The following is a 240338-nucleotide window of genomic DNA, read 5'->3' as shown; positions in this document are numbered from 1 at the left end:
CTTCGATCAACAGATCGGACTACTGTGTCTCTAGGTCATAGAGTCCAGGGTATAGCGTAAATAACTTCAAAAGATATATTGAAACATATCTGTTGGATATTGGCAATGTATATGGTGTATGGTGTATTAGTGTATCTCTTTTATTTACGAAATATTCCACAATCCATTGGATACTGCCAAGGCTAAGTATACTATATAGACATTAGACATATAGCAGAGTCTTGATATTCCAGCACTGCGTCAGTAAAATTTTATTAATGGATTATCGCTTTAATAATTAAATTTAATTGAATCGTATTATCAAAAATAATATTGATGAAATATCAAAAAAATGTTTTTAGCTGGTCACTTGTTAGTGATATTAAATATTAATTACATCTACACATATAATTCAATAAAAGTGTGTAATAAAAATAAATACATTTTCATTTTTACCCGATTTTTGTTTAAAAATCTAATTTTTTCGATAATTCATTAGTATTATGGTACTATATGTATTGGGACATTGGATAGACAAGACTCAATAATTGTATTTAATTATGACTAATACATTAATAACTGTAGTAGTTATGTATTATATAATAGGTCATTGATAGATTTTTATAGGTAACTATACTTTGTTTGAAATATAAACTATATATGCACCTATAGTTAGTTTGAATACATATTATTTAATCAAGACACTAGGAAACAGTTAGTACTTATACAATTTTATCAAATTCAAATTATACGTTATACGGAGTAATCAATTTAACGTAAAAAACTCATTATTTCAAAAAACATTAACTTTTTTTACATACTATTAATTATTAAGTCGTTATAATTACCTAAAAAACATTTTTGGAAAAAAATTATACATATTTTTATCAATGTTATTTAATTATTTTTATTTTTTACCCTTTTGAATGACAATATATGTTTTTAATTTCAAATGTTGATAGTAGTAATGTCAAAAGTAGTTTATTAGTTTATAAGTATTTAAATTTTAAAGTTTAAAAGAGTGGAGTAGTGAACCAACATTTTACGGCGTACCCTAGCACTACTCCGTCGATCAAAACTTTGAAATTTGAATAATACTATAACTCATCACCTTTTATAGTTGTCCAAAATTCGATTTTTATATACCTAAGTAGGTACACTAAAATATATTCTGTCTTAGAATATAGAACTAAGAATAATGCAAGTTCTCATTAAAAAAGGTAAACAATTAAAAAAGTATAATGATAAAAAAATAGTAAAAAAGATAGGCAAGTAAGGTATCCAGTGAATTAGTCGCAAAATATTGATCATGGGCAAATTGATCGTGAATATAATTAGTTAGTAGCCAGGATAATTGATCGTCAAACGAATTTTTTAGTTATTTTGTTATAATAATTACATAATAAATTAATACACACATTTCTAAATTTTATGTATATTATTTCAAAATATTCAAATACTCATATTTATTTATTTTTAAATAACGGACAATTAATCCAATTTACAATATATACATTTATTTAAGAAGGAGGAGAGCCTTATACGATAAAATATATATACATAAAAGTTTTAAGTTTCCATGATTATTTTTAAATCATAATAAAATAATTAAAAGCGTTTTTTTTCGTTTAAATGGGTAAATGCAATCAAATTTGAATTAAAATGTCTAAAAATTTTAGATTTAAATTTTCAAGAATTTTGAACCAGCAAATAATTTTTAATCGAAACACAAGAAAAAAAACTAAAAAAGAATCAAATATTTTTCATGCCTATAAATAGCTTAAAAAAGTAGAAATATTTTGAAAATTTTATTGTAAATAGAAAATGGTAGGGTAAATATTAGGTAAAAATTTCAAGTATCTACGATTATTTGTCCTTGAGTTACGCCAAAAAGATAAAATTGGTTTTTTCAAAAATTAGATTTATAAAAAAATCCCCAGTTTCCCTTAATTTATTTTGATTTTCTCGATTATAAAAAATGTACTGATAAAATTTACCTCCTTAAATTACAAACTAGATCCAATTTGTTAGCAGTTATCAGACTTATTTTTGAAAATCAAAATATTTTATCGACTACTTATCGCATATACTTATACACATACACAAAATAAATATATCAATGTAAAATCAATGCATTTATCGTTTCGCTCAGAATCTAAAATGTAATATTTTATAAAAAAATTAGTTTTTGATATAACAAGTGTCTTACGTTAAAATAAATGGATCACCGGCTTATAATTATATTAATTATATACCTATAATTATGGGGAATTATGTATCTTGCTGATATGATTTTTATTTTTTAGCTGCCTACCTTCATTTACATTACTCCCAATTGACATTATTACACTGTAAGATTGGAGCTTTGAGAGGTTTTAAATTTAAATTTATCAGTATAAATTCATGTAGATATTATACTTGCTAACTTACCATCATAATTATAATTAATAAACCTTGAAGTATTTTATATTGCATAATTTATTGAAACGTTATCTCAGTGAATCGATTATGTGTAAATAATGATTTTTATCGTGATTTTCGAGCGCTGTGTGGTGATTATATTCAAATCACATGGCATGTATTAAATACATATACGTATATCAGTTAATATTTATATGATAAAAAAAAGGATAAATTTTCAATAATAAATAAAACAAAAACTATAAGAAATTTCATCTAAAATATAGAAAATGTTTATTACATAATTAATAATATTGTGAACTATACAAATAAATACAAAATAAACCAAATCATATTTAATTATGTTGTAATAAAAATCATATTTGGTACCTTTTTATAAGTATATATATATATTATATCATCATAAAAGTAATTATTTATTATAATACTTTAGATTCGAATTTAACACTGATTTTTCAGATCTAATGAAGAATTTATAACGCTGATCCCTGATTTGCTTTATCATGTCACTCACAATTTTTGATTTGATTTTATAAGCAATAATATTTTCAACGACTTAAAAACAATGGTGTAGTTATGATTTTTTGATTTGATTTAAATTTTAAGTTATAACCATAAGATTTTACGTTTTATATTTTTATTGATTTTGAATTTAAAATATAAAATCACATTTAGGAAGTAAGTTAACATAAGCTTAAATTTTTTTATGAAATTGTATATTTATATAAAGTATAGTTTTTTTTGTTATTTAAAGCGCTAAATAGATTAGGTTGAATCACTTGAATCAATTGATTTTTTTTTTTTAAACGCATTGATATATAATAATTATACAATAATAATTCTATTCTATAAAAGTACTTTTATCTAAAATATAATAGAAATAATAAGTAAAATTAAACTTGATGATTACTAATTATAAATTATGTTTAATAAGTCATAACTCCTATCTATTTGACATAGCAATGCACAAATATATACAATTTAATTTATCTAGTATAAAACTTAGTGTGATTATAGCTTTAAGAATACGTATGTCTATTTATTAATAAGGTAAATATTCAAGGATCTCATAACTATTTTTCGATTAAAATTAATTAAACATACTAATAAAAATTATAATGAAAATGTATCAGTTATACCCGTAAAGGGAGGTTAAATATATAGTGGGAAAAGGAGAGGTAGGGTAATGTACAGAGTAAAATAGATTGTAGCAAACAGTGTTTGTCACAGGGACGAGCTTAGTAATCGTTTCGTGCGCGCGTGATGATCATCAACGCGAATACTCGATTGACGTCCTAGTTTTTCGCTAGATTTTTTTAGCTATTATTATTTTGATTTGAATTATTCATATATTTAGAATAATATTGTTGTGAAAATTAAAACTATGGAAACTGACAAATTAAATGACAAAGAAAATAAAACCAATGGTGATTCTCAGCTTACTATGGTAGAAATGGGAGAACTTAATCACTGTCCAAGACCATCAACATCAGGAGAAAATAAAAGATCTGGGTAAGAAATAAATTTAATTTTATAAAATTTGAAACATTAGTATTTGTGAAATTTGTATTATAAATTAAGTTTATAGTTAAGTATAGTAATGATATTCAACTTCAAAATATTTCTATGAGAAAAAAAAAAATATCAAAATTAAAGAATAAATATTAATAATTATATTAAGTAAATATAGATAACATATAACTAAAAATTTAAATATTTATAAATTTAAAAAAACAAATAGAATTTAATTAAAGAAAAATAATTTATTTTAGGTATTATTCTAATCATATTGAAATTAAAATATTAAACTTAAAACTAATTACAACTTGTGCAAGAATAATAAAACAAAATAAAAATCTAATTTTCATAGACAATCTATGCTTTACATTTTTTTCAATAATTTTCTTTTTTATTTTATAAAAACGATTTTATTATTTAAATATAAATTTTAAATAATTCAAAATCTGAAAAGAATACAAATAGTATAATATTGAATAAAATATAATTGTACGTAATTACTAATTATTAGTGTGCTGTTAAAAGTTTTTCAAATTAGTTATAAATATATTATAAATTATAATTTCTTGATTTATAAGAATACTCAAAGTATAAGACATAGGGGTTTTTACAATATTTAATTAATATATTTCATTTTCTCGTATAATATTCGAGTAATATTTGGTAGGTTATAAAATATTAATAAATTAAAATCCAAAATATTTAGACCAAAGGTTAGAATAAAACAAATCAACTGTCATGAACTGAAACCTAAATCTGTGTAATGGAATTTTGAAATCATAAATAATTCACTTAGAGTATTAAAGCTTGTAGAACCCCTTATAAATAAATGTTATTAAATTGTTACCTACTCTAAAATATTTCTTCACAATGTATTAATAAATGTTAATAATAACAATACAAGGTATCTATATTGTCGGTTAGTGTAAAATTATTTCTATATAAAAATATAATTTGAGCCATTTAAATAATTTATATTTTAAATAATTGTATTACATCTTTTGACCTCTATAACAGTATTAAGTCTGTTAATATTAACTATTAGTATACTATAAAATATAAATTTTAATTAAAAAAAAATGAAAAATATACATAATTTATAAATAAATTTATTTATTTAAATAGGTATAGAAAATCTATAAATTTAAAACGTTGTTACAAGTAAAATATATTGTTTATATAATTTTAAAATCAATCAATTATATTTAAAAGTTTTAAGTTACAAAAATATTAGTTTAATTTAATCATAGACATTGATAAATCTAAGTATGTACCAATGTATCTACGACTACACATATTACCTACTAGGTAATTGAAATATAATATTAGTGACCATAATTTTTTGAGAAGTTCAATCTAAATATAATAATTATTGATAGCTTGACCTAAAAAGAAAAAAATACTGATAATTTCATTAAAAAAAAAGTACCAGTCAAAAGGTTAAACCAAAATCTATATAAGATTATATTCATTATATTTTTTATAGGTACTTGAACAAAATAAAAAAAAAATAGATTTATTAACAATTAAAATATATCTATACATAATATAATGTTATAAATGTATACAATTAAATAATTAAAAAAAAAAAAAAATAATAAATAATATTTATTTATATTGTGAATTATATAATTTTAAAAACAATCATAACATGAACACAAATTATTTAGAATTATGTAAAATGTTTGTTTAATAATACAAATTTTTTGTTATTACCTATTCATAAATATAAATAAGAATGTGTTTTCTAACTTTAATAAAATAGACATATAATAATAATTATTTTACTTAACAAGTGTTTTAAATTAAATTAAAAAAAAAAAATGTCTCGCTATAATGATCAAACATTTCATCATATATGGCTTCTTTCTTTTATATTAGTTCAGAAATTCGAAATTGAATCTCACATATTGTAGATCAAAGATTTTGCAAACAATATACCAAGAATACAATTTTAAAGTAATAAATTTATATTTTATTCAATAAAAATATAGTTTATATTTTATCAAATAAACTTTATTTAAATAAAAGAATATTATTTAACATAATTTATTATTTTACCTACTTAGAACTATTTAATGGTATTTTAATAATTATTTTTACATATTTTGTAGTTATTAATATTTATGATTTACTTTTATTCAAGTTTGGTATTTAATAATCATATCATATTTATGCTTTTTATAGTATATTCAAGGTAATAAATTGCATTCATTATTTCGAAAAGTTTAACTTATTTTAAAAATATATTTTGTATATATCATTGAAAAACAACTTTTTCGAAAAAAAATATTTACAAGGTTTTATATTTATATAATATTTTTTTTTTAAATTATAACACGCATTTTTAACTGTATATATTTCAAAGCAGAATATTTTACACACTATTTTGATATATATGGTGAATCCATTATGATTTGACATATTCAAATGTAATTTTAATGTAAAATTGTCATATCTCTATAATACACCATTTATAAGAAATTAATTTCTTGTGAGTAATTAGGTTCATAATTAGCGAAAAGTATTCAAAGTTTGTAAACGAATATTTAAAATTTTCAAAAGCTTCTACCCCAGTGCCACTCCACTCTACTCATCTAATTTTTAAACAGTTATAAGTTATAAGTTAAAACCAAATCAAATTGAATCAAAACTTACAAAAATTTATGTTTGTATTAAAAAATACGAAAATAAAAATAAATTATACAACTAAAATTTAAAAATTATATTTTTATTATAATAAAATTAATAAAATATAAAAGATTGGTGTTATTTTTTTGAATTAAAATTGATAAATATATACATTTCCAAATATTATGTCCTTTAAAATTATATCTTCTAATACGTAAAATTTATTTGTACAAAGAAAAACTACATTTATGCTTACACTACATTTTTTTTTCGGTGATCTTAAGTTAACATCGGCAGCAGCGGCCATTAGTTTTAATATTAATTACAAAAAATATTATTTAAATTTAATCGTACAATTTATATTTTCTTAAAAATGTTAAAACTAGTTAGATGGTATCTGCATTCGGTCCGAGTGCTAGGTCTAAGGTGTTGGGGATGTTGAGGTTGTTGAGTTCATCTGTGTACTGGAGGCATTTTGTAAAAATATGGTTGACTGATATTCGCACATAGGTTTTTCTTCCTTTGCCATAAGCTAGTCATGTGTTAGTCGAGTGTGTCCAATGCGGACTCTGTTATTATTATTATTTTTTCTCTTCTTTCCGTGAGGGGGTTTGGCCAACCAATGATGGAGTGTTTGATTTTTCTTAATTTGTTGTTTTATTCGAGCCAGTGTGTTAGCCATTTGATTTTGATGAGATCTTTAATTTAGTTTTTTATGTCTACAAGAGTAGTTATATTTAATTTGAGGGTATCTGTGGATTCTACTGTTTTTTTGGCTTCTTGATCTGCCTTTATATTGCCTTCTATATCACTGTGTCCTAAAACCCAGATTAGTGATATTTTGATTTTAATTTCTATTTTGTTTGATTGGCTTATTTTTCGCTGTATAAGTTTTGCTATATTTGAGGTTTTATAAGTATTTTTGAAGCTCATTAGTGTGAATAGTGAGTCTGATAGAACTATATAGCTTTTATGAATGCTTTCAAGGTTATGGTCCTCTAAACTACAATAATTTATATCCACATACTACATATTATATTTAAAACTATTCAATAAGATAGACATTATATCTAAATAAACATTTTTTTTTTTACCTGACGACTTAATATTAAGATTAAATAGTTTATATATTTCTAATTTTATTAATCTCATTTACACTTTTCGGTAGTATACTGTTAGATTATTCCAAATTTTTAAGCTTTGTGAATAACTCAGACAAGCATAATTTTATGAATTTTACGTATGCTAAACCATATTAAATTGTGTTATTTGGTACAAGCTATTTAAGCTTTTAAACATAAATAAAATCGTCTTTTGAATGTTCAACCATATTTTAAATTTTTTTTAAATTATTTGCATAGAAAAGTGCAGCATTTAACCAAGTTCTATATGTTGTAATAATTAGTTTTTGAGGTAAAGGTATGCCAACATAAATGCTATAAGAAACAATTATATTATATGAACGATTTTATAAAAATACCCACCGATTATTTGTATAAAGATAAAAAATAATTGTCATCTTTATAACGGCTTTATGGTATTATCACGAATTATCTGTTCGTATTCAACTCGGTACTAGTACGTAATTACTTATAGGATTTTCATATTAAAAAAATTAAGTATTTAAGTAAAATATTTTGTTCTTTAAACACATAAAATACATAAAAATGCAAATAATTTCAAAAAATTAAAATATAAAATAGTTTATCTATATATTTGATCATATTTAATTTATCTTTTCTTAAAAATTGTTTCTTTATCAATAATATCATTTAAAATAAGTCTTAAGTTGATTTAGTTACAAGTACAATTATAATTATATTCCTTCAAAATTCTATTTTTATGTTTTGGAGTACACAAAAAAAATATTCTACTTTAGAATTTGAAATAAAAATATATTTTGTAAAAAATAAGTGAAATAAGTAAAAACACAAACAATTATTAAACATTATAAAAATATAATTTTTTTCAAAAACATTATTTTGTAAAATCATTCAAATATATAGAAAATATCGTTTTTAAATAAATGGTGTAGACACTATAACCTGTATATTCAACCCTAATAGTTGTTTAACTATTACCTTTAAACTACTCCACAAATCTTGGTGAACAATTTTGTACTCGTAATTGTACAATTTTAAAATCGTATTTAAAAAAGGTGGGCAAGTGGATATCGCTCTGCTTTATAGTAGAGATGGAGACTAGGTCATTATAATAGATGTGTTAAATTTGAATGTAATGACAGGTATCATTATATACGGAAAACGATTCTGAACGGAAATGAATTGTCAGTCTAGGATAATTAGTAGGGTATATTATATTATTACCTATATTTAAATTGTAATATATCATTATTTTATGAGATTTCGTAAAAAATTAAATTTCATACATTCATAACATTTTTTTTTATATTGACGCTGGAGTTCTTTTTTACAGTTATTTGAAGAAAAACTTATGGAAAACCTTGTATTGGGTTTTTTAACCTTAGGTATAAATCACAAAATTGTTTTAATTTTTAACTTCAAAATTCTTTGCTAAGTTTTGCGATTTTGACATATTTCGTAAACATTTGAACTTTAAATGCTTATAAACAAAAATTGTGACTAACGATTTTTGATTTTTTTTTTTACCACGATAAGTACAACTTATAATAAACCTTGTATTAAATTTTAAAGATTTTTTAGAAAACCAATCGGCATTTTAAGAAAAAAAAATTTAGAAACATCGAATATTTCAATTGTCTGCAAATAGTTTTAAAAAAATCAAATTTAATCGTAAATGAATAACGTTAATATAAACATTTGGTGAAAATGTCAAGTATTTACAATGATTCGTTTTTGAGTTACGGCAAAATCAAAAATCAATTTTGTCAAAAACTGATTATTATGCGTAAAAATTCTTGTTTTTCTGTTACATTTTTAGTGTTTTTCCTGACGCTTTTGAAGTACTAAAGTACCAATTAGTTGAATTTTCCCAAAACGTGATGACAGACACAAAAATAAACACGCATCATTGTAAAATCAATACATTCATCACTCCGTTCAGAATCTAAAAAAAATAGTTCATCTTATTGGTTTTTAATTGCTTTAACTCATAAGCCATTGCTATTTATATTAGTTGAATTATATATATTTTTTAAATTATTCAGTATATTTTCTATCTTAATATTTATTATACGTAATACATTTTTTGAATGTATGACAAATACATCTAATAGATAATTTAATATACCATTATAAATTACTCATATCATATTAGTAGTATCTAATTCTATTAACAGTAGATTAACATTTAAAATCCTTTAATATTTTGAATAAACTCTCCACAGTATAGTTGCTTATATGTTACATTTTATATGATGTTATAGCTATATGTTTGTTATTAGTCTTATATGCATAACTTGTTAATTTACTAAATGTATTATTTTTAAATAATATCAATGGTAATTATATCTAGATTATTTGATGTAAACATAAATATATCATTATTTACATATCAAGAAATTTTTTAATCATTGTAAAAACTTAAAATACTATTAAAGTAAAATTATTCTTTATATTGCTATGTATAGTCTGACAAAACCATGTGAAAAATAAAGCTAAATTATTCATATTTTTACACCTATTTAACATTAAGTGTTTATTTTTAAATAAATTCGCTGTGTTGGAGGTGCGTTTTGAATATTTTGGTCAAATTAAATCTTTCCATTGACCTTTTTTGTTACATTTTCCCCTAAATAGTAGTTCTACTGCGTATCGGTGAATCCTAAATTAAAAACCATAAAACGAGTAGTAATGGATTGAGTTTATAAAATGCAAATAAATAAAAAAAATGTATCGTAAAAATTTAATCATTCACAAACATTAAAAACCAACATATTTATATATTATACATGTTTAAATATCATTATATTAACATTAAATAATATATTTAAATAAGTATTTTTTGAAGCTTTTTTTAATTCTAACTTTGTATGAAATAACTTAAACAATTAATATATTTGTCATGTCCAATTTATTATTATCAAATTCAATAACAAGCTTTTATAAAGTCCTATAGACTTATTGATTTATTTTCAAGGATTAATATCAATATTACATTTTTCAATTTTGATTTCAATTTAGTTTATCAGTTTTATTTTTTCTGATTTAAATTTAATAAGTCACTGTAATATATGTGTTAAATATGAATTCAATGAAATGTATTTAATTGCATATGAAGAACGATTCTAAGTGAAGTCAGTCATGCTGTATCACTAAGTACATATTTTTATGAAAAGTTTTTTGATATTAGTATTAGTATTTTTGCCGAAAACATAGCATTTTTAGATAATTAACATTTAATTATTTTAACAATATATTATAATTATACCATGATAAAATTGTATTGCTATTAACTTTTGAGTCAATACCTTCCCAAAAAAACTGTATAAAAAGGTCCATTATATAAATTGGTAATATCCTAAAATTAATCGATCATTGTAAATATTTCATTGCGTATGCCTTTTTGTTAAAGTTATGATATGCGTTAAAGTATTAGATCCCTATGGGTCGAAAATAATGTTTTTGAATTATAACAAAAATAACTTATTTTGTTATTCGTTGTTTAAATGGGTAATTCTTCCAAATTTGAATTTTACTAAGTAAATTTATCGCTCTGCTCAAAATCTAAAATATATAGGTAGATGGATTTTATAATTTTATGGTATTTATATTTTTGCATAATATCGATTACATTTTTTCCCAACTTTTAATCAGTTTATAAACCATAAAATTTTTATTTTTTTTTTTATATATTTTAATAAAAAAATATTACTTTTACATTTTTACGATTTTAATTTGGATTTCCGATTTCTACCTATGAAAATTCGGGATCATCATTTGTGCTTTACATATTACATGACGTGTATACGGCATGTGACTGTGAAACGGTTCTAAGAAAACAAAATTGCCAATCGATATATTATTAAATTTTAAATATTAAATTGATTGTTGTATATATTGTAAATTATTTATTGTATTTAAAAATTATAAAATTATTATTTATTTTAATATAAAGAATTATACATTTTATTTTTTAAATTTTTACTATGTATTTTAAGTATCATATAAAAATTTAGATTTTGATATTACAATCATTTTATAGCCGATTTTTATCGATTTAAATCTTTGCTTATTTTATTTAGTAAATATACATGATAATAAAATAGTTCTCTTAAAATAAGTATAATAAGATATAATATGTAGAAAACACCGTTTGAATGTCAATAATAATATGCACTCCAATTATTAGCGATAACAAATACAATAAAAATACTTGTTCAGATTTCCATGTATTTATTTCCTCAAATCACAATGATAGTTATCTATAATATATATACATATATTTGTATATACTCAAAAGTTTCTTGTATTATCCATTCAGACATAATAATATATACCAAATTGACATTTTCAAAAGGTTCACTAACCTTATTATTTATTGATATAATATTATTAGTAATATTTCTTGCATATTTTTTTGAATGGTTCACTATGTATTTTGCTATGCAATACTTATTATTTTTTAATATATAAACGTAAGAAAACAAAGATTTCAAACAAGTATGTATAATATTTGTATTAAATATTTATAATTTGTCTGAAATTAAAAAGTTAAAAGATTATAGTCTAGTGTATTATAATACAGGATCTTTTGAAACATTTATAAATTCTAATTTATTTATGAAAGTAACTAGGTAAGATAGTTTGTGAAATAAAATATTAAAAGATGCATATAATGTGGTTTAAAATTAAATTAAATTAATTATATTGTATACTTTAAGTAATTAAGTTTCATTATATTAAACTCTTTTATCATATATTTACAATTCTTTATAATTTTCATATGGCAAGTTATAATTTTAATTTTAAATTGTCCATTTTTTTTTTTTTTTTTTTTGAAATATTTTGTTATAAATACATTATATAATAATTAGGCTGACAGTTTATCAATTGTATAATTTAAGATTTAGGAGTAATATATTACCCTTTTATGTTGTGTATTTACTTACATTATTTGTCAGTGTTTCATCCTTCTTCAAAATCTTTATATTTCTGTCACTAATCCTTCCTATGTATTCTTGATTTATATTTCCCCCCCGTTATCTTATTAATTATATTAAATTTTATCTTAAACGTTGTTTTTAAATAAAAAAACTCTTAAATAATGAACATTTTTTGAAAAAATATAACTTGGTTTAAAGTGTTTAAACCCTTTAAAACAATCACTCTGTATATTATTTCATAAAAAATATAAAATATATGTCTTTTGGCAACTAACATAATAGGTAACTATATATATGGAGAGAAACGTATACGTAACATATATAATTTACAAGGGTAAAGCAATTAAAGATGCCTATACAATGTTCAATACACAAAAAACGTTCTTATAAACTGTGATAACCATTTGACCATTTTAAAATTATCTATTTAATAAATGATACATTTGATAATACTAATAAATACATATATAATAAATTAGGAAAATGTTCACTAATAAATGGACGTTGTGAGTTAGAATCGAATTTAAAAAAAAGAGCTAACTAATTATTAACTGAAATAATTATATGATAGATATTTTTTAACTTATTTTTCAAAATTATAGTATCGTATTTTAGTGGTGTATTTACCTGTGTTATCTGTCTACTATTGTTCTATAACGATAAATAATTTGTAAAATTGTCTCAAAACTATTATTAACTATTATTCAAATTTAAAATATACAGTATATTATTACAAATTGTTATCATTGTTTAAGATTTAACTTCGGCTAATACAGCCATATATTATATAGTTAATATAGGTATATAGTATTACACAACTATTTACAGATTGCTTTCAAAAGTTAATATACATTATACAAGGTTAGTTGTTAGGTTCTTATTTTATATTATAACGTATGTAATTTAAAATAACAGATAGGTGCTTATTACCTATATAATATTCAAATATAAAGGTTATTAATTAGGTACTCATTTAAATAATATCGATATAAAATGTATTTAAAAAAAGTTAAACTTTAGATAGGTAATTGTTATTTTTTAGTGAAACACTATAAAATTATAACTGAAACTCCAGGAACAAATGTTACTAAATTAACAAATTAATTTTTAAATATTTTATAAAAGTAAACATGGAGATTCATTAATGTCTATTGAAATTACGTACCTATCTGTATTAATACCAACTATTCATATGGTATATATTGATTAAAAAGAATTATTAACTGAGGAACGAGGGGTATTATTTATTTTATATGATAGGAACTTACAAATATTAAATAACGTCGAATTTGAGGTGATTTGTTTTTAATATAATGTTTTTTAGGATTATCAATATTTATAATATCTTCTATATTCATTATTTATTTCATTTTATTTTTCATATTATCATCCCCACAATGCATTTCTTTAGTTTCAACTAAATAAAACAAAATGTCATACATTTTTTTGCACCTATGTAATAAATATGTTAATGTTTACATATGTATAATTATTAATTAATACATATTTTCTGTGTGTAATCTATAATATCTTTTGCTGATATTAAGGGTATCTATTATATTTAATTAGGTGACCAAATTGTAATAATATGATTTTATCGTAAAATTCAAAAATTAGATCATCAAAATGTTTTAATTAATTGAAGTAGTAATATACAGTTAAAGTATATTAGAAAATAAGTTAACTAGGTAGGTATATTTGTAATTTTCAGTTAATAATGTTCAGATAAATATTTTCAGTGTTTTGCTAAAATACTATTCTTACAATTAAATTTTAAAATTACATTTGCTGACAATATATATTAAATACTAGCATACCCGTCTCGGCTCCGCCCAAGATTTTAATTAATAATAACTAATTATTTATTAATTTTATCGGACTAAATATATGCCTATGTCATTCTCTGTGGTGTCCTCTTTAATTTAAAAAAAGACTGCACGACGATTAAATAAGTAGTTTTGGAGTTTATCCCGAACATACAAACAAACGCTATCATTTTATATATTAGTATAGATTTTATACACTAAACACAGTTTTCCTTACTTTTAGAAATATATTTTTGAAAATATGCACAAATTTTTTATTATTAAGGGACCTAAAAAATTGTAGCATCTTTAAGCTCCGAGATAACACAATAACTAGATCTTAATAAATCTTACTTAATTCATTGTTTTTCAATTAAAACTTACTTATAATCATCAAAGTACAATATCATGTTGGAATATTATTAATGAAATGAAAAAATTATGTAATTTGATTTTTAATACTGCTAATATTTCAAACATATCAAGTTAATTGTTTATATACATTTTTTCAGGTATTTAGTAACGCTAATGCACTTTATAAAAGGAAATATTGGTTGTGGAATGTTAGCTATGGGAGAAGCCTTTAAATTTGGAGGTTTATACCTTACATTGTGCATATTATTGTACGTTTGGTTAATTAGTGTCTACAATATGCATGTTTTGGTAAGTTTTTTAATTAAATACATAATTTGAACAAAATATATATATCTATTTTTAAAAATAATTAATAGTTTTTTTTCAAACCTTTTACATTTATATCATATTTAAAAAATAATTTTGATTTTTTCTACAGACTACATTAAGTAAGAAAGTTCAGAATCGTTTGCAAACCAAACGTGCCCCGTCATTTGGTGATACAGTTGAAAATGCATTCAAAATGTCTGATAAATGGATATTTCGAAGTATATCAAATAATATTAGGTGAGAATTTAATCTAATACATTTTACATTACACATTATTATTTTCTCTTTTTCATGTAGAAAGATTGTTTTTTGTAACATACTTATCACGCAACTTGGTCTATGCAGTGTATATATTCTATTTATTAGCACTTCATTACAGAAGGTAAGCATAAAAAAAAGTTTATACAATTATTATAATAATTTAAGATAGTTAAAATTTAATATATTCATGTTAAAACATACGGACATAAATATATATAATATACATTTACTACTACTTATAACATTTTGTACATATACAAATTGTGTATTTCAAAAAACACTAAATATATAATATATTTTAATATTTAGGTGCGTTATTATAAATAAAATATCACATTTCTTAGTGAAAACAAAATCACAATAAATACCAAGTAAAAGGTATAAACATAGATACTTTATAAGCCATAAGGTCATCGTTATAGCTTTTATTGTCCAAAATTGTTCAGACGTGTCATTCATCTGAATGGCCTCGAGTCTCAAGTTCTGACAATATAGTTCAATTTACAATAAAAACTTCCATTATGAGTAGTTTTGATAATTATTTATTGGAATAGTTGTATGTTATACAAACATACTATTATTTTTAAATAAAATATTTAAATCCTTCCATATTTAATTGGAAAACTAAAAATTTATGAATTCAGGTTCTAAAAAAAAAAATATAAAAATATTGAATACTTAATTTATTCTACAATAATACCTTTTTTCTCAAAATGTATCTTCGAGTAAATGATAATTAATAAGTTAGTATATTTTTTATAAACGTAATTTATTTTCTTTATTACCATAAAATATATGAGTATTAATATTCAAAAATAATATAACTAACTTTGATTTCGGAATAGAATTTCTAAAATTATTATTCCCGGTAGTAGAGGGATCATTATTTTTTTTAACAGAAAAGATTGTACCTACCTATAGTTGATAATATTAATGAGGTAGTAGTTGTTGTGATTAATGATTAATAAATACATATTGCTATGTATGGTAGAATTTACATAAATTAATTTTGATATTAAAAATAAATATTGTAATAGAAAATTCAAAATATTGATATAGCTATAGTAAAATAAAATTTCAAATACTTAAAGATAACATAAGTTTAAATAAAATACATAATATAAATTAATTAATAATTATAGAGATATAAATAACTGAAATAACTAATCTTATTAATCTTATATTAAATTACTTCGTTCATTTATTTGTTTTTTTACGTGTTTTAATTAGGTACATATTATTATGTGTACTATAATTTTAATAAGAAGCAAAATATTATCATTGATCCAAGAAATATAAAAAAAAAGAATTGCTAAATACAGTAAATCTGTTTTTGTACATATAGCAATAGTTCTTTTAAAAAAGTTACGTTAAGTAAATATAATATTATTGTATAATATTTATTAAATAAATTTAATTTGTATTGATATAGATAGTATTATAAGAGTTGATTCAGTAAGAATTTAATCTTTATTTATTTATCTATATTTTTCAATGTTTTATCTTATTTGTCCTTAAATTATTTTATTTTTGTTTTAATTATTTTGCAGCTGTTACTTCAATACTCGTATGAGATTAATATTCAAACTGTTTTATTATTTACAATGCCTTTGATAATGGTATGTGCAAGTTTGAGAAAATTGCGATTTATAGCACCATTATCAACTTTGGCCAATTTTGCATTGATTACTGGTGTTATTACGATAATGTATTATAGCTGTTCTGGGCCATCAGCTGAGAATGTTAGATATTCATATGCTAAATGGTCTGAGTTACCAACGATGTTCGGCATAATCATGTTTAGTTTTGAAGGAATTGGATTGGTAAATATTTAATTTAAACTTCCTTTATTTAAACGATTGAATTATTATTTATTTATAATAATTGTACGTATGTATAATTATAATTAAGTATTTAAATCAATTTAACACGTGTAATATTTTAATGGTAAGAGAAAAATAATAAAGATGTTTTAATACGTACGTCTCTTTAGTTTTAATTAAATAATTATAAACATAAAATAAAATTTAATTATACTATTTATAGGAGTACCTACAGATGGTATACTGTTGTTTAATTATTTACTAATCTATATTATATGGTTTGGACTAATTCACAGTATAATAAACGTGTTAGATACAAACATACAACATTTTGATTATAAAATACTAGCTGTATTACACTATTACCTTATTTTTCCTAGGGTAAAATGAAAAAAATATATAAAATAAGGTTACTCTGTGTATTTCAGTTTAAGTGTTCCTCAAATCTCAATTTGCACGTAAGTCAGTTTCTGTATGACTGGTGTGAAGACTAATCCGACGGAAATGAGCAAATCAATATAAATTATAAGTGCATTTCCATTTAGAAAAAAATGAACAACAAATTTAAACTACACAGATATTTATCATTAATAAGAAAATGTTATTAATAATGGTTAGACATTTTTTTTAAAAACTCACTGTGAAATTCACGACTGATGGTACCCTAGGTGTATTTTTATTTCATTGCTCAATTTTCCGAGGATAGGAGTTTTGGGTCTAGATTCTAAAATACTGTGTCTTAAACTTTGCCGGAAAATTAAAATATCCAATAAAATTATCTGACTCGAATCATTTGATTCCATTCAGTGGTTTTGGAGGAAATTAGTAATATGCGATAAGTTACTATTTTAGGTTAGGTTAAACTCAATTTATATTAGATACTTATACCAGTTATACTTATATTCAAAGAAAACATTAAATATGAGCACATTTGAATAATATTTTTTAAAAATATTTAACGTTTCATTATATCATACCAGATATTATAATATATCAGCATTTAGCATCATTAATTTAATCTTATTTAATGATTTCGTATAAAATATACATTATATGACGGCGTATGCGATAGGCAATTCTCCTACATCTGTGTATTGATCACATTGTGAATTTATAAACGAATTTTATATTTTCATTTACAACTTAATATAACTTTTGAATAAAAATTAGTATAGTTTTCTATTAATGTATTAAAAATAGTAAATAATAAAAATAATACTATTGTTAATATACTTTGTGTTTCACATATAATTATGTTTGTCAATATGTACATAGTTTAAAAACAGTTAACAATTTTATTTTATTTTTTATTAAAATATTTTAAAACAATATCTGTGTCTAAAATTGATACTTTATAAATCTATACAGGTTTTACCTCTTTTTGCGGAGATAGACGACGATAAAAAGTTTACATCGTGTTTTGGAGTCTTGAATTTTGGTATGGTAGCTGTAATGATGTTAAACGTTCCTTTGGGTATGACTGGCTATGCAAAATGGGGAGAAGACGTAAAAAGCAGTCTAACATTGAATTTACCACACGATCACGAGTAAGTTGATAGATTAACTAAATAATGTAGTAATAATTTATATATTGTATACATATTTAAATATGTTCTAAAAGTTTGTATGTCTATTTTTCGGACGTTTAAATTATGTATATTTCAACGAATTAATTTGAAGTTACATATTATACAAAGTTGTAAATATTTAATATTTATTTTACAACAGATTAACACAATTTGTAATAATCATGATGATATTGGGAATAGCTTGTTCATATGCACTTCAATTTTACCCTGCAGCTGTAATTGTCTATAGTGACCTCGAAAAAATCTACGGCCCGTTTAATCATCCTGCAATATGGGATTATAGCATCCGGATATGTATATGCCTTGTTACTTGTAAGTAAATATATTTGATATATTTATAATAGACAGTAGTCAATTCACTAAATAAAATACACTTGAATAGTTATGTATTATAATCTTGGTATACTTTTAGTGTATAATATAATAATATATATTCGTAATATAATTATTATTTTATAACTTTTTAACTTTTAAAATTGAATAAATATTGTTATCATTAAAATATAAGTATGTCATGTTTTAAACTTTTTAATGTTTCTAAAGTATAAAATTTCACGCGTATTTAACATAATTATACTCTTTTAATTACATTTACAAGCTAGATTAATTTCATAAAAATGATATTAAATGTATATTGCGAATCGTTTTTGAAATGGATATGACTTCTTTACACAACCTTTTGATTACTAAAAAATATGTGATTTAGATCACTTATCATAAAAAGGATACTCTATACTAAATAAACACATTTCGTAATCAATTTCACTAACTGTAAGAGATTTATTTAGTATTTTTAATTATTATTATAAAATAACGAATGAACCGACCGGCAACCAACCTAAGGTTATGTACATAATTATTTATTAATACTTATTGTTATTTCACTTCTAACTATTAGCTATATTATTTAAACTATGTATATTTTATCTATAATATCGTGAATTTGATTCAAAAGTGTTTTTAGATTATAAATTATAACTTATGCCACAATATGGCAATAGAGTAATTAATTAACTTAAAATAAAAAAAAATGTATTTATTTAAAAATCATTTTTAGGTTACCTATCTAGTTTGTTATTAATACGCATTGAGACATAACTATGCGTTTATTAAATATCAGTTTTATGATAAGCTATTCATATAACTCGCTTAATAACTGTAAGAATTTACATTTTAGGTATTAATAAACAAAAGCGTAGTGATAAATGAAATGATTTTACAATTATGTGTTATTTTTTTATTGTCTGTCATTTCCTTTTGGAGCACTAAAAATGCTCCAAACTTTCATTTAAAGGGTGATTTCTAGTAGAAAATTGCATCTTGTTGATACTTAAAGCGGAGAAAAGCGAAAAATGTATAATAATTTTCTAAATAATCGGGAAAAATAAAAATTTTGGAAAAACGGGAACACATAGACAAAACTAGTGTTTGATAAAATCATTTTTATGTGAATGAAAAATCTATGATATTAAGCTTTTTATTTTCACCAAAAATTAGTTTCACATACCAAACAACTAATATAACATTAAATTCAATATGGTAGTATCAATAATTTATAAAATATCCTTATAAAAATAAAGGCTGAATTTTGTGTCTACGCTTAAAATCGTTTTTCGTGGACAATGATTATGATTAAATTCGTTTATACCACAGTACCATACCTATTTAAGTGACCTACTATCAATGATGAGGTCCACTTGAAATCTATTATTACATTCAATATAATAATTATACATTACGTAGGTATTATGATACCTGTATTGTGATTTAATCGTATATTTATTTGTAATATAACTATTAAAATTAAGTAATTTAGAAAATTAAATAATATTAGAAATGTAAAATTATAATTTGTTTTTATTCATTTTAGACCTGGCAGCTAGTACAGTCCCGCATTTGGACCTATTCATGTCATTAGTGGGTTCAGTAACTTGCGTTGCGCTCACCATGATTTTCCCTGCATTATCTAATTTGGCGTTCCGGACAAAAGACAAAGGTTCATTTTTCAGTTCATTTTTAGATATGGTAACCATACTTACGGCAGTGATCGGTTCAGTCACCGGAATTTACGCCAATACAACGGCTATTTATGAGGCGTTCTCTCAAAACCACAGCAACGGCTAAATCTGATTCAAAAATTGGTTGGTTGAAATTTCGTTCTACATTACTATTATGTCATAAGAACACCCTGTATACTATTATATCACCGTATTTTATTTTGTTCTTTTATTAATAATCAGTTTTTTCTGATAATAATTCTATTATTTAGAAAAATGAAATAAATGATGCGAAAGTAAAAGAAATAGTGAATAAAAACCGTCACAAATAAAATTATAAGATTAAGTGAGAAAATATATCTCAAATAGAGCTATTATTCAGTATTAACGTTTTTATGTTGCCCCTATTTTATCCGATCGAATATAATATGTATTATATAAATATACTAAATTTATTTTATTTTAATTAATAGCTAAGCGACTGGCCTAATAACTTGAATTTAAATTAATACAATTATATTTTATTGGAATTGTATGATTTTATTATACAACTTTTATATATTTTCGTTACAATTTTGTCAGTTTGTCACACTATGATTATAACTGATGCGATTAAATCCAATTTAAATTTAAAATTTTTAAACTTGATATTATCAAAGATATTTTCCATAACTATTTACTAATTCATATTAAACATAAATGTTAAACATAATTAAGAAATATTACACATATAAATTGAACTTGAATTTAGATTTTTAATTTTTATGTCAATTTATTATTCTAATGACCTTTTTATTATTTCATGAAAAATAGTTCTATTCGTTTTAGTTACTTATTTGTTTTATTATTTAAATGATTATTTTATTTGGTACCATTTTTCCAACTGATCATTAGTTATTCTTTGATATTACAAAATTAATCGAATAACTACGTAGTTATTATTAAATGTTAAATGATGTTAGAACACATTTTTTATGCATATTTTATACATAGATGTTTGATAACATTATATTATACCTATCTGCTATGTTTTCATGTTACACTTTTACGTATGATAAGCAATTTAGCAATATTTATATTTTTTCCTTGATACAAATATTAGAATATTCTAGGTTTTGCTTTTATAGTTAAAATAACATTAAATTATATTTCCCTATCAATTAATTAATACATTTTTTATGCGATTTTAAATTAGCATTTTATTAGAATATAATACATATATTCGCGATACAACGAAGCTCTATATAACAAACGAAACTGTCGTTTCATTAAAAACATCATGACGTTATAATACAGATATCATATAACAAATTCTGGATACGACAAACTATTTCTCGGTCTTTTGAAATTCGTCATTATATCACGAATTGGCTATATTATACAGTTATGCCTTTAAACCTATATATGTATACACAGCTAGAGTACAGACATATAATTTGTTTTTATTAATAAAGTTTGTATAATTTTATAAATATTTCTAATACTTATAAATCATTACGTATAATATTTAAAAAAATGTTCTATTTTTGACTATTAACTATTCCAAGTAGGTAGGCAATAAGTGTAGCTTATTTACTTTAATTGTCTACATCATTCAAACGGTTTTAACTTAAAATATTTCATAAATATATTAATCCTAGTACCTATTACATTTATAACATACAATACATTGTGTTTAGTGATTAAAGTATCATGAAGTATTTCAAACGTATGGCCACAAATTAATTTAAAGGACTTATTTTTATCTTTTTTTCAAGCATAATATGTAGCAAAACAACATTTTTTAATCAAATTTGAATTACATTATTTTGTTTAGACAACTTTAACTTGTAACGTTTTTCCGTCTTAAAATTGATTGAATGAGAGTAAGTTTATGATTTGATTTAATTACCCATGTATTAATCAAATTATCTTTTACTTAAGACTTTATAAGTTCCCATGCGATTAATACGATTTAAACTTAAGCTCATTTTCAAATCTCAATCAGTCAATTTTTAAGACAAAAAGTTTATTTTGTTTTGCTTTTTGTAAACGCGGAAAAAATTAAAAATTAAAATTTGTTCGAAATTAAGTGTAATAGGCATAGGCACAATTTCAATAAAAAAACTGAAGGTGCTTAAGCTCTTCATTTTCCGGACATAGCGCTGAATCGCTGCTGAATGTGATATTATAAAAAATATTTAAGGGTGCTAATACACCCTAAGCGCCCCTCCCCCCTTAATTGCGCTTATGGTAATATATTTTAAGTCCTTATTATGAAGTAAAATAAAACCTAGTCAAATTCAAAGCTATATGTGTTTAAAATATTTCGTTTTAATATATTTGTTTAAAAACCAAAAATAACAGATAACTTGTCATAGAGTAAGAATGAAATATGTGTAAACCTTTATTCATAGCTTTCATTTTCTGTAATTTAAAATCCTTATCATATTGTTAGAAAATAACAATTTATAACGGAGTTATCATTTACCTAATAATTGTTCGTCATACTTTCGTGTACGCTTTTTATTTTATTTTTAAAGTTTCTTTTATATATGTGTATAATAAATAAATTGTCGTGGAAAGTGATGGCTATCGTGACAACCCTACTGTCCCTACTCCATTAATCCAGGCTAGTACAATGAGTGTTAAGTTGAGATATAGTTTTTAAGTTCCGTTTAGTATTGTTAATTAATTTGATTATTATTTTTTTAATAGTATTTATTTATATCTTTAATATAACTATATCATAGTAATTAGTAACATAATATAATTAATTTGGCATGCCAATAAAATATATTTGATGGGTCCCCGAATTTAAAATGTATTCTGTAATTTTCTTAAGATCAAAAAAGCTTAATTATATATTGGTACATACTTAGTATGTACCCACTACCCAGTACCTATCATCAATTAAAATATAATAAAACCTATTAAGTACATATTTATATATATATTGTATTATAATATAGAATACTTGTGAATTACTGAATTGTAATGTAGTAATATTAAATTGGTTCCATTCATTTAGCTAAACGCATTTACTTATTAAGACTGAAATTAAATCTGAGAGTTGTTTATGTATCCTATATCAATTCCATTAAAATTTTGAATGTATAGGAACCGTGAAGAAATTATGTTTGCAAAACATACTAGATTTTGTTTTATATATTATTTGTATATTTATAATATTTATATTATAAGTCATACATTATCAACATTGTATTACTTATAAAATTTTGTATTTTTGAGTTATTTTTGCTGGTTATTTTGTTTGAAACTTAAACATTGGTACATCAAATATCATTTTTTTTTCAAATTTAATTACATTTTTATATAGGTGTTAAAGAGTATTTTTAATATTATTTATAAATAAAAAAAGATTAACGAAACAATATTTAATTCGAATTAATAAACTATCTGTTGACTTGACTGCTGAGTAATTTGAAGTCATTGAACTGTAGAAAAAGTAACTATGTATATAAATTGAACTTCATTATTAAGCTCTTAGTAAATGACTATTATTGTTTACCCCCATTTTTTCAGTGAAAATATTAAATATTTTTTTAGGGGAGCGATAAAAACAAACAACCACTAGACCAGTTATTTGATTGAACCGTTAAATTTGAACACATTAGAAACAACTGAGAAATGGTTCATGCAATGGTATTAAAAAGTAAACCTCAAAAAATGGATGGTATACAACAGTAGTTCGTTTTTATTCAGTTGGCAGTCTTAATAACTAATACACCAATTTAAAGACTTAATTTGTTTTTTTATAAATTACATCTACCTATATGTTATATCTATATACTTTTAACATATATATATAATGTATTGTATTAAAACTACTGTATAAGTATACATATTTATATTGTGTATATAATAAAAATTATATATAAAAATTAGGTATGAACTTTAATAAAGTATTATTCATTTCTTAAATACATTATACTGAAATAAATAAGTTTTTATTGTAGAATAGTGTATATATTTTAATTTATAATATAATTCGGTAACCAACCAATATATATTATGTTTAATGTTTATCGATTTTTTGTTCGCGCACAATATTCGTACACACGAAAAATAACTACCTATCAACTACTTTTAATTCAGATAATTTCAATTTACACTTATCAATAAACTGTATACATATATATTATACTAACTTACACATTTTGACAAAGAATTTTTCATTTATCCCTATTTCCTATTTAGTATTCCTTTGTCCATAATTAAGAATGGCGATGTCCGAATTAAGACACCGAATGCACATGCAAGAAGTAGAAAAAAAAATTAAATTATTGCAAATGAATTGGTTCATAAAGAACTACGAAGAAGCAATTGAAAATTCAGATAAACCAAAACCTACCGTTTCAATCCAATCGACCAAACTTATCGATGAGATACGAGGAATGAGAACCCTAATTAAAGATATTAATGCCAAGCTAGAGGTGTACCAAAAGGAAATAAATAAGAAAGCATTCGAAAAACTAAATGAAAATGCATCAGCACGTTTTGAAACAGAAATTTCATACATGTACTCTGTACCACCCGATATCAAACATCAATTGTATAACGGTAAAAAATATAAATTTACAAATATATACTGATATGTTACCGTTATCTTTATATGTATTATGTATACCTTTATATTTTTACTGATACATCAGTATCCGCATCGGCTCACTCCTTTTACCTGAAAATGGTCATATCGACTCCAATCATCAGCCAGTGGTATGAACCGTATGCCCCCATTGGAATTTTTTATTGGTGATGTATTAATCAAGGTTATAGGCTGATTCCCTACGATATTTTGTGGTGTATAACAATATTTAAATAGCCCCTCCCGCCTAGATTGAGCTACAGCTACGCCAAATTGATATCACCTAATATGTTTACAATATCAAGAGGATTTAAAGGTTTCGGGACCACCGGAAGAATAATAAGTTATTCGGAAATCAGATATTGGGTTTCGATATATGTATTCTGATCTACTTTACATTGTTTATAAATCAACTTATAAATTAAATTAGTTTAATTTACAGTTGATATTACTTAGCTTTTCTCAGTTGATTTTAAAAAAGTCCATCAAGTTAAAAACATTTTGAAAATTTTTCGTTTATACGTAAATATTACTATATTAGACATTCAATTGCTTTACGATTAGCATAGTTTAAATTAATACATATTAGTAAAGTAAAAGTAAAAGGGTATATGCAGTGTATATAATGATAAAAGTTCAATAAAATTGTTTTTTATAATTTATAAATTAGAAACTAGAAAGACACATTCACTGTTCACGTGATTCACATACCAGTTAAAAAAAATAGATTATTTTTTTTTAAACTGAATTAAGTTAATATTTTTCCCCATATTAACCTTTAACTTATCGAGTTAAATTTATAATTTGTTAACTGTTAACTTTTATTTTAGGTATTGAATTTGTATCCCCTTAACTTAATTTAACTTGAGTTAATTATTTTCATTAACTTGCCCAACTTTGAATCTAACAGATATACCTAATAAGCGTTATGCACTAGTTTTTTTTTACTTAGGATAACAACAAGACTAAAATAATTTTTTAAAAGGAACTAAAAGCGTTCCGGATAAACATTGTTGTTTACAAAAATTACTACTGTACATATTTTAATATTATGTACAATTTTAAAAGATGATATATTATACTATGTACCTACCTACTTATCTAGTAAAATATATTCATGTATATATATTATATAGGTATAAGCAGGAACGAAGAAGGCCGATATCGTTATTTGAAAACAAGAAATACATTTTCACCGGACGAAAAATATAGGATATGTCCTACACAAAACTATAAATACGGATGGAATTTTAATAAAATGAGTCTCAGTATAGTACCAAGGCATGGTAGAAAACAAGTACTAAAGAAAGCGATGTACAGTATCCACGGTTTTACACTAAATAATAAGCATCCGACGCAAAGACCTCCGAATTCACCCGGAAATTTGGAAATAGAGTCCTTATGAAAATAAAAGACAGCAATAAATTTTGATTGAATACTTTTATAGTTTTATATATAAGCATTATAAGCACTAATTAAAATTACGGAGCAAAACAATTTTAGTAAATTTGCTGTAATTCAAAAAAATATTAATAGGTAGGTAGGTAGGTACCTAAAATTGGAACTTTTCGTAATTAATTAAACAAGTAAACTGTGGTTCTAAGTATTATTATTTTCTTTTAACTAGATACTATAAAAATTTCAAAAATCTATACTCAATTTTAAGCTATTTGTAATTTATATAAGACGAAATCTATTTACACATTTTACAGCACTTTGGTAGTACCTATCTACTAATAAAAAGAATTAATTATTAATAATAATATAAAACAATTACAAAATCTCTTTATAAATATATCTAACCCCTAAGGTTTTACACAATGATGCAGATTTGTATGAAATTATTCAATAATAATGTTCAGTCATCGGCCAAGTTGTTGTTAAATAACGAAATGCATAATTTTGTTAGTCTACACTTCTACAGTTATTATAGTAGTCTGGCTTGTTAAACAATTTTGATACATAAAACTTTAGTTTTGTGACAATTATAGTAATTTTTAAGATTGTTATTGTTTAATATTATTTGAAATGAGATAAAAATTAACATAGAAGAAATCAAAATAAGTCATATTATTTTATATTTCATAATTTAATAACAGTTACATATTAATAATGATGATAATGTATAATAAATAAGTAATAATGAAATACATACATTTTACAATGATATTCATATTATTTTATAATATGAAAATATGTACATAGTAAACGTCATACAAATAACATTTATTAAAATGAATATAATATATTATATACCTAGTGGCTAGGTGATAACTGATAGATACCTACACTAAAACTGGGAGACAATGATTTTTATCAAGTATGTTAAAAAATAAGATATTTATAACAATTGTTTTTAAAGAAATAACAATTGGAATTTTTTCTATTTTTATACCTATTAAAATTAAATTAAAAACCATAATAAATTACCTATATTTTAGATGAACAGTGAAATACCTATATATTTATTTAAAGAACGATAATCATTCAATTTAAAAAGATTATGGTAATATACTTGATCATTATAACTAAGTACCTTTGCTATTAAGGTATGTAGTTGTGTAGTTATATCAAAGATAATCATGTATACACCATAAGCTTAGATGTTGTGATGCCTCTAGTATTTAAAATATAATTAGTTATAAATGGAAAAATAAAATTGTATTTAGTTTAAAATTATGATTGATATAGATGAAAATTCAAGTTCACAGTTTTAATGAAAAGAATTGTTTTTATTTCAAAATATCAAAAGTTTGACCTTATTGAGGGTTTAAATTATTTAAAGTCTAATTTTATAGCAATGGTTTTTAATTTTATTAGACTTACAAGTCACAGCCCATTGTATTAATTATTTAATTTTTGAGACATGTTTCAAGAAAATCACAGTTTAAGAAGATATTTTTCTACATTATGCAAAATATAAAAGCGGTTTGATAAAAAGGGACTTTATTAAAAATGGACCAATTTTTGATTACTTTATTAATATAATTATTATTATTTAGTAATATTTACTTTATTTTATTCACTTCGTACAGTTAAATTTTACAATGTTTTTTCTTTTATTAAAGGAATATCACAACTAAATTTTGAAGCACATATGAAAATCTGGTTTAAAATTACTGCTTTATTTATTGTATAATGGAAATTTAATTAATAATCTACAAATAGCAAGTAACAGAATTTACAAAATTATGACTAAATACATTGTACAATGGAGATAATTTTATATTAGCTTAGCTACCTTCAATAGAAAAAAAAAATGTATACATTATTATGATTAAATTACATTTAACAAATTCAAGGGTTTGCTTGACATATACTTAATCCCCACATAGTCAAATTTAATTTATAATTATAATAGTTATACAATAGAATATACATTAGTACATGTTATATAATATATTATTTAGTATAAAGTATACACAATGGTTCAGAACTGGTGTTTTGTGGAATTTAGTGAATGTGTTTTGTTAAAATTTAAAAATTGTATGTAAAATGTGATATATGTAATTTTATTATATTATGCAATTAAAAAAAATATTTAAGTACTACAGTAATTTCCCGTTACAACGAAAAATCCCGTTATAACAAAAGTTATAGAAGTCCCCTGCCGAAAATCAGGGCTTATAAAAAGCTTATTTGAATTTTCGTTACAACAACATTTCCGTTATAGTGAAAAAAAAAATCGGTCCCCTGAAGTTCTTTCTAACGAGATTTTACTGTATTATATTTTATAGTTTTGTTCCCCAAAAATCTTATACAATTTTGAGTGTTCTGTTATTCTGAAAAGGTTAAAAACCACTGGGATAACAAAATAAATAATTTATCTCATAATATGGTATGCTAATTTTTTTTTTACACCTTCTCAAACTCAAACATTTAATTGTAACTTGACCATTTCAGTATTTTATAATACTTTCCTCCTAAGCAATAACAATTTTAACAGCATAAAAATATATTAGTATTATTATCATTATCAATAATTATAAATAATTACATGTTCATTAATATGTTAATTACCTATTATTATTAATATTAACAGTAGTTGAAATAATAATAAATAAATATAAATATTAACTATAGCTTTTATTGAGTATGGTGATGTTAAATATGAGAATAATAGTTTCAATCAAAAAATTCTGATATCTGTGCCAAATGCCAATTAATTCATTTTAGTAAGAAAAATAATTAAATATTGACTATTATTGGACAATAATCTGAAAAGTTAAATTAATTGTCTTAAGATAATAAATTGAAAATATAGTAACGCGGTGGTAATCTGAAGGGAATTGGTGAAATGGGTTGTTTGGATTACCAATTCGTTTAGGTTACCTAAGACTATTACAAAATGGCCTGATGGGGCCATTTTCATGTACATTTTTCAACAAAAATGAAATCATTATAAATTAACGATCACTTTAGTCTATAAAGTATGATATGCGACTAACAATCGTTATCGACTTATAAAATCTTAACGACGCACATGTGTGATATGCAGTCGTAATAATCGTTATGATTATTATTTTATTGGTCTATATCAGGGGTCACCAACTAATTTCTATAGAGGTCCGTTTTAAAACTTACTGGCTGCGGACACTAACAGTTTTAATAATTTATACATTAATATTAATAAATACATTTTTTTTAAATTAGTATTTATATTAATTTATTTATGCATTTGTTCAATAAAAATTAATTTAATTTTTTTGTCATAATAATATAAATTTTATATGACATATTCATAATTTATAATATTTTTTATGATTAACAATATATTTTGGTTGTTTCTGTTTCTATCAAGTATCTACAAGCAAACCCATAAATTCAAAATGCATCTTACAATATTCATAGTCGATTACATGGTTATTTTTATTTAATTATTAGTTATTTAATAATTGAGTAAACTATTATTCACAATTAACTTTTTCTAAAATATTTACTTAATTTAAATATCTAAGGAGCTACTAATATAATATTTTTTAAATTAAGTTTCTAAAACAAAACTTTGAAAAAATATTATTAAAATATATTAACAGAAATATGAAAATTGAGCTAAATAATGGATATAAAATCCATATGGTTAATTAAGAACCATCAATGGAAGAGTACAGAACTGGGATCTTCATTGTCAACCTGTTTAATGTAACGTAAAATATCTTTTTTTGTTATTACTCCCAAAAGTCTCCTGGAAAATTAATACAAGAACAAAAAAATTGTAAATAAGTTTAAAAGAAATATTAATAAATGTTTAATTACAAACCCATTATGTGTAACCAATGTCTGCCTAAGTCCTAATTTTCTGAACATATCGACAACAGTCTCCATAGGTGTTTGATCAGTAATTGTAATTGGGGCCATATCCAAAATTTTTTTTAATTTTAGAGGTGGAGGCATTACTTGTTGAGTTATGTCGGTAAACAGAACTAAAGATTCTGGTAAAAGTCCATCTATAGTTCGTTTTGCATTTTCTGAAATTATTTTTACAATTATTATTTATAAAATGCATTATGAATGAGTTGATGAGTTGAACCTTACCTATTGCCAATTGTAAATCCCTACGTAATACATATCCAACAAGATATTGAGATTCTCGTGACACCACAACTGGAAATCCATTATGTTCAGTTTCTTTTAATAGTATTTCAGTATCTTCTAGTGACATTGAAGACTGAGTGAGAACATTCAAATTCTCAGCTCGACTACATTTCAACACATTTTCTCTCATTAGATATATGTTTTAATTTTTTTCAAATTTTTATAATAAAAAACAAATACTAACCGAGGCTGCATAACATCAGCTGCCAAAGCAGTATGAACAATATCTTCTTTACTGTCCAAAAACGGATAACCATTTAATTGAATATGAGCATCATACATGCCTTCTTTGCCCAGTGCATCACCAACCCATTTGCTAGCCATGACAGCTGCCATCAATGGAACTATGTATCTTACACCACCAGTCAATTCAAACATAATGACCACTAATGAAACTATACATTTTAATTAAAAAAAAAATTATTTATTGTTTGTACTGTATAACTTTTATGTTTCATTGAAACTTATAATATTCAATAGTTAATATTGAGTAATATTGTTACCAGTCATTCGGGTAACTCCTCCTAGAACAGCAGCAGCACCTACCATGGCATATAAGCCAGGAGTAATACAGCCTTCTTGTCCTGGTAATCCACAACTATTGTCAAAAAACCATAAATGTGGATGTTTAGCAGCTAACTGTTGCATCAAAATACCAACAATACGACCAGTTATACCGCCCATGGCCAAACTTGGAATAAACAGACCACAAGGTACCTGTAAAACATAATAATAAACATTACATACATACCATCTATACATTTAGGTACAATGATAAAAATAATATTCAATTGATTTGATTCTTATACTTTGATGCCAAATGTAAAAATTGTAGTGACCAATTTCAAAACAAAAGCCATTGATAGAAGTAACATAGCTGTGTATACACCAGGTCCAGCTACATTTGCTTTGTCATTAGTATAATCGCTAAACATTATAAAGCCATATTTTAATAATTAATTTATATATTTTTATATCATATACTATCAACTCTCACCACAAACCATCATTACTAGATACATCACATTGGCTGAAAAGAAGATAAATTAATTGACTAGTTCCCATGCGTGTATATGGGTTAGGATATGATAGTATTGCTGTTACAGCTGTGAGTAATAATACTTCCATGACTGGATATTGTCCAAGAATTGATGTTTTACGAAAACGACACCATTTAATATTGCATTTGATAAAAACTGTTGCAATTACACCCTAAATTTAATAATTGTTTAATAATCATAGCAAAATTAAATATAAATATAAGTATAAATTTAATTACTCCAATAATTCCCAATCCAATAAATGGTATAAGTTCAAAAAACATCCATGGCCTGTGATATTCTACATAGAACATAACAGAATGTTCGTTACCAAATGGATTGATTGAACTAAGTACAAATGCAGCAACAAGAGCACAAAAGAATGAACGCCATAAAGTTTTCAAAGGAAAATAATAGCTAACCTTTAAAAAAAAAAATATATATATTTACAAAAATCAGTCACATAATATTTTGAGATGTTGGTTATCACATGGGGTACAATTGAATACTATTTATCATTCTAAACCATTCAAATTGTTTTTAAATTATTTTTTATTAATATAACCAAACTCAATTTAAAATATATTTACTATAAAACAATTATTATCAAATTTCAGAACAAATTAAAAAATATTGAAAAAATTGTAACTAATAAACATTTTAAAGCCATTGTTTAACAAAGTAAAAAAATTAAAAAAAAAAAAATCATGATAAAGTAACTTTTTGGATTTAATTGATTGAGATAAAAGTAATATATTTATATTACTTGATTTCTTCAAAAACACTATGTTTATAATCATGACTTATAAAGTTATCACTGTTATACGGTTAATCACCTGAAGTATATATTATATACAATATATACATAATATATAATAGTAATAGGGTAATTGATTTTAATATGAGTATTGAGTATTCTAGAATATAAAAGTCCTTAATCAAAAGTGAAAATGAATAACATTCATTAAACTTATTTACAAAGGGTACACAAAAGTTAGGTAACCATTAATGAATTTCTGTATTTATAACACCCTGTATGTACCTTGAATAAAAAACAAAGGGTTAAAAGATTTATTAATTTAAAAATAAGAATAAATACCTCTTCTAAACTAAAAAGGACTCCACCAATTGGAGCTCCAAAAGCAACAGAAACCCCCGCAGCTGCTGCTGCTGACAATATTTCTCTTTTTTTGGCTTCATTACGGCCATACTTAGGAAACAAATATGATAAAATATTGCCTAAAACAATAACCATAAAATAATATATTTTAATATTGGAATTGATTAAAAAAAATTTACTTACCAATACATGAAGCTATATGTACCATAGGTCCTTCTTTTCCTAAGCTGAGTCCAGCCGAAACACACATCATTATTCCAACAGATTTTATTAGTAGAGTCCATTTTCCTAAGTAACCTCTAATTATAAAACCACTTAAAATTGTTTTTATCTGTAAAACCAAATTGAAGTTCCATAAATATGTTTTAAACAATATTATAAAAACTTAATAATTAGCTTTATGAATTGAAATTATTTTTAGTGATTAGTTTTGTTAAGATGATATTTTAGAAGATTTAATTTATAAGTAAATTAAGAACATATACAATATTACAATTTAAATATGCTCATTAAAAATTAAAATATTATACAACATTAAAATATATACATGGATATATTACAAAACATTTTTTTAGTTAAAATTAATAATTATTATGCTGACTTATTTTAATAATAGATAAAATCCTTATACATTTTTTACCAAACATTGGTTCTAACTAATATAAATATATCAATTTTCAGTCTTCTTTTAAGGTAACAAAATTAACTAAAGTTATCCTAGGGGTATTTAAAAAATAAAAGAATGGAACATTACCTCTGGGACACCAGATCCACATGCATAGGGAGCAAACATTCTGACTAAACCAGCAGCAAGAGCTGCAAATAATAATGCCCATGCAATGTAAAATAAATATGATACTATATAGGCAAAAGGTCCATAGTTTGAAGAAGTCATTAATTCAGACCAATAAAACCACTGAAATAAATAAAAATATAACTTAATATGAATAAAATTTTTATAAAATGTTTACATTTTTGTATACTGGTTTATAAATTAATAAGTCACGCATATTATTATTATAAATTAAATACAATTGAAACACTTACTTGTGAACAGTTTCCTTTATCTAGTTCAAATGAAGTTTCGTTTGATGACCAACAACATTGTTCCATGTTTAACCAAAATGCTTGTGGACAAATACCAAATTTTAGATCTGACATCCATGATGTCCCAATGTCAATTATCGCTGCAACAGTTCCAGTTACAAGTCCCACCAATAGTACACAAAGCCAGCCTGACCATGCATCATGAGCTGATTTTATCTGATTATATTAAAATAATTAAATTAAACTTAGTTTACAGGATATTAAAATATTTCTTTTACTAGATCAATGAATGAATTTTGTTTGCGTTTTAGTATATATCTATGTCGCATCCGATCTCTTGCAATGTCTCGCTGCCAATCAATAGTATGAAAATCTTCATATTGACCAATTCCAGGAATATCCTCAGTTTCACCAGATCCTTTAAATTTGTTACCAAACAAATAAAATAACAAGGCATAAATAAAAAGTAATATAAGTTATACATTTATAAACATTATCACAATTAGGATTTGTAAAAATTAATTTAATAGTACGTTTTTTAAATTTTTGTGTGTTTAATAAAACATTACAAAATATGACTTCTTAATTTTATAATATTAAAACAATATACAAGGCAATAAAGCAATCATAGAAATAAATACATTTTTTTAATTAAAAAAGCAATCTACCTTTGCTTCCTGGAGAAGTTTTCTTACGATACTCCGAATATAAATTAATAATTGCACTACATTTTGAATAACTATACATTTTTTACTTAATTTATTAAATTAATATGATAATTATATAATAAAAATCATAAAATATTATCATAAAGTTACGTGTTAAATTTTAATAGAGCAATGTTTTGTGCAATAACAAACATATAAGGTACAGTAAAATATAAAAATAATATAATCTGTGCATTTGTGTAACTTACATATTGTGAATTGTGATAGAGTGAATATTTGGATAATAAATGCTATTTTTATAATAAAACCCAAATAGTATTATCAATAGTTATTATTACATAATAAAATATTTAATTTAATTTATTGCACTTTATATTATATTCAATTTTATTCCCAAATAAAACTAATTAAAAATAAATAGTTAATTCGGAAATTTGCATATGTTAAATCAAAACATCATAGCTAAACACTTCCCATTAACATATTGATAAGTTTTAACAAAAATGTTTATAGATAATTAGGAACAAAAATTAACCTAAAAGTATTAATCTGGTGTTATATTATAGTATAATCATGAAAATATAATAAAAATTAACCCAATAATTTCAATCTAACAACTACAACAATTTTCAGCAATAAGATATTCAGAGTTAAAAAGTTTCTTGTGATTTATAAAGAATTCAAAATAATAGCTAATAATTAATAATATAATTTATAATACATAGAAACTATACAAGGATTAAGCTAACAATTTTTTTATATACCTACTCAGTACACACTAAAATTAAACATATATCATTAAACCAATATTCAATCAAAAAGTACTAAATATTAGTACAAAATATACTAATCATTGGGCAAAGAAAATTTGTTCAACTTCTCTATATATAACATTGTAGGCATTTAAAAATATAGTACCATCAATATAATTCATATTGTATTAAATATTCATGTATTACATATATTTATTTCTAACTTTATTGCTGTTACTAGACAAATATTTCTGTTCCACCCTAGAATTAATTTAAATGTTTATCATTAGTAATTGATTCAGTATTATAAAAAATGGTTATAATCATTAATTAGATATTAGAGACTATAGTTCTTAAATAGCTTACAAGCTATATATACTATATACTGTGTACTATATTGTAATATAACTTATACAGTATGATCATGATTTAAGGTACCATTAAATATCTCAGCTGGATGACTTAGTATTGAAATTAATATTTTAGAGGGCTTATTGCCTATGGGGTACTTAAATACACATTTATTTAAGATTTTCAAATTTTTACAGTAATTACCTACGATATTATTAAATTATTATTTGTAAACAGATAAGGTAAATTAAACATTTATTTTATTATATCCAGTGGTTGTACGTGGAAATTTCATTTAACACAAATTATGCATTAACTCAAATTGTGACTTCTATAACTTGGTCAATTTTGTAAATAGAAAAAAAACTTTTTATACAAAAAAGGTTTAAAAAAAAAAAAATCTATCAGAATATGAAAAAAAAAAAAAATTTAAGTTTATTTGTGAATGCGTATACTATAAGTGTAAAAAATTTGAAAATCATAAATAATTGTGTATTTAAGTACCAGATAGGCCTTCAAAATATTTACTTTAATACGATGTCATTCAGCTGAGATATTTAGTGGTACCTTAAACCGTGATCATACGTGTATATATTTATTTATTGTTTTATTTGGAACAAAACAATTCCAAGCTCTAACATAGAATTTGGGTTTTAAGCTAATGAAAAAATAAAAATGTAATCACTAAAACTAGAAAGCTCTAATGATTCTATAAACTAATAAACTATATATTTAATAAACAACAAAATAATATAATAATACTCATAATATAACTCATAAGCCATAACACATAAGAGACATAAACTCACCAAAATTTATTGTTCCCGCAAAAATGATGTCAATACCTTCAAATTTTATAGTATTTTAACATAAAACAAAATACATATGTTTAAAACTATCTTTATAGGTTTTATATAAATTACATTGTTCTCAATCTGGGGGTGTGCTCCCCTAGAGAGGCGTGAAAATGTTGAAAAAAATGAAAAATGAAAACGTTGTGGCGCCATTATACATTTTTTTTCTTATGCAAATAAATTTAATTAATATAAAAAAAACTTCATTGAAGTTATATTCATATTAATTCAATAACCAATTTACCATATAAACCCAATATCCCGTGAACTCATACAATAGTTTGAAAGGGGGCATGGACTTCAAAAGGTTGAGAACCCTTGAATTACAAAAAGCATATTTATTTTTATAATAAATAATAAAATATGTTTTAATCAAAAGACAAATTCAAAATTTTTCTAATGAAATGATTGTTAAACAAAGAAACATTTATTTAGATAAAATTGGCTTTAAAATTTAACTTAAGTATGAGTGTTTTGTTAAAAACTTAATATTTATCGTTAATTATGTATATATATTAATTTATCATAGCTCATAAATAAAAACACTGTAATGTAAATTAAACCTAACTGTGTATTTTAAATCAACCAATATAAAACTTTAGTTAACAAAATATCAAGTGAATAAAATATTTTAATTTAGTTTTTAAATAATAATAATATATTAAATTGTATTTAAACATTAAAAGTAAATTTGGTAGTTATAATAACAAATTTTTAATTAATACAATACCTATAAATAATACTTCCACTATTCACAAAAATTGAAAAATATGAAATTAACTAATTACAATATAATTAATATAAAATGATGTATGATATTTGTATTTAAATTTTAAATAATAAAATATATCTATGAAATTAAAGAAACATATACATTATATACTGCATAACGTGAATAATAAACTATAAAAATTCCCAACAAGTTTCTACATAAAAAGGTTAAAAATCATTTAGTGTTAGTATAATAGAATTGGATAATGTTTAATCAAAACATTTTTCTGTTTATTTTTCTTCTACTGTACATATATATATATATATATTGAAAGTAGACGAAAGATTTAAATCAATACAATTATTGATAGTTATACTAATTTAAAATGTACATAATTTTTTTATTTATTAATTTATAATTAGTATTTATCTTATACATATATAAGAATAGGTACTTATAAACTAATGTTTTCTTAAAATTTTATGGTCCAATAAAATGTAAGTTTACTGAAAGCTTTTACCTCTCCATTATGGCAAACAACTTAAAATATACAGATTTACAAGAACAATAAAATTACTCATTTAATATGATAAGGAAATATGTTCTTAATAACCTCATTATTTTATCATTTATTTACTGTTGCATACAAAGACACATCATAAAATGACTATATTATTAAATAAAATTATATTACCTGGTAAATTTATTGGAGATCTCTGATTTAAAGTACGTTCAGTCATTGTCCCTGAAGTTGTAATGTCAATCATATCATCATCTGAACTTATTCCCACATTTCTTTCAGTTAATTTTTTTACCTATAATTGCAACAAAAATATAATCAATAATGTAATATGTTAATCTTAAATATTATTCAATTGTAAGTGCTTAAAATAAAAATAATAATTATATAAATGTACATAATTATGTAAACACTTACTCTCATATTATACAATTTTGAAAACACGATATTGAATAGACATCAATTAACTACACTCTACAAACCAACACCTAAAAATTGCTCAACGTATTTATACGCATAATACCTAATCTAATAGTATTATTATTTTTATTTGCAATTTATTAATCAACAACAAATAATTCAATTATAAACAGAAAACAATACATATACATATTTAAAATAGAAGTATAATAAATATACCCATTTTTTTTAAAATATAAATAGGAACTCTCAAGTATATTACTATTAAAAAAAATAAAAAAAATTTTAATTAATGGACTATAATTTAATACTTAAAATAGCAAATAATAATACTATTAGATTATTAATAAACATAAAAACAATACAATAATAATTAAAAAGTAAATAAGCTAAAATCAAGTACACATTTAATAAATATAAACTCTCAAATTTAAATAAAAAGAGGACATTTTTGTAATAGGTTAAATATGATAGAGGTTAACAAATATTGAAAGATTAACCATTATATTAATTAAATCTTTTTATATTATAAGAGCATAGCAACAACTTTATGTGGTTAAAAATTATAAAAAAAATAATCAACATTTTAAATTCTGTATTACTATAGGTTCCTTACTATAGGTATGCATTTAAATATATTATAATAAAGGTTATATTAAACTCATATAAATAAATTTATTTATTTTTATCTTGGGTTAATTTTTAATACAAATTAAGATTTACTTTTACATATTTGTTTTTATAATAAATTGTAATAAAAGTCAATTTAATACATAATAACAATGTATTAACAAGATAAACTATTATTTATACATTTAGTATGATATCAGTAACGCCCCTTAAAATGTTAGATAGAAGAGCGTATAGATAAATAGTTTATAAATGTATAAATTGTATACTTTTTAATTTATTATTAAAATAATAAGCAAAGTAAATTTTAATAATTCATATTACATTTGAGTGATTCACTCCAAACTAATAGTTTAAAAATATATTATTTATAAGCTGAAGCCTGAAGGTACCAAAAAATATTATCAACAAAATTATTTTCAAACTGACATTCACATTCAACTACAAAAGAAGCAATTGTTTCTTGAATTGTAATTAATACCTGTTTAACAGCCTGATAAGAAGTAGAAGGCTTATTAGGGAGATCATTTTTGCGAATATTGCTTGTTAATGGTAAATTTTCCATACTTGTGGAGAAACATATTTCTGAATTTTAAAAACAATATAATAATTAGTTTTTAAAAATAAATTGCGCACAGGTAATTTTTATATATTTTTTTTCACCAAGTTATTATAAAATATTTACAAAAATTATATGGTTAATGTTTTAATTTATTATTTAATATCCTTATATAATTCTTCAATCATTGCTAAAAGGTAAATTTAGATAATGTATAAGTATATATGTATACAGTAATAATTTATAAATACATACCCAAAACAACTTTGCAACATTTTATCATTTTTATAGTTTAAAATAAATAAATAATTAATATACACTATGCTTATTGACTAAAACAATGATACGGGACATATATAATACCTTTTAACTTCATATTTAGCATGTAGCCCACTTACTCATTCATTAGATTAATATTAAGAAGTATTAAGATTCATAATATTTAGTCATATTACGACTAGTTTTATTTTGAAGATATACAGTATGTTGCAATAAATCAAATAATACCGTAATAAACAAACATATAGGGCACTAAATCATTTGCTATTTGCTTTTGTAACTGAAATCTTGTATTTGTAGTTTATACATCTATTTTATTATATCTATGGACATGTTAGTGTTTTATTTGATAATAAAAAAATTATATAACAATATAGAAGGTCAATAATAGATTAACAAATAATGATACCGAATGGATAAAAGCATGAAAAATATTAGATATAGTATCCATAGTACTTACTTAAAATAACTAATTAGTTATAGTAAAAAAATGATAAAATTCTAAAGACATTCAGAAATAATAAATATTTTTATTAATTGTTCTTAAAAACACCTAGAAGAAAAATGTGTAAACTAATTTAAATTATAATAAAACAATTATGTAAAACATTCACATTGACTTCTTGGTCAATGTGCATTTCTAAATAGTAAATAATAATAAAATGAATATATTGCATTATGTTGATTATGGTACAAATATTTTCTAGTATGTATTGACATTTAACTATTACTAGTGGTGCGCAAGTCCAAAACTTTGCCTATGACACTGGACACATCTACATACAACTTTGACACCCTCCTAGGTTAGGTTAATGTAAATTTGTACATTCAATGACAAAAGTGATCCGATAGGTAAATATATATTTTGATGCCACTTCTTGATTTAACTAGTTCTTTCTTGATTAAAATTTTAACTTAGTTTATTTTGGATAAAAAGAAAATGCAATAACAATTTAACCATAACATATTCTTTTATTAGTATTAATAATATTTATTTATTTATTCATGACTAATGAAGTTAAGAATCATTAAAATGTGCATGTTATAAAATAGAGTATTGTTTATTGCTTTAAACTTTTTGTAATAAAGTCAGTTATTTAACATGATAATTAATTTATAAACAAAGAAGAAACTATATTTTAAATTTAATAAAGTAAGTGTAAAAAATTATTTTGATTGAATTAATGACCGCACTAAACATTTTAAATACATTTTTAACCACAAAATATTTTTATATAATTTCTGGAATTGTGAAACAAATTTTATTTAACAAATTATAATCAATAGAGAAATAAAGAATAATATCACATAACATCAAAGTTTAATAAAAAAAAAAAATAATGAATTCACACTTTTATTTGAAGTTATTAATCATTAATGATTTAATGATTTTGATTTTTTAATAGCAGTTAAGAATATTATGAAATATGCCTATAAAAAGGATATTTATGATTTTAGTAAAGGAACTGATAATTATATTAAATAATTAAGTATGTTAAAGGATATGACTGTTTTTGCATTTTTTTTAATATCAGTACCTACTACTAATTATTAATCTATTGATAAACAATATTAATTGTCTGATTAAATCATAAATACGCTGTTATGACTGATAAAATCATCAAGAAAGTCTTGTATTAAAGGAAATTATCAAAAAATTGTCACTAGCATTTGGAAATAGAACAATATATTAGGTAGAGTAATTAAGTAAGTTGATGTTATAAACTTCAATATAAAATATAAGCAATTCATAATATCACTAGTAAATAATAAATTAAAATAAATATAAATATACTTATATAATTAGATCACAAATTTATTTATTTTAATCAAATCTAGTTCTGAAATATAATCTTTCTAAGCAATATATTTATGTATATTAAAGAGACAGCGAGAATATCTGATTGCATTTCATAAAATTTTAAACATTTTGGCCAACTAAAACATTATCTTATTTTATTCATCCCTTATGGAAACTTATAGTAATAAAAAATATATAAGCAATTTACTTAATTGAATTAAAGGCTTTTGAAGATACCAGATACCTACTACACTAAACTAAATAGGGTAGGTACTTGAAAAACCAAAAAATGTATTAATGATGAAGATTTTAGTCGATAAAATAGATTGGCTAAACAATGAAGAAAGAACAAACAAAATTGATAACATTTTAATTTGTAATTAAAGTCGTATTATTAAAAGCGACAAATTTAACTTACATTTTATTTTTGAGAACCACCAAGACATTTCTGATTCATGACGTGAAGATCAGTTAAGTTAATGAATATATAATAGTAGGTAGATAAAGATAGATATTATGGTAATATATATGGTAATAAAGTGGTTATATTATTTTTGTTGTCTGAATATTATTATATCCTTAAAACATTTAAAATTCCAAGTTACAATATAATATTATTAAAATATGTTTGCATTATACTATTATTGTTTAATATTTATTGATAAGATGATAAGAGAATGAATTCGTGTCCAAAAATTTCAATGCTAGTTGTCCGTCGTGGTTGGTGTACTGGCGAATATAGATTGTAAATAATGCGAAATTGTAAAAAATACTTATATAGTATGTGGATAATATTTTGCAATTTCGTTTAATCAAAATAATAATGATAATAGGACAGGTGAATACTAAATACATTTTGTTTTGGTGTAATCATAAATTTTCGAAAATTAGAGTGGGGCGATAATTTATTGACAAAAATTAATGGATGGGATTTTCAGGTTTCAACGTTGGTGCACGTTCCGATCTGCTAATTCGCGATTATCGATGTTGAAAATTTAAATTAAGTACATAGTTAATAAGTAATAATACGGTCTTAGAATTTAGATTAATAGCACAGCACGGCGTTAATGGATTTAAACATAACATAATATTATATAATATTGTATACATAGAAGAAAGCCATCTTTAATTTATTTTTTTAAATTAATTTTGTCTCCCCCCCCCCTAGAAAAATGTCTGGGGACGTCAATGTTAAATAGACTTTAGACTTGTTTTAGTGTACTGTACTAACTTACTACTAAACATGACAAAATATATTTTGTCATGCTACTAAGTAGTAATTAGTAAGTATTAATGAACACTAAGACTATAGTACCTATATGTACATCAGTACATCATAATTTTAATTTTTAAGTTTGTATAGTTTAATATAATAATATATTGTACTACTACTGAGTTCCAAACCCAATAGACCAAACTATTCGAATCTCAAAATGTAACATCATTATTATAATAAGACACAGTAAAGTTATTAATACTAATACTACCTAGTAATACTCATATCTTATTAAAATTAAATTCATACCAAAACTTTACCGGGAAAGCAAATCCTTATGTATTATGTATTTGGACGTATGACCAAGAGTTCTACTCAGCGTTTAATAAGTGTAACTTAAGCAAATTCTAGTACCTATTTGCAGTACTATTGTTTGGGCGGCCTCACAATTTATTATTATACGATGGGGCCTATATTCATGAATTATCTTGTCAAATTTTAATAGTGTCAATAGTGATATTAAATTGACTGTGTATTGTGTATACAACAGTTTATGAATTGTAAATAAATAATTATAATTTGTTATACCACATAATATTTAAAAGTCATATGCTCGTATGTAATACTATTATAATAATAATTAACGATTTTTAATTTGTATATTTATTATTTTACTTATGGTAATTAAAATTAACCTGCGTTTATTTTCTTACAGCTGAGTAAAAGATTTACGACTACGGTTGTATATTAGTGTATAAACTACAGGACTACGACTGCTTTCGAATAAATCATTAAATAAATCTATAAATCCTTGTACCAATTTACTAGTTGATATAAGGAATTTAGGAATATCTTAAAATCGTGTTGATTAGTATGATTATGACAATATGATTAATATGATAATTTTTTAACTGATAATAATAATTATTTGATGATAAGTGATAAGAGATAAGAGATAAATAAAAATATAAATAATTACAAAATAATCACAATTCTGAATTCAGACAATTCAGTTATTTACTGTTCATAGTTGGACATTCCGATAGTTCTCAATGTTCTCATTCCATAGAGAAAACCAATCATAGATTTATTATGTCAAATGTCATAAATCGAAATGATTTACACAATATTTATTTTTTCATTAACTAGTTTAAATGAAAAAATAATTTATCATTGAATGTTGATTTTTAATGAACAGATAGAAGAAACATATTGATAGAATCATAGAAATGATCTGATTATTATTTAATTAATTGAATTAGTATATTATTGTATTTGTGATGGAGGAACAGAATATGGATATCAATATTGATACAAACAATCGAGAACAAATTATTCGCGGTATTAACAATTTTTACATTAATTGTATTATATATTATTGAATTTTAAAATAATTTATTGATCATGTTAATTATCACTTAAAAGATCAAACAGTCATGCTTGGTAATGTTGAATTTCAAAGTGAAATTGATTCTGGGACATCTACACCTAAACTTGATCCTTTTCAAAGCACCCAATCAAATTCTAACACAATTATTGACTCTTCACTAACTATTACACCTGGTAAAATGTCTTATTTGTTGTACTTTTTATGATTTTTATCTTTTTTATAATATTAAGTGTATATTGCAGAAAGTCAACGGCAAAGTGTAATAACAGTTTTACCATGGGGAGCACACAAAGAACGTTCACCATTCCCAAATGTAGACACAGACATCAAGCCAGGAGAGTATGTTATGCGTACATTATTTGCAGACTTTACAGTACAGGCTGAACGAAAAATGGAGGAGGTAATGACTGAGCCAGAAAAACCATTGATGAAGATTTTGCAACGTGGTGAAGATGCACAATTTGATCAGTTATTGATTGCTTTTGGTTCAGTTGCTGAACATTGTTTGCCTTCAATACTGAAAGCTCTTTTTGCTTGGTATGATCGACAAATTGGTATACTAGATATCAATGCTACAGATTCAAAGAAAATTGAACTTAAAGGCAAAAAGTATGATTAATGTTAACTTTGAATTAATTGAACTTTATAACTAAATTTTACATCTATATGTATTATATACATCACGTGATATGCATTCATGTATATACATTATTCAGTGTTTCTTAATCTTTTTGATATCACGTCATCACGGAACACCAAATAATAATATTTTTTGTATGCGGAACCTCTATAAAAATTATCTTTAAAAAAGAAGGGTACACAAAATATGGCAATTTAGGCAAACCCTTAAGTGATCTTCGTGGAACACAGGTTAAGAAACACTGAATTATACATTGAATAATATTAAAATAAATGAAAAAATAATATTATTTTAAATATGCTATATTTAATATATTTTATTTTAGTGACATTATTGATACTAAAGAAGTAGAAGTAATGGGAGAGCGGAAAGATCTGGCGGTCGAGTTTATATTTTGCTTAGCATTGATAGAAGTATTAAAACAATTACCATTTCATCCCGGGCATGAAGATTTAGTCACTTATATTGAGAATTTATGCTTCAAACATTTTAAATATCGTGAAGGGTATGTAAAATACATTCTTAATATACATCAACTATTTGGACTTGTTAATATCATTTTTAAACACCAAAAATAAAAAAATTAATATTTAAACATGTATTTGTTTCAATGATTTTTTTCTATGAAGTATTTTTAAAACATTAAAAAATTTCTTATATTTCATACACTTTTAGCAATTGAAAATTGAGTCCTATTGATTCTATAAAGAAGACATTTTCTGAATAGCACCTGTAGAAAAATTATAAATGAATATCAGTAATTGTAATGGGTTTAAAATTGTTTTCAACTTTTGATTCTGATAATTTATTTTGGTTTTATAATCGTAATACATTATTAACATTTAATTAATAGATAGCAAAAGCCTCTATAAAAATATAATTAATGAATATTGTTTATAGTTTATATTTTATATAGATAAAATGCAACAGCTTGATTATTATTTTTTAATGAACCAATTTTTAATAATAATCAATAAGTTCATATTATTTGGAAAATGTGTACATGACTAGTATAAAATTCAAAGTGGGGTCAGTGGCATGGATAAGAATTTTCATTGAGGGGGAAGGGGATATATATACTCCAAAAAACTAGCTAATTTTTGTAAAAAAAAAAATTGATAACAAAGTATTTCTATAAAAATAAAAGGTCATGGTGGGATCCATCACCCATATCACCATACGCCCATGATGCGGGTAACAACAATGGTTTAAAATCAATAAAAGTTAAATCAATAAATATTATCTTTTTAGTATTCTTTTATTGTATTATTGAAATTGGATCTAAATTTGTGTTAATTAAGTATCATAATTGATTTCTAGGGCACAAAACTGTCCCAATGCACCAAATATACACATGGTGGCTGATTTATATGCAGAAGTTTTAGGAGTTTTAGCTCAATCTAGGTTTTTGTCTGTCAGAAAAAGGTTTATGGCTGAGTTAAAGGAATTAAGAGCTAAAGAACCATCACCACATGTCATACAGGCTATTATTTCATTACTAATGGGAATGAAATTTTTTAGAATTAAGGTACCTAAATTCTACATAAATATAATTTTATTTTTATACATTTAAGGTATATAGATTTATATTTTTGATATTATTATAAAATATTTTGATTAACAGATGGTTCCAATTGAAGATTTTGAGGCTTCATTTCAGTTTATGCAAGAGTGTGCTCAGTATTTTCTTGAAGTCAAAGATAAAGATATTAAACATTCAATGGCAGGATTATTTGTTGAAATTTTATTACCTATGGCTGGTGTAAGGATTATTTAAATGTTTCTTTTTTTTTTTTCCTGTAAACCAATGTAATTACATATTTTTCTTATTTTGTTAGATTGTTAAAAATGAAGTAAATGTTCCTTGTTTGAAAAATTTTGTGGAATCACTTTATTCAACAACTTTAGATATGTGTACCAAATCAAAACACAGACTATCATTGTTTCCATTAGTAACTTGTTTGCTATGTGTTAGTCAAAAAATTTTTTTCCTACAAAATTGGCATTATTTTTTGGCAATGTGTTTATCAAATTTAAAAAATAGAGATACAAACATGTCAAGAGTTGCTTTAGGTAATTCAAATTTAAAAATCAGTCTCAAATTATTTTGTTTTATTATTAATTTATATATATATATTAATCTTGTATTTTCATTATAGAGGCACTTTATCGTTTGCTATGGGTATACATGGTGAGAATAAAATGTGAAAGTAACTCTGCTACTCAGTCTCGCTTACAAAGTATTGTACATTCTTTATTCCCTAAAGGATCAAAAGCTGTTGTACCACGTGATACACCTTTAAACATATTTGTTAAAATCATTCAATTTATTGCTCAGGTAAATTTAGTAATTATTTTTGTTATTTTAACTTTTTGAATAACTTATTCCAATAACACCATAATTTCTAAACATTATTGTTCCAGGAACGGTTAGACTTTGCTATGCGTGAAATAGTATATGATTTGCTAAGTGTAGGACGACCAATTAAATTAATACTTACACCAGAACGAATGAGTATTGGTCTCAGAGCTTTTCTCGTTGTGGCAGATAGTCTTGAACAAAAAGAAGGTGAACCACCAATGCCAGGTACATCTGGAGTATTGCCATCTGGTAGTACACTCCGGGTGAAAAAAACTTTTTTGAATAAGGTTTGTAAACTATATCACTATATTATATAATATTATAGTTTTATCATTAATTGATATAAGCGATATTTTATAATAATAAAACTATTTAATTTAAATAATACATTTAGATGCTAACTGAGGATACAGCAAGAAACATTGGTATTCATTCTTATTTTCCAAACGTACGACGAGTGTTTGTTGAAATTTTAAGAGCATTGGATACTCATTATGGCAGACCTTTGATGATGACTAGTACACAAAATATGAATAAAGTATTTTTGAATTTTCACTTTTATAGATTTAGTTATTAATTTTTTATCCATAAAATAATCAAGAATAAAAAAAAGGGTAGGTAATGGGTATCGCTCTGCTGTATAGTAGAGACGGAGAGTAGGTCACTATAATGGATGTGTTAAATTTGAATGCAATGACAGGTATCATTTTATTATAAAATTTTTATACGAAAAACGATTCTGAACAGAGTTGATTTGTCAGTCTAGGATAATTAGTAGGATATATTATTTTATTACCTATATTTAAATTGTAATATATTGTTATTCTTAAAAAAAATTAAATTTCATACGCTCATAAAATGTTTTCTATATTGACACCGGAGTTCTTTTACAGTTATTTGAAGGAATACTTATGCAAAATTTTGTATTGGGTTTTTAACCTAAGGTATAAATCACAAAAATGTTCAACTTCAAAATTCCTTGCTAAGTTTTGCGATTTTGTAAACATTTGAACTTTAAATGCTTATAAATAACAATTATAACTAACGATTTTTGATTTTTTTTTTACTACGATAAGTACAATTTATAATAAACCTTGTATTAAAATTTAAAGATTTTTTGGAAAACCACATTTTTTTATCGGCATTTCAAGAAAAAAAATTTAGAAAAATTGAAAATTTCAATTGTCTGCAAATAGCTTAAAAAAGTCAAAATATTTTTAAAATTTAATCGTAAATAGATAACGTTAATATCATAAACATTTGGTGAAAATTTCAAGTATTTACAATGATTTATTTTTGAATCGCAACAAAACAAAAAAAATCAATTATGTGTAAAATTTCCCATTTTTCCATTACTTTTTTTTTTAGGGTTTTTCCTGACGCTTTTGAAAATTAATGAAAATTTTTTACTCTTGAACCCCTAAAGTACCAATTAGATGAATTTTCCTTTTTAAAAAGGGGCTGAGGTTAAAAATCAAAACACTATTACTACAAAAAGTAGGTAATGACAGACATAAAAATAAAAAAATAAAAATAAAAAACCATACATCATTGTAAAATCAATACATTCATCACTTCGTTCAGAATCTAATAATTAAAATAAGGAATTTATTTTTTACTCTTGTGTAAGGATTTAATAAATATGTATAGCTTAAAATTCTTTAAATCATATTTCATATTGTATAGATACAAATGTACAATATAGAACAATTTGCTTTAATTTTTAATAATAAACACAAATTACTGATAAATAAATAATTCATGGTAAGTAATAGTCCAGTTAAAAAGTTCATTAATTGTAATTCTTTATTTTTGCATTGGACTCTTTTAATCAGGTTCATGGGGATATGTATTATTTTTATACTTATAGTATGTACTATATTATGTTTTACAATTTTGATAGCTTATATAATTTTAAACTTTATAGATTAATTGATAGTTTGTTGTAATAGGAACCTGATGAGATGATAACTGGTGAAAGAAAACCACGTATTGATCTATTTCGAACATGTGTTGCGGCTGTTCCACGTTTAATACCTGAGACTATGACTGGTGCTGAATTAGTAGATATGTTGTCTCGTTTAACTGTGCATATGGATGAAGAACTCCGGGCTTTAGCATATCAGAGTCTTCAAACTTTGATTATTGATTTCCCAGAATGGCGACATGAAGTAATTACTAGTAAGCATATAATATAGTGGTTAATGTATTTATTCATTATTCAATTATATTGAATGTTTAAAATTTACATTTAGGTTTTACACAATTTTTGGCCCGTGATGTGCAAGACACATTCCCGCAATTAATCGATAATGGCTTGCGAATGTTATTGCAACTATTAACTTGTTGGAAAAATAGTATTACACCAGGATTGATAAAAAATCAAACGGAAAAAAATAAAAAAATAGATTTAACTAATAACCAACAAAAATTTAAAAAAGTTGATTTTTCTCAAGCAGAAGCCTTAGCATTAGTAATGTTATGCAATTGCCGACCCAGTCCCCGCCGTTTATCAGCACACATACTTCGTGAAATAAAATCTCTAGTGAAGATATTAGGTTGGCGTTTTTAGAAATACTTCATCATAGTAAATGTAAAAATTAAAAAAAAATTATTTTGGTTTAGATAATATAAAAGATATACTGCCAGTTATTGATGTTATTGATAAAGCTTGTCCTCAGTTAATTGAAAGATGTCTTCCTATGTTGCCTTCAGCAGAAAAATTAGCAGCAATGACTGCATCTGCAGCAAATTCAATTGATTTACAATGGATTGTTGATCGCAATGCTCCTATATGGACAGCAGGTAAATTAATATTTTATAATTGTTTTAAATTTACAATTATTATTGAACTTTTAGTGAATATTTAAGCATAAAATGTTTTAGGAATTCAAGACGATATTAATTCTACTAAAACTGCTTCATCATTAAGCTTATTGGGTGGAACTGGAAATAGTGATCCTTGGGGAACAATACTTTTTGGTATTTTGTCTCCAAATGTTCTCATAAATCAATGCCCTTCTGTTATTGCTCAGGCTTGGTTATTAGTATTTTCTAGAGTTCATAATCTTTTTACAGTAATTGACCCCACGTAAGTTAGTTTATATTATTATTAATATTTTTGTACTACTCTATAATTATTTTATTTCTATAGACCAGTTAGTGATAATAGAGCTTCATTATTAAGGAGCTCAGCTCCTCCAAGGAAGCCTTTAACAGAACGTGATCAATACTTAACTCTTTGGCGATATTATACAATGTTTGCTATGCGAGTTGTACCTCTTGCTCCAAATCCAGTTGTACGTTGTGCTTCACCTGATTTAAGCTTAAGTTCTTCTCCAGACAGTTTAACAATTGGTGAACGAAATGATAGCAAAAGTGTTACACCAACAGCATTGTATAAATTAATTGCACCATTATTAAGATGTGAAGTAGCTGATGTTAGAGATGCTGCTATTTATGCCATGGGAACAATAAATCCTGAAGCATTAAAGTAAAAAAAAAAAAAAATAATTAAGCTAAGTAGATTTTTAAAGTTAATATGTATATTTTATACTTAATAGAGATCTTATGGAAGAATTAATTTCTTTTATAAAAGAAGCTGTGGATAGAAAACAAGAAAATATGAGACGACGTAGACGTAGAGATGCATTGCGTTTACAGTTAGTTAAGGTTTTTGAACTTATTGCAGGATATGGAACATTTGGTTGCAGGTAAATATTGTATAATATCTAGTAAACTAATAAATTTGCCGAACAAATATACCTATATTATATCTATTGTCTTTTTTCCAGTTCATTTGTTCTAGATAGAGATACATATTCGCTTCACCCAACAATTGAAGAATATGTTGATGGAGCTAGAATATGTCTAGAATTGGAATCAGAAAAAGATAGTCTTAGAGAAATAAAACTGTATTTTTGTAGATTTGTTATGAAGATGATAAAAAGTTTTGAACGTAAGTATAACATTATATAAGCTTGTTAAAAATATAAAAATTTTAGTTCAGTTTTTATCTTAATCTATTATTTATTTTAAATTTATAAATTAATCGGAAATATTAAATACCAAGATAATTATACAAGTATACAACTTAATAAAGTAACTATGTGTCATTTATTAAATAATAAATAAATAGTAGGTACTTGTATGTATTTTATAAATATAATAAATAAAGATAGGGTGTTGATATCTGGTCATAAAAAAGCCCCAAAAAGTTAATAATGTTCTTTATTGTTCTAAAAACTGTAAAAAATAACAATAAAAAATACTTTAACAATTTTCATATTACAGTAATTTAAAATATATTATGTTAAAAAATTATTTAGATTATGCTCAATAAACATCAATGTCAATTTAATTGCATTTATTGGATTTATTCAATACAATAATAAATATAATATTGGATAAGTGACTACATTGGTATATCTGTAAAAGCATATATAGTATGGCATACGAGCTCTTTTACACAATATATATTTTAATCATACATAAAACTTCTAATAGTAACTTAATATTATTCAAAAAAATTATGTTAAGAAATAAAAAAATGCAATTATAACTAAAAATAACTAAAAAAAGATAGACAAGTGGATATCGCTCTGCTGTATAGTAGAGACGAAGAGTAGGTCACTATAATGAATGTGTAAAAATTTGAATGCAATGACAGGTATCATTGTAGACAAAAAACGATTCTGAACGGAGATGATTTGTCAGTCTATGATAATTAGTAGGATATATTATATTATTACCTATATTTAAATTGTAATATATCGTTATTTTACGTGATTTCAAAAAAAATAAAATTTCATACACTTTTAAAATTTTTTCTGTATTGACATTGAAATTTTTTTTTATAGTTACTTGAAAGAAAACTTATGGATAACTTTGTATTGGGTTTTTTACCTTAGGTATAAATCACAAACATTTTACAAATTTTCAACTTCAAAATTCCTTGCAATTTTTCGCGATTTTGATATATTTTGTAAAGATTTGAACTTTAAATGATTTTTGATTTTTTTTTACTACAATAAGTACAACTTATAATAAACCTTGTATACAATTTTAAAGATTTTTTGGATGGTCAATTTTTTTTTCTAGTCATTTCAAAAATAAAAAAAAATTAGAAAAATGGAAAATTTCAATTGTCTATAAATATTAAATAACTTAAATTATTTTGAAAATTTAATCATATATAGATAACGGTAATATAAAAATTTCAAGTATTTACAATGATTCGTTTTTGAGTTACAGCAAAATCAAAAAATCGATTTTGTCAAAAACTGATCATGCGTAAAAATTCCCGTTTTTCGTTACTTTTTTAGGGTTTTTCCTGACGCTTTTGAAAACTACTGGAATTTTTTTACATTTGACCCCCCAAAGTATCAACTAGATGAAATTTCCTTTTCAGTGGGGGGCTGAAGTCAAAAATCAAAGCATTATTTCTACTCCAAATCGTGATGACAGACACAAAAAAAAAATAAAAATAAAAATTCATTGTAAAGTCAATACATTCTTCACTTCATTCAGAATCTAAAATGCAATATTAAAATTATAGTATATTCTTAATCTGGGAGGCATGAAATGAGTTTTCATCTAAGAAAACATTGTATATGATGGAAGTAAAAAAAAATGAATAAATAATCAACATCTTATCTCAAATTATAAATAATATTTTTATAAATCAACTAACATTATATGTGAATTTATACTGTAACTACTCGTAGTAAATTGATGTTCTAAGTACCTATTTGCTTCTATGGTTTATAGTTATTTTTTTGTTAATATAATTCTATTGATAACGAGAAGTAAAAATACTTCTAAGTAAAAATAATTGATTGCTTTCCAAATTACAGTTATTTGATTAATATTTATTTGTTTAGTAAACCATTGACAGATAATTAAAAGGAATGTGCATACGGTACTCTACTTTGATAATTTTTTAACTTTAAAGACTTTTGTCCTTTCATTCATTACAACAAGGATTCAAAAGATAAAATATTATTAGAATTAGCTCATTTAATTAAATTATCAAAAACTGATGTATTTTTATATTAAAACATAAAATTGTTTTTATAAATTTCTTTTAAATTTTGAAAAAATGTGTATTTTTTGTTTTTTTTTGTTCAATTATTTTGTTCATTGTTTAAGATTGAATATTTTTTTTAATTTACCATGTAAACAGAATTTATTATAAATAATTCTTTTTTTTTTTTAGTTGAAACATACCGTACACTGTTAAAACGAGAATTACGCCAAAACTTATTTACTCTATTTTGTAATTGGGCTGAACATTGGGCATCATCTGCTATTTCAACTAGTTTACTGACCATAGATTTAATTAAAGATGATTTGCAAATGGCATCCTTGCAAGCAGCTTGTGCAGTCCTTACATGTGGCCCATGTTTCAATCATACTTTGGCTGAACCTGATGGATCCTTGTATACTTGGATAGATGTTTTATTAGCACATCCTGATAAACGAGTTCATCAATTAGCCTTAGAAACAGTTGTTTTGCTGTTAGATTGTAATCCAGACATGGGAGCACTTCTAGATTGGGTCGTAGATAGATGTTATACAGCTGTGCCATCAGTAGCAGATGCATGCTTTCATGCACTTGGAGTGATATTCAGCACTAGGTAAGTAAAATTATTGTATACATATTATCCAAATGAATACAAGTATAAAAATATTTCATTGATATAAGTATTTTTTTTAATACTTTTAATATTGCTCAAAAACAATTTTTTCTTTTATTAAATTTGTTGAGGTATAGTCATTATTCTAAAAAGTTTAATATGTATTGTATTAATTAGGTTAGGTACAATTTTTCCTGTTAATCTAATAATCGAGGTTTAAAATTTAAAAAAAATATTGATATTTTAACAAGCTTAATGTATGCCCTATAATCTTAAACAAGTATTATATATTGTGTTGTTCATTTGTTATTATATTTTTATTTAATTAAATATTGATATAATCTTGAACATAGTAAAAATAAAATCTTGTATAGATTTAAAGGGCACTTTGTCATTAAATATGTCCCACTCACTTGTGTTTTCTCTATTTTAATGTGTGCAATATAACCCTTCATAAATTTGTATTAATTTTGTTAGTTTTAATATTATAGTTAAATTACATATTTTCAAATTTAAATCTAACCTGGTAATAAGAATTTAAAATAAAATAATTGTTTTAGTATTGATATAATCATTCCAAACACTTGAGGTCTGTCAAATTTCTCATGACCCATTTATAAAATATCATATAACAAAAGGTTTTTTTAAGTGTCAGGAAAAAAATATATGGGTTTCTGGATTTAATAAATTGAATGTTGAATATCTATTTATTTCATACAATTTAATAAATTATAAACTCACAAAAAAATATATCTCATGGTTTTTATTTGTGTAGTTGCTTTAACGTAGAACTTTCCATGTATAAAGTATGAGTAAATTGCAATTCATTTTTCGGTAATAGTTAACTATGAAAAATACTCTATAATGAACATTTTTATGATATACTTAATTAAAATAAAGTGTGCAACAAATAAATGCTCCATACAGTAGTAATAATGCAGTGTATTGATATAGTATTATATGTGAAGAAACTTTCAAAGTATTATACTTCAGTATAATTATTTATTTGTTTTCATATTTTCTTATTTCAAATGATCTAGTTGCTCCTTTATTTTTACTATGTACCTAACTATAATAAATTAACTATTAAAATTTAAAAAATATAAACTATAGAATTTTTGCCAAGTAAATTATATTAAAGATTTACATTGTTCAATAGTTGATACTAGGTATATTAGTTACAACCAACCAACTGAAATACTAATTTTTAGGTTACATGCCAACTGTCTATAGACTATAGAAGTTCAAATTTAAGTTATATGTATAGTTATTTATAAAAATATACATATACATGTATGAAACATATAATATAATACATATTGTTCAGAAAATGATTAATATTTTGTTTAGGGAATATCCATGTGATCATTATACAGCAATTATTAATGTTACACTTATGAATACCGGTTGTCCTCGGTCTTCTGTACGAGATACTGCTTTACAATTATTACAAGTTTTAGATAAGAGGTTTTTTGGATCTGGATGTGTTGAACTTTTACCACCAATTTTACCATCCGAATCTCCAGTTACTGCACGTGAGTACTATTTTCGATCGTATGAATATTTAAAAAATTTAAGATTAATAACTTAATCAATATACTTATATAATATAATACTTAGCAGTTAGCATGCACACTTTAAAAATGAAGATTCCCAAAATTCCAAATTTTTAATTATACAATTTTAATTGATAATAATTGATAAATATAATAGTGCACTAGGAAAAATAATTAAGGGCAAACGATTAAAAAGTGATTATTAAAATCCATAATGAAATGAGTAAATGGAATCTAATTACGATTTATTAGTATAGATATATATTATATTAGTACAAAGTATATTATCTATTTGCGACATTTACGTAATAACAGATCTTGCTAATAAAATATGTATATAAATAGAGAATCTTTAATAAGTTTACATTAAGAAAATAATTTTAGTATGAGTATTATTATTTATTAGTTGTATTAATAATATTTAATATTATATTGAATTGTTTCATGCATATTGATTTGGTGGATAAGGGAATAATCGCCATTGATCAATTTATCACTATAGTGTGCATAATACTGCCGTCAATTTTATTCAATACTCAATTAGTGAACGTATACAAAGCTTTCACTATGTATGTTATGTGCAGGATAATAATAATTAATTGTATAATAATTAAACATATTAATTTTAATCAAGGCCTCAATGAAAATAAATTTCAGTATCCATGGATATTGGACATTTATTATTTTTTTGTTCTTTAAGAACTCTTAATAATTCTCGTTTAAATTGTCATCCTAATATTATTTACATCATAATTTATTATTTATATACATTATACATATACAGTTACAATTGTAATGTCTTACATAAAGATAATGTTAAAGAAAATAGTGTGTTTACTGTCACCAAACTTATAACTAATTCAATTATTATTATGCTTCGATATGGATTAAATGCTCTTGATGTTTTTATATCTTGAAATATCTGAAATTATTTTAATGTTTTGATTTTATACATATTTAAAAATTGTATCATTTCGTGGTAGTTTTTTGATCTATCGAGTTTAGAGTTGTTAATTTAGTCTATTTTGTTTCGAGAATAAACTCCTTAATTTTATTTTTTAACAACTCTGTTTTCTAGTATTTTAATAAAATGTCTGACTGATTTCCGATACAATTACGAATGTGATGAATATTTGAAAAATGAGCAAGTGTCAAATTTAAGTAATTTGCGCTACAATAAACGTAGAGAGTCAGGTGAATTTCATATATCACAGATTGTAAGCCTTTAAAATTTCTATTCATGGCAATATGGCACACCCTTGTCCTAATATCTATTGATTATTAATACCAACCCTATATATATTAATATATCTGTCGTCTCCTGAAACTGAATTAACACTGAAAAATACTTGAATTTGTTTAGTTTTGCAAATATTTCTTTTATGTTTAATTTTTCTATCAATTTCAATAAATTTATTTTGGATCAAAGAACTTAAATAAGAAATATTTAATCTTTTATTTTATATATGGTCAATTAAGTTTTTGTCATCATATTAAATACGCATTGCCGCATTGGCAATTAAGCACGCCAATTGCCATCATTATGTTGGACATTTTCTAATATAAGCGATCCGGAATCATTAGTACCACGAAAAGCAATTTCTTGTTGGACACAAGATTATTATTTCAGTCATCGTTTTAATTTTTTGCAATCTGTATTTATTTGTGTAGTACGATGAATCGTGAAATATTTTGATGATTTTTCGAATGGACAGCTATGAAATTGTCATCTCGCAAGAAATTAGTCTTATGAAAATATTTTTTAGAATATTCATTGAATACTTCAATTGCATGTTCCAATTATTAAAAATATTGATTACTAAAGTGAAAAGTTTTTGACCTTCGAATCTAAATTTCTGACTAAATATTACACATTATTTATAAACGGCACCATCATTTTCAATTTTTAAGTAAACAAGCCATGTTAAACGTTCAAACCATATCAAGCAAAGGAGGAAAATCCAAATCCTGACTCCTATTATTTACGGCTTTTATTTTGTTTGTATTAGATTATGCATTTATAGGTATTGTGTAAGGTAATTCATTAGTAATAAAAATGAGGTTGAGCATACTTATACCCTGTGGATATGTATACTGTAAATAATATATAATTTAAATTTTGGAAGGTTTAATTTTGTTGAATAATTGAATGAAAATTTAGAAAATAGTTAGGTATATTTGAATAAAAAATAAATTAAAATCGTAAAATGTATAACTATATAGATTAAGTATAGTTATCCTTGTCAACATCACTATGTATATTGTTTATTTCGAGTCTTTGATATCTGTAATATACATAGATTCTGTACCTATCTATTTAGTATATGTAGTTATTTTATACCTACATATAACGTGTATCGTATATATCTTATCGTAATAACCGTGTTACATTTATTATGATAATATTATCGAGACAATTTTAAACGTAACATAAAATATATCTGTGCTAACTCTGAATTTTCAGTGGATAACCGTGCGCGAGTGCGCGTTATTTTATTAAGTAGATTGAAAATGACACACATTATTAAATCAAACAAATATAATAATAAGTTAATGGGTATACATATACCATACAATATATTATGTTTAAAACCAAAATCCATTGGCATTGTGTCAAACGCACTTTTAATATACAAGGAAAAAAAATATGTGATGACTGATGAATATAACAATAATGAAAGAAGTATTGAACATTTTTTAAATGTTTATCGTGGACGTTTATAAACTTTAATTAGGTAATATATGTATTTGTGTAAATTATCTGATTTAAAAAAAATAATATATCTTATATCTATATAATCTGTATTTTCATCCTATTTTTAATTCTAAATAAAGAGTTTGTTATGGTTTATTTTGGACATTTCTACCACGAATATTTTTGATTTTGGACAATTTTACCTCGGACATTCCTAATTTTTTACCTAGATTCCATACGTCGATATATGTATGGTTTTCTCTTCGGCATCGGATCTATGAATGATATTACATTTATTTATTTATTTATTTTTATATTTATAAAGAATATTTACAATCTGTATTACATAGCAAAATAAGTAAGTTTGATAATTTATATGCATTTTAACCTTGGATAATATGAGGAGGAAGGCTAACCAATGATGGAACCCAACGTGGTATATTATTATTATTATTATTTTTTTTAATTTAGTAAACCTGCAATATTTTCTCTTGAGCCAATGGATGGGATTAATGGGTTGAGTATTTGATGAGATTTTATGTACTAATGGGTTAGTATAGTAATGTAATTACTAATTTGAAAAATAAAAAGATTTGTAATATTTGGTGGCTAGTTGGTTAACTGATTCGATTTTTTAGCCGGAGTGTAGTGTTGAATTTGTTACAAACCAGGGTGCGGAGGTTATCATACGGAGGGTAATCGACAGGAATGCTTGTATGGTGCGAATTTGGGATGGTTTAGAAAAGTCCCAAATTTGGATGGCATATGCCTATATTGGTTGCAAAAAGGATTTGTACATAATATAGTTTGGTATGGATTGGAAGTTTTGATTTCAAAATTAGACGAAGTTGATGTAGTCGGCTGTTGAGGGTTTTTCTTTTTGCTTTAAGGTGGGGGCACCAAGTTAGTCTTTTATCAAGTGTAATGTCGAGATATTTGACGTTAGGAGATAATGAAATTTGAGTACCCTGAAAGTAAACAGGTGGAGGGTCTGTTCTTTTTAAAGTGAATGGTACATAAACAAATTATAAATAATAAACGCATGTAAATTAAATTTTTTAAGAACTAATAAAAAATGATTTGAGGTTTATTTAGGGCTAATGTGTATTTATCATTGTCAGTTAAAATCTTTATTTCGTTAGTGGTGAGGGTTACATTTTACAAAATTTGTCATTTTCACTGTTGATATGTATTATGTAACAGTGTTAAATATGTGTTAAACTAGCTAAAAATGTTATAAGTGTAGGTAATAGGTAATAATATTTCTTTACGATTTCATAAGAAAAACTTAGAACATTATGCCAGGATTCTAACAGGATTTTTACTTTTAAGACTTGGATAGTTAAGCCAGTTAATAGGAGTTAAACCCAAGGTATTTTACATAAGCAGGAAAAAATGTAAATGTGGATTAATGTTCACCCCTTGTATGGAGTAGTTCGCAGAGAAGTTAAACTATTATTTTTAAACCTAAACCCAGAATACTTGCATGTATTAACAAAATTGTTTTTGTTTATTTCAACCGAGTTAAGTTTAAATAAAATATGAAAAATAAATTAAAGCAAAAACAAAATAATATCATGTTAAATAATAAATAAAAATGTTTTAAATAGGGACATCTATTGACAAATTATTTAGGCTAAGTACTTATTCGTACCTGTTGTAAGTACATATTTAATTAGTATTTACCTATATACCTATATAGTACCAATAAACTTAGATATACACATTTACTAACAATCCAATAACTGTATCAATGTGATCAATAACACAGTATGTTGTATGTGTGAGTGTCATTAATAATTAATGTAAATAATTTATACATTTTTAAATATTTTTTATTATTAACATTTTTTTAAAAGCTGAAATAAAATGTTAATACTTTAATTGAACTAAAAAAAATATATATATATAAAAAAGTAATTTTAAAGTAAACTTCATGATTAATTCAAATATATTTTCACAGATTGTAATGGATAAATATATGAGAAATGAGATTAAAATTAATTCGCAACGATTAATACTTTTAGAAAAAAATAAAAACATAACAAAATAACTAATATTTGTGTCATGCGTGATGGGCATCGGGAGTTTTCCGCTGTTTATTTTGGATTACAATCACACACACTAATGATCACGGACTACGCACACATTTATACGATGTGCGCGCATGTACTTAAAAAATTGCTTTATTAAACTCCCTAAAAACGGACCGGAATCGAATCCCTTTAATTCATTATCATTACCATGACGTAGAATTTAATATCCTAAAAAACAAAAAAAAAATGCCTTTAACAATACGACTTCATACACTAATAGTACTTTGAAACTTTAAATATTGCTTTTAGAATTTGTCTGTTTTCTTTTTTTCATCTTGATGAGAAATAAAAAAATGATTGAATAAAAATCTATTTGTATTATTTAAACCAACGAAATTTGACAATATTGTGATTGATACAAGTCTTAAATAAAATTATATTTCTATATATGTACTTTTAATTTATATTATTTGCTCCCGTATGACAACAATTTAATTTGTCAAAAAATTATATAATTACATAAACACCGCTGCATCTGTCTAGTTTATAGGTAAAAACTAAAAATATATGTAATAAAAATTGTATGACAAAATCAAACAAATAAAAACTATTTAGTTTTCCTTTTTTTTTGTGGTATAGCTTATGGTAAATTTTTATTCATTGTTATATTATTTACAAAAAATGTACTCAGTTTAAAAAGTTTATTCATTTTTAAGTTTTTGTTTATGGACGAATCGAAAACCTGAAAGTAATATTTAATTCCGTGTCCTAATCATATTAATAGACTTATACCTAATATTTATTTAAATTTGTAACCTAAGACAAATTATGGTTACAAAATAACTTATGAGTTATGTTGTATTGTTTTGTTATTATATTGCAGACATATTAATTTTAATTTAGTAATTTTAGTAAATATTTTATTATATACTTTTTGATACAGTTTCATAATTAATTATTATTTCAAAATATTGGAATTAGAACTTATCATCTTATGTACAACGGTACAACTTTAAAAATTAAACTTTTTCTAAATTTGAAATTGAACATTTATACTTACTGTGTACGCTGACAAATGGTGATTATTAAAATGTCCATTATATAATAGCATGTACATTTAAATATTTGCCGTAGAAATACATATTTTAGAATCTCTCTATAATTGCGAGATATATTAGTTACAGTAAATATTTTTTTCATTTATTTAAATTGGACTATATTTATAAAATTTAAGCATTTAACAATAATTAAGATTTAAAATGTATCATTATAATTTTAAATTCTTAGCGTAACAATGAATGTATTGATTTTACAATGAAATGTTTTGTCTATGTATTATGTATACACAATGAGTAGTCGAAAAAATGTTTCGATTTTTAACTTTGAGAGTGGTTCCTAATATAATATTGGATCTATTTTACTCTTTAAATAGGTTAAGATTAAAAATTCTAAGGACATCAAATAACTATGAAAAAAAAAATTAAGGGAAAACTGGAGTTTTTACACGAAACCAGTATTCAATTAAATTGATTTTGTTTGTTTGGTGTAACTTAAAAATGAATGATCGTAATTGAAATTTTCATCAAATGTTCAAATTATCATTATGTATCCAATTATTCACTTTCTTTTAATATTCAAAATGTATATATTTAAATTGAAGTAGATATAATATGTAAAAGGACTAGTGTATAATTTATGAAATTATAATAATTATTATATTATAATAAATACATATAAAAAATCTATTACATAGTCTAAATTTAGAAGAAATATAGTCATTATTTTTTAATTACTACAAATAGTTACACATTTTTATTTTAGTATTATCAAAGCCAGTATTTTCTATCCATTATAATGTATGTTTGGTTATATAGCTAATATCAAAACACAATAGTATTTTAAGTGGACATGTAAACTATCAATTATTGTTCAAAAATATATTAAGTACCTACTACATATATAAAATGTATGTATTGATAAAAAAGATTGGTTTTTATAATTTTTATGTTATAGGTATAGAGTATAGACGTTATAATTTATAATGCTTATTTTCACAAGCGCAAAGTAAAAATATTTATTGGTAAGAGGAAAAAATATTAACATTTATTAATAAATAGTAAATTCTATTTGATCGATATTATACGACACATTATAAAGTTTTTTGAAATCTAAGTGTAAGTAAAAAAATAGTTTTTAAAAACGTTAGAACATAGATAAATTAAATTATCGTGTCTAATTGTCGTGTTTATGATAATTCTGCTTATTTCACGTTCCCAGTATAATAAGCGATAAGAAAATTTTTATTACACTATTTACATTAAATAATAATTATATAATTATTTACATATTCACTTATACATTAATTTTTTTTTAATGTGTATGTGTGTGTGTTTGTGTGTGTGTGTGTGGGGGGGGGGTTGATGGTAATTAAATGAGAATTTTCTCCCAAGCACCACCCTTTTGTCGCAACCTATTTATTATAACATATTTACTGTATACAAAATGTATATTATTTAATATATATAAATATAGCCATATTATAGGTATGTTATAATTAAAATTGAGTTTATCTATAAACCATAATTATTAACTGTGTGCAATTGGTATGAGTTCATGTACTTCTTTCCAAGTTCCGTTGACGGTAGTTTGTTTTGATCCAACCCCACTTTTTGAGAATTCTGATAATACTGTAACATATAATATTGTAAATTATTTATTTATTCTTTTAATTGTTTAAAAGCTTTTGTACATTTATGTGGATTAAAAACCACTGAAATAAAAGTTAGGAATTACATTTTTTAACAACGAACGTTTAATGGCATTCCTTCACAATACTCCGCAACAAACTCGACATCTTATATGATATCACCCATATCCTATTCAACTGCCTTAAATTGTCACTATTGCGCACCTATTTATTGCCCCATTTTAAATCTTTAATATATCCTTAGATATTCAAAATATTTTTTCCTTTTAACAAAAAAAACGTTATATAGTAGAGTTTCGTTAATCCGGACTATATGGGACCGGATTCTACCCGAATTGAACAGAATGACGTTTTTTTAACTTACTAATAAATATTTTTCAAAAAACACCTTATGTATTTAAACAAATTAAAAATGTATTGATTTACAATTTTAGATTACACATTATTATTGTTATTATTGTGATATATGTATTACATATTATGTACATATTATATCAATACAAATTTATAGAAAATTAAAGAAATTTAAAGAAAATAAAGTATGAAATATAAATTTTCCGGATTAGCGAGATTCTACTGTATTCTCTATTTTATCATTTTTAAATTCATAGCTAAATTGGTATATTCTTTTATATTTTTAATTTCCAAATTAATATAAATGTAATAGCTTAATTTTTATGGCTAATTGTTATACATAACTTATATTTAAAAAAACATATATTTTTAACTATTTTTTTATCAATAATTTCTGAGTAGTAAAAAAATAATAAATGTTATATTTTTAGATACATTTTTTTACTTTATCTAGGTTTTTTTTGTTCATTTTTAAGTGTAACCTATAATGGGAATATTAAAATATGATGTTTATTATTATTTTAATAATTATTAATAATGATTTATTGGTATTAAGTGTATTATCAGTTTAATATAATATATACCTATATTATGTACCTACGTATAGTGTTTTATAACTTTATATTATAGTTTTTTTATTTTACTTTTTATAAGTATGCGGGCTCAATTGCATGGATGTATATTTTTAACTTTTTAATTTTATTCTAAGTAAACATAAGTAGTATTAAATACCTATAATAAAAAGTTGATGGATTCTTTTTGCTATACATATAATCTTAATTATTGGCACTGGCCACCTAAATAATTGGTGTATTCACTTAGGTATGAATTATGAATTTGAAATACGGACATATATGGGTAATAATATAACATGGTAATATAGTATAATATGTATAATATAGAATTCCGAAATATAAACTTAAATTTTTAATATGATTACATTTTTTTTTTTTTAAATTTGATCCTTAGAAATATTCAAAATGTTAAAAACGTTCCAATAACAAATAGTTATTGAATACTATTTTTGATATTATATACCCATTAATCATTATGTTAAATGTTTATTTATGAAACAGAATGTCTTCTCAAAAAAAAGTTTCTTAAGGCTATCTAGGGTAAGTGTATTTAATAAAATAATCGTTTATAAAAACAAAAAGCATTTCTTCCTTCTTAGTTATAAATTTAAATTTGAAAGTGGCGAAAAAATATGATCAATTTGTCTGATTGTGCCTATTAATTGTAGAGTATAGTAACACATTACTTTATATACAAAATATCTAAAAATAACGTTGTTCTTTATAAAACAATTTTAGAATTTACATGCAGTATATTTGATTTCTCTAGTTCAAAACCACAATTTTACATTTTTTTTTTAATGTGTCAGTAAATATTTTTACTCGATATAAAATTATATTTAAATTGTTCTAAATACCACTTTCAACTGATAAAATAATTCATTGTTATTCATGCTTTGTATTGTACCTATAAAATATTTTCTTCTTATCATACAAATCGTAGACAACCATAATGATTAATAATGAAAAGAAAATAGTTGTTTTATTTTTCATAATTTCATTTAATTTGTAGTTTATTAAAAATAAAAAAAATAAAGTCTTCTACTAAAAGTTTACCATTTAATATACTTTTTGCATTTATTATTTTATGCATTTAAAAATATTTTTTCCGATCCAGCTTTAAGCCTAATAATTAAAAAAATATTTATTAATGAAGTTAGTTTATAGTAACCCTTGTTGACTTTCGCATTAAAATTTCAAATAACGATTAGGTTAAAAGTATTCAAAACCATGCTTGCTGAGAAAACTTCAACTCCACGAGCTTAATAAATTTTACTATTTTATTGTAGAAAGTAGAATAATATAATGATTGAAGATCAATAAATTAATTTAAAAAAATAATTTAAAGACGTTGGTAAATTGATTTTAAATATATTTAATTAGTTTGATAATTATTTATTTCAAATGGAATGTATAATAGTGTACTATTGTACTTATATTTATAATGTATTTTGTAATTAATTGTTTATTGATCATTTTATATATTTGTAAAAAATATAGAAATATTACTGTAATAATAATTGAAGATTTATTTTTAGTTCATTTTAAGTTTATATATATATGTAATATACACCATAAACGTGTAAGTATATTTTCTTACTTCTATATGAATAATTCAATTTATTTGTTGAAAACGACTATTTTTCTTTTATTAGGTACGTTTAAAACTTGTAAATGTTTATTATTTTTCTATGCTCCTATTTATGCTATTGGTATAGAATTAATAAGAATTCATTTCTAACTATTGGTTGTATTTGTATAGGTGTTTATAACCACTTCTGCTTTGTTTACTTTCTAAATTAGTATCGGTATTTTAAATCGCGTATGTCAGTATAACTGATATTCTGTCAAAAATGAGTATACTAATAATACTGTTATTCTCCATTATCCATTATTGGATTTAAGCCTCTTAGTATATTCTGAAAATGTGAAAGTAATTATCTTAATAATTTGTATATACATATACTGGGTGATTCCCTAAACATTCTTCCCTCATTTTTTTCTTTTTAATAACTAATTTATTCAAATTCTATTTTAGAATTTTTAAGTAGTTATACATTATACGATCTAAGGAGTGCCTAAGATAAACTTATTTTTTTCAAATCAAAACCACTCTTTTTATAATAAATTGTAAATGAGTGATAAATTAATAAAACTCTGAAATTTGAACGAGTAGTTTCTTAGTTATTAATATTTATTTCTAACTAATAAAGATAATGGTATGGTTCTAGTATATTAAGTAGTATAGTACTGGACTAAATATTAAATTTATTATATATGTAAAACCATTATATTGAACTATTATTCTTAGTTAATAAAGTTACTAACTTAGAAACCACTAGTTTGAATTTCAATTTAAACGTATTAACTTATTTAACATATTTAAGACCGGTTTAAAAGTTACATTATTATAAAATAGTTTCTTAAGTATAGATGCATTTAAACATTCCAAAAAGCAAGTTTTGAAAAAAATGTATTATCATAAATATTATAAGTAGGGGATGAGTATGCATTTTGCATTAATATGCATGTATATATATATATAAAAAATAATACCTTTTAGGATAATTTAAGTTCTAGGATCTTGGTGGTTTTTAGACGATTTTTAAAAAGTTTTAGGAATAAACTGCTATGTTAATTTTCTAAAAATCTTAATATAAATTAATTTTAGGATAAAATAGTTATCTAAGATAATTTTATCTCGCATCATTTGTAATAAGAAGTTTTTTTTATCTATAATGAACAGCAATAAATGAAATATTATTTAAAAAGTTAAAATTTAGAAAACAACTTTATTGAGTAGTATTAAATTATTTACAATGTATTATTTTTTGTTTACAATAATAATTTAAAAAAAGCTAATCTGAAATTATTTTATTAGTAACAAATTTCTGATTAAAAATTTGATAATAACTCATCTTTATTTTTAACAAAGTTTAAACGCTACCTACTCGAGATGTTAAACTGATCATTTTTAATAAATCTTATTATAATTTAATATTGTTTTTAAAAATGCGTAGGTTATGTATATTTATAGTTTTATTCAATGCGCAATCCTATTAGTGATATAATTGATGTGTGTACTTTTCTTATCATGTAGCTTACATATATTATCACTTATTCACTTATTAGTTATTTGGATATTCCAATTTATTCAGTGTTAATAAATTTAATCGAATTTTGTTGTCTGAAAACTGTTTGGCAATAATATGCAGTGTACCTGCACTGTATATGTTAATAATTGTTTTCATTACAATAAAAAATTAATAATAATAATACCTATAAATTATAATCAGTATTGTTGCAGTTATAAATATAATATATTTTATATTATATATTAAGAGTATTTAGTATTTATTGGCATACATTTTCAAATTAGTTTGTATTGTTTAAGATTTGGTATTGAATATTGATATTTGATGTTTATAAAAAAAATGTGTGGAATCTATTTAATAAGATAATATTATAATGTATTATGTATAAATATTATGAGTCTAATGTTTATTATTTAAACTTTATATTTTGTTTTTATTTATAGAAATAACGTATTTAACGTATTATTTAAAAAAATGTTTTTGCTCTATATTATATAATAGGTAGTTAATTAATCAATACTTTTTTTTAACGCAAATAATCTTCACCTGTTGTAACCTGAGTTTCCCTTAATCTTTTATTGGAATGTCTTCTTTTATTCCAAAGTTCAACCAAAGCTCTTCGAAAATTTTGGCCACTTACACAGTACAGTACGAAATTTATTCCGAAATGTGTGTTGTACATTTGATTTGCAATGACTTGTATAGTTTTGTATTTTGTTGATGTCTAAAAATCAAGAAATATGAATTTTGTAAAAAATCTCCGAATAAAACATTAATATTTTTAAGATATTTTATTTGTTTTTACTGTAATTATATCCTTAACGATAAAATGTCTTAGTGATTGCAAAATTATAAATTTTTGTTAGTTTTTTAACCATTCTTCTAGCTGATAAACATTTAGCATACATTTTTATAAATATACAACAATTCATATAATACTCACATTGTCCCATACCATCCATACTCGAAATACGTATGATGGTAGATTAAGACACAAGAACACTGTAGACACGACTAAAAGCATTTCTGTAACTTTTATTTGAGATGTGTGTTGTGAATTTTGTGAGGTAGATTGTCTCTTTCTAGATGGATGAAGTGTCATTGTTCGTCTTATTCTGGCTAATCGACACACAGATTGACAAATCATGCTATTGAATATCACGATCAGGAAAAATGGTATCATCATGTTCATAAATACGTCTGCATAGTTTAGCCATTTATATAATTCGTACCACGAAAAGTTCAAGCTACATTCTGTTGTTGTTGAGTTACTATTCGTAAAATTATTAATTAGAATGTTGTAACAAATCATTATTTACTGTTATAGACTATGAATACAATATGTATAATAAAATTAGATATTTCTGTGTTTGGTGGTACTTAAAACTTTTTAAGTTTTCTTAATAACCAAAAATTTCGAAAAAAAAATTTTTTAATTTTTAGTTTTGACTAATGTAAATATATATTTTTAAATGTGGTTCAAAGAAGAAATGTGTTAATTTTATTTTAAAATTAATTATATTTTTATGAAATAAATATCCAAACTGTGTTTTTTATGATTTTATTTTAAACGATACTTACTTTTCTAAGGTCGTGTTAGGCGTTGAAATCACTAAATAAGGTATATGTACTACTAGTGCAAACGTGACTAATATGCTTAGTACGATTTTAGCTCTGTATACTGTGCATATCACCGATCTATGTAATGGATATCGAACAGCTATAAAACGTTCTGATGTAAACACTACAACTAGCCACACGCTTATGAAACTACATATCTATGTAAAAAAAAACAAACAATAATTAGTTAAAAAAAGAAAAATATACATTAATAAAACGACAATAATTATAAAATAAAATTAGTAGTATTATTGGCCTCATTCTTATACCCAATTTTAGTCTATAAACATTTTTACATTTGTGTATGAAACTTTGAAAACAGTATTTTTGAGTTCATCAATTATTTTAGTAAACACAATTTTTAGAATTAATTAATTTAATAATTATTGTTAATTAAAATTTAAGATTTTATTCCTAAATTTAAATACATAAGAATAAATGAAAGTAAGTAACATTATGTAAAAACTCTTTAGTAATTATATTATTCAACTTATGTGATAAAACTAAATTAAATAACTGTTATATAATTTATAAAATTAGTTTCAATTACACCTTCATACCTGGATTTTTAAACTTTTATTATTTGATGATATTAATATCATATAATATAATTGATTTATAGTAAATTATGTCAGATTTCTATTTTCATTCAACTGCGTCCTATTTTAAATTGTAGATTAATTATCTTTTGAATACTGCATGAACTCTTATAGGTTTTTCATTGTAATTAAGATAATGCCTTAGAATTGCTCTAATAAAATGCCACACCTGAGAGGATCGATTTACTTCATTCGAAGTTTACAGGCTGTTATTTTTGAAGAAGAAGAATTGTTATCCACGAGACAGATTTTAGTGCTTTCACTAGTTATGTTACTGTTTATTACGACGTTTAATTGATTTATTTTAAGTCGCACGCATCTATCATGCTATGGAAATTAATTACTAACATAATCTTATTTAAACTTAACTTTATATAGTATATATATTTGATTTTACGATAATGTGAATGGGATCTTCTTTTTTTAAACATAATTAAAAGATAATATAACCTATTTAAATTTTTATCATATTGTTAACAGAGTGAGTATTTAAAATGTATCATTTATCTGGAATTTTGGTCTATCGAATTATATTCAGGGTAATATTAAAATAGATTTATTACTTACTATAAGTACTAAATTTAAAATAAGTGAATGAGTGATGAACATGTTTTGCTATTAGAGTGCTAACAAAACTTCCATAGTAAATTATCGAAATTTTTAAAAACATCTCTAAATCTCTTTTTTTTAAATTTTATTTTCCAAAAATTCTGATATTTTAAGTTGCTTTTTTCCATCTCTGTATGTACATGCTTGTTAGTAAAACCACTTATGACTACATTTTTGGGAGGCAACATTTTTAAATTTTCTAAGCAATGTTTTTTTTCTTAAATTTTGACTTATAATTTGATAATATCGTATATTACAGCAACAGTTTTTAAATGTGTATACTTAACACGTCTTTAGACTATGAAGAGGAGTGTAGTGATAAAGCATCTCAAAATAAATAGTGCTCTGTTTATAAAAACTTAATACATGACATTTAGAAATCAATAAATATTGAAAATTATTCAAATTCAGATAATAGAATTTAAACATATGTTTATAATATAGGACTTTTATCAAATTAAGAATGTTGAAATCAAATATAGTTTATTATACAATTTCAAAATTTTTTTTTTTTTTTAGAAAATAATATTCTGAGGTACTGCTGGGTGACTTCTTTATACACATTTTTTCATGTCATTGTTATATTACGCACATAATATGTTTATTTTAAATTACTTTACAAATTGTATATATCCTAATAAATATAAAAAAAAAAAAAAACAATTACGTCTGTTAATATGGGCAAAAGAATTCCCCTGTGTGTGTTTCACATTACTCTTTAATTACCTTAAACATCTATTTATTATTTATGTAATTATTATATCCGACATGTATGAAAAACCATGATTAATAATTAATCAAAATAATTTTGCACTATAATAATGTATGTTTTACTTAATTTTTTATTTTTAAATAACGTTTATAGTAATTGTGTGTTGATTGAAAGCTTCTGAACTTTAAAATAAATGATTAGTATTCTTATCTTTGAAGTGTTTTTACTTACATTTCCTCCAGGGATTTCGAGAGCGCTTGTACATTTTAATACGTAACACCACATTATATTTATGTAAATCAAATACTAAATTGTATACTGTTTGTGAACTAAGGAAACCCCGGGCAACATTAGAGTATAAGGTAAAAGAGAATAGTATGTTTACTCCAAATACACCCATATCATTTTGAATAAATGGTTTTGAAGTTTGAATTTATCATTTTATACGTAATTAATTATTATTAAATTAACGGCGCTTAAAAAAGTAGACTTTTTAATTATCTTTGTATTCAGGATGATTTTCTAATTTAAAAATACTCAAAATCTATTAATGTTTTTCAATATGGTCTTGTTCTTAAAACAATATTTTTATCCCTATAATTTTTGTAAGATTTTTATTTTTTTTAATAAAAAAATATATTTATAAATTAGATTCCGAATCAAAATATTTTATTCCGATACATAAAAATCGAAGTACAGACGAGTGTTTTTTGCGTTATAAGTATTTAAGTTCAGGTTAACGGAGTTGAGTGCTACGGGGATAGGTATCCCGCAAAATATTGGTTTACTACTCCGCTCACCTAAACTTTAAATACAATATTTAATAATATAATTTGAAATAATGTAATATGATATAATAGGCATTAACATATTTTAATTTATTTAGTAATATTATTGTTTTTAATATAAACATATAATTAATAATCATAAAATTATGATTATTTAGATATGTTTAATGATTATAATATACAACTTATATAATTTGTAAAAATTCACAATTTATGATATAACACACTTGCCTGTTATTTTTTTTTAAGCAATAATGTTGGGTTTCACTAAAATTTGATAAAGTGAACGGTGCATTATAATTGAAAAAGATAACAGAGAGATATGTTTTGTAAATCCGTATTCGTTTTTATACATATTAAATTAATAGCTAATTATATTATATTTAGTTTTAATATTATAGTTTGCAATTTTTAGATTCTATTTTTAAAGATTGTATACCAGGTGTACTACAGGTATTATTTTTTTTGGGTATAACTGAAAAAATCACTTAAAAATAATATATTAAATATCTTATAGAAACGATTCCATTTTCGATTGAAAAATTATTCAAATCCATTATAATATTTGTTCTTGGTCTCAACACTATTTCTGGTAATCCTCCTTGCAGATTTGAGAAAAAATGGTGTAGATACTTAAATCGTATTTAAATCTCAATTAACCAAATCATAATTAAATTGAGTCAAATTATATTATAAAGTATAAGTAAGGTTGCTTCTGTTTTCATGTGTATACAAGTCATAAAGTATATCTCCTTACATGTTTATTGTACTATTTAATTAAAGATTGATTTTTTTATAAATATAGTTGAATAAAAATAATATAATTTATTATAATAATAGGTGTAATAAACCGAGTATATGAAACAAGTGTTTCTTCAACAGGTCTACGACGTATTTTTAAATAAAATATTGTATATTTTATGAAAAATAACGACTTCTTTGTTTTTATACATGAATTATAGTTATTTTAATAATTAGGTACCTACAGAATTCAGTTCACACTTTTAAAATGTTAATATTTAAAATTTAAGCATTACAAATTATTTCTGTACAGATAGTTTTATTGAATATGTTAACCAGTCATTGTTTGTAGTAATTATTTTACCTGTGCCAAGTAGACGAAAAACTGACAAAAACCGTGCATGTGGTATATTCCGATTCCAACTTTGGATAGTACAGGCATCAGTTGTATTAATAAAAATAATGTGTCGCTGATTGCTAACGAAGATAAATAATACGATGATGATTGTTTTCGCAATTTTGTTCCAAAAAACACTAGTACTGATAAACAATTTCCCAAGCTTCCGAGACATACAACAGCCAATGGATAGTATTTTACAAACCTAGTTAGTAGATAAAGTTCAGTTATTATTTTTTAAATTAAACCATTTTGATTAATTATTAGGATTATTATTCATATTTATTTTATTTTAAACGTGAAATGTTTATTACTGACTAATAAACTATCAAAGTTTCTGTTTATATTACTTATAACCCATGAAAGTACCAAGTAGATCAAATTATCTACTAAAAACCATCCATAGTATAGAAGAAAATGTATTACTACAAAATGTGATATCAAATAAAATTAAAATACATCATATTGTAATAAGCTCAACTCCGCTTAGAATCAAAAATGAGTAATATTAATATAAAAAGGAATATATAGTAGAATTATCGAATATATTTTCAATATTTACTTTTTGTTTAAATTGTTATGAATCAAAAAGTGTATTATTATTTATTAGTATAGTTTAGTATTGACTTAACGTGATTTTATTTTTATAGTTATTTTTAAATATTATGATATATTACGTTTTTATTTTAATAGTAATATAACTTACCTGTCAGTTAGGCTTATTTCGTCTTCTAAATCTTCATTTATATGATTCGACATTATTTTGGAGTTAATATTCAATTGTTTTTGTGGAAGTATAATCGTTTAATTCTAAATCCCTGAAAAAAAATTATAATATTCTATACAAAAATGTTAAGTAATATTATCTGTGGACAATCAAATTATTATTGTGGGTAATATATTGAATTTATTTGTTTTCAATCATATTATAATATACTTATGGTTTATTTGGTATAAAAAATATATCAAAATGAATTTTTAAATAAATATTATTTATATTTATTAAATTTAAACAATTATTTTATTTATTTATAACTTCAATACAACGATAATTTTACATTATGAATGCAATGTATAACTTATGAGAACGTATCATTTAAATCTTTGCGTGAATAATTTAAACTTAACTGAGTTGAATAACTGGGAAACAAATTAGGAGTGTGCTGTCTAAATGGTTAAAACGTATCTAACATCTCCATTGAAAATAAAAGTTTGAAAGTTCATTTATATTTATATACTTATTTTCGGACAAAATTCTATCCGGAAAATTGACGCATATGAGCGTTGAATAAAATGCTTATAGCATATATTATATTTATATATTGTGTAAATCGATTTTTTTATTTAGAATTATTATTTGATTCAATAGTATGGAAATAATAATTTTTGTATAAATATCGTAAACAATTTAAAGAAAAAACAGAAATAATTGGAAATACATTTAGAATAGTGGAGCGCACAACACGTCCGCCAAATATTTACTGTATTAAACATTAAATTACACAATATTGTATAATATGTAACAAATGTAGTGATGTAAGTACTTTTAATATGGTTAAATGTTTCTAATATATTTTTCCTTTTTTAATACCTAATATGTAGAAATTAACTTTAAATTGAAAAAAAATGGAGTATAAATTATATTATATAACATATATTATTATAAAAATTAATTATTTAACAAATGACCGTGGTGATTATAGTACTTTATACCTCCATTGAATTATTTAAGGGTAAAACTTAAATAAAATAAATCAAAATTTTGGGTTAGGTTTAATAAACATTTTAATAAATTAAAATAAATTGTCAGTGAAATACTGTTATTTGGTTTTTAAATAATATAATGGAATTAAAATAGTCTGGTTTTATAATTAGTATTAAGTTTCAAGACTAAAAGCTTCCGGTCACGTACAATATAATACGTTTAAACACTGTAGTGTTTTCTTCGTATTTGTTTCATATTTAAATTTCTAAATATTTTAATATTTTTTAATTTAATATTTTTGGAAATTCTTTGAAACATGTTCTATTATTGTGTATTAATAAATGTTTTTGTATCAATGTGAAAAATCTTTCATAGTAAAGTCAGCAAAAGTGAAAATTTGATATCAGTTGGCAGATAATTATATTCGTTCCAAGCCCAATATATTATATTTTTACTCTATTATTTATTTATTTTTCATATCATTCATTTGACACGTTAAATGCACGAAAATTGGTTTTTTTTTTTAATTATCAACTAAAAGTTAATAATTGGAAAATATCAAAAATAAATTATTTTTAATAAAATATGAATCACATTAATTATAAAATATTATTATTAAAATTATCGTCACACCTAATCATACTTTTTCATCAAATACATTAATAAATATCTAATATACTTGTACATATTATTAAATTTGTTTTGTCGTGTGAATTAAATTTGTTTTGTATTTTTAGTATTGATAATTATAAATTTAATACTGATTATAAATTATTGACTCACGTTGATTTTAATTCGATTTTTGTCTTCTTCGTTGATAAACTATTTTATTGAAATGGGCTTAACTTATTTTATCTTTAGTAGAGTTAATGCAGAAAATATAAATAGGTTATATTTATAGATGACTAACTATTAATTTAAAAAAATGAATTAGTGGCTTAACTAGTGATGGGCCTGATGGGGTGATGGGTGGGGGGGGTAATATGGATGATATATCATCCCCCAGACCTTTTTTTTAATACTGTGTTAACTGGTTAGAAAAACTAAAAATATTACTATAAAAAAAATAAATTATTATAATAAATAAATAATTTTAAATATGAGATATACATTTTTGTTTGTTTTATTACTTTTAACTTGTGACAATTATGAAATATCTTTATCACCCCTCACAAAATATTTCTAATTACGTTATTGCATGAAATAGAATGGTTAGGTTTTGATCATTTTCGATTTCTTTGAATTAAAATAATTTAAAGTATTTGTTTATATTTTTAATTCGTTTAGTATTTTGCTGTAATTATTATAGTTTTATAAATAAGACTATACAATATAATTAATTTAATGAATATTATCGTGCTTTTTAGTTTTCATATAATATAGGTATATATTTTTAAGTAAATCTCGCCTCATTGTTTTTTGTAAAACGATTTCGCACTTAGGATATAATTTTTAAATTGCTAGATCGAGTTCATTTACTTAATTTTTCCCAATTTGAGCACTAAATATATTTATTTTATAATATAATAAACTTACTTTTATTTTATTGTTTTTGATTATGGTGATAAAAACATAGCATTCAAATTAAAAAACAAATTAAATTATATTACATTTTTTAATTTTATAAATTATTAACTATATTAAATTTGTACCAAGGTGAGCCGACCAGTTTTTCTATCTTGTTTAGCTTTATTATTAATATTATATATACTTTGACAATTTTTAGTTTTAACTGTCTCATATTTATACATATATCTAATTGCATAATTATACAATTCAGTAAAATGATTTGCTCGAATTTTTCAATATTTTATCAATAACATAGGGCCCATGACATAAATGTCACCAATTTACATAATATTTTGGACGTACAATATAAATATGTATAACTATTTATATCTGAAATTTAGATAAAAAATTATCTATTTCATGTTTGGAAAATTAATGTTTGAATGAGGTTGTATAACCTGAATATAAAGTTATACATAATATGTATAATTTGATTGAATTTGTATGTACAATAGAGCAAAAGACAAGGAATTAAAAACCAAAACTCTATAAACTCAAAACTTCGAAAATATTTAACTTCAGAAAGTTGTGAAAACTGAGATTGCCGTTTTATATTTAAGTTAAAAAGAAATAGTAGGTATTACTTAATAATTTATCGCATACTTTAAGTTTTCTTTGAAAAGTAACTAAACGACTGTTCAATTAAATAAATTAACTGTTTGGAATTTGAAAACCACTTTTAACCTTAAACTTAAATTCTGGTGGTGATAGGTTGTTCGAAAACATTGGTTTTAAATTTATAATTTATAACTTTTGATTTCGAAACTATTATTTACTTATGGACCCCCCACCTTACCAAGTTGTTAATAAATATTATTATTTACACTATAATTTCAAACAATTACAAATAAATTTAATTAATTATGTTTTAAAATATTTCTTATTTAGTATTAAATTAATTAAATATGACCTGTAAATATGTCTCTGATTCCAAATGGAATTAATTCAATAAGTGAAAGGCATAAATAATTAAAAGATTTATATTTACGTAATACCTCCAAAAAAAGTTATAATATTATAGGTATAAAATTAAATATGAAAATGTCAGGTCAATTATTTTAGTTCTATAACTTTTATCTTAAGTTGTATAGTGTACATAAAATTGTTATTTAAGCTTTAATAAAAATAAATGTTTCTTTAATTTAATTAAACATTTAGCTTTATTAATATTGTATTATTTATAGTGGAATATAGATATATTATTTTTATTATTAAATCACTGTATACATATTGCATAAACAATTTTTGAATGTATTTAAAACTATAGTTTTTACTTTGAGTAATCACCTGACTATTTTTTGAATTACTTTCTAATTACATTTAAAATTTGACATTCTTTCGAAAAATGCTTTTGAAAACTTAATATTTTATCACGTAGTATCTATCAATAGTTAACTTCACGTTTCTATCTCAATATTTATAAATTTAGCACCTAAATACTTATTGTAAATACATTTTTAGTTCAAAAATAAAATAATTAATATATAAAAAAAATTATATATTTTTTTAATTTTGAAAATAGGTAGTCACGTTAAACCTAAGGGGGCGAAGTATATTGCTCTATAGTAGACGTTGAGTGCATCTTGTCATTGTGTAAGTGTGTAACTGTAATGTAAGTGTTAAATTTGAATTTCAAATCATTACATACGAAAAGCGATTCTGAGCAAAGCCTATATTACTAAGTATGTTTTATGATACTATAATGTTATTATAGATATTTATTTTACTATTATAGTAATACGGCAGGTTAAATTAGTTTTTACTGAAAACAATACATTTATTATGTTATTAAATTGTATTATTATAATACTAAATATTTTCATCATTTATTATTGTTATTAAATTTTAAGTCAGTATCTCAAATATTAAATTCGACATTTTATTATAATATAACGAAACAACTAAAATTATTATTCTTTGTTTAAATTTCCATTTTTTTCTAAATTTGAATCACAAAATATGTTTATAAAAAAATATTTTTTTTTCTGACTTTTTATTTCTAGTCTAACTTATATGTATTCAATTTTTAAGCTTTTTGACTAAGTAATAATTTTTTATTATTATTTTTTATTATATTTTTTATTGGGTATAAATATCTCATATGCAAAATAAAAATCAAATATTTTGAAAATTAACCCATTTATAGAAAATGCTAACATTTATATTTGGTAAAAAGTTAAAGTATCTACAGTTATTCACTTTTGAACTACAACAAAATAAAAAAAAAACGGTCGATGAGAGATTGTTATTTTACGCGTGAATATCCAATTTCGTCAAAATGTTAACTTTAGAAACCCATAAAAAATATTTGTGCAATTATGTTTAACTTTTTTTTATCTCAGTAATAGCAACTAACGAGTAAAATTATATTAAATTTCAAAATCTTAGGTATGAATAAAAAGTCCTATGAATTTTGAACTACAAAATAGTTTGCGAACTTTTGCAATTTTGATAACTTGTCAAAATTTTTATTTCAAACGCTAAAAAAATACTTGACCGCTTACGTTAAACTTATTTACGATTAATTATTTTACAATTACAACAAAATAACAAAACTGATTTTGTTAGAAATAGATTTTGTGTAAAAATAACAGATTTTTTTCGAATTTTTTTATTTTGTTTTTCTAAAGTTTAGAATCTAAAGTATTAAGAAAAGTACTGAAAATTAATGATATTAGGTATTTAGTATATATATTTTGTTAAGAATGTTTCATATGTAACATATTAAAATTTTCTTTTTTTTTTTTTGCTTATTTTATCTTTGTTTTGCTGTATATTTCTAAATTTTATCAACCAGTTATTTGTTTATTATTCGGTATTAGTTATTACAGTATTTTGGTATTGATGATTTTATGATTAATTATATATTTATAAAATAACATTATATACCTAATTCACGAATTAAAAAAAATTTATTTTAATATTTATACAATTGAAATATTAAGATTCTTTTCCTAATTATAACCTTATCATAATAACATATTAAGTATTATACAAATTAAAAAAAGATATACTAAATTACGATAACATGAAAATATAACTGTAGATTTAATTAATGAATTTAGGTGACCTATTTATAATTTGATTTAAAAGAAAATGAATGATTTATAATTATATTAATTTAAAAGTAAATATATAAATGTATATGATATATATTATAGTTTGGATTAAAATCGGTTGTAAACTCATGTAGTACTGTTGGAAAATTTTTATTATTTTGAAATTGGGTTTTAAATATATATATTCGTACACACACACACACACATATTATGTATATTGTATATATACATATTATTGAATGTGTAAAATGAGTAGTACCAATCAATATCTAATATCTCAATACTTACATGTGTATTTTATTATGATATAACTGTTGTTCATATTTTATAATAATAATATAAGAATTAAATTTTTTTTTTTAATGACATATTCTGATATTATGTTATATTTTGTTTTGTGAAATTATAACTTTGAAGTCGAGTTAAATGGTATTACGTCTTCATAACCATTCAAAAGTCAAAAGAGTTAACTTTGTGTTACTCACATGTTTAGAACAACTTAATGATTATATTATGGTTAATATTCATTGATCACGATAAATAATAAAATATATTGTGAACAATAATTATTATCTCTGTTTTCAAAGTTTCCATAAAATATGTATTTATTTATTTTATATTAATAAAACCTTCTTAATAGGATACGACAGCATATTCATAAATTTATTGTGAAAACTGTTGCACTTGAAAAAGAATTATTCAGACTATAATAGTTCAGAACCAAATTTAAATATAGATATAAGATGTAAAAGGCAATATTTCTATATTGTAGTGTTTTTTATTTAAAATATATCACTCTATTGCTACTATAGGTTTCCTAGTCGTGCAATGGACATAGTGAATTTGAATTCAACTGTAAATTTACAAAAAAACGATTCTGAGTAGTGTGTCAGCACCAGACTATATTTCTAAGGATATTTATAATTTATTTATATTAACTCTTGAAATTTATTTTTCTATTATTAATATTCGGTATGTTGAACTAATTGTTACCAAATGCATTCCATATTTTGTATAATAGTTATTATAATGTTCTATCATATATTATTGTTTGGTTTAAGGACCTACTGTAGTTCTGCCAAATCAATCTGCTACAGGGTGCCTATCCATTTGTCATTTGTGCTATTGTAATCATGTCATCAATATTAATTGTTGTTTATAAACTTGTATAGATTTCAATTATACGTTTAAATAAAAAAAATTATTGTTACAAGTCAATACCAGCGTATCTTATAACAGTGTGAATAGAATCATTGTATAAATAGCTTTAAATTGGTCTAAATTTTTTCACGATTTCACTATTGTATATAAAAAATAATTCTTATGGAAAAACATTTTAATTTCAACAAACTAACCAAAATTAATAGAAATAAAATTGTTGTTTTTTATTTTAATATGGAAATTCATCAATATTTTAACTTAATATTATTATAAAAGAAGTTGAGGCTTTAAATATTTTCGATATTTTGTTATCACTGTATTGATTATGATAAATCTTGTATTTCATTTTCTAAGTTTTGTATATACAAAACTTATATTTATACATACATTATTTTAGTAAAAAGTCATCCATTAGTGACATTGACTTTATTTATGTATAGAAAATAATAATTTAAGTAATTTTGGAATGATTTACGATTAATATTAATTGAGTTAAAACATTAAGATAACCAAAACCATTAAAAATAAAATCTGTATAATACGTTTAACATTTAAATACCTTAAAATTATGATAAATAAAGTATTGCGTAACTATTCCCGTTTTTCTTTAATTGTTTTGTTTTTATAAATCTGGGAATTGTTTTTTTTTTACCCCGTGTATCAACTAGATCCAATTTTCTATTAGAATGCGCCTTTAAAGTTGAAGATTGAAGCATTTTACTGATATTAAAGGTGATGAGTGATGACAGACACATAAAGAAGAAATATATAAAAACACACATACATCCATAATTGTAAGACCAATACATTAATTGCTCTGCTTAGAAACGAAATATAATTTTTAAAACAATTTTAGAATATTATTTCATTAACAGTATTTTAAAATCCAAGGATCTGACAAAATTATAAGAATTTTACAGCTTTATTATATGATACATAAATATAAAAATATAAATAATTTGCGTATTCATATAATTATATATTCATAAGAAAATATGTATGTATTCTAGGTTTTCAAATAAACAAATAATACATTTTTAAGTACGGCAATGATTAAAAAAAATATGATATACGATGATATATAAAAAAAATATCGTTGTAAAATGAATTCTGCTCAGTCTAAAATCTATAAGGTTTTAGAACATCAAAATAATAGAATTTTAGACTATAATAACATTTTTTTTTATTATTATTAATGATATTAAAAAATTATAAACGCTACAGAATAGTAAATATTATAATATTGCTTATCGTTTATATTTGGTTTCTTCAATATAACTGAAGCAATGTAGCTGCGAAGTGATTACTTTTTGCTAGAAAAACCTTTTTTTTATATACCTACCTAATCTGGAATTACGCAACAGTCAACAATGGTACTAACATTGGCCAACATTGGATCACTCGTAAATTACTACAAATAAAAGTTCAAATATATTTATGATTAAACATTGATGTTTCGTTTAAATTTCCTTTATCTGATACTCCTTAAAAAGTAGGTGTGTGACGTGCTCTTAAAAGTAAAGTTATTAAAAAAAAGAATTATACTTTTCTCAATATTTTTTATAATAACTATCATTATTAACCATGTAGGAAATATGTCGAGCTTTTTTTTAGTATATTCTACATGTGTGTATGACAGAGATGAATGATATCATTATCGCGCCCTTAAAATAATAATATTATATATTATATAATAAAGTTTTATTTTTTTGGAATAATTTTAAATAGTTCTTAAATATCAGAGTACGTAGAATATTTTTAAATTCATATGATAAAAACTAAATTTAGTATTAGTTCTGAAGAAAAACCCTCATCTTAAATTCCTTGAGATATTTTTGTTGTTTTAAAAAAATTAGAATCGAGTCTACTAAAATAATTGTCAATTTTAATTTATTTTATACTAGATGAATACTTAGTTTGTATATAATGTTAAAACTTTTAATTTCTTATTTTTCTATATAAATATTCGATCAATGTTATAGCTAAAAGATTATACTATATTATCGTTATAATTTACCGAGTGTGTATGCAATTTTAAATGTTATTTTTTTTGGAGTTTATATCAATTTAATAGTTTTATCAATTATACGTGCTTAAAAATCTGGTCATATAAGTAATGTTTCTTCTTAGTTTTCATAATTTTTTGTTTTATAAAAATAACAGATAGGTATTAATTATAAAATTCATTATTAATTAACCTATAAATATTCTTTAGTGTCTTTAATATAACTCCTGTCATTATTTAATATTGAATTTTTTTTCTTTTTGAATATTTGGTATACATAATAGGTATTCTGATGTGATTCATTTAATCTAGATATTTCACAATTAATTATTATTATGTTTATTTTTTTACTTATTATTTTATTTATAAAGTTATAATTTAGATTCTGTGCAGTCTCCAAAAAGCTATTGGTATTACGATGACGATTTTTTTTTTGCGGAATACACTTTTTAGAATAGTAAACGTGCTTTGAAAGTTTAATAAGTAGCTTTCTCGTCAGTTTGAAAATTAGACATGGTTGGTATTTTTTTTAAATACGTATTTTTCTAATTTTCAGTAATTTTCAAAATTATTTTTAACAAACACACACTACTAAATGTAATGGATATTTTTTTTGAACATTTTCAAATAATATTTTGATTATTTTTTTATTATTTATGCAGAAAGTAAAATCCTTGAAATTAAAAACTTCAAATTTTTATTCGATTCTTATCTTAATAACTTATTATCGGTAAAACTAGGTAACGAATAATTTCTATCATTTATGCAACAATTTATTATTGTTTTATAAAACTGGCAATTTGAGGTGTTAAAACTTAAACTTGATAAAATATCCTATAACTTCATGCTCAATATATTTTAATATTATTTAGTCTATTCTTACTTAACTTGAAAATAATTTTTATATAAAAACATATTGACGATACAAAACAGTAATTAAACATATGTTTTATACGTTTTATATTTGTCTACTGCATTAGAATTTTAGAAAACATAAGGAGTTTGGTTCCACAGTTATTATTATTATTATTTAATTTGACTATACAATTTTAGTCAATTTAACTTAAAGATTAAAATTTTACTTCATTCTATTATACTTAACTGAAAGTATATTTTCAAATTTTCTAGTATGTATACATATGATTTTTAATAACAAAAATGCTTGCCAAATCAGAGATCGACATGTAAAGATTTTTGATTTTAAATTTTTAGAAATTTATTATTTTATGCAATATGTGTGTATAATGTATTTTATTTTCATTTTCATTTAGTGAGATAGATCTCTGAAACTGGAGAGCGGATTTTGTTGTTTGGGGTCTTGTTATATTCACATTGGCTAGGAGAAGTGCATTGAAGATTTTCAAAACTTTATCTTTTATAGTTAATTCACTGCAAAGCTTCAAAAAAATTAAAACACATTTTATTGGGCGTTTTTTATGTTTTCAGCTTTATAGCTTCTTTGTAGTGAGTTAACGATTGAAGATAAAGTTCTAAAAATCTTCACAGCACTTCTCCTAGCCAATGTGAATATAACAAGACCCCAAATAACAAAATCCGTTCTCCAGTTTCGGTAATCTACCACGCTAAATGAAAACTAGCAAAAAATAACAATTTTTTTAATTGTGTAAAATAAAATACTTTTTTTTGAAATTTTTTAATCTCAAATTTTGTATCTACTTGATAATCCCTATTTTAATAAGCTATCAACCAATTTTTTAGCTATAATAGTTTTGGAAAAAAGTTTAAAAATATAAATTTTGGGACTGTTCACGCTGACGTTTTTGTGGACTAAAATTATTATACCACTTGGGTGTGATATCGGATTTCTCTCAATAATATTTTATGTTAAAACTAGCTTAATTATCCACTTACTCATTACAACCGAGTTACATTTTTATCATTATCTTATTTAACAAAAATTCTTAATTTATAAATAAAATAAATTCCTATTTAAAAATTCAGACTTATTTCATTTCAATCACCATACTTGATTAAAAATCAAGAAAGAAAAAAATAAAAGCTATATGTTTTGTTAAGAATTATTTTCTAAATACAATAATTTATTATTGCTTTTAAATTCAAAATAACATATTCGTGGCTAATTTTTTATAAAAAAAAATTATATGGAATCATTAAATGCAGTGTAATAAGTTCTTTAAATGTGATAATATGATAAATATATATATAATATCTGTAATCCGTAAAATTTCAAATTATTTTTGATACAATAATTTATTTATGTTATATTTATGTTGCTAATTAATATTTTATAAATAAATATATGTGTACTATTTAAAATATTTTATATTACTTTGTAATACTGTTTTTTATTAACTTATGTGTATTATAAATTTCAATTTCGAAATATTGTCTAAATGGTATTAAAATTATTTGTACTATTTTGTGTTTATTAAATTAATTAATTAATCGATTAACAATACATTTAACATAAATACTAAAAAAATAAAAAACAAAATTCTATATTCTTAAAATATTATGATTTCTTAGTGAAAAAAAGAACAACAGTACCTTTATCCATTTATGAATATACATGTTTTTTTACTTGCATATTATTAAAATTCTAAATCATTTTATTTTTCTAATTATCAAAATTGTTGACTTAACACATACGTATCACTGTATAAATAATTACTTTTATATAATCACTAAATAACTATTAAAAGTTTAAAAAAATATTTATTTCGAGATTCATTGTGTATGTTTAACTGAGTCGCTACTCTCGGCGCAAATGACGGAATGCTACTGAAACTGAAAGCTTAAACGTCCTTCGTTATAGGCGACCGCCGTTGAAAGTTCAGCGCCCATGAACCACAGTGTATTTTTCTGTTTTTGAATTTTTCCTAAATTACGTTTTAAGTTTAAGAATTTTAATTATTTATTTCATTGAATCCATTGTAGATTTGAGAATTCAATTTATAAACCTAACCTGTCCAAAAAAAAAAAACTTTAAATTTCAGAGTACATATTATACTTATGTACCATTGTATAACCTATAAAATATTATATTAATTGTCAGTGTATTTAATAAAAGAAAAACAAATTACATTGTGTGATATATTTTTGTGTTCGGCTTAAGAAAAATAAATAAATTTAATTAATCGATTAATAACGAAAACTAAATTTAATATTTTATAGATATTTAATACAACTTGTCAATTAAATTTAAATGTTCATTTTTACGAACACGTGATTTATTATTTTATAACAAAACTCAACCAATCTCATTTTGAAAATATTATTTTTTTTTTATTTAAATTAGAATACATTATTATATTGTTCTTTTCATAATATTGATGTATAATTATTTGTATAGAATGGTTTGTTGTTTTTAATAATTATGATATTGAAATGAAAAGTTAAGTTAATAAAGAAAAATAAGAAACCGAATAAATTATGAGCTCGATATTTTAGATTTTTTTATAATTGAATTTTTGATTTTTTTTTTTTAGTTGAAAAAAAATACCACTGAAAATAATTGTTTTAAAATTTTTGTTTTATTTAATTGTAAAAGAAAATAATTAAAAAATACGAATAGAATTTTAATTACCAAAAATTTAGAAAAATTAAATTCTTAAGTATAAAATGAGGTTATGTATTTTAAATGTTACTTATTTTGTATATATAATATTACGTTGACTATTAAATATAAAACTTATTATGTACAAAATGTAAATTAAATATACCTTTTTAAAGACCATGATACTCCGACAGGTATTGTTTTGCTTTATGATACACACAAGTAAATTATAGTAGTTGTTTATGTGTCTATTAGTTATAAAATGTACTTTGAAATAAATACTGAACATTTGTATACATTTTACTAGTTGAGCAGTAACGATCATGAACATTTTTTTAAATATGTGAACGCTTCTTGTTTTATAGATTCGTTTTTTCCTAGCTAGTACCTACTTATTAGGAAGTATTATATCAAGCTATAAAAGACATTTTCCTTAAAAGATAACATTGAAAATTCATGCAATTATATTTTGTATTTTATTATGTACAGCATGATCAATGTTTAATTACTGTAATAATATAATATGAATATCCATATCAGTTCCAAAAACAAAAGATAAACACGTTTTAAAAAATATTTATTATTATTTCTTATCAGTGAATTTGATAACATGAACTTGAAACGTTTCCAATACAAAGTGTTTTTATTTTACTCGCATACAGCTGTAGATTGTAAGGATAACAATTTTTTACAGAATATATATGGTTATATACAAACAATTTGGTTTATTCGTGTAAGTAATTTTTACGGTTTTGGTTTTTGTAACTACTCCTTAACAATACTCCTAGGTACCTAATTTACAGCATCAAGATGTATTTATTTTTGGTAAATTTTATATAGCGTGTTTATTTTCCATCTCTTCAAATCGTGAATTTTAAATGATTGTCAAGTCAATTGTAGTTGAAAAAAGTGTTAAATAAATATTAAAATCCGATTTCGTATTATATGTATACAAGATTTATATGCAATTATTTTTGAAAATATTTTGCAAAGTAGTAAACGAGTTACAAATATGTTATAATAGAATATTACGTACAACACTAAATAGTATATTAGACGAAGTTGTCAAGTTATCGTTAAATATTATCAATATTCTTTATAATTTACAATAAATATATTAGATAATAAAAATAAAAAAATAGAAAATAAAAACAATACATTTTAAGTTAAAATTATTACAATAGTATATATAATTCATATCTGTTTGATTGAACTTTATTTAAATTGTTTATTTCAAAACATTCAATCTTAATTATTATTAATATTTACTTTTTCGCAGTATTTTTTTAGTATGGAGAAAAATTTTCTTATTTAATGTTTATTGCTATTATTTGTATTATTTTTGTATTTTACTTTTATATCCTTACCATTAAAAAAAAAAAATCATTAGTCAAGTTTTGGTTAGCATTACACAATAAACGCATCAAATTTAAATACAGCATAAGCACTTATAGTTAAAAGAACACTGATGCAAAATCATATGGTATTAAAACGCAATGATTTATTGTTATTTTTCAAATCCATAAGTACACATGTAGGTAACGAAACTATTTGGCGCCAATGTGAGTGAATAAAAATGAGTTCCCATTAATCTATATTTTTATCCACTTGTTCGTATAAATCTATTCGACTTTTGTTAAATATTATATATTTATATGGTAATTATTTTTTTTAGGTTTATTAGGTAATTTATATATCTAAAAATGTAATACATACAACATAATGTGATTAATTATTCCATACTTTCATAAAAATGTACATTTCTATTTAAAAATGTTGTGTTTATTAGATATTGTACTGCATACGATTACTTTTGTTTGTTTTGCAAGACCAAAAATTGATTTTATTGATATTCCATTTACAAATATATCCGTAGCTATTTTAATTTTATTTTATGTATGTCATACGTGTGACATATAACAACTCTAATATTAGTATGATTTTTTAATAAATAAGATATAATTGCTTTTAATCCTCAATAATTTTATATAAAGATTTTTGTACCACTTTCTACTATTAAAATATACCAAATAATTTAATGTTATATATACCCAATGTTAAAATTTATCTAGGTTCAGTGACAGATAATGTGTATGCGTAGCCAATAATTTGTCTTTGAATTTGTAAGCTTGTAATATAATATAGTGTACACTGTACAACGTTTATAAAACAAGTGCTATTTTATACCGAGTATCCTAGTTATTAAAACCGTAGTTGTTTAATACATATGGCACGATGATATGGATTATTATTGAGTATGAGTATATAAAATAATATATTATACTCAATGGTGAAACATATCATTTTAAATATTTATGGAAGAAATTTATAGGTTAGGTTAATATGAATAGTTTGAAAAAAAAATTATATTTTAATATTGCTATCGTCTATCATAGCTTGTAAAATGAACAATTTTTACATACCTATTTATATCCTTTAACCAGTTTCAAAAATGATCAATATGTTGGCTTATCACATAATTCAATAATCAATAAAAATATCTCAAGTAGTCTACAGTTTTTATTTTCTGAATCAAGTATGTTAGTTCTGTCTTAGATTGTTTGTATTAATAAATTAGCTTAACTTTTGAATTCTATCATTTCTTGTACATTAAGAAATGTATTTATAAATAATACATTTAGTTGCATGGTACAATCGTTGAAAAATAGTACCATAGTTAATATTAATGAATATAATATGGTCTGGATATATTTTAAAAATTAGTATTATGATTTTTTAATGATTGTTCTCAATGTGGCAGTTTTGGAAAAAATAGTATTCAATTCTTATTTAGTTTATTATTTTTATTTATTAGATGGTAGAATTTATCACATTAATAATTGTTACAAAAAAAGTTTTGCATTTTATTTTAAAGCTATTTTTCAATAATTACTAAAACATTTAAAGGTCTCACCGAGTTATTTAATGGTGGTTTTAAAATGTGGGTATGCTTTTTATTTAAATGTTTTTTATGATTTAATAAATTTTAAAGTGTTACAAAAGTAAAAAGTTCGACGTAATAAATTAATTTTATAAAATATTCAACTCAAATTTTATGATTTGTAAAAACAAATGCGATTCTTATTATATTAAGTTGATAATTTCGAAAAAAATATGGTTTAAAAAAAACATATCTTAGTTTAAAAAAATAAAATATTTAAGCATTTAGCAAATTTCTAATAAAAATATTTTTAAATTCTGTACATCTAAAATATTATAGGTACAGTTTTGGTGATTTTATAAATGTTTATTTTCCATAAGCCAAATTTTATATAGAAATAATCAATATCTTAATCAAAAGCTAATGAACAATAATATTAGAATATTGTTATTTTCTAATTTAAAATGATTTGTTTTAATCTAAATTGAATATTTATTTTTGTATTTTAGCCAAAACATATGAGATATGTTTACTATTAAAATATATTTTTGTAAATTAGCAATAATTTATTAAACGCATTTGTCAAATAGTTATCATTATTTATCGTTTTCTTCATTCTTTTTATTGCTGTATTAAACCTCAATGATTAATGTTTTCAACCCATCAATATTGTACAACATATTTCAATTATTTGACTATACGGCATCGCTGTGATGTGCCATTATTAAATCGTCATCAGTTGTCACTTAATTCAATATTATTCATTATTTCATTGATTTGAGAACATAAATTTCTATAAAAACGATTGTATACTTATAATCTCGATTCAAGATGTATAATCTTAAACTATGCTTATAATACATTGTTATCACTAATCGGCCAAATATTGGCATGTTTATATTATAATATTAACTTTGATATTTCAAAATATTATTATGATTTGTATACTTTTACACATCATATAATATACCATTTGAAAATTCATATAAGTATAAGTATTTTTAAGACATTGTTTCCCAACCTATTTGTCGCGAATATTTTTAATGGGTCGCTATTCGTAAACAAACTATTATTAACAAGGAAAATAAAAAAAATATTTAAACTTAAAAATGTATATTAATAATCAATATACAGTATATCATGATAATACAATTAAATGATAAATTGCTTATAAATGATTATTTATATTTCTATATTATGAGTTATGACAAACTTGGTTTTTTTCCAACAAAGAGTAAATTTGTGGGTTGCTATAACAAAAGAACAAATCCTATTGAAACACTACTATAAAATAATTTTCCATTAATTGTTCCTTAAATACTATTATTTACATTTTTGATTTTTAATTCAATGCAACTTATTATGAACAAATGAAAAAAGTCACAATACTCTAATTACATATAATTTTCTCAAATCTAAAATATATTTTAAATTAAAACTTTTAATTTAATATCCGTAATATCATGCACTGTTTCATAACTTTTTCAAGCCCAATTTATTTTATAAATACAAATAAATATTTTATTTCTTTACAGAAAATACTTAAGATATTCTTAATTTTATTACCCATAAGAGTCAAAATTTTGTTTTCATATATAACAATAATAAGTGATTGTTTCAGTGTATAATTTTTTAATATATACATTATAATAATAGTATTTCCGAATAACTTATTAATTATAATATTTTTAGAAATGTTGGCATTTATAAATTTTTTTTTGGTCAACATTTCTATGTAGATGTCTCGGATATTTAACTAACACATATTATTATTTTAAATAGTATTTTTTTTATCAAACAAATTTAATAATTAATAATGTATAGATTATTTTATTATTATTGATTAAAATGTAACTTCCTTATCGTTTTTTTTTTTTTAATATTAAATCTTTCTAAAATATTATAATTCGCATAAAAATGACAACTGTTTATTCAGATAATTCTATAATTTAAAATTAAAGTTCAAAGATAGTGTATGTATACTTTTTGAGATGAATATGTTCTATTTATGTATAGTATAATAATTATTTTTCCATCTCTAATTTTTAAAATTTAAATCGAAGTTGAAACGAGCTGATGTAGTGTTGTACTATTTATATTTTATTTTCTCTATAATAAATCATCATTAACTTTAAACTGTCTAAAAATTTTTATTTTAGATTTTTAAGTAACTCATATCATATATCATAAATGGGAGAACGTTTTATTGTTTTTAATGCAAGATACTATAGGTATCACACACATATGAAATTTTAAAATAAATAATCGCACAAATTTAATATAATACACAAGTATAGTTAAAGATATTACATGTAAATTACTCGTGTAAAGAATTAAATATTACCCGAGGACTACTTCCAAAGTAAAATTCCAATTAATAAATTCTGATTTTATTTTTTTTTAATAAACATTGAGTGACAATTTAGTATTAGAATCTCATATCCACTTTTAATCATATAATATAAATGCGAGTGTTATTAAATACTATATATGCGATTAAATGAAATTCATAATATTCTGATTTTAAAATAACTTTATTATTTTTTGTTTTATTTACTGTTCTATATGTTTAGAAATTTAATTAATTTATTGTTATTTTGCTCTTTATAATTATAAGTACAAGTTGTATTTAGTTTTTCTTTTTTAAATGTGTTTAAGTTTATAATTAGATACACGCAACAAACTTTGGTTTGTAGAAGTGATTGGAGTAATGTATAATAATACATGGAAATAAGAAATATAATCGTAACAAACGGAATATTCCGTATGGATAAATTTACTATTAATTACTCTTTATACTAAAAAGTAATTATTATAATTAATTTTGTAGTTAAATACATCCGGCACAGGACATATTAATTATTATACACCACGTTTTTATCTAACACAAATATTAAACCATGTAAAGCTACTCTTACACTCTTGTAATGTTTGAGAAATTTGTTTTACATTGATATATTATGTAGTAATATTCACAAATGCAATTTTGACATCTATATTTATACCATCTATAAAACTGTTGATACATTTTTATTTATGTTAAGTGTAATAATTGTATTTAATGTATAAAAATGAACATAGTGCGAAATTTTTCTCCTTGTTTAAAAGTTTCGCAAAGGTCGGACAATATAATAGTGTACTATTTTTAGTCTAAAGTAAATTTAAAAAAAAATATAGTCATGTAAGTACCGCGCTATACTGTACATTATATGTTGAACGGGTCACTATTACGGCGGTGTATTAAATTTGAATTTAATGATACATCATTGTATAAGAAAAACGAATTTGAGCGGAGACGGTCTATCAGCCTATATCCATAAGTATATTTCGTGATACTACATTTTTTTATTTAGCTATATTAAAGTAATTTATTTTACTTTTAGTATTACGGTAGACTGATTTAATTTTTTCCGAAAATATTGCATTTATTATATTATTAGTATTTAATTATTATAATGAAATACAATGAAAACTCTTTATATCGAAACTCGTTACAACTAAAAGCTCTATATAACATAAATATTACATTATAATGGTTGGTTTGATTTATAACCTATTAATCAATTCATATTATATATAACGTTTTAGTCACTCTCAATAACAAAACAATATTTTATATTTTATAATAAAATTTTGAAAAAATACTTATCGTTTCATGAAGAAGTTTCATAAAGTTATAAATACAAAAAAAAATTGGCAGAATAAACAAGTTCAAATAAAGATGACAAACTATTTCAAATAATTGTATTAAATATAATACATATTACGATTATTATAATATATAATTCAATAAAATAATAAATATGTAATTAAATACTCGTGTAATGTAAAAACAATAATATGTATGGTAATTAATAATACATAGGTGCTTTTATACATAGATAATTAAAATTTTTTTTTTTTTTTAAACTTACATAACCAAAAATGTAATAACATCTTTCAGTATACAGTATACATATACCATAACACAGTAAAGATAAATTAATACTATAAATATAAGTGATATCTTAAAAGAAATCAAAAATATCATTGCGTTTAGTAAAATGAATAATAATATAATATGTATAGGTATGTGAAAATTGTATGTTTCCATGAAATTTTTTTTTTTAATTATAACAAAATAATAAACATTGTTATTTATTGATTGAATAAGTTATTTATTCTAAAACTGAACTTCAAACGTCTGTTGAATAATAATTTATTTAATTAATCAATTGAACTATTATAATAATTATAGGCTTTAATTTATTTTTTATATTTTATGGTTTCAATATGAACAATTTACTAGGAATATCAAAACTTAAATATTAAAAGAAAAGTTTTATGAATATCTGACTTTAAAATACGCATATAATAATATATCGTTTACACAGATATAAGAACAACTTATGTAGAATCTTGTTTTTAATTTTCAAGAATTTTGAACTAGCGAATAATTTTTTATCGAAATTAATAAAAAAGAATTAAAGAAATTCGAAAATTTGAAACGCTTTTAAATAGCTTAAAATGAGTTGAAAAATTTTGAAAAATTTCAAGTATCTATGATTATACGAATATTCAATGTCGTAAAAATTTTTATTTCAAATGTAAAATGAGTATAAAAAACTATTTTGGCTTTCCGGTACCATTTTTTTTTTTACATAGGTAGCAACACATATATAACCTTATATTCTATTTTTAAATCGAAAATTTATTTTGTCATAAAAAGTTCAAAATATTTCAAAAATTATACTATATTTAGAAAATGATGATTTAAATACTTGGTGAAAATTTCAAGGTTCTATAGCCATATTTGTTTGAGTTATCGTGTTTCTGATTATAAAAAAAGTACTGAGAATTTTTAATTTCGACCTGTTTGAAGTGCAAACTACATCTAATTTTCTATCCAAAACTATTTTCAAAATTGAAAATCGAAGCATTTTATCGATAACTTATCGTGTACTCGTAAATAAAAATAACACGCATCATTGTAAAATCAATACATTCATCGCTCTGCTCAGAATCTAAAATAATAAATTATTACCATCAATCAATTAGATTATATATATATATATATATTTAGTATATGTAATAAATGTATAAATTATTAATAACGTTTTATTAGATTTTTTTCTTATTACTTAAATGTTATTTTACTCGGAAATCTGTTATACATATTACATATGTTATGTCATTTTTTGTTTACCCATATATCTACCTACTATTTAAATATTTAATTTACCTTTTATGTTAGATATATACTTACCTAAAATAATACATATATTATATAATTAAAGTATTGTATAATCCAATAAATTATCAATATGTTAGTAACCAACAATAAAATGTTACTAATAAAAAAAATATCCAGTGTTTGAAAAATTAGTTAAAATTTGCAGCACTCTTAAATATATATTTCTTACAACTTTGTTTTTAAAATTGTATAAAATAAAAAATATTATTTTACAATTCTGTCTTTGTAATGTAATTTATTTAAACTCATAAATAGTTTATTAGTCAAACAAGATTATTGTCGACACTATAAAGCAGAGGTGTTCAAACCGCGGTAGATATTAATTCGGCCTCACATCAATTTTAAAACCATCAATTAGTTGTATATAATATGTATACATTTATTTATATATATATATATATTAAAATGTATGTGTACCAGTCTTCACAGAAGGTTAGACACTCTTGCTATTATGCCATTAAATTAAATAAACAAATTTAGAATGCCTATGCCCTAGAGTGTAAAAAGTAGATAACCGTTCTCTGCTGTACAATAGGTGTCGACAGTTTCTTGTTACTGAGTAAGTCACTGTAATTTATGTGTTGTATTTGAATTTAATGATAAATCGTTGTATACGAATAACGATTCTGAGGTAATACGGTCTGTTAGCCGATACTACTAAGTGTATCTATGGTATATTTATGTTGCTATTAAAGTATTACAATAATACGGTAGATTGAATTCATTTTTGCCGAAAACTTTGCATTGGAAAATGTCGTTGTGTTTATAAAATATAATGATATATGTTTAAAAATACCCATAGAAAATATTTTTTTTCTTAAATACATAAAATTGTTATTATTTGTTTATGTTTATAATTTTATTTAAATTTTAAATACCTATAAAACAACTCTGATTACCTATATATTTTTTAATTTTCTTTCCCGTTTTGAACAACTTATGAGAAACTGATTGAAATTATTTACGACATTTATAGAAAAAAACTGTAAAACTCCATGTCTATAAATAGTGCAAAAAGATTAGGTTACCATTTCTACAGTTCCATTAATATAAACATTTGGTAAAATATTAATTTATCGTATCTATAAAAATATAAAATATCTATGGTTATTCGTCTTTGAGTTCCGCCGGGAAAAATAACAAAATTAATTTGATCAAAAACTTTTTGTAAAATTCCGGTTTTTCCTTAATTTGGTTTTAGTTTTTCACGATTATTTTAAAAAGTACTTCTAATTTTTATTATTTTTACCTCATGAAAGTACTGACTACATCAAATTTATTATCAGAAACCCTCCCTTAAATTCGAAGATCAGAGTATTTTAACCTAGGTACCCAGAGTTTTTTCTGTGAAACGTGTATATATGCACACAAATAAAACCCACATCGATTTAAAAGCAATACAACTATGGCTTCGGCCAGGATCTAAAATTACAAACATAGGGACTTATATCTCAATTGACCAATGTAAACTACCTCTGTTTAATGTATAAATTATGATCGTTGTATACTTCCTTTTTATCATTCAAGTTATTTCAATATTTGAATATTATAGCCGTATTTATGTGTTTATGAGTTATGGATGATCGTAAATACTAAATATGCATTAGTTTTAATAAATTGTAATTTTTTTTTAATCTGAACAGAAATTAGAAATTAGCTGTTGATTGATTGTCTTATTCCACTAACTTTGTAGTAAAAAGTAAAACTGAGCTTCGCTCGTTGTCATTTTTTCAAATATTTATTATTGAATTAAAAATTCAAATGCACAAAATCGTAAGAAAATGTGAGAAAAGTAAAAAAAAACTATAGTGCTCAACAGCAATCCCTATTTTCTATTCAGTTTAAAAAAAATTAAATTATTATAATACACAAAAACTAACACACTATTTTTGTACATTTCAACTTTTAGTATAATAATGATAAATATTTGTAATTGAAAAACCATTTTAAGCGAAACTATGTTTTTTACAGTATTTATATTTAATAGAATAATATTGTGCATATAATATCTAATTTTTATTTATTTATATTATATAATATACATTTTACAATTATACCTACAATATTGTATATATGTATATTTAAAGCACATAACAATTCAATTGTTGTATTGTCTATTTATATGATTATGTATAACATTGAAGGAGTTGGGTTATTTATTTAGGCGAAATATTATAAGTAGTAATAATTTAATTAGACTTAACGCCGTATATAAACAAGCTTTAATGAAAACGGTTTTCTATAACTACCTTAACAGGATTGTTTTAAATTTATTTTTACAATATGTATATGAGATGGTTTTTTTAAAAGATAAATTAATTTTCTCGAAAAGTATCAATGTATTTGGAATTATCTTTTTATAACTTGTAAAGTTATATTTTTCGAGAAAATGAATATTTATCTTTAAAAGAATCAACTTTTGTTATAAATTTGTCGTGGGAACTAAGGATAATTATACTGGTCTCAAATTAAAGTTTTTTATGGTCACAACTAGAATAAATAAAAGCGCCAAACACTCATCTAAAACTATTGTTATTTTACTTTTATTTGGAAAAAATGAACATACCGTAGACAGTTATAAATTGGAGCTCTAAAATATTAAACACACAATATCTACGAGTCTTTCACCCAGCAATTTTCAACATCATAATAATTAGTGCTTCTCTACGGTAGTTCGTTTAATATTGTATTATTTGCACCTTATAAAAACTATTGAAAACCTAAGCCTATAGGTATTACGAAGCTTACTTATTGGATTTCAAACATTTATCTAAATTCTTACCAATTTAAAAATAATACACAGCATTTGTCATTAATACCAAGAAACCTAATATCATTGATTATAAATACTATAAACAATGCTAATATTAATAAATTCAAATTCCAATTGTGCTGGCTCTTAACTTAAGTGTATTTATGTAACTATTCAACATATTAATGCTATGTTGAAATTGATTAATTTAATGATTTGTTAAAATTTAATAATTAACCAATCACGGGTCACTAAATCATGTTTAAACTACCATTAGCTCGCCAATTGTTCATTAAATGTTAAGTAATTATTTATGTGACCCAACATAAATACATTAAATAAAAAATTCATTCATTCATGTTTAAGTTCCGCCACACTTGTTGACCTATAACTACGAATTCACAATGGTATATTCAATAAAAAGACATGCATTAGTTGAGGACAAAAAAAATTTTTGTTTTGTGTTTAGATTGTTTATTTCTCTTTCTTTCTTTAATTTATCACTTATGCAGTTATGTTTATTGTACTACCTAACAAATGTTTAAAAGCTACAGATTATGTAATAAAAAAAAACTGCTATTCACTGTGTTATTATTGTTGTCGCTTTTATTTTGTTACATTAATAGTCATTACTTATTATAATTATAATAGAAAAAGGTTAACATTTTGTAAATATGAAAGTTATACTTTTTTTTAAATAAGTTTAGATACCGAATGCAACTCCAATCATATTGACTTTTCTTAATTTATCAAAATTATAGTATGGTGTAAGGAATACTTTTACTAAAAAATGTGTAAGCTGCAGTACCTCTATTATCTTTATTATTATTTATTTATTTATATAAGACATTTATAATCTGTATACTCACTATACAGTATATATAATAAATAAATGAGTTAACAAATAATGTAAATACTAAATTTGGAAAATGCGCGGGAAAGGAGTATTTATCGATACTATTTCTACTCAGTACTTACTTAAAATTAAAATGTATTATTTAATATATATATATATATATTGGTTCTCTTATCTATTGATCCGTCTAACCGAATTTATAAAATTTATTTAACTTTCGTAGATCGTATAATAATTTCAATAAAGAGATTTTTACCTTAATTATTTTTACCTTTAACCTGTAACATGTACATCATCTAATAAACAATAGTATGAATATTTCATATTTCATATTTATATATATGTATAATTAGTTTAATTTAGAAATGCGCAGCTTTGTCGTTTTATTTCTATTAATGGTAATTTATATTATTTACTAGTGCTTAAGATACTGTAGGACAATGTGTAGGTGTTATAAAAACCAAATATATTTATAAAATTGTCGGGTTAGGTTAATCACTTTATTTTTATTTTAACTGTTATTTACTTACACATGTTATTTTAATAGACAAAACTACAAACTCAAAGTTTAAAATTATTAATATTTATTTAATACACGCGTATAAGGTTTTAGGTAGGTAGTAATTGCAGTGTACATTAACTAACTATTGGGTTCTCTTTATACATTTACTTCCATAGTTAATGCGGTGGTTTTGTGTAAATTATCTACTTCGTGGGCTGCTTTTATTTATACCTCTAGTTTTGCCATGTCGAACAACGCCAATAAAGACGATTATCAATAAAGTCTTCTTATCCATTACCCTCATCTGTCCATCACCACATTCCCAATCTTGAAATGTTGACATCTAAAACTAAAATTGTTTCGAAACCTTATTTGAGATCATAAATCACACTATACAATTGATCGCAGGACCGTTAACCTGCTTGTCCTATTCTATTTATCCAAGTGGGTTAAATGACCAACATTTTTATACAAACACTGTTGAAGGTTTACATTAATGGTGCAAACTTGAAAGCACACGAAAAAACTATTTTGGTATGATTAACGATTTATGCGTGCAGTTTTGACAAAAAAATTATCCTTTATGATTTAAATGCAGAAACTTTGTTCTGAACTTGATAATTAAAGCATAACATTTCAGTAAAATGTATTTTGAACATTTTTCTGTCATATTTATTAATGAAAACAATAATTTAAATGATTTATTGAACTTGAACGAATGTATTAATTTTTTTTCTTTTGTACAACATACGTGTGTATGGACAATGAAAATTTTGTTAGACTTCTTCCAATAGCTATACTATCTCTAAACTATCTCTTTTATATTCTGTTACATGCATCTACAATAATGGGCTTGGTTATATAAGTGTATACAAAAATTATGGACAACAATAGGTATCGCGGTTTATGTATAGCATAATTTTAATTGAGTATCACAAATAAAAATAATAATCACAGTAAATATTGTTAAATAAATCATTTTTATTTTGTATTTTTTTTATTAAATAAAATAATAGATGTTTATTAATATATTCTTAAATTGAAATCCATGGATTATCGTTAGAATTGTTAGAAATACCCTTTTATTTCTTATTTTCTTATCTTCTCGTTCTGTCTAATATCTTTTGAAACTGTTTCTCAATTTTCGATTTCAAGTGTAACTAATAATGTCGCAACGTTGTCTATCTATATTGACCGTGTCTTTATTTACTCCCGAGGTCTTAAACTTTAAGTGATTTACCTCTGTCCACATTTGTTTATGCTTTTCTATTATCCATTTAAACTAAGTGCCCTGTTCTCTCCAACTTTTTGATTTCACGTATGATCGTCGTCGTTAAGTTTAAGCCGTTTAAGGTTGATTTATTCTGTTTTCATTTCGAATGGAACGTTTTACATACCATCCTCTTAAGATATACTATGGTCGGTATCAATTATTTATATTGGCATGCATAACCCTGGTTATGTTACTATAGCATCGTATTAGGTATATATTTTTAATTGTATGTCCTTATTATTATTATATTATTTTAAATATACCTATATTTAATCAATGGTACTGTGCACCTATGATTCGTTTGAACTTTAAAGTTATTATAAAATTACATGTAACTAAGATACTTGTGTATAGTATGTTATCTACAAAAAACTATGTATTTTATATACTAATTAATTACAATTTATTTAATTAAGATTTACTTAATGTATTGCTGATGATCGTCATTGTCAAGTATTTTAAAAATTTATAAATTGTTAGATGTCATAAACTATGTTGTTTTTATGTTATTTCAAAAAAAGTAAGTTATTATTGTCTTGGTGGATTTTTATCAGTTATTATTATAATGAGTTATTTGAAACATAACTGTACATACATTGTATAAATAAAATAAATACACAGCACGCGCGGTAGACTATATATGAGTTAACGCAGTAGTCGTGTCGTTATAACGGTGACTATCAGTGTCCATAATACCCACATAATGGTCTCGTATGCTGGCAGGTACCTAAATACCAAAATCCAATATAATATTGCGCCGTGTAGAAAATACAACAATATTAGTTTACACGCCGAGATTTGGTAATTTGCTAAATGACCCGGATCGACGGCAGCAAGTTCACTGCAACAGTATATTAAGTTTAACTTACTCCGTATAACGGCACGTTTTACAGCACAATTCCTCCTCCCTCACCGCCCAAAGTGCTCCGTCTTCCACTAGCTAAACTGTCGGCGCATCTTTGTAATACGACACAATATTATACTGTAGGTTGGTTAAGTAAGGTTAGGTGGAGTACATCTGTATATAATTTTTCAATTTTTTTATAAAATATTATAAATATTATTATTATTTTCATGGACACGATCTGCTATGTATAACGCGTTAATCCATCAACACGCACACGCGTAACGCGTTAATGATATGTAGATATAAGTTAGTTAGACAAGTGTGTAGGTACGTTTATGCATATATATATGTGTGTTTGTGTGTGTCTGTGTGTGTGTATGTATACGTGACGGCGTAATGACATTTTTGTCAATCGTTCATTGTCACTTTTATGTGCGACGATAATACGGTATACGCTCATATCGCAATATATACATGTATAGGCGTATACTTTGTGTATACTGTATGTTTATATATATATATGTATTATATTATTGCCATATAGGGTACCCGCCTCGACAGCCGTGTTATACGCGTCGAATGCATTGTCGGGGGTGGCTATAGGCGTACTTGCGATGACATCGCATGTAGTAATTTTACTCTTACGGCGAGGGACCGAACTACCCCTACTTGTGTTGCTACCTCCAATCCGACTCAACCCCTCTCCTCTCGCTGTCACATCGCAATATGTGTACGCACTTCTTAACGTTTATACATTATACTATACTATTTATGGAGCGAAACTCATAATATATATATAATACATAATATAATAAACATGTGATTATAATATATGTGCGCAACGGGGCGACTTCCATCCAATTTATCTCATAGGTATGTATTATATACATAGACATTACATTTATCTCATTGGTATATACACAAGCGTTGCATTTATCTTTTACTGCGAAACATATTTAGATTCCGAAAACTTGCAGAGCGGAATCCAAGAGAGTATCTATTGATAGGGTTTGCAGAGATGTTATGCACTTTTTTCCTTCTTTAGAAAACACATTACGGCCATTTAGTATTCTTATACGTTCGCATGACACGATAACCTATAATAATCGAGCGAATTAAAATACGGCTATACGTAATATGCGCGTTTAATAATCTATACAATTTGTTTGAAGTTGAAATGTTTATTTTTCTTTTTTAATTTCGTATTTCCGAAACATTTAAGAACAGTCCTTATAAATTTATTTGCGTCTTAAAAATTGTCTGTATAATTTTGATTGTCTTCACTACCGATATCATATTATATTATACGCCGATAAACACGTATGCGGCCTAGTTAGATCTGTGCAATACTCCTATGGTGCAGGCGCCACGTATGATATATATTATATAGGTAATATATCTGACGATACGAAACTTATAACTCCTCCGTTTACAACACATACTAACACGTTCGGAGGTAACGTCGAATCAATTGAACAGAATACATTGAATAGAATATAAGTTGTGTATACGATACATGTGATCCCGATTTCGATCGTATCTACAAAATTTCTATCGCATGTCTTCACAAAATATACTGGAGGATTTTGTTTCTCGGTTATCTAAGAGCATATAATAATATAGAATATTACATTTTTGTCTGTTTTCCTCGCAATCAGAAACACGCAATTCATTTAAACGGGATTATACGCTTATTTATTATTATTATTTTTTTCGTATACCTCAGAAACATCATGACGTATAGCCGTATAGGTTACCAGCGCCAGTTATTTATCGCTAGAATGCCAACAATATTTCCTAGACTGCACGCGTAGGTATATTATACCGAGAGAAATCGAAAAATAATGTTACGTTATCCGCTTTTATTGTAATCGTAGGAACATTAAATTTATAAATTCCACTAATTCTATTACTTATTTGATTTAACCTCGATTTAATTAACCCAGTTTAATGTGTGTGTTGATATTTCTAAAAGCGCTTTTAATCGTATTTTCATTCGTTTGCTCTAAACTACTATTGGCTTGAGTAAAATTGAAAAGTATATAATATAAGCCATCTGAACTTTAGGCTTGTTTATTTTAGCAGTTTTAAATTGTTATTTATACAAAATATAACACAATTTTACGTATGTTAATAAAATTGTGTGCAATTCATATTTATTAATTGACCTCAAATAACAATTAACAAAGTATGTATTATTAAATGTGGTATGAAACTTTGATATTTGTTTCATAACCATAAAAATAGTTATCAATAATTATATTTTCAGTGTTAAAATACAGTTACTGAAGAAATTAATTAAGTGAAAAGTTTAATTTAATGAAAAGCGTGCCAATACATTATGCATAATATTTTTAGTCTGTGTGACTCAAAAACTATATGTATATTTATAAGTATATATAAAAATAAACAAAAATCGTAATTAAAAACCATTGTTATTTTAAAGAATTATTTAGACAAACAAATATATGCATAAAGTAGGTCTTATAATAAATATCTATTGTTTTATTCATACTCTAAGTATCATCGCAATTATTATTTTTATTTAACTTTTTCGTAAATGTGTTTATTTATTTGATTGAATATCTGCAAGGAAATAACCTCCATTATTTTAAAACAATATTTTATAATGGATATTGTTTTAATATTTATATATGGTTGGTCTAAACAATTAATACATATATAATATTTAGTGTTACTCGTATAAGATTTAAACATTTAAATTTAGTTATTTTTAAATTCTTATTCATCATTTTATCTAAAATATATCAATTCATTACATATGAATTCGTTACTTATACAATAATTCTGGGTCCATTTCTAAGTATAATTTTGTATTTGTATTGTTTACAGGTGATGGACGAGAGAAGCACGAATCTTTTGACAATGAAAAAAACACGGAGATTGTTGATGTTCTTTTGTGTTCTACGTTTTGCCAATCGCAGTTCAATTTGTCACAACAGCTTGCTCAAATACATCCAGAACTAACAATGCCAATGTTTTCAGGTTAGACATTTCTATAATCGTATTACTTGCGGGATTTATTTTTGGCTGAAAATCTGTAGAAGCTTAAGCATTAGGATTTGAAGAACAATTTAATGTGTTTGTGATTTAAGTATTTTGAAAACAACATTAAAGTCTACTATAAAATATAAGTAATTTTTTGTGGATATTATTTTTTAACCAAATGGAATATTAGATTGCCAATAACTATTCTTTTAGAGTTGATACAATATTACTTATAATTAGTAATTGTATTAAATACTTCTATTTAATAACAATTTTCTTTACTTGATATAAATACTATTTTTGTAAAATTAAGATAATGGAATAGTATACTGGCATATAATTAACATGCTTGGTATCTTGGAAATAAAAATTTGGAGTTAATTTTAAGAAGTATGATTCATATTGTATTATTGTGAAATAAAAATACGCTAGAAATGATTTTATAGGACTCAAAGTTTAAAAGTTTCGAATTGTATATCACTTTACACAAATCAGGCTAATTATTTATAGATAAAATATTATTTTCATACATTAAAATTTATATAAATGCTTCTTAAAAAAAAAAAAATTATACAGTTATAAAATTGAATTACAATATTTAATTTTTTACCCATCTAAAATTAGCATATTTTGTGAGAAATTTAAATGGGGTTTTTGTTTTTCAGTAAAAATATTACATAAATACAGTCTTTTAAAGTATAGTTACTAATTCGATAAATTTGTAGTTGAACGTGAATTTATAGTGAAAGTTAGCTTTTATTTTGACATTTTATTAATTTTTAAAAGTTTAAAAGTTTTAAGTTCTAGTAAATAAAGTTTTATTTTGAATATATATGTATAATATTACAAGAGATTTCATTATACTTAAATATATTGTAATATTATTTACATTTTACGTCTTATAATAAATTATAATTTGTATTATGATAAAATGTATAACTTTTGTCATTATAAATGTTTTTTCTAAAAAAACTATCTGGTAATAAAACTACAATCGCCATTGACGAATTAATTGAATTTATAATATTATTATCATTAAAAATAATACTTGACTATTATAATAATATTCGTATTTTTGTTAACCACAATTCAGTTTTCACGCTGACGCTATGTACACACTACTATAATTTTGAACCCGAGTTATGTTTTATATTTTTGTCATAATATATAATTATTAATTTTATTAATTAATTGTCTAATTTACGGCCTTTGTCTTTAGCAAAATTATAAAACAATTTCACTATAAAAAAATACGTATGTAAATACACCTCTTGTAACTACGTAAAATGTATTTAACTGCGTTTTAGAATAATGCCTATTTTCGTGCAGGCATGTTAGATGTAAGAATTATAATTTAACTAAAATGTTTAGATTTAACAACCATGCTTAATGCTCAGTAGCATAACAATAAACGCATATTTGATTTGAAAAGGAATGCTAATTTGTTAAAATAATAATACTGAGCTGTCCAAAACATAATACGAATTCATTACATACATTAAACTTGATGTGTCACTTTTAAAATTAATTTCAATACAATTCATACCCGCATAATAATATTATAATATAATATTTCAACACACGAATTCAAAATTAAATTAAATTGTTAAAATATATATAATCTACCTCGTATCTGAGTGATTTTTTTATTTAACAGTGAACACTAGCTTTTTGCCAACATTTTGTATTTTTGAAACAAAACGTTGTCCTAGTAACACATCAGAATTATGATTATAACTTTGAAGTACTGGGGTACACGTAGAATTAATTAATAATTGCCGAAATTATGGAAATTCTTATTTTAGTGGTTGTCTTTAGATTATTTATTTTATTAATAATCCCTGTTACTGTTGATTGCTTAGTTATATATCTGAAGGTATATTATATTTCCTTAGGTAATTATATAATTAATTATAGTGGTGATTTATTTTTTTACGAGTGTAGATAGTTCACTAATTTTTTATATTATTATATGTAAACTTTATTTTAAGTACCTACAAAATGTTGTAGAAATTATACAAATTAAAAAGTAAAAATCATAATTACTAGAGAAATATAACTTTTTAGCGACATTATTTTAACTTTTTTTATTATTGTAATTCATATATATATATTCATAATAAATACACTTTAAAGGGATTTTAACTATTTCAAATTCAGTACAGACTGCTGTAACACAATATTATTACTAAATTTACGTGCTGTTAAAATTTAAATATCTCTGAGGAATGTTACTGCGAGCAGTTCATTTTAATGTAGGTACGTTTATAACTATATAAGAGAAAAACGGCTTAATTTTGTACATTGGCTAATAAAATATATATTAAACATCTGTACTTACAACTTTAATGTTTAAAAACACACTTGAAATGAAAGGTAAACACATGGTGATAATATTATTAACTACAATAATTTATCAGTAAATATCTACTTAGTCATCACTAAATAATATTAAAAAGAAAGTGTATGTACACTGCAGTGATTATTTTATAAACCATTTATGTAATAAAAAAACTTAAAACCATACTAGACAAAAAAGCCGGATTACGATTTTTATGATCAGATGCAATCCTATAGTGCTGTATTATCTACGTTCATAATCCAACTAAAAGTTCGAAGGTAATTTTTTTAATATAAACAAAAAATGAAATATTAAAATATTTGTTTATCTTATCACTTTTGTATACTCCACTCTGGGGTATAGTTATCTTTGTTTCTTTTAGAACGGTTTTACTTTTGATAGCTAAATTATTCATTTTTAAAATATCGTTAAGTGAAAATATAATTTAAATAACTAATATTGTAGTATAAAAAGAGCATTTTTCAAAAACTATAAAATACGTAAAAATTCGTGTTTTTCCTCTTTTATTTTCTCTATTATTTTAATAAGTAGGTACTGACATTTCTTTTATTTTCACCTAACAGGTATTGTTATTTGGTATAACCATATATTCACTTTTCTACCGTTAAGATATTGAAATTGAAATTGTTTCTACTATAAATCATAATAACATATATATAACACGTCATTATAAAATCAATACATTCATCGTTCCACTCAAAATCTGGAATTGAGAAAACTAATATAAAACATAACTGAAACAGTCACAGCATGGTAGAAATATACAATGTTATTGCATATACACCCTTTCTACATTAAATATTTTATTAACACCAGTGTAAAAGGGAGTCAATAATAATTATCTATGATATTACACAAAATTGTTAATGTATTTTTTATATCGGATGATAACAATTCGAACCTATATGCAATAACTTGTATATTTCAATTATAGGTAAGTACAATATAAAAATATACTCTTATTGTTACCTTTCAAGTATAGGTTACGGCTTGCATATTCCGATTAAGTATATACTTTGTCAGAGACGGCAATATTTAATTTAAATCTAATATCGTGATCTCAAGACATAAGCTATTCATTGGCATTATTTCTAATTTATTTACAACTAAACATATATACATATATACATATATAATTTGATTTATTTAAATTATTATTGCGTATAATAGTGTCTCGGCTTATTTGTATCGTTGAACAGTTGACCTACATAATATATACTAACTAAAACTAAAAATAAGATGATAGAATAACAGTTATACATACTATTTAAATTATAATATTTATTAAAATGTATTGAATTTAATTACCCTACATTAATGTATTAATTATTATTTATTATTGTCCGTATTTAATGTAAGTCATAACAGTTAAGTAAGTAAAGAAAAATTTAAGTGAGGTGTATCACTTATGAGTACCTACTACCTAGGTTAAATTATTCTTTACATTTTTTAATCAAACACTTTATTTAAATTTTTCTTATTTCTGGTTCAAATAATTTATAGGTATTTAATGTAATTATTAAATAAGAGATTATCAAGGAAAATTAAAAGTTAGCCTAAAATTATTTTAATTTCATAGATAGACAAATATCATAAAAATTGTTTTAATTTAGATTTACATAATAAATAATAAAGTAAAAAAATTCAACTTTCAGGATTTATACAAAATATGTTTCTACTATATACAGTGTACATAAATATGAGGTAACTCTATATCACGTGATTAAAATTATGATACATAAAAAATGGTTGGGTTTTCATTAGGACGATGTCATATTCGCTATTCCATTATCATTTTTATAACATGGAATTTAAATTATCCTTTTAACCTTTTTTGAACCTGTGTAGGGGTTGTTAATGACCGCTATTTTTTTGTTTACATCTAATTGATTGGAAATTCTTTTCAAACTGCACTTTGGTTTGTCAAAACTGATAGGTAACTATTTTTTTTTTTCATGAATATGTAAATATTCTTATACCCAAACCTATTCAAATATTGTATTATTTTATATAACTAATGGAGGTGTGAATAAAATTATTTCGTGTTTACAATTTTTTTTATTTAATTATCGAATTACGGATTTATATATATATATATCATAAAATTATCACCATTTAAGAAAAATTATTTCCATTTAAAAACAAATTTACTGTATAATAACAGAATATAAATGTGTTTTGTGGGTGAATTCTATATAGCTGCTAAGACTGTTCTTCATTTATAAGTTTTTTTTTTTTTTAAAGAGCCTCGACTTTTATAAAGTTTGGATCATGTTTGGTACTTTTTTATGGCTTGATCAAATATTCAGTGTTCTCAGTTATTTCCTCAAGATGATTCGTATTTTATACTTCTTTATCTTTATTAAAACACATAATATCATAATGTAATTTTTTATGAAATGACCCATCGTTTAACTTATGATAATAAAACTTATATAGTTATATATTTTGAAAAAAATCTCTCTTTATAAAATCTCGTAAATAAAGATTTTTAAAATGATTGAAATAAAAAGATTTAATGTTACGTATATATTATCATATTTTATTAATCACTTCCATAATTAAAAAACACTTATTTATTTATTTAAACGTCTAGACAAAATACACTTTCCTGGAAATAACCAGTGTAATAATATAATCTATTAAATATTTATCTAATTATATAAACAAGATATACCAATTATTAATATTTACGTATCGTAATAATATAACGATAGCATTATAAAATAGCAAAATTTTTATTATTAAAAAATTAAAAAATTCCTTAAAATTTTTAAATATTGATAATAATATCATGTTTTAACAAATTTAAAACATTTAATTTTTATAAACTATTTAATTTTATGATGAACCCCAACTACAATCTATACAAGACGATTCTTTTATCATTGAATACTCATTATTTCTAAAAATGTTAAAACTTTAAAATTATTAATTTTAATTTAACCTTTATTGAGTTATAACTGCTCAAAGTTGGGGGGGTTTGAGATTTTCAGGTGTTCGTCCTGTAGGTTATTACGGCTGTGAGACGTTGATTAGAACATTGGTTATTATCTAAATTATATATGACAGTACATATTATGTTATTAATGGTTGAACGTAGCAACTATACTGGTACAAAGTTCATCACTGCGTCGATAGTCGATATCGAGTTTATTACATATGAAAATATGTATCTCTTATTATTATTTGCTACCCATGTGATTACTGGTCTTCAGAAAAAAGAAGTATTAAAAAAACCGAAAACCGCCCAACTTTGAAATGCTATATCTCGCAAAAAATAACGAAAGATAATTATTTTAACGTTAAAATTCATAAACAAAAATAGCCCTATTAAAATTAAGTACATTTTAAATATAGTTTGCAAATTGAAAATCAAAAGTTGATAATGGTTTCTATATGAAATACAAGGGTAAAAAAAAATAAAAATTTCATACAGTTTGAAAAGAGCAAAAAACAAAAGATTTTGAAAAAAATATGAAAAAAAGTCAATACTTGACGAAATAATAAGTGTTTAATGTTAAAAGAATCACCCCATAGAAGAACAATTTTTTTTTTTTATAATATTTTCATTAATTTGTTTTAGTACTCAAAAATTTTAAGTAAAATTTTAGTAAAATTATTTCATTATTTTTAGTATATGTATACATCTAAATAGTTATATATTTTATTTTATTATAGTTCTTACTATTTTGTTTGGTATTATATTGTTTTAGGACTTAAGCTCTATCTTTTCAACGTGAAATAAATGAATAAATTAGTATTAATATTATATAATATAACACTCTTCAAAAATGATCTATATATACTATACAGGATTAGAAAAATAAATATAGTTTTTGTATTATCTGAACTCAGAAATTACAATTTAAAATACTTCAGAGTAATCTTAAAACTTAATTAACGGTATGTTTAATCTATGAATTATGAATTATGCTACATTAAACTAATTATGTTTGTTATCTTAAATTATTATACATTTTATACATAATATAATAATTATAATACTTGGTCATAATTAATTTTAAAAATAAACGAATTGTCCTTTCAATTATGAATAATTTACTGTTAAACAATAAAGGAAAAAACAATTAGTTATTGTCATTATTCTCATCCCATTCGTCCCATTAAAACGTACACAATGAATCAAAAATATTTTTTATTTCTGATATTTTATACATGTAATGTATTTTTTTTTACCGTCATTTTGATTAATATTCTAATGATAATTATGAATATAAACAGAAAACAGTGAATAATTAACACGTCGGCCGGGTAGGCAATTTTTTTTTGTTAGATTCTACTGTGACAGCAAAAGCTGTGGCTGATATATTATAATTAAATAATATATTATTCAATATTTAATACAGACATTAAATATAGTCAAATGTATATGTGATTCCTATTACGCCATAATATATAATATTATTAAATATATAAAATATTATCAAAAGTGATTAATTGTTTTTCTAAAAATGTTAAATGTTATTTATTTTTGTCTTGATTGCTTCAAAAAAATATCATTTTATCTCTCTTGTATGTATAATTTTTTTTTTAGAAATAATTAAATAAAAAAAAGTTCTTAAATTATTTTTAGAAGCATACTTTTTTGTCGTTTGACACTATTGAGTATTTTTCCAATTTAATTATTTCCGTTACTTTAATCAATTTGTAATTAAAATTGCTGATTGCATTAGGTTTTGTATAGATTGTAGTTATACATTTTAAATAATTATAAAAAAAAAATGTTAGTACATCACTATAATGATAAGAGACATGTTTACTGTTTAGAATAAAAGAGGATAATAATGATGTGATAGTAATTTATAAATTGTAAAACGGGTATAAACTCTTTAACAAATTATAGTATAACATTATTATAATTGATACAAGTAAAAGAACAAAATACAATTTGTTAATGCATTATAGCAATAAACTAAAAAACTTCACAAAACATCAAGAAAAAATCAACAAACTTTAATATTTTATTTGCTAACATTAGGACTTGAGGAAAATATGATGGTGCTTATTTATAATTAGTTAATTAGTGGTGAAAAACAATTTATTAACCCTAAGTTTGATTTGACTAGTGTGAATGCCAACAAATCATTAAATTATAGGCTATCAACATTACCATGTAGTAAGTCATTTAAAAATAATAGATCATTAACTTTTCTTCTAATTTCACAAGATTTAATACCTAGCTGAATAGAATATAGATTATATGAATCTTATTTTTATAATTGAGACTTATAACAAATTTAAAACAGATATATTTAGTTTACTTGTATTGGACATTTTCCAATTGGTTATTATTAAATTAAGCTCTTTATAAGCAGTATAATTATGGGACCAAACTAAAGCATTAAACTTGAGTTTAGATCTAATATGAAAATAAATTAACAATTTTAAAGTATTTATATGTTTAAACTTTTTTGTATTTATATTTATATAAAATCCAAAATCCCGAAAGCATTACAAGCAGTAAATTAATATAATAAGAAAAGAAATGATTATCCCTTGGGAATAAAACTTGCAAGTTTCTCATACAACCGACCCTAGTCGAAATGGAATCGCCTTATCTATAGTTAAAACAATTTGGTTTTCTTTTACGGTTTAACAATATAATCTGACATTTATTTATATTAAAAGGTAACTCATTTGTAATATTCTATTAATTTAGCTTTTTTAGGTTAAACTGTAATTTAATACAATCGTGTTGTAAGCTTATAACCGAAAATACTTTAGTATCATCGACGAACAATAGAACATTTATAGGGTAGTCGAAAATACTAACAAAAGTATTTTTAAATAAAATGAATAATAAAGAATCTACAGACATCAATTTTACGACTTGAGAACGATTGTTTGTATGTAAGAACAATTATATATAATTTATTAAAATTTAAAATTGAGCTATTTAATTTAAAATATTCTAGTTTCGCTGAAAAGAGTTAATTGTTACTTTTGTCGAATGTTTCTTGAAATTCAGTATAAATTGAATCAAATTTGTCTTTCATTAAAAGTAGCAATAATTTTAGATTAGTGAGCATTTATTTTGTCTAAGTATAAAATAAGTTATAATAGGTTTTTTTTAGTCTTCAGTGAGACATATTTTGTGCAGTGAAAAAAGTAATTGTGTAGTGAACATTTTTACTTTATTATATCATAGGCGATATATGTATTCAGTTTAATTCTTAACTAAAATCCAGAAGAGTGGGGAAAATATTGTTTGTGCAGTCAGAAAAAAAATCATTAAAAAAAACTCTGAGTTATAAGTATAGTGTATTATATATTTGAACTTATCAATTTATTATTATCAATGATTATGATATTTGGTTTTACGCGTACAAATAAATTGTATTAAATTTAAAATTTCTTATAAAACCCATTAAGATCCATTGAATCTATAACAGTTATAGTTATATACAAATTTTATAATATTATTTACCGTAAAATACAGGGAAAAAGATAATTACCGTAACCAAATAAACAAACACAGCTGATAAGTAAGAAAATGTTATAATGTTATATAGATATTGCGGTTTCAAAATATCATAAATAAAACAATAGTTTATACCTACAGGGTTTTATGATTTAATTATGTATTCAAATTTCGTTGTTTCTAATTTTAGATTATGAGAAGAGGTAGTAGAGTGAAGAAGGTATATTAGTCTTACGTTATTTGTATATGATTTATATGATTTGCTATTCAATACGTATTTAATGTTAGTTTCGATTATAACCATAATCATTTGTTAGGTTAAACATTTTTTAAATAACGGTTAGGTAGTATTATAATTTATAATACTATAGTCATCTTTAAAGCTCTTTTATAAGTTAATAATTTGAAGTAAAGGTTGGAAAATAAATACAATATTTTTAAAGATGGTTTTTCATATTTCATATCTAGTAGTATTCTTGAAATGTTCGTATCCAGAGATTGAGTATAAAAGAATAAAAATGTTGACATATCTTTTTTAAACAATAATATGTTATTTTCTTTTTAAGTAATAATGTGACTTCGTCAATATTAGAATATTATATGTAAATGTGTTGGCATGTATTTTGAGAATGTCAAAAACCCTTTTTAATCAAATTTAGTAATTAATTTTCGCAAGACTTAACAGTTTCTTATAACACATTAATCATAATAATTATCAAATTCAAATAATTTGTTATTGGTAAGAAATCTTAATTAAAAATATCAATTATTTATATAACAACTATTAAGGTTTAATTTGTTAAAAGATATTTAAAAAAAATCTATAATCTGTTCAAAATTACACTTTCATCTCATAAAATATTTAAATTTTTCCAAGATTTGACATTGATAATATCGTATTATTAGTTGCAATTTATATATAAATATATACGTTTATTACTTAGAAACTTCATAATATAACAGATATCCATGTTTTTACATACATGTTACATTCACTAGTTATTCCTTACTATTAGGTATATAGTGGATTATAGTATATATATTCGTGTATTTTATACTGGGTTCGTACAGTTTAAATAACAGTTTTCAATCATTTTCCATAGCATACGTTTTAGTTTTACCAGATTCAATTTTAAAAAATCATAAAATCCTTACTGGCCTATAACTAAAATGACGCTACCGAATATAAAGCCTTGCGGCTTACGTATGGTGGCCTAATCGCGTGGCTACAAACTTCATTAAAGTATACACACTATAAATTATTATACTAGTAAGATAGTTTTATCCGTAAAATACCTACAACAAATAAGCACTTAACTTTACTCTTAAATCCCTAATATTAAATTGATCATTTATTAAATAACCTTGGAATACCAAATTTGTATTATATAGTATTGTTAGAATGTCTTAGGCAGGTAATAAATAGTATATAAGTGTTTCACTATAACATTAGTATTACAACATTCATTCATACTGAGGAGAAAAGTAATAATAAAAAAAAATAAAAAAATATAAACAAATTTGATACAAACGATATAATAATATTCATGTTTTATTATATTGGCACGTTGCTTAATTAAGATTAAACTACATAATGACAAACATGATTTCAGGTTAACGAATAACTTTAAGACTTTAAGAGGATGTCATACCCACATGTTGTCTCTGCCTAATAAACGCACAACATAAGCAAATTTTACGTTCAAAATAATTTATTTTCGTCTGTTTTTTAATGCCATAGTGAATTATGTTAAATTATAAATTTTAAAGATGAAAACTAAAATGATTATCTATTTAGGGACCTACAATACTTGTTTTGATATTTTTATTCTAAAGCATGTTTTGCGTATTTTAAAACTGTAGACATTTTCTTTTTGTATATTTTAAAATGATCATAAGTCGCTTTGAAATTAAACTATCAATAAACAAAACCATATAGATTAATATACAAAATTGTTTACCTTTAAGTTTAATAACAGATCTATTCACTCTAACAGGAAAAAATGAATTATTTTGAACGTACAATTTTGTTATGAATTAATAAAACAGAGGCAACACTTCGCACTTGCAGGTATGACGTCCTCTTAAAAACATGTATATTAATGTATTATAATAGTTACTCAGTGCATATAAACAAATGTCATTAAATATTTGAGGCACGTTAACGATTATAATGTACATACTTCAGAAAAAGAGTTCTTAAAATAATAATAATTGTGATTGATTTGAACATCGTTTTTTTACGCTATTCAATCATTTTAAATTCGATTGTGTAATATATAAACCATTACCTTTATTACTCTTTCATTTCCCAATAAATTTACACTCAATTTAATTATTTTTTCAAATATTCACTAGTAAAAATATTAAGGTGAACTATTTTTACTAATAAATATTATAATACACTGACTGATTTCTATTGGAAATTATGTAAAAAAAAAATTTTAAAATACTTTAGTAGATTTTGAGATATTGAGTGTTGTTTGATAAAAGAATCCTGTATATTTATTTGTATTACCATTGATTTTTAGAAATAAAGATCTATGCTAGATGTTATTCTATAATAATTAATAATACACAGAAATAGATTTTATATATAGTACCTACATAACTAATAAATATTAAAACAAATTAATATTTTACTTTTAAAATAATTGTTACATTTTTTAATGGAATATCATAATAATATTAACATTTTTCTGTAACAAAAAATTTGAATTTATTTAAGACTACTAAATAGTTAATATTGCGTTTAATTCCTATGTGTTATTGTCTATGTTATTCAAACATAAGATACCATCCTTCCCTTCTTTTTATTTAGTACCATTAAGTTATACCGGGCCGCTTGATTTAATTTTAAATATATATATATAATGTTTATTATGTATACATTGTATATTATATATTGTAATTTTTGTATAACTATGATTTAGTCTACGGATATATTGTGCCCATGATTCCACGATGTTAAAATATGTCTTCGCCCCTCAAATAAATCTAATTGAGACACTGCGTATAACATAAGAAATTCACGTCGAAAGAACCTATTTTGTGTAGTCAGTTTATTTTTATTGTGAATTATCTATTATCTATCTTAAAGGTTGAACAATTATCTATTTGTACATTATAGTCTTAGCAAAATTCTAATTTTTAAGCGAGTATGAATATGAAGAGCATTACAGCTTAAAAATATTCATAACTTACTTACAATTTGAAATATCATAAATTAATCAACGTTTAAACACAGACGATCTTATATTATTTAAATTGTTTAATAATAGATTAATTAATTCTTTTAATTAAGTCAACAACGTCAAAATTTTTTTACTATTTAAGTATTTTGTATGTTTATAAGCCTGCCATTGTGCCGCCATCTTAAACGTACGTGTGGTCATTAGAACAGTGTTAGCTTTACAAAGCTATGCATGTGGCATTAATAACCAAATGTGTATTTTCACTACATTTAACACACTGAGAATATCAGATAACATGTAACTAAAATATTGACAGTTTGACAGTTTTGACACAATTGATTTCGTATGGTTTATTGATTATTTTTATAATGTAAAGCATAGTAGAAATATTTAAAATGTTTGTCTTATTAATATTAGTCACAAAGTTTACAATATATATATATTTGCTTGATAATATGTCTTTTCAAAATATGAAAGTAAGGAGAGTTATAGATGTTAGTGACTATTAATTTCTGATGTTATAATTTTTTTTTATAACTTATATATTTTTTCTGGAGTCTTAAGTTATTATAATTTGTAATACTAGTCGATTGTCCTGTTATATTTTTTGATATTTGGCATGACTAATTGATCATAGAAGTATAATACGAGTATTGTAGTCAATTTAAATTCTATAAGTAAAGTTAAATTACTTCTACTCACTTAAACATTAAACTTCTAAACTACTCACTTTTTTAAAACGTAAATCTGATTTCTCTTTATTAATATAACGTAGGTAATTCTTATATTTTACAGACTTAATATATTCTTATTTTTCTAATTGAATGTCTGCGTATAATATATATTTAAAAATAATTTTTCTCTCTTCTTTATTTTTAATAAAATTGAAATACGACTTTATTATTGATCAGTGGCGTAGCCAGGATTTTATTTCGTGGAGGGCTGATCAATTTTTGTAAAGTACAATTTAAGATTTTTGTAGCGATTATTTTCATAGACCATTAAAAATTAAAATATATTTTAAATTTTCTTGATATTTCAAGGGGGGCTACAGCCCCCTCAGCCCTCCCACTGGCTACGCCACTGTTATTGATATTTCATAATTGTAGTTTTGTTATAAAATGTAGGTAATAATTTTAATTGAAGAATTCGTTATTAAATATGTGGTATACATTTATAAATTAAATCTTTTTTTCTCGCGTAGGTACATGCAACTACAATTCTTTTAAGAATTTTATCACTAAAATTATGTCAAAATTATTTTATTTGTTTTGTAATCTAGGTGATAATATTTTCAAATATAGTTTGGTATAAAAACTCAACAAGATCAAATACCTATGTCCTGTTCTGTATTCTGTATCTTTGACTTTTTGACAGTGTCGATTGACTTATACTTTTGATATTCAAAATATTCTACATAATATACTAAATATACTACGAATAGCTATGTATGTACTCGTATTTTCATACGTAATCCAATTTATAACGAAATTACTTTACAAATATCAATTTTTTTTTAAGAAAATCGAATAAGTGCAAGAATAATAATATTTGACCCCTAAAATAATTCAAAAGCATATTATTCAGAAATAAATAAAACTCGTATAATAATGCAAAATATCGTTTATTGAACAAATATTAACGGTCGGCTAAAATCTATATCAAATAAGTAATAACATAAATAAATGTAGTTTACGAAGGAAAATTACGAATTAGTTGACTGTAAGTAGAACGTATATAATATAGATAGAATATAAGCTGAAAGAAATCTACTAAATTTAGTTTGATTAATCAAAGGTTAGTCGGAGACAATGAATCATGCTACCTATATAGGAAGAAACGGAAGATAAGAACTAAAAAGGTATTTTAATTGAATACGTTCAATTTATACTGATCGTGGAGATAGGTTAAAAATTCAATATTGTGAAAGTTAATAAAACACTACAGATATATAACAAAAATTAAAAGTACAAATGTATGACTAATTAGGTTCAAAAACAAATAGTTATAAAAAACATGGATACTGTTCAGAAAGCAAGCGTATAATGTGTACATCGTGGAGTAGCAATATTTATTGCGTATTATTACTATTGATTTGAAAACAATGATAAATCATCGCACTTAAAAATAATTCCGAGTGAAGCTTGGCTTACTAAATTATTTTTAAAATTTAAAAGCTTGTAAAAATGATTTATGGTTTAAAAACAATTACATGCATTTTTTGTATTGAATTTAATAAACACGATAATATATGAATAACATATATTATATAATATGTATTATTTGTATATTTTTTTTTATTTAAATAAATATTTTAAATTTAATATAATTAATAATTATATTCGGGATACGTATAACCCGTAAAGGTATCAATATCCAACATTTTAGTTTGCAAATTTTAAGTTTTAATATTTTAATGTACTAACAAATGTTACAACGAACTTTAAACTCATGAAAAAAATATGTGTGTATACTTATGTATATTTCCAATATTTTTAAAAAATGTAAGAAAAATTCATAAAGAACCTTTTATTACAGTTTCAAAGTTCTTAACTTAAAACAAAAATGTTATCAATATAGGTAAATCGAAAAAAAAACAAAACAATCTAAAATTTCAAATGTTTTTAAATTTTTTAAAAAGATACAATATGTTTTGAAAAGTATGTCTAAAAATTTCCCCTATAAATATTTGGTAAATATTTCAAATATCTTAGGTTACTCATTTTTTAATTACAAAAAAGAATTGATTTTGTTAAATATCGATACTACTAAGATATTCCCGTTTTCGCTGTATTTTGTTAGTTTTGCCATATTATTTTAATATGTATTCCGTTTTTTATTTTGCTATAAAATGTGATAATAGATACAACAACATTCTAAAATTATGTAACAACACAACATCGTTAAATAAACAGAATTTAAAAATTACTCTGACTGATCTGTAAATATGTTACAATGTTATGATATAACAATTTATTATTCCATTAAAATGTTTGTTTTTATTACAGAAATAACGTGTAGATTCCAAACAGCAAGACCGGAAGTTCGTCAGTTGCTTTTGCATTATTTAGTTCCTTGGTTACACAATATGGAATTAGTGGATCCAAACGTACCTCCTCCAAATCCGTTATCATATTTTCAGGTACCTACGAACTATAATATACAGTAGTATAATAATATTATTATTATTCAACCCTTTATCGAAAATATCTCTAATAGTTAAACGACTATTGATTTTACCCTTAAATGGATACAACTATGTATACTATATTTATGATAGTCAAAGGTAATAAACCTTTGTCTATCATAAATATACACAGCCATGCCAAATTCATATTCTGCATAATCACTATATATAGTTACGTTTATTATTTTAATAAATTGACTTATTATAATAAATTAATAGTTAATTTGTAACTAACATTCGATTTAATTTTAAAATTAATTAATTGAAAAAATACTCAAGTATGGTTTTTTTATTTTAATCTATAAGTACATTTATTGTAATTTTTTTCCATACAAAATAATAAATACTCAGTTATAATATGATACATACTGCATTTGCTATAGTACACCTAAATTTGACAAAAGTTATAACTTGAGTTATTTATTTTATAAAAAAATTAATTATATACATGTACACTTAAAATTTTGGATTTAAAAATTAACTTTATATTATTTTAAGTTTCTTTGATTTATTTTTTAAAATCTTTTAAAAATACAATTAAAGTGTGTATTCTGATATATTATAAAGAGTTGTTATTATAGTGCATTTAAATATTTAAATACTTTTCTTCTTCCTAATTATTATTTATTCGTTTAATACCTTGTTTTTAATCCTTGGAAATTATTTTTATAATTGGTTTTTGTAATATTGAAATTGTATTCATAGTAGTTTATTATAAAATATCAAGATAAAATAATAATAAATAATATGTTCGATAATTAATATTTATTTTCTTCTATATTAACTTGATTCCTGTTTCACTTTTAATAGTATTTTCGTTTAACATTATGCATTTTTAGTATTATCCAGCCGAAGAAGGTCAAGAAAATTCGTGTCGTCGAGAAGGATGGGGATCTGTGGAAGCCACCGAAATGGTTTTAAATAATTTGTTTTACATCACAGCCAAGGTAATTATTCAGCTGTCCTTAAATTAAGTATCTGATTTTGTGTCAAAATGATTTATTATAATTCGTATATAATTTATAACACCAAACGGTAAACTAACTATAAATTTAAATACAGTTAACACGAATAGGTACAACCGATATTACTAATAAATCTATACGAGTGACTCAAATATTTGTTAATATAATTAACATTTTTGTTTGAAAATATGACATAGGTAATATGTAAATATATTAGATAACAATATTTTCTTAAACATTTTTGGAGAATTTATAGTTTTAATATTTTAAACACAATTTATTTTTTGTAAATATTTAATTTTTAATGTGTCTATTTATTAAGTAAATTTGAATTCACTAACGTTTGAATATTATAATGTTTCTTAATTTTAGTTTGCTGATGAACACCCTAAAGATATCGAAGACGTGTGGTCAACGCTGTGTATATGTTGGCCGAATAATTTAAAAGTTATAATTCGATATTTGGTCATTATTAGTGGCATGGCTCCCCATGAGCTTTTACCATTCGTGAGTATATTAATATAAATGTTATAAATTGCTTATATACTATTAATAAAAAAAAAAACTAATAATACAGAGTGTATCAAAAGTCTTCATCCGATTACAAATGTATATAGCTCGGTAAACATTAGCCACTAGTAAACGACCCAAATACTAATGAAAAGTTAGATAACCAAGTTTATTTTCAGTTATCTTTTGATTAGTATATAGGTAATTTACCTGCGGCTAACAATTGCCGAACTATATAAATTTGTAATCGGATGAAGACTTTTGAAACACTCTGTACTATAATACGTATAGCTCATAATTTCAACAAAAATATGAAAATTAAGTTAAAGTATTTGATGTTTGGCTATTTTAATGAAACTGCGAAAAAGAAATATATAATTTTATTTATGTGCGCACATTGAACACTGATATAAGTACCAAAGGGGAAGTTTAATGCACGTTTAGTAATTGCGGGGAGGAGGACAACTTGAATAAAAAAAAGAAGTAAAAACTAACGAGAATAAACTATAGTGTGAAATTTGGTATTTTGTGCATTTTATTTTTATAACCTAACCTCCCGTATTCACAAAAACAGTTCTGACAAAGGTGGTTCATTTAAAAAAAAAAATTGAAAATGACTACATATTTTTTTATGTGTAGATATAAATCCAAAGCTGTTTAATGTAAATGGATAAAAAGTTCATTCATTTTATCTGTATAAGATAAAAAAATAAAAATAATAATTTTCATTGTATATAATATTAACATTTTTATCGAGTTGCTAACCTCTCGCGGGTAATTGCTTTAAACTATTTTCTACTACGCGAACGATGTTATGATCTTTTTCGTAATAATTTATACCGTTTACGCAGGGACATCAATCATTTTATCTGAGATTTCTATGAACCGACGAATAGAATGCAGGTCGTAGATTTTTTCTCGTTTGACTTGTACGTGCGTCTGCAATATTTGAGGTATTCAATCCTTCCCGGAATTTTTTTTTTTCGGGACATTAGAAATGTTGTTATATGTTTGTTAATATTATTTCTTACCACAAATGTCTTGTAATATAACAATATTTTAAAGTATAAAAATTTTATTTGTGAACACGATCTGGTTCACCGCATGCACGTCGATCGCTGCAGGCAAAACGCGTTACGTTATATCTAGCCCGGTCCAGGCCAGACAGGCTGCTGGACGAAATGATGACCGAACTTCAGACCGTGGAGACGCTCAACTGCCTGATTGAGCGGATGGAGACGCCGCCGTTCTACCGGTTGACCAGCATGAGGAAGACGTCTGGCATGGGAACATGCTCGAACAACACGGCGACGACGGCTAACGGCGGTTTGGGCACCGGCTCAGGAGGCAGCGGCGGTGTCGGTAGTGCCGTCGACATGGCGTCAACAAACGTCAACGAGAACGAGACAGAGCACACTACGTCATACGCTTCCGCTGGTATGATACACACGAAGAGGCACAGTGGCGACGACCCTTCCAAAATCGGGTACGATATTAAATAATATTATCATAGCTTATAATGATGATAAACGATGCCGTAATTGTTGGGGATAAGGGTAGGAGAGCACTTATTCACTTGACATTTTTACGAGGGGTCAAAGGTATTATGTTACGCCTAACCTATGTATATCTACGGTAAAAGTCTTTAAATCTTCTAAAATAAAGAAATACGGCAATACATTCAACATAGATTTTTAGGATAAAAATATTTTTTTTCTCGTATATTAGGTACATATTTTATTTCGTGATTCTTCAGTTGTATAATATTATATTCACTATAAATTATCAACGTATCGCATAACCCGAGCTACAGAAATAATTGTAGGGTTAGGTTAGGTTCTGACGCCTTGTGCCTCGTATGTAGGTATACAATTTTTATTTACATAATATGTTTCACGTGGTCTTTCGGGTATTCGAAGAGTGACACAAAAACGAAACTCTTGATAAAAGTAGCTTAATTTTAAAATTTTACAATCTAACGATAATCAATTTATCACCTTCAAAGTAGTTTCTCCCACGCCGTGCATTTGTTACTGCTATTTTTGAAAATCATGTAACTGATTACTTTCATTAAGCCCTTTTAGAAGTTCTATCGTTTTTATTTTTACGTCATCAACCGTTTGATAATGAGTTTCTTTCAATAGACTTTTAATAGGTAGAAAACACCATTTGAGTGTGGTCAGGCAAGTTGGGTGAAGGGGTGCTAAAATGATTTTTTTTTTGTTAAAAAAACGTTGAACTGAAAATGCATTATGAGCTTTTTAGAGATCACTTAAGAGGCACAAACTTTTTTATGTTAAAATTTTCTACTAAAATTTTTTTACTAATTATTTTGACAAATTATAACATTTCGAGAGAAATAAATCATCTTTTACAATGAAATTTTCATCTTAACGTTTCAAATTAAATGTACATTACTTTGGCTATTGTAAATAACCATATATAGATATCTTATACAAAAGAAGTTTATTCGATTTATTTGTTGTATGCTATGAAAACCATTTTAGCATCTATATTTATTCATGGATAGTGAGTACATATATATTAATATATTATCATTGGTAATTTTTATTTTTTAAGAGAATACTGGTCTAAAAATATACAACCGTTAGTTACAAAATCATATGTACATATTTATAATTTTTATAAATCGAGTTCCACCTATAGAATCAACTGTCGAGTTTAATATTTTTTTTTTTTGCTTTATTGATCATGGACAAAAATCTGTAAAAATTGTAGCGAAAGATTATGTAATATAAAAAAACTGATATTTCCGCCCCGCAAAATCTCTCTAAATTTAAAAAAACGCACATCATACATTTGCAACAGACTCATGTATCATAATTTTCTATTTTATAATCAATATGTTTGCTTAGTGTTAAAATTTACATTTTTTAGTTGATATATTTATTAATTTATAACTTTTATAAGCTAATAAAAATAATGTAAAATGTTGACCTAACTTCAAGATAACTTTAATAACAGAAACAGAATATTAAAACGATTCAAATAGTCAAGTCAAAGTGATGAAACAATTAAATGGATTTTTCTCTAAACTAAGAAACACATCTTTATATATTAATATAGTCTTACCTGTTAGTAAAATAAATATTAAAGGAGTATAGGTAATATTTTTAACGGCGCGAATAATAAATAATTGATAGTTTAATAAAATGGTTGAGGCCAATTTTTAAATGTGCAATCGATATTTATAACTTTTCAACCTTAACTTTTCGTAACTCGGAACCGTGGCCAACAACCATGGGCGAAATTCAGTTATTGTGACATATAATTTCCTTTTTAAGGATACAATTCATGTACAGCTTACATTATACATTTGATAAGCGATAATGATAAAATCATGACATCAATATTTTTCAGTGTTACATATTTATATTGTTTTAGAAAACTATCTGCTCAAAATATAAAATGCATTAAATTTTTATGCATTTACATCTTGTATAGGTTCCAAGATGCGTAGAATATACTGTTTAAAAGAGGTGGTAGTAAACTTTGACGAAAGTATAGTAAACAATCACGATTTTTTTTACTAGTAAACTCTCCTGTGTTGTTTTAGATTTTTTTTTAATGTGTATGTTCAGATTATTATAAAACTTTATGGGACATAATTCGTATACACTATACATTAATATAAATTATTCACTATTGTATTACAATTTTAAACAATAAATAATTATTAAAAACTAAAAAAATAATCATTATTTAAATGACGAGGTATATATACTGGGTTAGTTAAAATACAATTATTTTAAGCCTTAAAGGGTTAAAAAAATCACGCAAAAAAGTTCATCAAATTAAAAATATTATTATTTATATTAAAGTATTAATATTAATTATTTTAAATATTTAGGTATATTTGTAATTAATGGTATAACTATTTAAATTTAGGCATGTATAATAACTATTAAGCATATTTTTCTGAAAACTAGTGTTCAATTAAATTTCCAAATCAATTTTTATAAGCAATCCATGGTTTTTTCAACCGTTATTAATTCGTTGGTTTATTTTTAGTTTAAGTAATTAAAATAACCGAAGCATACTATAATTTTTTAATACTTAACAATGCGTAGTTTAAATTTTATAAATAAAAAACATCTCAAATAATTGATTGATAAAGAATGACATTTTAATTAATAATAAACTAGTTTTTTTTTTATTTATAAAAATTATGGAGTACTTAAATAGCCAATTTTTTGAGATGGATTATAAATGATATTTTTAACACTGTTCATGTATTATGATACATTATATAAATTCAAAATAAATGCCGCTAACTTCATAATATTATATGTATGTGATATTATAGGGCTTCAAAGCATCATATATAATTCTTATAATTTTTGGATGATGATTATATAGTATAATCCATACTTTTTTTTAATAGAATCAATAGTTATATAGTTTTTCAATTTTTCTATATTGGCGTTATTTATCATTCCAATCAATTTTTGAATTTAAAAAATAAATGTTTTTTTTTTTAATACATGTTATTACCTTTATATGAATACATTAATACATTCGACTGCAGTTAACGTTTAGTTTAATAAATAGTATAATTGCTATTATTATTTCAGTAAATCAAGTCACTGGTGCTTTCATTTTAGCTTCATATGATTAGCTTGAGATATTTTTTTTAGTTTACAATTTTTGATTTGTGGTTAAAGTATGGATTAGGTATATGTGCAAAACTGACAAAAACTAAATAGTTGTTAGAAATCAAATTTAGCACTATACTTTGTCAAAACCAAAAATATTTTCATAATATACTTGAAAAATATTTAATTGATAAAATTAGGTTTAAAATTATACTGGAAATTTCAAACTCATGTATTTATTTAACTACATAAATATATACATTTTTTTTAAACAGAGGTTGTTTTAGAGGTATTGATTTAATCTATATACTATTTTATGATAAAATATACGGCAAGAGTGAATTATACTGACTACTTTGCATTTTAAAATGTGCACTATTTTAACATGTTTACAATATGACAGTCGTTTTCCACAATTTTAAAATAGTAAATACCTGAGCGCCTTTCTATATAATATAATATACGTTTTATAAAATGGTATTTATAATAAAATATATATAATATACCCTTATAATTTATTATAGAATTTTATTTTTCTGAAAAAAGTTTGTTAAAATGGTTACAAACTTAAGAAGTTCAAAAACAATTTTAATTTAAATTATATGCCGAGTTATCAACAGGTGTTTGTATATCTATAAATAATTAAATAATTTATTATTGCACAAATCATAATTTTTATAATTCATGTTTGTGTTGTTTTAAACAAATTGTTGATTTAATTTAGTGTTATAATAATAATTTTCATACAATTTTTTAAGTATAATTCTTCTTTAAAACCATAATATAATAATTTAATTTAAGGACATCATTATACTAATTTTTTATTTGTCATTTTGTTCACGACACTTATTATTTTATTTACAATATATAATTGTTGTCTTAACTAAGTTCAACGTATAAATGTTTTCAGCAGTTACTATTATTTATTATTATTTTTTTTATATATATATATATCTCAGTATTATAATTATACTATAGTAAATCGGTATTTCCAAAAGCTTATAACACAATTGTAGCTTTATATGTTTTTGTAGAAAATAATACACATACTTTAATTAAATTCATAACTTTGAAATATTTTTCATAAATAAAAAATTTATTTGGTTTCACGTTTATTATATCATTTTAAATTTAATTTAATTAAATATGTGAATAAGCTTTATAAAAAAATACTAAATAATACAATACATAACCTATATAAATCACATATAATTATTATGTATTGTGACCAAAAATTGTATTTTTTTTAATATTTAAAGCCATAGAACATTAATAGGTGCATATAGTAATTACTTATTATGTTCCTACAGTTAATATTGGGTTTTCAGTCAATCAAATACTAAGTATTTGAAAGAATAAGTGAACCTCGCGTAGTGATTTAAGTAAGCGTTTACTTTAGAGTTAGGCGTATGTATAAATATGATTAAAAATACATTAGCGAAAATTTGGGAATCTCAAACAGACACAAAATGCATTTTCTGCATAGTACAATTTTTATAACTCAAAAAGAGATTATATTATTAGAAATACTCTTAGCTTTACGGATTATTTTACGTACAAGTATTAAACAAATGTTTACTGAAATTCGAAAAACATAACCTGCTACAGTTTTCATTCTATAAAAAGTTCAATCTTCAAAGGGCTACTATTTATAACGTACCTGATTCTCCAACTATGCGACCATTGTGTGTAGTTTAGTAAACCCTCCATCATGTTATATAAATAGCTAGTAAAGTATTTGCATAAAAGAAACCAAAATTATTTTATTATACCTCTTAAAATTATTTGTTTATAATACGAACTGCAGTAAAATATTAATATTTGTATCATAACATAATATATGGTAAACTGAAAAATAAATATTTACCGCAAATAACAAATGATTGTTGGTATGGGTAACTACGTAGTTCGTTGTGGATTTATATAATGCATACGGCTACATTAAATTCGTAAAGATAATTTATACCTTGGCAGAATGATTAAAATAGTTGAATTAGTAGATATATACACATTTTTGTCATAATATCGTCTGATAATAATTATACCGGCTAAGGTAATTGAACAGGCTAAGCTCTCAATTTAAACAAGTTTATATTTTATGATGTGCTTTATAAATGTCTTCTTTAATCTTTTGAGTATATCGAGGAGAATATAGTTTAATGTTTCAGTAATGCGTTTTTACTTTTGATGTTGAATGGTCATTAAACTTGAGATCTCTATGATCTTAGAGCGAGTTATTTAAATAATAGGTATGCATTACAATATTACATTCTAAATAATGAACACGATAGATGGTCTACTATGTAATTATGTCTATAAGACTAGTTACAAATACATTACTAAACTTTATTATAAAAGGACATCTGATTAAACCGTGTATAAATGTATGGAAATTAAATCTACAACAATTCACTCGCGAATTGTAAAAAAAATGTACGATTAAGAAAAAGATGTTCTATAACAGGAATCTAGTTTATCATTAGAAATAGTACATAAAATATATATTGTATTTTATATGAGTTCAGTTATTTTGACACACATATTACATTATTTTAGACTTTTTCATGTTATGCTTTATTTCGTTTTACCGTCCTTAAAAACACTTAAATCTCAAAATTAGGTTTATGTCAATATCTTATTTTTACATATATTTAAGCTAGATTATTGTACTTCTTTTACTAAAGTTTGAATATACATTAAACGATTTTAACAATAATACCATGTAAACAAGAGATGATTTTAAAACGTGAGATGTACAACAAGTCGGTAGGGTAGTATATTATATACTAATATTATAATCTATACGCATATTTATTATTGTTGTGTAAAAATAATGAATATTGAACGATAAATCATTACATCCATTAAACGACTCTGAGCTGAAATTATATTACGCCAAAATTGTCAAGATTTTATTCAATACCTATATAAAAGTATTGTATAAACTTTTAGAGCTTTTTAAATGCTTCAAAAAATGTTAACCGAAAACAACCACGTAAAAAAACTTGATTGTAAAATCAATACCTCTACCGCTCTGATCAGAATCTAATATATCTAATAAATAACCATTATGTTGAACATAATTCATTGTTAATCTGCAAATATACATTCTTAACCAACACAATACTTCTGCATGCAATCAAATGTAATTAATTTTTTACCTAAACATTCTAAACCAATGTATCTTATTTATTTTCATATTAAATATTGTACAATTTTATCAATATATTTATATATGATGATTATTACATTTATTAACTGTTAAGTCGATGAAGCAATTTCGATATAGTATACGGTATATGCACTATATACAATCGTATAACTCATCTATATAAAGTTGGTTAACTAGTGTTATACTTATCAAATGCATTAAAATGTTTATGCGTACAAAAAATGTGAAATTTTTCTTATGAGGAGTAAAAACAGATTTTCAATCAATTAAATACATATTGTATTTATTTTTTTTCACAAATATTATTTCCCCGAAAATACTAATTAAAATTTGTAATTTATCTAAGATTTTGTTAAAAGTAAACAATAATAATAATATATCATAATGTTTAAAAGTTAAATTATTGTTGATTAACTAGTCCGCCAATATATTTAATAGGCTCGAGTATTGTCAGAGTAGTTTTCACATTTAATTTTCATACTACTCATAAAATGTTAAACATAATAATAGCCAAATATGATATAGCTTAATGTGAATTTGAAAATTTAATTTTAGTAAGTTCTATAAAATTATTAAATTAATTGATCATTAAATTTAATCTTCCTGGATTATAATTTATTACGAACAATGTAAATTATAAATTATATTTAAATATCATAAATTCATAATGGATTTATTGTGTAGATACAACTTCCCTATTACTAATGAAAAACATGATGTATGTTTTTAGCATTAAATGAAAAACACACTTAAATAAGGGTAATTAATTAGTGTTATGTTAGATGTAAAATATTATGTTGGAAGTAATGCCGATAAAACAAGTGAGCTTATATACTAATTAAATCATTTTAATAATAAACATCACGTTCATATAATAAACTTAATGCAAATATACTTTATTAAAGACATTCATTTAGAAGAATTTTTAAAATTTCTTTATTATTCTTACCTATAAATAAGTATATTTGATAATATAAATTCCAATATTATTCACTATTTTTTGCAAAAAATGATAATTAGTATTATTATTTTAAATATATTATATTTGTTAATTATATTCACTTATGTATTATACTCAAATTATAATAATTTATTCATAAAAGTCCATAGTATACAAATAATATTTACATAACTTTCATTATTTTGAAATATACCTACGTATTTACAGGTTATGGAACTAAATGATTAATACTATATTGGCCTTTGAATATTGATATTTTTAAGTTGTTTGGAATACTTAATATTGATACAGTTGTACAAATATAACTTTATTCACTTAAATAAATGTATGATACGATTAATATCTATCATTAGTTTTGCTTTAATGTTATCTAAATTTATTTTGGATATATTTATTGGATTTTTAATATGAAGAATACATTATGTATAGTATTATTCATCTTTAAAAAATATCTGTATTATAATTATAAAGTAAATACGTATTAAATAAAAAGTACAATTTTTTTCCAGATCTTGTAAATCGGATTCTACAGTTAAATCCATTTCTAGATTCCCTACAAATCGCATGAGTTCTAAATGGCAACGAATAATTGGGGCTCAGTCAACACTGCAAGATGAAATGCAAAGTCCTGTAGAAGATTCCGAAGTAATATTAATGTTTTTCGTATCACATAAATTATAAATAAGTTTGAGCATTGATTGAAACATTATCTTAATTATTAATGTAAAATCACACCAATAAAGTACGACCAGCTATATAATAAACGACAAACAATATTATAATAATAGCTCCTAAAAATTTAAATACTATTTATCTTGAAGTATAAACAATTATTATTTATCGTAGTATAATGCATATATTGAATTATGAGATTAATAAATTTTTATTTTCTAGATGAATTATGACAGATTATCTCCCAATTACGGTGATTTTCCTCAACCTCATCCATTACCTATGCCCGAATATGGAGGATATTTTGCTCCTTTAAAAGAATATTTGCCGACTAATATTCCGTCAAGCAGTGGTTTTCACAGGTAAGACGTATAAATTAATTTTGTCCTTCGAATTTTAAAAATAAATAAATTTTAGACTTTGAGCAAATCAATAAATATACTGAATTTAAATATTTATGAATATATTTTTTTATGTTAGACGTATATAATAGTTATAGAATATAAGTGTATTGAAAATGCTAAAAAATTAAAATTTGTTGGTGGTTTTTGATATTATATTGGATCTAATTTGTATTTTTGAGAGTTAAAAATCGAGAAACACCAATTATAATAAAAACAATTTTGTTATTTTGTTTCAATTTAAAAAATATTAATTTTTGAAACATGTGACATTATACTATTACTTAAATTATCATTTTCTATAAATTATGATTAAAAAATTGAAACTTAGACAAAAAACTTAAATTGTATTCAATATCCTTATAAATGTTTCAATGGCAAATTAATAATATCCATAATACATTAATCATATTTTTGGTTAGAGATATTTGAAGTTTAAATTTTTATTTTTTTTTTTATTATTATTACATCATTTACAACCTGTTACGAATATAAAAATAAGTAAAAGTTATAAACGAAGTATTGCTTGAATGGCGGATTTACGAAGCCTTCCAGTAATGGCACTTCGTCAGTTATTTATATTCGTTTACATTATTACAAATACAATTTGAGCATTAACTATAGGTAAGCAGGTCATGATACCGCCGCCTTTTTAGTCTTTTTCTGGGATTACCGGGTACATCTGCTGACGCAAGTCCTTTGATTAAAGGAGTTGTGTAGTTTTAAACATTAAAGTTGAATTGCTGTAAGAATTTCTAGTTACATCGTGGATGGGTAAGATAGCAAGATCATTATATAAGGAATGGTTAGAAAGTAAAAGGGTGGTTCAGTTATTTTCCTTCCTCATTGGCCATTACTTGTACCATTTTTTATGAAGGGAATTATGTTCCTGGTATATAACTATTAGTTATTAGAGCTTTGTCATCGGCATAGTCACCTATAAGACTAGTGGGTAACATGGGTTTATAAGATATGAAAATACATAACTTTAAATAGCACAGGATCAGAACTATGTCTTGGATTTTGTCTTTAAAGAGACTTTGTCATACACATGGGAAACATTTAAAAATTTACCAGTGCAATATTTATTTTCTTCAAAAGAAAGAGTTTACATGGTGTGACAGTGACTATCTTATTGACGGTTCGAAAGTCTCCGTGTTAACAGTGCTTGATGACGCCATCATACTAGTAGTGTAATTAATTTTTATAACTAATTGTGTTACTTTTTCCAAGTTACGGCGATAACTATTGATTGAATAATTTGAAATTTTAGTGTTGAAATTTGTGGTATTTTTATAAAAACTTTGATACAAATTATGCAAAAATTCGTTAAGATTTGCGAATGGTGTTTAACATAACTCGGGATCAACGATATACACGTGCGTACTGAATAATTATTCAAAAAATCTGATATTTAAAAAAAAAAAATTAATAATTTTAGTTACACGTCAATAGTCTTATTATTTATATCAACTATCCCTGATGGTTAATTAGAAAATAATTAACGATAATCGTTATAAAGTATGTTGCTGACTTGAGGATATGTAATTTTTGTGAATTAAAATTAGTTGAATCCATTAATCTTACCATCTTATTATGGAAAAATATATAATATCCTTGGATATATAAGCTGATAGACCATCCACACTTAACATAATTTTACGTAATCAATGATTATAATCATTATAATCATTTAAATTAAACATTACCTATCTATATTACAATGAAGCATTCCATGGTACACCTCTACTTACGGCTGAATGAGTTCCCGAATTTTTATGTATTTATATTAATGAATTTGGTTTTCTTCAAATACTTCAAAAACCGTTTTTATGTATTTAAAATTAATATTTAATACGTAGTAAATTTAAATTTATTTAAATTAAATTAATGAAATGTTGTGATGGTGGGTAGTGAAAAGCTGCTTACCCTTTCAATCATTTTTACAAATATTAAATTATTATTATTAATGATAAAATATTACAATATTTGAACTCCTAAAGGTTAAACTCCATTTTTAATATTAGCGTTTCAAAGTTAAAGATTTTAATTAACGTTGAAACGTTCATTTAAATTATTGAACAGGGGATAAAAATCCTTTGGGTTTTAAATTATGTAGTAATTACAATTAGGTATAATGATTAATCATTGACCTAGGTCAATTTCTAAGAAAATTCTGCTATATTGAGATTGTCAATTTCGTTTTTTTTTTTATTATTTATTATAACCTTTTAACTTAATTATAAAAGGTACTTCAGTATTTGGTTGACTATAAATGCAAATAATATTTAAATATATGTTATTGATTCTGTTCAGAGAGAAATAAATAATTTTATAAATGTTGATTACTTAACAAATTTTTAAGTGTGATTAATTTCTAAAAAATACGAATTTAGCTTTTCGATAAAAGGTATAATTAATGATAATTTCAGACATAAAAACAAAAATCAATCTTATTGTTATTCATAAAATAATTAACATAGCACCTCATTTTACATTATTTTATGATTATTTATTGATTATTTAAAAACAGTACCTAAATAATAAAAAAATGCAAAGTATTAATAATATTTATTTATTTGCTTTTGAAAAATTTGCTCAGTTTTTCATGCCAGTTTTAACATTTTCTACTTGTATTTTTAAAGATGCAATATTGCTGTCATGTTACTAAAAGATTTACCATCCGACTCGCTAGACATTGACTGGTCCATTCATATGCCTTTGATGTTGCATATCGCATTGTTAGGCATGGACCACAGTCGTTCATTAGTACATCAACACTGCAAACAATTGTTATTGAACTTGTTGCTAGTCTTAGCCAACAACTCGGATCAACTAACCATCGCTCAAGTCCTTTTGAATCGTGATACAATTCACCTAAGTCTTGGGTTGCCAACTCCGCCAGTACCTGTCACCCAACATAATTTTACAGGTAATATGTTTTCATTTTATTTTACACGCATCTAACAAATTTGTTTAATTAATATTAATTATAAAAACAACTATCTCTACTTTTATAAAAAATACGAAAATACGGTATGTTTTTCGTTAACAAAGAATTATAGCTAATGATATTTATAGTATGTTCGCACTGTACTGCTAAAAATTTCAGCTGAATGACCTAAAATCGAAATGAAGTTTTGAATATGTTAAAAATGAGTACCCGCCTAACTACAAATTTTGAAAAAATGTCGACATTTTAACTCCTTTTTGTATATGCATGAACAATGACGCTTGGTTTATTTTTGCCATTTTTATATCAAAAATATTATTTTAATTAAAAAATTAATAAAATTAGAATAAACAAAATGTAGAAATATTTGCTATTTTAGACGTTGCTCATTTTATACCCGAGATATTTCCTATATCGTTAAACGGCTACATACATAGAGGAGATCTTAAAAAAACACCACTTATGTCTATAAAATGATAAAATGTAAATAAAAACCTTTGTAATGTGTTATATTTTTTTGTAAAATTAGGAGAAATTACGAAAACAAATTATTAAAAACCAATAATTAGCTTTATTATTTGTAAATTTTCATTTACTCTAATTTTGTTAATTTTCAATTACCTATGTAATATACCATAATGATATACCTATGTATAACTTTTTTTAATATTACAATCAATTCTAGTAATATTATTTTTTATAGTTATTAATAAAAAATAAAAAGATTGGCAAGTGGGTATCGCTCTGCTGTACTCGTATAGTAGATATGGGGAATAGGTCGCTATAATATGTATGAATTAAATTTGAATGCTATGACATGTATCATTATATACGAACAACAATTCTGAACGGATATAATTTGTCCGTCTAGGATAATTAGTAGGATATATTATATTATTACCTAAATTGTAATACATTGTAATTTTACGCGAATTCGTAAAAAATTTAATTTCATAGGCTCATAAAATTATTTCTATATTGACGCTAGACATTTTTTTTACAGTTACTTGAAGGAAAACTTATGAAGAACCTTGTATTGGGTTTTTTAACCTTAGATATAAATCACAAAATGAATTTTCAACTTCAAAATTCCTTGCAAATTTACGCGATTTTAACATATTTCGTTAACATTTGAACTTAAAATGCCTATCAACAAAAATTGTGACTAACGATTTTTGAATTTTTTTTTACTACGATAAGTATCACTTATAATAAACCTTGTATTAAATTTTAAAGATTTTGTGGTGAGCCAAATTTTTTTTTATAGGCATGTTAAAAAAAAAATTAGAAAAATTGAAAATTTCAATTGTCTATAAATAGCTTAAAAAAGTCAAGATATTTTGAAAATTTAATCGTAAATAGATAACGCTAATATAAATATTTGGTGAAAATTTTAAGTGTTTACAACTATTTGTTTTTGAGTTACAGCAAAATAAAAAATTGATTTTGTCGAAAACTAATTATGCGTAAAAAATCTCGTTTACCGTCACTTTTTTAAGGTTTTTCCTAAGACTTTTGATAACTACAGTAAATTTTTTAATTTTGACCCCCCCCCCCTCTCCAAAGTACCAACTAGATGAATTTTCCTTTTCAATGAGGGGCTGAAGTCAAAAATCAAAGCATTATTTCTACTCCAAATCGTGATGACACAAAAATAAAAACATACATCATTGTAAAACCACTAATATCTTATTAATTAGTAAGTACTCTAAAAATAATATCTTGAATACTATTTATACTCTTGGAAATTAAAAGTATTGATTATATTTAATAAATACATCTACTATTTTGACTGGTTTAATCAGAAATGCAATTTCTCTGATTGTTTTACCTTCAATACAACTATTAATTTATTATCAATATGAAAATTAACTCATTAGCAGCCGTGCATCTTCAACAATATTATTATTTAATAATTGTACATGGATAATGTTGACAAGCAGTAACTTATAAAATATCGCATTTTTTAATTATTATTATTTCTAAAAGAGACACTTACTAAATTAAAATGTTTTTGTAAATTATAATTAATTTGTTTATTTTGATTCTGGTAAGTTATTATTAGTTTTATTTGTTGTCAACTAAATATTTTTAGGAGTGGTGAAACTTTAATAAAAAGTCGCCAACCTCGAAAATAAATTATGTTTATTCATGTATATCATTTTAATACAATGGAATTACTTTTCATTACTTTATGATCTCCATTATATTTGTATATTGCTATTTTAGTATATCAGCTAAGCAGTTTATTGTACTGAACTTTATAGACGTAGAAATGTAGAATGGTAGTTATTAAATTGTACTTGGATTTAAGTTTTAACACATGTTTTTAATATGCGCTATAAATCTGGTAGAAAATTAAATCTTTATTATACGATGTACAATTATTTATTGTAATAATTTAACAGGTTAAGCGCCAAGGCCAAATATGTAACTTTAACAATTGGGTTTTATGAGTATATATAATACCCTACAATATAATTTGTCAATAACGCCACGTAGGATTTTCAGACCCTTCACGTAAAATTTATCTTTGTCACCACGTAGTCTTTAAAATCTTCATAATACGTGTAATCTTATGGAAATAAAATAGTACGTGGCCTAAATATTATATAGGGGTAATGATGGGGGGGGGGGGCATGGGTGGGCTTCAGCCCCCCTAGAATTTCTTAAAGCCCTCCAAAATTATTGGTAAATATATGTGTCTATAAACATATTAATATTAACTTTATATTTGCCCACAATAATCATTCCAGAGCACCTTATTAGCTCTCAAAAAAATCTACAAAAAATGAAATAACACTAAACATCCAAACAAAAAAAAATATTGAATTCATGTAGGTACCATTCCATATTGGCATCGTAAAAAATGAGAAAGCAGATAAAAGTGTGCTGATCTTTCAGCGAAAAATATCCCGGACCCTACAATAAATAACATACCCCCAAACGACATAAAAAATTCTATTAACAAAAAAAATTATCTCATCTTAACAAAACCATTGAAATTCAATACGAACATCCAACAAATTTAAAAAAATAAAAAATCAATCAAAAGATCACACTCTCCTACCTATTTTAACAAACGCAAGACATTTAGACATCGCAATCACTCGCATTAGAATCGGACACTATTTTTTTACACACTGGTATTTAATTAACAATGAGCCTCAACCAATAATCGACATAATATGCAACCTAACTCTAACCAACAAACATGTATTGGAGGAATGCACACAATACACCTCAACACGCAACGACCTGAACATGCCACTCAACATAAAAGAAGCACTCGATGAAGACAAAGTCCTGAGAATAATCGAATTCCTAAATACCATAAACCTTATTAAAAAATTTTAAATTAAAAAAAAAATGTAAAAAATTATTGAAATGAAACACCTTATCTTAAAACTAACTATATAACTTTGTAAAAATCGTTCAGGCTAGTAACCGTTGCTGTTGAAGCCTTAATTATTTAAATTAAAAAAATATATATATATACATATATAATGTTTCATATAAGAGAATTCAAAGAGCCAGTTTTAAACACCAATAAAAACAATAAATAATTAAAAAATTAAATTAAATCAAATATATAATATAATCAAATTAAATTTGCTGTAAAACAATTTTAAGACTCCAGCCCCCCTAATACATAAAGGACTAGTTACGCCTATGTGTGGCCTATAGAACAAGTCTATAGAATGGCTTATTGAAATTCTTTATAGTATTTTATTTTTAGAGTGGAAAATATTATCTTTTTTTATAATGTATTATTGTCAAAACATTTTCTGTTTTGTTTATGATTTTATTTCGAATAACTAAATTCTTAAATTCAGTTAATCTTTTTCGCACATACACATGTGTGTATTTTATAAAAAAGTCAATAATATTTCAACACATATATTGGTCCAAATAAAACAAAAACTAATGTACAAACAATGTTACGCACGTTTGTTGGAAAACGGCGGTAGATCTGGAACTCAAAACAAAACAAGAAAAGTTTTCACTCAATGTGATAGATGCAAATTACAAATATGCAAATATTGTTTTATACAAAAATATATAAATACTACATTATAATAAACACTAAATCATCAAAAAAAATAATATTAAAAATAACAAATATTTTAATATAATTTTTTTTTTTTACATTATAATAACATATAAATTATTAAATGTAGTATTTATTGACCTTACGTTTACCGTTAATGCCACGGGGGGTTTTAAGACTCTCCCTATGTTTATAGTTGTATATGATATAGCTCAAAAAATTATTTATGCTAACAATTCTTTCCTTTTTAAGATTTGAAAACAATTGTAAGCTAAATTATTAAAATTGATATGAATCATAGTGACGAGTATCTGTTGCTTAGTATAATAATTATAATTCAAATAATCTTTGCATACCTCCATGATTCCATTAAAATATTATTAATATTCAATATGAATTCTTCACTCGGGGTATTTTTTTTACCAAATATTGATACAATAATTACATATACGAGTGCTTTAATTTTGTAATATCGGTTTATTACTTAACTTTTATTATATTAATTTAAATAAAAAACTGTAAATTACTAAACAAAACAAAATAAATGTTACAGAAGCCAATGAATCGTTTGATAGTTATTTACAAACACCGATTGGAACCAGTTACTCACAATCCACTAGTCTGGTTGTCCTACCTTCTCCTTGTGGTAAGTATATAATATAATTTTATAATATAGTTTTCTATTGATTTCTTATTTAATTCATTATTTTTAGAAGACGATGCTTCGACAGTGATATTAGGAATGGATCAACTCAATCCACCAACCCCAAATGTAACCATTAAAGAAATCGTTAAATCCCTCATAGATTTTATTTCTTCTAGGTAAAGTATTAATTTATTTCGTAGTGATTCGATCTATATTTATTATTTAATTTAATAATGTTTATTATTTGTTTATTGTGATGTTTAGAGGAGAACAACCTCTCTGGCACTATGAAGATATAACGGCCAAAGTTTGGTCTATTCGCAGTGGTGAACAATTAGACGTATTTCTTCAGCACGTTCTTAGAGTATTTCACGAATTTTTACCTCATGCTTTAATAAGCGAGCGATGGGCACAAACTGCAATTCAGTTGGGACTTTCCTGTTCATCGAGACATTACGCTGGACGGTCATTACAAGTATGTAGGAACTTATTTAAAACTTAAAAACTAATTTAAAAAAATGTTAAACTTTAAAAGTGAATTTATACACAGTTTGTGACAAAAGTATATAATTATAATAATTTATTTATTTTCAGTAGTAAGTACTTTATTAATTTCTTTAAAGAATGTATAATGAAACTATGATACTGCAATGTATATTAGGTTTTTAGTAACATTACGTTTTTACCAATAAATCCGTATAGTGATCGGCTAAGAGATGGGTTACAAAACTAAATAAATAATACAATTATACAGTTAAAAATTTCAGCAATATTATAACCGGGTTAAAATACGAATCAAGAATTGATTACACTCAGCGGGCGTGCCATTCCATTAAGTAAATAATAAAAACTTAGGCTTAAACTTACTTTAAACTTTAAAATCTCTACATAATTGTATCAATAATATGCGTATGACAATAAAATTTGTAAACGTTTCAAAAGTATTATGAATATTGAATAGTATCTATTATGTATATTCTATAAGACACGCATAATAACGCAACCAACTTAAAAAATGGTTTGAAAAAGAGACTCATTACATTCCGCCCACTATTATATTACCGTCGCCAATTCACAATACTTGTGTTGATTTCTATAGAGGGAAGGGAGCATCCTCCTATTTTTCAATCATACTTTAGCCATAATTCTTAAAAAGCTATAGTTTATAAGTAACATTCCGGTTTCGGGTCGTCATCAAAGAATCGAATTAAATATGGATAGATTTAGAATTTTTTTTGTTACCTAACCGTACATTTACGTTTGGATTTTCATAAGTGATAAAACACGCTCATATATAGCTACAATCTACAAGTATAACCAAGTAAAAGTTAATGTTTTACACGGAAATGCAAACAATTAATAATCACCTGTTTCGATGACTACTTTTTTGAAATTCACGTACATAGAAAAATCCAGTGAAGTTCTAAACCTGTGGTTCGTCGTTTAAGTAGACAACAGTAAAATATATTATATTGCATCTACTTTTAGGTATACTCTCGATCGGGAAACCGCGACACTTCGCGTCGGTCATTCCAAAAAAAAAACGGTAGTCAATCATTTTTTGTGAGTCCGTCTTCCGTTTCTTGATCAAACTATAATTTTCACATAATATTTTTGCGATAGTGCAACCATATAATGTTTCATAGTGTCATCATTGAAAGACCGACAAAACGCGTCGCTCGTTATCCGAGGGCACGTCAAGATAAAACATTAAACATCACATGTCATATTTTTCAATTATTCTGCTTATAGGAATGGACACAATTAATTGTATATACGTTTTTATGGCCGTTTTTTTAAATCAATCAATTTTAACATAATTTAATGCGTGTGTGGTGTATATATAACATATATAAGCTTGTAAAATACAATGAAGACCTCAGTAGTGTAATAGATAATAGGTATAATAATTGGGTAGAACCGAAGATTTTTATAATAAATTAACTATATTACAATAACGACTCAGCCAAATCCTTTCCATGCACAGGACGACACTGCACGCTGAAATAATTTAATATGAAACTTAACTGTAGATAATAATATGTAAAGTAGGTAGATATATTGATTACAGCCAACTTACGATAGTTATAAACTTATAACGAATAACTTATTAGTAATATTATGTGAGTGTAGTATTTGATGAATCGGTATTCGCCCCCAGTAGACTTAATCGAACGTTAGATGTAAAAAAATCAATATTTTTGTTATATGTAATTTATTAAATGTTACGTGTATGCTACACCTACGGTAACAAAAACATAATAACTAAAAACGTTAGGGAGAAATTATTATTAGATTCTGAGCGGAGCAAATTGATTTATTGAATTATTTTATTAATTTTACAATGATGTGTTGTTTTTTTTCATTTTTGTGTCTGACAACACTTTTTTCTAATAAATAAAAAGAAAGTCTGATAATTTGATTGACGGTTTTTGTTAGTAAATTATATCTTAAGTTGCCGGTACTTTTGGGAAATTAAAATTAAAAATTCCCCGTACTTTTAAAAATAATCTCAGGGAAAAATACGAATATTTGTTAAAATTATTACTAAAAACTTGGACCGTCATCGCTCAGAATCGTTTTTTATCGTATACAATGATTTATCATTGAATTTAAATTTAACACATCCATCACAGTGTCTACTCAATAACAAGGTACACTCGACACCTTCTGTACAGTAGTAGTTACCTACTTGATGGCTTTTTTCATTTAAGTATTTAATTTTAAAATATCTATAAATAGCAAAAAAGTTCAAAATATTTTTTAAATTTTTCATCATTTATAAAAATACTATTGCAAATATTTGGTGAAATTAAAAAAAAAACGATTTTCGTTCGATGTTTAAAACTTTAATTAACTACAATATAATAACACATCATAATATCTACCTAAATTGTTTATTCAATTTTAACATTAAACTAAAACATTTTTATTTTTTTATTCGTCAAACAGATTTTTAGAGCTTTACGTATACCAATTACTAGCCGAATGCTTTCGGAAATACTATCGAGATTAATCGAAACCGTCGCTGAACAGGGTGAAGATATGCAGGTTAGTTTTCAAATCTTTTAATATTGATATTGATATCTATATGTATATTAGGTATATTTTAGTTTACGTGTTTTTTTCATTTTGTATTGTACATTTTGCCCAGTAAGTTTTATCTTACTCGTTTTCACACGGCTCTCGTTTTTATCTTATAGGGTTACGTGACAGAGTTGCTGTTGACCTTGGAAGCGGCCGTGGACTCGTTGGAGACGGACTTCCGGCCTCTGGATATGACCAGAGACATTTTCAAGTCCACTCCGAATCTGAACAACAAGGACGCTAACTCGATGGTGGAAGGCGGCGGTGGAGGCGTCGCCGGTGGAGCTGCCAGCGGAAGCAAACTACAGCGGTCGGTCGCGCAAAAAGCTCCGATCAATCGACGCGTGCCGCCCACGTGCTTCAATCAGGCATCGCACTTCCGGAGCACCAGTTACTCCGTATCCCATTATTCCCGGAGAGCTGTCCCGTATTCGCAGTCCTCAACGGCGGCTGCTGGGTCTGATGTGACCGTCAAGGACGACGGTCGCAGTGGCAACGGCGGAGTTGGTAATGGCGGCAATAGCGGAGGCGGCTGCAAATCCAACAACTGCGCGGCCACTCAACAGAACCTTAAGCTTCTCGGCGATTCGGCCACGCAGGACGACAAACTAACGGTGCTTGGTCAACTGTTCTGGCTAGCGGTATCGCTGCTCGAGTCCGATTACGAACACGAGTTCCTGCTCGCGTGTCGGCTATTGTCGCGGGTCCTCAGGAGATTGCCGCTCGACCGGCCTGACACCCGAGACAAAGTAGACAAACTGGCCGTCCAGTTGCGGACGCCATCGTTCCCGGGCGTGCACGCGCTCCTTCTCAAGGGGTGCACCAACCCGGTGACCTACGAACACGTGGTGCCGCTCCTGTCGCAGCTGACGCCCCTGCTCGACCTGTTGGTGGTCGATCCATCCGAAAGTTTGGCGTTTCCCATGAATGTCGTCGCGCTCCTACCGTACATGCTGTTGCATTATGAAGACGCTAACGAGTTATGCATAATGAGCGCTGAAAATATTGCTCAAGTATGTGTATACCAATCGATGATAACACTATCGCTAGCGTTTTTGTTGTCGTTATTTCACTTATTAAAACTGTCCGATCGAATTATTGAATATCATACGGAGCAATGAGATCGTTAAAAAACTATTTTCATAAATTAAATTTCTTTTAAAAATAGAAATACCCATTAATTATAAAATATCATACTTGAATAACCAACTATATATTTAGTATCCAAAGTGTATGACATATTATGCTAAAACGCTCATTCGGGCAAAAAATCCAATTAATATTTAAAATGTTTTTATTAACATTTATGATAATCGCTAAATAGATTTTTTATACTACCATAAAATATACAATAATTATAACTGGTAGATACAAGGTAACAGTAAAGTTATCTACCTATGAAATCTGCAGTTACTTTCTAGATTTGTATTGATTTTGATTTGCGAACAGACACAATATAATTTTGCATAGCAACTAAACTTCAATTTAACCGAAAATCTAAAATGAAATTTCTTTAAGATAATCACTTAACTTGAATTTTGTTGAAATACAATAGTATGGTATATATAAAGGATGGCACATTTTTCTATTATCGCGTGCTAAAAATGTATTAATTTTTTTTCTGCGTGTCATACAACAATGAGAAATATTATATACATGAGTAAAATGTATTTAGTAAACATAATATAAGAGATTTCATAAGACAAAAAATTCATCACTTATCTGTTCTTACTGATTTGTTAGACGTGTTTTATGAGCTGTGAAATTAAAATAAAATATTGTGAATATTTTTATTTTTCTCAAATTGTTCTTCAATGGATTAGCAATCCCTGGTGTATACAACCGTCACAACTACTAGTTATATTTTTTACTTAAGTGCGAAAAACTTGGTTATTCGTTATCAAATTATTATTCAAAATTATTTTCATTGTATTAAAACATAGTGATTACCCATTATCTAGTAAGAAAAATCTTAAATTATTAAATTATCGGTATTTAAAATAGCAATATATATGTATGGAAGAATTTTTTGTTTATACATTTTTGATTACTATAGTCTACGCCCAAACTAATTTTTATTTTTTAATATTATATTTCCAGTTGTGTACGAATAAAAGTATGAAATTGGAGAATTTGGCGACGGTTATGACACTGTATAGCCGACGTACATTTAGTAAAGAAAGTTTTCAGTGGACCAAATGCGTTGTTAAATATTTGTATGACGCGTATTCTCACTTAAGTCACAACATGCTTGCATTTCTAGTGGAAGTGAGTAAAATGTATTTCCAAACTATTTTAACTATTCCATATTTTACGTAGTTGAGTAATTTTCATGGTTATCTAATTTTCAACATTATACTATATTTACTTAAAAGGGTTATAATCTAGTCTAGACGTATTAACTAGACGGTCGAATCAATAAGTAAGTATTTAAACTTCGAGAGCGTTGTTCTCAAATGGTTAATACTTCATTTCATCTAACTGCATAAAATGTGTATTAATGAATCACAGTTGTTGTATTAATGTATTAAAATATTTTTATTTATAAACTGTGTAACATAATTTTTAAAGCTAACTATGTCTTAAGGTGCTAGAGAGAGGACCATATATCATTCAACTACCAGTGTTGAACATCATTCATTGTATGCTGCACTATGTAGACTTGTCGTCTACCTCTTCGCAGCCCTTTAACGCCGATCTTCTAAGAGTAATCGCTAAATACATCGAGGTAAATATAACCTAAAAAATAAAATATATTTTTTATTATACTCTCATACTGTTTGTTTATATAGGGTGTTAACTATAAAGAAGCTTTGAAAATATTAAAATTGGTTGTGACCCGTTCATCTACGTTGGTCGCTCCTCCAACCTCCACTCATTACATTTATTGGGACTCGCACGCCACTGCTTCGCATTACTCTTTTTCTGACATCGATGTATTCATGAAAAAAGAATTGCCAGGTACTTATTTATCCGTGATATTATATTATTATCGACCGTGGTAATTACTCGTTAATAATGGTTTTATGCATGTTGCGTGTGTATTATAAATAGGAAGGACCATGGATTTCACGTTTGATATGTCCCAAACGCCTCTGATCGGTCGCAAGGTGGCGGTAAGTGCTACACTGGATTTGGAATCGGCCAACTCCAATAGTGTATTACTGCAACAAAGACGGTCCACTTCATTATCACCTTCCGACTCCGCGGTTCCCGGATGGAAGAGACCTTGGTTATGTCAAGTATAAAACACATCGTCATCACGTCCTGTGCACACCTGTATTAACATTTTATATCATCACTTATATAGAGCCGAGTTCGAGAATTATTGGTTAGTTTGTTGATGAGCTGTGGGCAACGAGTTGGGTTGCCGAAGAGCCCTTCGGTACGTATATTATCTGTATATTATTTTTACGACCCGATGAGTCGAATAATGTAGAAAAAAAAATACTTCACAATAACCCGTCGATTAATCATTTTATTATTATTGTTATATGAATTACCTATAGGACGATTTAAACGCACTGAACAAGGTACGGTAAACGTTTATTGCGCTGATGGGTAGACACATTTCTAGCTATATATTATATTATTATAATCTGTAATGTATGCGTCTCACGTAATACACGGGCATTCCACTAATATGATTTAATGTTGTGTGTTTGATTTAGTGAACTAACAATAATAATATTATATGGTCTAATACTTTAATAGCATAATATTATTATACGGACAGTGGCGTAGCCAGAGCGGTTTTGGATGTTATGACATACTTCAATAATCTACTTTTATAACAGAGACAATATTTTCTCTACAAACTTCTTAACCTTATTACCTGTAAATATAAAAAAGCAATAAAAGGGGGGGATTTATTGCTTTTTTCATATATGCAGGTAAATAAGGTTAAGAAGTTTGTAGAGAAAATATTGTCTGTATTATAGCTGCAGTCTGTCGTACATCACCTCTAGTTGCTAAATTAGAAAAACTTGTTTTAGAACATTTTTCAAATTGAAAAAAATCAATTGAAGAGCTCAATAAACATGAAAGTACCAAACCTATACTTACTGTATAGATCTAAACCCTAACCCCTCCCCCATTAAAAAATCTTGGCTACACCACTGTGTACGAAAACAAACATCTTAATTTTGTTTTAGTTTAGTATGTATAATCATGTTGTTGATTTGGCATTTTACTTTTGATGTGCATATAATTCATAATTTTGAAAAACCGTTAGGAATTAAAAATTTTTCATAAAAAGTACTCTTATCTTAAAAAAGATAAGAATTTGTATTTATAAATTATTGAAAAAAAAAAAATTAAATCGTAATGATTTTTATTCATCCCTCCCTTGCGCAATATCTTAAAATGTATCGTTAATAATTTTCTGTTATGTTTAAATTATCGGCGAGGTAAGAATGCGAACAGTATTTAAATATACGCCTTTAGATTCAAATACAGCATATGGCAATTACGTTATACGAATTTAAATAATAAATAATTTTAATAATAAGTATAGTTACAAAAGATATAAATTGGTTTTCAGTTACAATAACATAGCACTATATAAGGAGGGCGTGGTGTGTATGTGTGTATTTTAAGAAATTTAAAAAATAAATTTTATTGAACATTAAATTTTATGTACCTATACATTTTTGGAAGCTTTTTGAGCTTGTTAATTGCTCGAAATAAATGTATCTAAATATATATTACCTATATGAATACTTAGTAGTGAGTACAATTTTTATAGAATTGTTATTGAAGTAGCTACATGAGTATTCAGAATATATTTGATAAGTATAAATATCAACACATAAAGTTGATTATTTTTTGGACCATTTAAATGATTATCATAAATATAATTAATAAATATGTATTATATTATTTAAATTAGTAATTAAAATTCGTATTCTTTAAGTAAGACTAAAAATTAACTATGGACAACACTTGTTGAACTGTGTACAATACACCGTGGGTATATTCTTTACAAATTTAAGGCTTTATTTCCACCAAAGATTCAGCACAGCTTTAAATATTATATAACTTTATTAGAGTTAAATCATATGCCTCGTATTTATATCACTAGCGTTAATCGCTCGCTTTCGAATTTTATACGCGATATCATCAAATAACTATGTATTTTGTTTGTTGTTGTTGTTTTCGTTATGTGGTATAACGACAGCCACGTACGTAAATCTAGCCTAGGGATGGGCTAAACTTCACGAACTCGAATCTATTTTTACTCAAACACTTCGAACATCTTGATAATCAAATAACAACACAATTATAAAATCGTATAAACTGATAAGGGTGATGGAAGAGATAAAAATTAGTATTTTAGGATACAGATTTGTATATTTATAATAGTATTGATAATGAACTTGATTCCTCTTGAACTGTTCAAAATGTTTGAGTTCAAAATATTTAATTTATAGCGTTTATTTCTAATGAACCGCTAATTGTTCGAATTTCTTGAGTTTCGGAGTATTCTAAAGTTGGATAAGTTCGAGAACCCATCCCTAAAATTTACTGATCGTCGTGCACACATTGCTTGTGCCAGAAAATCGTCAGCACGTTGGAATTAATCACTATACAAGTACAAAATTACTTACTATTATTGTTTTTCGACTTTTCTCTTATCAGGTGATATTTAGCCAAAGTTCCGAGTTGCTCGAACGCCATTCAAGTAGAGCTAGCAGCACCGAAGAAGTTTCTGCTCCGGACGTATCCATACCCAGCGATTCACGAAAAGAACGCGAAGACAATGCTGATCACTTCGGTACGGTCTTCAAAGACTTCGATTTCCTCGAATATGAAAGCGAAAGCGTCGAGGTATGCACCTGCTGTTATAAATTTTAATATTATAATAACGTAGTTCACGAATAATTATTCGTATGATCGATGACGGTAATATTTTAGATCGTTTTGGCGTATAGCCTTATAATATATGTGTAGATACTCACTAATCACTATATATTTATATCAGGTGATTAATTTAACGTAAGACAATTACATTTTTTTTACATAATTTTAAATTGTTAAAAACAATATTGTTATTAAAAAATAAATGTTTTACTATTTTTAAAATTTTTTAATAACGATAAAAATCCAGTAGTTTATAAGTTATAAGTACTTAATATTTAGATCGGCGAGGTTGAGTGATGCAGAAATACTCTGTAAAATGTTGGTCCATCAATCTGCTCATCTAAACTTTAAGTACTTGTAATTAATTTGTCCGAAATTTGATTTTTATAGATTGAAATATTTGGAATAAAATTCTGCTTCAAGATATGAAATGAAATATGTATTTTATCATTTGAAATAGTAAAAAAAAATTTTTTTAATGTAAAAGAAAAAAAAATATTCAAACATTTGATTTTTTTTTTAAATTTATTAAAATTATATAAAAAAAATATTTTCTGAAATATTGAGTAACTTACGTTAAATCTTGCAAATATGTAGTGACTACACGCATGACTCGATTTTTAAATAAGTATTTGTATTTAAGTCTGAATAAACCGAAATTATATGATGTTTACAGGGTGAAAGTACGGACAATTTCAACTGGGGTGTGAGAAGACTACCATTAGGCGGCAACGATCTGACGACCACAACTGCGCCAGGTGGTGTTGCAGCCACGTACGTGACGGGCGCGGACGGCATATGTCAAGTGGAAGAGAGCGTCAGCGAGCAGACTCCGATGCTGAATGTGAAAAAGGGCAATGACGAATCATCGGACGACGAACTAGGTTCCGTTTCACCTCTGGACGAGATAGCAGCGTGCAACGCGCAGCTTGAACCGGATAACGCGTCCTGTGACGGCCACCGTGACCGCACCGATTCAATAACGCGTTCCGACACGTCGTGAGTCTGCGAGTACGATTTTACCTAACGATTGATAATTAATTATCTTTTTATTTACGTTTCAAGTGGTTCGAGTATCGGCGATCTGGGCGACTTGACGCCGTGCAACGCCTCACCAAACTTGAACGCGCTCATGTCGTTCCAACGAGACGATACCGAAGAATGTTGGAGGTCCACCATCAAATCACTGTTGGACCAAAAGCCATCCAATGCTCTACATATGTTCCACATACTTCACAGAGTAGTTAAGGTGAGATTCCCGACGACATATTTTTCAGTATAGTACCAGAACACGAAGTCGTAATATATTATAATTGAATTATTTCAGAAAATAAACAGGTATTTAATTAAGACGTTTTGTGCCTAGAGGAGTGTCTTGTGAAATTAAAATCTTCTATTTTTCAAATGAGAACCACACTATTCCATTATAAATTATGAAGCGGATAATTTTTCTAAAAATGTTGACGTATTAAAATTAAAATTCGAACCAATAGTTTTTGAGTATTTCATTCCGTGTACTAAGAATAAAATATGATAGGTTTGGAAAAAGTGAGAGCTACGGTATTTAAAATTTCATGAATTAATTTTAATTTATATTTTTAAAGACCATTAACTTTATTAAAATAATTTTAAAAAGTGATTACTCGTTTGAATATTGAATTAAGTACATTAACATTTTTTAGAAAAATTATTCACTTGATAATTTACAGTAGAAAGCGATAGGAAGGGGGCGTTCTCATTGGAAAAATAAAAGTTTGAATCAATACAGGATACTCCTAAAATAGTACAAAAAAATCACAGTAATTTGAAAATATGATATTTAAGTATATTTAAAAGTTCCAAAAATCAGAATTTTAATAAATTCATTATTAAAAGAAACAAGGGGTGGACTTGCTTGATTGTTCGCCCTGCGTATAAGTGAAAAATATTATAACCTATTGCGTGAAAAATCGATACCGCACTTATTACAATTGAAGGCTGTAATGATATGTTTAAAGGAGTTCAAAACGATTTCTACGTGTGTTAACATTTAGATTGTATATCTCTTGCCTTCAACGCTACTATGCCCCTCCTCAAAATGTATTTTATCACCTAAGTCTTTCTGATCGCAGCAACGCTCTTTTAGTGCGCATTACTTAATCAATTTACCTGTTCACATGTGACATACCCCGTGGCAGGTGCCATATATTAATTTTTCCGGAAAACTACTTTGAACATTTTCCATTTATTATTTTTCTTATGATGCACACCTTACTCTATCTTTCTAACTTATATATATATCGTAATTTATACATATTGTATAAATTGATCTGTTCATTATACTATACGTAGTTTACCTAATTGTTTTTGAACTTGTCTTGTATTAATAAAATAAAATACTTTAGCTGGATAGTTAAATTTTTAACGCAGATCTACGAGCTACAAAAATTCCACAGTTGAGAATAAATTTAATACACTAAATAATAAGCAGCGTATTGTTGTAAGCTTTATATTTTATTTTTTATTGATCATTTAGATTTAAACATAACATTTAAAAACACTCAATATTTGTATCTATTCTTAAGTAGCTTATACTTTCGAACAATATGTTATAACGTTTATTATTATATTATGTCCTGCTAAGTATATAATTCCGTGTGTGGTTTACAGGACATTATTAGGAAATGCGTTCTGCTGACCCGCGAGGCTTGCGTGACACTAAACGAGTATGTAGAAGAAGATCCGGCGACGACAGGCTGTTGCGCCCAGAGCCATGTCAACTGCCGACAGATGCTTACCCACCTTAACTCAGCCATCATAGTATTGACTACCCACGCTGACCCACCGCTCGTGTGGTTCTCGCCGACTGCACTGAAGATGGATGGTGCGTTACGGTTTCCGATGCTCCAGATACGGGAGCACATAGACACGTTGTTGGATCGTAAAGATCAGACTTCCGAAGTATATTATGAAATTTTCTATATATTTTCTATTTTCTAGATAAAAAAAAAATCAAACTTAATTTTGATATATTATGTAGTAGTGGTACTGAATACGAACTTTAAACAGTTCACAGCGATCGTACTGACTAAAATGGTTTGTTGATCAGAGCCGTATTAGCGCATAGGCACTATACTACTATAGACACTTTGCCTAGGGCCTACAAAAATAAAATGTGTGGCTACTATTTATTTTTGTTACAATTATCTTGTTTTATACTTAAATACGAGGGATAAAGAAATATTCAATTGGTGTAAAATAAGTTTTTTTTATAGTTTTTAACAATTTAATTTTCTATATATTTGAAGACTTGGAGTAAAATTAATTGTTTTTAAGATTTGTTAAAATTATTATCATATAAAAGTTTAGATTTGATTTTTTTTTTTGTTTTTAAAGGATTAACACCGAAATTCAACACTTCTTCTCCTAAACAGAAGGTTTTATACCCATTTAAGTACTGGACACCGCGTGGTCGTATAAGCCCATATGAATTAAAAGCACTGAGCCTAAGGCCAAGGCTGCATCTGAAAAAAAATTCTGAGGGGGGTCCAACATTTTTTTTAAATATAAATACTGAAAATATATAGTCAATTAACTTTATTTCCCACTATAAAATGTTTCTATTTTTAAAATATTCTTTGGGGGCCCGGACCCCTGGACCCTCCAACAGTTACGGCTTTGCCTAGAGCCTACGATTGTAATAATCCAGGCCTGTTATTGGCTGAAGAAGGGTACTAAAGGGATAAATAAAAAAGCAATCAGTAAAATACATTAAAATACTTCCACTCATTTATATATTATAATATAATATTATGTTTCATAAGTCATTATAATAATATTCCAAACAGATATTAAATAATATTATTCGTTTTCTATAATAACTAAAACATAATATTATGGATTCGGTATTTACATCTTCATCAAAACTAAACATGTAAATTCAATATATGCCCAGCTTAGTTAAAGAAGTGATAACTGACCCCTAGATGTAGGTGGTGATAGGTCAACAACGTGGTGTCTTATACAACATAATATTTTGTAAATTTCTTCTAGTGTCTGTTTTCCGTACGGACCACGCTTAAAGTGTGCAAACTTGGCGAACGCATGCCGGAAGGATCGAGCACGAGCAGTGGCGGTGGTGGCGGAGCAGGTGGTGGCGGCGAAAGCGGTGCTGGCGGTAGTTGTTATTCAAATGAAGAGTCAATATTGGATTTAGGCAAAGCTCTATACAAACTGCACTTGCAATTGCTGCTGCTCTTGGAAGCAGCCGCAAAAATGTACATTGCACTGTCCGTCTCAGCCACCGACAATAAAGTGAGTGTTTTGTTACTTTTGTGACTCGCGTTCACTCCGTATGATGATTTCTATATGATTTTTTTCGCCTTTTCATAGCTGCAAAACTTGTCGGCCGAAGTGAGTACCGTAAGAAGAGCACTGCTGCGTGCCAAAGAAGAGAGCGGCACACACCCGCTGGCGCCAACGCCCGAAGAGAGCTTGGTGCAGATACTCCAAGAGTCAGACTGGCCTAACGCTTTGACGTACGCCAAACAGAATAAGTACGTCTAATGCGATGACAAAATAATGTTAATGTAATGTTATAACATAACATACAGTTCACTCGATATACTCTTAGTGCACAGAATATATACATTGACCTATACTTAATCTATATGTCAAGTATATATTATGTAGTGATAATCATTATGATATTTGCAGAGTAATATCAATTATACATATACTATTTTGGTTAATTATTTTAATGGTCGTAACACTCGTAACACGATTTAATTAGATTATTTTTTTTTTAAATTTATTTATTTATTTAGCTTTTAATCTAACAATTATTATATCTCAGCAATTATAAAGATAACAATATATAGCATAATAATCATTATATTAGATAAAATAATTATAAATGCGTAGTCTCAGAATATAAATATAACATCAAAAACCAATTAATAAAGAAATTATATAATAATAAAGATAACCGATCACACAGCACTGTATGTGGACAATTAAACGACTAAAATTACAAAACAATTATACAGAGTAACTTGTATGTAAGTATGCTCACTCCGTTTTTCGAGACAGCTTTTGCCTTTTCGTGCTAATTATATACCTATATATTAATGTAGGTATATTATATTTCGATGCAATAATTTTAAATTCATATTTTTGATACTTAAACCTAAAAATAAAATAGTTTTTTTTATTGAATAGATCAAATACTTTTTGCATATTATGCAATCTGTAATCTTATATCTAAGTAGATATTAATGGTTTCTTTTACTTTATTTATATTTGTAATTTAATTAAGGCCACTTTATAATATGTCAACGTCATATTTAAATTGCTTATATATTTTCCGATTAAACAAAAATTAAATACTAATAATTTTCGATTTGTTTTTTACGTGTTAGATGCATGGTATAAATCTATAAATATATTTTTAATTTTAATTGGAAGTTAATGTCCGTCGTTAAATATTTTAAATAGTTCTTTTCTTACATATTATTATACAATTAACTCACAAATAGCAAAATTATTTTTCCAAGTGATTAAATAATTTTAAATTATAATTTCTCTATATCGATTACTTATAATTAAAAATAATATCTCAAGATAAGTTTAAATTTAATTCATATCAATTATTATTAAATTAAAATTTAATAGACCTTAAATACACTAACAAATTGTTTAAACGTAATATAAATTAATAATTATTGTTAAACAAATAACGTGACCAATAACAGTATTTTTAATACATAACAACCAAATTGGAGACCTTAACCTTTTGTTTCTTTTTATTAACTTTGTACTTGGACTATTACATTTATTGTTTTACCTTTATTGTAATTATGTAAGATTATAGTAATATAGTTGTATATTGTAACGTTTTAAAGTTAATTAATATAGTAAGAGCAACTTGTTTATACAATCTTAATATCTAATCAGTTATCATATATTTATGGTAGGAGTCGTTGGCTCGATGAACTTATATCGACCGGAACGGATGACGACGACGATGATATCACCAGCATATTGAGCGTATATTGTCATCTTTTGATCGAAAAACACTCGGGTAAATAAAATCAAAAAATAAATACAAGAAATTCGAACAGCTTGAGACTTTACCTACTATGTTTTGTCTTACAGATGGATTCATCGTTACCGAAGAAGATTTGGTGAGCGTCACGAACGGACTGATGACCGAACTCTTTCCAATGTTGGAAGCGTTAAACTGCATCGAATCTCGTGTCAAAGGGCTACCAAAGACGTCGAACTACCCTCAAAACTAACTAATAATATTTTATGTCTGATATTATATATATTTGTGAATTGTGTTAATGATTTATATAGCCATAAGAAGTTTTAACGCACCAATTTTTTATCATTTTAAAGTCTACAGGACAAAATATTACATTTTTATTATTACTATATTATAATCTCTTAATTATTATATTATCTCATTTATTTAAATAAAATTATATAAGTTACACATAAAATAATAAAATAAATTATTGTATGCAAAAATATATGTTGAACAAATGAAACGCTCATATTTTCAACATTAGTTTTTGCTGTTATACGCAGGTCATAAGTCCTATAGAATAAACACTCGGTTCCTATTTTTAGGTATACCTATCTTATATATTATTTACATTATGTAAATTACCATTTTCTCATTTCAAAAAGTTGATCAATTTTCGTAATAGACATTGCATATAAGTTGTGACAATCATACATAAAATAATCAAAAAAAAAATATCAGCTGATTTAAATAGCACTTTTTATGATATATTATTTTATAAGTTATATACAAAGATAAGTTATACTAAAAGTCTTAAAATAAGCCAAATTTAAGTACAACATTTGCAATTTTTTTCATTTAATAAGCATATATACATAGTTATTTTTCAATTAGAATTTATATCATATTTTTAAGTTATCTTTTATAATTTTTAAAACATTTAAATCCACGAATTGCATAATTCAATACCAAATATTGTGAAAATAAATCGGTAACTCGATCTAAATAATACCCAAATTATTATAAAAATAATTTATTTTTCGATACCATTAACGATATGATATCCAAGACCGATTTGTATTATTTTTATTATTATTATTATCAAAGAGTAAATACATCACACGTGAACATGAAACCATGATATTTGTATATAATTGTAACTATAATAAAATTAATTTATTTTATTTTATGTAGTTCACAATAGTTTAACATAACAAATGAAAAATGGTAACAATGCAACATCATAGAATTTTATAAATTTGCTTATTCATATTTTAAAAATATCTACGTATATCCTTATAAATTCATCGACAAAATCGCTCAATCGTGTCATAAAAAAAGGTTTGTATGCTCCTAATCATGTGATAGCCCAATATTATAGGTGGTTCAAATACGCAATTGGTGCAACTTAACCAAAAATATAGGCATATTGTAGTCGCCATTGTAGCATAGACGTAGAAACGGTTGCATATGGGGGATGGATCCCCCCATCACCTTTTTTCTTTTATATATATTCTTAATACATTATACCGATTGTAGAAAAAACGATAATCTTATGTTATCAATTTTTATTTCTAGTTGTTTGGAGTATATATATACATAGGGGGATGAAAATTCGTGTCTACGACACTGCATTTTAGTCTATGCAAGTATCTCGTATTATACGTCTATATTTAACTAATATTAGTGTGGATTTATTGATTATTTAAATTTAAAGTTATAAAAACGATCATAAGTTGAAATTTATATATTTGAAATTTTCAGCGATAAGCGAATGAAATTTAAATTGTAATATTTTACAAGCTCATCGCCATTACTTGCATAACATTTTAAATATCGTAAAACAAAAAAGCTAACGTAAAAACTTAACTTTAAGTTTGATAATACATGATTTCAATTCACTCTAATACAACGTACATTTTCCATATCGTATTTTACTACGTTTGTAAGACAAAGACAACATAATAATATATACCGGTGTAACCTTTAAAAATGCGTTGATTAATGGTCGTTTATTATACTGTAAGTTGTAAATTTCAATATTATACGTATTCGTCGACCAATAATAGTCAGCAATCAACATAAATTTTTAAATTTATCTAAATTTTTCTTCAACAATATTATAATAAAAGTATAATACAAATCAATATAACTATGTATGGGATATATTTTGGAATGAATCCGGGAGATGTACGACTAAAACAAACGTCGTTTGGTGATAATTTCATCCATAAAGATTGTACAACTGAAAACGATTACTCAAATAATTGTAGACAATATAGAGGTTTTTTAAGCGTTTCCAACTGAAGGATGGCCGAATTTCACTTGTCGTTTTAATTATTCTTAGACTACTGAAAAATTTGATTTGGTTCGAAAATTAATCGAATCACAAACAAATATAAGGTCAACAAATAAATATTTTTATCATTATCTTAAAATTGTATATTAATTATTATTATGTATCAAAAAAAAATAACATACAATTGTAATACCTTATTAACTTAAATCCAATACGAGTTAAATACATATAAATATATATAAAAAAAGAAAATGAAAAACATTTATTTAATTATAATATCATATAATTTGTAAAGCCTGTCTGGATCGAATAAAAAAAACCCCGATCGTACAATAATAATGAAAATGATTAATCCTAAATCTGACATTATGTTTAGAAAATAAATTAAAATTAAAATAGTAATATAAATATAATACTTAAACATTTTTTTTCGATGTGCGAGTGCGCCCTAAAAATAATATTATTATGTAATATATGTCTGTCACCTGCTATTATATGCCCGCCGAAGCTATACGCACTGGCGCGCAGTGGTCGACGGGCGCCCGTCGGAGAAAACAATGGTGATGACGACGATGACCAAGACTAACCGTGTGGCAGTTGACTTGTCGATGTCAGTCGTCCGATCTCGATTTATAAATTTTTAATACGTATACACGCGTTAATAAATACATATATATATGTGTGAGTATATATAATTATCGTAACGATGTACTCGGCATGACCGGAAGTCTCGAATTTTGTGGGGGGAGAGAGGAGTTGGCTGGCTGTGTGGTCGATGATGTGGCCGGATTTCCGGTCATTGGGCGGCCGAATGAGTCATGTTGGTTGCCAGGGGAGCGGCAGGACCGTACGTGGAAATGATTTGGAAGACGCTGTTGGACGTGCCAAAGACCAACGCTAAAAAGCCGACAGCGATCAACACCGCGTTCCTGATGGTCATCCAGATGGTCACTTTGTCCCAGTACGTGGCAAACTCAATGACCACGGGCACGATGATGCCGAGCAGCGAGAAACAGAAGGCTCCGATGAGTCCGATGAACGGTCCGATTGTCGGTACAGCTACCGCAATCGCCACTGTGAAACCACAAACATTTAATTATTAATAGTATTAACATATATCTATTATAAAATATTTCAATATTTTTAATGATTCACCAAGCACTCCCATTTTTCCATTTAATAATTAATTTAGTTGATAGATAAATATATTAACTCCTAAAATATTCAAATCACCATAGCCATCATATCATCATATTTTACAAACGATTATCATATAGGCAAAGACTTAAATCTAGAAATTAGGCGATTTTAACTGATCACAATAAAAGGGATATCAGAAAAAAAATGTCGGTAGTAAATATAAGTATAAATATTTTTTTTTTCAAACATCAATTTTAATTTTATAAAAGTTATTTAGTGTGCAGTTTTTAATTATTATTACTTATACGAGTCGTCTTAAAATATTGTGTTTATATTGTCTACGTTATAACTTACGAACAGACGACGCGTACGTAGACGTTAAAAAAAATTAAATGCACGTGTGTATATTTACTTAAACAAAAAAAAATAATAATTGCACATTGCATTTTTTATACCACTTAATATAAATCTTAACCCTGATCCTTATTATACACCACATAAATGTTCTAAGCTAGTCAACGCCACGTGTTTACTTTAAATTATTATTTTTTTTTTTTTTTTGACAAAAAGCATACTCATTTGTATTTGAAAAAAATTGTTTTTCTACGTATCAATAGAAAATTAATTAGAAATATATGAAATACATTTTTCTTTCAATACAAAATGAAAAAAAAATCGATCTAATTCTACATGCAATTACATTTACGGCACTGTTTTACTCACCAGACAAGGTCACCATGACCGTTCTTAGAACGTAATTGTGGTAAATTGTAGCTTTTTCAAAACTATCCTGGATTTTGGTCCACGCGATTTCCAAGCAAACGAAAAACTGTAGACCGTACGTGCAGAATACTGCTAAACTGATACATATTTTAGCAACTTGAGCAGCACTGTAATAAACATACACAAAAACATTAATAGCCGCCATTAATAGTGAATAAGTTAAAGTTTTTTCGCGCTTGTCGTTAAAGCATAAATAATAATTAATTTAATTCAATAGTGCATCACCTAGCTATACGTCTCAACCAAAATATTTATACTGTATAGCCGAAATTTAAAAAATAGTTATCAAACGTAAAACCACACAGTTTAAATCTCATCGAAAAAAATGTTCGTTCATTTAATATATACATAGTGATTTATCAATCATGCTCACTCTTTTTTCTTTCTTCAATAATATAGTATATTACATAATGGCAGGAGTTACGTTATTCAAATAAATAAATCTAGTAATCAATTCATATCCTAACATGGAAAAATGATAAAATATATGGATCTAGCTGTGTGTTATACTCACATGTCTTCAGTGGGAAGGTTTAGCGTTATACTCGATTCCGTTGCTTCACCGTACTTCAAGTAACCGAGGAAACCGAGCAGAATATACACAATAGTCACGCCACCCATGCCGACATTCAGCACACCGAAAACTCCCAAAAAGCTTCTAGGCGTTTTCATGTTGTTTTCCAACGGCATCACCTACAATAAATAATGAAAATCTAAGTCGAATCCCATTATACGTCATCAAATTATGTTATCTGCCTTTAAAATTGCAGCTTGACGTTAATAAATAAAATAGTAAAGTCATGTTGGTTGATCAGTAAAATCAGTAAGAGGGTTTGAGGATAGTATTATAGTAAAATGACGGAAATATTAATGAGATTTCGTTGACTCAAGAGCACAAAAAGTGACTTTAACGCAGCGAACTTTGTACACTAACTTATATGAATATATTAGAAATATACCTGGTGATAATATTTGAAAAATATTTTTTCTTGACTTATATTGTTTTTGTGTTTTTAAAAAATAATATATATATATATATTAGGTAAGTAAACCCATATATTTTTAATATTATATTCTCTATCAAGTTAGTCTAATTGATGCTTTCTTGAAGCTCGATTAATATAATACATACCACTCCGATGGCTTCCATGGCGAACACGGTGAGGCAGAAGAATGTAGGAAACGTTGCAAAGGTCCCTACGGCCGGCCTTTCCGAAATTCTGGGTAAGTCGAACAACGTGTAATAAAACGTGATGCCCAGACCAACGAACATCAACAGATTGGCGACCATGGACACGGGTGCTAAATATTTAAGATTTGGCACGTAGCTGAGCAGTATGAGTGGTATGAGCAACATCGCAATAAAGTACCGGATATTCAGCGAATAACCCATATGATGTAAGAACAACTGTTCGAAGTTCGAGGCAATGATAACCGTGTATACGCTGCATGTTCCGAAGTATGTGACGAACAACAGCCAAAGCACTGATTGCCGGGTAAGCGACGAGAATTTCCGAGACCATTCAGGTCCATTGGCGAACGCCACTTCAGCTACATCCGCGTAGCCCATGGACGATACTTTTGTCCGCCTGTAAAGCGTGTGTGCGCATTTCACCTGTAAAATGACGAAAAAATAATATATATATATATATGGTAAGAACACTAGATAAATCTATGTAAAATATTTTAGATCCAATGTAAAAAAATATAACTTTTTAAAAATTAAAAAATAAATAAAAATATGCGTAATGCCACAACAAGGGATTATAATAAATTACTTAATTTGGTTAAATATCTACGAATACATTTTGTTAATTACCAACTACTAAAAAGCAGCTTACTTAGTACACGATTCAATTAACTTATTAAAAAAAAAATAATAATTTCATAAAAAATGCTTTTTAAAAATTAATTCCAACTTTTATAAATTATATAGTTATTGTATAAATTAACAAATATTTAATAATGTTCACTATATTACTAAATAATATAACTAACTTAAAAAGTATTTAATACATTTAATTCAATAAGCATATTGCAAATATATATATTTTTGTTTTTTAACAAACATAAAATAATAAATTAAAAATATAACTTCAAATAATATCGTTAAACAGTTGATAAATGTAATTGATGTAAATTGATGTTTAACTCTTGTGCCTTACTAGTTATTATAATATCTGGGCTTAATAAACGTGCATGTCACAATAGTGACTTTTTAAAGTTTTATAGATCTTTTATGATTTATTTCCTACGAGTTTTTAAATGATCCTCTATGAATCACTGTATATGGTGACTTAATAATATTTTTAGAAATATCTTTGTAAACCATACGTATATGTCTTTAAATTACATTTTATGTATTTGTAAAAAAAAAACATAAAGCTAATGTTATATAATATTTAACACATGCGTACCAGTGAATACGAACAAAACGTGCACACGAACGATACGAACACTGTTGCGAATATGCCTGTTATAAGTCCTGAACACTGGAAAGCTTGCGGCATGGCCAGGATCCCGGTTCCCAGAGACGCTTTGAGTAAATGAGTCAGGGTCTCGCCATTTCTATAAAATCAAAATAATTAATATTATATTGTAATAGCATTAAATTACAAGTAAATAAATTATATGCCTGATTTAAATTAAATCAGTACGATAGACGATATTGATTAAATAGTATGAATACGATATTATATATTTATATTCAACTACGTAATTACTAATTAGTATAATATTGACATATAGTACCTATATAATATACTATATAGGCACCACACTTACGTAGTAGGGTGTTCTAAGTTTCTTTCAAGGAATGGATCGAAGTAGTCGATGCCATTGAGGTGTGCGACTTCGCTTTTCTCTAGTTTTTTGCTAGCTTTTCGTCTGAAATAAATATATTATTAATAAACATATGTCTCATTGTTTTGTTCTATATACGTATATTTAAAATGCGTTCTTATAACACCGTCTATACGTGTAATCATTGTTCTCAGTTATTGATTGAATCGTGATAAATTATAAAACACATAAAAGTTTATTTAAAAATAAACGAAAACTATTATGTCATTAGATAATCATACCAAAACTTTTTTGAATAATATTAAACACTTGTAACAGATGAAAATAAAAATATAAAACTAGATAATATTATGACTTATGGTTCTTTGTAAGGTTATAGCAATAACAAATTTACAAAGTAAAATATTCAATGTTCATATCCTATACCTACGAATCAACTATAGATGAATACAAATTATAATATATTTGTGAATATTTCTTCAAATTAATCGAATGAATATATTATTATATTTGTCATATTCGACGACTGTTTATTTTTATAATGAAAAATAACTAACACTTTTATGATGGCAGTGGTACCTTAAATTGTTTGTCGGGATAAAATAATTTGTTGTTCGAGTTATATTTATAGGAAACAATGTATTTTCACCACAAAATAATTATCTTAATTATTAAACCAATAACATAATTACTTATCACTTAAAAGTAATTGTTGTTTATATAATAAAAATCTATTTTCTCATAATATTTTGCGACGCGTATTATACATATCTTTAAAATATATTTCAACAATATGTTTTTGTATATTTTATATATTATTTCTTATTCCTGTAGTAATACAAATAATGATATAATGACGTTGTCGGTTCACAAAGACAAATATTTTTTTTTGTTTTTATAGAGTTACCATTGATCTCATAAAACAAAATAGTTATTATGATTGTATATAATTTTAGATTTATAAATTTGATCGAAACTACTCAAACGATTATTTTAAAATTCTGTGTAGCTTAAATTTAACAAAGTTAAAAAATGGGTAAATCCACAAACATAAATCATAATATGTCACAGGTAACGCGTGCAAGATCAACTAGTATTAAGTATAATGATCAATATTTGAAAAAAGTTTCTTACGATAAATTTTGTACACTAAAAATAAATAATTTATCGGTAGCACGGTGGCTCAACATTTTTTTAACGATTAAAATTTACGATAAACGCATCTGTTAACAATAATTATCCATATATTAAAACGTAAGCCAAAATCTCGGTGGCTTTAGTAACTATATGTCTATATAGGTATACTACAATAGTACAATCACATAACACGATAGCTCGGACTTGTGATAAAACAATGATATATTCTTAGTGTTGAGATAACAATATAGTTGCAGTACTACAGAGACATATTAACTATTAACTGCACAAGATGAGCGGTCATGTTTTTCTGTTTTTCCGTGTTGTTTACTTTATGAGTCATCAATAACAATAACGTCTGTTGTCTTAAAAGCGTTTTTTAAAAACGTTGATTATTATGTTTAAACATCATAATCGGGTCAAAAGAAATAACAAAAACAATAACAATAAATAATAATATTAATATGGCAATAATAAAACATAGATATTTAGAGCGTCTAAAAATGTACATAAACAGATACGATTTCGTTGACTCGCGTACATATTGCTTACAATACGAATATGCGACAACAACAACAGCTAAACTTTAGTATTATTATCAGTAGGTATCATACAATTATTTCTGCTAGGGTACGCGGAAATAACATTCAAAATATGTTTATAGTAGCGGCCTTGACAAGCGGGGCAATGAACGTCGAATGCCAAAATTCCAAAATTGGCCGGCGTTAAACCATTTCACATTTTCACCCTTTTAAAATAAACGAGTAATATGGTATAATGTCTATGACTACGTGGGGTCATGCGAATTATATCTGGTTACAAATTGACAGTAATCGAATCCACATATCGATATTTTCAAACGAAATAAATCATTTTATATTATATATTTTTTATAATATGTATGTGGGCCCTAAATAATTATCAATGTGCAGCACACCGCTGGCGTCGAAATCGTACGCAATTATTACATATTTATATCGGTTCAGAGTTCGAAGCGCACGCTTTTTAAAACTAATAATTAACAACGACGTCTCTTGCCAGGCGCCATGTTTCTGGACAAAAAAAATACGAATATACTACATATACAGAATGATTCACTAAGCATGCTCAACCGATTTTTATCATTTAATCGTTCTAATTTCGATTTATAACATTTTTAAGTTTACTCAAGAACCATATTTTAAAATAAGTTAGGTTAAATTTTATCTCTTAGACTTTTATATCATTTAAGGAGTGTCTTAAGACAGTGCAATGTTCTAATAATCAAATGATGGCCTCTCTTTTTTAAGTTAATTGCTCAGTAGAATATTTTTTTTCTTGAAATGTTAATGTATATAAATCAAAATTCTACCAATCATATTCTGTATTACTAAACTTATTGTATTATAAGAATAATAGTCTGTTATGACGAATTTACATAAAATATTTAATATTGATTAAATATAATATTTATAATATATTATTTATTACTGATTATCCTAAAACATTTTACAAATTATAAAATGTTTATAGATAAATATTAATAATAACTAATAATTAATAATAATAACTAAAATATCAAATCATCACGACCACCTTATCTTCTAATTATCGTAAAATATTATCCTTGGTACACAAAGTTTAAAAAATCGAAAACACCATGTCCAAATTTAAATTTATATACATTAAACTTTTCAAATAAAAATTATAAAAAAATGTCTTTATTTATACTTATATAAATGAATAAAATAAGAATTTAATTAAAACAAAATTGTGAGTGAGCTTGATTGAAAAATTACCTTGTATATAACATTATAACGCACCGAGTAACAAAATGTCAAGTATTAAAAAAGTTTTAATTTTTGAAATTAATTAAATTTTAAAATTAAAATTAAAAAAAAAATTTGTTCGTAGACATTAAAAATAAAAATGCCATTCATAAATAATCGTCAAAAGAGTAGAGTGAGTGATATGTATCCGCAACTTACACAATTCACATATTTTTTTATCCCCATCGAGTCTAAATTTATAATATACCTACCAACCATCGATTTACATTTTTTTTAGCTACATATATTATATATTATGTAAACTAAGATCCCTTTCTTTGGTTCAAACGTTTCAAGAAAGAAAAAAAGAACTTACGAATAGAAAAATTATTAATAAAACTTACTTGTTTTGCGGTACTTCTTTCATCTTGGACTTTTCGTCCAAAAGGAACGTCTGGAGTTCCGGTTCTTCTCCTTGGGAACCCTGAAATTCGAACAACGACCACTGTATTTGCTTATTCTTCGAAAATTTATAATTAATAAAAATATTTTACACTGCAGGGTATTTAGAGTGCGTCTTCAGCACAATTATTATTATTACAATATTTTATGTTCTATATATTACACGAATATCCGTACACCGCGAGACAGCAATATATTCAAGGGACGCTGGGACCTGACTGAGGAAGTGACAAAGAGAGAGCGAGGAAAAAAGTGGATCGCTGACAAGTTATTTGGCCCACAAGAAATTGAAACGTCTTTAAAAATAAACTCTATAGGCGTAGTGAGTAGATACACACTCATACGCGACCAGACAAACACTAAAGTATATTTCATATATATAAATTAATTATATATTATATACATTAAATATATATATGTAGTCGGTGGTGATACGATATTGTATTGTGTACGCAATTATATCGTGTTGTAGGGCGGATGTGAGAGAAATGAACGGAAAAAATACTTCTTCCCTAAATGGAGTTTCAACCTATATATACATATAAATGTCTTATGCGTATAAAGTGCATAGTGTAATTACTTACTGGAGAGTATGTAACGACAGTAGACTCGTCGCACGATGATTGAAGATTTCGTGGAATATACACTGGAGGAATGCGAGTATGGAGTATGGGTACCGTTTGCCTGTAGATCGTCAATAGAGTGCAAGTTATGGGTAATTATAAGTTACTGTGTCTAAGGCGGCCCAGAAGTAAAATAATTTTTTATAATTTTTTTCACGACGTTGCTACTTTTACTACGACGGCCGCAAATTAACTGCGACTGTACGCAGATCCTCGTCCGTCGTTATTTTAAACCCCGAAAAATGTGCTTGGACAAGAGAGATATTTGCAGAAACGTGCTTTATCTATAATATTGAACATTTAAAAAAAAAAAAAAAAACGATGCATGTGTGCAGGCCTATAATAATGAGATATTTTTTAACTAACACATAGGTATAATATACTCGGCATAGGTAAGTATAAATATCATATATGATTAAAAAAAAAAACGGTTACGTGGTGCGACACGAACACAGACGGACAACTGTATACTCAATCTAAAAATAGATACCCTAATTATCGGAATTATGTATTGTTAAATATGCCCTGCGTTGTCCACGCTTTATTGTTCTGTACAGTACACCGACGGACTTCACTATTATAATAAAATTATAATCCATCAATAGTCTATACGACTAAACGTATCGGAGGGCAGTAGTGAATTTAATAGAGCTTATGATTTTTTAGTATTAGAACTTAATGGATTATAATTTTTATTACTTACGATATAACATATATTAATACTTATTCTTGTATAAAATGAATCGTAAGTAGAATATAATTATAAACAAAATTTTTAGAAAAATACTATAATAATATTATAATATATTATATTCATAGATATAAAATAATATCTAAAAATTAATAAATGATATAATTTTTTCGTTATAAATTATCTATTTAAAATTAATTTTATATTATTCTTTATTTTTTCCTATTCATACAAACGAAAATAAATCTATATTTACCACAATACAGAAGGAATTAAAAAACTACAAAGACCTTTGTACCTTGTATTAAATTTTGAAAGTTGAAACACAAACTATTATGATAGTAGAATGGTTATACAAGGTTTCTCTTTAAAATAAATAATAATATTTTTGAAAATAAGAAATTTGTATTCGTAAAAATTATCGAAGATTTGTTTCTGAATATATCAATTTGTTTAACTACGTTATACTAAAACCTACGAAAAACCACATATATATATATATATATATATATATATAGGGTATCTATAGGGGATCTTCTATAAGATATAGTTAATTTCAACTAGACTTAAAATGCTTAAATATAATAATAATAGGAATAGTGGGGTATTGGGACAATCGATGAAATTAGAACTTGGGATGTGAACAATACCATAAATGTCAATGAATGAGTCGTCTTTCGAGGCATTAACTATAACTAAAGTATTATGTGTAACATAGATTACACTTTAACTAAAAATGTACAAGTCTTATAAAACCAAGATATTTAAAAACAATTGTGTGCTAGGTTCAAAATTTATCAACATATTTCAAAAATTATAATATACACTAACATGTGATCATTATATATATACATATATATATAGTTTTATCATAAACCGATAGTGTTATTTGAATAATTAAAAAATTGATACTTTTTTCCCGGAGTTTATTTTCTAATCATAATGTTATTTTTGAATAATTTTGTTTTCTAATCTATTAATAAATTTTATTTATTCTAATTACACATTTTTGATTAATTGAATCACAAAAAAACTTGAATAAAAATTTAGCAATAGGCACATGATATAAAGTCCATATTAGTATATTACAGACTGCAGTACTTCACATATAAATTGTCTTACTACGTTTTAAGAATATTAGTTAAAATGCAATTGCATAAATGGATATTCGGTATAAAAAAAAAAATTCATTAACAAGGGTCAAGAGATAATAAACAATAATTAATTGTAACGCAATTACGAATTATCTATTTATATTAAAATATTAAATCGATCATCTATAAAATAAAAATAGACATTTAAAGTATAAAAATAAAAAAAATGTTTGCGATAACCTATTACCTATATAGAAAGAATATGTGGAAAATAATTGATCTTATAATAATTACTGTAATAATAACACATTCCAATCCTCCACAAAAAGCTATATAAATTAGACATGTTATTAAATGAAATAAATTTATCCTAATTTTACCAATGAACTAATGCTGTGTAGTTTGTAATTTGGTTAGGCCACTAATTAAACGTACGTGTATATTTTATAGAGATATGCTTGGTGTATACTTTTAATTTACAAATCGAAAGCAAAATACTTAAATGAATATCGACATTTTTAAAACCCAATATCAATGAGTGATGAAATTAATCAGTAATAGAGTCTTATTTATCAGCATTTAAGTTTAATTAAAAGAGAAGTGAAGTGATGTGATGATAGGGAAATTGAGTACATAAAATTATACAATTACACGTACAATTTATTATAAAAACCATTTTTTTTCCAAAAATATTTATCGAGATACGGAATGTTGAGTATGAAAGCTATAGTTTGAACATAGACTTATACCCAATTGATAAAGACATGTAATTATCCGATAAAAAATGGATAAAATGTGTCAGCATTATTACTTGTTGATGGGTTGAATAGTGCACCATAATTTCGTAGGATGGTCCATACATCTTCACACCTCTAATTTAAAATTTATAAATTCTTTTAAAATATAAAACTGTTGGTTCATCATTCAATACCTATTTATAAGTCTAATAAAATCCCATAGAAAATTCAACTTTAGAAAAATATCAAGTAAAAATGAGACACATTATTTAAAAAAAAAAGTAATACATTAAATATTTATAATTTAAATAAAATTATAACAATGCCGACCACGGTGTACGTAGGTATAATGATTAAATACAAAGAACTCAGCTTATATAAAAGTAATTATAAATTAATTAATAAAAAAAAAACTCACCATGGTTGCGGTTCAAATGTATTGCCTCTTTTCGCGCTGAATTGAGTGCCCCAACTTTTTAATTAAGTGGTGCGACTTTATTATGCGGCCACTATACCAGCTGGAGATGTGCAGCGTCTTTGCAGTGATAATCAAGACACAACCTGTAAAACAAAACGTACGGTAAATTTATACGGACTCTACAAATCGGCAATCCGCGTAAGACTGAGCACACCACCCCAAAACGTCATCGTTGTCGCACCGATTATGAACGCATTATGAAACGGCCTTTGCCACGAGCTGTATGCGTGATAACGCAATTTCGTTGTCATCGTCATATATAATATGTAAATGATTAAAATATTATTAAAATAATTAATATTATCTGAAGACATTACGCGAGTGTTACACATCACGTATACGTGGTGCTTAATGACAATATTTATCGCGTACAATCTCGTTTTTCATTTTAAATTCCTTGCCACTTCTTATACCTTACAATATTATAATAACGAGGTTTTATGAAAATAACTACTTTTTTTATCTAACAAATAATATTTATTTTGAATTTTATTTCGGGTGGAAAAACGAAAAATCGTATTTTGTGCACCAATTTATTTTATATTAGATATTATATTGTATTATTATAATATATAAAGTGTGTGTTGACGTGCACGTGGTATAATCACAGTGTCCACAGATATATAAATATAAATAGACGAAAAATCACAGTTAATAACAATAGAAACAATATGATGACATTTGACAGCCAATTATTTGCGTCGATAAATCACTACAACATTCAAAAAATTAATTTAAATTATTAAAATATTTTGATATGTATAATTATGAGCTGGTTGGTATCAAAAGAATGGTCCTGTATAATAATAGGTCGCATGCGTACAATAACCGCTATTATAATGCGTATTATTCTGCTTAGGTGAAGATACCTCTGGCGTAGGCGGTATATTTCTGATGGTCCGGACAAGTTGAAGGACTAGTAAGGCGTTCTATAATTGTGGGTCGTCGCCAAGGCCATTTCGCAAGTAATTATCTGTGTAGTGTGCATGAGATAAAAAATTACTACCACAATGTATATAGTTAGGGTATAATATTACGCACGTGATTAGGTTAACATTGTGGTTTTATACATTATTATAATATGCCTACGCCGTTGACACGATCGGTTGTCAATGATAAATTAATTTTTTTTTATTCTATAACAACGCAATGAGATAAAATATTATAATTAGCGAATTAGGGAATTCTACATGATAAATGCACGTGCGATACATCAACTTGCGGATAACACACGTAGGGACCTACGCTATTTTCGAGCCTAGATTTCGAACATTATAAGCAATCATCAACTCCTTCACAACGAAACGCGTCAATTCAACAATCACGAGCGACGTTCCATTATTTTATCGTCTCACATTTTAGCCGGGACCTAAAAAAATTATAACAGAACTGTAGTGTATAAAATATTAAAATCACAGTATGGCTCCCTCCCAATCAAGAATGAGAATAGTAATAATAATTTTAGAAAAAATAATACATTCGTATTATACCTCATCTAGCACTCAGACTATAAGTTCTATGGTTAACTTTAATAAAATATATTGGTACAAATGCTATCGACACAACAACATAATAATAAATAAATTAGTAGATAGGTATATAGTGTGTATACATATAAATAATAATATGTGATTATTGTTTAAAGATTTCATCCCACGACTAGCTATATGTTTTTAAAATTATCTACACGGTAATTACGAATGTGGATAAAAATAATATTTATACAACAAAGGCCACGTGCGTGACATGTCTTGTGGGGTCCACGTGGTCTACGCAGTAATGTAAATATTTATTATTTGCAGCAGCAAAGGTCGACACATTATGAATTAATATATATTTATATACTACTTACAAGCACAAAAAAGAAAAATAGTTTCATTCTCCAATACGCCATTAGGTTTTATATTTACATGTCGTTTTTTACATTTTGTCAATAAAATAGTCAATATACGAAATTATTGACTTATGAACACTGAGTGTTGTTTTTAATACATCAGCATAATATGATTGTTTAATTTTAAATCTGGTAAATACAAGACGCACACAATAATACTCTTTATTTAATAGTGGGTATCTTTACAAATGTATATAATAATTTTCAAAAAATTATTGTGATTCTATTGCACATCAGATTTATTTTATAATAACGAGCTTAATACGAAGCACATATACAGTTAGTCGTAATTGAAACATCAATTTAGTCACTAATAAAATTTTCGTTAATACTAGTTATGCACCGATGGTAGGCGAGAGGATTGGGTGTTCAACCTAATACCACTACTTTGTGTTTTTAATATACATTATAGACATATGAAAATGACTAAAAAATTCTTATTTATAATTTAATTTACCCTTACCCGTTTAAAATATCTGTATCTCCACTAGTTGATACTTTATTTAAGTTTCAATATCATAAAAAATATTAATTATAATTATAAGAAAATTATATGTTTGCATGTGCTTTGTTTAGTTTTTTTTCAAAAATTTACATTCTATAGTAAACACAATCATATAGATCAACGTTATCTATATGTTAAATCAAAAAAAAAATTAATTTATTGACACTTATTATAAAGTAGTTTACTTGTTCCTTATACTGTTTGTTGAAAGGTAATGTATTGTTATGTTATATTTTCATCTTTAAAATATTAAAGCTTCCTATAATAGTTAATATATACTTATTAATGTCAAATGTATATTTTTTAAACTGAAATATTATTATTTCGTTGTACAATATTATAACTAGACAATTTTATTATTATGATTTATTTTAAATACATACAATATATACGAATACATATTGTACTATATTGAAGTCTGGTGATGGGTAACCTACGGGCTATAACCTAATCAAATTATAAGTTTTTATATAAGACTGAAACAACGATTAGAATTATTTATTTGTTGATGGTACTGTTTATATTTTATATTATATAAGATATGTGATAACCCTCTTACTCAATAAAATAAAAAAATATATAAAACTTTAACCTAGAATCAGCAAATTTAACTAGAATATAAAACAAACAAAGATATTATTTTAATATGAGTGGTAAACAGTAATTCTATCATGTTTTTAAGGCTCTTAGCGGCTTATCAAAGAATATATAGTCTCTACTTATTATATAAAAATAATACCTACACTATAATACACTTATAAATTATGAAAATTAAAATATTCCATGCGATGATAAATTGTTATTCGAGCATTCGTGTTATCATAATATTATTTTACCCACCACATTCCAGAATTGACAGAATCTAAAAATATATCAAAGTATCTATTTTATAAGTATTCAAGTCCATAAAATAATATTATTTAAATAGTTTAACTATTTAAAGTTACAATCAGTTACTTTATTTTGAAAATAATCAATATGCCATGGTTTTATTACATTTTCAAAACAAGTATAAGACAGTGTTATAGTAAATATATACTTACAATTATTCTCGGTTAAGTCTTGTCTTAAAGTAAAAAATATGCATTTCATAGAATAGCGCTTTACAGTATAATATGTTACACGACTTATTCGACCATATTATTTAATTATCTAAAATATATTTGGACTTAACAGTATTATGTTTTTTACACGTTCAATATGATATCATACGGTTTTTGGGGCTTCAATATGCACTCTAGACTATAGAGTGAATATAATATCGATCGTTGAACTAGTATAATACACACATATATATAATAATTAATAACTATAGGACCAACATGGATAAAGTATTCTGTCGAAAAGTTAATAATTTTGAGGGTTTCTATTAAAATATTCAAAGCCGTGTTTCTAAATTAGGTTACGTTAAGTATGATCCGATGTGGATTTTAAACACAATCAAGATTAATAAAATTAAAAGCATAACAAGTTTAAAAAGCGAAAAGTTTTGTAATATGTATTAGTTATAACTTATAAGACAACAACAAAAACACACACCTATCAAACTAACTTCTAATCAGTACTCAATTATTAGTAATTGATAATATTATAATATACACATCACACATGATAGTTTTAAAAATAATATACCTCTACAGTTTACTTATAATGTATTCAGAAAAAACGTGTATTTTGAATGAATGGCGTAGGCAATCTCTAAAATGCAATCGCTGTGATATAATACATAACTATATATACTGTTTACAACGTACTTAAAAAAATAGGAGATAACGTGATAAAGAAAAAATAGTTAATAAGTTTTTGAGATTTCAATATACAAAAATAATTTACTAGAAAAAAGTAAGTCAATTTTTTCTATTGTCGCAGCAGGTTAGGTTAAACTAATATGTAAAGTATACATTGTATACACAGCATTTACACAAATTTCAATCTTACAAGCCAAGTACGTTTTAATTTTACGGAGCTCTTCTTATCTTTTTAATAATATATGTTGTAAATTACTTTGTTTATAAAAACTAATAAAAGATTTATAATTTATAAGAGCATAAATTATACCAAATACCTAAACAATACATAGATAATTGTTTTGAAGTATATAATTCAATTAATTTAATTTGTTGAATAATAAACGTTATTAATACCGGGTAAAAATAGTTAATATGAATATCATCTTAAAGTTTTTAATATTCTAAATACTTTAAAAGATTAGCGAAAATAGGTTTTCTAAAAAACTGCTTCTGTTTGTGTTATCAGTGTTATCACTCATCAATTATATAATTTAACAAAGATTAAAAGATTTATAATATTATATAAAATAATCAATAAACGTGATACCGACAAGTGTAATAGATCATTATTATTTAAAAAATATAATGAGTACAATATTTAAATAACATTTCATTGTACGCTCTAAATAAACTATATAAATACAAGAAAATCAGAAAAAGTTAATTTATACATTTATTTTGATTTGATTATTATTTTCGGTCAGTAGAGCAATGTATAACAGCTTAAGTATTTTTGGCTTCTGTATAAAAGGAACTGAGCCAATAATTAATATACTGCGAAGTACCTGAACTTTAGTAGCACATTTTTTAACAATTTTTTAATCGTAAGAATAATTGTTCTTGTCAATTGTGTTGAAAATTATAAGTTTTATAAATTAAAAATTTAGTACACTCTAAAGTTTCTTCAAAAATATTTGATGTAGGTACTTAATTGAAACTTGGAAATGTAGAACCCAATATTCATTTTTTATCAATAAAGCAGATGAAGTGAACCACAATTTTTCAAAACATTCCCTTTTTACCTAAAATAAACGTAAATAAGAAACTATTGGTTCAAGTGATTCAATAATAAATTCTTAGATTATTATGGACTATCATTTAAGAAAAGATAAAACATAAAAAGATATTATACAATTAATTCAATTTTCCATCAACATACTACTTAGCGATATTTAAACTATACATAATCTGAAAATCGCAAAATGAACTGATAATATATGATTGTAATTTTAAAAAAAACACCTTTTACACTTAAAATGCATTGTGCAAAAGACTATTGGGTTATACAACACATTTATAATTTAAAAATAAAATTATCATTTAATCACTTTGGCATTTATAGTATATATATATACTACATTCAACTATCTATGATTAATGTAGATACTCAATTTTGTTACTTGATATATTGAAAGTTTTTTTTTTGTTTTTTTTTTCTATATTGTAATTGTCTTAAATGTATTGTAAAAACATAAGTAACGGTTTACCAATAAATATCAAAAACCTGTTAACAATACAATGGACAGTATCTCGTATGTTACATACTGCATGAATACCCATTACCGTAATATATATATATATAATATGTATTCTCAGTACATCGGTCTCAAGACCGCTTTCATTGTACTAAATGAAATCCATGTTATATACAGGATTAAGAATTCTCAAGTTGTTTTTTTTTTACTTTAATAAAATACCTAGTTTGGTAAAAATTTGTTGTACAAGTGCACATACAGAAATTGTTTTTAAAATATTTGAGGTTTTGACTTTTGAAATTATTATTGAATACTTTTTTATATCTTATGAATTATAAACAATTAATATTTATAAATAAAACATAACTGGTAATACCATTAATGTAACCTGGGAGTATTTTTAATAATTTTTTTTATTATAAAATATATATATATATATATATGTATTTTAAAATGTATTTATACACCTTATCAGTTGTATTTGTGCAAAAATTTAGAAGTAATGCCAATAGATTTCTACAAAATATATTATTATATGATTCTATTTCATATTCTATAGTAGTATTATGAAAATGTATGACTACAATGGAGACTGGAGAGTGTGTTAATTCCTCTACTTATTAAATTTATTTAAATATAAAATATTAAGACACCCCTCCCCCTCACACACATACACACATATATAAATACATACATACATACATACATACATACATACATACATACATACATACATACATACATACATACATACATACATACATACATACATACATACATACATACATATATACATGCATACATACATGTGCAGTGTGCACATATATACATTGACAGACATCAGTGATGTTCATTTAAGCAGAATTGACAGATTGAGACTATTATAAGAAATTAACTTTTGTCTTTAACTATAGTAAATACTATCACAATTAAAATGGCTGGATAAGGTCAATATATATTATAGTAAATGAATAACCTAACCTAATCAATGTATCAAGACAAGTGCCACACACTATATATATAATATATACATTATACACTAGTACAATCGGCTGCTATCATAAATATTAAATCAATATATCGACGTCTCCGTCTTTTTTTTATTCGTCATATAAGTAGGTGCCTACCTAATGATAAACTACGTGACGACTTCATATATACTCGTATAATTATATAATAAATATTTGCATAGATACTATTATACGCTTTTAACGAATTCATTAAAATTCAATGGACCTAGTAAAGTTCCAATCACATGATCTTACACAAAAATCATACTGAGACCATACTTCATATATTATATTATAACATTATAAAATTAATAAAATACGTAAAAATGCATAACAAATATGCAAACGAGTTATAATACTAGTACCTATATTAGGTATACACATAATATAAGTACAAAGTCACATGATCCGATTTTGATCTTCATAAAAATATATTAATCAAGGTGTATAAACGTTCAAGTATTCAGTATAAATGATAATTTAATAACTGTGATCTATTTCTATGAAATGAATATTCCAAACCTCGAAAAGAAATGATAAATTACATATTATGTTTTAAACACCATTATAGATTATAAGTATAAACATTTTACGCACATCGCACATAAATGTTAACTTTTATTTTTTTATAATTATCAGTTAATGAAAAATTTACAAGAATAGAACAAAACTATAATATTGCCGCACCGCAACAGAAAATTTGATCTACAGCCGCAGTGGTAGGTAATAACTAATAACTAATAACGATTGATCGTAAACATCGTTTTGTTTATACGACGAAAAACATTAATGTTTCTTTTATTATTTTAATCATCGTTATTATCATTATTTTCAGACTACGAGGTTTAGGATTTTTAATAATGTAGGAACATGGCATGGTAGAGACATATACTTTGTCCGTGTTTTATGATACTTCAAGTGTTAAAAGTGGATTAAATAAAAAAGAACATAAATACAATGTGTCCTTGTAGAGATTTTTAAACTAATGAGAAATTTTAAACGAAATATGATCTGATTTAACAAAAAAAACCTCTCCATATTCATCGTAGTAGATTATAGACTATAGCGTGGCAATGCAATTGAATTAAGTTAAAGTATTATACGAGAATAATTACGTACATTTAAACTCTAGAGCAATCATTAAGGAAATTCAAAACAATGATTTTCTTCCTTCTAAGTTCTAATACACGCGCAACATATGAATTTTAAATGTGTTATATTTTCAAAGTATAGATTAAATTAGTGAAGCGATAAAATTTCTGAAAACAGCTTAAAATTTTTTACCAAATTCACTTGTTATTAAATTAATTATCTAAATTTTTTATTTTATCATACTCCCACCCCTAAATTAAAAAAGTTACACTGATAAAGAAAAATTAAAAATTGTCCTATTTAAATATTAAATTATTATATTATTTAAATCTACGTGAAGAACCTAAAATCAAAAAAGGGAGAAAACCTCTATCAAATAAACTTTATGAAAAAATTCATATTAATTTTCAGAATTCTTATCGTTTCACAAGATAATTGTTGCGTAAAAAATATAACATCTAAATTCTTAAGTTTCATAAAATCACCGCTTTAAATCTCCTTAACCGAAAATGTATAAAAATGATTTAACAGTTTGAAGTGCTTCTGTTACTGAATACTGAATAGTGCTAAGAATGTTTAAATGCCGAGTATATAGATATTACATTTAATATACATATTTATTAAGTTATATAACTAATAAATAATAATGAAAATAATTGATTAATTTGACGTGCAAAATTGTATGAAAATATTTTTATGAACATGAATGAATAAACCAAACGTCACCGAATGAACCTATTAAATTGAAATATTAGCATTTAAATTATTGAATTCGAAGAAAAAAAACATAAATAAAGTATTTATAGAGTAAGATAGAAGTCGTTAACATATAAATACTTAATATCATATACAAACGGACAACGGTGAAGTTTTAATTGAATATATTCACTATATTATGACTTAATGAGAATATGATGAAAATTGTATCTGTAGCATGGTCATTTTTTACATAATATACTAGGCGCCACGTCCGCCGACAGGTATATATAAATAAATTTAAAATTACGAATTTAATGGAAATTGTATTATTTAAAAGTCTGTGGGTCACAATGTCGAAAAAAAATAATTTAAGTAATTACGTTTAAAAAAAGTGATAATCTCTACGGAACTATGGACGATTAATCTGTCGGACATCCGATGATTTACACACACGATAACATTGCTTATGCGTATAATAATAATAATTTACGTATACACGGGTTATTCATTAACTTATACATGTCAGCACGTGATTTGTCATATGCAAAATAATAAAATAAAATAATTTAAATTTAAATGTACACCATAATATTATATTGTGTACCTGTGTGTGAAAACAATAGCATGTTAATGAATATAGTAAAAATTGTAATGACTAAGCAACCGTCATTTCGGGATAATTCCTAGTAGCTCGGTATATAATAAATGACAATATCTACCATTTAAATTATAAAACTCAATTGAAGGCAGTAACTCATAGTATAAGTAATAATTGATATTGAAATATTATGTTTGTCGTAAATGTCACTATTGCTACCTATAATATTGCCTATTCGTTTTAATATTATACATACACAACAAATATGTAAATTACATTTTGTAAAAAAAAAAACATCAACAAGAATAGGTACATGTGACGTTTAAAAAAAATAATATATCTTCTGCTCGCTTTTGCCGTTTTAGTTTTAGTGTAGTGTTAAATTCATTTAATACAATTATGCCGTTAAAATTAATGCATTACTACGGTAAAATGATAAATAATAGTTTACCAGAAATCTGCTAAGCTAATCGGATTTGTTTATGAAATAACAACTGGTGTACATTATACATTTAAAAGTTCAATGACATTTATATAATATGTGTATTATTTTGTGTCAACAAAAGAAATTAAAGTATTACAATTTTTCAATTAAACAGCATAATAATTGTTATATGTAAATGTGAATAAATGATGTGGCGTATAACAATGGAAAAGATAATATTTTTTGAATTTATATTTAGTACATTGAATAGTTTTAATTTAATAGGTAATTACCAATAATGTGGATAAAATATCACAATTAATAAAAAACACTTATTGTATGATCTTATCTTAGTTTTCTATTTATGACTAATCAACTCATTAGCTCATAATACGAATTGCTACTAAATTACAGAATTAACGCGCGTACATTTTCATTTTAACCAAAATTCTTAAATAAATGTAGAATATACAAAAATACAAATATAATAACTATTATTTTATTTGTATTTCATAATTTAATAAATTGATTATTTTTATAACTTTTTGTAGCCTAATTAAAACATACGGGCCCCAATATTTTTACTGTATACGTGTTTAAGGGAACTATTTCAATGCTGTTAAAAGGCCGAATTTAATCAAATAAAACTAACGATTTTTTTATTTATACGTAAGCATATCACAACAAAGATTTTCGTCTGATGCACCCACATATAATTTTTTTACAAACTGGTGTACAATAAAACATATTATACACTCCAGGAGACGATGGAAATTTTATGCGCAGTGATTTATTTTTTCATGCATAAACGCCACGTGGTCTTACAGGTAAGTAAGTATATGCGATATTTTATACGATTCATACACTGTAAACATATACACATAATATACGATATACCACATATACATATTATTGTTTAGTCGTTGCCAGTTATTAAATATTATACACAGACATCTATTCGTTTCTATTACGATATCACATCAATATTTTCGTATTTATTTCATACCCGTACATGTTATGAGTAAAATTTTAATTTTATCTATTACAACAGCTATATAATACACTATTATGTACCTATACAACTTATGAGTAGGGTGTACACATAAAAGTAGCTATAATGTTAATTAAAAGACGTTGCCGGAACATAATTTTCTCACCAAACATTATAGCATCCGTAGATAACTAATAAAAAAAAAAGGCATAGTTGCGCGACATTGTACATAGTTGGACGATTTCCAAAACTGATTTCCTATATGCAATCGTTTAAATACTAAATACATTTAAAAATTCCTCTGAGAATTTATACTTAAAACATATAGGTATAATTGGTTATTACTTGTTAATAATTTATGTTATGTTTGCTTTGTTTAAGTTAAGTAATAACTAATACAATATATATATATATTTAGGATTATATTTTTAATTCCATTTAATTACCAGTAATTTTGAACCAGGAGGAACTAGGATTTTCCACCAGAGAAAAATTTAGGTATTGCATGGGAGGAAATATTATATTATGGTATCTATATGGCTATATACTAAAAATTATATATAGAATAACAACATTATTTGAAAAAATATTAACTAAAAAAATAATATAGATGATTTAAAAATGATATTAATTATTTTTATTTATTAAATTAGTTAAGTACTAAAAGTTAGTAATCCAAAATTGAAATATATATATATATATGTGAATAAATATCACTTATTAGTTGGCCTAGTAAACGTTGTTTTGCCTATAAAGAATTTATATTAATTATAGCAGTATCCCTTTGAAAAAAATCGCAATTTAAATATTCTCAAAATTTCATAAAATTGTAGTACCTAAAATTTCCGAACTTATAAAGATACTATACTAATACAACTAACAATAAACTATTTATGATGGTATATAATATACATAATAAATTACAACTCACTAAAATAAAATTACACATACACGTTTTTAATGCTCTAATAAAAATCCATACTGCACTATTATTGTTCATACAATTTTAGGCATAGAGTATAAATGTTTACTTATAAACTTTATTAACTAAATCATTATTTAATGTCAGGAACTCCAATTGACAGGTAACAGCATTGCCATTTGTGGTCAGTTAAATTATATTTTTTTAACAAAGTTTATAGCAATACCTTTTTTCAAATCTATTTTATGTATGCTTAAACAAAATTAAAATTGTAAAAATTATATATTTAAGAGTAACTATTTAATAACTTTGAAAAAATATTATAATCATCAATTTTACAATTAGTTTTACACGAGTATGTACGAGTAGGTATATTATAGTTTTCATAAACTTAATTAATACTAAAGCCCATCAATAAAACTAAAAAATATTTAATATTACTTAAATTCTGTTCAGTCCACTAATTTCAATTATAATAAAAAAGATTTAAATAAAATTAAATATCAATGAAAAAAGAATGTAATAATTTAATTATAAATTAATGTATTTATCTAAATAAACATTATATAATAAATATGTTGGATCATTTTAGAGGTGCTGAAAATTATTAAATAAAGTTTCAATCGTATTTATTTTTCAGCAAATAATTTAAGAATAAAACATAAATCATAATGCACTTAACTATAGCAATGAAAGCTATTTTTATGAAACAGTCACTATAACAATTTACATAAGTTAAACAACAATATTATCTAAAGAATAAACACAGTTCATTGAGTAAATTATTAATATTTTTCAATCTTTTTTACGCAATTTAAAATTATTGTTAAAAATTGACAAATTGTTATTTATATCTAAAATCCAAATAAATTATTGATACACCAAATAAATAGCGTATGAGTATGTGACATCAATCGAAATATAAGGGCTATAATTTTATAAAGCAAAATAAATTAATAATATAATAATGTTATATTTTGTCGACAGTTTGTTACAAAAGTATAATACCTCACAGTTCACACTAATACTTTTTGAAACCTATAAAACTAATATTATACAATTTTTAAATAACCCTAATAGGTACTCTGAAAAGAATATTAACACACTAATGTTAAATTCTCAATATATGCGTATATAACTTTATAAATAATTATTTCATATAATATTGAAAATGTTAAATAAATTTCCTTTCACGTTAAACTATATTATAGTATAAAGTTAATACAGTAATACTACTAAATAGTATTGACTACTGTCTAATAAGTCAAATCATTAAAGTATATTAGTTAATAGTTATACTATTACGTATTATTTATTAGTAGGTGGTAACGTCAATGATAATTAAAGTTTTCGTTTTAAATAATATAATATTTGTATGTTATCATTTCATATTTAATAAGAAACACTTAATAGATTAAAAATTAGTTTTTATAGAATATTTTATTATACATAATAATGTGTATTATTTCATCAATTTAGATACACTTGTAAATATATAATGTATCATCAGTCATCACTAACAAATGATAAAATTCACTGCAGATATAAAAAAAAAGGTATATATCAAGTACAGTAATACACAAACATTCATCATATAAACCATGATAGTACATATGTGATACAAACTCTTAAAGTGATTTATTTTTTTAATTCAACTGATTTCAATTATAAGCTTTTTTTATTAAGTGGTCTAATACTGGTATCATATAAATGTCATATACGTATCAACAACAATAATGGGTTTAGTTTTTTACGTTTTAATCCCGGATTATATGAATAAATAACATATTAATAGTTATAATAATGAAATAAATATTATTAACTTATAAATCATATATGATACGTCAAATAATGATTTATATCAAATAAAACTTTAAAAATAAAAAAACATAACATTCATAGAACATATAGATAGTAGATGCCTAGTATTATTATATTTTTTCTAACCTTAATTGCATAATTATCTCATATTTACTTAGATATCTACTTTTTATCTTATAGTACTAGAAAAACACAAAATATAACTATAGTTTATGTAAATTGACAATATTTGAACAATTTTGATTAATTATTGATACTTGATGTATAAATAAAAGTGCATACCTATGCACAATACATGCTATAACAATACATTTTAATAGAATTTATAAATACTGTATATTAATAATAAATAAAAAAAATACAAAAATTATAATTGTGATTAATTATTGTTCTTTATTTTACTTTCCAAAATAAACCGTTAATCTCGAAATATTCAACAAATAAAATTCTAAATTAAAAATGATACCTAATCACGTGTCATCATTGGTTATCAGTCAAAAGTAAAATACATGGCAGATAAATCTTTATATAGAATCTATGAAGTACGAAACAAATGGCGAAATAAAAATCATTACTTTATATTACTCTTGCTATCCAAAAATGCAAGTTAATACCTTAAGAACCAGTTTCAAATCAGTTAACATTCGTTGTTGCGCTCAAGTTTTTTTCCTGCAATATATTACTATAGTATATGAGTATACTAGACTATGTCTTAACTTTATAATATATAATATTATACAGTTTCCGTAAAATATAATTACTCATTTCTAAACATATGGCGTTTGTTTAAGAAATGGACAGGACACAAAACAAAATTCCTAAGGTATGTTAATGATCTGCGTATTGTGATTGTGTGAGAATATAGTAGTGTAAGTTTTAAGGTCAACTGATGACGTTCACCTACACCTAATACCTATAGGGGTAGTAGGGGTACCTAGACAGTTCTTAATTTAATCTAATGTCAATCGTCGATAGAAAAGTAAGAAAAGTAAAGTAAACGCGTACATATACATTGCATATTTTTATTTGTAATCATCATTATTTATTTTATTTTCATAATTAAATATACGTAGAATGCCGACGTACCTACAACACAAAACATACCCGTGCAATTAAAAAGAAATGAAAATTTTATGTTTACCCAATTAGGCAGATATTTACAAAATATATTTGGTTTACAATATACACGTATATATCCTGATACGTAATACATATAATTTATCTGCTTTAATTTAATATACTTAATAATTATTATAAGTACTCTATTATAAATATAATTATAATTTACTATTATGTGTTCTTAGAAACATTTTCAAATAAGGTAATATATTAAACCTTAAGAGGAACGTTATATTAAAATTTCAAAGTTTTTAACCAAACAAAAGTTTTGCTATCAATATTTATAAAAAAAATGTCTCAAACCTAAAAATTCTATACTACTAAAGGATCAAAATATTTTTAAAATTTAAAGTAACTACAATTATTCGTTTTTAAAATACATCAAAAAATAAAATTGATTTTACCAAAAACTAATTTCATGTACCTCAAAATTCCAGCTTTACCTTAGTTTTTTTTTGTTTTTCCCGATTATTAAAAAATGCTAAAAATTCTCAATTAACCCTTTCAAAATTACCAACTAGATTAAATATGCAATAAGAAACCACCTACAAAGTTGAAGATCGAAGCCTTTTTTTAAACTTTATATCGTGTATACACAATAAAAGAAAAGCCACACATCATAGTAAAATAAATACATTCATCTCTGCTCAAAATCTAAAATCAATTTATTTAGTTATTTCTAATATCATAATATAATACTATCTCAGAATAGATTATACTATCATGAAAAATATGTACATTTTTTAACAGCCTATAAGAATTTCAAAATAAATAATTGACATATTTAAATAAAAAAACACATACATTTTGAAAAGAATACAAAAATGTTAGTTTTAGTATTTTTTATTTTTTATTTTTTATTCAACTATTTTACAAATATGATTATATAGGTACTTAATTTTTTAATTTTACCTAAAAAGATAAATCAAAGCCCAATTTTAATGTAGCATATTATATTGGTAAAAATGTATTTATTCATTAGAACTCGGCAAAATAAATATTCTATAAATAAGAGAATGAATTCAAAAAATATTCTTTAAATAATTAATTTAACAAACTAATAATTAATGTCTTAAATTATTTTTCTTTCTTTGTAATAAATTATAATTATCTTAGAAAGAATAAAGTATTACGAATTATTGACTGTTGCATATTATATAATGTAGAAATATATTATGTAAATCTTTAATAAATATAAACAATTCAAAATTATTCTAAGTGTATAAATGTGTTGGACATGAACCTAAAAAAATGATGTATAAGCAAACTATTAATTTAAATTTTATTTTGGTGTTATAAGTAGAAACTCGTATTTGTATAAAGTCATAAAGGTCAAATAAGTAGGTAGTAGGCACTAAGAAATATATTATTACTAGAGCCAAAATGAACAACATATTATTTTTATTTATTATTTTGTGTCTATGAAATAATAAATTATAAAAAATCATCATGAAATTAATATAATGCATATTTAAGGCGAACATAAATACATATAGTATAGATACATATAATATCTTTAATACATTTAAATACTACATAGGTATTTTACAAATAAATAACGGATATAATTTGGAAAAGTTTTCACCAAATAATTAAGAGTTCACACTAAAACTTTTATCACCCCTAATAATAAAAATACCAACTTTCATTAAGTCCAGAAAACAATTAATGACCACAATGAAATACTTCAAGATAAACAATATACAATTATTAATAAATTATATTAAACTTTGATTGTTTGTACTTCCTTAAACACATTATTACTATAAATCATTATATGTTTCGATGCTTAAAATTTCAATTGAAAGAAAATTAAAATCAAAATACAAGTAGGGTAGTTTTTTAAAATGTTTAATTCATATTATAAATATGAAGAATATGATTTTTTTTTTTAATATTCTCGACAATATTACGCTATTTTAAATATTCGTTTTTAAAGATAAAGAATATATTAAATACGAACACATAATAAAATTGTAACTATATTTAAATTATATGAATGATGAGAATCATTGAATTTTGGACTTATCTGTTTATTATAAAAACCCCAGTAAAGTTTCAAATTTATTTTGATTTTATATATTTGTAACACATTATTACAAAAACAATTAATATTAAAATAATTATTATAATATGTAACATTAATTATACATAGTCATTGTTAATGCAAAACAGCAAAACCTATAACCTATCAAATAAGTAATAAGTAATAATATTATCGTACATTTCGCTAAAGGTGGTTTTTAAGACAGAATTTATTTTTAAATACTACACAGACTGTTATTTCAGATAGTTACCACTTTTAAAATAGGTACCATTATTATCTTTAATGATTAAAATAAATTAAAACAGTTAGCAGTCATGCAGATATCGACGATTTCGTTACATATGTCGATAAGAAATACATAATACTATTCAATATTTATTTATTGCGTTTATTCCATAATTTAATTAATTTTTAATTATAGTTTTTTTTCTTTGATAACGTTTGTATTTTATTATTTTCCCCGCTACTTCCGGAAATAAAATAATAATATTATTATTATTATTATCGTACGATGTTTAGCTTCGAACTCATTGCCGATAATAACCATTAACCACATTTTTATGTATGATGTGCGTATATTATGACTTCATATTCCTATGCAGATTGTAGGCAAACTGGCAAAGTTTGCTAAATAATACTAAATAATAAATTAAATTAATTCACTGAACATTAAATCTCACGCTTAAGTGATATAATGATAAAAATACGATACCTACACATAATATATTTACTATAATAGTTAAACAGAAGTATAGTTATGAAAATAAATGGTAAAATTAAAAGTTAGGTAAACGATATCACGTGATTTCGATATTGCGTCATTTTCATTATTCTTTTACGGCAGTCAGCTGTTAAAGAAAAAATTATACCATCTCCGAATATAGGGTCGTTGAGATGAGGGTTGAAAGACTGCCAGTGAAGGGTTTGTTTTGTGTTCACTGCTGTCATCGTCATTATTTTATTCAATTCTAACACACGGATACACGATACTAAACCCAATGGATTTGACCGACTCGGGTACCGGTGTACAACACTGTCGTCTCGACTGTCGTATAAAATTATGTGTGCAGGCGTGCATTATACTACAATACATTATGCGCTTAGTGCGGACGAAAAAAAAAAGAGAATAGAGAAAATAAAACCAGTTTTTTGCACATGAAGGATACTCTCTAGTTGTTACCAACACAGCAGTTAAAATGTTGCCGCGTGGTTTGTATTGTAAAAGCAAACACACTTTAATAGTAAACTATTTACCTGATATTTCAAATACGTGTATATTATTTAATTTTTAATAAATGAAATATTAATAAAACAGTAATTTGAATTCATTAAAATATATTGATTATTTAAAAAATATAACAATACCTAACATAATTACGTCGATGACGCAGACTATACAATTTAACACGTGACTGTATGCTGTAATTCATAATAATACACATTAAACGAAAAATAATTTTTAAATTAATATATGTTATTAAATTTAATAAGTTTAGAGAATTTATATTTATTTTTAAATCATATAATTAAAGTTAACTGATTAAAAAGTGTTTGAAATAATATACCAAATATCTATAATAATAATATACTAATATGTAGATTGTATAATATAACCAGTATAAAACATGATACTATAATATAAGATAAATCTTTGCATCTATTTTATAAAGGTTTATACATATTTTTAATTTTAAATCACAAATAATAAAAGTTAAACTATATTATATGGTATTGAATGCAATAACTAATAATGTAATAATTTAAGTTACTGTCAGACCAATGGTCACAATTGCCGAGGTTTTATTTCTTTAATAAAAAAAAGTTAACTCAACAAGTATGTTCAAATGTTCATCTACTTTTAAACGAATAACAATACATGATGAAATATTCAACATATAAGCATCCAGATTCAAATTAAATGTATAAAAAGTAAGAAGACATCGCCCGTAAAAAAACACGATTTTTGTATATTCACCATCACACGCGACACGCCATAGGTATGTATGGCAGGTGCAAAAGCTAATGAATGGAAACAATCACACGAACATAGGCGGATATTTTTTTTTGAAATATTAATGTAAAGAATTGTACAATGTCGACGGGTCGATTGTATTGTAAATACTAAATACATCAATATCATTGGATACCAAAAATACATTTAAATTAAATTTGTCACATGATATAAATTTATTTATCTAAATTTTGTTTACACCCAGTTATATATACCTACTTACATTTAAATAATTAAAATCATTTAAATTAGCTGCACATAAGTACCACCATTTATAAACGATATTTAATGATTAATATTTTAAAAGTGATAATTAAATGAAAAAGGTGCCGGTCGCAAAATATTTTTATAATAATAAATGGTATAATTGTGATTTTAAAATAATTTACATGAAAAAGTGTTTACTTTTTAAAAAACACGAAAATCAAATAAGTATAATATAATTATTGAGTTTTTAATCATAATATAATATATTATATATATCTAACTCAACACAAAAATATTTATTAGCCTACAATAGTACATACTACACATACTATATTTTATTGTTTGAATTAAAATTCATTGAACAACGTATTCACATTAAAATCATAGTTTTCCCACTAAGGTATTAAGAAAATAAATTGGAGTCAGCATTATGCATTAATGCATTATATTAAAATATAGTATAGGGAACTGAGTATTGACGCGTTGAATGGGGACCCACGTGGACGTTTTATACACACACAGACACCCTTCTATTCGCCGAAACATTCGAGTTCCTATCGTACGTACAGACAGCAGTCGGAACATTTTACCGCGGTTTAGCGGTTTTATAAACGTTATATAATAAAAAATAAAAATCATATAAAAAAATCTATACCTGAACACAGTTTTTTCGTTTCTTTGTAGTTTTCTTTTTTAATTCCAATAAAATATTATTATATTACCTATTCCGTATAATTATTTGTATTTAATACGCAATTTTATCATAAATATGAGAGATAACGTATATTACAAACAACGTATTAGTTGAAATAAATGAAAAAAATTGAACGAAAAAAAATTAACAATACTCACCGACTGAAATTAATCGAACAGTAATATTGATTATACTTTTACTATATTAGACACGAATATCAAAACGAAAATCGATTTAGAAAAATAAAAATGTATGGACGAACGCGATCGTAAGCCGACCGTGACGACACGCCGGCACACGTTCGAATGTGAAATGATTCACATGCGCGCACGATAATATAACATAACCAACGCTGGAAATAGAAACTGTGGTGGCGGCGGCGGCTGTTTCACGCACTTTGGACCCCTGGTTTTGTGTATACGTATATACTAATTGTATTGTGTATGATGCGCGCGCAATGGTGCTGCTCCCTGCGGTGTTTGGACGGTTCGCAAAATGAAAATTCTACCACCAACGTTGCGAAAACCCTATCGATTTTCCACGGAAATCGCCGGCCACGTGTTTGCTAAACTTTCACACGTGTGTGCTACGTACATTTTTGTGAGTATTGAACGAGGCAATGAAGCAATTGCCTCCATCATATTTTTTTCTTTAAACAATATATATATATGTATATAACGATATATTATACTGAGTTCAACCCCCTCCCCCACATAATTATATAAATGGATCTAGACTCGTGACTAGAGGTATCACCATCGCTGGATTACATATAAATTGCTTTATTTATTAATTTATAACTGAATAAGTGCTAACGACTAACATTATATTAAATTTACATGAATTTAATAATAATGGCTTTAAAAATATTATTCATTAGTTTATCTTACAATAATACAGATAAACTTGTTTTTTATCAATATTACTGCAAGCCACTGGGTGACCGTCATTTGTCGTCATATTCGATAATTGCATAATATTATATTATATCGTTTACAATAAGACTTAAAAATAATATTATTTTATTGTTTTAATTAAGCAATATCTAACATCATAGTTCATAATTAAAACTTCATAAACTACATGTAAATAACCTCAACAAAATAAGACAATTTCCAATTCTTAAAAATACTTAAATGTTATAGCTTATAAGTTTTAACGATATATTTTTATTGTAAAAATTGAATATTAATACTAAACATTGCAAGGAATAACTTAAAAATTAATTTTTAACAATATTTTAGAATTTAGTTTTTATTTTAAAATAAGTTCGTAACGTTTATAAGATGGATAATACAATTTAGCGACAAGCCGACAAAACACTAAAATACCTATAATGAATTGGAATATAATAAAATACAATTTATAATATCATAAGAAGTATTCAAGTATTTACCGATTTTTCACTAATATATCACGTGATACTACTCACCGATCAGATATCAGACAAATATTGATCATAATTATCGAATATTTAGATTTAAAGACTGTTGGTGGTGTAGTGAAAAATTGTATGCAGCTCGGTACCGACGTGTTAACAAACCCAATGGCTAATTATATATATATATCATGTTTATAGTATACAAAGTTGTATTTAAACTAAAATTCGTCATAATATTATGGCACTTTATACACGTCTGTTTTATCGAGGTTTTACTTAGATATTACAAAATTAGATACATACCTTCGTAATTCATTTTTAAATAATAAATATCATTAGAATGTTGATTAGGATAATTTCTTAAAACTAAATACCATTGATTTACCACCTTTTTATTCATTACTGCCAGACATAATTATTCCATATAATTAAATTTAAAAATAAATAATAATGTTGGTAAAAAATCGTTTATTAAAAGAAACACAGGATATGGGAACTTAATAAACTAACAAAAACATTCTAAATTATTTAAAAAAAAGAAAAAAATGTTTGATGAATTTACTCAAAAAGCTAGAAAAATAAGATTATAAAAAATCTACACATAGCTAAACGGATGACACATTTTATTGAATCAAACTACAGAGCCGCAGAGGTATAGAAGTTTGTTTACCGAATTTTACCATGGTCACATTAGCATGTACCGTGGTCGCATCATCAAGATTTACCTCAGATTTAGAATTTCACTGAAATTCACCGACTGGCGCGATCCGGTGTTCTAAAAAATGTGTGAAAGCCAAAGTCAAAGCTGGAATAAAAATTGATCATATAGATATTAGATATAGGATTCAGTAATTTGGTTTTATTTATGTCTTGCAACTTAAATAATAGGTACTCTATAGTAGTCTAGTCACTCTAGTCCAAAGGTGAGCAATTAAATTCTATGGCGGCCCGAATAATTTTAAAAAAAATTTCAAGGGCCAGTAAAAACTTAAATATTGGTTAATGGTTAATAATTATTGTTGTGCTATCGTCAATATTAATGTAAACAGTATAAACAACAATAAACGATGGGCACCATCGTTATCTCCAAATACATCTTAAAAATAATTTATATAATTTTTAATTAAATTTAATCTCCTCTCTACAGTTAACGGACAACAGTACTCCACTTGTATTGTCGATACTTAACGATTTGTATACATAAAAAATTATACATGAAATTCGTGTGAACACGCAGTAAATACGCGTTGATAATTGATATGGTACCTATATATATTCTTTGTTTCAATGAAATCCAATTAACTATATCATGAAGAGACAAGAGACGCACTACTAAAAATAAATTGTGTTTTATAGGTACTTTCTGATAATTATTATCGTTGACAAAATAAATACTTTTAAGGTAGTATTAAATAAAAGGTGTTTTGAAAAAAATGAATCTATTGAATACCAGATTTGACAATAGTTTTCACCGCCTGTAAATTGTAAAATAAAACTACAGACTTATTATTAACTTACAAAATTAAGTCTTATATAGATTAAAATTTATTTAAAGTATGCTTAAATCAATTGAGTATAATCATCTAGAAATGTACATTTAAGAAATTATTTAATCACTATAAAATTACAGTTTAATAACTAGGTACTTATAAATCTGATCATATTTGTAAGAGGCTAAAATTAATTTATATTTAAATAATGTAGCTTATGCTTACAAATTGATTTAAATTGGCCTCATTTTACTATTAGTCAAATGGTATAGAGGGTCTCTCATCAAATATATCATTGACTTTAATCAAAATATTTTATTCAATCTTTGAATCTGTTAAAAAGGTACCAAATGTTTGCTACATGTAAAATTAAATTAATTAGTAAGTACTTTTAATTTTTAATTAGTCGATACCCAATGAATATTTATAAATCATCAATAATAGATTATTTCAATATAATTAGGTACGTATATAAGTATTTAGGTATTTCTAAAAAAATTAAAATAACACATAGTACTTTAATCAAGCATAGTAAACTACATATCTTTTCAACAAAGATAATAATGTTCTTATACTATTAAGTTTCATAATAGGTCGGTACACTTTAAAGTTTAATTTTTAAACTAATACGAAGTTAAATGCGAACTATAGATCGTAAATTATTTGTGGGTGTGGCGTCCCCGTTGTTATTCAAATATTTAACAAGATTTTTGTTTAATAACTTATTAGTAATTACCCAACTTCCGCTTATATTTTAATATTGTCATATTATTGATTATAAATTAATAAAACAATTTATAAAATTTACAAAAAGTAATATAAATACTTAAATGTTATTATTACAATATTTGCAAATTAATATTTATAAATAGATTATGTATAATATAAATCAACATCACACCAAATATTATAATAATATTATGATGTTATATGGAAGGTTATAAATTATTAAAATATTTTTCGTTGTCGAATTTGTGAATATTATGAATACCTGCATAAATATTTAAATAGTATTAACATTGATTAAATGTACATTGTAATTTTTATATTTAATCAATTATAGTAACTATAATTAAAAAAATTGTAATTAGGTACCTATTTTTATAATTACATACCTAATAGGATGCTCAAATATCAGAATTATGGCAAATATGGCGTAAATACTTAAAATGTTTGTGATATCCGCCACTAAATCTGCACGTACATAAAGTATACCTATATATTGGTACAATATAATGTAAAGACAAGCCCGCGCGATCGGTTGCGTTTTAAGCTATTTCGTTATTTCTACGACGCACTATATTATTCTATAATACAAACGCAGCAAACGCACCTAAACCATATATACACCGATAGCAGTCGCAGCAGTCTGTCGCCAACCGCCTGCTGTGTGCAATTCGATCCGCACATGGTTAATACCGCATTACCGCGTGTACCTATACTATATCAGTGTTCCACAATGACGATGGACTTGACGTGTGACGATGGCTAACACATCGCAGCTTGGATATAATATAGTTTTATACTTTTATATAATACTATTAATAGTACACGTGTATATAAGGGTCATATTTCGTATGTATCTCGTGTAAAATATACTTATGTAGGTAGTATATTGTATACAAGTATGCCTACACCATATCATGAGCTAATAAATCCTGTTTTATAAGCTATAAGTGTATAAATAGTATGATACATCGATTTTCTATAGCAAAATTACTAGTTTTTTTTTTTAATATTACACTCTAAGAGACTAGAGTATATTACCGGTATTAATACTGTCCATTACCACACAAAACCCACTTCTATACTATACTACACAGTCTGCACTGTCTGATCTAAAAGTTGCACCGCATTTGCATTAATAATAGACTAAACTAGAATGCGTGGGAACGATATGTGAGATTAAAAATAAAAATGCATAAAAAGAACCAACTTGTGGAGTACTACGCCATTTGTTGACAAAGCGATTTATTTTTTAATTTATAAATTGGGAAATAAAGCGCTTACTTGTTGTGACGCAATAGAATATACATTGTATATTTGTATCGTCGCACGTGCATATTTTTTCCATCCAAAATGTCTTACTCTGCAGCGCTTGAAAATTGAAATGCGCAATACTATAATTCAAAGATTTGAATATACCTTCGAAAAATAATTGGATTAGCTTGATGAATCGATATTGAAACAATAACATAAAAATATATTTTAAAATGAACCATTATTTATTTATTATAGACACTGATAGTATATATATTATTATAGTATAGTGTAGATGTAATAAACGTATTACATATATGGTGTACCTATTATTTTATTTGTAACATTAAAAAATAAGTATATTAAAAGTTAAACTATGGGATCTTGTATTGAATTGTTAATATAATATTCCTGCAGGTGTTATGTAAATTTTGTCAAACGATAAGAATATAAAATACTAATAAAGGGTGATAAAAATGTCTATTGTTATTATATCAAAAATATTTTAAGTTAAGTAGTCAGTGAGTACAAAATTAATTTATTTGATAATGAGATAACACAAATTGTTTAAGTTTAGATAAAAATGTACATTTTAATTTGTTAAGCTTAATAGCACTTCAGACTTTAGTCAGTTGCTGTGTATTTAGTAACGACGTCAAAATTTAAAAACTAAGAAACTTCAATGTTTAGAGGATAATATGACACACGCATATGAATGCAAGACATTAACTATATTATATATACCTATTTGATGAAAATATTAGGACGATTTTACAATTGTATACAACAAAAACACGAAAACAAAAAAAAAAGTTTTTAAATAGATATTGTATGCATATGCAAATTATACACATACATTAACGCATTGCTACATGGCACTTATAATAATATAATATATTATTATGTATATAATATTATATGAATGAGGAAAAAACAGTACTGTAAGCCTGCTATTACATCGTGCATGCGTATAATATAATATAATATTATTATGATATACGAACATCGTCATCTGTTAACCAGCCATTCGAAGAATAATATATTTAAAATATTTACTACACTTGAATTGTATTTATTGGAATCTTTCATCGTTCATCGAATGTTTAACGAGGAAATGTAAGTACGCCACCAACGGACATTTTTAAATCTATTTGCCCGCATGTACATTTCATCAAGAGTTCAAAATTCAAATGTTAACATACATTATACAATATATTATAATAATAATAGTTGTTATGCAATACTATTGCATTATGTATACATTACGAACGTTGATAATATATTTATGTATTTATAATATTGTTTTTATTTTTTCCACAACGACTGTCGCTTGGCGTTGGTTTGTAGGTAGTCAGGTAGTTTGGTCTATAATGACGTTATGAGAGTAGGTATAGAATAGGTACAACACTATGTTAAACATTTTACCGATTTATTGAACTCGACTGTTACGAGTTTAGAGTTATGACTAAAGGGTAGCGCCCCAATCAAGTGTATTAGTGTTACACGACAAAATATGAGTGTAAATATAATAAAATAATCTAAATAATCTAATAAATACTTGGATCACGTCATATACATAATAAGACATCTGACACAGGTAGGTACTATAAAGTATACAAACACTTAATCAAATCAAACTAAATATACGATTGTCGATATATACAGTTATTACCTCGAAAATGTAGAGAATGTTATAAAAAGAAGAAAATAAGAAATATATTAAATATTAAATAACCATAAAAATTTATATGACGTACGATGACATATAAACATGAACATAAACAAATATCGGTAATGAAAATAGTATGCAAAAATTACAAGAAATTAAATCTACAACACATAAAAACAACTAAAATAATTTGATCTCATACATTACATAATATAAGTTAATCCATTTAAGTGTCTACACTCATTGTTTCATATTTTGATGTTATATTGCAAAACAAAATTTGAAAAACAATTATTTATTTAAATGTTTTTAAGTACGTATTTTGGTTTTCAGAAAGACAACATACATTTTAAACTTTATATACCTAAGTAGAATATTTTTTGGAGTTATTCTATGTATAATAATCAAATTTTGAATGAGTTGTTATTTAGTTATAAGTTATAACTGTATAAGTTTAGTGAGTAGAGTAGTGAGCTATAATTTTGCGGAGTACCCCTGCAGTGGCCTTGTAATACCTATTACCCCGCTCACCTAAACTTTAGTCACTTATATAGTCATAACTAATTGGCTATTATAAATTCGAAATTCAATTTTTATGTTTCTGAGTATGAAATTAAAAACATTTAAAAAAGTTTAGAAAATTATAAAGATGAAGTTTTGTAAAAAATAGTTTTTTAAACAAAAAAATTGTTATACAACTAAATCAAATAATGTAGAAAAAATATTTAAAAGAGTTAGAAGCTTTATATATACAAGTATACTTTGGTGAAATATTAAAAAAATATATATATTTATATTAAACAGGTATTAGATTAAATATGAATAGTAACAATAACAATAACCAGAGCCGTGCCGTGGGGGGCTTAGTGCGCATGGTTTAAAGGGACGCCAACAATTTTTTTATAATACATATTATATAATATATGTGATAAATTAAATAGGGGGCGAATATTTTTAATTTTACCCTGGGCGCCAAATCTTAACGGCAATACGGCACTGCTCTGACAATAACAAACTCCAAGTTGAAAGACTCAATTATCCGTTTACGAAGAATATTATGTTGACCCTATCAATCTAATACGAAATACTAAAATGAGATAATCGTATGGTAATGCAATATCTATAATTTAAAATTATTACTTTACTTTATAATCAAAAATATCATTAAAACACTACAACTGCAGTGACGTATATTCTGATATTCCTATATAGAGTTCATATTAAATAGTAAATAGTCAAAATTAAACAATAATGAAAAAAAATAATATGATAGGATAAAAAAGTCGTAGCATAGGCAATTTATTCATTTTTCGAGTCATATAAAATAGAATATGTATTAATGTATTATATAGTGATAAACAACATAGGCGCAACTAAATCAATATTTTTAGGGGTGTAAAAAAAGTGAAGAGCTCACAAATAGCTGGGAAGGTACCTATGTACTCGTTTTTCTCAATAAACAGTAGATATACATAAACTTCAAAATAGACAAATTTTAATAGAAAAAATGTTTTTATTTTTAAGGGTTTACATAACAATTCCCTATGCACCAACCTAGTTGAGCCAATGATAAAAATTATTATAATTTGAAAGTAATGAAACTATGAAAGAAATATAGAATTTCAGCGGTAAAAAATATCTATTACAATTTTAAAAAACATCATTCGTAAAAATAATTTCATCTAAATCAATAAATTGAAAGTAATTTTTTCGTGGGTTATTCCATGTAAAAAATCACCACGGCTGTCGTTATTTACTCTTCGCCAAAAACGTGTTCTGCGTTGGTGAATTATCGTTCGTTTTTCAAGTTATACACACCCAAATTATGCTGTAGGTCGACTTTTATTTATTTTTTGGCCATATCCGTGATTTCTATAATATACCTAATAATATGTATTTAAACGCTTGACGACCCACGCTGTTTTCCACTGATGCGCATCGTGTAATGGGGAATGGACAAAGAGACAATAGATATATACATATTTTTTTTTTTGAATTCGACCTTCTTGCAGTTATGATTACACCTGAAACATCAACATGTAATTAGTTGTACCATCCTAGACACATACTCTTAATTGTTACGACTGAATTAGGTATACTAGGTATAACATACGTCATAGAATAAGAAATAGTTTTAATGACAAAAATCGAAACCATCAAATAAATATAATATAATCAAAATTGTCGGTGAAGAAAGATGGAGCAGCCTTATATTTACCAAGCTATTTTCAATATATGATATGTATATTAAAATATTATATACATATATGACGTTGAGTTAAAACAAATAAATCATTTAAATATTATATTCATATGAATATAGTAATAAAAAATTTAAAAATACGATTTGTTTCTTACTAGAAAATCAAAATTATAAGAAAAAATATGTCAGTGCGTTATTTAAAAGTACATCATAATAATATATTGGTCCAAAAAAAATATTTGAATAAGTTTTTTTAAAATATTCGAAATCTCCAGATCATTATATTCTCTTCCAAAAGACTAATTTATTTTAACTGACGCCAGAAACTTGAAAAGTAAATATTTCAAGTACGTTAAGCTTGTATATTTATATATATAATTATATAAAAATGCATCAATGTTTCAAACTACACGAGTACACGATCATTAACCTGCTATGATAATTTAGTATGCCAAACACGTGTCTAGTGACTACACAGAATTTCTATTAGACTATATAAATAGTATGTACTTACCTACCTATGCCTACATTATAAAACTTATCATGAAATATAATATTTAAATAAATATCATTGGTAGCAACGAAAAAATGCAGGATTATAACATAGGTATCAGTTATTAATTACTCATTATAGATACTGTTTTGATGTAATAATGATCATATAGTTATAAAATAAATTGCCTATTTTAATTAATAAATGTTATAATTACTATATATCTTAGTATCTTAATTATAACAAGGGTAGATCGTAGATAAATACATATATTTTGTATAATTTGCAAAAATAATTGATTAGCGACTAAAATGTTTGAATTGGTAGATAAATACGAGTTGTAATTATAATAATATTATAGATATAACTACATAAATATTATTTAATCAAAGGTTAAATTTAATCAAATGTTTTATTTTTAATTGCAAATTAAGATATAATTATGGTTTAATATATTGATCTTCGTTGAGTAATAATATACACAACGTATTTATATAATATAGCCAGTAATTGATTTATAATGATAATACACATTATTATCCACTAACTTAATAGTTAATATATATATATAATTAATTTAATTTTTAATTTTAGTTGCTCTTTTAAACGTAGGTATTTATATTTTACAATAACTGAGACACTGAGTAATGCATATAATTAATATATTATATTTCATATTTTTTAATTCTATCTGTGACTATTATTATGATTTTTAAGCTTAAGAAATGTTTTAAAAGTTTCAATCGTCTTTACATGATCTATTAACTAACATGTTAATTACTATTTTAAAATATGTTAAAATAAAAAAAAAAATCGAAAATTTCAATTGTCCGCAAATAGCTTAAAAAGGTCAAAATAAAAAACGTAATTGATAATTTCGTATATTATGTTAAACAAAAACATGATAAAGTAGGGATACGTTAAAATAGTATTATTATGACGTATTATTGAATCATATTTAAATATTAATTTAACAATTTGTATAATTATTTAATCTAATTAAATAAAAATCTCGCATTTATTAATTTACATTGTATATTATTTTTTAATATGTTTTGTCTGGAGAGGAAATTGTCCCTTTGAGGTGGGGGGAGGTATTTAATGAATCGAGGGAAAAAGCACGGGAGGAAGCGTCCTAGATTCAAAAATAGTCCCTACCGATTTCGTACAGGTCTCATGAATATATGTGCGTATGTATACATCGTAGCCGGATACGCACCACGGTGGCGGCGGCGGCGCGGCCTAGATACGAGTGTAAGGCGTGACGTAACCGGCCGTTGCAATTGCATCATCTCATTCATAAACTATCGATCGACGAAAACGTATGATGACATCTTGCCGACAATGACGGCAGATACAAACCAAAAAAAACGGTTTTTATAAGGAATTTTTCTTTTTCAAAGAATTTGCGTTTTATAAAAATTAATGATAATCAACTTCCGGTTAGGTTGTATTGACCCGTTACAATATCAATATATACCTATATGTATATAGTTAAGTAATAATGATGATAATACATTAATCTAGACTTTAGACAGATGAAATCGATTATAAAATAGGTATAAACTACGAATAATATACAAATACGATAAGATTCGTTTATTATTATTTATTGTTTTTATTTATATTATTATCTAATAATATATTGATTATTGTTGTTATTATTTCCCAATAACGTTTGTTGCTAAATGGATCAACTGAAACAATAATCCTACAGAACCAATATTTAAATATTTAATATAGATATTTTAGATAAAAATACAATTTTTTTTATAGACATTAAATTTATTCGATAATCCAAAAGAAAGTTAAATTAAGTACAGCTAAAGAAATAAAAAAAAAAAATTGAATATTTGATTAGAATCTAGTCTCAATATCTACAAATATCATTAGAAAGTACGAAAATTATTAAAAGCATTATAATATAGTAGGTACTAGATATACCTATCTAAATAATACATTTAAGTATTTAGACAATAATACACTATACCTACCTTAATACCTACCATATCACGTAATATTAATTATTAAATTTATTGATCATGGTTGTAACACAGACCATAATATGATAATTATGCATTTTAATGTGGCAGATGGTAATATGGTATTATAGCACGTAGCTTATTATAGCGCCATGAATACATTTTTAGTCCTTGGAATTATTAAATATATTTATAATTTATTTATCCAATTTCAATATAATATAGTTTTTGAACCACTGTTTTTTCAAATCTTAACGGTTGTCGAGTGCCGAGATGACTGGGCAGCTTATATAATTTGACTTAAATTTAATTTGAACGCGTAAATTAGATATCTATATTATAGTAATAGTTATATCAACATCATACTATGCAGATAGTATGAATTAGTTATTACTATAATCATTTTACCTTTCGCCCATTTAGATTCTACCCTCCCCCCATCATCTCGCCAACAACCTGACCTCAGAGTCGACTATGTTAAGATTTAATCATTTTAATAAAGTTAACTTTATAAAAAAAACTAATAAAATAATAACATTTTTTAAAAGGTGAAGCTAATGTTTTATTTCGTTATAAAAATAAAGGAAACTATTAAAAACCATGTATTATGCTATGCATTATTTTATTTCCAAATTTTAATATAAGTTTTTAACTTAAATACAATAAAATTAAGAATTATTATGAGCCATGGTTATTATAATTTTCATTATTCATTACTATATTTTATAAAAATAAATAGGTAATTACAATTTTCTAATACGTTGTTAATATATTAAAGTACTGCGAGACTGCGAGGTATAATGTATTTTCGTATTATCATCATTATAACGTATTATCGTATTATTATACTATACATTATACAATATTGAATTTAAAAAAATTTTAACTCTTATTTTTTTAGGTGATGGACGTGTTAATGGATAATTTTTTTCTGGTTATGACCGGGTGTAATCATGTACTCATTTGGAACAAATATAAAAATTTTAAAATACGCTACTGATCCACAATCCATGATAAATATAATATTGTCATAGTAGTTACTGTATGAGTTAAATAATGATTAAAAAAAATAAATATTGAATTGAATTGTTGCAGAGACATTGTTATAGTTTGATTAAACTTTTTAGTTAAAACATATTAGGTATAAAAAATACTAAAACCTTACCTACGATAATAATTGATCCTTATGCTACTAATCACAAAAATACCAAAATAAAATGAGTAATTCTTATTTCTAATCCCTCTAGTTTTTAAAAAGCCTAAAAAATGTTAACTATAAATAACCTAACGACATAATAATTAAATACCAAACTATCAAAGTAGGCATCTCCGATAATAAATTTAATTATTTGATTAGGTCCCTATCATTTTAATATGTAATAAAAGTACCTATATCACCAGACACTTAGGTATGGCTAATAAGCACCTGCTTATATTGTTTAGTGTACATATAAAACTAGATATTTAATTAGGTAATGTACATGAAAAAGTCAAAAAATAATATACAGTAAAACCACCTTTAACGGACACCTCTAAATGGCGGACATTTTTTGGGGAATGAGGACATTTTCACTACTTTTCTATAGAAAAACCTCTAAATACCGTGCACTCTAAATAACGGACACTTTTATGGCATTTTAACTTTGGATTTTAATAATCTCTATCATTCTATCGTAAATTTGTGGAATTAAAAATGTATTAACATACGAAATGACTTCGTGTCAAAATACGAAACAATCTAAAGCAACTTAAGTAACTGATTTTTTTAATATTATTTTTATATATTTATTTTTATATTATCAATCTTTTTATCTTTTTACCTCCGCATTTTTAAAAAATACATAAAAATAATTAAATTTATTATGTACTTATGTATAAATAACTAAATAAATCAATTTTTTAATTATAATTTCAATTTTTTATTTCTCTATTATATTTCTCCCTCTAAATACCGGACACATCCAATATCCAAATAGCGGACAACATTTCAGTGACTGAGGGTATCTGGTATTTAGAGGTTTCACTGTATATCTATGTAAATTAAGAAAAACAACCAATGTTTATACAAACTATAGAAAAACTTATAATCAAATCAATAAAGTATTAAGTATGAGTAACAAATAATTTGAATGCATTTCAACTTAAATTCATTAAAATATTATTCTTAAAACTTGGTATTAAATAAAATAAAAAGGAACGTTGTTTCAATAGTTTTTTATAATATAAAAATTTACTATAATATGTATAGGTGCTATTTTAAATACTAGGTATCAAGTATATTCAATATATGTTTTAAAAAACAATCACGAAACAATAAATAATTTAATATGGCATATAGACACATACAATAATATTATACTTTATACATCTGATTATATCATCAAAGTATTCTTGGTTACCATATTCATCCTTCGACTAATTCTATTGGCAATATATTATATATATATATCGTAAAAGTTATAGATAGAATGTTTATGGTATAAGATAATAGAAGATAACCAATGTATTCGTTCAATATTTTACCTACAAAATGTTATGATGTATGAAAAAAACACATGAATTATTTTATTGAATTACATTCTCATTTGATATCAAATTAATAAGTAAATATTGAAATAAATAATTAAGAAGATTAAAATAAGTTTTAACTGTGTGAAATTAATTAAATAAATTGTATTAAATTAAGTATATTAGTATTTAGTATATAGGTATCTAATTTGTTAATTTGTATAATATATAATACATTGCATTAGATTAAAACATGCCTAAATCATAATACATAATGTATGGCAAAGTGGATTTATCGAGCAATGCTCGACTACTTTTAAGATATCCGAAACAATTTAACACAATACTAAGGGACAACAATCTAGGCAATTTCTAGTTACGTCACACGACGTTCAACAGAAATCAGTATTACGCATAAAATAAAATCAAGCTCTGGGGTATTATCAAAATTTCGAATTTACAAAAAATACAAGTTTTCTAATCAAAAATCCTCAGACTCGTAACTAATGCCCTTCTTTATATCTCAAGCTCCATCCTTTATACAAATTTCTACATTCCAAAAATCACTGAAACATCCAAGCTATACTACCATTAAATTGCTTTCAAATTCGCATCAACCTTCATGTTAAAAAGCTACTATCTATCTCCACCCCCAGAAACCTCCTCAGAAGACTCAATGAAGTGACGCCCCATAGGCGTACGCTCGGGGGTTTCCGGGTGTGAATGGGCACCCCCGACATATAATCGGGGCCCTAATATTTAAGTCCTATAGTATATAATATGTGGGTCCGTATTCTAACTAATGTTACTAGAATAAAAATGTTATTTTTTCTAAAATACCTGTCGTAAAAAAAATTATGTTTTGGGATAAAAAAAATAATACAACATAAAATATTTTAAATTTGCATGATAATAAATAAATATTGCAATTATCTTGAAAATAGATTTTAGATCCAACTATCTAATGAAATATTATATTACTTAGTACTAATAATACCACTGATTAATATGTGATATAATGTAAGTAATATTTATTCGTGCATTATAATTTATTAAAATATATACATGTCTAGTTAACAGAGGGCCCGAAAAAATTGTAAGCATCCCCCGAAATTCAGGTCTGCGCACGCCTATGAATGACCCTAATAATTTGTAAATTTTCGCTAAAGCGCCTTCATTGGTTAGTTGTTCCCTCAAGTCACTCAAGCTGCTACATTACAATACAATTTAAGAAATAACATCCATTATACTTATTGTACTTTTTTTAATGTATATATTGTATAAGTTCTAGATTGAAAATAAAAATAAAATCAAACCATTTCAACAATCAAAAACGATTTAACAAAAAAAAAAACAATCGTGCCACAGAATATTTAAGTATAAAATTGTTTTTTTTCTTTTTACAGAGGACCAATTCACATTAGGACTTAGAATTTTTAAGTTAAACTTAAAAACAGTAGAAATATACATTCCATAACACTCAAAAGCTTGAGATTATTTAGACGATTATATTAACTTTTGAAAATAAGTTTTAAAAATAAGTCCAATTAGACCTGTACATAGTCTTTACCATTCAAAAAAAAAAAAAAAAGAAAGTAGGTTAACTGATCTGCTGTACCAAAGATTTCAAGTTTACCTCATTATTCAATAAATTACTGTTATATATATATATATATATATATATATATATTATTATTATTCTGTATGTGTTAAATTTAAATTTGAATTCAATAATAACTCATTGCATATAAAAAACGATTCTGAGGTTTGTTGACCTATACTACCAAATATATTTAATAATATGATGTGCTTTGCTTTGTAGATCAACACTTACAATAAAACTTTCAAATATTTTTATTTTTTAAGGAGAAATATTCTTTTGTATGAACTACATATATTCCAGAAGACAGATTAAAATTTTGTTATAATGTATTAATATTATTACAAAAAATAAATATAATTACAGTATAAAATAAAGTAAACATAAAATAATACTTGATAAAATATTTTTTACGTAATTTGTTTTGATCATATCTGTTTAAATAAATATACTTAATAAAAAAACTTAATATAACACTTATACTCCTATCTATTATAATTAACATTTAATATAAAATAAATTTAAGGTATACTTTTTGTCAAACAGATAATAATAATATTCATAATAACTAATAACCATTATACTTGATACATTTTATTTTATACATATAACATAAAAATATAAATTTTACCTCTTTTTTTTTTTATAAGAATACCAAAAACTAAAAAACAATGTTTATATAAACTTAAATTAAATATGTCATTTAAAAATAAACCTTATAGAGTTATAACCAAAACATAAAATTATAAATATAATTAGGAAGTTTATAATGTTTATATACTACCTGGTTGTATATCAAGCAAGATTTATACGGATTATTATTTTCATGTTTTCAGTTTGAAATTTTTGTTTCATCATTCAGATAGTTCTTAAATTTAAATAGATCATTAAAAGTCTATAACTTAGATACATATTATATTTAAATTGTGCATTTTCATTGTTTGAAAAAAATGTAATTTATAATAATTATATTAGTAATAAATTAAAAATGTAATATCAAATTTGTTTAATATAATTGCTTTTAGTATTTTTTGTAACTAGATGTGAAACAATAGTTAGTAAAATAATATCCAACAGGTAACAAATATAACTAAATTAAGGCAATTAAACATACAAATACAATATCTTTTTATCAGTCGTAAATCATAGAATGGTTTAAGATAAAAATTTTGTAATTTGACTTATCCCATTTATCTTACATGTGAATTCATTATTATTTGAAATTAAAAATATTGTAATTGATACTTTTATAAAATAAAAATATAAATGGTACAAAAACACATTTAAATAAAAAACACTGATTAAGTTCAGTCTAATAAAAAAAAGGATTATTGATTTACAACAATACTACAGCTATAAATGATAAATATAAAATTTTAAGATAACACAAAAATCAAGTAACACTGACATATAACATGTGCATAAAAATATATTAAACCAATTTTTAATTAAAACTTTTTCTTCTAAATAAAAGTACATAAAATTGCCTATATAATACCCCTTATATTTTATATTGTTATATTTTTTTTTGCAAAAATATTTTATTTGAAACGTACTGACACTTTATCTATTCAATCATTTATTTACAACAAAATATTTTTTTAACTAATAATTTTTTTTCTAACTAAAATAGAAAACATTTTTCTAAAAAATATTGGAAAAATTGCATCTGATTTGTTGAATATATACATATAAAATAATTTTGCGCACAATGGAGGCAGTTAATTTTTATTATTTATTTAAATGAAAAAGTTAAAAAATAATTAGTTAAAAATAAATAATAATCATTTACTTATGCTCACAATATTTAACTTAGAGATTTTAAAAAAAAGTTATTGTTTGTTTTACTAACAGTATTACTTCTGATTGTAATATGTAGTAAGAGAGATGCCAAAGGAATATCTTCAGAATAGCCATTTTTTAATGGAATACTTCTATAGCCTGACCTCAATGAAATTATCTGAAACAATAAGAAATTAGAAAAGTAATAAATAATATAAAAAAAATGAAAAAAAATATACCGGATATGTTCCTTGTCCTATGAAATTGGAATCACCAAACATATCTTCATCATTCACGACAAACCTAATAAATGCAACTGCAGGATTTGCAATTTCAAATTCAGATGTTTCATTCCAAACTGGATTAAATCCATTATCAGCTATAAAAATATAAAACTGTTGCATACATAATTCAGCCAGAATACAAAATTAAACTTACGTATTGTGCGGGTATTTAATTTTAATCCTGAATCGTATTCAGCTCCATACACCTCAACAATAACAAATGGATTAGAAATTCCATTACGGCCAGGTCTACCAACATGTCGACCAGCAATAATGCAAATTGTTATTGACAATGTCTCTTCCATCCAATTAGTTGAAAGTTTATCACTTTCATCTAACATATAATCTGGTTTCAATACATATCCACAACTACCATTCAAACGAAATTTGGCTTGGTTTAATTGCATTGCTTTATCTAAAACCCAAAAATGAAATTATTATAAAATTTTATTATTAATAAATAATTTAATTGTATACCTGGTGACTGGTAATTCAAAGCAGCCATCTGACATCCTGTATTCCATATAGCTATTGGTGAATAATTAGAAGAGTCAATGCGTTGACCTTTAGGAAATACTCTACTAAATTGAACTTGATGATAACGAAAGAAAAACACACTTTCTTGATGACACATAAGTTTTTCGGCTTTATTTTCAGGAAAAGAAGACATTTCATTATATACAAATCCACGTTCTCGCTGAGTTTCTAGACAAAAAGCCACTGATCGACAATAAATAATAAGATCAGATATTTCTTTGGCAATTTTCAACTGTCTTTCCATTTTTTTATTTTCTGTTTCCTAATAAAATAAAACAATATTTAATATTTATTTAAGATTTAAATTAAATTATTAGCTTATATTACTCTTGCACTGGCATTGTGAGCAGTTTCGATAATAAGATTTCTCCATTCTTCAGCTTGTTCCCGTGATACTGCGCCTACAACGAATGGGGTGCATGCATTAGAAGTTTGTATTTTGATCATCCATTCAAGTTTTAATTGATTTAATTTGCCAATCTCAACTAAAGCACCAGTTAAGTCTAAACTTCCTTTTTGTGAATTTCCCAAAAACATCGACTCTGTTGACTAAAACATATTTAAATAAAAACAAATAGTTATTATTATTATTAATAAGATTAGGTATGAACACACTTAAATACAGTATCTCATGCTATTTATCCTTAATGTCCTCTAATTTTTTCTCTCCTACTAACCTATTTCTCAACCATACATACTTAACAAGAATTAATAATTTAACTTTTGAAGTATTATAATATATAAATAAGTCTTTTAAATTGCCCATTTCAGATTTATAAAGTGTTTTAACACAAGAACCAATTATTTGGATTTCTCATCGTTTTCAAAAAGGGAAAAGTAGTTGAATGTATATGTTAAATTTGAATTCAATGATAAATCATGGCATATGAAAAATATTTTCGAGGTCTGTTTGCCTTTACTAATCATCAATTTTCACGTCACGAGTTTTCAAGATAAGAACACATATTTTCCTCGTATAATTATTCCAATTCACAGAAGTATCGCCAACATATTTAACTTTGATAGACACAAATTTAAAGAAGTCATTTCTTCTGTTCAACAATACATAAAGCGTAAAGCGCGTACAAATAAAACGATATTGCCAACAAACCTATTACCAAAACACATGTTTACTTTCTTTTGGCATAATTTAATACTACATTTCAAAAATATTTGTTTTCCGAAGTACAATTTAGCTTAGTAAGCATATTCTTGAAAAAAGCCACGGCATCTTTTTCGTTTAGTGGTAAATCCCAGATTTGCAATTATAACTTTAACAAATTCACACGTTTAATAAACTACACTGCGCTACAAAAAATATTGACAATATGAAAAGTACCTATATAACAATGGTGTTAGCAAGTTCTTTAGCAAAATGGCAAATGGCATCAGGTATGCCCATTAAAAATAAAACGTCATGTACTCATTTTACTTATCTGAAAGAAATGCCCATACCAATACTAATAAAAACCACCACTCAATATCTTTAACATCTCATTACTGTGATAATCTCGATAACCGAATTGTTTATTTATTACTGAATAGTTATTTGGTTAAGTAGTCGCGATAACCAATAAGTACCTTAAATTACAACAAAATAATTAAAACTGTTATTCTTTGTTTAAATATCTTACTTTTTTCAAATTTAAACATAAAACATCTATTTAAAAACTGTATTTATATATATTCTAAATTTTTATTTAATTCCAACAATAACAAGTTATAAGGAACTTTATAATACATTTTGAAGGTTTTTAAAGAATATTTTTATACCGACATTGATAGAAAAAAAAACTTAAAAAATTGCTATTAATAGATAAAAAAGTCAAAAGATTTTGTAAATGTTATCATTTCTAGTAAATTCTGATATGAATATAAAATTTTCAAATCTCAAAAGTAGTTTATTTATTACAATAAAAAAACAAAATTGATTTAGTTAAATACTGATTTTGTGAGAAAATTCCCATTTTTAGTTCCTTAACTTTATTTTGAAAAATATCAATACATTTTTTTTTTAACTCCCTCAAAGTACCACTTAGATTCAATTTGTTAACAGTAACCACATCCAAAAATTTAAAAATCTTTTTACTGTCCTAAAAGTTGATAACATACAAAAAAAAAATCACACATACATCATTGTAAAATTAATACATTCATCAACATTCAGAATCTAAAATATAAATTAGATAAAAGTTAATAACATAGTGAGACATTGTATAGATAATATATAGTATCATATCATATATAATAATTATTATTAACAATTTCAAGTAAATTTATATTATGCTTACACCACTGTCAGATTTTTCTATGTGTGCTTCCTGTAATTCTTCTACATGATTACTGGGAAACCAATGTTGGCGTTTTCCGCCATAATCACCACGCCACCATCCACTGTCCTGTTTCACTACATTTGTAATTACAGCGTGCTTACAAAATGACAATTCATCATCTTGTCGGCTCTCATAATCAAATGTTGCTTTTACAGTAACCTATAAATCATAAAAAAAATATTATTATACATTTACTTTTAGATAAAAATACAAAGGAGTCTAATAATTAGTACATAATAAATACTTATATTAATACTATAAAATATAAAATATATATATAGGTGTATATATATATACTGGACAGCCCACGTTACTTACCAAGTAGTAAGTGGTAGTATAATGGTGGTATGTGAGCCCTGTTAACTAGCATGTACAATGTACAATATTTAGGTATTTCTAGATTTAAAAATGATGGCCTCAAGTTATAACATATTTACAAGTTAGATATTTGTGAAATTATTATTAGAGTGGTGGGTAGTGAGGGGGGGGGGGTAAAAATTATTTATTACACAAATTAGTTGGAAATGTTTGTGTGCCACTATTTGTTATCATACTCTTATATAAAATAATATACCATAATACAATAAACAACTAAATGTAATAAATAAAGTATAAATAAATAAATTTAATAAACAATGTATAAATAAGTATATTAACTTAAACACTTCAGAATCATACAAAGATTAAATTTTTTTTTTCTAGAAGCAATATATTATGATAATTTAAAAAATATTAATTCCAACGAATAATAATAATAATAATAACCCACTCAGCCACAGGGCCAAATAGCCAATCTAACTTATGAAGTTAATTTTATTCACCTTCTTGATGAAACTACTCGGATCCATATAACCAGGTGTACACGAAATAGAAGAATCGTCGATATCCTGAAAACATAAAAATTATTAATATTAATTTAAGCACGGAAACAAAATAACTTTAATAAACAATCATTAAATACACAATTGAAGTTTTATATCAATAAACTATATGGTAAATAAAAGTAAAAATATTTTAATTTTTAAATTTTAAACAGAAAGATATTATTAAATTGTGTGTTATAATACTATAGTACTATACTATAGTGTTATACTCGTACTACTATAATATATAATATGGTATTATGGTATAAATATATATTATTATAATAATATGCAATATTTTCGGAAAAATATATATCAACCTAATAAAATAAATAACTTTAATATCTATACCAGAAAAAAAAAAACATCAATTGGTGGCATAGCAGGTAGATAGACCTTTTCCGCTTAGAATTGTTTTTCGTATACAATATGTCATCGTCCATCGAATTCAAATTTAATAGCCTAGCTATAGGCTATATTAGTGGCCCAATCGACACGTAATGTACAGCAGAGCTTACCTACCTTTTTTAATTTTAGTGTTCTACTTAAAAATGTTATATCTATCATATTAATTAATATAAAAGTAAAATACTTTTTTTCGTATATATGCTGAATATGTTAGTTTAATTTGTATTACTAATAAAGTAATATCAATAACATTATTAAAATATGTAAACATATTTAATCCATTCCGATGCAGGGGTGCAGCGTATAATATACTATAAGCCTATAAGTATAGTATATACAATATTATTTTATTTTAAATAATAATTTATTATTAATTCAACATATAAGTACTCTAGAAAGATTAAAAACTTCAAATTAGAGAGGTCATTTGAAGTTCGATGAACCTTCAATAAGGGTCGAACGGTTTAATATATACCTTTTGTAACAATACGTCATTAGAACTCTTTTTTTCATTATTATTTAGTATCCGAGAAACCTGATCTTGGAATTTTTAAATTATATTGCTTCAATAGGTGACTGGGTACAGATTTTGTTATTTATACCTAAACCGGTTATGGTGGTAGCTTAGCGTCTCATCTCTCGTGTTGTATCTCCTGGAGGATAGCTGGATATTATGTGATTCACATAATAACAAACATAATGTAATATCTGAGGGTGAAACCACTAGACGTATAGCCGTATAGGTGTTTTTGAAATAATGATAGTTACAATAACCAGACATAAATAAAAGTAGCTCATAAAAACTGTACAAAAGACTACGCCGAAAATCAGAAGGGTGACAAGATAATACTGATACAACACATTATTTTTAATAAAGGCGTGAAATAAAAAAAATACCTACATAAAATATCTCTTTTAGTAAATTTATATAATTTTGAATGCATTTTTTACAAATTCATCGTCGTATAATTTCATAAATAAATTTCAAAATTGTTGTAAAAAATACAATTGACAAATAATTAATATTTTCATTTTTTTCATTTATTCTAACTAAATATTTTTCTATTGCTTATGAATTTATGATAGAAATCACACAAGTCAAAATTGTATTACAGTATATTATATAAACTAATTTATAGAAAGGTATATTTCGGTCACCCGAACTACGTTCACGTACGACTGTAAAACCCTTTAAAAGTTTTAATTTAAATTTTATCTTAATATCATTATATTTATTAAATTTCATCCTTAAATTATATTCTACCCGTTTTTATTTTAATATTGAATTTTTGAGGCACACTATAATATGTATATGTATAACAATCAATTTTTATTTATAATTAAAATATTTAAAGATCAGTTTTTGAAAAAATTTACATACAGCTAGACACGCGTAGTAGTTGTTTAATTTTAGTTTTAAATTAATATGAATATTTATATTTAGTCTATCAACAAATATTCACATATATAGCTTTTTATTTGCTTAATAATATATTTTTTTTTAATTAAAAGATTATAGAGTTAAAAAATGGATTGACAGAGTGTTAGAAACCCCGTACCACTCGGTATAGGAGAGGTGTAAGTTGATTATTAATTTATTATTAAAATATTAAAAAGCTACAATCATAGATACATTCATCAATACACTCGGTATCTAAAAGATAAATTAAGAAAAAAGTTAAATTATAGTTCGTTTTAATTTTTTTTTTTTTAAGTTAAAGATTTTAAAATAAATCAAATTTGAGATCGAGAATACAAGAATTGTAAATAACTGAAAATAATATGTATTATAAATTATTTTAAAACACATTTTTGAAACAACTCAAGAAGTTAAAATTATTTACTAAAGAAAGAAAGAGGCAACTCATTCTAATGTTACTATACATTATGTCTAGTTTCGATGTAGAGACAGTAATCCACCGGAAAACCCGATGTACCAGTATATAGAATTACCTAAATACATTCATGGTGCGCGGGGTAAGCGGAACATACCCAAGTGATCAAGGTGTACTAAAATTATAAACAGAACTTTATCTATTCGTGCACATACTTGGACAACTCGTTTTGATAACTGTATTTTAACTAATTACCTAAAAAATCAGTAAGCACTTTGTTTACACAATTTACTAAACCGATTAATATTGTGAGAATAGTTTTAAAACTAGATTATACATATTTCCATCATATGATACACACATTTAAATAAACATCACATTATATGAGAATCCCTAATGGAATATTTCTAGTGGCCCAGGACAAGCAGGTAGTGCGGAGGTGGTAGCAGTGAAAGAAGTCAAGACTGAAGATTATAAAAGGGGGTTGATGACGAGCTACACGCACCAGTATAATTATTTCATTCAAACAGCAGGGTTCTGTCTGCGGTTTCAACAATGAGAAAGATGGAGTTGCAGTTAAAGAATGTCGTACAGGTGAGAAACATGATCCGTTAAATTATTTTTGTTACACCATAGGGATGTTAATTTTTAAATTTGTTTTCGTGTTGCATTCACATATTCTATCCAAATTAAAAAATATTTCATATATACGCAATTATAAAATCTTATAATGCCAATAATGTCATCTGAATTTAAAAAATAATATATATATTTAATTTCTTGCCTACGTTTACTGTCGACGGCGGCCATACAAAAAATTGTTAAAAAATTATGTTCAATGAATTTTAGGCCGCCAACTGCCAAAGTATACTATTCCAAATGAGTCATACTAACGCGGACTACCGCAAAAATAATATTATTCTAAACTGGAATGATTTTTTTAGCGCAGTAGCTTTCTATAATTACATTTTAATTATTAATAACTATGACGTAGAGATAAAAATTATATTTTAAAAGTATCTTATAATTGAAAATTGAAACAATTAATTTTTTCTTTGCGTCGTGGGCAGTTGTATAGCACTTGTGTTAATTATAATTATATAATAAGTTAAAAATATTTTTTTTTAAAAGTACTGCTTGTTTTTATAGATTTAGAACAAAGTATAAATTAATTTCCATAAAAAAATTACATTATGTTTATTTCAAATTGTAGTATTGTAATAAGTATATTATACAATTCTGCATAAACAAATAGTGTAATTTTACAGTTAAATATCTATTTATGAACACTTATCATAAATGGACATTGTTTCAGCATAATATATTTTACTCTATAGTACAAATTTACAGGTATCATTACGTATTTGTATTTTAATACATTTGTAGTAAGTAAAAATATATATGGACATATAGTAAAAAATACTGTTCATGTATCTAATAAATATTTCTAAGTCCCCAAGCATTTTTAAATTATTTAAGTAAATAGTGCAAATAACAGTACTTCGGGAAAATATAAAAATTATATATTATGTACAAAATGGTAAGATAACAAAAATAACTTCAATAGTGAATACTTATCTAAATTCTAAATTTTTTTTATATTGTAGGCAAATCTAATTTTATAATAACATCACGAATCAACATGACATTAATTAATTAAATAAATAAACTAATAATTATTATGGTAACATCAATTCTTAAATTTATATTTAGTTGCTACTTATTAAAATATTGATTATTCTTCTTCACTATTAAATTATTTACACTTTAGATTCAAAACAAACATAAATTATCGAAGATATTTTTTTTTAACGCGTGTCATGCATAAATTTGTAATAATATTTATTCATTATTGACTTTCAAACATTAAATAAGCAAATTAAAATAAACTTAACTAAACAAATAATAATACGATATTACGCTTGATATTAAATTAACAACGGTAAAAATACCTATGTTCGTATTTCATACGATAATATAATTATTAACAAAAATAATACATCGACACATGTATAAAATTATGAATGTCTAATAAATAGCATTAAAATAAATATAGATGATGAAGCAGACGTTTAGTCGAGTAACGGCGTAACAATATATCATAAACACATTTGAAGTCAACACCAAACGTTAAAAATAATTATTATACCAAAAAAGATTATGACTACAGACTACCTGGGGTAGTATATTAAAAAAAAAAGATTCTATTGTTGAATGGTTACAATGCTCACAAATATTATTATTTTTTTTTTTAGATACGCGCCTTTTTTTACAAGACAGGTGGTTTATAACTATAGGGACAGGGGATGACGAGCTATTGGACCATTACAATATTTTATTTTTATACAAGTTATAATAATTTTTAGTTTTTTAAACAACAGACGTAAATAAATAAGTGATATTAGTTTTGTTATTCATTAAAATGCATAACAAATTAAAATTGATTGAAAGTTTAAGTATTCAATATTTGAATGTATAAGTAAGAGTCGATATATACTATATAACATATAATTAAGTAATAGTAGGTCCTATTAATGACTATGAATAATAGTAAAATAAAAAAATAGTATACCTTGTGATGAAAAGTTTCAAATCTCTATGAATAATATTTTTGGAATTACAACAGAATAACTAATATTGTTATTTTTCGTTTAAATATTCAAATTATTAAATATTTGAACTCGAATAGAGATAAAAAATATTATAGATAGGTATAATACATTTTAAATATTTTTCAGTTTCTGTAATAACTTATAAATAGGGCTCGAAAGTTGTAGGAGTTTTATATTGTTCTATACACTCTCAATTTATAACAAACTAAGCTAGGATTCCGAACTATACGATGATAAGTTTAAAAACTGAAAAATGAAAATGCATATTTTGCATATTTCTTCGATTTCAGGGAAAAAGTGCATCTCATTGATTTTCTGTATATATTTAATATAAATATTTTCTAAAAAATTTGATTCTTTTGTTCCAATATTGAATATAATACCCAATATTATTTTACATAGCTATTAATTATTTATTGTCATCGTCACAGTCGAATATTTGACAACAAAGGTGAAATGTTTACTTAATCTATATCGCGTTATTATTCCGAATAATATCTAATCGTCTGACCATTGGTATTTGGTAACTTATTATTTATTTGCTAGTAACTTATTGTTGAACACTTGTACATACGTACACGATTGACATTTTTAAGTACATACTTTTTTTAGAAATTTTGAATATTTTTTTTGTGTACTTTACAATTTTGTTGAACAAATTTTAAATGTTTTAGCTCCTATAATTTCTGAGGAACTTTGTTAACATTTTCTAGCTTAAATAAAAATAAAAATGTTACGAATTTTTTGCTATAAAAAATGTGCATATTATTAATATTAATAGAAAAAAAAACTAAAAAATGTCAAACATTTTAAATATCTATAAATAACCTTATAAAAGAGCTAAAATATTTTGAAATGAACTACGTTTAAAAAATGATTATATAATTAGTCAATTAAAAATCTAAGTAACTATTTATAGTTATTTATTTTTGAATACAACAAAATAAGTTTTGTCAATAATTGCGTAAATATTTTTATTTTTAAGTATGTGTACTTTTGACCCTCAAAGTTTCAACTAGATTCAATTTTATACCAGAGACCATACTCAAAGTTTTAAATAAGAGACATCATTTTCTACTTTAGATAATATCTTCAAACCCCCTACCCCCCCCCCAAAAAAAAAAAAAAAATCACACCATTGTAAAACCACTGAGAATATAAAATTTTATAATTAGCTATGCTCAGAATATAAATTTAAAAAGGAATAATTTTACTTCATTGTTTCTATTAAATGATTCAATTTCTAATTAATAAAATCAATAAAATATGAGCTTTAAATGACTTATTCTCAACTTCAAAGTCAAAATGAATAAACGAATAAAAATTATTTTTTAAAGGTATTTTTAACCAATTAGTTTATAAATATGTTTAAACAATTTATTATAAGCTAAACTAATACTATTTTATATGATACACACAAGACCAGAATAACTTCATAACCTACAAGGCTACAAACTGATCATTTTGGAAATTGATTTTTACTTTAGAACATAAATCAATTAGGTAATTAATAACTAGTACAAATACAAATCATGTGCACTACCCTATATTTTTTTTAAAGAGTTGGTTAAATTTTGTAAAAACATATTATATTATTCTACAACATATGTCGCTTTCTTAAATATATTTATTTGTGTGTGTTATACTGCATACATTTTGCAGTTCTGGATTATACATATACATCATACATTTATTTACATATTTTTTGTTGACAAAAAGAATCTCAATAAAGACACTATTGAGACACTGTTCCTTCACTCTGATAATGGTAGTCATCATTACATAATATGAAAAGATCATATTATAAAAATTAGATTCAAAGAAATTAAATTTATATAATTTTCAGATGTTCGTTCTTATTGCACTTATGATAAGAGTAGAATCAACTAGAGTGCCAGGAACAAGGGGAATATCCAAAATACAAGAGGTAATAAATAAGTTACATTTTCAAAGAAAATACATTTTAGTATTAATTAATGTATAATCAATGTGGTTAAATTACAGATTCCACAGTACCGTTTTCACTACTATGTACAAGATGATAAAAATATAGGGAACTACAAACCGTCACAAGAAGAAAGCAAGAATGGAGAAAAAGTCGGATCATATAATATAGCTGATTCTAATGGAGATATGCGGATTGTTAATTACCGTGTTGATAAATCTAATGGATTACAAACTGATGTTAATACTAATGTTGGTGTTTCACCGTTAAAGATATCTTTAAATAATCCCGTATATAATACACAAACTGATATTTCAAAGGAATCAACTGTGTCTTCAGAAGCATCACCAATAGTTGTAGAACCCTTAAATACACAAGAACAAAAATCGTCAAAACTAATCGAAATGGATTCTAGGGATGAATATAATTTAGCAGAGAGCACTGACAAACCTACTAAACTAACTGAACTTATAAGCACAAACCAAACTGAAGACCGTAAAGATGATGTAAAAGATGAACAGGTAACAGATCAAGTATTAATTCAAGACGAGGGAATTACAATTAAACAAACAGAATTTACAATTCCTTTTAAAAAACCAAGCCCAGTAAGTACAGATGATTTAAAATTCAATGATGATGAAGCTATAAAAAAAGATATTGTTAAAATGATACAAAATATAAATGGAGAGCATGGGCAGTCAGATCCTCGGTTAAATTTTAAGAGTACATTATCTGATAAGCCATTAAAAATAGTTGAAACGGATTCTATACAAATGGAACAACAAGAAAGTTATCAACCAACTCACGGACATTCAAAATTTAAAAGCCAACAATTATCAAATAAGCCATTAAGATTAGTTGGATATAATCCATCAGTTTTTGGATCATTATATGATACACAAGTTAATTATAACCGCCCATCACAAATTCAACAACCGCCAAATTTGTTTAACCAAGGTTATTTTGCGGGATTTGGAACACATGGAGATATTAAACAACAGGCATATGATAATTCTGGAGTTTATTATTCTCAACCAAGTTCAACCTCTCCTCAACCAGGAAATTACAAAGGAAATAAGAAGTCTAATCTTCCAACACCAACACAGCCACTTTATTATTACGATCCAAATTCAATGGTTATGTTACCAGTATACACCAATATGATCCAAAATGATTATTCCATAACAGAAAATAAACCCCAACCAACTCAACCACAAGCAGATTCTGGTAAAAATGGTTTTAATTTAATGCAAATTTTAAGTGGAGGTAGTTTTTACAAGGGTTCGGAACAAGCAGAAGGTTCTCAACAAATGGCAGTAAAAGACTCAATTAAACCAGAATACAATAAATTTGAAAAATCAAAACCAATAGAAAAACATGAAAAATCCAAACCATTAGAAACACATGACAAACCTAAACCATTAGAAACCCAAGACAAATTAAAAACACCACAAACATTAATGTTTTATTTGAATCCTGGTGAACCACCAATAGATTTAAAATCACTCACATCAAGCCCTATGCAGTTAACATTTGGCCAACAACCACAATCTGATTGTAATGGAAAAACACTTAAGACTCCAACAGTTAAATCAAACAAACCACTTCAACCTATACCACTTTGTTCAGATTGTGTGCCAGCTTTGGGATTTATGGGTTTACCAAGCACAAAATCAGCAGTTCAACAAAAGAAATCTATCGCTACACCCCAGGTGATGCCAATATGGAATGGACAAACTGTTTCAAAATTAAACTACTTAATCCTACCTACTCCAATAACTAAGTAGTGATCTAAACTAATAAAGAAAGAGGTAATTAATTAATTACCAAGTAATAATATAGAATGTAAGAAACGACTGGTAACACTTTAAAATTATAATCTTATAATATACCTAAGTTTAATTTAATAAATAAATAATAATTTTTAAAATATTGTCTTAACATAATATATATATTATACTTACAGTTCCCATTCGTTGAACAATATCTTCATTTACAGGAAACCATAGCTTAATTTTTTTATATAAATAATTTTGTTCATAATACTTAATAAGTTCCACTAGGCTTTCAAACTGCTTTACACCAATAGTGTACAATCGACCTTCAAGCTTAATACGACAGTGTTTAATCTTTTTTTCAGCTCTAAAATAACAGTATTTACAAATACTCTTTAACTGGTTCATAAGAATTATAGTAAATACTTTTCTTAATAATTTACCTAAATGAAATAGCATAAAGATGTTTATCATTTTCACATGGTCGCACCAAAAATGCACCTTCTTGTGGTACTCGTCTCAATAATGCCTCTGCTCGACTTCTACAAACGTGAGGAAGATACCAATTCATCCCTTCGTGTTTTAAAGGTTGAGGTACAGGTTCATTTAAAATAATATAGCTCTCCTAAAATTAAATTATATTATTAATAGTTTATATGATGTTTATACTGCTTATATAATATAATATGATGTGTTTAGGAGAATGTCAGCACAATATATTTTGTTTTCTCTCTCAGACCCTCGCACAGCATAGATAAAACGCTTTCATCTAAAATCATTTTTCTATGATTTTTGAGTAAGCTTAAAGTAAAATCCCTGTTAAAAAAATTATAGAGGATAATATTTTTGAGGGAATGACATATTGGTCTTATATATTATTGATATTTGATTTTGTATTCAACTTTCAAAATAAAAAAATTGTTGTAAATTTAAATGATGTTTAAATTGTATTAAAACAATATTAAGATAAATCAATATATCATACCCTCAAAAATATTGTTTTCTACTGTTTTTGTAATGGGTGATTTTACTCTAAGATTAGGTACTCAAAAACAAAAAAAAAAACAAAATTATTTTGCTTAAATGCGTTTGGTCTATGTTGTGCATGAGCCAAAGATAAAAAACAAATAGTGTGCTGACACCCTCTTAAATTAGAATGTGATATTTAAATTTATAACAATTTACTTGTATACGTAATGGATATGTACGATAATAAGTTATCAAACTATATAGACTGTCAAATGTAGCACCATCAATCAAATAATACTTTATTTGACCTCTATCATGCTTTGAACGTATTCTGCAATGGTTTACTTTACCTAAATGCCTATGCATTAACAAATACAGCATGAAAATGCATGAATGTCTAGTTAAAATAATAATTAACTCCATATATTTACCAGAATGATAGGGAATAATCACCAATGAATGTATCACTTTGTCTTACTAAAAATGTACCAGCTCCAAAATGCTGATATTGTTTCAATAGTTCTTCAGCTTCATTTCTACCACGAGCTAATTTTCCATGAAACCAGTATTCTCCAAAATGTAATTCATCATTAGGTATACCCTGCAAAAGATATATATTTAAACTAAATTGATTACAATCAAAATTGTATTATACAAATAATGCAACATGGAGATAATAATATGATGTAACAAAAACAAATTAATAATTTGAATAAATATCATTATAAAACAAATATTATACTAAGATATATTTTATTATAAAAGTAATCTTTTACTGATAAAATCAAATAATGAATATTCAATATTATATAATAATATATACATATATATTTTTAGAGCTTTCTCAAATAAAACCTAGTCATTTTTTGGTCCTTAAAAAATAATATTGTTAGGCAAAAGAAAAATTATTAAAATAACATGTGTTTGAATGTTTTGTGTTCAAAAATAGTATTATAAATAGAATATTTTATACAATAAAAACAATAAACCTAACTGAGTATGTTGTATGTTAATTTATAATAATTTAACTATTAACATGGTAAGTAACCAGTTTTTTGTCCAGTAGACAAATTTTAATACAACTAAATTAACATAGTAACAATTAAATTTAAATTTTATAAAGCAAAGCTATTAAAGTAAACAAAAATAACAGATTTATATTTAACATATATAATTCCAAATTTATAAGAATGATTTAGACTGAGGCTTTTTTTAGAAATTATATTGACAATAAACATAATGTCCAATTATTTACCATGTCCTTAATATTGATAATATACAATTATGTATTAAATGTAACTAACTTCTCTTAATCGATTTGCATTTGATACTTCACAAGTTTCCAACTCTCCTCCTTCTGCTTCATCTTCATTGTCAATATCTGTTTTACAGAGGTCTGTATAATAGAGTTTATTACCAGAAAGTACAAAAAAATGAGGTCTCCATTCTTTTTCCAGCAGATCTTCTAGATAAAGTACTCCATTTTTTTTTGTATTTCTTAAATCAGTGTCCTTAGCTAAAAACAAAACTATGTTTAAATATCAAAAAAATTAAACATATAAAATATATAACATTATTACAATCATCGTTATGTCTAATTGTAACTGCTTGGTCTCCATTAACTTTATCTGGAAGTCTTTTATGTTTTATTATGAACTTATACATAAGTTGATCAGGTGAAGGCATTTTAGTTTCATTCCGATCAACTGGTTGTGTAACTAACATATCTCCTAAAATTTCAATCATAGTTGATGCCATATTTCGCTGTTGTGGTATTGAACAGTTGTCCTCTATTGATAAAATAACTGGATACCTAAAAAAAAATAGTAATTAAATAACTGATTGATTAATAAATGCTTATCTATGTAAATTTTTTTCTTTACGGAGAAGTAACAAAAGCATGTTCTTTAATTGTTTTTAAGACATCTAAAAATTTTATTCGGCTGGTTAATGTATGTCCATGATATATTATTGGCAGTCCGTCAGGGCCATCCCAACAATCTAATTCTATACAGCGACATCCCCAACGTAAACACCTTACATATGCCTCAATTGAACTTTCACTAGATACTTGATCACCAGTTAAATAGCTAAAAAAATATATAATACCAGATTATTACATTAAATAATCTACTAATATGACTTAACTATTACATACAAAAATATATATTCTTAAGGATTAAAATAAGTATGTAAAACAAATATTATAAACAAAATAAATTATGGCTGTCATATAGTATGCGGTCTACCGGCAAACGCGTTCTATCGGCCACTGTAGGATGTGGTCTACCTGCGGTTTTTACATAGGCTTAAGTTTATTTTTAATAGATAAACTTTAATCTTTTTCTTCGGTCAATACTTTATCTTTATTGCCTTATACACAAATAACAATACTTCGACATTTTGTAAAAGTATGGGCTCAATAGCTCAGTACATCATTTATTGCGCAACACAATTTATATTTTACACATTCAATATGTTGACAAAAGATTTTTATAAAAAATGTTATACTTATTACTATTTTTTAAATTTTTATTAAAAATTAGTTTGTCAAAAAAATTGTTGTCAATGAGTAAAAATAAATTTAACGTAATACGTATAATACAATGATATATATTATTGCAGATATCTCATGGAAACATGGTGGCGTGGCATAAATAAATCAAATTTATTTAATTCATTTTTGAGAGATATGGCGGAAGTTTTTGTATAACATATTACATTATATTTATTTATACTCATTGACAACAATTTTTTTGACAAACTAATTTTTAATTATTAATTTTTTACTATTACTGCTACAATAATTATACTTTAATATTATGATATAATTTTTAATTTATTTATTTGCGGTAGACCGCATACTATATGACAGCCATAAATTATAACTTATAAGATTTATATAAAAGATTATTAAATTTTATTTAATATTTTTATAGTAAAAATATGAAATACAATAATATATAAGGTTCATAATTTATAATTATCGATTAATAAACAACAATATACCTAAAATCTAATTTAAAATATTCATTATAACAAATACATACCTAATCATGTATTCTATTAAGGACATTATTTATAAATTATTTTAGATTTAATAATGTATTTATAAATCTTAATACCTTGAAAATATACAAATTATACTAACGTATTATGAGACGAAGCTATCCAATAATGTGAAAGTGGTTTTGTCATGTTCTGAAATATATTGTCATAATATTGATCCCATATCTCATTTTGTTTGGAAAATAAATAATCCATAAACTGAGAAAAATATAAAATCCAAGTATTATATTATTTTATTATGATGAATACTATTTAATACTAAAACAAATTTTTAACCAAAACAAAATTTAAAAGCGTAATCTGAAACTAAATAAGGAGGCCACTTAGTTATTTTCAAAGAACCATTTAACCATTTATATATGGTACATCATTATAATTTTTTTCTTCATCTGATACACGTATATTATAAACTTTTTCAGTATTTAATTTATTGCGATAACATTGTTGAAATTAAGGTGTTGGCTATAACCTACTATAGACAAGGGCAAATTTACGCATAGGCAACCTAGGCACGTGCCTAGGACGCAAAATCTTTCAGGGTTGCCACAATTTTTCAGTATATTTCTACTTTTATTTGTATAATATAATAGTGTTGTAATGCCTTGAAGTGAAAAAATGGTAAGTCTGTCCCTGGCTATAGATATTTAAAGAATAATACTATCTGTGTTTTGTCAGAATCTTTTTTACATTTTTATATTTCTAATAGAGTTATTAATTACTATAATTTATCAATAACTTAAAATTATAAAAAAAACTTCTGACAAAACAAAAAATATAAAAGTTTTATAACTGTTGAGTTTTTATACCTTAATTCAGATAATATAATATTAATTAGTAAAATACAAAAATGTTTTTAATATATTCTACGTGTGTAATACAGAGAAAAATGTTTAACAATGAGCACAGTTAAATTAGATATTTTTTTTTTTTATTGAGTCAATAAATACGTATATAATGTAAATTTAAAGCAAGTACAAAATAAAAATGTAAAAATTCAATACAATATTTTAATTTTTTTTTTATTTAAAATAATATCACTGTTAGAAACGAATTTATAATTATAGAAAAATAATTAGATTTATTACAATTTATTATTCTGTACAACCATAAACATAGAATCGTAGATACTCATTTTCAATTTAATCAAACCCAATATTCTAATATCAAAAAAATACTTTAAGAATAAAATTGAAATTCTAATAATATTTAGGTAATTTAGTTAGCCTATTGACGTTTTAGTATTTTACCATTCAAATTTGAAATTTCACACTCACAGAATGACAGAATAAAAAGGAAATTAGGAACGGAAGTTCAAAGCTGAAAACGAAAAACTGTTATCAGTTAACAGTGGTCGCCATATTATGGAAGACGAGCCGCGGTCGCGGTGGATGATAAATTGATAATACATATTACCCAATGCAGTTGCAGTATGAAGTATGAACTATGTTCACGGTTTACCAGTCCAGAGTCTATAATATTACTCGGTATTGATTTTTAGTTGACGCGGTTTTTGTATTTTATTCATTACGCATTTGTTTCGTTGTTTTTTTAATTTGTCCAACACTTCAAAATGATTCGGTTCATTCTAATACAAAACAGAGCAGGAAAAACGAGACTAGCCAAATGGTATATGAACTTTGATGATGACGAGAAACAAAAGCTTATCGAAGAAGTGCACGCAGTTGTAACGGTCAGAGATGCAAAACATACAAATTTTGTAGAATTCCGAAACTTCAAAATAATTTATAGAAGGTACGCCGGATTATATTTTTGCATCTGCGTGGATGTGGGCGATAACAATCTGTGTTATCTGGAGGCCATTCATAATTTTGTCGAAGTCCTCAACGAATATTTCCACAACGTTTGCGAACTAGATCTGGTTTTCAACTTCTACAAAGTATACACCGTGGTAGACGAAATGTTTTTGGCTGGCGAAATTCGAGAAACGAGTCAAACTAAAGTTTTAAAACAACTACTTATGTTGAGTTCATTAGAATAAGTTATTTTAATATCTACAAGCAAATATTTTACTTTACCAATACACATTATTATTAATAATTTATTACTTTATATATACCATAATGTATTCTTTTTTATTTATATACATAACATAATATAATGCTATTACAAGTGTAATTAGAATTAAAATAAATTACACCCAATTTATTTTTATTCTTTCTTAGACCTTTTTTTATGTGTGATAAGAGATAATATGATATCCTTAATTTTATCCGCCCCCTAAGATAGCAAATCTGCAAATATCAAATATTTACTACTATAGGAATTTGGAAAACATTGTTAGTGTTAAATACATTTTGTTATAAAATAAAATGGATGGCTATAAATTGTTGAAGTTTGGTGTATTTTTTACAGTCAGTGTTATCAAATTAAGTATTTGGATGATTTATTTAAAATAACTTACGTCTGTTGCGGTAAATTGTAGCTTATCATTTGAATCTTTTCCACAATACTTGAAATATTCTTTCATATGTTTAGCCACAAGTTCTTCTTCAAGACATAAACTTTCTTGCTCAGCGTTCAGAAACCTAGTAAGATTTTGAACATTGAATGTATCATCAGCAGAACAATACATTGAAAAACATTCATTGAAAATCTATTAAAATGCCAACAGGTATTAAATGATTATAAAACAATATATTATGAAATATAATGTTTACCCCTGAATTATAGATAAGTTTATTATAGAGGGAGACAAACTCGTCAAAATTAAGCTCATTGCGCTTCCTGGTGTCGACTTCTTGAAACAACTCGCGTAATTTACTGGTTGATATTTTGCAATGAACTCGAGGAAAAAAAGATTTTACATCTTTCAATGTCACTCTATAAAATAAATGTGATTATACTTATTTTTTTTTTAACCTAAACAGCATTTCAATGATTATATTTTAAAAACATATTAAAATAAAACATTTTGTTTTAAGCGATTGATTTATTTTTATACTAACGTTTCCCTCGAATTTTCCATGATATAAAATTCTTTGCGTAGCCATCTTTCAACTTGCAATGGATATGGAGCACAAACAGTATCATTTACAAGATGATATAAACCTTTCAGCCACAGTTCACACTCTTGTTCAGATAATGCTATAATACATTTATAATCATAATTAGACAAAGGTAAAATATCAGCAATAATAATAAATTTGACCCATTCATTAATGACACAAAAGTATATTTGAAATTTTGAACTTCGAATACCCCCTGTTAGAATGTACTGGATCCGCCTGAGTTCAATAGCAAAATATGTTTAATTTTAGATTCTATTCAGAACTATGAGTATGAATATATTGATATTACAAAAAGTAAAGACATTTTTTGTGAATAAGAGAGATTTTTGGTAGAAATTTGGATCTAATTTGTAGTTTTAAGGGACAAATGTATAATTTTCCCAGTCCTTTTCAAAATTATTAGGGTAAAAAATAAAATAACTTTTTGGGAACCATAGTTTTGATCTATAACATAAGTTTTAGGTGCAAAACTAAAAGTATAATATCTTTAAGTTTAGTATAAAGGCACATTTATTTTTATGAGCATTTTAATTTTAAATTTTGATGAAATTTGTCAACCCACAGATTATGTAGACAATGATAGCTGACTTAATAATATAGACACAAATCTAAACAATAGTAATGAGTGAACTAATGAATATTTCATATTACCCATAATATATTTATTTTTAGACTTAATATTAAAAAACTATCCAGCTACTTCAACACAATATACTGCTTTGATTCATTCAAAATGTCTGTTACCTAAGCATACACATTAACTAAGTCTAACATAATGGAACTCATATCTGTGATAAATATCTCATTTTAAAATAATTGATTCTACAAACTTTTACTTCTTCTTACATCAAAACATCTAATTTATAAATAATAAAATCCTTTCTACAAATTATTACTTAACCCAATATGGACCAATGTATTTTAAGTACATCTCAAAGTCACCAACATTAATCTTCTTTAAGACTTTTAATTCAAATTATTTCTGCAAATTGTATGTCTCCAAACACTTACTTTATCAAAACCTTTCTTTTCCACACGTCCAAAATATTACAAAAATCATCCATTAACTATTAGATCGCCATTACAAAATCCTCTAATCACCAAGCCTAAACTGTCATCTGTAACGATTCGAAGTGACGTCTATAATATAATAAATGTTGTAAAATAAACTTTCTAATGCCGGGTTGCACCAAATATTTACACAGAGATAAACTTGTTTAACTGAAGTTAAAATAAAAGCCTGAAATACCATAAGCATATTACATCTTTAATAAGCTATTATCACAGATATATAAAACAAGTTGTTTTATTTATTTTCATTCACTATCATTGCTAACACTAATTGTATATATTATAAATTTACAGATTGTGTAACATTAATAATAATAATAATAATAATTAATTAATAATAAACAATTTATTATCTATCCGACTTCACAAAAAATTATACGTTTTTTAAAAGAATCAAATTTGAACCAATTCATAGATGATAGATACTCTAGTTCTTGAAAAAAAAAATCATTATTTGCAAATATTTGAACCATTAAGGTATTACATGAATTTCTTAACAGTATATTATATTGAATACATAATATTTCATTTTTAAGAGCTACAAGTTAGGTTAGGTTAAGTCATGCAAATTAATAATAACCATTACTGTTTAAACTCTAGCTTACAAATGAAAAAAAAAAACAATGCTTTTTTATCAAAATACCATAATAATTTATGGATAATACGGGGATTACTTTAATAGTAATACAATCTTTGATTCAATTAAAAAAATAGAAGCTCTTATTTACTAATAATGGTATTGCACTACTACAAAATTGATTTTAGTTAAATGAAACTAAATTTTTTTAAATAGTAATTTATAGTAACTATTACTATTCTATAAATACCGATCAAATGCACTTTTAGGTCTTCATAAGTAAAGTAATTTATAATGAACAACTAGAATATTATAAATTGTGTAAATATTATCAAAAAGCTATAAATAAATAAAAAAATATAATTTTCATCAAAAATAAAAATGTAACGACATTAAAATGAAATAAAGATATTTTTAATTATTATACTTAAATAAAAGAGCTAAACATTTATGCACCCATCTTTAAAATAGGTAAGTAGTTACTGTTGATACTGTTTTATTTATTTCATTTTATTACTTAAATTAGTTATAAATTTCCTATTTAACATTGTTTGTTATCGATTTTATTAAATACTATCTAAATCTGTATTATTAAAAAAATTACAAAAAATATATTTTAAATAATCATACCTTATATTTTTATAATTAAAATAGCAAAATGAAAATATTTATAAATAACCTTGACATGAATTTGTCGAGTTATTCATAAGATATAGAGGTACTACCAAATAATTAGTTATTTTTGTCTTTTACTTTACATAGAATTTACCTCAAAATCCATAAATATATCATAAATCATATCATTAATAAACATACCAACAACAGACAGAGTTTTCAATTTGAATTCGTTCCCATAAAATATGACAAAGCATTTAGTCGCTTCAAATTTTTTTAATTCGTCAGGCCATCTATCGAATTCTTTACTATTTCTACCACAGCGTACTTCTTTGGCGTCTTTGAGGTCCACTAAAATTAATTGATCAAACAAACATAAAATGTTAAATACACATATTGGTACAATATAATTATACAATAATTGTATTGATCAAACTAAAACATATAATTACAAGAGCCATCAAATGTCTTATTATTGGTACTACTAGTCCTGGACCATAGAATCTGTCGCGTTTCCTTGCGTAGTCTCAATGTTCGTTTCTCAGGCCGCTTCTTCAAATAGAATCTTGTGACAATTGTACCTCGTTCCAAAATGTTCATAATCTGATCGAGTTCCGAGATGAGCACATTATGTGATAATGAGCCACAAGCCATTTCTGAAATATTAGTTTACAATGTATTCTGCCTGAAAACATTTAATAAGTCCATCAATTTTCGAAAATCAAAAAGTTCTTTTGAATATCAGAATACAATTTTGTGTTGAATTATCAAAATAGTTATGATTCATGAATGAATTTAAGATACTTTATTAGATAACAAATCAATGATTACAAAATGCGATAACGTTTAGCATATTATGAAATTGTTAAATTCAAAAACAAGAGGTGGTCAATTTATTATAATTTATTACAATTTGTAATATTAGCTTCTTATACACATTCTACAAAATTGTAAATAATATTGGTAATACCAATTTTAGTATTTAATAATTGGCGATGGGTAATGTAAAACAATTATAAATAATTTTAAATGATTATTTTTTGTATTAATTTGTAAACCATACCTACTGATAATTTTTGATTGATTTTTTACGATTTTCTTTAAAGGTTTACAGTCAACTCAGACACTCAGTCAAGTTTTTAAGTATATTAAAATAAATTGTCAAATTTGTTTTTAAATTTTAAATAGTTAAGTATGGGTAATGACTGAAATAAGTACCTAGGGCCCTATAAAGATTTCTACAGTGCCTTACCTATATTATAGTTATATAATATGTCCGTCAAGTGTCAATAATACAAATAAAATACAATATTTTATACAATATTATTTTTTAATAAGATTTTTTTATAATTCTAAGATTTTATAAAATTTTATTACATTTATTTAAAATGTATAAAAATATATTTTTTTCCCAGCTAATAATTAAATAATTATATAAAAAAAAATAATACTATACCTAAGTAGGAGAATGTATTCTTAATCTTAAGATAAATTAAAATATAACCAAAATTGTAAATTTATAAAAATGTTTGTATTATTTATTTATAATTTAAAGGACTTAGCTAATCAACAGACAATAGCAGGCATAAATTCAATCACCATCTAAGTTGCAATAGTAATGGTTTAATGACATCAATAAATACATTAAGATGTTATTTTTATACTTTAAAACTGAATATGTTATAATATATGATAAGTGATAATTGTAATTGCGTTTTTTTGAAATTAAATTAAGTTTTGAAAACTTTATAAAAGAATCTAAAAAATTTACTTTACTTTAATTTACTCTACCGCTTTGTCTCATGTATGATCAGAACAAATACGTCAAAAAAAATAATATAAATCATATAATGATACAAAAATACTAACTAGATATACCTACTCAGGTGTACAATGTACATATCGTTAAATATAGCCGAATAGGTTTATTATATATTTTTATTATTATTAGTATTTAGTTGGTAATTGGTATGTGAATAATATGGTTATGCCAAGTAGAATGGAACAGAATTCCGTTTGTCGTAAATGATATATTTACATATCTACCTATATAGGTATTAGGTAGTACGTATAATAGGTATATAATCGAGTCATCTCAGTGGGGCCCAGTATTCATATGTATATGAAATGAAATGAAATGAAATAAATAAATAAATAATGTATTGTGAAATATATAATATTATTTACCTATAATATATTATACATATAATTATTCTTTATGATGTTACAATGTTACATTTAAATTGTAAAAAAAAGTATATTTTCGCTCTTAAAAATCGTATTTTATCATTTATTGACCGTTTGTCATTGCATTATATTAAAATATTTGTTTTTAAACAGTTATGCGTAAAATTTAACGGTATTTTAGAAACATATATACCTTATCTATACCTATTATTCCTATAGTTATACTTTATACGGATGATAGTAGTATAGTACTATGAAACCATTGATTAGGTATTATAATAACTTAAAATGTATTAATTTTTATAATTAATTGAAAATATTCAATGAAGCTATTAAAAGGTTTAAAAGCTCATATTATATTGTTACTCATTATGTACCTATTAAATACCTATAATTTATATAATAATGTTGGTTTTAAATAAATGTAATACGATTTACGACTAAGTACCTACCTATTTAACACTACATTTAAATAGGTACTTATCCATGTTCCATATTATAATATTATGTAAGACAACTGACAAAATAATTAAGATTTTATTTTTTCCAAAAATGTATTCCTAAGTAAATTCTTGTTAACCTATCTTACCTATCTCTAATACCTATAATATATTTGTTAAATAAGTTTCTAAAGTATGCTATCCCCGTTAATATTAAATTAGGGATGTACCTATGGACGATTATCGATTCCATGTAAATTGTTTAATGTCTTAAGTTTCTATACTAATTATTAATTACTATAACGCGTTTATGTTTATAGAACCTTCATTTAATGTGATGATAATAATAATTATACCAAACGTTGTGTTAAAAATTAAAATAGGTAACTGCAATATCTGATTTTCAAAGTTTTTGTGTAAAAATACTTTTGACGTAAATAACACATAAATAAATGTATACAATAGGAGTAGAAGTTGGATGATTTACCATTTACCTACTAGATTTACATAATAAAATATAAATACCTTGTCAAATACTCAAATACTCCGTTGCATAATACACATTTATTTATTCAAACACTTAAATTGAAATGTATAATAAAAATCATATTTATATTTTGTAAAGGTATAAACATAGCACTGGTCATTGTCGGATACCTATATTAACTATGGCCTATGAGATAACTTTCAAGTCAGAATACTGTAATATAGTCGTATAACTATTTTATTATTTTATTGTATCACAATATCAAAATATATTTACGAGTGTAATAAATTGATATGACATTTTTTTCATATTTTATTGTGATAGTATTTATTTTGTTTTATGACGCACCAATATGTCTATGAAGAAAACATATTTTTCAAAAGCTCATTAAGTTTAAGTCTTATATTAGGCATGAGCGTGGATTATGACATTATGTATTTATGTGTACCTATATTAAATACTTAATAAACTAAATACTATAGTAACTACTAATTAGTATAAAAGTAAATGTTATACCTATGAGCTATTGCTATACCAATAGTAGCTATACCCAAATGCGACTGGAGTATTAGGGTTTGTAGGAATTTATTCAAATTTATATTATCATAAAAATTGTATACCTACCTGGCTCCCTATATAATATAATAATATGTAAAAGACTAGAGGGTTAATAAAACTTCGGTGTGTTTTAAATGTTTTATTATTCCTGCTAAGTATTAATATGTATAAGTACTCTTTATTATTATTATTATTATATTATCTATGTGACCAAGGGCGCCAGCAGGGGGGCAAAGAGGCCATTGCCCCTACTGGGATTTTTTTAAAACTATTGTTAATTTAATGCCACGCATATTATTATTATATAATTAATAATAATATTTAAATATATAATATTATAACATAATTTTATTGAAATTAATTTATGAAGTTAAGTAAAAATTATTATATTTTTCGATAATCTAAAACTATATAATCTTGAAAGTATTTATTAGTTAACAATTTACAATGTTGACTGTATGTCGCTTAAAATTATAAAATCTCCCGAGTCCCGATTTCTTAGGTATTTGATTTGGTTTTAGAATTTTGATCTTGCCTCGGGTTAGATTTGGCGCGCTTGTATGTGGCTCTGTTGCCCATGAGCTTTTATACTTCATTATTTTAATATTATTTTTACTTTCGTCTACATAATTTTTTTAATTGGGCAAAGTAAAAATACTGTGTAGTTAGTTATTATTATTTATTAAAATATTAGTATATTATTATTTCCGTTATTTTTAGATCGATAGACAATAATTGTTCGAATTTAAAGCAAAATGTTTTAGATCTTTATTTTACAAGATTTTTTTTATAAAGTTATACCTTAAATCTATAGGTACTTTTCAAAATGCAACAATTAATAATCTAATGATCAGTTATACGTTGTAGTTTAACTATTGTTTTGTGTTTGTACATTCATTGAGTTAAGACATTAGTTGTAGACTATTTAACGGTCATTAGTCATTATTCATTATATATGCGATACCTATACTGAGCCCAATACTGGCTATACTTAATTTAATGTTTTAACAATATACATAGGACCATTAATTATTATAGTGCTTCGAGTGCTTCGACTACTTTAATTTGTCTCTGAATAATCGAAAATAGAAGGTTTTCCTATAACCCTATTGAATTTTTTGTAAAAATATACATAAAATTAAGTATAAAATATATTAAAATACCTACACCTATATCATATCGTATATTCGCATTATCGCTTATACACATATTATAAAATCATCAAGATTCTTGAGTTTTTCTAGAAATAAGGAATTATAGTTGCTGGAATTTAATTTTAAACAACTACAATATTTTATAATGATTCGTAGATAGGTATTATAGTTATTATAATTTGATATACCTATCCTAAATCGTGATCACTGCAGGTCGTAATTTGTAACTTAGTACCTAAGTTGTAAGTACAAACACTACGGCGATACACTGGTACACATATTATAGGTACCTTATTGTATACTTACGTAGGTGGTTGCGCACAATAAGTGTTGATACATAAACATAACTACATAAGTATACAATCGTTAAATCGTATATTATTCTATCCTGTGTATATGTACTTATTTTGAATGTTAGTAGTATCTACAACAGCCAATAGGTATCATGTATCTATATAGTGTAGGTACTATTAGGTAGGTACTGCAATGTCCGCGACGGCCCACGACAACCAGTTCGGCGTTGAACGCTTCGCGAGCGCCTGCGCTGTCCGTGACGTCATCATCGTGAATGCTGTTCGTTCGCCGGAGACCTGTTGAACTGCGTGGCCTACATCCGGAAATCCCGTTACCCGTGCCACTTGTTCGGCACCACCAGACGCCTAGAGCTCCACGCATACGTGTTCAGGGGAGGGGGGAGGGGGCTCGGCGATCGCATTATTATGTTATTATTATTATTTTCATATACACGACAGTAACGATTACGAATCGGTAACGCGTCAGCGTATCGTGCCCGGCACAGACATTTCACTCGTATTTGCAGTGTATAGGTACACTCACCTTATTATTACTATAACGTACAGTATTAGTATTAAATTTAATTAAAATTAATATATTATTGCAAATATACCTACCAATATACGCACGTATGTTCGGGCTACCGGGAATTATGAGCAAAGGTGTCTCCGGACAGAGCGGCGGCAGCAATCGGAGTCACATCTCTAAGAGCAGCAATAACAGCAACAAGAGTAAAACGCTTACGTATCTGCTGTGGCTGATCGGCGGCGTGTGCGGACTGCACCATTTCTACTTGGGTAGAGACCTGCAAGGCGTGCTTTGGTGGTGCACGTTCGGTGGGTATTTCGGATTTGGTTGGCTCAGGGACCTGTTCTATATCGGCGAATACGTGGCCGACGCTAACAAAGACGAGAAATACATGAAAAAAGTCGAGTACATGGTGCGAGTACACGAAAAGGTGAGTACTTGTGTAGGACTTTTAACATCTTACTTGAAGGAAGGGTTCTTAACAATCTAACGTAATATTACTAGCATTTAGTTCGACGTAAATTCGACTTTTACTCATTCACACGACATGTAAATAATCATTATAATCACATGATACTCCTTTAGTCTATAGAATAGTTTTTGCATAGTTTATAAAAACATTAAAAATTATTTTACAACATAATATTATATTTTGATATTTACCTCTCTTCATTAGATCACTAGATGGTGTAATATATCAACGAACATATTTAATATTATTTATTATATTATTATTGTCACGTGTGACACTTTTAATAATAGGAATATTAGGAATATAAGTATAGCTATTATTCCAATAATACTTACTATTACTCATACGTCTTATTTATAATTTTATTATATTGGTTCTTTTGGAGTAATATGCCAGTACCTAATCGGCAGCAGGGACGCAGGGACTCTCGTCATACGTCATTATAATACATACTTGTAATAATGTTGTTAATAATTATATACGAACTTAAGAAGTCTAAAACTCCTAAATTCGGCCCTGATCAGCAGGTATACATAACATTATGTTAGCCTTTTTTCACGCTTGGGTATGCAGTATGAAATCACGAGAAATTAATATAATTTATAGATGTGATTGGTACCTATGTGGCTATATGGTTTTCCTAACGTATGTACCTACGTTGGCATACTTATAAATAACTACTTTTAACTACTTATACATTGCGTGTACGATGTGACGCGGAGACAGCCGGAAACGTCTCGGTCGGTTTGAAAAAAGTGTCAGACGAAAGAAATGGAACACGATCCGTATTCCATCAACATCTATAATATAAACGCATCGAAGCGATTCATTGACGACCGGTAATATTGTTTACATTTACCTCGTTCGTTGGCTACATTGAAACTCGAATAAATTATTTCTATCGTTATTATTTTAAGAATTCGGATAAAAAACTACAAAAATTTAAAGCGGCTCACATGATACAAATTAATGTTTTTATATATAGGTCAACAATAGGTATATACTAGATATTTATATTGTATACCTTTATGATATACCTTTATCAGGCCAAAAACGATCGAAAAATAATATATGAAATCGAAACACGTATAACACATATGGTTGCGATCGTATATACTTATAGACTATAGTATCTATATATTATCTGTTTATATCTTATTTACTTACATACGTGGTTGTTTTATATGACGTGGTTAAATTTCTTATTTAGTCCGGTAATTCGAGTATAATTCTATACTTCTTGCAATTATTATTTATCAATCTTATAATATTCATCAAATTTACCTGAACACAAATACGGCTACATATATAATATATTAATAAAAAGCTATTTTTTATAAAACATTTTAATTTACACTTTTCAAGTTATTATATAAGTACAATAATATATTACAAAGATATTACTTAAATTATTTTTAAAAAATTACCATGATAATACATATGAAAAGACAATATTATTGTATTTGTATAATTACTTGAAAAAAATCGTACGTAATAATTTAAATAGTTGTAGGTGTACAATTATTATTTAACTGTATGGTGTGTACCTATACACATTTTATAGTTACTTAAAAATATAATATAATTAAATCTTTAGTTAAGGGTTTTCAAACTTTAAAACTTTATAATTTATAACTGACAGAAAATGGAAAGTTTATTTTTGGCGGAAATCAGTGACACCCATCTAAATATCATCTAATATATAAAATATAAATATATAACTTATATAAAACCTATTGAAAATTATTATTTATACGGGCATACAGCTATGTTTTTTCATTATATTTACATTTTGTAAAAAAAAAGTACTATACTACTTATAATTTATATATTAAAGTTTTATAATTTATAAGCATTCTGATATAATATATTATACCTAGACCTAGTACCTACCTAATATATATCCTGCTGTGTGTGATCTATTTTACTGCTTTGAAAACCTCAATAAAGGCGAATGGGTATCGCAAAACGATACCTAAATTTCATTTTGATAGAGAAAATAGACTTGAGTATTGAATTTAAATCTAATTCATCAAAAATCATAAAGAAACATATAACATTCTTTTCGCTAACGTAAATCATGTTCGAAAAATTATATTTGTTTACCGGCCCCTTCTGCGACGAGAGTTCGGCTCTTGGACATAGGACATGTTTGGAATTTAACCTTGAAAATACCTACCACAGAAACACATGCAGGTTAATCACCTTTATTTCTCTGAAAATGAATTGTATATGATATTGCTGTTAGAGGGTTCTTAACTCATCTTGTTGTATAAAATATTATATCTGATTAACTTAACGAGACGTGGTTTTGTAAAATATAATAATCGTATCTACTTTAAACACGATGCCACGACACAGCGAATTTGAATACATTCTACTTTTGGCTTATTGGCTATGTGGTAACATTTTGGTTAGACTATTATTCATTGATAATTCTAATAATATAATACTGTATTTATGAGATATTAAAAACTAAAATATTATTTCGTAATACAGGTGATACAGACATACAGTCATACAGTGATTATTGTGAACACTTCGTTGGTTTTTCGAACATAAAATTCATTATTCACCGTATTAATAATATATTCGGGCAAACGTACATTAAACCATTAATTTTTTAATGGTTTTTTTTTTTTGTGTTTAAACCTGTTTCGAGATAATACTACACAATTTATCTATTTTGTATATTACACAAAAACAACGGTATCACGATTCGGTGGCAGGATATTTAATAATAATATTATATTATATACGAATACGTTAGCGATATCCTGCATACGTCCAATGAACTAGTGACGTTTAATATCGTCGCTAGATAGCGGTTTTTAATCTTGTTACGCTCTCACTTGTTACGGTTGGGACAAGACTGCAAGTATATATTGTACGATTTAACATCAACTCTTCACCTCACCTCCATTACCTTACCGTCGGGTCTACACTCTTGGCGCGGTAACCGAGCGGTTACCGATTGTCCACATTTCGACCTGAGGAAAGTCCCCGGACCGTATGCAGAAAGTGCAACCGGCTTAACGGCCGTTCAATTCCGCCCCATTCGCCCGTCTACTTGATGGAAGTGAATGGAGCACGTTTCCACGTGCCCATGATCCATTAGGGCGGATTGTGGGCGAACATTGACTGGTCCTAGAAATACAGTATGTAAAGGGAGGGTTACGCAAGTGGCCCTTGACATAATGGGGCTTATCAACGGAGGCGAGGTTTCATTTTTTAATTTTTTTTTATCCTTATATAAACGTTTTTTTATTTTTTTATTTTTATCTTATTCCACAAAATCACAAAACCACAACACTCGACGATGATTAAAAAATCGTACGAAAATTTTTTTTAATATAAACAGTAATACTTATTATGATAACAATACTTTTTTATTAGAACCTAAAAATTAAATCACACACAGGTTGAGGTGATTATGACTAATAGATTTTGAACTAAAAAAATCACCGTTATTGATGCATTTACGACCTAAGCAAAAGCAATATACAGAAATGTAGAACAAATGAATACACATTTGTAACAATACAACGACAGTCGACAACTGTCAAGTTATGCATTTTATAATATTATCAATAATATAATAAAAAAAAATGTATTTAAATTTAAACCAAAATGTTATAATATTATTCTTTAAATTATATTATAATTTAGGTAAAATATTTATTCAATAAAAAGATAATTAAGAATTATCGAAAATTAATTAATAAGCATATCCTAACTAATCTTACAATCTACTATGTGCTTGGACATTTACTATGTAGTAGGTACATATTATATTATCATATATTTTATTTTCAATTTTAACATCCCAAGATTCGTTATAAGTGTTAATGTTAAGTCGTTAAGTAACTACTTAGTCATTTATTACTAAATCACAGGCCAACTACATAAATAATAAATTAAAACTTATAAGAATATAATTATTAGTAAATAGTAGTTACAATAATAGTCCAACTGAATTATTATTACCTAGTTAATTGTTTTACGTACCTAGTACTTAGTAGTCTGAATTTATTATTATGAGTTGAAACTATTGAAACTAATATCTGACATTTTTTACTATATTTCAGCCACCGTTTTCTACGGTTCGATTCACTGGAATGGTAGTAGTGGCTTATCTTTTCAGTACTGTTGTATCCTTAGCAATACCTGAGGATAATGTTGGAGGTCTTAGTTGGCAATGGTTACATGTATTTACTCCTCTAGCTGCAGCTTTAGGTAAGTAATTGATATTTTAAAATAGTAATACTATTATGTAAACCACTTTTAAAATGATTTTTTCTATTTCTATATCATTATTTTTTTTATTAATTATGTACCTATATGGCTATATCAAGCATTAGTACATGTTTTATAATATTTAATAGGACATGGCACAATAGAACATTTTTCAGTCATACAGCCAAGATAATATATTAGGTATTAATATTATTGTTGTAATACCCTTATAAATTGTAGGAATCTACTGGCCTTCTAATTAATTTCAATAATATTTGACTTTTATGAGTTTAAGCAAATTGTACTTTGTCTAATATCTATTGTTTATGTATTAAACAACATTTGTGATTAGTAAAAAAATCAATAATCTATAAAAAAAAATAGATAGTATTTTCTACATTAATTAAAAACAAAAATATGAGTTTATCACTTAATTTCATTAGATACATAGTCATCAGTTGTCTCATGGCGTAACTCGTAAGAGTTCATAAATTAAAATGTATTTTTTCTTGTTAATCTACAAATCAAAAATTATGTTCAATAGGCTCTGCATATGAGCTCTTAAATTATTATTTAAAATTAATTTAATATTAAATATTTACTAAATACTTACCTACTTATTGTTGTTAATGCATTTTTAGGAGTATGGGCTGTGGGAAATATTGGTCATGAAAAAGGATCTCTAAAATGGCCTTTAATATGTGCATATTTAGTACCTATGGTTGGTAATCCATTGAAATCATTTATTTTTGATAAATGGGGCTATGATATTGATGAATCTACATCGTTTGCCATCATGATATTATCTGCAGCATGGTCATTTGATCATTTGGAAAAACGGTGGAGACCAAAAAACCGAAAGACTCCAGGTACTTTAAAGTAAGTATATATGAAAAATAATGTTTGTAGATTGTAAGAATTTAGGTATAATAAAATAGAAATTCAATTAAAGTTAGGTGTAATCATATTTATATGATTAATATTTCTTCAAAATAACCTATTTATTTAAAAAAAAATGTGAATGTATTTTTTATACAATGTTTACTTACTATGTAATTCAATTTTCAGGAGAATTATGGTTATCAGTATGTGTTGTTTATTATACATGGCTTTATGGAGTAGTTATTTGTATTTCAATGCCAAAGTAACTGATGAAGAAGGAGATGAAGTACCATTCCACGAGGCTTTAGGTCATTTTTTCAGTTCACCCTGGTGGTTAGATGTAAAACAATCATTTATTGATGTATGGCAATTTGCTCAAGAACACGGGTGGATGGAGACTTGGCGGCAAATAGTTTCATTGTCTGATCCTTCGGGTGAACAGAATGCTTTTAAGGTGAGATATATATATATATATATATAATATGTCAAATATGTAAAATAATTTAAAACTAAACTTATGTAATTAAAATTGAAAGAATTTATAAAATATAAAATTGTATACTTACAATTTTACAACATCATTATTCGTGAATAGAATGCAGATTTTTATGTAATTGTATATTTTTGGATTTTTGTCAGTTGTGTTATTAAGTCATAAACTCATAACAGTTTCAAGCAAATAACAAAAATTTTGCTGCTAATTTAAAAATGTGCAAGATTATTATTTTAGAAATCTGTGTTCTATTTGATGAGAACTACTTTGAAGTTAAAATTAATAATTATGTACATATATTTATATAAAAGTTAAACATTTATAATAAACAATACTTATTGTTTTATATTAAGGTGTTGGAATTAAGATCAGGAGCTACGCAAACTGAAATAAAAAATCAATGTAGAACATTAGCAGTAAAATACCACCCAGACAAAGCTAAAGATGATGTAACTAAGAAAGATGTACAAAATCGATTCTTTGAAGTACAGCAAGCATGTGAACTGTTATCAAATAGTAGAGCTAAAAGGCGAAGAAGAAATAAACAATTTAATGAAGAACTTTAAGTTGCAATATTATTTTACTTTTGTTATGTATCTATCATAAAACCATAATTATTTAAAAAATTACTGTGATAAAACCAAATTAATGTTTACTGCAACATTATTTAAGAATAGCATTTTTCATAAATACTATTAGTCAAGGTTTTAAATATTTATGTGATGGATAATTTTAAAACAAAAATTACAATTTTGAAATTCTTTATATGGTAACTTAACATTATACTTTATAAAGGAATATTTTCATCAGATTAATAGTGTTTTAGTTTTAGGAATATTCATTATCATTTATTATACTATAACGTTGTCCAATAAAACACTAGAGTCTAGAATCACATTTTATAAACGCTCATTGAGTATAAATGTATAAATTTGTATGTAAACCAAATTAAACACCAATTTTATATTTACATATTTTGTTAGAATCATAAATGTAATGTTTTCGAGTTTTCAGTGAGTCTCGAAGTTCCTATAAATAATAATAATGTTTAGTTTATTTTTAATATGTATTTAACTTATAATACCAAACTTTATAATTTTATTATTTGTTTAAAATTAAATAATTTTAATTTACTATATAGCTTAGTGTAATTATTGTTAAATGTCAATAGGGTTTAAGACATAGACTGTATACTTCCACAATAATATTTCTAACTTTTTGTAGAATAAAATATTTTGTTCTGTAAAAAATTATATATATTTATAATTTGATATAATTACATTTTAGGAGTTGGGAAATAGTGTAAATGTTTTGTTAAAATATAGATCATAGTAATTATCAATTAACTTTACAATATGGTGCCATTATCAAAATTGTAATGCTAATCTAGTTTTTTTTTTTTGTAATCAGACCATTAGTTAAATACACGGACGTAGGTTAAATAGTTCATAAAATTCATGACATGTAGTATATTTAGAACAATTAGAAGAAAAAAAATTACATGATATGGTTTATTTACCATATAAATTTGATATATCCATTTGATATCATTTGTGTAATTAATATTATTATAATTTAAATAACAGAAATGAAAAAATATATAGCATTAGGTAATGAATTTAGAATTACATATTAAATTTTAAACCATTAATAAATAATATCTGAAAGAGCACCTTAATATTTGAGAATATTAACAATCATTCTTATTTTACTTAGTTAATTTTTTACAATTATATATTTTTATTCATAAATTAACAATTAAACACATTGTTTTCTATAACAAATAAACAAAAAATTCTTATATACAATGTTTTCTATTAAATATTTTTAAGTAATCTTAAAACAATTTTGCGGTAATAGAAAATATCGTTCATTTTTGGATAAAATAAATTTCATTTGAGTTTTAAACTATTTTGAATATATATAATAATACAGTATGATTCTTTTATCATAAAACACTTGTTATTTCAAAAGGTATTCATGTTTTTGAAAACATTTTTTTTACATAGTTTTAAGTTGTTAAAAAACAACGTTTTTATTAAAAAAATTATATTTTTAAATATTTTTTATCCTTATATTTTTTTTAAGATTTTTACTTTTTGGAATGACAACATAGTTTTAATTTCATATTCTAAAGCAGAATAATTTTATGAGTATTTTGATATATAAAAATCAAATTTAGGACGAGTAGTTTATGAGTTATAAGTATTTAAAGTCTTGATGCGCGGAGTGGAGTGGTATGAGGCATAGACTTATAAGTTATAAGTTATAATTATATTGGTGGATTTAATTTACGTTTTAAATAAGATGGGTTTGGAATTATTGAAAAAATGGGCTCTTTGAAGACACACTCTGTCTGCAACGGACGCTATGCCGGCCGCAGATGATGTGTGAGCAGCGTGTAGATACCCATGCTTTTCGAAGCAGTCAACACCCGACGGTTACAGTACCAATGTGTAAAGCGGCACCCCGATAGGTAGTGACTATTTTTCTTGCGCGTTAATTTTCCAACCGTCAACTGGTGTCTGTGTGAAACGCAGTATTCTACGAGCGGATATTTGATACGTTAGGTATATTTGGTCCAGCGGTGGTCAAGACGTCAAGTCAATTATGTAGAGAGTATTTGGTAATACAGTTTATCCTTGTATTGGACTTGCCATCGAACCATAGTTATTAAATATTCGACTATTTAAGTGCCTCGTTATATTAATTTGATTACATACGAGAGTACCTTGTTGTTGTTACACACCAATTAAGTTTATACAATGCAAATTGGTTACGCGGCGATAGTGTACGTGCTTACCCAACACCCTATAATTGAAATTTCTGTTTTTTTTAATTGTCATTAAGACCAAATTAGCCCCAATGAAATACTTGACCATTTATCACTACCCGGCTCGAGTTGAATGCCGCACTATTAATGGCCCGTTAGTTATGTCGCATTCTAACGTCGCAGCTCAACATTATCGGCATTATAATATAAACATAAAGTGCTTATAGCATTGGTTAACTGTTCTTCACTAGTCCTTTAAGGCTTTAAAATAAAGATTTCGAGTACACTAAATCCAAATATTGATACCGAAATATTGTCAAGCAAATTAAGTAACGAACTTGCCAAAATTCATATTACTAGAACTTGGAAAAGTTATTACTTATTAGCCAATGACCAACGAGGACTATACTTAAAAATATCTCATATATATATACAGGCCCGGGTTAATACATGCAATCGTAGGCTCTAGGCAAAGCTGGAGGAGGGTCCAGGGGTCCGACCCCCCAAGATTTTTTTAAAAATAGAAATTTTTTATAGTGATGAATAAAGTTAATTGGCTATAAACTTTCAGTATTTATATTAAAAAAAAAATGGTGACCCCCCCTTCCGAACTTTTTTTTTAGTTGCAGCCTTGGCTCTAGGCACAGTGCTTTTAATTCCTATGCGCTTATACTGCACTGCGGTGTCCAGTATTTAAATGGGTACTAAACCTTCTGTTTAGGAGAGGAAGTGTTGAATTTCAATGTTAATCCTTAAAAACTAAACTTTTATAGGATAATAATTTTAATAAATCTCAAAAACAGTTAATTTTATTCAGTCTACAACTATATAGAAAATTAAATTGTTAAAACCATAAAAAAAACTTATTTTACGCCAAATTGAATATTTTTTTATCCCTCATATTTAAGTATTAAACAAGGTAATGGTAACCAAAAAAATAGTAGCTACACATTTTATTTTTGTAGGCCCTAGGCACAGTGCTTATAGTGCCTATATGCATATGTGCTAATACGGCCTTAGAATACCTATATACCTATATTTCAAACTAGTTGTAATAGGCACTTCGAATTTTAAATTAAATAAGAACATTGCCTTTTGTGCACGTTTTGAATATTATAAGTAGTCTTCGCGGAAAGTGTATTTTACAGGCTCTAAAAATATGTGCTTTAATAAGTGCTTTGACACCTTCCAAAATACCGTCAAGAAAAATACAAAAAGACGTATAGCTATCGTGACACACGTAGTACACTCGTACTCATTACTCATAAATAAGTATAATACAACATTACAACAATTACAACGCTCATACTGTAGGCGTACTTACTGAAAAAGTGAAACTAGATCACCTGGACGACTGGACCCATAGAAAAGAATACCAGGGTTGGACGTTGGACCAAGTCCTTGTTTATTATATAAAATAGATTATAATCATTTAAGTATTTAGTATGTAATATCAGCTTTTTAATGATTAAACTTTTAAATATTTTTAAAATTATTAATCATTTAGTTCTGCCAAACCGTACAAAACCGTTAATAACCGTTATAAAATTATAATTTAAAAAAAAATTCAGGATAATATACAATTATTATGATTTTACGTATGAAATTAATTAGATATCAAAACTTT

General features: G+C 24.9%; 10 protein-coding genes and 2 long non-coding RNA genes across 25 annotated transcripts; 7 read left to right on the top strand and 5 right to left on the bottom strand.

Annotated features, from left to right (window-relative positions):
• The first annotated feature begins 3549 nt into the window (after window positions 1-3549).
• On the top strand, window positions 3550-24910 carry LOC132921410 (proton-coupled amino acid transporter 2-like). Its single transcript, XM_060984430.1, has 9 exons — window positions 3550-3912; window positions 14913-15063; window positions 15194-15321; window positions 15382-15466; window positions 16896-17168; window positions 18537-18715; window positions 18897-19069; window positions 20628-20898; window positions 24304-24910. Exons 1-8 carry the CDS (start codon window positions 3785-3787, stop codon window positions 20879-20881), a joined length of 1371 nt encoding a protein of 456 aa, XP_060840413.1. The 5' UTR covers window positions 3550-3784; the 3' UTR covers window positions 20882-20898; window positions 24304-24910.
• Window positions 24911-24970: 60 nt separating this feature from the next.
• LOC132921411 (uncharacterized) lies at window positions 24971-25368 on the top strand. The gene has a single exon (XM_060984431.1). The coding sequence runs from the start codon at window positions 24978-24980 to the stop codon at window positions 25347-25349; it is 372 nt and encodes a 123-aa protein (XP_060840414.1). The 5' UTR covers window positions 24971-24977; the 3' UTR covers window positions 25350-25368.
• Window positions 25369-27403: 2035 nt separating this feature from the next.
• LOC132920016 (H(+)/Cl(-) exchange transporter 4) lies at window positions 27404-42511 on the bottom strand. Of its 8 annotated transcripts, none has more exons than XM_060982012.1 (17): window positions 42109-42511; window positions 39533-39636; window positions 38176-38296; window positions 36725-36760; window positions 34423-34562; window positions 34145-34360; window positions 33852-34013; window positions 33281-33428; window positions 33077-33216; window positions 32217-32399; window positions 31935-32149; window positions 31747-31864; window positions 31441-31654; window positions 31122-31332; window positions 30878-31041; window positions 30603-30810; window positions 27404-30527 (listed from the first exon to the last, which is right to left on the bottom strand). In XM_060982012.1, the coding sequence occupies exons 2-17, from the start codon at window positions 39614-39616 to the stop codon at window positions 30437-30439; spliced, it is 2451 nt and encodes an 816-aa protein (XP_060837995.1). In that variant the 5' UTR covers window positions 39617-39636; window positions 42109-42511; the 3' UTR covers window positions 27404-30436. The 8 variants fall into 8 exon arrangements, with proteins under 8 accessions (XP_060837995.1, XP_060837996.1, XP_060837993.1 ...); XM_060982013.1 differs by lacking the exon at window positions 39533-39636 and adding an exon at window positions 38419-38489; XM_060982010.1 differs by lacking the exon at window positions 42109-42511 and adding an exon at window positions 39866-39908.
• A 1395-nt stretch (window positions 42512-43906) lies between these two features.
• Window positions 43907-152435, top strand: LOC132923197 (protein furry). 3 transcript variants are annotated; one of them, XM_060987049.1, is made up of 46 exons: window positions 43907-44247; window positions 44332-44469; window positions 44539-44905; window positions 45262-45441; window positions 46257-46464; window positions 46561-46698; window positions 46775-47009; window positions 47096-47274; window positions 47361-47585; window positions 47693-47836; window positions 49251-49479; window positions 49554-49856; window positions 49924-50103; window positions 50185-50389; window positions 50453-50791; window positions 50862-51011; window positions 51093-51256; window positions 53516-53936; window positions 55287-55471; window positions 102655-102807; window positions 117820-117953; window positions 118838-118945; window positions 119336-119470; window positions 120598-120959; window positions 128732-128867; window positions 129117-129256; window positions 131941-132227; window positions 136853-136945; window positions 137016-137121; window positions 137210-137420; window positions 139898-139996; window positions 140149-141045; window positions 142133-142300; window positions 142620-142760; window positions 142825-142993; window positions 143087-143274; window positions 143343-143417; window positions 143542-143565; window positions 145673-145861; window positions 146571-146893; window positions 146960-147143; window positions 148544-148834; window positions 149927-150187; window positions 150266-150429; window positions 151849-151955; window positions 152030-152435. In XM_060987049.1, the coding sequence occupies exons 1-46, from the start codon at window positions 44187-44189 to the stop codon at window positions 152170-152172; spliced, it is 9339 nt and encodes a 3112-aa protein (XP_060843032.1). In that variant the 5' UTR covers window positions 43907-44186; the 3' UTR covers window positions 152173-152435. The 3 variants fall into 3 exon arrangements, with proteins under 3 accessions (XP_060843032.1, XP_060843031.1, XP_060843033.1); XM_060987048.1 differs by having other exon boundaries at window positions 137013-137121; XM_060987050.1 differs by lacking the exon at window positions 143542-143565 and having other exon boundaries at window positions 43908-44247; window positions 137013-137121.
• Window positions 62297-85794, bottom strand: LOC132922532 (FMRFamide receptor). Of its 2 annotated transcripts, XM_060986100.1 has the most exons (8): window positions 85624-85794; window positions 84449-84780; window positions 73127-73238; window positions 72388-72625; window positions 68536-68732; window positions 67898-68225; window positions 67501-67678; window positions 62297-62910 (listed from the first exon to the last, which is right to left on the bottom strand). In XM_060986100.1, the coding sequence occupies exons 3-8, from the start codon at window positions 73177-73179 to the stop codon at window positions 62810-62812; spliced, it is 1095 nt and encodes a 364-aa protein (XP_060842083.1). In that variant the 5' UTR covers window positions 73180-73238; window positions 84449-84780; window positions 85624-85794; the 3' UTR covers window positions 62297-62809. The 2 variants fall into 2 exon arrangements, with proteins under 2 accessions (XP_060842083.1, XP_060842084.1); XM_060986101.1 differs by lacking the exon at window positions 84449-84780.
• A 1896-nt stretch (window positions 152436-154331) lies between the features above and the next one.
• Window positions 154332-185520, bottom strand: LOC132920138 (proton-coupled amino acid transporter-like protein pathetic). Of its 4 annotated transcripts, XM_060982302.1 has the most exons (10): window positions 185356-185520; window positions 185159-185225; window positions 165839-165981; window positions 162218-162297; window positions 158911-159012; window positions 158544-158694; window positions 157259-157741; window positions 156641-156819; window positions 156067-156233; window positions 154332-155277 (listed from the first exon to the last, which is right to left on the bottom strand). In XM_060982302.1, the coding sequence occupies exons 3-10, from the start codon at window positions 165839-165841 to the stop codon at window positions 155000-155002; spliced, it is 1443 nt and encodes a 480-aa protein (XP_060838285.1). In that variant the 5' UTR covers window positions 165842-165981; window positions 185159-185225; window positions 185356-185520; the 3' UTR covers window positions 154332-154999. The 4 variants fall into 4 exon arrangements, with proteins under 4 accessions (XP_060838285.1, XP_060838284.1, XP_060838283.1 ...); XM_060982301.1 differs by lacking the exon at window positions 185159-185225; XM_060982300.1 differs by lacking the exon at window positions 185356-185520 and having other exon boundaries at window positions 185159-185345.
• Window positions 185521-187184: 1664 nt separating this feature from the next.
• LOC132920140 (uncharacterized) lies at window positions 187185-190751 on the bottom strand. The gene is made up of 3 exons (XR_009660697.1): window positions 190638-190751; window positions 190079-190213; window positions 187185-187383 (listed from the first exon to the last, which is right to left on the bottom strand). It is a non-coding gene; the product is annotated as an uncharacterized LOC132920140 (long non-coding RNA).
• A 10057-nt stretch (window positions 190752-200808) lies between these two features.
• Window positions 200809-225000, bottom strand: LOC132923485 (1-phosphatidylinositol 4,5-bisphosphate phosphodiesterase gamma-1). Its single transcript, XM_060987515.1, has 20 exons — window positions 224660-225000; window positions 224409-224558; window positions 221882-222020; window positions 221594-221756; window positions 221338-221529; window positions 218998-219113; window positions 217730-217936; window positions 217427-217659; window positions 217151-217362; window positions 216278-216447; window positions 216063-216204; window positions 215321-215502; window positions 215067-215244; window positions 206261-206326; window positions 205398-205598; window positions 203434-203655; window positions 203047-203368; window positions 202724-202984; window positions 202525-202664; window positions 200809-202463 (listed from the first exon to the last, which is right to left on the bottom strand). Exons 1-20 carry the CDS (start codon window positions 224859-224861, stop codon window positions 202311-202313), a joined length of 3651 nt encoding a protein of 1216 aa, XP_060843498.1. The 5' UTR covers window positions 224862-225000; the 3' UTR covers window positions 200809-202310.
• On the top strand, window positions 208945-215032 carry LOC132923486 (uncharacterized). Its single transcript, XM_060987517.1, has 3 exons — window positions 208945-209139; window positions 213004-213084; window positions 213162-215032. Exons 1-3 carry the CDS (start codon window positions 209101-209103, stop codon window positions 214887-214889), a joined length of 1848 nt encoding a protein of 615 aa, XP_060843500.1. The 5' UTR covers window positions 208945-209100; the 3' UTR covers window positions 214890-215032.
• On the top strand, window positions 220322-221268 carry LOC132923487 (AP-2 complex subunit sigma). The gene has a single exon (XM_060987518.1). It carries the CDS (start codon window positions 220486-220488, stop codon window positions 220912-220914), a length of 429 nt encoding a protein of 142 aa, XP_060843501.1. The 5' UTR covers window positions 220322-220485; the 3' UTR covers window positions 220915-221268.
• On the top strand, window positions 221412-221856 carry LOC132923488 (uncharacterized). Its single transcript, XR_009661180.1, has 2 exons — window positions 221412-221547; window positions 221607-221856. It is a non-coding gene; the product is annotated as an uncharacterized LOC132923488 (long non-coding RNA).
• Window positions 225001-229710: 4710 nt separating the features above from the next.
• On the top strand, window positions 229711-237074 carry LOC132921805 (dnaJ homolog subfamily C member 22). The gene is made up of 5 exons (XM_060985011.1): window positions 229711-230285; window positions 234416-234563; window positions 235205-235442; window positions 235632-235899; window positions 236292-237074. Exons 1-5 carry the CDS (start codon window positions 229959-229961, stop codon window positions 236502-236504), a joined length of 1194 nt encoding a protein of 397 aa, XP_060840994.1. The 5' UTR covers window positions 229711-229958; the 3' UTR covers window positions 236505-237074.
• The last annotated feature ends 3264 nt before the right edge of the window (window positions 237075-240338 follow it).

The sequence above is a fragment of the Rhopalosiphum padi genome, chromosome 2, assembly GCF_020882245.1.
Source record: "Rhopalosiphum padi isolate XX-2018 chromosome 2, ASM2088224v1, whole genome shotgun sequence".
Classification (NCBI taxonomy): domain Eukaryota; kingdom Metazoa; phylum Arthropoda; class Insecta; order Hemiptera; family Aphididae; genus Rhopalosiphum; species Rhopalosiphum padi.
The sequence above is the reverse complement of the archived record's forward strand: the minus strand, read 5'-3'. Positions and strand labels throughout refer to the sequence as shown.

What these genes read in the sequence shown, in the direction of transcription:
- LOC132921410 (XM_060984430.1), top strand. Translation starts at nt 3,785, where the DNA reads ATGGAAACTGACAAATTAAATGACAAAGAAAATAAAACCAATGGTGAT. An exon ending in TTAGCACTTCATTACAGAAG is followed by an intron (nt 15,467 to 16,895) that starts GTAAGCATAAAA and finishes ATTATTTTGCAG; the next exon opens with CTGTTACTTCAATACTCGTA. An exon ending in ATGTATATGCCTTGTTACTT is followed by an intron (nt 19,070 to 20,627) that starts GTAAGTAAATAT and finishes TATTCATTTTAG; the next exon opens with ACCTGGCAGCTAGTACAGTC.
- LOC132921411 (XM_060984431.1), top strand. Translation starts at nt 24,978, where the DNA reads ATGGCGATGTCCGAATTAAGACACCGAATGCACATGCAAGAAGTAGAA.
- LOC132920016 (XM_060982010.1), bottom strand. Translation starts at nt 39,893, where the DNA reads ATGATAAAATGTTGCAAAGTTGTTTTGG. An exon ending in ATGTTGCAAAGTTGTTTTGG is followed by an intron (nt 39,637 to 39,865) that starts GTATGTATTTAT and finishes TTTAAAATTCAG; the next exon opens with AAATATGTTTCTCCACAAGT. An exon ending in TTTTTACATTTGGCATCAAA is followed by an intron (nt 31,655 to 31,746) that starts GTATAAGAATCA and finishes TATGTTTTACAG; the next exon opens with GTACCTTGTGGTCTGTTTAT.
- LOC132923197 (XM_060987048.1), top strand. Translation starts at nt 44,187, where the DNA reads ATGGAGGAACAGAATATGGATATCAATATTGATACAAACAATCGAGAA. An exon ending in TGAAATTTTTTAGAATTAAG is followed by an intron (nt 46,465 to 46,560) that starts GTACCTAAATTC and finishes TTTGATTAACAG; the next exon opens with ATGGTTCCAATTGAAGATTT. An exon ending in TTTGATCGAAAAACACTCGG is followed by an intron (nt 151,956 to 152,029) that starts GTAAATAAAATC and finishes TTTGTCTTACAG; the next exon opens with ATGGATTCATCGTTACCGAA.
- LOC132922532 (XM_060986100.1), bottom strand. Translation starts at nt 73,179, where the DNA reads ATGTCGAATCATATAAATGAAGATTTAGAAGACGAAATAAGCCTAACT. An exon ending in GAAATAAGCCTAACTGACAG is followed by an intron (nt 72,626 to 73,126) that starts GTAAGTTATATT and finishes TCTACTAACTAG; the next exon opens with GTTTGTAAAATACTATCCAT. An exon ending in TTTTCGTCTACTTGGCACAG is followed by an intron (nt 68,733 to 72,387) that starts GTAAAATAATTA and finishes TTTTTTACATAG; the next exon opens with ATATGTAGTTTCATAAGCGT.
- LOC132920138 (XM_060982302.1), bottom strand. An exon ending in AACTTAGAACACCCTACTAC is followed by an intron (nt 158,695 to 158,910) that starts GTAAGTGTGGTG and finishes TTGATTTTATAG; the next exon opens with AAATGGCGAGACCCTGACTC. An exon ending in GGTCATGGTGACCTTGTCTG is followed by an intron (nt 155,278 to 156,066) that starts GTGAGTAAAACA and finishes GTGGTTTCACAG; the next exon opens with TGGCGATTGCGGTAGCTGTA.
- LOC132923486 (XM_060987517.1), top strand. Translation starts at nt 209,101, where the DNA reads ATGAGAAAGATGGAGTTGCAGTTAAAGAATGTCGTACAG. An exon ending in AGTTAAAGAATGTCGTACAG is followed by an intron (nt 209,140 to 213,003) that starts GTGAGAAACATG and finishes TATAATTTTCAG; the next exon opens with ATGTTCGTTCTTATTGCACT. An exon ending in GAATATCCAAAATACAAGAG is followed by an intron (nt 213,085 to 213,161) that starts GTAATAAATAAG and finishes GTTAAATTACAG; the next exon opens with ATTCCACAGTACCGTTTTCA.
- LOC132923487 (XM_060987518.1), top strand. Translation starts at nt 220,486, where the DNA reads ATGATTCGGTTCATTCTAATACAAAACAGAGCAGGAAAAACGAGACTA.
- LOC132923485 (XM_060987515.1), bottom strand. Translation starts at nt 224,861, where the DNA reads ATGGCTTGTGGCTCATTATCACATAATGTGCTCATCTCGGAACTCGAT. An exon ending in TAAGACATTTGATGGCTCTT is followed by an intron (nt 224,559 to 224,659) that starts GTAATTATATGT and finishes AATTAATTTTAG; the next exon opens with TGGACCTCAAAGACGCCAAA. An exon ending in AATTAGACATAACGATGATT is followed by an intron (nt 217,363 to 217,426) that starts GTAATAATGTTA and finishes TTTTGTTTTTAG; the next exon opens with CTAAGGACACTGATTTAAGA.
- LOC132921805 (XM_060985011.1), top strand. Translation starts at nt 229,959, where the DNA reads ATGTTCGGGCTACCGGGAATTATGAGCAAAGGTGTCTCCGGACAGAGC. An exon ending in AAGACTCCAGGTACTTTAAA is followed by an intron (nt 235,443 to 235,631) that starts GTAAGTATATAT and finishes TTCAATTTTCAG; the next exon opens with GAGAATTATGGTTATCAGTA. An exon ending in GTGAACAGAATGCTTTTAAG is followed by an intron (nt 235,900 to 236,291) that starts GTGAGATATATA and finishes TTTTATATTAAG; the next exon opens with GTGTTGGAATTAAGATCAGG.